This window comes from Pleuronectes platessa, chromosome 3 (assembly GCF_947347685.1).
Source record: "Pleuronectes platessa chromosome 3, fPlePla1.1, whole genome shotgun sequence".
NCBI lineage: Eukaryota > Metazoa > Chordata > Actinopteri > Pleuronectiformes > Pleuronectidae > Pleuronectes > Pleuronectes platessa.
Window position 1 is genome coordinate 23,397,819 of NC_070628.1, and position 288,358 is coordinate 23,686,176.

At 41.4% G+C, this 288,358-nt stretch overlaps 8 protein-coding genes and 3 non-coding genes across 18 annotated transcripts; 9 read left to right on the forward strand and 2 right to left on the reverse strand.

Annotated features, from left to right (window-relative positions):
* Window positions 1–3,401: 3,401 nt before the first annotated feature.
* Window positions 3,402–15,483, reverse strand: LOC128434180 (target of Myb1 membrane trafficking protein). 2 transcript variants are annotated; one of them, XM_053417845.1, is made up of 15 exons: window positions 15,239–15,483; window positions 12,384–12,468; window positions 11,741–11,819; window positions 11,379–11,528; window positions 10,411–10,545; window positions 10,170–10,319; window positions 9,204–9,320; window positions 6,672–6,805; window positions 6,515–6,557; window positions 6,229–6,361; window positions 5,748–5,814; window positions 4,402–4,477; window positions 4,207–4,266; window positions 4,054–4,093; window positions 3,402–3,898 (listed from the first exon to the last, which is right to left on the reverse strand). In XM_053417845.1, the coding sequence occupies exons 1-15, from the start codon at window positions 15,309–15,311 to the stop codon at window positions 3,753–3,755; spliced, it is 1,488 nt and encodes a 495-aa protein (XP_053273820.1). In that variant the 5' UTR covers window positions 15,312–15,483; the 3' UTR covers window positions 3,402–3,752. The 2 variants fall into 2 exon arrangements, with proteins under 2 accessions (XP_053273820.1, XP_053273819.1); XM_053417844.1 differs by having other exon boundaries at window positions 6,229–6,364; window positions 15,239–15,481.
* A 4,258-nt stretch (window positions 15,484–19,741) lies between these two features.
* Window positions 19,742–63,398, forward strand: grk4 (G protein-coupled receptor kinase 4). Of its 2 annotated transcripts, none has more exons than XM_053417847.1 (16): window positions 19,742–20,174; window positions 33,397–33,492; window positions 38,610–38,722; window positions 39,746–39,823; window positions 40,504–40,604; window positions 46,611–46,703; window positions 47,309–47,372; window positions 47,685–47,825; window positions 52,158–52,348; window positions 54,154–54,191; window positions 54,782–54,871; window positions 55,478–55,686; window positions 57,288–57,425; window positions 58,077–58,214; window positions 58,560–58,737; window positions 59,973–63,398. In XM_053417847.1, exons 1-15 carry the CDS (start codon window positions 20,123–20,125, stop codon window positions 58,734–58,736), a joined length of 1,719 nt encoding a protein of 572 aa, XP_053273822.1. In that variant the 5' UTR covers window positions 19,742–20,122; the 3' UTR covers window position 58,737; window positions 59,973–63,398. The 2 variants fall into 2 exon arrangements, with proteins under 2 accessions (XP_053273822.1, XP_053273821.1); XM_053417846.1 differs by having other exon boundaries at window positions 58,560–58,691.
* A 922-nt stretch (window positions 63,399–64,320) lies between these two features.
* htt (huntingtin) lies at window positions 64,321–98,744 on the forward strand. 4 transcript variants are annotated; one of them, XM_053417848.1, is made up of 66 exons: window positions 64,321–64,695; window positions 66,212–66,295; window positions 66,900–67,020; window positions 67,258–67,317; window positions 67,452–67,531; window positions 67,785–67,923; window positions 68,566–68,707; window positions 68,895–69,073; window positions 69,157–69,361; window positions 69,940–70,017; window positions 70,159–70,562; window positions 73,375–73,501; window positions 73,589–73,704; window positions 73,848–73,959; window positions 74,213–74,350; window positions 75,809–75,967; window positions 76,063–76,160; window positions 76,240–76,379; window positions 76,462–76,525; window positions 76,649–76,749; window positions 77,434–77,580; window positions 77,812–77,932; window positions 78,045–78,190; window positions 78,331–78,509; window positions 78,607–78,818; window positions 79,849–79,975; window positions 80,071–80,195; window positions 80,285–80,395; window positions 80,561–80,638; window positions 81,239–81,462; window positions 81,567–81,645; window positions 81,755–81,916; window positions 82,006–82,061; window positions 82,164–82,312; window positions 82,425–82,561; window positions 82,666–82,782; window positions 82,886–83,008; window positions 83,117–83,376; window positions 83,503–83,645; window positions 83,730–83,958; window positions 84,886–85,027; window positions 85,124–85,303; window positions 85,458–85,634; window positions 85,745–85,821; window positions 86,023–86,158; window positions 86,327–86,449; window positions 86,694–86,901; window positions 87,007–87,152; window positions 87,359–87,536; window positions 87,661–87,762; window positions 87,925–88,109; window positions 88,191–88,317; window positions 88,413–88,516; window positions 88,841–88,995; window positions 89,082–89,221; window positions 89,312–89,397; window positions 89,504–89,634; window positions 89,747–89,879; window positions 91,498–91,653; window positions 91,756–91,946; window positions 92,232–92,346; window positions 92,475–92,688; window positions 94,171–94,390; window positions 94,565–94,727; window positions 95,383–95,543; window positions 96,091–98,744. In XM_053417848.1, exons 1-66 carry the CDS (start codon window positions 64,598–64,600, stop codon window positions 96,302–96,304), a joined length of 9,534 nt encoding a protein of 3,177 aa, XP_053273823.1. In that variant the 5' UTR covers window positions 64,321–64,597; the 3' UTR covers window positions 96,305–98,744. The 4 variants fall into 4 exon arrangements, with proteins under 4 accessions (XP_053273823.1, XP_053273825.1, XP_053273824.1 ...); XM_053417850.1 differs by having other exon boundaries at window positions 94,282–94,390; XM_053417849.1 differs by having other exon boundaries at window positions 89,315–89,397.
* On the forward strand, window positions 78,942–79,069 carry LOC128437585 (small Cajal body-specific RNA 14). Its single transcript, XR_008338239.1, has one exon. It is a non-coding gene; the product is annotated as a small Cajal body-specific RNA 14 (non-coding RNA).
* Window positions 80,681–80,808, forward strand: LOC128437584 (small Cajal body-specific RNA 14). The gene has a single exon (XR_008338238.1). It is a non-coding gene; the product is annotated as a small Cajal body-specific RNA 14 (non-coding RNA).
* Window positions 84,113–84,240, forward strand: LOC128437583 (small Cajal body-specific RNA 14). The gene has a single exon (XR_008338237.1). It is a non-coding gene; the product is annotated as a small Cajal body-specific RNA 14 (non-coding RNA).
* Window positions 98,745–100,936: 2,192 nt separating the features above from the next.
* Window positions 100,937–111,183, forward strand: LOC128436481 (regulator of G-protein signaling 12). Its single transcript, XM_053418207.1, has 6 exons — window positions 100,937–101,073; window positions 102,640–103,916; window positions 104,255–104,494; window positions 104,802–105,794; window positions 110,632–110,751; window positions 111,178–111,183. Exons 2-6 carry the CDS (start codon window positions 102,831–102,833, stop codon window positions 111,181–111,183), a joined length of 2,445 nt encoding a protein of 814 aa, XP_053274182.1. The 5' UTR covers window positions 100,937–101,073; window positions 102,640–102,830.
* A 6,227-nt stretch (window positions 111,184–117,410) lies between these two features.
* Window positions 117,411–146,089, forward strand: rgs12b (regulator of G protein signaling 12b). 3 transcript variants are annotated; one of them, XM_053419033.1, is made up of 15 exons: window positions 117,411–117,953; window positions 129,904–129,925; window positions 136,774–136,943; window positions 137,456–137,548; window positions 137,669–137,812; window positions 139,786–139,968; window positions 140,109–140,259; window positions 140,604–140,698; window positions 140,857–141,069; window positions 141,922–141,995; window positions 142,110–142,236; window positions 142,357–142,453; window positions 142,578–142,648; window positions 143,573–143,744; window positions 144,105–146,089. In XM_053419033.1, exons 1-15 carry the CDS (start codon window positions 117,906–117,908, stop codon window positions 144,677–144,679), a joined length of 2,235 nt encoding a protein of 744 aa, XP_053275008.1. In that variant the 5' UTR covers window positions 117,411–117,905; the 3' UTR covers window positions 144,680–146,089. The 3 variants fall into 3 exon arrangements, with proteins under 3 accessions (XP_053275008.1, XP_053275006.1, XP_053275007.1); XM_053419031.1 differs by lacking the exon at window positions 117,411–117,953 and adding an exon at window positions 122,264–122,683; XM_053419032.1 differs by lacking the exon at window positions 117,411–117,953 and adding an exon at window positions 122,264–122,683 and having other exon boundaries at window positions 142,581–142,648.
* Window positions 146,090–152,687: 6,598 nt separating this feature from the next.
* On the forward strand, window positions 152,688–177,569 carry dok7b (docking protein 7b). Its single transcript, XM_053418208.1, has 13 exons — window positions 152,688–152,741; window positions 152,850–152,895; window positions 154,259–154,341; window positions 155,314–155,464; window positions 157,403–157,603; window positions 164,216–164,335; window positions 167,355–167,459; window positions 167,972–168,876; window positions 172,841–172,906; window positions 173,099–173,135; window positions 174,188–174,280; window positions 174,433–174,630; window positions 175,326–177,569. The coding sequence occupies exons 1-13, from the start codon at window positions 152,688–152,690 to the stop codon at window positions 175,472–175,474; spliced, it is 2,208 nt and encodes a 735-aa protein (XP_053274183.1). The 3' UTR covers window positions 175,475–177,569.
* lrpap1 (low density lipoprotein receptor-related protein associated protein 1) lies at window positions 176,613–189,182 on the reverse strand. Its single transcript, XM_053418658.1, has 8 exons — window positions 188,882–189,182; window positions 187,295–187,439; window positions 185,063–185,193; window positions 181,819–181,939; window positions 180,615–180,770; window positions 179,463–179,545; window positions 178,760–178,936; window positions 176,613–177,591 (listed from the first exon to the last, which is right to left on the reverse strand). Exons 1-8 carry the CDS (start codon window positions 189,041–189,043, stop codon window positions 177,523–177,525), a joined length of 1,044 nt encoding a protein of 347 aa, XP_053274633.1. The 5' UTR covers window positions 189,044–189,182; the 3' UTR covers window positions 176,613–177,522.
* An 8,942-nt stretch (window positions 189,183–198,124) lies between these two features.
* On the forward strand, window positions 198,125–198,938 carry LOC128437340 (uncharacterized). Its single transcript, XM_053419450.1, has 2 exons — window positions 198,125–198,587; window positions 198,720–198,938. Exons 1-2 carry the CDS (start codon window positions 198,138–198,140, stop codon window positions 198,894–198,896), a joined length of 627 nt encoding a protein of 208 aa, XP_053275425.1. The 5' UTR covers window positions 198,125–198,137; the 3' UTR covers window positions 198,897–198,938.
* Window positions 198,939–288,358: the final 89,420 nt, after the last annotated feature.

The following is a 288,358-nucleotide window of genomic DNA, read 5'->3' on the forward strand; positions in this document are numbered from 1 at the left end:
TGCCTTTACATATCAGTGGCAGCTTCTGCTGCCACCGGAGGTGCCTCTACGAGCTTCTGTCACACCGGTGCGCCCGTGGAGAGGGGAGGAACCCGGATGTAGTGATTCTGATGCATTCAACGACACTCGGAGTTATGGGTCTAAACACAGTGGGAGTGGTTTAAAAGCATGAATAAATATAAATAAATAATAATGATAAATACTGTCTCTTCTTAAAATACGAGGGATGTATCCTAATTGTTGTTCTGCGTCAGAGTTTATGATAAACTACCTCTAAACGTGTCACTATTAGGGGAGGGGGCAGAATGAACAGCACAGTGGGCATTTCAAGCAAGAACCAGGTGGCAGTAGTGAGTCTGTCCCCTTGATCTTATTAGGGCCCCAGCGCCAACAGTGTAAAGGCCCTACTGCTCATCATTTGATTATATTCAGGCAAATTAATCGCATTTTTGTTGGCTTGAACATACTTGAAAACTCACTAAACTTTGCGGGCATGTCAGGCCTTGTGAAAATATACGTATTCTGGAGTAATTTGAAATGGTCGTGGCAAAATGGCTCAACAGCATCACCTACAAACACAGCCCCTGAGGTTTCTTTCACCGATTCACTGTTATCCTCCTGCCTGGAGCCGTGCTAACCCTTTAAGCTTTTGTATATAGAACTATGAGGGCATCACATACAAAAAAACAACTTGCACCAACATTATCTCAGCTATAAACTTGTATTCTGCAAATGTCACATGAAACAAAAGCAGAAACTTTCTGCAAAATCGTAAACACCATTACACAGCCAGATGCTATTTTAGACATCACACGTCTTGGTGGAAAAATACATTTGAAATGGCACAATCGGTCAAACATTTCCCTTGGATTTTTCATTGGTGAGTTGACATTATAATGTTTTTTTGCTGTAAAACATTAATTAATTTGTCACTCTTTAAACCCAGAGGAGTGTTGAAAAGTCGACAGTGTGCTTAAAATGCTGCCATACACATTGAAACTACAGCCCACATGACTTGATGCAGCACAACCCTCAAGGGGCTGCCAGGGTCTTAACAATGTATGTTTAGCTTCACTGATAACAGACATTTACTTTACTTTTAGGGGGACACTCGTGACAGGAAGGCTGGATTATTCGAGAGAAGAGACACAGAGTGCTTGAGTAACATGTTTATATATATATATATATATATATATATTTATATAAGAGTAGAGTTTCTTTTTATTCAGGCATGAAACATTAACATAGTATACACATAGTCAACATTCTATGTAGAAAGAGAGTGAAAATACACAGGCAGAAGCATGATGCTTACATATGCCTGTCCTACATTACTGTCCATACAATTCATCATCCAGATATAAACAAAGCAAAACAAACTGATTATTCATACTTGTAACCCTCAACAATAGCTTCACAGACCTATACATATCGAGTTACACATTCTAAACTTTACATTTGCGTTGTTCCAGTCTAACCCCAACATAATAAATGCATCTCCTTTTGATCCCCTTTATTGCTTTTTGTACCACAAATTTGCAAACTTCTCTTTATTCATATTTACTCTCCTGAATTGAAAAATTTGATTTGATATAACTCTAGACAACAATTGACAACAATTGCATTATTTTATAATATATTAAATAATGTAATTTCCTCATATGGGATTTTATAAATAGTTCATTTGTGTGATCATAATAACCTGCCTTATAGATAATACGTAAAGCTCCTTTCTGGAGTAATACAATGGGGTTTAAAGTTGTTTTAAAAGTTGACCCCACAGTTCCACACAGTACGATGGATAATGAAGTATTAGTGAACAAATCAATGATATGGAAAGCATCATGATGTAATGCATCTCCAGATTTGTACAGGATTGCTAAGAATAATAAACTTAGGACATGGGTTAACTTCTCCCCTCATATGGTTGCCAAGTGATGTTATTGAGAAAAAATTCCCAGAGGGAAATTTATTAGATTCTGCCTAAAGCCATATACAGCACATGCAATGTCTCATTTAAAGGTGCCTCAAAATAGCAGAATAAAATACATATTGTGCATATTGAAACCAAGCTGCAGCCGGTGAAGAGAGAAACATTCACTTACATGAACATGTACATGCTGGAACCACAGGATAAGACACTTTTATCTATAAACAACTCTTCGTGGCTTCACTCGTCCCCACTTCTGCGCTGGCGTTATACCTTTTGGTCTTAATCTTTCTAGAACCACCGCCAACCTCCGTGTCTGATCTCCAGGCAGTGCCAAGCCAGTATCTGTATATTTGCTGTCTGAGCGCTCACACACTCCATTCTACTGGGAAAGGAGGAAGTTCGCACTTGGTCCGATCTTTCACAGTTTGTCTCCCTCAGCCAAGGAGGCCAGAAAGCTAGGCCCAGGTCCTTCCACTGGTAGGTTAGTTCACACGTGGCCGAGCGTAGCAGCCAGGATCAAACTGAACTGGCGACATCTGGAGGAAGAGGACCCAAGTCTAGACCTGCAGTTTCCTTCTCAAGCTTGTGGTGATGGTTTGCTGCAGCCCTCTTAGCTCTGGAGGAGGATTCAGGTTAGTGGGTGATTTGCCATGCGGTGTGTCTCCATGCAGCAAAAGCCGCCTATCCCCGTCACCCTCAGTGGCCCCAGGTGACTTCTCAATAGACGTCCAGAAGGGGTGGAAAGGGCATCCAAGAGTACGCAGTAGGCAAGAAGGCCGGCGGTGTCTGGGTTTGGGCATGTCCTGGTCAGCAGAGCATATGGACGCATTGGCTGCAAGAAGGACAGGAGACTGGCTCACAGCATAAGAAATGGTGAATCAAAGCTTGAATCCCCCTGGTCATGAGGGTTTGAAAGTCGAATGCTCCAGACATGATCCTGTGACTGTATGATTAAACAGAGGAATGTAAAAATTGTTCCTCTAATCTTCCTCTGGCTGCTCCAGGGACTCAGTGTACTCAACACCAGACCTCCTTGAGCTCTTAACCAACAACATACTGAAAATGATGGACTCATCACACAAACAGCAGGCGTATTATGGAGTATGGCCAGAGCCCAACCGAAGCTCCCACTTCTCCTTCAAGGCTCTAACTCACCAGAGTGAACCAAAAGATACAACACGGCTCTGCTTTGGTTTGGTTTCATGTGAAAGTGTTGATTCCCATAAGTAGACAGACAAAAAAACATTTGCATATTTCACACAAAGCAGGAAACAAGACAGGAAGAAGCATGACTTGACCTCAATTAAGAGGAGCTGTGTCACCAACCCCAGACACAAGATCTTCAGAAACAACAAATGAAGCGTTTTCTAACACAAAGACGACACTGAGATCGGTTAGAAAACAAGCTCCAGGGAAAATTGACTTCATGCCGGCTAAGAGAAAAAACTTGTGAAAAAGAGGACTGATGAAACATGTTTGCAGGACAATGCCCCGTTTATTCTCATTTACACATAATCAAATTTCTTCTTCGAAGGCCTGCGATGGTGTAATATCAAATATATGTTCAACTGTTAACTCTTATCCACATCGACATTAGAATAATACATTTTATAAATACATCCACATAAAGTTGTTCTTACAGAAAGGTACAAACAGCAAAATTAACTAAGAAATCCTGCATACGAGTTGATTAGGCACTAGTTCTGTAGTGTCAGGTTTTACTGTGTGTGTGGGTTTGTGTGTGTGTGTACGTGTACTTTCAGAGATAACCTGACTTTGCACAGCCTGTCTGTATGCTTAGCCTTCCACGTCTCCCCATTCAAAGTGAAAAAAGCTGGTCATGTGATCTGTCCTGTTGCTGGGTGGCCGGTGGCGGCGGTCTGGACGCTGCGGGCGGCATGCTGCGGGTCCCCTGGCTGCTGTGGTCTGCCGCCTTTGCCCGATCCTCGAGAAACATATCAAATTCTGCAAGAGATGTTTACAGTTAAAGGTGTGTGTGTGTGTGAGTTTGTGTGTGTGTGTGTGTGCTTGTGTTTGTTAACATATGAACACACATAACAGAGCAGGATCTACAAAAACATATTTAAAATTAAATGGCGGTGATGCGACCAGTTACACACCTTCACTGGACACTCCCTCACTTACTGAAGACTGCTGCCCCTGCATGTCCAAACACAAGAAAACACAAAGGCTAAAGTTCACATCATACTCTTATCAATCACTCTCCCTTCTGAAACACAGCGTTAGTTCCATAGAAAACTGTATAGCCTCACCATATCGCCGGATAACCACTTGTCAATATTGTTCTGTGGAGAGTTGCTCGTCTGTGGCATCTAAGGGGAAATGTAATCAAGAGACAGACATGATGACCCTGTGTAGTGGATATGTATACAAACAGAAATACACTTTGTACTTTCAAAGGAAATTCTCTTTTCACATCCTGGTGTGTGTTACTGAGGTTCACTCACTCCTCCTGTGACCTGCAACCTGGTGTCCAGAGCTCCGGCGAGGCCTTCCACTGCTCTTGGGTCCTCATATCTGACACTGGACACAGCCATCAGGGACATATTGTAATAACGTGATGCAATGTGGGTTATATTTAAGTGTATAGGAACTGACAGTTGTGTGGCAGCTGTCATTACTTCAGATTTACTGAAGTAAACTTTTTATTACTTCTTTTTACATTTATTAAATGGCCATATCATAGAACAACACAGGAGATATGAGACAGACGAGGATGACATGCAACACAAGTCCCCAGGTAGGAATCAAACCATGGACATTACATTTATGTGACATGCACTGTAACCATAAGTCCTGATTTGACAATATCAACACTGACCACCACACAATGATTGATACTTTTCTAAAATTGGTAAAAAATCTTTCTTCATAACACAGGAACATGAGATTCATTCACAATCTCCTGATCTCTCTCTATACCTCACTCATTCCTCCCAACCGCAATAAGACTGTACAACTCATTTAACTCTGTCAGAGCCACCATCACAGAACTGCACTAAATATACCTGTCTCCTTGCACTGTGTACCCTGTACAACACTCAGCTCCATATACTGGAACACTTACTTCACATCATATGTGATATGTGTTAATATAAACCATATTGATACTATATATCATTTTATACACTAATATTGTCTTTTGCACACTCTGTCTACATATTCTCACACTCATAGTATATTATAATATCTATTATATAGTCAAATACTTATATTTATACCTCTACTATATATCATATCATATTATATCATACTCTTTGTATATTATTTGTATATATATATAAGTCTATAGACACATATTTATACATGTGTACATGTTATTATTATTATATTTACTATTATTATTATATATACTGTTGCTGCCATTATTACTATATACTGCTATTATATTGGTATAATTACTAACATATATAAATATATATTATGTTATATTATATACTATATATACTGTACTATTTTTATATACTGTCTAACAATAACATTACCAGCATATCATCAGTACTATTACCATCATCTTTCCACTGCACCTTATCTACCTATTTATCTTGTGTTTCTGTTTTTATTCTTTCTACCTCAATATTTTTATTTTATTCTATTGTATTGTATTTTATTGTATTCAAATGTACCGGCTGCTATGACGAATTAATTTCCCTTCGGGATGAATAAAGTAATCTATCTATATATCTATCTATCTATCAGACACAAACAGTGTCAAGTCAAATTGGATCTCTCATGGCGGATGTTAATACCAGGTCTGACCAGGTCCTGTCTGTCCCCAGACAGCACCACTCACCTTTTCCTCTGATCAGCCAGGGAGCTGCCTCTGGTCTGAGCAAACATGTCAAACTCCTCCTCCTCTTCTGAAAAGTAGAGATTCACTCATAAATTCAAAACTCAATGTAACAACAGCCAAGATTTCCTTAATGCATCCTGTAGTCTTTGTAAAACATTACTCACAAGCAAACAAATGGTGAAATCATAACCTCTTTGGCGGAGGTAATAATAAAACCCTTCTGACTGATCCTTTCTCCACATACAGATCACATGTTACAACAATGCATTTCTTTAGGATTTACTCCATAGATCCACTGTTGCTTTTCCTACTATGTATATTTCCCGCTCATGTGATGTCCAGCCACAACATCCTGTTGTTACCATACATAAAACAAATAATAAACGCTAGACTTTAGTTACAAGAAATCATTCATGTAGATTTGTTGTTGCAAAATAAGGCCCATACAGTATGAGGTTGTGGTCATACAGCGTTGACTCACTGTGACTGGCCGGTTGCCTCTGATTGGTGGAGGTGCTTTCTGTTGGTTGGCTGGTTGTTGGGATGACAGCAGGTTGGCTGAGAGTGGGCGGCTGTGGGCTGACATCGATGAGGCTCGTACTGCTGGTAGTGCTCTGCTGAGAGGAGGACACGGCCCACTGAGTGTGAGTAATCTCTTATAGCTAACGTGTCAAAGACAAGAAGTTCACACCTCACAGCTTTTGGAGAAATGCAGTAGTGCGTTCATTATTTCAAACAAAAGAGGAAGACCACATCTGTCATTGTACCTGCGGAGGACTTGAGATCTGGGCCTTGTTAAGTCTGTCAAACCTAAAATACAAACACAATACAATGAACGTGAAATAAAAAAAGATACATACAGCTACTCTTAAAACGAGCCCTGTCTTACTCATTTTAAACAGCAAAGGCTCGGCTGCAGCTCACCTCTCGTAGCGGATGAAGGCGTTGTTGAGTTCATCGTTGACCACGAGCAGCTCTTCCATAAACCCTTCATCCAGCAGCTGGGGGATGAGCTCCACCACCCGAGTCTGCATGTTCTTACACACAGAGTACAGCTGCTGCTCACGGAGAGGGAGAGAAAAGTCAAGATCGTTAAAAATCCTTCATGTTGAATCCAGACCAAGACATGTGTTTTAGGATCAAATGGTATTGACTTTTTTGGTGTAGCCAGTTTTCCTGCAACATCCATATCTCACATAAATCACTAGCTCCTACAATTCCAAGCATTCTTTTGACTACAACACGAGAGGGAATCTGATTGGGCATTCACTTGCTGTTGGAATATTCTGAAAATGTAGTTCCCAACTGGGAAAAGTCACATGACCTCTAGTTTGAAAAACAACTCAGGAATGTCAACGAGTGGCTGACATGATCACTTTTAAACCAATTAACATCATTTTACATTCAGCTCCAAAAGGCAGCTACTTATGTTAGCTTGTCATATTTGTGTCACTTGCAAACTAGACTTTTTAGCGATTTCAGATTTTTTCCTGTTTAACATGCACATTTTAAGTTGTTTATACAGTGCCTTGCATAAGTATTCACCCCCCTTGGACTTTTTCCCATTATGTACTGTTACTAACTGGAATTCAAATAGACTTAAATAAACTTTTTCCCGTTTGATCAACAAAACATGCATAGTACTTTGGAGGTGCAAAATAAATTTTATTGTGACACAAACAATAATGAGAACAAAAAAGTTGACATCTGTTGGGTGCATAAGTATTCACCCCCCTGTGTCAATACTTGGTAGAACCCCCTTTCGCTGCAATTACAGCTGCAAGTCTTTTGGGGTATGTCTCTACCAGCTTTGCACATCTAGAGATGGAAAGGTTTGTCCATTCTTCTTGGCAAAAAAGATGAAGCTCAGTCAGATTGGATGGAGACCGTCTGTGAACCGCAATCTTCAAGTCTTGCCATAGATTCTCTATTGGATTGAGGTCTGGGCTTTGACTGGGCCATTTTAAGACATTAACATTCTTTAATCCAAACCATTCCTTTGTAGCTCTGGCTGTATGTTTAGGGTCATTGTCCTGCTGGAAGATGAACCTCCGCCCCAGTCTCAAGTCTTTTGCAGACTGCATCAGATTTTCTTCAAGGATTTCCCTGTATTTGGCTCCATCCATCTTTCCCTCTATTCTGACCAGTTTCCCTGTACCTGCTGAAGAGAAGCATCCCCCCAGCATGATGCTACCACCACCATGTTTCACTGTTGGGATGGTGTGCTTCGGGGTGATGGGCAGTGTTGGGTTTTCGCCACACATAGCGTTTTGCATTGAGGCCAAAAAGTTCAATTTTGGTCTCATCTGACCAGAGCACCTTCTTCCACATGTTTGCTGTGTCTCCCACATGGCTTCTGGCAAACTCCAAACGGGATTTTTTATGGATCCCTTTCAACAATGGCTTTCTTCTTGCCACTCTTCCATAAAGGCCAGATTTGTGGAGTAGACGACTACTAGTTGTCCTGTGGACAGATTCTCCCACCTCAGCTGTGGATCTCTGCAACTCCTCCAGAGTAACCATGGGCCTCCTGGTTGCTTCTCTGATTAATTTTCTCCTTGTCCGACTCTTCAGTTTGGGTGGATGGCCTCCTGGTAGGTTTGCGGTTGTGCCATATTCTTTCCATTTTATTATGATGGATTTTATGGTGCTCAGAGAGATGTTCAAAGCTCTGGATATTTTTTTATAACCTAACCCTGCTTCATATTTCTCCACAACTTTATCCCTGACCTGTTTGGTGAGCTCCTTGGTCTTCATGATGCTGTTTGTTCAGTAATGATCTCCAACAAACTCTGAGTCCGTCACAGAACAGGTGTATTTATACTGAGATTAAATTGCAGACAGGTGGACCCTATTTACTAATTATGTGACTTGCAAATGTGACTTGTGAATGCAATTGGTCGCACCAGATCTTTGTTAGGGGTTTCACAGTAAAGGGGGTGAATACATATGCACTCAACACTTTTCAGATTTTTATTTGTAAATAATTGTGAAATCCATGTAATATTTCCCCCCACTTCCAAATGATGCACTATTTTGTGTTGGTCCATTACATAAACTCACGATGAAATAAATTTTAATCTGTGGTTATACCATGACAAAATGTAGAAAAGTCCAAAGGGGGTGAATACTTATGCAAGGCACTGTATGTCTGTCAAACCTAATCCAATTTTCTTTGCCCTTCGTTATTATGCAAATATTGGAAGGAGGTGTCAACACGTTGCTTAAACGTTCAAAATACCTCTACAGCCTCCATGTTTTTTCCACATTCTGACTTCAAAGCACATGATCACAACAAAGTCAGAAGACTGACTTCACAACTCAGGATAAAGGACCTTTCCTCTGACTCCTTACTTTGAACATAAAAAGTGGAGCATAAATGGTGGGGGCATGTTATCTCCATCTGTGACACTATGATAAGACATGCTAGACCATTGAGACACATAAAGTACAGACTTGTAGCAGCTCCGTATCATCAGGCTTGCTCTGTCCAGGTACGAGCTCATTCAGCATTTCAGACATCACTGTGAGATTCCCCTTCACCAGCGCCAGCTCGCTACGCAGCTTCTGCTCCTGGATAAATGCAAAGAAAACTAAACACGGCCATTCTACAGTTTGTTTGTTTGTTTTTTGCTAACTGTTAAGGTTAACAGTGATACAAGCAACACAGTTACTATTTAAGTCTGATTTGACTTGTCATAGCAGGAAATAAACAGATGGAATTAATAGTGTTAACACTGGCTCTACTCAAGCATTCACTGCAATGCAATGTAACAACAGACAATGTTATACCAGTAGTCTAAAAGTTATGGAGCATCTATTCAACTTCAGTTTCAGCCAACACATTAGTTAAATAACAGATTAGTTAAATCAATTTGATTGACAGAATGATTTTTTTTTTTTATTATGAAAACAAATGCAAAATAAATCTCTACTTGTGAAATGAATTGTTTTGTGTTTTGCACTGTTGGTCAGAAAAAGTAAAGAAATTCAAGTGTCACATTTTTTTTCTTCTTTTTTTTCTTCTTTTTTTTTTAAACAAGCCCTAAATTGATTAGTCAAGGAAATCAGACATGAAAATACTCATTGGTTAATCATCTAAAGAGGAAATCCTCCTGATTAGAGAAAGCTTAGTTGAACTCCTAGACCTGATTAAAGATACAGTGTTATTTGTATAAATGGTGTTCCAGAGGCTATTTTAAGTGATACCTCACAATTTAATGTGTTTTTCGGGTTGTAGACTCTAAACAGTCATAAAATACGGATTGTTCTTTGATTAAATACATTAATGTCTGTTTTAATAACAGGATATTTAAATAAATCTACATTTAGGGGTTGAACATGGCTCATAATATCACCCAGCCATTGCAGGGCCAATGTTAGAGTCAACACTAGCTGACAGCTGTTATTTGGCAGTGGTACCTGCTCTGCAGACAGCGATGCCGGTCTCTCGTTGGGCTCAACTGGAAGTGAGGCGTTCATTTCCGTCGCCTCTACAGGAGCCTGTGGTTGTGACTGATGAGCTGGAGGAGCGACAGCGGTCGTGTCAAGAGTCTCGTTTTCTGGGATACTCTGCGAGATGAAGGCAGAGAGGTCCAGCATACTTAGATACACACCTTTCTGCTTTGATTTGATGTGGCACTTATAAAATCTGTAGTCTCACCCTGTTTGGAGTGTGGATGGGGGACAGAGCGTCCAGGTCCGTCATGGGGAACTCCAGACCTCGCCTCCTCAAGTCGTCATACACAGTCACCACCCCAGCCAAAGAAGGAGAGCTGCGAAATGCATCCGCCCAGGACTGGAGATGGGAGCGAGAGCATATGAGGCCACATAGTAAGAATGAATGAATCTTCCATCCCGAATCAATAACACAGTAAACAGTCCAAAACAAAGATCACATGTGAAGAAGAAGAAAAGCAACCTCATAAATGTTGAGTGTACTAATTGTAAGTCGCTTTGGACAAAAGCGTCAGCCAAATGACATGTAATGTAATGTAACATGGAGCGAGAAGATACATAAATGAACCTTTAGCATTAACAAGCCTGATTCTGTCAGTCTGATGTTATCCTTCCTACTCGCCTGTGATTACAAACAACTGGTTCTGACCATGAAGCACAGAAATGCATGAAGCTGTTCAAATGACAAAGAATACTGAAGATAACACTGTTGTAAATGTCTGCAGACATAATAGAGTTGAACTTGAGTAAATAATAAAAGCTGTGGGATGTCAACATACAGCAAGAAAAATACTCCCACTGTTAAAGTAAAGGGCAGAGTAGTGCTGACACAATAATGGTCAATCGATTGTTTCAGTTGGTTTTTTAAAGCAAAAATGACAAAACAGTTTTCGATTCCAGACCCAGGTTTAAAATATTAACAGTTTTTTATAACTTTCATTTTCTAAGCTTTTTGTCAAATGTGCCGGAACGAGGGTAACTTTCTCTTTGGCCATAGCTATAGTGTTACCAGTCATCAGGAATTGTTCATGGATATTGGACATAGAAAATGTGTCATGAATATTACTTGAATATGAAAAGAAACAACCAGCAGATTAATTCATAATAGAAATACTCATTGGTTGCATTTGACCGTTTCTATCACACTGTCCCCTGAAGGAAGCATCCCCTTACCTGTATGAGGCTCAGTATCCTGTCTTGCAGGGCAGTGGGTGGGTTAAATTTGGGCAGAATGGAACGAACCAAAACCCCTTCAACGAACTCCTGCGATGCCACTAGGACATGGAAGCGGTGGCCGCAGTTCTTCACACAAGCCTCAAGAACCTGTGAGACCCACGAGATAAGGAGACATATTTAAATCAAAATCAAAACGTAAAAATAAAGCTTTGGTCGTCATTTTCTCATTATGAATGTTGATCCACTATAAGCATGTGCACTGAAACCATTGCCTCTGGACCACCAGTCAATCAGGAGCTGATCTCATGAACAAATTCATAAAGCATTTATATACAGTGACCTACAGATGATTAACTCACAGTAAGGGCCAACATGATCTCTCTGAAGTTCTTGTTTCCTACGATCCTCTTCTTTAGGGCTTTGACCGCATCTTTGGGACTAACAGGGAAAATAAAATTTGCATCAGGTGATCATCACTTTTATTCACCGTTTTAATATTTAAAAAAAAAGAGAAATAAAGGCAATAATCGTAAACAAAAAAGGTAAATCGTTTTTCTGTTGCAGAAGCACTAATGAAAGTAGAGCTGTTCATGATTCAAATGTTCATTGAACGTTATTAGTAAATAAAAAGGTTTTACTGTAATACAACATACACACTTTAGACTTACAGGGACATTCTTCATGGCATCACAAACCCAATGGCAAAAGAACTATAGAACTGGTCTTAATGTAATAATAAAAGCCAGCACCAAAGAAAATAGTTGACCATGAAGGTAAAACTGTAATACAGTGTAATAACTCATCAGTAAGGTTGGGCAGTGTGCATCATATCATGAGACTGTGCTGGGTGGCCTGGATTTGCCTCTTTCATCAGTAATCATGATACTGACTTGTACTGAGAGGTCAAGAACAGGACAATCTCAGTCTCCGCTGGCTCGTCTGCTCCACTGAAGAGATAGAGACCAAAAATAACCAAGCAGAGGAAACGATTATTATCCTTACCCCTCGTCCGTCTCATTGATGATGTCACATATCTCTATGTTGAGCCCCCAGTCCTCTGACTGCAGAGCGCTGCCGGTTGCTCTTTCTGTCAACAGAGGGACAATCAAGAGAAGTTAGATTAATACTACTGACATGGGAACAGGCACGTCACAATAACCAGAAGAAATACTCCCACTATTGAGATAACTGAGTCATAACAGGAAGTCATTTGAGTTGGTCTTTTTAAAGACTATTTTAGAAATAATTTGAGGATAAATGGGTTAATTTAGACAGATATGTGTGTTATGATTCATATCATTTAATTAAATTATTTATTTGAAACAGTACCAATGCTGTGATTAATTATATTATATTAAGACAGGAAACAGGATAACCAAATGACTGTTTCAAGGTCTGCCTTCATGAGGTGCTTTTATTGCTATATCCCTCGATCCTGCACAAAAGTTCACATTTCCAGTTCTGATCACTTGAGGTTACATTAAAGAATTTAGTTTCAATCTTAAATACATTTACAAAAAAAAACTTAGTTAAAAAATACGCTTTAAGTTTGACCTGATTTAATCTTTTTGTGACTTGGCCAAAGTATAAATCAGCTGTGAGCACAATACTGAACGTCAACCTGTTGAACTTGATGTCAAACAGTGGCTTATTTATGTGTGGTTTATCCGGTATTTATGCATGGTGCGTTATGCAGGGTGCATTATGCATACTCCACCAACTCCTGATGGAAACATCTGGCTCTGTAGCTGATAAACACTTCACTATGTTCACCAAGTAGTCGCTAACTTTGTCGCAATATAGTTGCTGGCCAGAAAAACAAAACAACTACAGATAACTTTAAAGTCAGTTTCTCCATATTGATATAAAATGCTCACTAGCAAGGCTTAAACAAAAGTATCTTAAAATAGTGAAGGTCTGCTGCTCTTCAAAGAAGTTGGTTGACTTGCTACGGAGACATTTCATTCACTAGATCCAGATTGTTATTTGGATATGCAACAAATTGCACACAGTCATATATATCAGTCCACTTAACGTTTTTATTCATCAAGATCCATAAATTATTCAATGTGAAATCGGTGAAAATGGTTAAAATCTCACAATGTTACAGAAAGTGAAAAAATAAATCCTGGATATTACATTGCATTACATTTCATTTAGCTGACGCTTTTATCCAAAGCGAAAAACATAAGTCGTGTCATAAGTCGTGTCATAAGTGCATATCCATGATATGGATATGCACATAAGTGAATGGGTTCATCCTTGGCTCATGGCCCAACCTTCTCCAAAATTTCATGGAAATGGTTGAATGTTTTTTCAGACTAACAGACAAACTTAACTTTTCTTGGTATCTATCTATCTATCTATCTATCTATCTATCTATCTATCTATCCATCTATCCATCTATCTATCGATCTATCAAACAAATGAATATGAAAACACAACCTGGAGTTAATTAAGGCAGCATACTCAAAAGATATTCTAGAGTTTTTCTTGAATTCTACATTTCCCATAATACGGCCAAACAATCCATCAGTTTACAGCTTTAGTGCCAAAAAGAAAATGTCAACTTCGAACTCAGGCCGAAATAACCTTGAGGATAATTTAATCTGTAAAGTAAAGAAAAAAATCTACAGTGTGTTTTTATGGGAACTGCACTGCTGGTTGAGGAAATAAGTTTTCACCTCTGACATAAAAAGTTTAGCAATCAAAGCCAGCTTTCTTTGCACTCCACCCCTCACAGGCTCCTCATAATCTCCTTCATTCCTTTCCACCAACACAGCCCTTCAACCCCCCCTCAAAGAAAACCTTCTCCGCTGCTTTTCTCAATCCCATCGGGTTCCCTCCCCTCTCCACCCTGCTGCTGCTGCCTCCACTTCATGTGACTGTCAGCTGCTTGTGTTCTCCTTTGCCTCAGAGGGAGCTGAGGCCACTCGGAAATGTATGTGCTAGAAAGTGAGAGAGGTTGAGAGGAAAGAAGGAAGAGGAAGGTCGGCTTGAGATCTGATGGGTGTGTCATACTCTCTCACTACTCATCACTGTCCTCATGACACCAGTAGCTTCTGCTGGCCTCCAGTGGTTTCACACACAAAAAAAATCACCCTAAATTCAATTTTATTTGTATTGCATCCAATCACAACATATATTACCTCGAGGCACTTTACATTGTACGTTTGAGAGCTTTCAAAATTAAAGAGAAACCCAACAGTTCCCACAAGGAGCAACCCTTTAGTGACAGAGGAGAGAGAGAAACCTATAAAATGATTATTATGTGGGCAGCTGTGTGCATCGACCGGTTGGGGTGAGAGGGAAAGAAAGGATCTGGCAAAGAGGGGAGAGAGAAAGGGAGAGAGAGAGAGAGAGAGAGAGAGAGAGAGAGAGAGAGAGAGAGAGAGAGAGATCACTCTGCCGCCATCAATGAGGAAATATAAATCTGCTTTCAAACTGGCACGACCTCTCATTTCCTTCTTGAACCGGAGCAGCGATGTTTCTAACTGTTGTGAGGCTGTAGCTTCACTCAGCACATCTGTGACTGAGGAAGTGAGAGGAAGCAACAAGCGGCTCTCTGATTCGCCACGGCAGCTTCCCCTCTACCACAGCGACCAATCGCATTCAAGACTCCGAGAACCGAGTCCCGCCTCCTCTGCGTCATTTTCTCTTCAGACTTTTATTTTACGTTTCTGTCATTATTAAACATTTAGGCATTTGAAAGCTAGGAATAAAAGCGTGTTTCAGTCACTTTGAGCACCGTGGGTGTGGTTATAACACGTATATAAATTAATCTACTGACGTGTATTTATTCCAGCAGCACAACGACTCACATTGACACGTAAAGTTTGAAAAGCGAAGCGACTCACCGATTCTCTGGCCGACGGGCGTGGAGAAGGGGTTTCCTATGAGAAACTCCATCTTCTCCCCGAGTGAAAACATGCCGGCAGACTGGCTCCACAGCGTTCAAGTGAAGAGTTAAAGGCTGAGCCGCTGCAGCCTCTGTTGTTTCCTCTCGGATCACAGTGAACACCGCTGCCTCTGAGACGCGCTGGCCCTGTGAGCGGTCACGTGAAAACACGCAGAGCCAGGAAACGCATCAACACACACCGCTGCCCTGTGATCACATCACACACACTCACTCACTCACTCACACTCACTCACACACACACACAGAGGATTAAGACGCTTGATGTTTGATTAAGGCCCCTAGTAATATATATATATATATAAACATTCAGAATTTTCAGGATTAAAAATAAGTAAAACAGATTATATTCCCAAAAAAACGTTAGAGAAAGGTCAATTTGTTTAGGATTTTTTTTTAAAGCAAGGCCATTCGAGATGCTTTTAAAAGACTTAATGGTAAATTGTGAAAACAAGATATACTACACTACTAATAAGAGGTACAGAGAAATCCAATAGAGAATATTATTAACTTTGCAATTATAAACAACATACAAAAATGACAAGCACAACAGTAAAAGCAACCGTGCATAGTAAGAAATGGGTAAATATTTGATTTCAATAAAAGTTCATGGCAAACAGTAAAGGCTTCAGCGTTTTCTTTAAATAACTGAGAGTTGCAGTAGACCTGCAGTCAATTCTCTGGATGCCTGTTCATAATATGTGAAGTATTTAGTTTTGAGTACTTAAAATGAGAAATTCCACAGTTTAAAACTCATTCAAAGTAAAGGCCTTTTAACTCTTAAATGTAAGCACTGAAGCAAATTACCTTATTATTAAGTAAAGTACAAGTATTTCTAAATTGTACTTGAGTTCCACCATTGATTAATGGATTTAATGGATTAGATAGGGTTAGAGTATGGGCCAGTTGTAGGAACATATTTTTTTGTGTGTATAATATGTTTTTTCTGAATCTTTATCTTTGACTTTAGCTGTCAAATGAATTGACATAGACTTGATTATTTTGTTCTGAAACAAAGAATGAGAATATAAAGGTTACATAAAATAACCAAAAGTGTACTAAAATGTGTTAAGTTAGTTTGTACTATATTTCAAATCCAAGAAACGTTGGAGGAAATGTTTAATTCTGTACTGGTTGTTGTACACAGAGACACTGGAGTTTGCTGAGCTGTTAAAATTAAAAAATAAATAACGTTTGCCCAGGCAGATTTTCATTCTAATATTTCACAAGTTTATCTACTAATCTACAGTGTGTCGACTTCGGTAAGACTATTTATTGCCAAACCACTAAATTCTTCTCGGAATGTGCTTCCTCTCAACAAAAGTCTTATGACATTTTTGTCAGTGTTGCGTTGCTGTCTCTGTGTTGTGGATCCTTCAAAACAAAGTTACAAAGTGCTTCACAATAAAACAGATGATGCAACTTATAAAATCGAAAGCATAAGATGTAACTAGATAAAACAATATAAATTGTTCCAACCATTGCAGTAGTTCAGAATATGCCAGTCTTAAGAGATACTTAGTGTGTCTGCCTGAAATCTCCAGGCATCAATCATGAAACATTAAAAAGGTACATTGTCACTCTTAGAATCTAGTCTTATTTATACATGCCTACATTCTCAGTCTCACATATATTGTAGATATCTCATATCTATAAACAGTGCACACTGTGGTTAGTTAGTAGAAATTCCAAATGATGAAACCACAGATAATTCCCTGTCCTGTGATGCTGTGTCTTATGGTAATACCACATTTATGAGAGTAGCACCACCTTGTGTCGTTTTATGTATCCTGCATCACATCAGAAAATATACGTGAGTTATACCTCTTATGTAAAGAGTAGCAGTCACTTACTGAAAATATAAATAATATGCTAAAAGCTAGTGACCATATATGTAATTCTCTGTTCTCTGATGTTGTAGAGAGAGATGTGGTACAACATGTAACAATAACGCCCTTACCTGGACACGTATGAAAGGCAGCTGTACTAGCCACCTCTACTTGTTTCACACATAAACACAAATGACCATTTCCTCTGAATTATTATACTGCTGTTTTTTGCTTTTGTATCTCTTTATATTTTATACTTTAATTCGTCTGCAATCCTTTTTATTATAAAAGCTTGTAATATACACATACATATTTTATCTCGTAAATGCATAATCAAAATGAATCAAATTTATATCTTCCGATATATGTATAAATGGTCTGACCTGCACAACATAACCACATTTGAACACGTTTATCCAAATATCTCCTTATACTTATTTACAAACAGTTGTTTAAATGCTCGAGCAATCATCCTGTGTCAATTCACTTCACTCTCTATACATAACATGTCTATATCTTATCTTATCTTATCTTTGCCGTTTTTTGTGTATTTATGCAGTGTCAGCACTAGGTGGCAGTATTGAATCTAAATGTGATGTGAGGAAGTGATCACTCTGTGATCTGTGTAGTTGTGTGGTATTTTGCTCCTGACACACAACCCCACTCTATGGACAGGGTGTATTTCTGAAGGGGTGAAAGAATGACAGTCAAGTTGATGTACAGACTCTGTTACTTGAGGAAATCTCCTCTTATGTGATCCTGATTGAGGACTTGAGTTGTAGTAAGAGTTGCATCCATAACCTGTGTCTCAGAGAGGAAAGTATGTCCCGATAAATTGAAAGTCAGAGCAAAGCCTGTGCTGTTGTGGACAGTATAGCCCTGATACTTGTTCAGATTCAAACCTGTGATTGTTATGTTTGTGAGCATCCTGATTGTATCTGTCCCCAAACCACAATCCGGTTTCTCAAGTAAATAACCATCACGATAATGTCTGGAGAATGGTGTGTGAAACAGACTACCCCCATTTACCGATGTCATGTTTGAACATGCATACCTGTTCCCAAACAACTCCATGCTTAAATTCCATGTCTTTCTGCTGCTTAAAAAAACACATCTCCATCAGTCCAACATCAAAACACAGAAGAGGGGAGACAGCACATGATTGATCCCAATGCTCTGATTGAACAGCAACTAACATTTTCTGTCTGTGACGATGTAAACTTAGTGACCTTTAAGTTCCTCAGGGCTCTGGTCCACAGTTTCTTTAAGGCCTTTATTGTTTTTATGATCCTTGCGTGTGACTACTCTTTACTGTTCCTTCTCATACATTACCACCATGAATAGATTCTATACATACATCTACAGCTTGCACAGTGTATTTCGGCAGACTTGATGCATTGTGGGTTGAGTAGATAATAAAGAGTCTGATTAGACAGCCCAGAGGGGTGAGGATGAGAAAAACCAGTGTGTTGTCTCTTTGCTCCTGGCTGTAAACGGCCTGGCATGAACCAGCAACTCAAAACCCTCACGCCATTGTATGCACAATGAGAGGTCTGTATCAGGCTCTGTGGACAATGACATGCATGTTTCCTGAATATATATTAGCCTGCCGCAGAAGAAACAGCCACATAGCTGAAAATGACAATAAGGAAACATCTTATTTTTATGACGATGATGAGGATGATGATGATTATTTTTATTATTATATAATAAGCATGTTGTCTTCAATGCTTTGTATTTTTGTATTCCCTTCTCCTATCTGTGAAGCTAATAATTATAATTTACTTATATAGCACCTTTCAAAACAGCTGTTCAAAGGGCTTCACAATGACAACAAATCAAAACAAGAATATAAAACAAGACAACTAGCAAAACAACAATATATCAAAGGCAGCAAGTAAAATAATACTTCATTTGTCAGCATGGTGAAAAGGAAAAATATTAGGTTAATATAGGCAATAGCAAAAGAAGAATAAAGGCAATTGTGTAAAAGTACATTTTGAGAGACAGTTTAAAAACTAAAAGTGAGTTTCTTTACTAAAGTGTTAGAACCTTGACACCTTCGGTCGTCACTCTTGACCAAGGAACATCTAACAGGCCCTATTCAGAAGATCGAAAGGATATTATAAGATATTCTTATTTAATAGAAAAATACCCTAGAGATCTTACCGTAACTTATCCTATCTCAACTTAACTTATTTTAACTCATCATATCTTAACTTATCTAATCTTAACTTATCCTTTCCTATCTTAACTTATCTTAACGAAAGCTTATCTTAACTCAACTCATCATATCTTTTCTTAACTTATCCTAATTTAACTCATCTTTCCTTAACTTAATTTATCTCATCTTATTCGACCTTAACATATCTTACCTTAACTTAAAACTATGCGGGGGGGGGGGGGGGGGGGGGATGTGTAGAAAACGACACAAGAGAACGAGCTGTCACAAAATCACGCACGGCTATGGAAGCAACCAAGAAATTGTATTCATGTATGTAGCAAATGCACTTTGCCTGTGTATGTGTGAGTGTGCGTGCGTGTGTGTGTGGTTGCACTGGTTGTAAAGTGATCCCTCCTACTCCCGCTGGTTCGTTGTGCAGAGGAGGGGCGACGAGGAGGAGGAGGAAGCAGAAAGGCAGGCAGGGAGAGAGAGAGAGAGAGAGAGAGCGAAAGAGAGGGAGAGAGAGGGGTAGGGAGTCAGGCTGTGAATGCTAACGAGCCCCGTTCGTAACCACACGCAGCTCCGTGGGTCGGCTTCGATAAAAAACAACCCGTGTAGCAATGGAGCGGACCGAGGAGCAGCGTTAGAACCACCTACTATGCGCCAGTGCCGCGTCCGCCCCGCAGGCGTGCAGCAGCCTCACCGTCGTCGGCACGTTTGATACGAAGAAGAAGAAGAAGAGGAAGAAGAAGAAGAAGAAGAAAAAAACCACAACGTCTTTTTTTCCGCTGAGTGAAATGTGTCGCTGCTGCTCAGGACTCACATTCTGACAATGGAGATTGAAAATATCGTGGCCAACACGGTTCTCCTGAAGGCGAGAGAAGGTAAGAGCCGTTTAAATGTGTTTGTGTTGTGTTCACCCACCACCACCACCTCGGTCACGGTAGAGCCCGGAGCTGTCGGCGGCAGCAGCCGTCCTCCTCCTCCTCCTCTTCCTCCTCTTCCTCGCTGGGATTTACGCTTCCTCCGTCTCCTCATCCCCTTTGCGCAGCGCTTTGTCTCCGGGCAAAAATACGGAGCATACTGGGCAGTAAACCAGCAGCTTGTAGCTTCCACCACCACCACCCTCGGCAGCTCACATATGTGTTATCGTACCGGGCAGGTTAACACCGGGCCCGCGAAGCAGCGGGGATGAACAACGCAGGGAGTGTTTGCAGCATCGCGCGTTGCGTTAGAGGCTGTGTCGAGTGGATTTCCTCTCACAAGAACCATTGGTTGTTTTTTTGGTGGCTTTTTACAATATAGGACGATTTAGCGGGCACCTAAGTGTATTCTCGCCACACGGCGGTGGATGTGGAGGCTGCTGAATGTGCGCAGTGGGGCTGCGAGCCTCGTTCTCACCTGTCATTGTAGGTCTGCGTTCGGAGCCTCGTGATGGAGGTGGACGTGAACTTGTGGTTTGATTTGATGCGAGAATGATGTGCTGCTTTTCAGCTGAGATGGACTCTCCTAATCTTGTGATAATGGTGGGTTTAGGTCTAGATGGGGACCGGGGGGTACAGCCCACCACCACCAGCAACACCACCGTGTAGCCCCGGCGGCCACCGCTGCTCGGTGGGCCGGTGATGCCACAGCAGCTCACCTGGAGGTGGTGAAACGAGAAGGAGAGGGGGAGGAGGAGGAGGAGGAGGCGAATCTCCATCTGTTTTCCAGGAGGAGGCAGAGCAGAGAGGCTGCTCGGTGGCCTGTGAGTGGGCGCAAGGTGGGTGTTCAATACTGGATCAGCACCCAGAGGGGGGAGGGAGAGGAGGGGGTGGTATTACTGCTCAACGATTTCCACTCGTGTTTTTTTCCTCTTTCCAATCGGACTGGACAGCAGCAGCAGCAGCAGCAGATGTGGTGTATATGGTCCCAGAGTATATTGTGCAACTTGATCCATTTTGCTTTTACATACATCGCTCGAAGGGTCGTGGCTCAGCACCCCCCCCCCCCCCCCATACACACAGACATATATATATATACACACACACACACACACAGAGGCCCTCCCTGCCTGAAAGGCTCACATTTTATGCAGTGTGCGTCGTCAGCTCAAGACCAAACACTGCTGTGAAATGGATTGTTCACAGCACCACCCAATCCGTTTCATAGCAGCAAACAGCAGCTCCCTTCGAGGCAGCAGGCTTTCCTTTACCTGCCATCCAGTGGTGCCAGGCACAGTGTTGTTGTGCACCGATCAGCTCTACAGGCTCGATACCTGTCACAATCTGTGGTCACCAGCGGCTCCAGAATGCCCTCAGTGATAGATCTGACGTGTGAAGCAATCAGAGAGGGGCAGGAGCCTGGTGTCTCTCAACATGAGGCCCCAGAATCACTAAAACATCTGGTGTTAGATCAGTTGCTTTTTTTAATAGAAGATTGTGATAGTGATAAGTTTGGAATCATTTGAGTTGTCATCGATCTTTATTTTATGCGAGGGAATTCGATTATTAGATTAATCGGTAAAGGAAATTATCTGTAGTTGTCCTCTTTCCAAGTTTAAATTTAGTTGGTATAACATGGAGAATGCTGTGCAGCATAAAAAACTGTTTTTCGTAAATATTTCTTCCTGATAATTCACGGTCTTAATTATCACAGAGATTAAATCAGCTAATGGCTCCCTGTTTATCTGTGTACGGTGCATAGGAGACTAATTTGGTTTTAATTCACATTTCCAGTGGTGGATGTTTGTAACTGTCAAAGTGTTTCAATATGTCACAGAGACGATGCTGGTTGTGTTACAACCCCCACGTTTAATCGCATAAAACCCAAGAGAAAACAGCTCCCGTGCATCAGTGGTCAGTGGCCATTCATCGGAGGGTTTTGTCTTCGGCCTCCTTCGTGGACGCAGGTGGCATCGCAGCCTCTGCTTGCAGCAGGACGGTGCTTGCAGAGGCGGCTTTTCATCCGCAGGAGCTGAATCCAAGCCACTGAGTCAGCAAGAGTTTGCCCTGCTGATGTGTCCTTGAGCAAGACATTAAATCATTTGTTCTGTAACTCGCTGACCTCGCTGTAAGAGACAGGAGATGACAGAGGAATTCCCGGTTTGGTGCTCAGTCTAAAATCCACTGCACGCAGAATTGTAAGTTTTCCTAGTTGGTTCTCCATCTCAGAAATAACACTTGGCTAAGATGTCATCCTGCACATCCATCAGTCAGTCTTTTCACAAGATGATCAAAACTTTATTGTACCTGTTGATGTGAAACTGGGTGGCGAGAGTGAGAGGGGGTGTGGTGTGCCTGGTTTGAGTTGAAATGACACATCAGGGGAAGTGGTTTAGAAACGACAGTGTTCCCAGCTCTCGACCCTGGACGCTGTGAATTGCACACATACAATCTGGTACAAAATGTAGACAGGAAAACCACATTTGCATTATTTAGATTTTAACTTTGCCTCAGAGCTACTTAGACTGCCTAAGAGACGGGTGCATGAGGAGGAAGTCTCCTAAAGTTAAGGGAGTTATTCCCATAGCCCCCCTGAGAATATCTACAATTTAGAAAAATTGTGATAATCCCAGGAGGGATATATTTTGGCAGAGATGCAACCCACAGTTTATGAAGATTTAAAAGCCAAGTTTACTGGAATATTTTTCCACATAGCAGTACGTGTCCTCATTGTTCATCTTTAACACCATCAAATTTGTAATTGTTTCGTGAGTCTAAACCCTTTCAAATCTGTTACTACCATAGAATGTGACCAATATTTTTTGTACAGGTATTGGTGCACACATTGGCTTATATTCACTGAAAGCTGCAGTGCATAACGCAGTTAAAAGCCCTCTGTAATTTAGAAACAGAGGAGTCATAGTTTGTCCCGCAGAGTCCACTGTTTACAATACTTTGCAGAACCTGAGTGGGCAGAGCACCCTATCACAGCGCAGCAGATGGTGGTGCGAAGTTTGTTAAATAATAATGAAAAAACTCTTCAGCTGTCAAATATCCTGCCTCATTCCATTTATTTTTCAGAGTATTAAGTAACCAAATCGTAGGGTCTCGTTTTCTATTCGTTTCTCATAAAAACATGAGTTAAGAGAAGAAAATGGGAAACAACCGTTGACATAAACTGTTATGTGTCCGGTAGCCTTACATGTAGTTGTATCACAGATAGAAGTAAGCTGTGCTGATCAGCTACTGGAAAATGTTTCCGAGACATACTTTTTCCTTCTTGCAGAAAAAATCAACGGATACGAATCCTAATCTCCACTTGATGCTGTAAACAATCAAAACCTATTTAAAAAACATCTGCTCTGATATTATTAGATATAATTAGTCTGTACTCTACAGGAATTATTTTGTGAAACTCTTTGTGTTTCTGGTTCGGCAGATGACGACCACTTAGACTGATGCAAAATTTCAAAGAAAAGTTGAAAACACAGAGGTTAACTGTAAAACATTTTTTAGCGTTGATCTTACGGCTTATGCATTTAACGACCTACTGGAGGACTTTTTAAAGCATTAAAGTATTAGCTTTTGTACACAGCCCTGGTTTGAGTGATGTACTGCATCACAGAGGCAAGAGGAGGATCTGGGTGTTATAGTTTTTAGGTGACAGCTCTTTAGCATCTAGGGAACTAGATCAAGCTGCCAAAACTGACATAATAAGGTTAGTTGTTGTCAGTAAAAGTTCGTTGCCTCTGCCATTGTTACCTCTGCCAAGGAGGTTTTGTTTTTGTTTCTTTGTCTGACAGGATTACACAAAACATGCTACAGGGATCATGACAAACATGATCTTTAACATTATGAGAAGGGCCCTTCTTCATGATTTGCCTTGATTTTTTTTTTTTTTAGAGCATTATAACTCGATCTTGATAAACAAAACCAGGCATGTTAAGGGAACTAATATTTATGAGTGTGTCCAATTTAGTGCATACAAAAATCCTGATCTAGTGAATTTAGCTGTGGACTGTGTGCTCTTGGTGAAGGGAATTTAAATAAAAATATTCTTTTTTAGTTTAGAGTTTACCTGGACTAATACTTTCAACAGATGTGAGTTATATTTTTAGTTGCTGTTGAGTTGAGTTGACATGAGTTGTATATGATGAACTAAAAATAAAAAATGGTTGTTTTTTATGTAATAACGAGTAAAACTGACTTAACTGTCAGTTCCTAAGATTGAGGTTTTGAAGAGAAATGTTTCACAGCCAAGAAGCAATGAAACTGAGGACAGAGAGGAACCGGATTAACTGGTGCAGCTGAGTTTCAATACAAATACCGGCAAGATTAACATATTTTGACCACATTACATTTTCACACATATTTCATTTATACATGATGAACAGAGTGACTGGACACTCCTCTTACCTCTTTCCCTGAAGTCACATTTACTTGTTAATACTAGATGAGTTTCTGTCATTATTGCAACTGTTTACTTTTTTTTTTTTAAAGGAAGAAGGAATGCAGACAGTCCACTGCTCACATTCCTCTGACAAACAGAAAAAACTTTAATCCTGCTTATATATCTAATTTCCACCTTACAAGTTGGAAACTTTACTCTGATTATTTTTTTTTAGTTTTACAGTATAACATTACAAATGTCTGGAGTCGGTGTCACTAACCTCTATGTGCTCTCGGCTCCACCACAGCTCAAATTGTAGGCCAGCTGGTCCTCTTTGACGACTTGTGAGGGTTTTTCGTGACGTTAGCCAGCATGGCTTTATTAGTCTTGTGGCTATAGCTAAGGCTAACACTTGTTGTCATCACTCTGGGGTGTTTCCTCCAGCTGAGGCTAATAAAACACATTGCTTTGGGACTGTCCCTTGATGTGGGACTCACTTTACAGTTATGACACCCACAAATGGGCCGTGCGGAGAATGAGACTCTGTGTGTCGCGTTCACAACCTCTGCTGCATGGCAGTGGCATCGACGCTTTGCTTGGTGGCTACTGGGATGTTCATTAGCACAACTTCTTGGCAGGATGACGAACCATAAAGAGGCACTTTTTTAGGAACATCATAGGGACGTTGCTCCAGCTTCCTTCCGAGCTGAATCCAACAGTGCGTAGTTACAGGTTTTTCAGGTTCAAAGAAAGATTTGGTTTCTCTAAAAAGAGTTTTAGGTTGTTGGGCAGAGTTTAAGTCTAGGAGAATGCATGTTATATGTCAAGGTTCCTCATGTTTCTTCAGATTAAAGCTAGGCTTGATAATCTTGGATATTTTAAAGTACATTTGCAACTATCCCACCGCCTCCCCTCTGCTCTCTAGTCAAAGTTACTTTCCCAAACACATGAGCACACACTGCCTGACAACTGCTAGAAGCCGACTTTTCCCTGACTCACTCGCTAACTTCTTAGTGTAGTCTGTGCTTCAGCTGTCTATGTCTCTCAGTCTGAAGACTGCGGTTATGCGCAGTGACAACACTGGCAGGGTGTGCAGCGACAGGTACGCCGAGCAATCATTTCACTCTGTTTGAATGAAATGTTAATTTATTGATGGATATCGGAATGTGAAGAGGGTTTCAGAAACCAATAACCAACCCTACTTGTAAGGAAATAACTTTTGAGTCTACCCTTTGTTAAATACTGTCAGTCCTGCTTTGAGATATGGTTCAAAGGTTTTGTTTTATAAGAGATTATCTTTAAGGTGTAATATGTGCTATGAGTTCCACACTCAAGGGCTCAGTGCTGGAGAGGCTGCTTCTTAGTGTTCCTGTCCTTTCAGCGCGGCCATGAAATTAAGCAGTGGGCGCCTTCATCTGCGAGACAGCTGTAGATAACATATAGATGATTAACCTTACAGTTTGTGCTCTTACACACTCAAAACATCTTCTTTGCGCGTCTTGCTCAAGATTAGTCTCACGACGTTCCCACCCCCCCCCCCCCCCCCCTCCCTCAATACGCAAAAAAAAACGGGTCAGTTTTCAAGCACATCTCAGCTCGATTTAATCGAACATCTCAAACACAGAGAGAGATGGACTGGAGGAAGGAAATGTCTTGCAAAACACCACAGCACGCTGCTGGAACGAGCAGTAGCGTGTGTGCGTCTCGGGTGTTTAAGGTTAGTGTTAGGTAAGAAGTGGTGAGGGAAAATCAAAGCAAGTCTGTGTTGTCCTCAAAAGTGACCTGTTAATGCTTGTGTGCTCATGTGAAAACCTGCTCTACCTCGTGTGACAACCAGCCCCTCGTGCTTGATTGTTTTCGTGTCCCGAAATGTACTCTGATGTTGTAATGTGGTTTCACATTTTTGCACATGATTCAAGCCTTTTCTCTCTGTGCCATATGGATCGAGAGAGAAAGAGAGAGCGAGAGAGAGGGAGGGAGTCTGGCCATAAAGAATTAACGAAGACATAGCAAGAGAAGAAATGTGTTTATATGGGGGAGGGGAACAAGGAGCTGAAGTCAGGGAGGGGATGAAAAAGGGGAACGGGGTATGTGAGAGAGGTGAGGATTAGAGGAGAGCAGCGGTGCATGATATTCACATGTTTCTCTTTCCCTCTCTCTCTCAGCTGATGTGCGAGTATACACATGGATTATCTTGTGCAAACACTGGGCCTTTGCTTTGAATAGGCAACACAGATACTTGCACCTAATGTTTTCCTTATCAGAGGCTACTCAGGCCAATCACACACTGTATTGTAGAGTGACTGGGAACGCAACAGGCCCATTCATTTATTATGGCAGGACTCCATTGTGCCCATGTGTATGTGCATGCTCATATTACAATGGGCCCTAAAGTGACCCTCTCTCATTTCCTACCATTTAAGTAATAGTGGGAGAGTAGTGCAGCCGTCCAATCCGATCCTCCGCATATGAGGCAGGGCTGGCACTAAATACTCACTGGACGATTATCCTGGTGAAAAATATTCGCTTCAGACAACAATCCCACAGAGGTGTAACGATTCTGAAACTGAGACTGAAACTGTGACACAAACGTCCTGGCTTGGGACACAGGACCCATCATACCTAAACTTCAGCCCTTTTCCCATCTCTACTGTTGAACTCTCATTGCTACCATTACTTTTTTAACAACTCTCATTTTACCACCAAAACTTCAACACAGGTAATCACTAAATTATAGTTAAACCATGTGATCCCTTTGGTCCAATATGGACTGAAAAGTTAGGCTACCTTAAATTGGCCACTGAGAAACAAAACAAACCATTGTGAATTTGGAGAATTATTACCTCCCTAATACCTAATGTGATGGATTTATTTAATTTGTGACATGGATTTGTACTCAGTGCTGTGGTCTAACAATGTGATATTAACACGTTTTCTATATAACCTCAAACGTATCTTTGACACTTTTACAGCCATCTTTTATGGCTTATCAGTTGTTTAGAGCTGATATTTGCAGACATTATGTGTCCAGTCTAGTTTTACTTTTTTCCAGACAAAAAGTCAACAGAGAGATAGCAATTAAAATGCTGTTTATATATTTGAACATTTGAGTTATAATTGAATTTATTACACAGTCATGTCTTCTGTGAGCTCTGTCTTATTTTTTCACTTTAGCATTTTGAATGTGAACTAAGTGAAGAACTCTATTTGAACTGGCATTCAAAATATATCAATCTGACTTGGTGGAAGCTGTGTGAACTCTGGTATGGTGGGGTGGGTGGGGACTCGCTCTGAGATGATGCTGCCACATTCTACTGTGAGTGACCTCCTCCTGTCTGGCTCCTTCTCCCACTTGAGATGAAAGGGAGAGGAGCATTTTTTGGATGGTTTTGTCAGACTGTGTTTTGCTGCACACGCAGTACGAGGATGTGAAAGCTGCATCCGCTCACAGGGGGAAACGGAGCAAAGACAGAAAAGACCCATAAATGAGCATTGACTAATGCACTCATACAGCTCACTCCAGACAGACAGAAACATACAAACCAAAGAGCTTCTTTTAACTAAAATGATCCATCTACATGAGAGGTTTGGGTCCTTATCAGTTTTAATCCCAGTCCATACTGACATTTATGAAAACGCATATCACATTACCTCTCATGTACACTTTGCATACACATGCTGATGTAAAATAGAATTGCTCGAATACAAATCTCCTAGTAAGCAGTGGTATATTTGTAAAATACAGAATTGAACGGCACAACAGCTGTGAAGCAGCAAACACAACAGTAATCACTTGTAATTGATTAACCATGTTGTGTTCTGCACTGGTAGCTGAGGCTTATGCCGGTTGTTGTCCCCTGAATCAGCGAAGGCTACGTCGTGACCAACAATACTCAATCAGCAAGCAGCTGTGAGTGTTTCAAAACGTTCCCATTTCTGCCGACCCAGACTAAAAACGCAGCCCCAGAGTTTTCAAACTAAAACAGGGTCAGCAGCCTTTCCAAATTTTCAGGTGTAGTGTGGATGCCAGGTTTATCCGTAGCAGATTTACAACTGAAAATGCAGTAATATATATTCCGGCTTAGCTTCCTGCTTTAAATTGTGCAACAAATGAGATCAAAGTGAGTAGGCCTTTGCCTGCTGACACATTGTTACATTTTGCTTTGATGCCACTTGGCCCTCTATGTCCCCATTTTTAAACTACAGACTGTAGGACTCTTATCAATGGGTAAGACTTTGGTTCCATAAAGTTGTTTTAAATGAGCTGAGTATAATGAGAGCTTATCCATTCATCAGTGGCCAAAGCTGTCTGTCGCAGTTCTTTTAAGGCTTTTTATTTGTGGCGTTTTGGTTGTGTTGGTTAGTTGACAGTAGCAAGTGACAGGCAACATGAGGAAAAAGAGAAGGAGATAATGTATAAGCAAAGTTGTGTGACTCAAATCAGAGATGTGCGCCATGTTCAACACATCTGCCTACTGTGCCACCAGAATGCCCCCTATGTCAATAAAGCTGCTAAGCAAATGAATGTGCGTCGTCAAAGTCAAGCAGTTTGAGTCTCATTCGGACATCAGCCTTTGTCAGCGTCACTGCCGCACATGCGTAGACCCGTCCCAGGATCCTGCGCGATGATCTCAGCGCTGGCTTCAGCTCGGCAATGAATGAGCAAAACTGCACTGAAGTCAGTGTTTATGGAGGGCCCCGTTCTGTCGGAGAGGAGAACCAAAGTTCAATAAATACTTGCTCCATCCTGTCTGCATTAAGGGCCTGCACACATGGCTTTGACGTCAGAGTGACATTAAACAGGGTGGGGTGGCCCAGCCGGCTCTGACAGGCATGTGCACACACGCACACATTCACTTGCATACACACAGACGCTCTCTTCCGTACCTCGGCATTCAAATCCCTGTCTTTCTTTTCTAGTCAGTACCTTTTTTTCACTTTTGCCATTTCCCCCTGATCTTCTCTTAGTATTTCCTTCTTTTTTTTTTCTGACTCGACCTCAAGTTTAGGTCACATTTCAGCCACATTGTAGTCGTCTGTACAGGATACAAGTAGGGCTTTTTCAATTGTTGTCGATAAGTTTCAGTTTATGAAACATAAAACAAATTTAAAATAAAACTTTCCTGAGATAAAATTAAAGTCTTTAAATGTCTTGTTTAGTTTTGGGGGGAAACGACAAACCCTGACCCCCTGGAACAGTCAAGCAAATATCAAAATGGTTGGTTGACTACTTATTTTTATGTTGATCAGCTCATCCATTAATTGAGTTAATTTATTAATTGACTAGCATTGACACTGCCATCCTTTGTTGGTCTTAACACTTAAGGCCCTTTCAGATTAGCCCTTTTCTGACATGAACTCCGGTGAATGTCCACACATCTGGGTCCAGACATTCTTGGGAGTTTGCTTCCTCTCTCTCATATGGACAACGCAGCAGGAGATTCTCTACTCAGCCGTGTTCACAATAACACAGAAATCTCTGGAGTGAGGAGTGGCCAAACAGGCAGAGGTCGAATGTGACACATAAATTCTGCTGCAGAGATCACATGTTCTTATTTACAACATATGGACACCGGTATTTGCCCTCATCACTAAAAGTTCCCTTGACATCTTCTTCTGTGTCTTCTATGTGTATCGCAGTGATTCACGCTCGCACATCTAAAAGCGCTTTAGTAAGTGATTTGCACTGCGTATGGCCCGTGGTCTTCACTAAACTGTCTGCGTTGTTCAGAGCTTTTCTTCCACACATTTACGCTACCAAAAACAAACTGTGACTTAAAACATGCCTAACATTCCTACCTGATTTGAAAATATGTTTCCATGATATAGCTGTCCCCCCGAAATACACGTAAACTTGTGTCACATAATATGGTGAACTCGGGTAAACTCAATATTCTTTCCTCCATAGTGCATTCTGTGCCTGGCTGGATGCTTTGTTTCTAATGGACACACACGGGCTCGTCATGAGCTTTGCTTTGGCGCAGTGAAAAATCGATCTTGCCCGGCACAGCCCAGGAGGTTTGTGTAAGAGTGAGATAAGGCACACTCCATACAGTGCCTGTGTGTTTGTAGGGCGTTGTTTTGCATGTGTTTGACCACATTGACCCCTGTATGTTTTTGTATTGAAGTTGTCACGTGTCACTGCCGGGCCAGCTGGTGTGTAGTGAACTTAGAGGGCAGAGGATTTCCCTCCCTGTCATCCTAAGAATGTGAACATGGTTCACTCGATCTCGGGCAGATTCATCAAGTTGATGTTTTAACACAGAGCTGAAATGTTTGGGTAGACAATTTTTATTCAATATATATAGATATATAGATATATATCTATAGATATATATCTATATATCTATATATATGTTTATTTGCATCAAAATTGGAAAATCGGTTCTTATTTCAAGTCCTGGTTCTGCCTTGGTCTTTCTCTGTGGACTGTGATGTTCTCTCTGTGTCTGTGTGGGTTTTCTTCAGTTAGCCCAGATTAATCACAGTGTAAAGACATGCAGATTGGGGTTAGGTTAATTAAAGACTCTAAATTGACCGTAGATGTGAATTTGAATGGTTGTTTGTCTCTGTTGGCTCCGTGATACACTGGCAACCTGCCAAGGGTAAACCCCACCTTTCACCCAATTACAGCTGGGATTGGCTCCAGCTCCCCCGTGACCCTCTAAGGATAAGTGGTATAGATAATGAATGGATGGATGGATGCATTAAAATGAGGAAAGCCTTTTTGCCAAACTTAGGTAACATATTACCTAGAGTGCAATATTGAGACAGACAACAGAACAAATATGATGATTCTTTCTTCTTACCAATCACTAGACTGTATCTAAACCATGGCATTTTCAACTGTATTTAATTTACAACTGCTTATGTTTCAGAATGTGTAACTTGTGAAAGTGTATCTTGGTCTGTTAAAATCTGTAAGGGGCTTTGTAGAAAACATGTTTGAATGCTTTAAAGAGAGTTATTGAAAAAGGTCTTTCTTTTGTTTCAACATTTGGTATCGAAAGTCAAGCGTGTCATCAAATAAACTTCCCAGAATCCAAGTCGCCTTTTAAAAAGTTTGCCGAATGAGATAAAAGTCATGGAAAGCGATTGGCCTCTGGCATTTATATAGTTTCTTAGATGGTACTAAGAGCTGAAGGCTCCATCAGATGTTTTATATTAACAGCAGTTTGGCATTTTGTTTTTCCTTTAAGAAAAAGCAGCTGTTGGATTCTTATCAACAGTGAAGAAGAGGACTTTAGTTACATAAACTTCATTTAAACGAGTCGAGTGTTATGTCCTGTTATTGTTAAATCTCTAAAGGCTCTTTTATCTCAATATGTATTGTTCTCTTCAAACGAGACATGCCCCTACATTTGGCTTTAAATCAGAGTCCTGACAAAATATATTAAATAACATTTTTTACCGTAAAGAAAAGTTCTATACTTATAAATGATATTAACACTGCTCAAGAAAGTAAGGGAACACTTACATCCAAATCAGATCTTGATGAACGAATAATTCAAGTTAAAAAACTGCATTAATCACATGCAAGCCATTCCATTTTTGTGGGTTGTCTTGCTTTTCCTCTCCATTGCACCTATTGTCATTTCATTTGCCCCAGAGCAGTGCAATTGATTCAAAATCTGCCGTGCTTCCTAAATGGACAGATTGATATCCCTAAAGTTTAACTGACTTGGTGTTATATTGTGACGATTAAGTGTTCCCTTCATTTTTTTGAGCAGTGTATTTTGGATGTGTTCTGGTATTTTCAACTTTCTTGGATATTAGATAATTATATAGAGGCAGAGAGAGGAGTTTAACATGAAATAAATGCACCATAGTCATTCTCCTATCAAGTTGCCCCACTAATGATTATTTTTACAAACAGCACAGAGGTTATGTTTTTGCCTCTGTCCAAAGTATCCATATGTGGGTTTGTTCGTAAGCAGGATTCCGCAAAAAATACCAAAACAGATTTTCAGATTCTCTAGGGTGTTTTTTCTGATTTCCCAAGAAATGTCACATGGATCTTGATGAAAAAATCAGGCATTTTAATAAGACTGATATCTATGAGTGTGTAATTTAGAGCAGCTTGAATGCAATTAAGCTGTGTGTTAGGCCTTGGTGGAGTTATGTGCTCCACTGAGTTTTTCATTTTAATCATTATGTCAGAAAATTATGTAAAATGTCAATCTCACATTGCCAGAGCTAAAAGTGATGTTTTTACAATGATGACATTCTGTCTGCCTCCAAGAGTAAATACCTCAGATTGACTGTTTCTTTCACATGCACACAACCTTGGTGCTGTTGGAATGTGCATGTGATATATATTGGATGACCCCTGGCAATTTGAAGACTATGGTTCTACCTAGAGGTCAATCATCTCTCACACCAGGGTCTTCATAGCGGCCAAAAGAACTTCCCAGTACCACTCTGTGTGTGTGTGCGTGCGTGTGTGAGTGTGTGAGATAGCCCATGAACGTTATGTTTGGCTAATGTTTGACTGAGCTCCAGGGAAAGAGCTGTGTGTGTGTATCTGATGATCTTTGAAGCTGTCAACATTCTTCACCACATGCTCTGTCATGATGCATAGAGGTGACTGGTGAGATGAACCAGCTGTCCCTGCCTGTGGTTACTGCAAGGTCAACATGCTCGCACTTGCACACGCACAAACACACTTGGCAGGGTATCTTGTTCGTGCGTTGAAATTGCCATCAGATGAATGTGGTTGAAGACTCAAGTACAGTGTTTAACAGTGACCTGATTGATGTGCTGATTTACATATCTTCTCTCTGTGTCTCTCAGGTGGAGGTGGGAAGAGAAACGGCCGCAGTAAGAAATGGAAGGAGATGCTAAAGCTTCCTCATATCAGCCAGTGTGAGGAGCTCCGTCGCACCATTGGTAAGAAATGAGGGAATGTATGTGTTTGCGTGAGGCAGAAATATATCGTGCCATGCGGTGTCTTTGGGGTGTATCTGACTTCGGGAGGAAGTTAAGATTGGACTTCCTTCCTGTTTCTACCCGTCTCCACCCGTAGTTACAGGCAAGGGACAGGAAACACAATGTGTGTGGGTGTGGGTCTGTGTGTTTGTGCGTCTATCTGACACAGGGAATCCATTTGGAAGACGTTTCTTAGTCTCACCCTCATTCTTAATATTTTGTGTGTGTCAAATCTAAATATCAGTCAGTCCTGCTTCCTTCCTGTTCTCTGAGTCCAGGTTTGACTCAAGGGTAGGGGCAGGATTTTCTCTTTGTGGCCAGAAAAGTGCTCTACTCTTGGGCTTTATTATCTTCACATCCCTTCCACACACTGAGGTTCTCTGAATGCCAGAGCACTCCGTGTGTTTATGTGTGTGTGCTGGTGCCTGTATGTGTGTGCGTAATAGTGCGTCACAGCTATCTCTGCCAGAGATTGCAGTGCAACCCTCCCCCACATTCTCTCCCTCCCTCTTTTCTATCTCCGTGCCTCCCCCTCCAACTATCTCTATCTCTCCCTCCATCCCGCTTTCTACCACTTGAGAACAGGAGAGTCATGAAGAGAGAGTGAGTGAAAATCAGAAACAAAGACAGAGGTTTTTACAACGGGAGGACAGATATCTTAAGGACATGAGCGAGGGAGAGAAACAGGAGGGAGGCAGAGTGAAAGATGTGGCTGCACATCCTTCTCTCTCTTATGCAGTGTTGATTGTGTTCCTCATGGAGGTGTCTTCATGTCACAAACCGTCACCCACCGATCCAATTATCATAAACTTGAATGTATCTGTCGTCGGCAGTGATAAAAGATGATATCTACTCAAAAACAGCCCATAAATGTCACCTTAAGTGTGAAGAAGCATTGTGATTATCATATCTTGTATATATATATATTGCCATTTGGATTAAAACTTTGCAGAGGATTCAAAATAATGGACAGTATGTGCCTCTATTTCTGTGAGTGTGTGTGTGCAGGCAGCAGCTGTTCAGGGTTACATACGTCACTATTACATAGACACTATTGCGTAATTTCCCTATCACACTGAGCACAGATCAAAATAATCCCCTTTGAGTACCTAGACACACTGACGTGTAGGCATGTGCATGTGCATATACACACCTGCGACACGCACACGCACACGCATGCCCATGCACCACGTAGGCAAAGTGGATAGAAGGATACAGTAAAGCAACTGATAACTGTGTCTTTGTTGTGTCTTGATAATGTCAGGCATTTGACCTTAGCCTTGACAAGTGTGCAGTACTTCTAGGAAGCCCAGATTACATTATGTCGGCTGCAGCCACTTTGTCTGCCAGCGTCTGACCGCTTTACCGTTCTGTTCCTCTCCTTCTGTCTCCCACGGTCTTCTTTAGTCCGGTGTCCATGCAGCACATATGGTTCATGTGCACCTTTTGCTTTTGATCACTGACATGTAAGCTTTGTTCAACCTCTTCCTGAAATCAGTTTTACGGAGGCTAAAAGCGCTCAAATGCGCAGCAGCCGCAGCAGTACAGACTGTGAGTCAGTGCTCAGCTCTGTGTCTCAATAGTGTGCACACAATTCAATATTTCACACAATTGCATTTGTGCACATTTTCGAAGCCATTCACTGTCTCATTAACTCGCTCTGTGTTGGCCTAAATTGAAGTTTTAATTAAGATGTAATTGCAGCTCACTTCACTGTCTGACAGTTACTAGTCCAGACTAGTTCAAGCTTTTCAACTGCCCCCTCCCACTTTTCACCCCTCATTTTCCTGCTCCATTTTTCTCTGACACCTTGCTGTCTCTCAAGCTGTATTTCCCCCTGTTTCTTTCTCTCTCTCTCTCACACACACACACACACACACACACACACACACACACACACACACACACACAGGCACGTTTACAGACATGACTTGCGGATACAGTCCAGAGAATTAACACCACAATCTTTCTTAACATCTTTGGTGTATGACATCACTTTTTCAGATAATACGGAGACTCTTCCTTGGACATTTACGTTCACACAGGCACTTCCTCTGGAGAAAGTGCGGGGAATCAGGGGTATGAATACAAAGATACATTTTATCAATGGTTTCTCAAGAATTATCTCTTTTGTTCGATTTGAGAAAGTTCTCTTTTTTACCATGAAATTCTGAAATAAATAGATATTTAAAAATGTGTGTTTGGGTGTTGCCACATCATAGTTCTCTGTGTAATGACAGTAAATAACACGTTCATGCTGAGACTGCTGCACGCCTTCCGAGAAATTGGAGATGTTATGTGATAGAAGAGGCCTGTGACCACAAAAAACTAACTCTGACGAATTAAATTAGCATTCTTGGTTTGCCACTATTTGCCATAGAACGTCTCCACATGATTTTATGTATGACTGGGATACTGACGCGTTCCCCAGTCCATCCACATATTCAGTTCACAATTATTGTATCTTGAATAGCCGTTGACATGTAGGCAAAAATATATTAAATATATATCGATATATTGTATTATTGTGGCATAATTATTTTGAATCAGATGAGTTACCGAAAGGAAAATTTAATAAGAACATGGAAACCCCTTCAAGAACATTGTAAAACAGTTTCTGGGATTTTTGCTCCACCACTTTGAGTGTCACCTTAAACAGTGACCAGTTTAGCTGTGATGCAGCAGAGGGTGTGATCTAAGAGCCACTTTGGTATTTAGATGGAAACCATCAGAACCTGTTCTCAAACAAGATACCGGAACCAGATATGGAGGCTGATTGTCAACCCAAAATCTTTGAAATCTGTTGTTGTAATTACATGCAATAGGAGATCTTATATTCCCATTAGAAAAAAGTTGCACATTGGGTTGATAATAGAATATTCCATTCATATTCCTGTTTTACATGTTACAGACATGAAGTGAACTTGGAGATTCTTTGCAATTTCTCTGGAGAAGGTGTAGGTGTGAACGCAAATGTGTTGGTGAGAGAAGTCTGCAGAAAGATCATATAAACTAATGTTAGAAGCAGGACTTCCCCACTGGACTCTTCAGGCAGAAGACAACAGCGAAGATGTTAAGAGAGAATGTGGTGATAAGAGTCACACCTTTTTTCGATGTGATGTCCAAAAAAAATGCTGAACCATCCCTCACCTGAATTCTGCAGAGAATTTATGAAAGCATCTGAGTGGAGAACCCACATGCATTGTTCTTGTGTGAAAGGCAAACTGCATAGAAAGTCCGGACCCAAATCACCGGAGATCTTCCGCAGGACATGTCTGAAAACGGCTTCTGATTATGACTCATGTCGTCTTTATGTCTACTAAATAGTACATCAAACATTCCTGCCTGCAGTTTAAAACCTTATTACCCACCTGAACTCAAATATTTTTTGAGATATGCAATTAAGATGTAGTCATGTCCACATAATGCGACTGAGTACGAGATACTCCACATATTTGATAATTCCTTATTCAGGTCAATGTAATCTGAGAATGCTGTGAACATGACAATGTCCTATTCAGACTTATGTTTTAATCAGGTTAAAATTATATATATACATATATACATGTCTACTGTGTGTTATTTGATTGTAAGCAGCTCAAACGGTGCTGTCCACACCTGGTTCAATTATATTAAACAAAAATTGCTCTCATCAACCAGGAAATGCACGGGGAAATTCCGAGCTCCCTCCCACAGCTGAACACAGCTGATAGGGAAACACCAAAGCAAACCTCCAGAAACTTGGTGATCAAAGATGAAAAGGCGAAGTCTGAAGGCAGCGAGACTTTCTCAAAGAGCTTTTGTTCTTCGAATTGAAAATACAGCGGTCACACAGGGAAAAGGGAAGCAAAAAAATATCTCTGCACTCTTCTGTTTGCGAACAAGCTGATAACTTAGGTTTCGTGGTCGTACAAGTGGTGAGTCTGAATGTGGAGTGCTCAGCTGCAGAGCAGAGGGGAATGCTGTGCAATAAACAGTGCAGCTGCAGGGTTGTTGTGGAGATTTGATTTAGCCCGCTGTGGGAGGTTTTCCTGTAGCTGTCACTACTCAGAACAGTTCATCCCATGCATCCCTCCTCCTCCTCCTCCTCCTCCTCCTCCTCCTCCTCCTCCTCTTCAGGCCACAAGCGTGCATGTGTATGTGAACGTGTGTGGCCTATTTTTGTTTGTATGTTTATCTTGTCTTTATGTATGTGTGTCCTTACTGTCAGTCAGTGATGGAAAACGTCCTGGGTCTTCTTCCTCATTTGGAACCAGAGGAAATATGACTCAATTGGACGCCATTAGTCCTAATAAGCTGGGGCCAGCTGCACAGAAAACATCAACACATGCACGCACGCACGCACAAACACAAATAGGCTTACACACATACACAAAGCATGGATCCAGACATACTGTTGGTTTATTTGGTAGGGAAGCGCAATATAAGCAAATGTACAATATCTTTTCCTCTCTCACTTCCTGTTTAACGGTTTTCTCAGCCTCTGTTTACTGCATTTTTTGGAAAAGGGTGTTACAAATCCTCTGTCTTTATTTTAAGTTAAGAGTGTTTCTCTGTCCTGCCTGGAATTGAATGTGCCTCTTTTTTAGATTTAAATAGTTATGTTTAGTTTTTAGGAAGGAAATAAAAAAAACATTCTGATTTTAGAAACTGGTGAGCTAAGCTAAGCTTGCACCCTGGTGCATAGCAGTGGACAGAGACATGAAAAGGCATTTGTTTCTTACTCTGGTGGATAAGAGCTATAAAGGTACAATTTCCCCCCCAAAACAACCTGCCCCTTAATACATGCTAATTTTATAGGGCTATTTCGTAGATCCCAATGTATTTCAATGAAAGTCTGAGTCATTGTATTTTCTCAGTTTTAATCCAACTTTTAGATGCATAGATTGTGAGAACTGCACAGTACTTCCAAAAAAGTAAAGCACGACAGAAATATCTGACATTATTTTTACACTCTGGTTGTTGGAATCTGACGCCAGGTTCAGAAACACTGTTATATTGTATTTATTTGTGTAATAACATTTCTCCATCTGCCCCCAACCCCTTGTCTCTTTCTCCTTTTCCTGTCCTCCTCGTAGAGAGGGACTACACAAGTCTATGTGAGAAGCAGCCCATTGGGCGGCTGTTATTCCGTCAGTACTGTGACACCAGGCCGGAGCTGAAACGCTGCATTGAGTTTATGGATGCTGTGGTAAGTGTCTATAACCAACATAACTCCATTCTCTGACACATCCTCTTTTTCTTGTCTGTCCCTGCGTTCTCTCTTTCATGGGACTGGCGTGATTCGGCCCCCGCAGAGCAAGAAGTAGGAGAGGAAAGTCAGTCTTGGTCTTTTGCCTGCTCTTGTTGGCAAGCATGAGGTGTTGGTGGGGTGGGCATGCGGAGTGATTACCGCCTTAGACAGGCTGTCAGAAAGCAGCACCCTCCCCTTCCTCCATGCACTCCTCCATGAGGTCAAGCCCACGTCAGAGGAAGGTCCCCTGGGTGAGCAGGCAAACACAGGCCCGAGCTTGTGTCTAGGCCCCTGGAGGTATGCGAGAAAGGAAAACAGGGGGGAATCATGCTTATTTAATAAGAACCTACATTAGTCATATTCAAGGTAGGCAGACAGGCAAGAACATATGTGCGCTGCGAGTCACACGTACTTGCACTGGCTGACAAAACTCAAGAAACAAATATTTTAGCGTTCAACATGCTGTTAGTCCCACTGGTAACTTCATACCCTGGCTGTGATGTGTAGTGGCACGACTTGGTCCCGTTCCAGTCCGCCGAGCTTGTTTTCAAACAAAACATATGGTTCGAGGCAGTCAAACTCCAGTCCATCTCCCTGCCGACAGCCATATTTGACCAAAAACACAATCTGTGCTGGTGCGATGGGGTGAGATCTATGGCATCATCCTGGTAGGTGACAGATGTAACGGGCTATGTGTGAAGAAGAACACAGTTGCTAGTTTGCTGCTTTAAATAAGATGATATTTGGTCATCAGTAACATCTCTATTTGCCTATGGTCCCACGCTCAGTCTTATTTTAATTGCTTTCTCTGGATTCTTCTCATTAACCAACCCCCCACCCTTCCTTCTGGCTCTTCCTCCTTTTCTCAACCGTCTGCTCTCGCTTTCTGTGTCTCGTCTCTGTCTGACCTTATTTGGAAAGATGTAAAATATGGCTTCCTGCGCTGTTGTGGTGGCTCACGCTTCTTTTCTTCTCCGACAGGCCATGTATCAGCTCGCTCCTGATGAGAAGAGGAGGGACTGTGGAGTGAATCTTATAGACACATACTTCAACAATGGGGTGAGACAAACACGCACATGCTAACAGCCGGCTGATATGGACACAATACATTTTTTGATATTAGTCAAAGATGATTACATGGTTACATTTTGCAGTTCATCTTTTTAATTTAGTCAATTTTATTTTTGAAGTACATTAAAACTTTTTTAATGTACTTCATACTTAATTTTAAATAAAACAATTATTTTATGGTTTGATGTTAATTACAATTGAAATACTGACCACATTTGCCAGACATGTGTCACGTATGATTTACTGTGGACATTGTCATCGTTATCCAAAGGTGTGTGATGTCAGCCTTATGCCCCTATCTGCAAAGGGCTGTGTTTACACTGTGTTTTGTTTTTGGTATGGGTTAATGAACATAATTGGCAAAGACTCCTCTGTTCTTCAGTTGATGATAGAGGACACATCTTGTCCATTACTGCAAAGAGGAAATATGCTGGCCAAATTCGTTTGGTCTAGTTGTTTTTTAATGTATAAATGTGTTGCATACATATATCAGAAACTGTTATGTGTTCACTATAACCACAGTGAGATCTCTTACATCTCTACCAGACAGACAATATAGTCTCATAAATAGAGTAGGGTAGAGTGGACATATACCGCTTTGACCAGTTTTATTATTACGCCAACATATAACTTCTGTTTCTATCTGTCTCCTTCTCTTTACCCCCAAGTCGGCTGCCCATCTGCCAGACGTACCCCAGGATGTAGTTGCTGGGTGTCGGGAGAGGCTGGAGCAGACTCCGTGTAAGGAGCTCTTCAATGAGTGCACAAAGTAAGTCTGCATCTCCCACACGCATGTGGCATTGCTCTGTGACCATACTCTCCTACAAAATTAACTGACCTGCATCTCTAGGTTTGTGATCAGCGGTCGAGTACTCCCAACGCTCATACCGTTAATGTGAGCGATGCTTGTTATTTGGAAGTGAATCGTGTTTTTGTTTTTCTTAAAAATTAAGCCTGTCAAAGTGCAGGGGCACCAACAAAATCTCATTCCTGCTAAATTCATGCGTGTTTGTACATTCTGTGGACTAATGCACCCTGTCACTAGTGATGATGAGGCAGCTGGCACTGGGTGTGCAGCATTTTACGCACACACACACACACACACACACACACACACAGGGCTATGCAAAAACACACGCATGGTGGATGTGAATGAAAAAGGGCAGTGGGCAGGGAGAGCATCCGGATGGCTGGCATGAAAACAACAGCCACCTCAGTGTTCCCTGCACACACACACACGCACACACACGCTTGCAGGTGTTTCTGCTTCCTGTTCTCAGAGCCAGGAGAAGCAAACAGGCTGTGGATTATTATCCCCAAATGTACTTCTCATTGCACACACATAGACACACACAGACCCACACACACACACACAAAATAAATATCATGATAAGTTGTCACGTTTAGCTTGGTTATATATTATATATCTATTTTATATGTGTCAGTGCACAGTCAGTGCATTATGTTTTTCTACCACAGTCCCGTCCCTGTGTTGACTCTCGTCTGATGTGCTGTTATTGATGAATTACAGTAAGAGCAGTTAATGATCCAGAACGCTTGAGCTGCACTGTGTGCTGATTGGTTGGCTGGAGCTGTTGTCGGAAGTTATTGATTGTTTTATATATTCTCAGATTAATTAAAAAGGAATTCAGAAGGTTAATGTAGAATTATGACGTGAGGAAACTGTGGTTGGTAAGAGAAGTTCATGATGAAGAGTCAAGGGAGCAGCTTTCCTATCTTTTGTATGAGCATATTTATTTGTGAAGGACACCTGAGATAACTTCAGGAATAATATCATTTAAACATATGTCTGTGTTCTGATTTGATTGAAGTATCGTTTTGAGAGGGAGTACAGGTTTCGATGTGTATTGTGGCTGATGCCTCACGCACAGTTTGAGAACATCTTGTTCACAGCAAACTACTATACAACATATTACGGTACGGCATCCTCTTAGTTTCATTAGCTTTTTTGGGAAGTTAAAAAACAGTTGTACGTAATAAGACAAGAAATATCGATAACATCATAACAGAGGATATGCATCACAGTACAATCCAGCCCTCATCAGATCATTAGGGTAAAAAAAACAACATGTTTCCTTAGTCTTGGCAGAAGATGTATTTCTGCAAAGTCTCAACTTTAAGCCACACAGGCAGATGGATTTGGTCTGAAAATGCTGTGACGGGCCTCTGAGTCACTTGAGCTTCCCCTGGGAATACTGGAATCTTCTAGATGAAACTCAGGAGAAGTGGGAACCGATGGGAAAACACTCACTTATGTTCTCAGGCTGTACTCGTGTTTTGGCAAAACACACGCGAAGAGCTGTTCCCGAGCTGTTGGATTTATAAAATCAATAACCCACATGCTCCAGAAAACTTGCTTGGCCGTTTGTGGTGGCTGTGCAGGCAGAGTTGCTGTTGCCAAAACTTTTTGAAGCTGTGATCAATTTGTTTCCAATGAATGTTTAATTTGGTCTGGACTGGGTGATTTTTCTTTTTGGGGTGTTTAGTTTATTCACCTTTTACAATTAGGGAGATGATGCCAGAAAATCAGCATGACGGGCTGCACAGAGGGAAAAGAAAGGAGGGCAAAAATAGGGAAATTGAGAAAAGGGAGGAGAAATGGAAAGAGAGTGTTAAGGAGACCAGGGGAAAACAGCAGGGTGAACAAACATAGAACAACACAGGCACATGTTTGTTACTGGAGCCTCGCCGCAGCTCAGATGTTTTTAAATGAGATTCATGTTCAACTTCTGTCATCACTCCTTCCAGTATCATCATTATTTGTATTCCACTGTGGTATTTTGATTTTCTTCAATTTCTTGTTCTTTTCCTAAATTCCGATACGTAATTCGGGACCAGGGCTTACTCAGAGGGAAAGCCTGTAGGAAAGCATGGTGCTACATGTGGAAACGTGATTTCTGGCAGAGCCAAATATCCACTAGAGGAGATGTGTTAGCTCACTCATGGATTTTCTTCTACTGCAGTGGAACATATGGTTATGTCATAATAAGAGTAGAGCATGGCCGTTCAGTCCATGTGTTATCGTGACATTTTAACAAAGGTCCCACTGCTGATTTTCCACCCTTCTCTCTTCCTCTCCACACTCCCTTTGTGCAACAAAAGCCATATTGTGGCCTTTTTTATTTCTACTCCCAGTGGTGTCTGTCTGAGACCCGACTCCAAGCCAGGCACTGCTAGGCTCCTGCCTTTCTGGCGCCCTTTCTTTAAGTGTCCAGGACCAGTTTTGCCTCAAAAGACTCTGCAATGTTCATTGACCTAAGAGAATGTGGATGAGATTCTGGGCGTAAAAAGAAAAATAAATAGTTTAATGATGAGAGAGTTGACAAAGAACTTAATTCATAGAAAAACATATGCTGTGCTCAAGATTTTCATTAAAAATGATTTCTTTAAATGAGCGTTGATACAAGATATTAGTGTAGACTAAGTCTCAGAGCTGAGGAGCAGCAGAGGATAAAGTATTTAAAACCTTTAGACGTATGAGAAAACTCAAGATCTCTTCAGGAGAGATGATGATAGATGCTTGGCTAGTGTGCACAGCCACTCGCTCCTATACGATGACATACCAGTAATTCAGTTTTCTTTAACACTGCAGAGGGTGCTCCCCTTGTGGAAACTCAACTCTTGAGCCCTTTTGCCAAGAACAGCCACCCCAGCGCTGCTGGTAACCACAGGCAGCTTTCCTCATTCTCCTTAGTGATGAAGTAATATGGTCAAGGAAAATCTCCAGGCCAAATATGAGCATCTCTTCAGCGTCTGGGTGGTAGAGGAGGGAACCGAAGTTTGTAATTTTGGTTTTTCGTCATGTGTCGTAGGCTGGTTGAACCGTTTGTGATTGCACTGGTCAGCAGTATAGAAAGCTGCACAGCACAGTTTTTGTGTTTGTTTTAGTTTTCCAATGTATTAGCTTAATCACTTGCTTCTATTTGGAAATACTCTCATGTCAATTGAAGAACTGTAATACCACAGTCACGTTGTCCACAATAGAGCACCAATTACAATTTTTAAAACAAAAAACGTTATATAAATTTGCTGCAACTAATACAGATATGTATTTCTTTAGAGTACAATTGCAGATGTACAAAACAGTTAACTTCTCTGACATGCCTGTTTCTGGGTAATTAATTGTTACAAGTACTTGCCTCTGACCATAAGCTCCATCTTTACTGCCACATAAAGCAGGACTCATTTAATCCTGAATTTGGCTGTCAGCGGTGGAATGCAAATATATCTCATACTTTGGTTTAACTACAACTCAGCACTGAAAGTTTGAATTAGTGATTTGTTTTTTTGTCCAATTCAATATGTTTTGCTTCTTATATAGTAAGTTCTTGTCCTAATGGAATATTGGTTAGTAAACATGTCACTCCAATGGGCAGTTAATCACTCAAATGTGAAGATTTTCTTTGAAGATTGCACATAACCAATTGCATTTACCCCACTAAGACACGTTAAGTAAAAGCTTAAACATGCCCTGATCAGTTTTCTTGTTAATAAACACATTTTCTGTTCACATTCAGGCTACATCCACAATTTGTAAATGCCAGGCTCTGTTTAAAGGGCCCATATTGTGTAAAATATTTTTTGGGGGCTTTTACTATCCGTTATGAATTGAAGGGGTCAGTTAGGACCCTCAAAGTGTGAAAACAGTCACTCCACAGACTTTTTCACTCAGTCCATTCTAAGGAATATGTTTTGTTTCCTACTTCCTCCCCCATATGATGTCATTCGGGATTGCACTCGTCTCTCAGCCCAGTAACCCGGTACCATTCCAGCCGCCGAATCCACCACCCCCGCTCCTCACCACCACCCCTCCACACCAAACTCGACACCAAGCAGACTTGTTGCAGAGCTAGCAGCTTGTTAGCTACCACAGGCTAACCATAACAAACTGGTTACTCCGTACTGAAACTCCATTGTGAAACTTGGGACTGAAACTTGAGACGATACTCCTACAATGGCCGACTGTCCTGCTAAAACTCTAACAAACCTGACAATGGTGTAACTTACCGTTCAACAACATCCTGTTGTAACCGACTGTAAATATGTGGCTTGTTTTCTATAACTTCATACATACCTACGGGACTTTCAGGTGGGTTTACCAGAGAGATCGTTCAATGGGCCAGAATGAGACTGGTGATTGGCCAGGTCGCATGTCACTCAAAGTGCAGTAAGCCAATCAGAGGAGGGGCTCAAGAGACAGAAGAGAGCACATGGAAGTACACATTGCAGCAGTTTTTTCGACTATAAACCACCGATATATCATCTTAGGGGTACCAATACCTCAAATTAAATCCCAGAAAGGTGTAAAATATGGCTCTTTAAATTTGGAAACTTGGGGTTGCACTGTTGTAGGTCAAAGATCATCTAACTTTTCATCATGGTTTTTTTTCTCCTTCACAATATTTTCTGCAACCAAATATGTTTAATCAGGCAGGCACGTGCCCATGCGATTTACATGTTGTTAGTCAAGATGTGGATTCTTACTGATGCAGAGCTAAAATGCTTGTAATGACGGAGATGATACGTTATAAAAAACAAAACTTCTCATATTTTATCAATTTAGTATTCGTGTTTCTCACCAAAACACAGAACAAAGTCAAGAACAAGTGTAACAAATTTGCCTAATGCATTTATTTCCCTCTAAACATTTACAAATAATATGTAAATCAGGCATGTCTCAATCCATCTTTGCTTATTGCAAGGTGTTGCCTCTATGTCCATGTTTGTGTGTAACTGTAGATGTCTGGCCTCTCTCGTGGTTTTAATATTTTACTGTGTCAACATCATCAACTCTGACAGCAAGGACAGTAGAGAATTAAGTCGCCATAGACACCCCAACTATCTTTCTGACCTGAATTGTTTATTCTGACAATCCATTGAGCTGAAGAGGTAGTTGTACGTTACCTATTGATTCAGCTCGTGTCTGTTTGGTATGACTGTGTTAAGGAAACAGGGTGTTGTAGTCAAACAAAATCTGTGGTCAAGTCGACGTAGTTAAGATGGGCACTAATACGAGAGGCCAGAGGGGTCAAGTCAAGAGTCATGTTCTAACAACTCTCAGTGGAGTGATGGTTGACTTCTGGCCAGGAAACGGTGAAGCTGTGACATTTCATGACCTTTCCACTCCTCAAAGAAGTTAAGTGGTGTTTCGTGTCATTGTGTGTCTGGGCAGGAATTTCACAAAATCAAGGTTTTTTGGTTGCTAACGTCAATGTAGATGACATAATCAGACAAAGCCAGACATACTCCACCCACATTTACGTTTCCACTAAGGCGTTCCACAGAACCGCCTGCTCAGTATAAAACGGTTTCCCCAAAGTCCCCTGTTTCCTGTTGCAGTTGAGAGGAATGTTTCTGTTCAAAGGCATTTTTCATTTTTCACCGTGACGTATCCACACCGAGTTTTTTCTGTCTTTCCACTGAGAGCGGCTTTGAACCATAATACCACCAGCAATGCCTAAACACATGCACAAACATAAGGTACAGCTATTTATACAAATATGCACATGTGATTCAGGAAGCAGTCAGATGAAGATGACATGTTTTATAATCATTGCAAAGGTTCAAAGGTATTTTCTAGGAAATGCAAGTGAATTCTGTGTGGAAGATTGGGCATGAAATCTAACATGAACTTGTTTTGTTTTCTTCCCCTCTTTGCTTGTTGACATGTTCATTGCAACATCCTCATTAAAGTGTTCTTTAAATAATCACCACTCCCCTCTCTCTCTCTCTCTCTCTCTCTCCCTTCCTGCAGAATAGTTCGCGATTATCTGAGTGGAGTTCCATTTTCCTTATTCCATGAGTCCATGTACTTCTCTCGCTTCCTGCAGTGGAAGTGGTTGGAGAGGTGGGTAGTTGGTGCCAACATACAAAATAACACTTATGATCTTGTTCAAATTAGTATGTGTATTCTATGTTTGTGTTTACTAAGGGCAACACTTAATCTCATTTCACCCAATCAGACCTGGGGTACAGAGCAGAATTGCATTCTAAAACCCAAGCATTGTTAGAAAACACCCACTTCAACAATGTTTCCTTAAACATAGTGAAAAAGGGTTAAAAAGAATCAAGCTAGCAAACCCGCCGAGTTTAATTGGTTAGAATTAAATATATTTAAAAGTAATCTGTATATATGCTAGACTTACTGTATGTTAAATAAATTGCATATTAATAACATGATTTAAAAAAACAATAGGCATTATATCTATACAGTATATACTTATGCCCAACTCACAAAGGTGGTGACGCCAATCAGTGTTTCTGTGTGACTTGTAAATAATTGATGATGGTTTGCATAATGGCTGGGTGGAAAAATCAGTCATCAGGGCAGATAAATAATATATTAGAGCATTACTCTGTCTGCAACAGCACAAGGCCTGAAAGAATGAGATCACTTATCAGATTTCTTTGTGTCCCCCTATTTTCTCTCTCTCTATCTTTCTTTATCTACAGGCAACCAGTAACCAAAAATACCTTCAGACATTACAGAGTACTAGGAAAAGGTGGATTTGGTGAGGTGAGTGTCTCAAAGATCAGGAATACATGTTGTAATGCTGTTGCTGTTACAGTTTACCCTGGTGTTGTGCTTGTCAGAGTTTTTCTGATGGATACTGAACCAACATTATGTTCCTCTTACACTAAGTTTGAAAATGAGATGTCGATGTTAATGATTTCAATTTCTACGAGTAACCTTTAACACTTTTAAATGCAGCGCTGTTTATGTCTCCGCTGCAGTAATCGGTGGTGTGACATATTAACTTCCATTAGTTACACTTTTAGAGGGTGTTCTGCATGTGTGATAATGATTCCCTGTTGCTTGTTTTTCCAGGTTTGTGCCTGCCAAGTACGTGCCACCGGTAAGATGTACGCCTGTAAAAAGCTGGAAAAGAAACGTGTGAAGAAAAGAAAAGGTGAAGCAATGGCACTAAACGAAAAACGCATTTTAGAAAAAGTTAACAGTAGTTTTGTAGTAAGTACTACCTTTTTCTTATTCAACCTTCTCATCCGAAATGTACCTGTTTTCTGTGTCTTTGTGTGAGTGTTTGTGTGTGCACCCTGTCGCTGTCTGTGAGAGTGTTGTTTGTTATAACTCCAGGATCCTGCAAATGAAAATGAATGGCGTGTTTGCAAAGGCTGTTGATCTGCTTCAAAGATAGTTGCTGCGACCTCTCAACTGTTTGTTTAATGACGTCCACGGCAGGTGGGAAGCCCGTGAACGACGGTGACTTAAAGTTCCACGTGGGGAGAGACGTGACAAAACCCCAAAAGGAAGGACATAATTATGTTAATTACCAGTTGCAGGTGCAGCAAGGCTTTTTTCGCAATATCTGACTAGTTCTTCCAACCAGCATAGAACCCAAATGTTACGTTATATATCCGTAGCAAACCTGCCATTTTGCACACACGCCATGTTTGATTTTGTTTGGAGTTTTCTGTAAATCCTGATTCATATGTCGATTTGTTCTTAAATTGATTGAAACCTGTTTACGGCCTTACTTTTCCCCCGATGGTGATAAAAAGTGAAACTTAAGCTGCTTTCAGACATGCTCCAAACTCGGGATAATCTCCTCAAATTATCCAGAAGGGCTGTTAGTGAGAACGCAAATGTTTAAGTGAGCGGCTCTGGACTCTCTTGCCAGTCCCCTAGTAAAAACTCTGGAGAATGTCCGTATGATCCCATGTGAGAACACAACAGGAGATCCTCAGGAGAATGTACGATGAGTGAGTGGGTATGTTGATGATATTTCTAACACCTGGCACCATATACACGTCGAAGACATCCAACTGAGATTTTGATAGAGTTTTTGGTGATGTGGGCCGACACTGGTGTCCATGAGCTGTAAACAATGATATGTGATCTCTGCGGCGGAATTCATACATTATCTCCTGCCGTGCCTGCTGCATCACCCCCCACCTCAACGCTCGAGAATCTCCTGTTGGGTAAATCATGTGTGAAAGGCAAACTCTGGACAAATTGCAATCCCAATTGTGTGGATACTCCCTTTGGTTCATGTCTGAAAACAGCTTTACTGGTTGACAACACACACACACACACACACACACACACACACACACACACACACACACACACACACACACACACACTTAATTTGGTCACATATTTTCTATTTGTCTGATTTTAACTTTTTACTAGATCCTGAATTCACTAATGGCTGGATTCCTCAAAAAACTACTTACTGGTACAGAGTCACCTTAAAACTGAAAAACGCCCATAGTAAAGATTCTTTAAAATACGAAGATCAGATACCCGTTACTAATTGATTGTAGTTTATTTGAAGCCAGAAAAAAACAGGCCTGCAATCGGATGAAAACTGCATGTCACAGAAGTAACCTGGGCATGGTATATAAGGAGCTGTTTCCATGAACAAATTACAAAAGAATTTCATAATAGAATTGCTACTATCCTCATTTGGGAAACACTGTTAAAACTGGTTTCCCTGGTCATCCAACCACATTAAATAACTGGGACAAATGTCATTAGCATAGTTGACCACAGAATGCAGAGGAAGGTAAAATTGTTCAAAGCTTTTCCAAGCAGAGCAGCTAAATGTAGAAGAAGTAAGTACAGTGTGTACACATGATGTGCACCAATCCAAAGAAAGAAAACCATTACCCTGCCACTGTACCCCAATGCCTCGAGCTCTTAATGGTGGCATTGCTCTTGGCTGATTTTCCTATGGAAGATTTCTATAAATTGAGCCATAATCAGGAGTAAGCAGTGGTTTTTGGCCACTGCTGTAATGCCAAGCTTGAACGCTTTTTAGGGAGTCACCTAGCTTTTAATTTCTTCCATGCTGCACCAAAGCCCTCCACTGAAGGGCTGGAGTGTACAGCTAATAGTCCGTTAACCTGTAAAATGAAACTGTAGGAACAGATTATAGGAATAGTTCATGACCCTGAAGGTTTAATTTGTCAACTATAACATGTAAAGCATTGTTAATTTGTATTCTATCAAAGAAAAATTCTGCTACAAATGAGAAGCAAGAGCTGCTATTTGTGAGTGTTTCGTCTCCTGAGACAAAAACACAACAATTGATGAAGTTTTAGGGAATCAGAGTAGAAGTGTAACCTTTTACAGTTTTAATTTCCATGTCATGAATCATTGAAACTACTATTACCTCTTACTGTGTTTGACGGTATACATGTTCCTCTTGTATCTATATTCCTTCGTCCTCTTCTTGTCACTTGTTGTATATAAAATGCAAATGCTTGAAGTTAAATCTTCCTTTAAAGGAACATGTTAACACCAGGACTCAGACACATTTGGAAAAGTAGTGCTGTGTGCTTCTCTTTCCATTTTGTCCAACTATACGCACAAGAAACGTCTCAGGTGTTCAGGCAGGAAAAGAAAACTTAGCTTTGGCTCAACGTCCTGGTTTCCCCCAGAAAAATGATTGTTCCAAAGACAAGAAAATTGCAGCAAGTGCTCATTTAACATTTTTGGAACATGTCGAGGAGAAAGTACAGGGATCATTTTTGGTCTGTGGGTGTGAGTGTGTATACTTTTAATATTTGTACATGCTGTAGAACATGGTGCAACTACAGAACTGTGCTATTGATCTCTAGTACAGTAACCTAGACTGTAAACCTAGACCCCCCCCCCCCCCCCCCCGCCCCAGTCTCTCTGTCTCTCTCTGTGTTCTCTATGAGAACACACGGTTGTGTTGGGGTTCTACTACGTGTTGGATTAGTCTGTTTCAAATGCCGCATGAGCTATGCTGCATGTCCTTGTTTTGAGTGAGTCATGGCAGAGACATGTATGGGCATGCACACGCACACACACGGAACCATTTGCCAATCCCAGGTGACAAGATCTGCTAGTCTGAGGTTCTGTAACGTGTGTGTGTGTGTGTGTGTGTGTGTGTGTGTGTGTGTGTGTGTGTGTGTGTGTGTGTGTGTGTGTGTGTGTGTGTGTGTGTGTGTGTGTGTGTGTGTGTGTGTGTGTGTGTGTGTGTGTGTGTGTGTGTGTGTGTGTGTGTGTGTGTTCTCTGTGCTGCAGGCAGAACTGATGACTCTTCATGTGCCTCTCTACCTACGAGAGCAGCTCTGTTGCCTAGCAACACTGACCAAACAGCAGTAGCAAGGAGAAGAGTCAAGTGCTCTCTCAAACCCCTCATTTCTCTCTCACGCTATTCTTCTTTACCTATTTTTTTATCAGTGCATACGATTAGTCAATACATACTGTTTGGTTTAAGATCCAATAACCCATCCACATATTTTGCATGTGGGAGCGTGTATGTGTATTTTGCAGTTACCAGTTTGGTCAAATCTATTTAACAATTTATACGCTTCTTATATTGAAAAATACATCATTTTTCCATATAAAGATTATTAGGGTAACTGATCACATAGTAACACAAGAAAATCAAATTTTATCAGTGAACAATTGAACACGAGAAATGTCCATAACTGTCGTGTTCATTACTTGAGAAAACTCTGGGGGGGGCCACACATGTTGTGATGTTATGATTCACCTCCTTTGAGAATAAAGCCATTTCCAGTGAGCTAATGGGTGGTCTCTTATTGCAGGAGAGGCAGTAGACGACATTTTGATTGTACAGTTAAACAGCTTTTTTCATTATTGCAAGGCTTTTTGGAATTATAGATTTTATTGTGTGTGTGTGTGTGTGTGTGTGTGTGTGTGTGTGTGTGTGTGTGTGTGTGTGTGTGTGTGTGTGTGTGTGTGTGTGTGTGTGTGTGTGTGTGTGTGTGTGTGTGTGTGTGTGTGTGTGTGTGTGTGTGTGTGTGTGTGTGTGTGTGTGTGTGTGTGTGTGGTCCAAATCTGACGACATACTCTTTAGCAGATGGGATTCCTCCCAGTGGCAGCAACATCCTGCTTGTACATAGCGGCACATTCACAATACCCTGCATGTCATTGACCAACAGCAGGGAGGAGGGGAGGGAAGTGGACGCTGGTGGGAATGAAGGGAGAAAAGAGAGATAGATGGTTGGATTAGAGGGACAGGACATGAGCGATGGAGTAATGAATGGAGAGGAAGCTTCTGGTTTTCCATATCTGTGATGTATCGCTGTCCATTTTTCTTTGTATACATTCTTGAGACTGTGATGTGGGATAATGGACCAATAATTTGGGCTATTACCAAACCAGTTGAAAAATATCGTGCTCCTCTAGCCACTGTGTCTCTTACCACTGCTCTTCCCTCTTCCTCCTCCTTCTCCCCGCTCTCTCTCTTCTTGTCCTCTTCTACACCGACTTCTTCCCTGACTCAACCCTCACCTCCCTTGTTATCGCTTCCCCCAAATTTGCCTCCCTGTCCAGGTTAGTCTAGCATATGCCTATGAGACCAAGGATGCGCTGTGCCTGGTGCTGACCATAATGAATGGTGGTGACTTAAAGTTTCACATCTACAACATGGGCAACTCTGGCTTTGACGAGCAGAGGGCCATCTTCTACGCTGCTGAGATCTGCTGTGGCCTTGAGGACCTTCACCGTGAGAGGATAGTCTACAGGTAAAGGTCACACAGGGGTTAGAAACACTTTGTGCCAGGTGAATATGCGTTGTCAAGTCAAAAACATATATAATTTTATGATTGTTCCATGATCATATCTTTGTTTTGAACATTTAAAGGTCCTGTGGGCCATCTGTCTCTCTCACGTCAATATGGAGGCTTTAGGAAAAATGCTTGGGGTATTTTAAGGTTCTTTTTCTCTGGGGACATTGTGAGGTTTACAGGCCCAGAGGCACTTCATGAAGTTGCTGGCTAAATGTCCTGGAATTTAAAGGAGCTCTCTTCAACTTTTTCACATGAAGTTCAGGTTACTTACTCACAGCGGTACTGTTTACATGTGAATGTTTCCAAGCCCTATCTTTTTTCCATACTTAACTCCCTCTGTAGTTGGGTTGCATAGTGCATTCTGGTGTACTATTTAACCATAAATAGTCTGCATTTAACATGCTTTTTGTTTCATACTAACTTTTCAGACTTACTCAGAAGCGTGCATACTGTTCTAGTGTAGGAAATGGCTTGTTGGTAGCGAATTTCCAAAGGAATTTTCAGACACTGGATGAGGTTAAGGCTATTATAAATACCAAGATCATGTCAATCGAGATTAAAAAGGCCCACTTAAACTTAAAATTAATTATCCAAAGATTTATGAGAGAGTAAACATGGACAGATTAATTTCTAATTACCTCAAGATGACAATGAAGATATTATATTATATATTATATAATATATATAATTATATAATATTGCACTAAGCATGGTCTGCGTTGACTTTAAATAGTGTAACCGCGCCACATTCTGCTCGCCGCTACCCTGCCTCACTGTGACTTAAGCAACATGTAACGTTTTAAGCACAGACAGTAAGGATGAAATGAAAAGATTTAATCCCAATGCATCATGGAGGATGTGAGATCTGAGATATTGAAGCCATGAGATCACTACTGGATGAGCAGTAGGGAATAAGTGGGATATCCCTTATATCAAGAGACCAAAATTGGTTTAACAATGCAAGAGGTTTAAAAAACATGCAATAAATGTCTGTCGGCACTCTGACCCAGCCATGGTGTAAATAGGAGAGATATTTTAAAGAAGAAGAATAATATAAAGTCTTGGATGATGACCTGTGACTGGATTCATGTTTTTCTGATTTCACTGAGGTGTGTCAAACTCGATGGAACCTCAAAGTAATGTCAACATAAACCCTGATGTTCCTAGAACACACATGCTCCCTCATACACACGCCCCACATATTCACATAAACACAGACGGTGTTCTTTGATGTCCACGTGTGTTATAAGAAACCTCACTGTTAGTACTATGGTTAAGGTTGGCATTCGTGAAGTGACCCAGTTTTCATATATATTATAATAATACAATAAATGGCAAACGTCTGGTATCTTACTTTTGTTAAACATTACCTGCGATAATTAAAAAGGATCCAGATAAAACAAATCACAATTAAATGTTTATTAAATGACAAGAAAAACAAATTTGTGAGTTTGAGAGGGGTTTAATACAAAACAATGACCAACAAGCTTAAATCCTCAGGAATTTGTTGCCACACTATTGAAAGCAGAACTGTGGCTCAGTACCACACATTAAACATTTGGTCACAGATAAAGCAAATAAGGATAAATGTTATCTAATCTATTTAATAATCTAATCTAATGAGAGACTGTAAAAGAACAGAAAGCACACAGGCAGTAAATGACAACGAAAGGTCAACAAAAAGATAAGCTAATGTCGAGTACAACTATTTATCCAGGGTTTTGTGTATCTCTCACTAATGTGCCCTTCTTTTCTGGCAGGGATTTGAAACCTGAAAATATCCTTCTGGATGATCGCGGTAAGTTCCAATTCTTTTTTCCCCCTCTTGTTTAGTTAAGACCAGAGTGAGCCAATATGTGGGCAAACTTCTTGGCTTGGGAATATTATTTGTTTTCCACTGTTTATTTAATGAAACTCATAACACTTAGCTCACAATGTTCAACACAGTTTGTAAGGAGCCCAATTTGTAATGTGCTCGCACCACTGCTGAGTGTCTGCCCATCGTTCTCAGGCCGAATATTCCTCTCCTCAAGTTTCTCACATCACACTCTCTCCTCTGACTCATACTCTTACTGTATTATCTCTTCTCTGGGACATGGTCTTATCTTGAAATAGAGGAATCTCCTCTGTGTCGCTCTGAAACATTTACTCTTTTTATTCTCTGTCTTAACCACTTATATATATGTATATATACATTTTTGCATAACATGATTGTTGTCAGGGCACTTCTGCTTCGACCTTTGTTACTTATTAGTGGTTTCTCAGCACAGTGGAAGTCCCAGAAATCTAAATATATTTCTCTGTACATCACTTAACGAAGTGTAGGTGATTATTGAAATATGCACACCACCACCACCGCTGGGTAGTGAATCTGTGGCTCTTGTTTAGGACACATTCGGATTTCAGACCTTGGCCTTGCTGTTCAGATCCCTGAAGCAGAGACGATACGAGGGAGAGTGGGGACTGTTGGATACATGGGTAAGAATAAAATAACAAACTTTATAAAAGTTGAAAGCGAGCATTAGCACACATGGTCACTTTATTAAATCAGGTTTTGCTCAAATATCTCTCTGATACCCTCTTCTACCCAATTTCATCCTTTTTACCTCAATACAACTAATCCTTTGCCAACCGTGCTTTCACGTGCTCCTCTGAAGGTCCCGTTTCCCGAGTTGGGAAGTCATTGTTCTGAAGTCGGTGTGATCATGTGCTTTGAAGTTGGAATTTGGGAAAAAAACATGGACGCTCTGTGTTGTATTTATGTGTTTGGAAACACTATGCACATTAATAGTAAAAATGTTTGCCCTGGCTTAAAGAGTGAGAGATTGACATGCAGTTTGCAAGTGACAAAGGGGAAGCATTCAACAAGATCAATTGAGGAGCTGTTATTTAGAGTTTAGTGCAAAATTATGTTAATTGGTTTATAAGTGATGACGTCAGCAATTCTGCAACTCCAGTACTAAAAAGTTGATCCAGGGTTTTTGAAATTTGCCAGTTGAGAACTTCTTTTTCCAATTATTCTGACACCACATGAGCAATACAACTCTTAGATCTTTTATTTCTTCCCCCTCATTTCTCCCTCAGCTCCTGAGGTGATCCAGAACGAGAGCTACAACTTCAGCCCGGACTGGTGGGGGCTGGGCTGCCTGATCTTTGAGATGATCCAGGGCCAGTCGCCCTTCCGCAAGCGCAAGGAGCGCGTCAAGCGGGAGGAGGTGGACAGGCGAGTGCGTGAGGACCCGGAGGAGTACTCTGACAAGTTCTCAGAGGAGGCGAAGGACATCTGTAGACAGGTGAGCTTGAGAGGATGGAAGTGCTGGATGAATGTGGGATTAGGTGATGAATGGGAAAAGAGGACAATGGAAGGAAAGGACATTATAACTTTCAGAAAACAATACTGAAAAGCATTTTCTTTTGTGTCATATCTGAAGTTTTTTATTAGTTCAGATGTTTTCTAAATGTCTTCTTCATCACATATAGCCTTCAAGCCAATAGCCACCAGTCCATTTTTGCTACACCGACTTTTACTATTCCTTTGGCTTATTGTTTCAATTCTTATAGGAACAAGCCTACTCAGAAAGGTACTATTCCCAAATAAATGTAATTTAAACCATTTATACAGTGTTTTTGGCCACTTGAGGGCAGTGGAACAAACTATTAACTCAACAGACATATAGAGCTAAAACTCCCATTCAATTTCGGAATAGAGATTTTCATTATTAGCATAATTTTGTCCTTTTAAGGAAAACATGTTTGTGTTTTATTACATTGTGTTGTATTCACATGCTGCGTCCAACGGGGTAAAAATCTGATTATATACTGGAGTGTAGTTTTAGTGAGGGCCAACTTGTAGGTTTGCAATGGATTTTGGGATTCCTAATTCCTCCAAACTGAAAAAGATTATAAATATGATCTTTTAATAGATCACATTGCTGGGCTGCCCTTATACAAAACCACAAGAACATTACACACACACATAACATTTCAAATTTAAGTTAAAATATTGATTAGTACAAATTAAAGGAAAGCAAAGGTTTATTACAACTCCATCTCTCTTTCACCTTCTCTGTCCTATACAATGTCACTAACTCTGTGATCCAAGAGGGAGCCACTGAGTTTATTTGTGTGACGCGCTGGAACATTCTGACCCGAGGTTCAAGCAGATTCAAAGGTTCCCCTGGGTAGAAGAGCCGTGGTGGAGGGAGCGGGGAGAAGAGAGGTTTCTGCAAGAATGGGAGTTAGATAATAAAGAAAGCCAGAGAGCGGTGGCTCTTACCGCAGCCCAGAATAAAGTGATCTAAGTCGTCAGGATTGGAAAGTTAGAGTGAGAGTCTGCTTTGAACCCTGGTGTAAATTAAGCAGAGATTGCACAAGGACAACAGCAAACAAAGTGGAAAATAAGAGATGTGCTGAAGAAAGTGAGAGGGTATGTGTCAGTGAAAGCCCTCAGCTTTAAGATGCCGAAAGGGCCAGTGAGAGTCCACTGATCCACTTTATAAGCCTGCTGTCCTGTAGGTGGTATGCTGGTAATAATATCGAGAAGCTCTTATAGAGACAAACTCCAACTCCATCCATCATAGTGTTGCATTATATATGGGTTTGTATTGGTCTTCATTAGATTATGTAGGATCAGGCACATTATGGACATCATGTGTGTTTAGTATTTGATGTACTGGAGAAATTGGTCATAAAACTCTCATGAGTTGTCCAACATCACCTCCATGGGTGTGTGATTTGTCGTCGGAGAAAAGGGCTTTAATAGTTTTATGGTATTCTACATGAGAAATTAGTATCACGTTTAGCTATAATATATCTGCCAGAGACATTTGGGCACACGCGCATCTTTAGAGAATTAAATGTATTCACTCTTCCTCATCCTTCTCCTGTGAATCAGCTCCTGGTCAAGGACCCCAAGGAGCGCTTAGGTTGCCTGGGTCACGGGGCCATAGAGGTCAAGCAGAACCCGATCTTCAGAAACATCAACTTCAAACGCCTGGAGGCGGGCATTCTGGACCCTCCCTTCAGCCCAGATGTAAGAACTACTCTCACAAACTCACAAGCTCCCAGCATGCACTCCACTGTACATACTGGCTCAATTCACAGCTTGTAGCCTGAAACCTTGTTGAGCTGCGAATCAGCATACAGGAAATACCATTGTTACAAGTAAACAAGCACTTCCAGTATAAGACCAGTGATCAGGGAAGCCAGAGAGGCTGATGTGGTGTGGTCGTACGATTTCAGTGTTGTTGTATGAAATCCCAAAGTGGCGGATGGAACCAATTATTGCAGACATCACAAATGGATGTAGTTCAACAAAAATAACCGCTAGCTTTCGTGCTGCACTCACAGACTTGTGACTACATAACAAAGCTTTTCATAGAAAGAGTCATCACAGTTTCAGTGTCATAAATAGACTCTATGAGGGAGAGTAAATGACCCGACAGCTTAAATCGATAGCTGAAAGTAGATAGTGTTATCTGCAATTCTATTTTGGGTAATTCCGGTCAGTAGGACCACACTGAATTCATTAGAAACACAGAGTCCTCAGTTGTGTTAAGATTTACATGTTGGTCAAATATCCTTTTTTCCCCCTTTCGTTCAAAATACACGCGCATTTAACTATTTTCATGAATCTGTCTCTCTCCCTCTTTCTAATTCAATCACGTCTCATTCTCTCTTTCAGCCTCGGGCCGTGTACTGTAAAGACGTCCTGGACATTGAGCAGTTTTCCACTGTCAAAGGCGTGAACCTTGACCCCACAGATGACGACTTCTACCACAAGTTTGTCACAGGAAGTGTCTCCATCCCTTGGCAGAATGAGGTACTGCACACCCAGGCCTCTCCGATGATGTCATTGTTCAGTCTCACAGCAGACATAACACAGAACAACACGGGTGGTGTCATAGTGATACATATATCAATGTAGGAGGATAAATTGTGGTTGATGCTCATTTACAGTTAATTGTGATCGATTAAAGTCGGTGGAGTGCGGAGGTGTTGATTTACATCCTACATGTGTAAATCCGATGGATATACTGAAGGTTTTCTGCAAAGAAGGTTGCAGATAAACAAACCCACCTAATGCAAACTAACATGTCTGTTGAAGAATTAAAATCTGAGAGTGAAAAGTATCAGGCTTCATAACAGGACCTCTCATCTTTTGCAGATGATCGAGATGGAGTGCTTTAAAGAAATCAATATCTACGAGACGGATGGGACCCTGTGCTCAGACCTAGACATAAACCGGCCCAACCCTCCACCAAAGAGAGGCTTCTTCTACCGCCTGTTCAGAAGAGAGGCAAGTGCTAGTGCTCCGGGAACTGTTCGAGGGGGTGGGGGCTAAGGTACTTCCTCTCTTACTTCTTTCCTCCCTTTATTTCCGAGGCCTTGTACAAACTCCACATGTGAAAAGATTACTCCTCAATCCCAGAGTCCATTTGTGTTAGTTGGAATAAGGCCTCCCTTTTTTTTTCTCAATGGGAAATTTTCAGTTCTTTGCTTATCCCTCTGCAAGTCCCTTCCTGTATTTTCTACTTTGTTTTAGGGGTCAAACATAGAAAATGTTTTGTTGATTGTACCGGTTTACGGTTGTGGGAAGACTTGACATTAAGCTTTGCCAATTATAATAAATGTAACTTTATTTGTATAGCATTTTTCAATACAAGTAACACAGTGCTTTCTAAAACCCATATGAAATTCACAAACTGAGTAAATAAATAAAAAATAATGAGGATACAAATGATAAAAGTCACAGACATCATGTGAAAAAATCTTTTTCTATAAAGACGTGTCCTATGAAGGGAGATAAAACGCTAACTGATTCTGACAGTCTAATCTCTTGTGGCAGATTGTTCCAAACTATAGTGCAACATGACAGTTAGTGTTAAGTTGCCAGCTAAATACATATTTCCAAGATGAGCTTTGATATTTCAAGTTAAAACCAATCTCATAGCTAGGAAGTAGCTAAATGCTATCTAATCACAGCTTCTGAGCTGTCGATATGTCCTTCCAGACTGTAAAATATGTTTGTCAGACATACTATTCATATGACTCATAAACACGAATCACAGCAGTACAATGTTATTCTGTAACATTAGGATTTGAGCTTCCCACCCTGAGTGTGATTTCAGAGGAAAATGGCCACCATGTGTAAATGTTCTTCGAGCGTGTCACTGACTTATTTGAAGGCACTCCATCCTCCATCGAATATCAATCAAAGATCCACAGAGATCTTCTTAGTAAAGACAAAAATGAATACACCATCAGGTGTCAATCAAGGAAGGGTTAGTACAGAAAAACATTTAAACGGAAAATGTATTACATATTTGTATTGTTTTATTTAATATTTCTATTATAGAGGAAGGTGCAATAACAGAAGAATCTTTGTTTCGATTTCATGCCTTACGTTTTCTTCTAACATGCTCACAGTGTCTGAGTGCTGTACACCTGCTTCAGAATTACGTAACGTGGTCAAGTCACGGACGCCATTTCTAGAGATCATGGCATCATGTGTTTCACATGCGAAATGGTGAGAGTGGCTGATAGTAGTGATATATTCTGACCTTTTGGTTCTCCCCAGGTCTGTTTTAAGAGCAGTTACAGTGACGACGAGACCGGAGAGCCCTCACGACTTTAAACCACTCCCTTCAACCCGCCGGTTAGCCCCGCCCCGCCGCCCCCCCCCCCCCCCCTCGCCGCTGAACTTCACCACAAACTCCAACCGAGCGCAGATCTTAGGAACTCAGTGAATGTTGACCTGTATTTATGAGCTGTATTAAAAGTGTATTATAATTAAAGAAAAAAGTATGAGTTTAAAGATTTTGTACATTTGTACTTGAATTTATGTCTAGATGTATATTTTCACTAAAGGTTGTATTGTACAAAAAGCCATAAAAGTACCACTTGAATGCATACATTACATTTTTTTTTTTTCTCCTTTCTTTTTGGAATGAGTATGGATAATGTGTATTGGGGAGTTTTTTAAGAAGCACAGTACCAGTTGTTTGTTTTTTTCTCAATGTAGCATAAGGCCTTTTTTGTTTTTTATATGTGCCGTATGTTTGTCATTGATTTGACCAACGTGACATGTTTTGAGCACATCAGGTCCACACCCATCCCGAACTAACCTTTAGCCTTTCGACCCATCGAGGCTCAGGTAGATCTGTTTGGGCGTAGATCTAAATGAATCGAGTCTTACGTTGCTGTGTTAGGGTCATGCTGCTTAAACCTTCCCACATATTTCCCAGCTCTCCACATTTTTCTTTAGGAAACTAAGATCCTTCCCTCAGTCCAGTTAGGCAGTTTGTGGTGGAATGGACGGCCTGCGTAGTTGAGCATCAGCTAGTGGCCTGGACCTGCTCCATTCTAGCAGAGACGGTGGATTTCTTTCTGAAAAATATTTCGTCAGCGCGCGCAACATTAAGTATCCCTACAAATACAAAGGACATATTGTGGAGGTCAGTTTGCGTGACACACGGCCTGATTATCATTCCTGGACCTCTCCAAAAACCTTTCCAGAGAGGCAAACTCCTCAGATGCGTAGTGTTTCCTTTGGGAGCGCAGCTGCTGAGTAAACGTCTGTTACATTGCTCACTCAGGCAGAACATGTTTCGGTGACCTGTATCCCCCCCTCTTCATGCTGTTGTCGTACTACCTAGCTTTTCTGTGTCATTGCTCCGTGCAGAGCGGAAATGCTTTCACTTGAAACTTCTTAGTAATTTGCTTCCGATATTTTTTTTGTACACTAGAAAGCCTATGAGTGATTGAACGGAGAATGACTTGGAACATATGGGGGACAGCTGAGGATGAGGACAATGATGCCACTGTATTATATCTGACCTGCAGCATCATCGAGAAAACTAATTGCTGATGCATCAATCTGACTTCCAATGATCCAGCTGTCAGCAGCTATTAGCCTGTGCACACAGTCGAGACGCAGCCTGCTTTAGCCTCTGCCTGTTGATCGTAGATAGCACGATCCCTTTTGGCCTCTTATCCTGCTGGTAGAACGCTAGTAACATCCAGTGGCTTCAGCTGTGTTTGTTATAATGATAAAATCAGTTCATCGTACCCGTGGCCATCTTTGATTATTGCTTTGAAGTCCTGGATGTTGTTCTCTCAGAGGAACGACATCAGAAAGTTGCTTGTATGAGAGTCGACCAGGAGAAACACTTGACCACTTTCACTGCTACAATATTTATGCATTTAGTTTGGTTTCCTTTCAGTTTAACCAATCATGAACAAATACATGCTCTGTACATTGCCCGACCATGTTATACACAGGATTCATTTTTCTGCTCTCACTTGCATTTCTGATGCCATTTGCTTCATGAGAAAGATGCTGTATACTCCCCATCACCTGTTTTAATGCTGTGAATATCCTATCTGGACATGTTAGCTTTGTGTGTGTATATTACACTGTATGCTAATGCAGCTTTTGGTCAGTCTAATGCATTGAAGTAAATTAGCCGTGTGCTGTAAGAATTTAGTTACATTAAGGATTCATTCATAATCTGATTCTATTTTTTTTCTCCACAAAAAAAAGCGATGCCTGCCTTTTTTTTGTCAGCACAACATTTCAAAATCATTTCGGGGCTTGAATGCCAATTGAACACATTTCCAACATTTGAGATGACCTGCAGTTGAAATGGTACGCATAGAGTCCCCTGTCTGTTTGGAGAGTCTGCGGTTTGCTGATCATGTGATTTTTTTTATTTTTTTTTTCCCCCTTTTCCCCCTCTCCTCCCCTTGTTGCACACTCCATTATCAAAATCAGGAATCGAACGCGTGCATCTAGCTGTTGCTGGCTTTCGTTAGTTGAGTTTCCTTAGTGTTTCCTTATTGTTTTGTTGTTGTTGCTCTCAGGCACATTTTAAAGCTGATTTCTCTTGCCAGTGTAGATTTTAGCCTTTTAGCTCTTTAGCCTCAAAAACCTTGTAAATGATGTATTTCTAACATGTAACTAAGCTCTAACACACACACACTCACTCACAGGGAAACAAATGTGTTTGCCTGCCATGCCTCTGTCATTGTTTGGAGTAACTTTACTGTCATACCACCCATACAGCAGTAGAGTTCTTTTCCGTTTCATTGCACTATTGTGTGTTTTGACAATGATTATATAGGAAGTGTCTTTAACTTTTTTTGCCAATGATACCAAAAGCGACATTTTAGTAAAACGAACTTGTTTCGTTTGCTGAAGAATTTACTAAAGAAAGACTGACAGCCTTTATTCTATGTGCCAATTATTAGAGTTATTTTCTGACATCCCACCTTTTTTCAACCTCTTTATCCTTCCGTCCGCTCTAAGAGAAATTCCCTCACATAAAGGAATTTCAACAGTTTTGAATGTCCGCACTAAGTGCATTTTAATGCCTGTTTTAAAAAAAAAATACATATGTTTTATTACTCAAGCATGTATTGGTTTGTAATACTTCAGGTTCCTTATATATGTAAATTATGACCTTCTAGTGCCAACATATCTCACTGGTATCTGAGAACAACCTTATAAATGGCATGGTGACCAGCTGAATTAGCCCAGTTTGAATACACAACAAGCATTCCTGCTCTCCTGCCTTCCTCCAAGGCGCTGATGGCGAGTGCGTCTCCCTACAAACTGGGATGATGCTCGCTAGCACCGGTTAGAAGTGAGAGATCCTCAGTTCCTTGATGTCACCTGAGTCTAGTTTAGGGATAACCACCGATACAAGTCTGGAAATTCTCCAGGATTTTGTCCAGATGTGACAGTGAAGTGATTTATTTTATTTTTTCTTTTTTTTCAAGGAAGGAAGCAATGGGAAAATGCATTATGGGTGTTCAGACTGGGCCTGGGACTTCTTGATTTTTCTTTTCTTCTTTTTTTGTATCTGTACAGTCATGTCGTTCAACCACTGCAGTCATTGTTAATTCTTGTACAAGTTGTATCACTGGTTGTTGTACCATATCTGACATTTGTAATTATGAAATAATACACTGCCATTTGTATAAAAAAAACCTTTTGTCTTGACTTACTTGTGTCATATATAATATTGTGGTTTGCTGCGAATAAATTGGACGAGACACGGAAAATAGTTTCATGCTGCTATAACCTGTGTCGTGTCCAAGCCACAATATGCAACTGCACTGATTGCATTAGAACAGTGACTCCCAAAAAGTGTCAGGACCACCTGGGGTGTCGTGAGACACAGAGACAGGCTCACAGAACAACACATACTGTTTAAAAACGACACTAAAACATTTTAGCCATAATTTCTTACTAAAAATTAAATAAATTGTTTTTTAATTTAAAATCAAGCTATGTACATAACATGTCTTCCACCCCACTGACTACATGTGATCATGACAAATAAGTGACAGCATCAGTTGCATAAATGTCAATTTACAACATATACAACGAAAACTGTGAGATGTACTTGTAGATGATGTATTTCATATCAATATCCTTTGCGATTATTGGGGTATTGGGGACCTCTGCAGTAGAAGATAGCTGCTGCAGGTAGGACTTCATTTAAGCCCCAACTACTACTTACTATACACATTAAATAAGATTTGATGACCTGTTGAAGTTATAGATTTCTTTATAATTGACTGTAGTCTTCATTCATCCTCTGCCACCATCCAGTCTGAATGGTGGTAATAATAAACTCAGTGTGTCAGTGAAAGTTAGATCTCCATCCTCTTTGGTCTGATTCCCTTGTCGCGTCCTCCCACTCACCACGGATCTCCCTGCTACAATATAACTGTTTCACAAATCTCTTTTTGTACCGATCTGGAGTTCAGGGTCCCGTGACAGCAACAATAACAACAGGGCGAAACAGTGTCACAGGCAACCATTGGTGTTTCCCCAAGTCACTCAGGGTAAACACGCATCCTAATTGGCCGTTGAGGCTGAACCACGCCCCTTCTATGCAAGCTGTCACACACTCCACTTCCCGGTGAGATTTGACGGGGGAACGCTACGCTGCATCGGAGATGGCTCGTCACCGACAAACGATTCGCTCATTCGGGAATAACAGCGCGAAGGAATAAGAGATTTATTCGCGAAGAGGAAGCGGAGAGCCGGCGGTAGCTGTCGCGAGCAGTGTTAGCGCTCTGGCCGCTCCACGCCCCGCTGTGCTCGCTCCGTGCGGCTAACCTGCCCCCTCTGTGCCCGTTAGCTCCCAGAGTAAATATTAGCCAGTCTGCTTTTAGTTGTTGATTGCTAAAATGGCCACCATGGAGAAACTGATGAAGGCCTTCGAGTCTCTGAAGTCCTTTCAGCAGCAGCAGGGGCCCCCCACCGCCGAGGAGCTCGTCCAGAAGCAGTGAGTGGATTTTAGTCTAACGGGGGCTAGCAGCCGCTCGGCTGGACGGCGAAGCTTAGCTCGCTAGCTAATGTTAGCACCCCTCAGCTAACCTAGATTTAGGAGCTAGCATGAAGCTAGCTACGCTAAAAAGCTGGGAACCAGAGTCGCAGCTGCTATTTAGGTATCTCTTGGTACAATAGCTTCTTGCTAGACACTGTAAATACAGATGCTGAAGCTCCGACCCTCGGTACGTACCTCATGTGTTAACTACACAGGTTCGGAGGATCACAGCAGCTGAATGATAGCTTACATTGAGGCTACGCAAATCTATACCCACGCACCTGCAAAAGGAGTCAAGGACCGAATGATCAGTTCAGATCTGTGTGATGAGTTAACCTCGGCGGTTTGAAAAGACGCGTAACCAAAGTGATCGTCACATTTGGCATGTAACACTAGAGAAGGAGACAGGTAGTAGAAATGCTGCATTCGCTGCCCTTTTGATGCACTCACGTCATTTACTCCATCCTGATCAGTGGAGCAAGTGGTCCTGCAACAATCCGGCCTGTATGCCTTGTTATTGTAATGCTGCTGCTCAGGAAACGCAGCGTGTCAGTCACATGCCAGCCTCTTTCAGTAATGACAGCACCGTCTCTTCAAATGTATAGTTCACTTTTAACAGAAGGTAAGACACAGGATGATCCAAATCCTTTTAGTCCAACAAAGGGAAATGTCCAGGGGACAGTCAAAAAAGGCAAGGTAATATAAATATTATTCTAATATGAATAGAGAGACCTTGCATTGGCGTCATAGGGATCTGTCATGTTATGAATATGACTTTTCCGGTGCGCTACAATGGTTTTAGCCCAGAGGTCCCTAAAACAATTCCATCCCTTCTCAGCAATACTTACACTGTCAATTTCCCCCTTTCTGAGTGGTATAACTAATTGATAGAGGTATTATTAAGGTCAAACATTTATTCAAGTATGTTATCTACCTTGTTGTATGAAATGGGTATCGCCCTCTTATACTCTACATCTACATATTATATATTATGTTTGGTGCGTACATTTACTGTTAGATGATGCAATGATGTCATAACCATGGATTTTGGTGCTCAATCGACTCAGCAACCTTATGAAACCCTTTAGCCAACAATACATTCAACAGGCTCTTACATGAGTCATGCTGCTGCTATTTCACTTCAATATGAGCTTTTTTGATTAGATATGGAATAGCTTCAAAGCACTTGAAATGGATGTTTCTGTTATTTTATCAGAGGACACTGAGTGGCACTGACTTCTTGTATTTAGTATTCCAGTAATTTTTCTGTTTGGCTGATTAGCAAGAGATTAAATAAAGATCCCATTTAGAGATGGGAGATTTCTGGCTCTGGACTTGCATGAAGGCACTGACTTTCCCTGCGAACACAATTGTTTTCTCCAAACCTTGTCTCTTTCTTTTTCTGTCCCTCTCTTTCTTTGACTCTTGCTTTTGGTTGCTTGTATTCATGCTCTCCATCTTTCTTCTTTCACAGGAAAAAGGAACAGGCTACTACAAAGAAGGACAGGGTGACCCATTGTCTGACAATATGTGAAAACATTGTGGCTCAGTCTCTGAGGTAGGCCTTGTTAGTTTAATTAAAACATTTTTCCCCCTGACGTTTAAAGGTCCAGTGTGCATGATTTAGGCTTCATCAGTAGAACTTAAATATAATATTCCTAATTATGTGTTCATGAGTGCATAATCACCTGTAATTAAGAATCCTTGTGTTTTCATTATATGAGAATGAGCCCTTTATATCGAAATCTGTTTCTACAGTAGCCCAGAACAGACAAACCAGACACTGGCTCTAGAGAGGGACTTTCCCGTTGTTACGTTACCTGGGGTGGAGGTCACTGTAGTGTGGGTTCTTCTACATGCTTGGAAGGGGAGGGTCTGGCTAGATGTTACTATAGTCATCAATAAGTTTCCATAAAAAATCTTTCAATTATGTCAAGTTTTATTACTACTTTAGATTATCCAGTTATAATGGAAAATGTTATGCGTGTGTGTTTGTGTGAGTGAGAAATGTTTGACCAAAACACACCTGAGTGGAAGAATGTCGTTGGTGTGGGCATGTTCATTTGTGAACAGTTGAGAGTCGAGTTATGACATACACCAGCAATGTCTGTTATATATAATGACATTTGCCTGACCTTTGTTCTCTATGGTCCTGGGAGCAGAACTTCTCCAGAGTTTCAGAAACTGCTTGGCATCGCCATGGAGATGTTCCTGCTCTGCAGCGATGACAGCGAATCAGATGTCCGAATGGTGGCCGACGAGTGCCTGAACAAAATCATCAAAGTGAGCAGGAACCCATGAACTCTCTGGCCGGCTCCCTTCAACAGCCTTCATGTTTCCTTAAAATTAATAGAACTGTCAATATATACCAAGTTAATGTCTATATGGTACACACTATGGACATGGTAGACCTAGGAAATAATGACTCATTCCTTGATTTGTGTTGATGATCATTTTAGATATGTTTTCTTTGCTGAATTGTCCATGTTGTTCACAGCTCTTGTTTATATTTCTCTTAAGGCTCTGATGGACTCCAACCTGCCCAGACTGCAGCTGGAGCTGTACAAAGAAATTAAAAAGGTGACGAGATATGTCTGTTGTGTGAGTCAGCATAATGATCTATGTGAAGTGTTAAACCTAATTTATTGATATTGTTTTTTAAAGAATATTGCTAAGATTATTTGATGTTGATAATTGTTTGTGTGCCTCTGTAGAACGGTGCCTCTCGGAGTCTGAGAGCAGCTCTGTGGAGGTTTGCTGAGCTGGCCCACCTCATCAGACCACAGAAATGCAGGTAAATACCTGCAATTAGTTTTTTTTACTTTGTTCACATCACAACCATATCCTAAAAGAGAAGCAGCTTATTTTGGTGTACATCTGAACTCAATCAAATGTCTGTCCCAGGTTATTCATATCAAATGTTTTGTTATTATTTGACATGGCATGTCTCAGAATCACTTGCTTAAAGGAAGGGATGCAATGCCCTGTACTAATCTCACTGTGTCTCTTCTCCCCCCCCCCCCTTACATCTCCTACTTGTGGTGCAGACCCTACCTGGTCAACCTGTTGCCGTGCCTCACCAGAATCACCAAGCGACAGGAGGAGTCGGTGCAGGAGACTCTGGCGGCAGCAATGCCCAAGATTATGTCAGCCCTTGGACACTTTGCCAATGATGGCGAGATCAAGGTATCGACACAAAGTGGCAACAGTGTGGAGTGGTCATGACATTTATGTTCAGATAACTATTTCAATTTTGCGTTGAGGAAACTGGTGTTTCTTTTTATTTTTCCTGCTCTCTTCAGCCTATCACATGCTTGATATAGTTTAAACTACAGGTCAACGCTTTAGAACATTCCCACTTCTTTCTTTTTTTGTTGAACTGTTAAAAGTTCAAGTTCAGTGAATAACCTGGAATTATAAAAAGTTAGGATAGCAAATTGCCCATGGTAAAACAAAAAAATGTAGGCCACCAGAAAGTGACAAATATACACTTTAATATAAAACAGGCCTTTTTTTGAGTGATTAAGAAATTGAATAGCTTATAACTTCCCTACAGCAATGGAAGTAAATCCAGCCTTGAAAGTTAATCCAAACAATTCCCACTGGCAGAGCTCCATTGACAGACCAAATTCTCATATACTGGTCGAAGTAATTTAATATTCAGACATTGACATAGCGTTACATAGTCTTACCATTTAGGTACAAGCTCCTCATTTTCTTGCAGCAGGTCAGAGTCCTTATCTCGTTGGGAGTAATCACATACTATGTTACTCTCCTATGTTTGTTTATGTACATGTTTTCATTGTAGTCTAACCACATCTGTTCCAGTTGCTGCTAAAAGCATTTGTGGCCAGCCTGAAGTCCAGCTCACCGACCATCAGACGGACTGCAGCGAGTTCAGCTGTCAGCGTGTGCCAACACTCCAGACGCACCAGCTACTTTTACACCTGGCTCCTTAATGTGCTGCTGGGTAGGACACACACAGACCCACACACTTCTTGCCTTTTTATTCATTTTTCTCGACAGCTGAAACAAGCAGTCAATAAATTACATTTAGGAGCTAGTTTAGTATCAGACCGCTTTCAGTTACAGGATCAAGGCAACACATATTCACATTTGACAAAGAAATTCCCTCCCTACCTTCTGTCTTTTTCCAGGACTGTTGGTTCCAGTGGATGAGGAGCACCCCACCCACTTAGTCCTTGGGGTGCTGCTAACTCTTCGCTACCTGATGCCTCTGCTGCAGCAGCAAGTCAACACCACCAGCCTCAAAGGAAGCTTTGGAGTCATGAGGAAGGAGGCAGATGTACAGCCAACCCCTGAGCAGCTGCTACAGGTAAGGAAAATAGTGTGTGTGAGAGAGATGTAGAGATAAAGTCCTGATAAAGTTTTGACTCACTTTTCTGTGTGTGTCTCAAGGTGTACGAGCTGACGCTACACTACACGCAGCACTGGGATCACAACGTGGTCACAGCTGCTCTGGAGCTGCTGCAGCAGATGTTCAGGACGCCTCCGCCAGAGCTTCTGCACATGCTCATCACCGCTGGCAGCATTCAGCATGCCACGGTGTTTCGCCAGGACACAGAGAGTCGTGCACGCTCTGGCAGCATCCTGGAGCTCATTGGTAAGCACATCTGTTAATCCCTCTTGTGCAAGTTAACGTGGGCCCTGCAGTGTTTAATTAATTAACCAATGTTAACTTTGTCGGGATTCGATCGACCGAACCAACCTTTTCTAGTTTCTGCTTTGGTCTGTCTTTGTGGCTTTGGGTTTGCTTTGCTAACTCACTCCCTATCCTCTTAAACTAATGTTCCCTATGAGTCTCTCTGAGCTTTTGCTGCTTTTCTCTTCCTCACCTCCCGTTTCTACTTCCTGCTTTCCTGCCATCTGCAGCAGGGGGAGGGTCTTCCTGCAGTCCACTTCTTCTCAGGAAACCGAGAGGTGACTAGTCTATTTATCTCCTGCTCACCTCGCCCTTCATACTGAAGTTCAAATCAGGGTTTGACTTGACCTTTGACTCGGTCACTTACTGCAAATCATCAAAATAACTTTAATGTGTATGATTAATGATAAACTATGAGAAAGTTGTTGGTTTCTGTTATGAATGTGCTCGGTCTGAAGCAAATTGCCCACCCCCAGGTTTTCTTTATTTCCATCTGGTGTTTATTGACTGTTCGTTTTTGTGACACCTGCTGTTTTCAGGTAAGATGCTGTCAGGAGAAGAGGATGGTTTGGAGGACGACCCTGAGAGGACAGAAGTGACTGCTGGTGTCTTTACAGGTGAGATACATCCACCCGGAGGCAGAATGCATAGTGTGTGATAAATGTGACGCTCTGACCAGCTATAATTCACTGTTTAAACAAGATGGTAATGCCCCAATCTGCAGTAAAAAGTCTTATTGTCAATATCGTTACTCACAGCGTCAGTCGCTGGTGCAGACAGCTCCTCTGCAGCTCAGGTTGACATCATCACTGAGCAGCCCCGCTCCTCCCAGCATACCCTGCAGCCTGGCGACTCCGTGGACCTCAGTGCCTCCTCGGAGCAAGGCGGTGGCGGTGGCGGCACTTCTGCGTCAGACACGCCAGAGTCACCCAATGACAACGAGGAGGAAATGCTGAGTCGCAGCTCCAGTGGTGGGGCCAACATCACTCCAGAGACCGCTGACTACACCACGCCAGAAAACGCCACCCCCGAGGGAGGGCCATTGGGAGAGGGTGGGAATCTGCTCGGCACTAACGATCGCTCATTCCCACCCAGCGACTCATCCCAAACCACCACAGAGGGGCCGGACTCAGCTGTCACTCCCTCAGACGTAGCAGAACTGGTCAGTATGACTGTACGGGCATCTGAGCGACATCTAATGAGTTTAAGTACAACAGCTTGAACTTATAGCACCTTATTTTTGTTAAATTAAAATACAGAGGAAAGCCTTCTTCCCTGGAATAACCAAAACGAAAATACTGTCAACAGCTTGGATTCTTCAATGTCCAAACACCCAGTTAACGTCTTTGAAACATAATTCTATAAAGTGAAATGTAGCATAATTCATAAATTGTATTCCTATTTCTGTTTGTCAAAACAGCTGCAATTTCACCTTTCTTCAAATATTAATGCAATGTTACTAATTATAACCTGAACCTAAACATTGAGGAAAGATAGACAGCGATTGTGGCATGAACAAAAGTTTGGGTCATTTTGAGTCAATACTTATTAACCTTCCCTTTTTTTTGCACATTCATATTTGTAGCGTGCTGAGAGTCTTTCTGCTCTTGATTCAGAGATTTTCTCCGTCTCTGCTCGACCACTTGATGTTCTGAGATATTTTTTAAGATCTACAAACAGATTTCCAGTGACATTTAGGTCTGCAGGATTGTGGAGGCTTTTCTAACGGTGTCAGATTATTTTACTTTGTGGATTTTGGGGTCTGCTCTGGATCATCATTGTGTTGTAGAAACCAGCTTCTTTTCAGTTTCACTTTGTCGACTCCTGGTAATTTCCATCCAGAATCTGGCGATGGTTAGAAGAATCCCTCCTCCCCCCTCATCTTTGCAATGTTTAATGTGCCCCTGGCTGTCTCATAACCCCAAAGCAGAATATTTCCACCCCCATGCTTACCAGTTGGCAAATAGGGGCGTTAGCACTTGCCGCAATTAACATTTAAGGAACGAGTAATTTTTAATGTCTGTTTGCTGCAGGGGTTGTTTCCTTTTAAACCACCACAATATGAGTACACTTCTCTGTCAGCGCTCTCTGAAAGCAAAGAAGGATATATTTGTTATATCTCATTCCAGACAGCCAATGGCTTCACTTTGTGCAGTTCAGTATGAAAGGATTTGGTTCATGGTGGTGTTGAGGGCTGAGACGGTGAAAACAAACTTTAAACTAATCAAACCTCAGTGAACACTGTTTTGTTAACGCGGTTTCCAGGGGTTGATTATTGAACTGTTTTTTCTCTTATACATGAGCACCTTAATGAATAACTGGGTTCATCCATGTCACTCATTAAATACGTGTCGTTTTCACAGAATCTCAAAAAAACATATTAAAACATTTCCTCTTGTCCATTAAAAAAATCAATTATTTTCTCTATTAGCAAAGACTTTCTTTATTTCAGGCAAGACACAAGATCTTGCTTTATAAAAGGCTGTGGGATCCTGTTGTGTGTGTGTAATGTATGTTATAATTTAAACTATGGACATCTCCTCACTCTATTTGTGGCCTTGTCCGAGAGGATCGCTATAGCACTTAGCACACGGTAAAGTGATCGACAGCCGTGTTTGAAATTAGGTTTTTGGTATTTAATGGAGTGAAACATGAATTTCAAATGTCACACAAAGATTATGTTTGAAAATGTTATTCTCATCATAACTCATTGGAAAAATGTGGCCGCTCACCCCGCAGCTGGAATCCATTGAGTCTTTTGAGGCAGGTCATGTGAACCTGTTGCCCTCTGGAGACATCATGTTGTCAGATTGTCCTGTCTAACAATTCCACCCCTATGATCTTGCCCCCCCCCCCCCTCTCCTTTATCCTTCTCCTCACTCCGCCGCAGTCTCACACTCCATTGCCACGGGTGATCGAGCCGTCCCCACCCTCGCCAACTTCCACGGAGGGTCCCGACGGCACCGACAACGACTCCTCCGTCTACACTGCTTCCTCTTCGTCATCTTCGTTCTCTTTCTCCTCCTCGTCCTCTTTCTATGCCACTTCCTCCTCTAGCACTAGTGAAAAGGTCAGCCAATTGGACACCGCGAAAACGAGTGGGAGGGGCTTGCTTGTCTGGAAACCTTTGGCTTTCTTCATTCTTTCACCTTCCGTTCGTTTGTTCGTCCATGCACAGAATTAGCCCTGATTATTTCTTCTTCCCCCTCTTTACTACATTGCCAACATACTCCCCTTGTTCCCCTTGTGTCCAGTGATTTTCCTTCAAAAATAACAAGCCTCTGAAAGTTCTTTGTAAAAACAAGCAACCCTGATATCCTCTGTTACTGGCTTTCCACCAAGTTCAAAAATAGAAGCATGGAGACCATATGTTCCTTAAATGTGTTTCCCTTTCCCTTTCTAGAGGCTGTGACGGGCTTTTGTTCCAGCTGGAGTCATACATGGACAGAAATGGGAAAAAATATATATAAAGAGTACTTTATAGAGACAGCCTTTTATCTCCCAACTAGTTTTCTGTAAGAGTTCATGCAAATTACCTAAAAACCATGTGCGCTTTTCGTGGTTGATGTTAAAAGTAATACTTGACTAATCTAGGCGACAAAAGCATAGTTTTAGAGAGTTTGGATCAAAAGCTTGCTCTTCCTCTGGCAGATTGTGGCAATCACAATTGAAGTCGTCGAGCCTGTGCTTCTTCCTGTATGCAGTTGATTTACTGTAAATTGCGTTTGGACCCAAGCATGATTCAAATGACGAGTTTTATTTTAGGGAACACTAGTTTGAGATGCAATTCTAGTCATTTGTGGTGCTGTGTCTTTGTCTTTCACCCAGCCAATCTAACTCAGCGACTCAAACCTCTTCAGGTGTCCTTTGCATGTGATTGCATTTCAAACTAATGCAGATCGTCACATTCTGTGTGTTTGCAAAGTTGAATTGAGTTCAATTCTGGAGATATCTGTCTTCTGTCTGTGCACAAGGTGCTGGACGGCAGTGAGAGTCAGTACTCTGGGATGCAGATTGGAACACTACAGGATGAGGAAGAGGAAGGAACAGCACCGTCCTCCCAAGAAGAACCAGCAGAACCATTCCTGCAGTCAGCACTGGGTATGTGTGTACACGCACACAAACACACGGCTCTGGTGACTGATATCACGCCATGATTATGATGAATGTCTCTGTGTTTGTGTGCAGCTCTGAGCAAGCCTCATCTCTTCGACGGCCGAGGTCACAACCGGCAGGGTTCAGACAGCAGCGTGGACCGCTTCATACCAAAGGATGAACCTCCTGAACCCGAACCAGACATCAAGGTAGAGACTCACCCAACATAAAAAAATCTCCATGCCAGCATTTCACAGTGGACAATAAGGTCCTCGCCACAACGGTCCAATGGAAGCAAAACGACAAACATTTCCTGTGTTTTGATTATGAATCTCCTCTGCCTGCTTCTTAGCAATCACGGATAAAGGGTCCTATTGGACATTACACAGACCAGGGGGTGGAGCCGCTGGTGCACTGTGTACGGCTTCTCTCTGCTTCCTTCCTGCTGACAGGACGAAAGAATGGTGAGTGCTAATAAAAACCTCTTAATATGACTACATTTTTTAAAGGTTGAGGACAATGAAAATGAACTGAATCTGAACATTATGGTGATTTGGTAACCATTTGTCCACTCCGAAGAACAGATAATTAAGAGAACAATGTTAAAAACAATCATGTAGGTAAATTCTGTCAGTAATAACATCTTTAGAATAAGAAAAGAATAGTTCATAAGGATAACCACTTGGTCGTCTACTAATGTCTTTTCTCTTTTTCTAGGTCTGATCCCTGACAAGGAGGTGCGGGTGAGTGTGAAGGCCCTGGCGGTCAGCTGTGTGGGAGCAGCAGGAGCGCTACATCCTGAAGCCTTCTTCAATTCCCTCTACCTGGAGCCGCTGGACGGCATCCCAGCAGAAGGTAGGTCTCTGTGATGCTTGACACCTGAATAGGTCGCTATCAAGAAAAACACATAATCAAGTCAATGGTCCCGACTTCAGGGGTGCACCTAATGGACAATGCTATGTTGCAATAAACATCACAGCATTAAGTCACATCATTTCAGTTGAGCTTATCTCTCAGACTCAAGCAGTTTTAATACGTGTTTGATAAGGCTGTACCCAACCAAGAATTTTACATATAAAGATATTAAAAAATGTGCTCAGTAAATTAGTGAGACTATGAAGCAACACTCCATCCAGGTGCCAGATTTTTGGAACAGTAAAGTCATATATAATAAACAACCCTAGTCATCCCTCTGAGCTGAAACATTTAAGTGACGGACCGGAAACAAACTTGCTCTTCTCTACATTAGATATCCAACAACAAATCGTATTACGTTGCTGTGTGCTGTAAATTCACAGCTTCTAGGCAGAAAGTGAAACATAGCACATCCCCAGAGATTGACCAGTCAAGGCCTCTCTTCCTCTGGGCAGCTGCCTGTGTCTCATACTCCTCTTTGGTTTGGATCTGCGGAGGGGGCGATCTGATGTAGTGAAATTATTTTATTTCTGATTTTATTACCTCTGCCAAAGAGGTTATATTTCCATCTGCGTTAGTTAGATTGCAGCAGCAGCAACAAGTACTCTATTGGTTTCCCTGAAAATGCTGTGAAGGGGCGGGGCATTGCCCAAGGAACAACCCATTAAACCCATATGGACGCCCAGCACCCCTTCAGATGTTTTCACTTGTTACCTGATTATACCTTTGCACAGGGAAAGGGTGGGCGGGGCTCCACAGGGAGCATGGTGATGTCACTGCACTCCGTGAACCAGTAAACTAGCAGGAGAGAGGGAGGTGCAAATTAATCACAGCTTGTACACACTCATGTAATCAGGCCTTAAGTGAAAAGACCAAGTGTTGGTGGAGCATTGATATTTAAACCGCTCACACGTTTAGGCACCTCGAGAAGGACTAAATACGAACTTGCCATGAGGTAGTCATATGGATATAATGATAAATTAAGACTAAAGTTTAAGATTGAATGTAACTTGTAGTGCTGGATTGTTCTACACATCTACATTCATCTTCAGTTTTTCTGACTATCTGCTCTACAGATATAATGTGTATACAGCTGTATTAAGTTTTGAAGCAAACAGCAGGATTCTTGATGCACTTTTGAATTGATACAGGTAAAAGTAACTGTTTGATACAGAAGTGTTTGTTCTTTCTTCCACTAACAGACATTGTAAATGTGGATTTTCTTTAAATAAGGCTGTTTTAGTTTATCTTGCATAAGGAGTAGTTTCCAGTGTTTTTAAATGAGGTCTTGTGCTCTGTCTTTTTTTTTACCTCTTCTGCAATATAAGTACCTATCTGTTAAAATGCATGAATTGTATTTGTCTTTTGACTGTCATTCCTTCCTCTGCCCCCTTTCAGAGCAGCAGTATATCAGTGATGTGCTGTGTCTCATTGACCATGGGGACCCACAGATCCGAGGGGCCACAGCCATCCTCTGTGGAGCCATCATACAGGCCGCACTCATCAAAACACGTTTCAACATACACACCTGGCTGGCCAGTGTGCAGACTTCAACAGGTTAGTGTGTGTCTCTTTACACAGGCCTGTTGGTCTTGCTGCTGACAAATGGAAAGACTGGATTTTGTTTAATGGTGCACTTCTCACCTGTCCAGGTAACCCTCTGTCCCTGGTGGACTTGGTGCCTTTACTCCAGAGAACGCTCAAAGATGAGTCCTCCGTCACATGCAAGATGGCTTGTTCTGCAGTGAGGGTAAGACACATCCGTATGAGTGTGTTGATCACCTGTGTGTATGTGTTTTGAGTCTGACCTTTTTATTGTGTGTGTTCAGCACTGCATCATGACGGTGTGCAGCAGTACTCTGAGTGAGCTCGGCTTGCAGTTGTTGATAGACCTGCTGGCTCTGAGGGATTTATCCTATTGGCTCGTTCGGACTGAGCTATTGGAGACCCTGGCTGAGATGGACTTCAGGTATGATTTTGTTTGTTTCCCAGCTGAAACTCGTCAATGATGTTTTATCTGACTAAATATATTCACTCATTTGTGTTTTTAGGTTAATTAACTTCCTGGAGAGGAAAACTGAGAATTTGCACAAAGGAGATCATCACTACACTGGAGTATGTCATTCTACCTTTCGTGCATTTCCTGTTCATGTTTTGGATCCACAAACACATGAGCAGTGTATTTTTCATCTCGACTTGCCTGAACTGTGATCCCTAATTTGTCTATTCTTCATCCAGCGGCTGCGGTTGCAGGAAAGAATCCTGAATGATGTGGTCATCCGTCTTTTAGGAGATGATGATCCAAGAGTGCGGCACGTGGCTGCGTCTGCTGTCAGCAGGTACGACATCTTTTCCCCCACAAGCTGTTTGCAGACGTGTCCTGTGGAGCACTGCAGAATTGGGTCCGCACTGAGTTCTTGTTTCACACATGCACAACATAGTGGGAGATTTTCTGCTCAGACTGGTTCACAACAGCAACAAATAGTCTGTATGATTCAGGTGGGGGGGGGGGGGGGGGGGGGTGCAGAGGCATGAAGTAACTAATTAATTCCACTGCAGAGATCGCGTGGTTTTGTTTACAGCACATCAACATTGCTGTCGGCTCTTATCTCCATGAAATCTCTCAGCTTCTTCCTCAGTGTCCTACGTGTGTGACAGCGCTTTTTCACCTGGATATAAACAACTTTTTTTCCCAGTTGTTCATCTGTTGCATCAGAAGCATTATTAATTCCCCCCCCCGCTTGCTCGTGTTGAATCAAGTGTGGATCCCCTACTGTGTTAAGATCTTGCAGAAAGTCCGCAGGAACTGCTCTAACTCAAGTTTACACATAAACCTCCTCGGGAGAAAATGCAGGGGAACACCGGAGTTCAGTGCATATTCAAAAACGGCTATAGTGTATTGTCAGTGCTGCACATCTTGTGTAGACAAGCCCATTTATTTGTTTTTTCTTTTTAGATTTTTTACAATTTACTAAAACAGTATTTTTATTTCCCTCATGTCCCTGTTTCCATCTCTCCAACAGACTGGTCCCCCGGTTGTTTTACGACTGTGACCAGGGCCAGGTGGACCCAGTGGTGGCTATTGCCAGAGACCAGAGTTCAATCTACCTGCAGCTGCTTATGCATGAGACACAACCACCCTCCCAGTTCACCGTTAGCACCATCACAAGGTAAATGCATTAATTTGCTGTCACTTGTCACTTACTTCCAATGCCATCATTATAAATAATACTCATAGGTCATGTTTCATTTTATTGTACCTACCACATGTTGTATTGTACAAACTTTAGAGACTTTATTGTTGACCGTTTAAACACTTTTCTTTTCCATAAGTTCAAGTGGAAAGGTTATGACTGAATGAACGGACCGTCTTTGTTGAACCGGTCTCTTTTCTATGTCAGGACATACAGAGGCTACAACCTGTCAAACGCTGTGTCTGATGTTACACTGGAGAACAATTTGTCCAGAGTTGTTATGGCCGTCTCCCACGCTTTCACCTCCTCTACCTCCAGGGCTCTAACTGTAAGCCTCTAGACATTTGTATAAAAGGCTTTTTTCCTGCGGTGTCACGCACTCATGGTATTTTTGCATTTTCATAACTTGTCTGAAATTGTTTCCTTTTATTTCTCTGCAGTTTGGCTGCTGTGAGGCTTTGTGCCTCCTGGCTTCAAATTTCCCAGTGTGCACTTGGACCACTGGCTGGCACTGCGGATATGTTAGCTGCAGTAGCATGTTTAATTCCCGCTCCAGCCTGAACCGCAGCAGGGGCAGGGCTCTCAGGTTTGTCTCCCCAGCTTGAATTCCTTCTTTTCTGTACATTTAATGCCCTTCTTGTTTAATCTGCACCGTAACATCTTGCGTTTCAAATGTTCTACTATATTCATAACTGCTTATCCTGTCACTGTCCTGTCCCCCTCCAGTCTGTCCCAGCCCAGCAGTGCTCCAGGCTCTTCAACCACCTCAGCACAGGACACAGAGCGGAGGACTCTGACCGTGGGAATGGCCAACATGGTCCTCTCCTTACTCTCCTCCGCCTGGTTTCCACTTGATCTCTCTGCACATCAGGATGCACTTATGCTCTCTGGGAATCTCCTTGCTGGTTGGTAATATTATGAAAATGTCCACCCTGTTGTAGCTTCCCTCATCCTTCATGGAAAATTTGTAGCCTGTAATTGGTTAATCTTTGATATTTGCAGCTGTCGCTCCAAAATGCATGCGCAACCCCTGGACGGGAGAGGAAGAAGGTGGCAGCACAAGCGGAGGCCAAAATAAGATGGAGGAACCCTGGGCAGCACTGTCAGAGCGCTCCCTGGTGGCCATGCTGGAGCAACTTTTCTCCCATCTGCTCAAGGTGCTCAACATCTGTGCCCATGTGTTGGACGACACACCACCTGGACCAGCAGTGAAGGTAAGCCTCATTAGAGATTGTTCTTATTTTATAGGCTTTTATATGAAACTGATTTATTTGCAAATCACATTTATTAATTCCAAATAATTGTTGTTAGAATAATAATATAACAGATCTGTGTGTGTGGGGTCTGAATGGTGCCAGCACTGAGCAGTGTGCTACACCTGGTGCGACCCCACACAGAGTGATACTGGTTCCTGCCGACAGAGACTGTATAGGCATTGGTCTTCTGTGCGATGGTTCCATACATTCATATAGCAAAAGATTTACAGTAATATACTGGTTGAAAGTCATGTTGGAGAAGCTTGATATGATCACCTTCAAGACATAACGGATGATTTAAATACATGTATTACAGAAACCGTTCCCTAAACAGAAATTGGAGGATTGGCTTTAAAAAATGCAGTCAGATATTGTTCACCTACATTAAGCACAGATTGTGAATAATGAGAATATACAAATGGTGCATTTCTTTTTCCTGAGTAGAATTGAGACACTAACCCTTACAAAGGATTGTTTTATACAAGACCAATTACACAAATGGAAAGCATTCTATAAATGTTTAGACTCTAAGTAAAGGCACTGACTTTCTAGATAATAAAATGTTTAATATTAACACATTTTTCCCAACTTGATGGGTCGTATTGTAACCGGTCTGTGCTTGAAAGCATATCACAAGGAAAATGAAAATAAATGCTTACATCTGTGGCCTCCATGTTTATTCCAACTTCTTTCTTTACTTCCATACACAACGTGTTACGTCTGACCAGTTCAAATTGGCGTCTGATACTCAACCACATTTTAATAGATAATGTGACGAGCTACATACCAAAAATCCAATCTACAAAGTCTGAATTGAGGACTAAACTGAGTGAACATGGCTTCTGTCTCTTTTATGACTTTACAATGCCAAAGAGGAATCAAATAACTACATGATATTTAATAGAACATTTTCCACAAGCTTTTTTTTTTATGCAAAGGAAGATGAAGATTCTTGTCTGGTTTGATACTTATTCCCTGTACTTTTCAGGCCACCCTCCCCTCCCTGAGCAACACTCCCTCCCTCAGTCCTATTCGCAGGAAAGGTAAAGAGAAGGAGGCTGCAGAGCCCAGTGCTGCCCCTATGAGCCCAAAGAAAAGCAATGATGTCACCACAGGTACATGAACCCTTCACCATGCACTAACACGGGTACAGATGAGCTGATTGTCTGAATACTTAAAGATGTTGCTTTTTTTTTTTTTTTGTGAGCAGGGAGGCCAGCAGACATCACAGGGTTGGCAGGTCTGAACAAATCTTCCACGCTTGGCAGCTTCTACCACCTGCCACCCTACCTCAAGCTCTATGATGTCCTCAAAGCTACACATGCCAACTACAAAGTAAGAACACGCAGCTGTTTTTTTTAAACACTTCCTAACAAAAGCATTTCATGGATCCTTAACCGTGTCGCTGTTTTGTTTGTCTCCAGGTGACGTTAGACCTTCACACTACCCAGGAGAAGTTTGGAGGTTTCCTGCGTTCCACTTTAGATGTTCTGTCTCAGCTGTTGGAGCTGGCCACACTACACGACATCAGCAAGGTAAAGAAGATGACATCACCTCTTTGACGATCTCAATCTGTCAATAATAGTGGGAGCAAGAATGAGAGATTGGAAGCAAGAATTTATTTTGTTTCATTAATAAACCATTGAACAAACTCTAATGTTGATTGGAGTTGATACAATATGATGGGGGTTTTCTTTCAGAGTGTGGAGGAAATTTTGGGCTACCTCAAGTCCTGCTTCTCCCGAGAACCAACCATGGCTACAGTTTGTGTCCAACAGGTCAGTAATCTGTCGTGTTAATGTCCTAAATGTCCTGTGTGTGTGGGGTCTGAATGGTGCCAGCACTGAGCAGTGTGCTGCACCTGGTGTGACCCCACACAGAGTGATACTGGTTCCTGCCGACAGAGACTGTAAAGGCATTGGTCTTCTGTGCGATGGTGCCATACATTCATATAGCAAAAGATATACAGTAATGTACTGGTAGGAGTAGCTTGATATGATCACCTTCAAGGCATTAGGGATGATTTAAATAAAAGTATTACAAAAACGGTTCCCTAAAAGGATTGGAGGATCTTCTCATTAAACAAAATGCTGTCAAAGATGGCACTGATTGTGAATAATAAGAGAATGTATGGTGCATTTCTTTTTCCTCTGTAAACTAAAATTACAAAGGATTGACCAAATGCACAAACAAAAAGCATTCTTTAAATGTTTAAACTCCAAATAAAGACACTGGCTTACTAGATAATAAATGAATGTTTAATATTAAGACAATGTTCCAGAATTTGTGCAGTGAGAGCGAGTCTCCATAAAGAACTATTTAGAGTGAGTTAAATGTGGTGTCTTCTTTATGGTAACTGAAGATGTCACTTTCTTTAGCTGTTAAAAACCCTGTTTGGCACCAACCTGGCCTCCCAGTACGAGGGGGTCCTGAGTGGTCCCAGCCGTTCCCAGGGTAAGGCCCTGCGTCTCGGCTCGTCCAGCCTGCGACCAGGTCTCTACCACTACTGCTTCATGGCCCCGTACACTCACTTCACCCAGGCTCTTGCAGATGCTAGTCTCCGCAACATGGTGCAGGCTGAACAGGAGCAGGACACGTCTGGGTGAGTTGTAAAAACGCACCGAGTAAACGCAAGCAGACAATTCCATAAATTTGCTATGAAATATGTCAGACATTACAGAATGTCCCTCCTTTCTATGCTTTTAGGTGGTTTGATGTAATGCAAAAGGCGTCCAATCAGCTGAGGTCCAACATTGCAAATGCAACTCGCAACAGAGGAGACAAGGTACCCGCATCGTCCTGCAACTTTTTCAAGATATAGATCTGTCATGTCAAGACTTCAAATGTTTCTTCAGTAAGTTGCTGCTGTTCTAAAATTTCCCTTTTCCCTCCAGAACGCCATCCACAACCACATTCGTCTATTTGAGCCACTGGTGATCAAAGCATTGAAGCAGTACACCACCAGCACCTCTGTGGCCCTGCAGAGACAAGTGCTGGACCTGCTCGCCCAGCTAGTGCAGCTCAGAGTCAACTATTGCCTGCTGGACTCGGATCAGGTAAAATAAATACACGCTGATGGCTTTACATGGATTCATTCAAAACTTTGAAAAGATCGCTCATTCAGAAAATATTTACTGTGTTTCAGGTGTTCATCGGCTTTGTCCTTAAGCAGTTTGAATACATTGAAGTGGGACAATTCAGGTAAGTTTTCTCCATCACTGAATTTAGTTTAATTTCAATATATCACCAATGTCAAACCATTCACTTGGATCTAAATTAATTGCTGTTACACTTTTCCAACAGAGATTCAGAGGCAATCATTCCAAACATCTTTTTCTTCCTGGTGCTGTTGTCGTACGAGCGCTACCACTCCAAGCAGATAATCAGCATTCCAAAGATCATCCAGCTTTGTGACGGCATCATGGCAAGTGGCAGGAAAGCTGTGACACATGGTGAGAAGATCACAAGCATAGCACATGACAAAATAATTTGCTGTACTTGTACGCATGTTCTGTTTAGCCACTTGAGGACACTTTAATCATCTGATGTGCTTTTCCTCGACAGCCATCCCAGCGTTGCAGCCAATAGTTCATGACCTGTTTGTCTTGAGGGGCTCAAACAAAGCGGATGCAGGTAAAGAGCTGGACACACAGAAAGAAGTGGTGGTCTCCATGCTGCTCAGACTCGTACAGCACCATCAGGTAAGGTTACAAGCTGATTCAGGAAGACAACAGCAGATTCTCTACAATTATTCCAGCCACACGTTCCTCTGCCTGACATTTTCCTTTCATATGCATGTTTTTAGGTGTTGGAGATGTTTATCCTTGTGCTGCAGCAGTGTCACAAAGAGAATGAGGACAAGTGGAAGAGACTGTCCAGACAGATTGCTGATGTGCTTCTCCCCATGATCGCCAAGCAGCAAGTAGGAAAATCCATGCAGTGTTTCTGTAATTGGTCCTTGAGACTATAATGTATGTAAAAAGGTCTGAAAGCTTATAACATATTTCTATGTTGTGTCTTTACAGATGCATCTGGACTCTCCGGAGGCTTTGGGAGTGTTGAACACTCTTTTTGAGACGGTAGCTCCCTCTTCTCTCAGGCCTGTGGACATGCTGCTCAAGAGTATGTTTACCATCCCAGCCACCATGGTGAGACCTGTCTTTGCACTTGACTACCTGATGTACCGTAACACCTTGTCTGCTGATTGTTAAGTGATTGCAAAGTAGATGTTTGTAATCAAACCTTTTCTCCTCCAGGCATCAGTAGCTACTATACAGCTGTGGGTGTCTGGTATCCTCGCCGTGCTCAGGGTACTCGTCTCCCAGTCCACTGAAGACATTGTCCTGTCGCGAGTCCATGAGCTCTCCCTCTCCCCACATCTCCTCTCCTGCCACACAATCCGCCGCCTGCATCAGCAGAGCCCCTTCCCAAGCGACCCGCCCGCTGCTGACGTACTCGGTAACAAGGAGACTAATGGAGAGGCACAGAAAGTCCAACCTGAGGAAACTTTTGCCCGGTTAGTAAGAGTATTCAATGTCCCATGAGTTTAAATGTTTCTGAAATGTTTTTTTTTTTTCCTATTTTGTCCTACACATTTCTGAATTTGATCTTTTTTCACTTGTCATGTTCCACCTCCCTCCAGGTTCCTCCTGCAGCTGGTAGGAGTGTTGCTTGATGATATTTCTTCCAGAGAAGTGAAAGTGGACATTACAGAGCAACAACACACCTTCTACTGCCAACAGCTGGGTACACTGCTCATGTGTCTCATACATGTCTTCAAGAGTGGTGAGCATAGCATTTTATTATTCAATTTCTATATTTTAAATATCAGAACATGTTTTATTTTGAGATTTTTCTATTTCCTTCCAGGAATGTTTCGCAGGATCACAGCTGCAGCCAGTCGTCTCCTGAAGGGCGAGGTCGGCACTGGACAGACTGGCACGGAGGCCGGCCTCTTTTATCCCCTGGAGGGCCTGAACAGCATGGTGCAGTGCCTCATCACCACCAATCCCTCCTTGGTGCTCCTTTGGTGCCAGGTCCTCCTCATCATCGACTACACCAACTACTCCTGGTGGGCTGAGGTTCACCAGACACCAAGGTAAGAACAGTGTTTGGCCCATATTTATGTCAGGTTTGTATAGGAAATTTTGGGCTACCTCAAGTCCTGCTTCTCCCGAGAACCAACCATGGCTACAGTTTGTGTCCAACAGGTCAGTAATCTGTCGTGTTAATGTCCTACATGTCCTGTGTGTGTGGGGTCTGAATGGTGCCAGCACTGAGCAGTGTGCTGCACCTGGTGTGACCCCACACAGAGTGATACTGGTTCCTGCCGACAGAGACTGTAAAGGCATTGGTCTTCTGTGCGATGGTTCCATACATTCATATAGCAAAAGATATACAGTAATGTACTGGTTGGAGTAGCTTGATATGATCACCTTCAAGGCATTAGGGATGAATTAAATAAAAGTATTACAAAAACGGTTCCCTAAAAGGATTGGAGGATCTTTTCTCATTAAACAAAATGCTGTCAAAGATGGCAGTGATTGTGAATAATATGAAAATATATGGTGCATTTCTTTTTCCTCTGTACACTAACAATACAAAGGATTGTCTTATTCAAGAACAAATACACAAATAGAAAGCATTCTTTAAATGTTTAAACTCCAAGTAAAGACACTGGCTTACTAGATAATAAATTAATGTTTAATATTAAGACAGTGTTCCAGAATTTGTGCAGTGAGATACTTCATGAAAAGAGTGAGTCTCCATAAAGAACTATTTAGAGTCTGAGTCAAATGTGGTGTCTTCTTTATTTGTATAGACTCTAAATTAAGAATTCAAATGACCGCATTTGACAAAGTAAAGACACATGTAAAGAAGGAAAACATTTTCTTGAAATGAGATCTCCTATTGTAATAGATCCCAAGCAGCTTCTGGCTTTATAATGAATTGATTTTTTTACATGGAATGTTATTGAATATAATCCTGCCAATCAATCCTAGCTCTTCTCTTTTCCTTCTGACAGGAGACAGAGCCTCTCGTGCACAAAGTTGCTGAGCCCTCACTCCTCAGTGGAAGGTGAAGAAGACAAACTTGAGGCCCAGTTAACAATGGTCAACAGAGAGATCGTACGGAGGGGAGCTCTTATCCTCTTCTGTGACTATGTGGTGAGACTCGTAATGTTTAATTTTGCTGACATTACTCTTATTTCCTTTTCCCCCCATCATAGATTTTTAAGCGTGCGGTTTTCTCACCTTTTTTAGTGTCAGAATCTCCACGACTCGGAGCATCTGACCTGGCTGATTGTCAACCATGTGCGTGACCTGATTAACCTTTCCCATGAGCCTCCGGTGCAGGACTTCATCAGCGCTGTACACCGGAATTCATCTGCCAGTGGCCTCTTCATCCAGGCCATTCAGTCGCGCTGTGACAACCTCACTAAGGTACTGGTCATTTTGTATCTGCTTTATTCAGTTTTGTTTTTGTTCCAGTATCTGCTGACAACCTGGTTAACTTTTTCTTTTCTTTCCTCTCAACCTTTACCACCCTTTCTGCCTGGCCACCATCCCCGTTATTGTTACCTTAACTCTGATGCAGCCTACCATGTTGAAGAAGACTCTGCAGTGTTTGGAGGGCATCCACCTCAGTCAGTCTGGTTCGCTGCTCATGCTTTATGTAGACAAGATGCTCAATACGCCTTTCAGAGTTCTGGCCCGCATGGTGGACACGCTGGCGTGTCGCAGGGTGGAAATGCTGCTAGCTGAGACACTACAGGTACACGTAAGATGTTGTTGTTTCACAGGAGCTTGGCTGTAAGTTGCACATATGATCCTGGGTTATATATTAGTTATATACCTCACTACATTGTTCCTTACACCCTCCAGAACAGTACAGCTCAGTTGCCTGTGGAGGAACTGGACAGGATCCAGGAATACCTTCAGACCAGTGGACTCGCTCAGAGGTAACGTTACTGTGTATTGCAGCCATTTTAAGGAACATACTTGGATTTTTTTATTTTTCTAGTGAAGTAAGGAGCTTGATTTTCCACCTGCAAAAAACGATCATAAGTGTACACAACCAGGCATATGACTGTTTTTTTGGGGGGGGGCTTGATCGCTCACAAACTATTGAAAATCTTAATGTGTTGTATCCTCTGTCACAGGCATCAGAGGTTCTACTCCCTGCTGGACAGGTTCAGAGCCACTGTTGCTGACACAAGCAGCCCCAGCCCTCCCGTGACATCACACCCGTTGGATGGAGATCCACCACCTGCCCCTGAACTGGTGATTGCAGATAAGGTGAGGAATTATCCATTTGGCCTTTGCAAGGTGTGTTCAGTCAAAGCTGTGTTATATGTATACATCACACAATCCCCAAAACACTTTAAGGAGCAGCTCAGTCTCATAATGGAAAAAATTCAATTCATGCACATTAAGGAAATATCAAACCCTTTCTCTTGTTTCTAGGAGTGGTACGTGGCTCTGGTGAAGTCTCAGTGCTGTCTTCGTGGCGATGTGTCCCTTTTGGAGACGACTGAACTTCTCACCAAACTACCTCCTGCTGATCTCTTGACCATCATGAGCTGCAAGGTGAGACGTTACACATGCAGCCCTTCAGTCTGCACACAAACTTTACTTCTGAAGTAAAATATGTATTGACCCAAAAGAGCACCAAAATATTTTAATATAACTCGGAACTCATTTATTTATCTAGTTTGGTTAATATATTTTTGCTGCAGTGCCAAGGAATTGTACCACACTCTGTGGCAAACTGGCATATTCTATTTCAATTATCACTTAATCTGAATTTTGCCCTCTGTCGTCTTTTCACCAGGACTTCAACCTAAGCCTGCTGTGTCCATGCCTGAGTATAGGCGTGCAGCGGTTAGCACGAGGTCAGGGTCCGCTCTTGTTGGAGACGGCCTTGCAGGTGACCCTCGAGCAACTAGCAGCGGTCACCGGATCACTTCCTGCACCACACCAGTCCTTCCTGCCTCCTTCCCAACCTCAGCCCTACTGGGTACAACTGGCTGATGTGTACGGTAAGAAACATTGGATGAAAAAGTAAATGTCAGTCCAACTTGGTTAACGCTCAAGTTGTCATTCCTTCTATTTGTTTTCTCTGATAAAACGTTCCTCTGTTTCAGATGTGGCAGATTTCTACCCTCGTGTTTTGTCGCTCTGCAGAGCTCTGTCCCAGTACCTGCTGAGTGTGAGCCAGCTGCCTTCCTCACTTCATATTCCCTCTGACAAGGAGCATCTCATCACCACTTTCACTTGCACTGCCACTGAGGTAAACGACCACATAATGTTATTATCCTTTTGAGTGCTTTAGATCACATCTAAATCTTCCTTGTAGCTGCAATCAATCAGTATTATAGGTAATAAGTATTTTGATATAAGTATTAAATTTAGGCAATTAGTTGTGTGATTGCTTTACACCCACTGCCTTGTATTTTTTTTGCTGTCTTCTTACACCTGTGTATGTGACTCTGACAGGTGTTGGTGTGGCGTCTGCTCCACGATCAGTTGCCCCTGAGTGTGGACCTACAGTGGGCTCTATCCTGCCTCTGTCTGTCTCTGCAGCAGCCCTGTGTCTGGAACAAGCTCTCCACTGCAGAGTACACCACACACACCTGCTCCCTTATCTACTGCTTACGTCTGATCATCTCTGCAGGTAATGAAGCCAGCAGGATCATTAATTCCCTGTGAATTGGTTCTGTAACATGCCACGACTGCCTCAGGACATGGAATTTTGCATAATTTCATCATGGATCAAACTTTTTGCTATGTCCTCCTAGTGGCTGTGAGTCCTGGTGACCGCTTGCTGTATCCAGCAAAGAAAAAGACGAAGGCAGAAAGAGACGCTGAAGGAGACCAAGTGGACTCTGCACAAGCTGACCGTGAGCATTCACTTACACATTTAATTACATTATATTACATGTCATTTGGCAGACGCTTTTATCCAAAGCGCCTTACAATAAATAAAACAGTTGAATGTAACTCAGTACTATGTCGCAGCATTTAGCTTGGAATTTATGCATGTACTGTTTCCTCTGTTGTAGACCTTTTCAAGTGGCAAGCATGCGAGATCATGGCTGAACTGGTGGAAGGGCTGCAGAGCGTCCTTGCCCTTGGTCACAATAAAAACAGTGTATTCCCAGCTTTTCTCACACCAACTCTACGCAACATTGTCATCAGTCTGTCCCGACTGCCTCTGGTCAACAGCTACACCCGAGTTCCTCCACTGGTTAGTGTTTGGAATGAGATTCTTTGTGCAATTTAGAGACAAGGCATTGGTGTATTTGTGTAAATGGTGTTTGTTTTGCAGGTTTGGAAACTGGGCTGGTCCCCTCAACCAGGAGGAGAATTCAGCACGACACTCCCTGAGATCCCTGTGGACTTCCTGCAGGAGAAGGATGTCTTCAGAGAATTTCTCTATCGCATCAACATACTAGGTACAGAAAATATACATTAAATTATCTCCCTCCTTTCATACAGTATTGTCAAATTGTTCCTAATGTGACATTTTTATATTTTCACCACTGTACAGGCTGGAGTAACAGGACTCAGTTTGAGGAGACCTGGGCCACTTTGTTGGGGGTGCTGGTCACCCAACCCATCACTATGGACCAGGAGGAGGAGACGCAGCAGGAGGTACACACTGAGATTTATTTGCTTAGAAAAACAAGTGCAAGCGTTTGGTCTTGCCACCTGCATGAAGCCATTATTGCTGCAAACATGTGTGTAGGGAGTTTACTAACTGTATCTCCATCTGTGTGTAACTGATCTGATTTGTAAATGGTCAAAAGAATCTGAATGTGTGCAGAGATTTGTCTATTGCGCTTTTCATTGTGTAGACCAATCTGCAAATGCGTGCATAGATCTGTGGTTGTATAAAAACATCTTTAAACGCATACATGGATAATAGAGGCTGCAATTTATTTGTTTTTACTAATTCATGTTTATCATTGTCTTTAGGAGGATTTGGAGCGCACCCAGTTGAATGTGTTGGCAGTGCAGGCAATCACCAGCCTGGTGCTGAGTGCCATGACCCTGCCTGCTGCTGGCAACCCTGCAGTCAGCTGTCTGGAACAGCAACCCCGCAACAAGAGCATCAAAGCCCTAGAAACACGGTAGCTCTACAGCTATTGTCTCATGGGGAATTAGCCTAAAATAGGAATGTGGCAATATTTAGCTAACTTGTTTTATCTGTGGCCAGGTTTGGAAGGAAACTTGCGGTGATCAGGGGCGAGGTGGAAAGAGAGATTCAGGCTCTTGTGTCCAAAAGAGACAATGTCCATACACACCACCCGTACCACGCCTGGGACCCTGTGCCCTCACTGTCTGCAGCCTCTGCAGGTAACGGACAACCTGCATTCAAACTGTCTGCAACTACAGATCCACTTGATTTAGTTTAAACTGAAAACATTCTGTTATACGCTGTTTCAGCAGGTACGCTGATTAGCCATGAGAAGCTGCTGCTTCAGATCAATACAGAGAGGGAGATGGGCAACATGGACTACAAACTGGGGCAGGTGAGAGAAAAGCAGTGATGGGTTGGAGGAAGCTTGAATAATGTAGTGGATTTAATAGATAATATCTCAATTGAATATGCCTTTTTCTCTGCATCTCTTTTTCCAGGTCTCAATCCATTCAGTGTGGTTGGGTAACAACATCACCCCTCTGAGGGAGGAAGAATGGGGTGAGGATGAAGAAGATGACGCAGACACTCCAGCACCCACCTCTCCGCCGATATCTCCTATAAACTCGAGGTCTGACAATGAAACATTCATTCACATGCAGTAATGCCTTAATCTCCAATGCACAGGCGACTGAGCATTGAAATAAGCTTGTACACTGACTTACCATTGTCTCTGCTTTCAGGAAGCACCGTGCAGGTGTGGACATCCATTCATGTTCTCAATTCCTCCTGGAGCTCTACAGCCAGTGGCTGATCCCAGGCTCCCCGAGTAACAGAAGGACTCCAACCATCCTCATAAGTGAAGTGGTCCGATCGGTGAGTTAAAACACATGGTTCCTCCATACTATGTCTGGAAACACTAACTCTGATACGCCTGGCATCCAGTGCTCCTGAGTTTTAGAGCTGCTAAAAAGGAGAAGTTTGAAAAAGCTACAGGCCCTGTTAAAGTTTGAAAACTGCAGGGCTGCATTTTATTCCGGATGGGTAGAAACTGAGAACTTTGGAAACCATAACACTTGCAACGGCGTGCTGATTACATCTTGGATCATGATGTAGCTTTCACTGATTCGTCAGGCTCCTATCACTCCCTTCAACAAGAAAACAACCTGCACCGGGGTAGCAGCCAACATGGATAATCTATTACGAGCGTTACTGACCCTGTTGTCTTGCTAACTGCTTTGAAGTTAAATTCTGCATTTTACAACTGACATGCGTAGGAGACAAGCTATTACTTGATAAATTCCTGTATACAGTGGCATGTGCATGCCTTGTTTAAATTGGCACGTGCATGTCCAGTGCATACACTTGGTCACCTGATATGCATTTTCAGGTGTCAATGTGGACGGTGATTAAAACTTATATGGAGCCGAAACACTTTCCTGGCGAATATTGAAACTGAGAAGATTGTAGACCCAACTATCTTCCCTCGGTATGAAATTGAGACTCTTGTATACCTGCTATGTCAGTGTTAACATTTATTGAGATTTCAATGACGTGATTGAAACTAGTGGTGGGGGGAAAAATCGATTCTGTACAGTATCTCGATATATAAAATTAAATATTGCAAAAATTGTAAATAAAGGGTTAGGGGTTGTAAAAAATTATATATAACAGCCCCTGGTTGGCAAAGCATGACGAGGAGAGCTTCAGAGTTTAAAAGATACCTGAGCATTCCAGGCACTAGTGTGTCTGCTGAAAGGGTGTTCTCCACTGCAGGAGATATAGTAATGGCCCAGAGGAGCACTTTAACATCTGGGCATGTTGACCAACTCATTTTTCTGAACAAAAATGCCAATAGTCCCAAATTAATTTATGATTTTGGTTCTCGACCTTGCAGCCGACTGGACTCTAGCAGTACACATCTTTGTTTATTTTTCTCAATTTGATTGAAGCGCTAAGTTACTCTTATTTATGATTATTCTCAGGTTTGTTACTCTATTTCTGCTTTATGTTACTGTATTGTATTTAAATCATTTTAAGTTATGTGCTGGGAGCTCAGCGTTCATGTGAGAGGTCTCCTATTCAGAAAATAATTACAAAGGTCTTGTGTCCTGAATGTTCAAGGACAAGGTTTTTGCACTTCAGTTAATGTGTAGAAGACCATGTTCACAGAATTAAATGTGACATTTGAAGTGAGTTGAGCCGTCTTATTTTCCTCATTTTTTGTAATGCCTTTGAATAATATGGGGGACATGTATCGCAGAATCGAATTGCAATACTTGCTGTATCGCAATATGTTAAGAATCGCAATAATATTGAATCGTGGCCCAAATATCGCAATACTATGGAATTGTCACATTTTTGCCAATTCCCACCCCTAATTGAAAGCTTATCCCTATGCTTTTAAGGCACCTAAAGAATATTATTTCCATGTGCATTGAACCTAAGGTCACTTCTCTTCTGAACCTCTCCACCCTCTTGTCCTTCTCTGTAGCTGCTGGCAGTGTCAGACCTGTTCACAGAGAGGAACCAGTTTGACATGATGTTCTCCACCCTGATGGAATTGCAGAAGCTCCATCCGCCAGAGGATGAGATCCTCAATCAATACCTGGTGCCTGCCATCTGCAAAGCTGCAGCTGTGTTGGGCATGGTGAGCATGTTTTTGTGTTGGTGAAATGTTTGATTTATTTTGTGACACTAAATAAAGCTGATATTCGACAGAAATATAAAGCATCTGAATGTGTATTTCCAGGACAAAGTGATAGCTGAGCCTGTGTGTCGTCTGTTGGAGACGACCCTGCGTAGCACCCACCTGCCGAGCCGCATGGGGGCCCTGCATGGAGTGCTGTATGTGCTGGAGTGTGACCTGCTAGACGACACAGCCAAACAGCTCATCCCCACTGTCTCGGAGTACCTGCTGTCCAACCTCCGGGCCATCGCTCAGTGAGTATCGCTCTTATTCTCATTACAGAAACAAACGCAGACCCTGACCTAATTAAATGAGCTGCATTGGTAATGAAAGGGGCACGTTGAGCCAATGTGTTTAATGTCAGAGCTGAGTCTGACCCCCTCCCCTCCACACTAAGTGGACTATGTAATCTGTTTTATCCAGCTTAATGCACTGATTGAAGCAGTGCAACTGTTGGCCACTAGGTGCTGCTCTTAACGTTTTTTTACTATCTGAATCTTTTTCCCATTCACACTCTGTCTCATCTTGCTATTCTGCAGCTGTGTGAACCTGCATAACCAGCAGCATGTGTTGGTGATGTGTGCTGTGGCTTTCTACATGATGGAGAACTACCCTCTCGATGTTGGAACTGAGTTCATGGCTGGAATTATACAGGTGTGGTCAAATTAATATTGGAAAACCAACCCTAATGTATATCACACATTTCCCAGTAAACTAAAGCAGGAATATATGAATTATAAGCGTTTCTCTGTCCCGCTCTCACTTCCCCTCCTGTGCCTCAGTTGTGCGGTGTGATGGTGTCTGCCAGCGAGGACTCCACTCCCTCCGTCATATATCACTGCGTGTTGCGCGGCCTGGAGCGCCTCCTGCTGTCGGAGCAGTTGTCGCGTGTGGATGGAGAAGCGCTGGTGAAGCTCAGCGTGGACCGAGTCAACATGCCGTCACCGCACAGAGCCATGGCGGCACTCGGCCTCATGCTCACCTGCATGTACACTGGTAAGTAAGGTGATAACAAACCTGCATGCTGGTTAAACCACCAGAGTGCACAGTAATAGGACTGGTGCTTTCTTTACTGCTGTAGTAACTTTGTCGTTCTGCTGCAAACTCTCATCATGGCATCTGGCTAACTCTCCTGCATGGACCCTTGTTGTAGTAGTTAACTACTGAATCTTGACTAGTCTTCACTGAGGCTGATGTAGTACCAACACTAGGGAAGCATAGAGCCATTCAAGTTAAATGCTCCGCTCTCTCATACCAGACCCCTTGAGCAGGATAAGATCTGCTGTTAAACAATAAAAATGTTCCTTCCCTCCTATTCCACTCTTGCCTTAGTCTATTTCTCTACAATGCTCAGAATTCTGAAACAAACACGGGTTAAAAATCAAGTGTAGGAAACTCATTGGTTGGGAACTTGAGGTTGCTAGTAAGCCCCCTGCATTGCTAACTGGTTGGCGTACAATTTATTGTGTATGCATCTGAAAGAACATTCTCACATAAAATTGTATGTTAGAACAAATTGGGATTTGTGTGTAAGTTACTCGCGAGCAAAAATGAATGTGTTCATTTTAATGCTACCATCAGTACTCAAAGTACTGTATGAAAGTGTTTGTGTATATACTCAAAGTCCCAGTTTTCATTTCACCTATGACAGAATTTTACAAACCTGCTTGCTTCCCTGCATCTAATATGTGCGTTAAAGTGTTTCCCACACAACTAGACTGTGGTGGTAGCAGCTTACTGGGCTGGTTGTGCTGCATACATGCCAAGCACATGCATGTGGCATGCTCTCATGCACACCCTGACATATTTTTGACCATCCACCTGCATGACAGGATTTCTTCTGGTGCTTCTGATGAATAATGTGTACGAACTGTCAAAACTACATCAATGTACCGTAAACCTATATATTTAGTTCAGTATGGAAAGTGGTTGGCTGCCACAGTCTAGGTAACTTTTGGGGAAACACTGTATGTACAAATGGTACCTCTGACAGACCCTACCTCTAACCCCTACGTTGGTCCCTACTAACTCTAGCAACTCGTCCTTATGCTGACAGCCTAAATAACTTATTAAAAAAAATCCGCTGAAATACCCAACGAATTCCTTGAGTAAACCTCTGCTCTTGCAAACCTACTTATCACTTCCTGCATACCTCCCCTTTACGTGCTGTACAGCAGTGCAAGCTAAAGCACATTGGGGTCACAGGAGAGCTAATCTAGTATGTGCCGTACCACTGTACCCAGGAAACATGGCATTGAAAATCTCTAATACTTTAAGCACCAGTTCTATAGAAACCCTTCTGAATGTTACTTGACGTGCGTAGCTCCCTGAAATATATATATATATATATATACCAATTTTTGATTATGAGATCTACTCAATTTTGGTCTGAATCTTGTGATGGCAGTGTCCCTACTCCACCTCTAACCTCTCACTCACTGGTTCAACCGGTTCCAACCCCCCCTCTCGTCCTCTCAGCGGTGCTTGCGTCGGGTTCAGACGTGACAAGGGTTAGAGGTCAGGTTGACTCTGGCTCTGCCGTAGCGGAGGCGGTGGGCGTCACGGCGGGTCATGTTGGTTTCTCCTCAGGCAAGGAGAAAGCCAGCCCTGCCAGTCGCCCTGACCACGTTGACCCTCAAGCCCCAGACAGCGAGTCGATCATCGTTGCCATGGAGAGGGTCTCTGTGCTCTTCGACAGGTACACACAAGCACACCAACCCACCATTGTATGTAAACTTAATTTAAAATGTATATTGCAGCCTTCTTCCTTCCCTGTTTTAATTTTACATGCATGGGGTTTGTAGAATTCAACAAAAGGCTGCTGTACTTCATGATAAAAAGCAGTTCCACATGTTTGGTTTCCTGTTTGTAGAATCAGGAAGGGTTTACCAAGCGAGGCTCGTGTAGTGGCCAGGATTCTGCCCCAGTTCCTGGATGACTTCTTCCCGCCACAGGACGTCATGAACAAGGTCATCGGAGAGTTTCTCTCCAATCAGCAGCCCTACCCACAATTCATGGCCACTGTCGTGTATAAGGTCAGCAGCAGTACATGAATCCATGCAAAGAAAATCACGGCAAGATTAAAAGCTCTCAAACAGGTTTAGCTCTTTAGACTCAAAAGGCAGAATTTGATCTGATTATTCTTTGACCAAGGAAATGCTGCATTGCTCTGTTTCCCTTTTACCCCTCACTCGGTCTGCTTCTTGCAGGGAGCAGTAGCTCAGTCTCAGTAAAGCCATTACTTCGCTTTGACCATGTAAGCCAGCTCTTTTGTTGTCCAATCAGACAACAGGTTGTCAAGACAACACAAGCTTGAGCAAATACAAAGGGTTTAAAGTTTTTGTCCAGGAATGTAACATGGTGATAGAATTTAATAGTTAAATAAAATATGAAGCATGACTTGCGTTTGTATTAAAATTATTATTTTTCCACATGTTGGTATTTTCTTAGCTCGAATATTTGTTTAACAGAAATTTGCGTTTCTGCTTGGTTCAGAAATTATTCAGTAATTTACCCGAAACTTTGGCTGATAAAGAAAATAAAGACCTGGCATTTCAATGAGTCTGTTATAAAGAGGAGCATTTAACACAGTTGCTCTCCTTTCCTCAATGTATTTAGACGATATTCTCCATTTAAATGTGTTGGTCTAATCTTTCCACAACTCTCCCATTGCTGTGCACCTACCCTCAGGTTTTCCAGACACTCCATGCCACAGGCCAGTCGTCTATGGTGCGAGACTGGGTGCTGCTGTCCTTGTCCAACTTCACTCAGAGGACACCGGTTGCCATGGCCATGTGGAGCCTCTCCTGCTTCTTTGTCTCTGCCTCCACCTCTCAGTGGATCTCAGCCTTGTATCCTTTACTAGTGCCGTGCCTGTTCTAAACATGTCTGTTAGGGCTGGGCTGGTTGCAGCTTTCTTTCTTTTGTTTTTATGTTGCACCAATTTGATCCTGTTCAAAAAATGAAACTGAATTAGCTTTGACTGTTCACGTGTCTGTTTCATACCTAGAATGACTTGCTAAACCCTTTTTATTTTTTATACATTGCATGTTGGCTATTTTAGACGTCTCTTAAGCAATCCTCACTGATGTTCACAACTTTTCAAATGGTCTGTAATTCAGATGGCAGTTTGCTTGTTTAATCATATTTTATAAATCTTATCACAAATTTGACGCTACTCTTCCCTGGTCCACTAACGATACACATGCCGGGTTTGAAATGGATAAGATGAACGGTTCTTGAGATGTGTTCTACATTAAGGCAGCTCTTTGGAATTAGTAGATAATGAAAAGCCGCTCTTGTGAACAAGACTGATTGTGTTGAATTGATGGTCTTAGACAAGCAAATGAGAGAATTTGTAACTGGTCTGTTGTCCTTAACCCCCCCGCTCTTAAACAGACTGCCTCATGTGATTAGCCGAATGGGCTCCAGTGAAGTGGTGGACATCAACCTGTTCTGCCTGGTTGCAATGGATTTTTACCGGCACCAGATTGACGAGGAGCTGGACCGCCGGGCTTTCCAGTCCGTCTTTGAGACCGTGGCCTCGCCCGGCAGCCCTTATTTCCAGCTGCTGGGCTGCCTGCAGTCAATCCACCAGGACACATCACTGTGAGCAACAGGCTGAGACGGACATGGAGGCACAGAGTGAAAAATAGTGGCAGGGGGGGTTGGAGCATGGGTAGAAGAGTGGATTAAGGTGAGAAATGTGGCAGGCTGTGAAATGAAATCGAATGTATCCCTCCCCCTCGGAATGCTTCATTACAATGACAGAACTTCTGAAGTCACCATAATAAATTCAAAGGAATCAGTGTAAACATATTTCAAAAAAGAAACTAAGGGAGATCTAACTCCATGTCAGGTTAAGAGTGTAAACTGCACAAGAGCAGTCTCTGAATAGGAAGAGTGAGCTCCTGTACCTAATGTGAAGGACTACACCCCCACCACAGACATTCCTCAAGACTAATGACAGCACCTTGAACACTTCCTCCGACCCAGCACCTTGATTTAGAAAAACAATATAAAGATCACAAATTGGAACTGTTTATTTTCCTGTGAGGACTTGCTTGAGTATTGTGATGTCAGTAAAGTATAATAGAGAAGAGAAAAATAACCTGAGAAAAAATTTACTATATTTAAAGTTTCAATGCATCTATTTTTCAAGTGTGTTAAATAGGTGTGATGGGCCGACATACAAGTTGTTAATAACTAGTATCTTTTTATATTTGTTGTGGTCATTCCAACACATTGATAAGATTTCATGTGAGTCACTTATGGCGTTGTCTTGTTTGTTTTTCGTGAGCAGGGGATGGGTATTGTGATGTCACGTTACTCCTGCATCCGTTCAGTGACACATTCTGGATGTTAAGTGAGAGGACAAAGAACCAGACGGGTACAAACTGAGCAGTGTAAAGAGAACCTCACTTTGTGCTGATTCTAAATAAAATGGTTTTAAATGTTTAAGGGCCCATACACCTAAAGTCAAAAATACCAAAACTGCAGTGATATCTTATTTTAATAAGTTGCAGGAGGGAAATATTTTCCTCATATGATTTTATGATCTTGCTTCGGTTTATTCCTTTGTTTCCGGTACATACACCTCCCCCAGGGCACCTGACTGATTCCACCTGTCAACTTCCTGTCCCTTTCTTTTTAATTCTCAGGATGTAAGATGTGACTATTGTTGTAATAAGGCCAGATGTAATTTACAGTCTTTAAATGGAGTTACCTTTTTGTATATTGTAAAGTAATATGGAAATCATGGTGCATGATAAAATAGGAAGCTGTGTAAAGGTGAGATGTTAAATAGATGCATAATGAAGCCTTCTTCGTCTGTCTTAAAACACACGTACACGATAAGAGGAATCGGCAGAAAGCTTGTTTCATTGAAGACTTGACCTCGAGTTGCCTGGGAGTGTGCTGGACGTCGTCACTCTGTACATACACTTGCCTTAGATAAAAGACTGAATATATGTATGTCCTGTACACTGAAAGCTTGAAAGCATGCTTAGCATTACTGCTATTTTCTTGCGTAGTCCTTAATACTGTATTTCTGTGGGCCGACTGTTGTGAGGGAGAGATGCAACACAATCCAAAGGGAGCCTTGTAACCTTAGCAACCAACAGCCGCTTTGACAAATCATCAGAGGGGGGAGTGAAGCCATGTGACGGTGGTTTACTGTTTTTGTTGAGCTTTAAATATTGTTTGTCTCCGTTAAAGATGGGTAAATATTTCATGGTCTTTGTACAGAATATTAAATACACCTAGCACTTAAAAACTGGAAGTTGTCCTCTTGATGTCAGATGTGTTCCACAGAGCGTAAAAACATTTGACTGCTTTTCAACTTTTAAAGGCAATGGGGCAGGTTTCCTTTGGTCACGTTAAAATAATATATTCCCATAATGAATGGCTCTTATTGAAATCACAATGTGAGTCCTGAAACAGATTAAATTAGTCTCAGATCAGTTTGGATTCATTCTTTTTTTGTCCTATCTTACCTCTGTCAACTGGACAGAAGAAATGGTTTCACCTAGTCCTTTGGTATTTCCCCAGGCGTAAGAAAAGCAAATGCCTGACTGGGGATCCCTGCAGGGGGTAATAAGATTACCCAGAAATCCTTTGTGGTTTTGAGAGATGGGCGGGGAGGTTGTGGACAAAGGTCATGTTTGACTGATTTAACACGCTTCCCTTCAAGACTTTATTTTCCTTCTACTGGAGGAATGAAGGAGCTCAGAGGATAATGTAGTCACTGCTTTTGACCCAATAAGTCTTTTCTCTGCCAAGTTGTCCCATGATGTCCCCTGAGTTTACTATTAGCATGTTGACGCTTGGCATTAAGATAATTCATCTTCATTTGGTGCCCACTTGCCACAGTTGTGATTTATTCAATAAGTGTGTGGAAGAAGCAGAAAGTGAGGATTCACTTTGCCTCTCTGTTTTTATTTACATTTGCCTGTAAAAACATGATTAAAAGCGATTGTGTATTTCATTTCAATATTTTGATCACTGCATATGGTCCATTGTCGAAAATGAATAAATTATTTAAAGATGCTTAAGATATGTTTCGTTATTTAATGACACAATATCCGCCCTTGTGGATTCTATGCTGGGCTCGACAACCTGACCGGTTGCCTGGCAAACACAGGGTCCGCTGTGCGTCTGTAATATGATCAAACAATGAGGTTATAACCATTAAATGTTCTGCCACGCTCTGCCTCCTCTTCCCCTCTACCAGAAAGAACAAGCTGTGGCCGGCCACCTCAAAATAACCAAACGGGCAACAACTGGTTAGAGTTTGATGGAAACCACAAAGAGATGATGGAATTTGTTGCCCTTTAAAGATCTGTTGTATTTGACACTGATCTTTTCCATGGTGAAGTTGGTCACAGTCACATTTTGTACAGCTTCCTTCTCATCCAGGTTGTAACGTAGTTCTTGGATTTACAGCACCCATTAAGATGGGCTCTTCGTGATTAAAAGGGTGTTAACAGGATTACTGCAGCTGCCATATGGTTCATGAAGCACTGAAATCACAATGGCACAGGTACAATGCAACTGTATGTACAGGAAAAAACTTATGGCTGAACTTTAGACTTTATCATGTCATCTGTGTGACTTACACCAAATACTTTAAATATCAGGACAAACAGACAATGTTCAAATAATATAAAAACAAACGGATGGCACTTGAATAGAAAATAAAAGTATGTCCCAACAATGCTTTAGATCATTTTATAGACTTATAGAAATATACATTTCAAAATCAACTTTTGAAACAGAACAAATCTTCAGATGTGATGTGCTGTAACTTGTCTTCTCTAGTTTGAAATAGAACTTGGGATGTGGAAGTTGTGCCACAGCTTGTACATTAAAGATGTGTTGACGTGTAGAACTTACGGATAGAAAATTATCTAATGTCCCAACAATGCTTTAGATTGTTTTAGAGGCCTTATTGCAACTCTAAATTGCATAATTCAAATAACTGAAAAATCAAAGACAGTTTGACCCCTCAGAGGTACAGATTTCTTAAAGAAGTTAGTTAATGAAGTTTTGCTAACAATGCTGTTGAACCATGTCGTTTTATCTATTGTAAAGAAAATAACTAACAAAGTCTGAGTGTTAAAAAGTGACTGCTAGTGTGAGCAGCCTGGATAAACTTTCCTCACACACACACACAAGTATAAATGGATCATTTGAGCTCCCTGGATGAAACCTCTATCAAATGAACTTGTATTATTTCATCAGTTTGAAGTCTCCCCCTCTGCTGCCCACCCTGAACACCCCTCCCTCCCTCGCTCCCTCCCTCCCTCTTAAGGCTACTTCGCCAGATGGTGCAGCCTTTTCTTTTGTTTACCCATCGTCCCTCTGAGTTTACCGAACCGACCTTAGCTACTCAACTATGGAGCCTGGCCGAGCAGCATCACCGTCCGACGGAATCAAGTAAGTCATTTAGTTTTTTTTTGTTGTATTCTCCGGCTCTGGAGTGATCCGCTTCACCAAACTTATTTATCGTCACGTTAAGAACAAACCCTGCATCCACCTTTTCCCTGAGCGGTCCCTTCTTCAAACCCACAGCTTGTTTTAGCAGTTTCCCATCTTCAAGCTGGTTAGAAACTGATTTCTACACGCGCCCTGCTGCTGATAACACTTAGTATGACTCTGTAAATGAAGTTACGGGGGCATTGTTGTGACTGTACGTTTTGACACCTGTGGAACGAGCTACTCTCGCTACTTTTATCTGTGATTTCTCAGTCGAACTTTCGTCAATTTGTCCGCACAACTGTTGCCGCTGCTGAGTGACAGCTCCGCGCGCCAATGACGGGAGGCGAAAGTCTGTGTACAGTGCCGTCGCCTCGGTTACGCGCCGACATTCCGAAGATGTGGGAAGCGGGGGGGCGGGACTAAGATTTCAGCATGGATGGATGCACTTTTTTTTTTTTTCAACCTCAAGTCAAGGCAAGAAAAAACAAAGGGTTTTAAAAGTTTAACGACCCGACGCGAGGGGAGCATGACGTTGTTTGTATGGTGAGAAAGTCGTGGTGTGTTTTTTTATCCAACCAGGAGCCTTTACCCTACCAGCGCTAACTTTACTAGCATGCAGAGCTAACTGAGCTAACGTTAGCTCGGCAGCTAACCGTATGCAACAGGTTCCAGTAAAAGTCGGAGGCTCTTTATGGAGAAATAGTCGTTCAACACTTACGCGGGGCGCAGGTTGCGTTGAGAATGAGAGATACGTCTGTTCTAACGTAGAAAAGCTGAAGTTCCCTGCGAGTCTCAGGTGTTGTCTGCTGTGTGTAGGTGATTTACCTGTAAGGTGAGGACACGCCCCTGTTCAGAACACACATGTATGACTGGACAGAGCTGCTGTGACTCCGCCCTGCACAGGTGTGTCTGTCCCATCCCGTCCATGTGCTCTCTGAACCTATCAATAATCAATAACAGTCCAGAACCAGTTGTATTGATCTCCTCAACAGGCCGGACAGGCTGTTCGATCTACTTCAGGACTTCATGTATGCTAGAATAAACATTTCACATATTCTTTTGCATTTTGGATACTGGATAGTCTCAATTCATCCGTTCATCTCTGACATGCTTAACGTGATCGTCATTATGGGCAAATGTCACATCCACTGCAGGTCATCAATGGTTTATTAATCTACCTACTAATTCAGAAAAGGTCTGTCTGTCTGTATATGTGCAAAGTCCATAGAGCTCAACGCACTGCAAATTAAGAATACGCATGCAAAAAGAAAGGAACACATGAAAATTAAGATAAGAATCTATTTCTAAATACAGAAACGTGCTGCAAATATCACAAAACCACACAAAATGTTTCCAGGAGACCCCAAAAAGTGATGAACCTGTCTGAAATTCAGTGCTCTGTGAAGTTCCATCACCACTGACAAGTAGTAGACTTCAATAACTTCACAAAGCGTTGAACCACAGCCAGGGTCGTCACCTTTTTTGATCCCCTGGAAACATTTCAGTTGTCATTTTTAGCTATTTGTTGTGCGTTTCTATATTTGCACGTGTTGTCACGTTTTTCCAGTGCATGATAAGGTTATTTTATTTGTTTGCATGTGTTTACTTATTTTGCATTGCTCCCGGCCACCGTGTAAAAAAAAAATCTCTGCTTCTGATACTTGGTATGTGTGTTGTTTGTGGTCCAGGGAAGTGCAGTGTTGAAGTTGGTGTGGTTTGGACTCACAGTTCAACATTGATAGAACTTGAATGAGCTGACCCGCGCTCTGTAGCACTTTGGTGTTACGTTCTGTCCAGCAATCCACACAATCTTCACACCAAACAGTAATGAAGCAAATATCAGTTTTATTTTATGAAAAAACATTGACATCTTCACTTCAGATAAACCAAGTAGGATGACCACAAAGTTTTCCAACCTCACTCTGCACCATAGACTGTTTATGAAAAGCTCTGCAGACAACGTCCAGCACACAAACGATAAAACCTGACCTGTTTGAGGACGACTCACTAATAACTAATATAACTAATAACGAATAATTTTGAAGTAGCTTCAGAGCATTAATACAGACCAGTATTTGAAGGTTTAGAATGGGCACCACACTTTTTCATCACTTTTTTTCATCACCACAGAAGCCACTGTGGTAAAGCAGGGATATTTTATGAGGATATATGTAAGATCTTGTTTTGATTCAAGTCTCCCCTTTTTGGATGTCTGATGTGAGCCGGTTTGCAGGATTTGTTGGCAGGGCTGGAGTATGGTATTCATAGGTGTGTGTTTAGAAGCACCTGAATACACACTGAACCTGTAGTCTTTACTGCCTAGCCTATTTTGTGTGTGTGTTTTTGTGTTTGTGTTTTAAAATAAAATCGAATTTCTTATATTTATCGAGTCACTAACTGAGAGAGAATAGGAGCATGTTGTGGAAGTAAAAACTGCCCCTGACCTGGTTTTGTTCCTTTGTGCTGCAGGTAAACTTGCCCATGAATTGGAGCAGAAAGTGACACCAGGATGGGAGGGCTAGCGAGAACGTGCCAGAACTGAGGCCAAACTCTCACTCCCCTGCTGCATTCAGGACCGCTGCTCACTGGATATTTCCTTGTGTTTCTGCCTGTGCAGAGCCCGGGAGACGAATGATGACTAACTGAAACTTATTGAATCAATGGACTCGAGAAATCTCCCTGGCACAATGTTGAGGCCAGCAGACGCATCGTCCAAGAGGCGCCCGTGTGGCGGAAGTGGGCCAAACTTGCCTCCTCCTCCCCCTACCTCCTCCTCGCACCAGCAGGGCCGTATCCACGCCGTGGAGGTGGCACGAGGGAGGACAGGGTACGGCTTTACTCTTTCTGGTCAAGGCCCATGCATCCTCAGCTGCATCCTGAAAGGGAGCCCTGCAGACTATGTGGGCTTACGTTCTGGAGACCACATCCTCTCTGTTAATGACATCAATGTGTCCAAGGCCTCACATGAAGATGTGGTCAAGCTGATTGGACGCTGCTCTGGTGTTTTGAAACTAGTCATCGCTGAGGGAGAACGTCAAAGGCGCCACCATCACCACCAACGCGCCGCTGGAAATCGCCATCACAGCAGCACTACTTTGGGAGCATCTCACCTGGACTCATGCTCGAGCGATGATGAGTTGGATGGCTTCTATGACAACAGTGTTAACAATAACAATAACAGCAGGTCAGGCTGTGGCGCTCGTGGGGGGTTGTACAAACCCAAAATGGATTCTAAGCAGCTGGGCATCAACAGGGCAGAGAAGGTGGTGGCCGAGCTGCAGTCCGGAGGAATCTTTAACATGATCTTTGAGAACTCCAGCCAGTCGTCCAGTAGCTCGGACAAGGAGAGGCCGGGGGTTAGCTCATCATCAAAGCCTCGTCCTCTGTCTGATCCCGAGTTCCCACAGTATCGGAGCTCCTCCTGTACCCAGAGCAATCCCAACCTGCTCTCTGAGGAGGAGATGGCTCAAGTTCTGAATGACGATTCAGTCTTCCTGGAATCAGACTTCCGTCACATCCACATCGACCCGCATGAAGAGCAAGACGTAGATGTAGGAGATGAGGGCGACTTGGGCCTGGAGCCTGGCGAAGGCATCCTCAACGTGGGCATGATCGTTGGCTACCTGGGCTCCATTGAGCTGGCCTCCTCTGGGACGAGTTTAGAGAATGACAGCTTGCAGGCCATCAGGGCCAGCATGAGGCGTCTCAGAGCCGAGCAAAAGATTCATTCATTGGTCCTAATGAAGGTGAATCTAAATCTTTCTTTACCCATCTGAGGAAAAAAGCTTGTTAGCTGTATTTTGTATCTAGTTTAAAAAAACAATAGCTTAATTGAAAAAACTATTTCTTTGTAAGCCTTTAAATTATATATTGATAGGCCTTGAATGAGTCAAAATTTAGAAAAATGTCTTTGTCTGCAGATCTATGAGCCTTAAACATAGAGCTGTTAGAAAAGCAACTATTACATTTACTTTGAACTATTTCAGCAGATTAAACAGTGTCTATAATGATGTCAGGAATCTGTTATTGCCTCATTATTTCCCTTGGCAACAGGTACTAACATACATTTCTTATATCCGGCCAGGTCATGCATGACAGTGTGCGTCTATGCAGTGACAGGGGTCTGGTCCTGGCCACCTATCCTGCAGAGAAACTAGCCTTCAGTGCTTGCTGTCCCGACGATCGGCGATTCTTTGGACTGGTCACGATGCAGGCCACCGACGACCACGACTATCATCGCTTTAGCAACGGACAAGATGAAGATGGCGGTTTGAGGACTTCCTGTCACGTGTTCATCGTGGACCCAGACCTCTGTCACCACCAGGTAACGAGAGAGACTCAAGTCCAGGCTGCTCTTGAAGATGCAATAAAACAAAATCACAGACCAAAAAGATACACAAAAGATGAAGGGTGTGCCAACAGTGTGTGTGATAGAGAAAATGCTGCACATAAATGCAATGTATGAATGTGTGTGAATGGAAAAACTGTACATTGATTTGCTTTGAGTGGCCTATATTAAAAGAATACAAAACATCTACCGAATATATGCATTTCTGTCATGGAGAAAAAGTGAATATATGACAGCACACATCCACCCATACACACTCTTATGGTGACTGCTTTTTCCTCAGGTCCATTTAGGTGTAGCCAGGAGGTTTGGCTTTGAGTGTACCCCCGACCCGGACACAGGAGGCTGCCTGGAATTCCCGCCCAGCTCTCAGCCTCTCCTCCAGTTTGTCTCTGTCCTCTACCGAGACATGGGCGACAACATTGAGGGGGTTCGGGCCCGGGCCTTCCACGATCCAGACAACGACGCCCAACAGAACCACAGCACCAGCAGCAACAGTGATAGTGGGATTGGCAACTTTTTACCAGAGGAGAAGAGCAACCGAGTGCTTTTAGTGGACCTCGGAGGTCCTCCTAATCACAACCACATCTCTGGGCCACGCCACTGGGACAGCCCTACTTCCTCCCAGCAGGCCTGGAGCCCCACCCTAGGAGCCGCCGCCTCTCTCCCACCTCCTCCTCCTCCTCCTCCGCCAGCTCTGAGAAATGGCCACTACCGCCATGACCCACACCTGGCTGACCTCCCTCACCCTCTACCCTTGGCTCACCCTGATGTCTCCAGCAGGCATTCGCGAGGGGTCCACCCTCACCACTACCAACTGGCGAAGCGGGGAGGAGCTGTGGGAGGAGGAGAAAAGAGAGGGGCTGGAGGAGCAGTAGGGGTGGAGCCACAGCGGTGGCTCCCAGTCCATGTGCTTAGAGACTGGCGCCAGCAGCACCACAACAGCCACCTCCAGGGCCTGAGCAGCGACCAGGAGTCTTATGCTGAATCCACTGACGGGTGGTCATCGGCCAACTGCAGCACCTTGCCTCCACCCATGAATAAGATCCCTGCAGACCGCTACCGGGCTCCACTAGCTCCGGGAGACCACCTGCCACCACCTGGAGGGAGCCAGCCACCTCCTCCGGCACATCCCAGCTCCCACACCCAACGGCTGGCCGCTCAGAAAGATGAGTGGGCCAAGAAGCTGTTTGGCGCTGCAGACAGGGAGAGGCCTCGAGCAGAGAGAAGTGAAAGAGAGAAGAAACGGAGGAATGCAAAGGAGGGAGAGAAAAAGGTAAGAATAGCCCAAATTCATAAACATTTGTTTTTTAAGACTCTAGATTCAATGCTTACCACGTTCACTTTTTATACTTGCTATATAGCCAGGGTTTCCATAATAGGGCATTCATTGAAGTGTTTCCCTGTGCCAGTAGTGGATTGTGGGGCTTTTGGAAGAGTCGTGTTAAATCTGACCATGAGCTGAGAAGCCCGGGCGGCAGGTAGAATCCTCATCACACCCCTCTGCTGTGGAAATTTCCCCTGACTAGTGTATGTCCAAGGCTACAGTTTATTGAGGCTATAAATCCATCTGTATGTATCCCTCTGTTAGCCATCGCATTTTCACCCTCTCTCTCAAGGCACGAAAACTTGAGTTCTCTCACTTAGACGGGAAACTTTTCAGTGGTGTTTAAAGTTGTAATAAACAACATTCACCTCAGCAAACGTCCCTGTGCTGTATTGAATAATGTGAATGCCGCAGTTGGCTCTCTACCCAGACTTAGTACAAGTGAATTGATAAGTTATTTATTCCCACTGCTCCGGTATCATCAGGTCATGTATTATGCACCAACCGGCCATCTGCCTTCACCTGAAAACCACCTGTTTCCCACCGTAATTAGTCAGTGGTAGGAGCAGGGGATGCCTATGATAAAGTGCTGCACATACATGCACTGTGTGAATTTGTATGTGAAACACTGGCACAACTGTACTGTCAAGCTCTTTGAGTGGTCAACAAGACTAGAAAAGTGCTATATAAACCCAGACTGTTTTAAATACAGACCATTTTGTTTATTTCACACAATATATATAAAAATACATAAATGTTTAAGTATGTGTGGGTTGTGGTAGAAGCCAGTGACATCTTTTAAAAACCATAATCAAATATAACAAGAGAAATTCAGAACACACTGAATCTTCAATCCAGGTTATATATTAGTATAAAAGAGAAAGTTCGATGAATCTTAGTATAACAGAAAAACACATTTCAGAAGCATTAACTAGTCTCCATTATACGTTATATCCTATACATTAAATATCCTACAACCCATCAGCTGAATTGCTTGTAAAAATGGTCAGTCGTTACAAGTAGCCAGTAAAGATCTGCCTCGTCTCAGTCTGCATTTAATACAAATGAGTTTCCTGTTTGTCCCTGACACTTAAGGAGGTTGTTGCTTCCCCCAGTCAAACTTGTGGAGGACAGGGTCCGAGGGGAAACCGCAGGGGGAAATCAGAGCAATTGTTTACAAGGTCAGGGTTAGTAGACAGGAGGTTGGACGTCAACCTCTCTGAACAATGTTCTCAGACTGTGGACAGAGTGTTGAAAGCTGTCCCAGGAAGCCACGATTACTTGTAGCAGAGATGTTAGTTTTTCCTTCCATGTACTTTATACTTAAGAATTACAATGATATTATCTCTGACTTGCTTCCTCCAGTATATGTAGCAAATGTAAGTTGTTTTCCTATATTACCTGCTTTTGTCTGCCACATGGTGGCACTGTTTTATCATCTAAACCATAAACCTCCCTGCGAGCCTCATGCACCTCCATTGTCAACTGGGAATAAAAGATATACTATCTGTATACGGTGTATGGTACCAGACATGAATCTGTAAAAATGAAGTAGATGTGGCTATAGTTTACTCATGGGCTGGGAATTATAAGGAAATGTCATTTTGGAAAAAAACACTTAAATGTATAATTGATAGAGAAAGCAATTGAATTTTATGAATATGACACATTGTTCATTCTAAATTTTCACGTTCATTTAAAAGATATTTCTTCCGTTTTTTTCAGTTTTCAATGAGGCCTCGTTGTACTGCTGCAGTGTCTGTTTTTATAAGAAATAAGTGGAATATTTGTGTGTGTTTGTTTTTCGCTCTTATGTTGACAGCTGTTTCAGTTGTAAACAGGAAAGATGCCTTGTTTCTTTGACATCTACCCCGTATGTGTGTGTGATCAGAGTTTGAGTTTTCCACTAAAATGTTCTTTCTTTCAGATGTTTCTGTTAAAGCGCTGTGGTGCAGCCACACCCAAAACAAGCACAACATGAACATGTTATCATTTCCTTTTCATAGTTAGAATCTTTACTCTCTGAGAAACAATTTAGTTTGCCTTAAGCGTAAGTGCTATAATAATTAAGATGTTAAATCTGAGCAGGTTAAATGGAGATCAAGTGTGAATGTTTGTGTCTCCATATGTAATCTGTGCTGACTGATACACGCGCACTTAAACGAAGGGTTGACTTTGTTTCCAGGCAACACTACTGGTCATCTCCTGATGAAATGCCAACAAGACCTGTTCCTAATCAGCCAGTTGGAATCAACATGCGCCACAATTGGCCTCTGGATCCTGACTGTCAACATCGATTAATTACTCATTAGTTAACGGCTCCTTTGGCGTATGCTCTCTGCTTGAGTTTAAGGAGATTAGCCAAATGCCATTTGTGAGCGGATAGAAAGAAGAGGAGAGTTTTTTTACTTGTTCTCTAGCAGCAGAAGAACAACAGTTGTTAAAAAGCTAATTGTAAACTTGTGAAGGCTACACAAGCCTGTCCTCTATGGTTTAGTGCACTACTCACTGTGGTTACATCATTGTCAGATGGTCTCTGGACAATAAATCCTGATGAACCAATGACTAATTTTCTAGTGCCCATTTTACTCAACAGTTTTATGGCATCATGTAGCAGCTGGTCAGTTTAAACTTCATTCCAGTCTCACAGCATTAGTCTTTACGTGCACATTCTTTTTGTGTGTATTTTTTATATCAGTGTGAGTACCCTGAGCAAACACAATAATGACACTACCTGAGCGATAATTAAATCTTATGTTTCTTGCTCTGTAGGTGTTGTTGTTATCATGACCATCCCCTGGTTGTGTGTCAGTGTGGGTTTCTCTGCTATGCATGGTTGTGGGTTGACTGAAGTACAATATGTTGCTGCAGGCATAAAACACAGGACTATACATGCCTGTGTCCACCATGTGGAATTTAACATTTAAGTGAAAAGGAAAAATGCGTCTTAAACAGGCACGAATGTGTAGCAGCAGGGCTTCAGGCAAACTGGCACACATCCCCTCATATCAGCTCTGATATAGGATTCGTATGTGCTATGTGTGTCTTTTCGTGACCTTTTAACACTTAGACATTGCATTTTCAGCAACACCTTTTCCATCACACTCTCTCACACATACACACACACAGGGTGCAGGAAATAGTGTCATGCTGTTTATGAACGTGTTATTGATAAAAGCATGTTTCAACTGGAACACGGTTTGGATGCTACTAACAAACAGATTCTCAAGACAGGTTTTGATGGAAAGCCTGTTTAGCTCAGAGCATTAAAACCATCAGTGAACTACAGTGTTATTAACAGATTAAGTAAGACTTTAGCTGCTGGTTGCCATGGTTGTGACCCGGCACAGCAGCAGCACAAAGACTGTCAAGACTGCATGTGCTAATATTAAAAATCACATTGATCATTTGATTTTACAGCAGAAATAGTGACAGAAAAGCAGAAGAATAAGATAAATGTTCTTTGCCCCTGCCAAGGAGGATGCTTTGTTGTTCCTCCTGTATGTTTGTCTGTTTTTTGATTACACAATAACTACTTTCCATCAAACTTGGTGGCTGGATGGGACATGGACCAACCCATAAAATATTCTGTGATTTCAATGGCAATATTTCATGGATCTTGAAATGAAAGAATCAGACATATTTAAGAAACTGATATGTAATAGTGTGTGCAATTTGGTGGCGCTTGATGGAATTTAAGGAGGTATGCTCTACTGGGGTTCTTTGTAGTTGCAGTATTTATTATGGAGTATCTTTGTTGTGCATAGGGCTAGACGATATAGCTGAAACCTTTATCAAGATAAGTTTTCAAATCAGTCAATATCGATAGTTAACACGATAAATGTCTCATTATTATTTCTCTTACGTTTTTTGTGACTGAGTGAAAGTTGGGGTTTTAAAGTCTTCTGACAAAAACTGACAAACAGCAACACATTTCACAAATCTGAAGTAGATAAATGTTGTGCTTATATGCATATATATGACTTGTGTTATATAGTTATTGATCAAATGTATATTGCAATCATTATTGGTATTGTTTTATTGCCCAAAATGTATATTTGCATACATTTGTAAGTTTTCTGAATGAAAGGGTGATGCCAATACCACATTTGATATTTGGCCATGATATATCAGCCATATTATTTTTTAAAGAATTTTGACTAGGATATTCTACTGATACTAAAGTTAAACGTAAATTTCCCTGTGCTGTCTGGTGGGTACAATATGTAATGGAGACATTAAGTAATCAACTTAAAATCTGCTATGCGTTGGTCAGGCTCTAATTCATAAATATTTACGTGTATGTTTTATTATCATGGTGTGCACTGAATAGTGTCAGTAAAGAGTGACAGAAATACGTAAGAGCAGAGAGAGAGTGAGGGTTGACGTCACAAAATGCATCCAATTGTTGATCCAGAACTTCTCAGGCGACAGACGCCCCCCCCACACACACACATTCATCTGCTTTTCTGTCATTGTTTCTGCTGCTAGAAGTCTAATGATAATTGTTTGCTATTCATTCAGAGACATTCAATTATACATTATCATATAGGGGAAGTTCCAAGTCAACCTTTCATTTCCGCTGACTTTACGATGAGGTACCTTATTGGGAACTCAGCAGTAGCTGCTGACGAAGGCAAGACACTCACTTTCCCCTCGAGCGTTCTCACCTGCTGGAGTTTTTTTTTTTTTATCATCACCAGCTTGCTTGTCTGATGAGTGGCTACTGCCCTTGTTGTACTTCATTCTGAATGCTAATTGAACATGTGTGTCTTTGTCCCCTCAGGGCAGTCGGTTCCGTGGTCTCACAATGGGCTTCCCTCCTCTCCCGCAGCGCTCGTCAGCCCGACGCTCCTTCAGACGCTCCAAACGCCACAGCATGGCCCGCTCCCTGGACGACTTGGAGGTAAGAGTGTACACACACAAACACACTAACACACTAACACACACACTAACACACAAACACAGAGCACAGTGTATGTTAACGCAGTGCTCAAGCTCAGTCTGACCACCGCATTGTTGTCACATTTGAGCCACACGTGCACCATCCATCTCTCATAATAGCAGCTCATGAGCATCATACATCCTCACATGATACATCGCCATGGCAACTTGCACACATACTCATGGACAATGGTTTCTTATAGAAAGAGCCCTGAGACATGTCAGGCATATAGATTTGGGTTAAGATATCGTTTTCATTAGATAGCAGAGGATTACTGAGGTTACCGTTTGTTTCTTGCAGCCACACATTTAGTGGAAAAGCATTTCTGCGGACTGGGTGCTCTACGGCTATACCGTTACAGGAATTATACTTTTGTTCTCCCTTTAGCTGTAAGAAATGACCTGATATCCAGTCATTTGAGAGCCATGAGTTTCCCCTAACAATATGCCCATTTAGTTCTTCTTACAACATTTTATAATTAGAAAGGCTGCAGTAGCTGCTGTATTACTCCCGACAACAAATGATACAATAGACCGCTATCATGGTTATCACAGTAAATCTTTGCACAAGGTTATACGAATCATAATAACGATGGGATTCAAATTTATGGTGTTTCATTTCCAGAATCTATATACATTTTATCCATTGTATGTTTTATGTTGTATGTGTGTGTGTGTGTGAGAGAGACAAGAAACAGAGTCCTGCTGTCTGTGATCATGGCTCATAACAGGAGTTTTGGTCCAAAGATAGAGATCAGAAGAAAGCTAAACGTTTCCGCCATTTAGTGGCTATACTGAGGCAGCCTTGGAGCAGATAAGGAGATCCCACACTGTCCCTTCAGTAGTGAGACTTGTTTTGGTTAATATACTGTACATATTTGGAATTTTTTTCTTTATTGGATAGCTCAGTAGACAGTGACAGGGAGAGCCTGGGAGAGACAAGTCATTACATGCTAAGAACATTTTTAGATGGGTTTCAAACAAGTTGATTTTAAGTACAATTAAAGTGTGTAAAGTAAGGTTTAAAGTTATAAACCATATAAAGGGGAAATGCTCTTAGTAAATCATGTATTGCCAGAGACTCTGCCCACAAATTTCTAGTGTTGTTTAGCTTCACCTCAAACTATAATTATTTGTGATTTGACAGAGTGTTAATTTCAATGTTGTACTGAGCTTATGCCGACAGAATACATCACAAAACTAGAAAGGCTCTCAATAGAGTGTTGGACCCAGTCTCCTTAAAATCAAATTGCACCAATATGTACATAATCATTGAAATCAGTTCCCTGAATAGATTTTTTTCCTGAAAATACATGGTAAAGAAAGTGATATTTTCCTGTTTGGCCTGTATCTGTGCCAAAGTTTAAAGGTTTAGTTTTTTGGCCCAAGCCCCATCCTTCCACCTAATTTCAGGAAAATCGATTCAGTAGGTTTTGCGTTTTTCCTGCTAACAGTCAAACAGCAATGAAAACATAGCGATGTTTCGTTCAATCATTATTATTAATCACATTCATTTCTTTTTAGTCATTAGGTGGTAATGTCAGAAGCACCAGTGCTTTATACAGGGGTAGATGTATCTCCCTCCCACTGCCAGACCATCCCATGGTCTCTCTCGTCTTTTCTCCTCACAACCCCTCCACCCTCACTCCCCTCTATTCTACCTTTTTCTTCCGGTCGTTAGGCCTTTTTCTCTTGCTTCACATTGGCAATGTCGATTAACAGAGAGGGCTTTGTGTTGTGAGAGGGGGAAGGACGGAAAGATTGGTGTTTGTGTGTGCGCTTGTGTGTGTGCGTGCGTGCGCATGTATTAATGTGTGTGTGTCTGTGTGGTGGGGGGCAAAGTGTTAGCCTGCACTTCTAATGAGCTCTGATGAGCAATAAGCTGACATTTTCCTCGTTAGTGAGGACACAACACAAAAGCGTTACAGACACACACAGTGGACAGACACACACATAGACACACATACTGTATGAAGAGCTGGGCGTGCACATACACAATCAAGTTGCAACCCACTCCAAGTCGGTAACACAAAAACACACTGATGCATATAAACCATACATCTACATACATAGTCCTCCTTATGTTGTTGCTCTGTCATTTTCATAAAGCGATTGAAGTGTGTGTGTGTGTGTGTGTGTGTGTGTGTGTGTGTGTGTGTGTGTGTGTGTGTGTGTGTGTGTGTGTGTGTGTGTGTGTGTGTGTGTGTGTGTGTGTGTGTGTGTGTGTGTGTGTGTGTGTATACTGTATGTACATGTGTCTGCAAGAGCTTGAGGGTTCCATCTTATCTCGTGATGTTTCTCATTATAGGGCCTACATGGACACACAGCACATAACACATATGAGACACATAGCGACACTCACAAACAAACAAACAGACAAAGTCTTATGACAGCTAGAGGGAAGAAATCAGGCTGTCCACATCAGCTCTCCTGCAACTGTGTGTGTCTGGATTACAGTGGCCTCATGAACTTCTTTGCACTCATACAAACAGGCTAAGAGAAACTTTCAAAAGATTACATGTGTAACTTTGTTGAAGCCGAATCCGATACAATTGAAGTAACCGGCGAACAAGACTTCAGACGTAATAAAACAACCGACAAAACATAGCATGCCTCCATACTGCTCGTGTGGTGTCATCCTGGTGTCCGTAAGCCCCGGCATTCATATTCAACTTGAAACGGCATCATTTACTCCGTGATTTTTGCCTAAATGTCCACTGATATCTTCCTACGAGGTGCGTTCACTGACCCTCTAACACACTCGAGTGGCTACACCTACTAGCTTAGCCACTTCCAGTGGACTTTTAAATTATCTGAATTTACATAATATACATTCTATGGTGCAGTGAAAACAATTTTAGTTCATCCTACATGGTTTCTAGTCAATTTTGTCATTCAATGAAAGTGAATTGGCTTTACTACTGTTGACTTATCTAGCTCTTTCAACAAAATGACTGGTGTGCTTTTACTTTGAAGACAAATTACCGGGCAGCTCCCATGACTCCTGGGAATGCCTGTGTCTCAGTCCGTTATGCAGAATTATCTAAAGGATCTGACGCCAACTTTTGACTCGCGGTTTCACCCAGTTACAGTTTATCCGAGCACATAGAAGAAGACATGTTCAACTTGGTCCTCAGACTGACTGTTAAGGCACTCTGCTCCCCCCTTCCACTCACACACACACTTACAGCTACAGAGCACTGGTGTTATTTTTATTACCATTTTGTTAATATTGAGCATATACCATGTCCAAACCACTCCAAACTCGGCATTGCACTTCTCTTAACATATACCAACTGTAAAGTCCATAAGATGAAAAGTTTTCGAGATATACGTTCCACATGGTAGGTACATTAAAAACAGCAGAAGGACTAAACCTTTACATATCCTTTAACTTGAAGTATTACTTGGTTTACACATCAAAAAATTGAAAAAACTTCTCTTGTCTATAGCGTAATTCTTAGAATGTAGTGGGAATGTTTGTGTGCTTGTTTTTGTATGTGTGTGCATGACCTCTCCAAAGCTAATTGATTTACAGCCCCACAAACAAATGCCGTCTGTTTCTCCGTGGGGAAGAAGTGGGAAGTCTCAACTGATCTCACATGCAAACACGCACCATGACCTCGAAAGTCCAAAGCCGTCTTTTTAGTGGTGAAACAATTTCAGGGTTTTGAAGATGCACGCCTCATCAACCTCCCAGCAAACCCGGGAGGTTGATGAGGACTGCATCTTCCAATGTCTCAATTAGCCCAGGATATTTTTTGCCCAGTGCTAGCTATCTTATTATTATATAAGGTCAAAACATATTAATATTTTTACAATAAAATACAGTGGTTTGACCAAAAAAAAGTTTTAAAAAAGACGGCTTAAACTGTGATAAATGGTGTTTCATGTGCTGTGCGTTCACGCTCTGTATGTCCTTTGGCCAATCAGATGGAGACCTGCTGAGATCCCTATGATGTTTGTTTATATGTTGCTTCAGAAGTCACAGTTGTGTGTTGGTATCTTTGATAGTCATGGTCATTTTACTGCAAATTCCCTCCTTGTGTTTTCCAGGATTGTGTCTACTTGCTGAGCCACAGGGGAGTGAATTTGAGTCATAAAAAGATTCCAAGATTACTTGTTAATTTATAAGATTTAGTCTTTAGAAGAAAAACAAACTTTTAATCGTGGTTAATATAGATTACTGAATTTGAAAATGTGAGATTAATTAGTTAATTTCTTTTAATCTATTGACAGCCCTAATGAATATATACATGTGAATGTTTGAATGTGTGCGCAAATGGCATAACACAACTGTAATCGCTTTGAGTGGTCATCAAAGCTTTAAAAAAAAGCGCTATATAATTAGAGACCATTTACTTCACTTTACCTCTGGTCCCAGTGAATTTTTGTCACATTAATACATGTAACAAACGTTAGGTAGGCTGTGTTTATCCTTACTGCCCGCCGTGGCAAATCAAAAACTTTCTTGAGTGGTCATAAGGTTTATGAAAAGGATAATTGAGCGCGACATAATAGTCATGTGATTAAAAAAGTTTCATGTTCATATTTTAAGTAGTTTTGCTCTGTGGCAGTGGTGCATCCCACGAGGGCTCTCCAACACACAGCCAGAGACGGAATGATTGCTCTTGAACATATTTATTACACCACACAAGAGCAAAAACAAATAAATTAAAATCACACACAAAGTCACTCGCTTTTCAGCCGAGTCCGGCTTCTCTCAGGTCTCTAATGTCTGAGGCGCCTTGAGGCAGCGAAGACGCTGCCTTTTAAAGTGTGAGGACCAATCAGCTAACAGCTCTCACCTGTGCTGATTCATCCTCTGTGTTGCAGGTGAGGGTTCTCTCCCAGCCCCTTCACCTCATCATGCTCATAATTCTGATTTACATTTTATTTTCTATTCAAAATTGAATGTGTCTAGGCAGAATATTAAAATTGTCAGGATGTTTGAAATATTCCGATTGCACAGTGAAATAAGATTTCTAGGATTCGGTTCTATTAAACTGCACATTACTTAAAATCACCCTGATTTAAATGCATGAGTGGTAATCATATAATATATAGAATACAATCACAGGTTCCTGCATATGAGAAGTTATTCTTCTCACATTTTACACAAGTAAGAGTTTTGATGTGTTGCCTGTATCATTATTTTTCATGATCTGCATACTTGAGTCCTACCACTCCAGATGTTTGTCTATCGGCAAAACTTTTCAAAGTTGACATAACTTTGTGGCATTTCAGATTTAGTTCTGATATCTGAGAACGTCTGGGACTGAATCCGGCTTGAAAGCCAAAACTTCACAGTAAGTTCACAGGCCTCCTTTGGCTGAAAAGTCTAACCGAAGCCCCGGAAACTGTAAAACATGAAACGTTAAAAAAAGAAATCCCCGGGGGTTAAAGTGGGTCACAGGGAGACGCAATACAGTCGCAACTGTCAAGACCTATTGGTTTACTAGTGAATTACTTAATGGGGCAACAAGTACACATACTTTCAGCCTTACTTTATTGATCCCTGAGGGGAAAATTCTCTTTTGAGGCAGATTTATTTTAAATAGAACTTCTCCAAACATTGTTACAATGTACTGTCTAACTATGAAAAACGCAAGTTATAGGAGAGCTAATTCCATTTATAAGGTGCAGAACACCTGAAACCATTAAGTTCTGCCAACATCACTGCAAGCATATAGGATATCTAAGGTGATATAGTCACTGGATGGTATTCTAATGTATTATCTCTTGTTTTAAATGAGAGAAGTCTTTTTAAGTCCAATTCTAAGACAAGGATCAAAAACAGAATCCTACAATTCCCATAAATTCTCACAAGACCATCCCTGTCTTTTTAATACCTGCATAGTTTACTTCTCATATCTAAGATAACCCTGATAACCTAATCTTTTTTCTCCTGGAGCTTTAACCATGATGAGTATAATGATCTTTATATGTAAAACTGGTGGAGCAAATATCTTCTCTTTTATATCTCGGTGTCAGTCAGACTAGCTTTTCACACACAACTCACACCAATGTGGAAAACCATTGTAAATAAACTGCTGGGACAGGCCCTGAGTTATCTGTGGACTACATGAATGACCTTTATCTGTAGTGCTTCTCCTAGTAAAATGACTTTCAGAAAAGTTCTTCAAATCAGTTCCCAGATCCTTTAGAAGTCGTCTGATTTGCCTTATTGGGGCAAACCTTTTTCTTTGTAATATTATCTTTGTTATTTAACAGTTTAAAGTGTGAGTGAGGTGGAGGACTGACAGGAGGGGCATTTGTGTGTATATGTGTGTGTGTGTGTGTGTGTGTGTGTGTGTGTGTGTGTGTGTTGTGTGTGTGGGTGTATGTGTGGTGGGGAAGGGTTGGTGGAGGTGTTAGGAAGAGTCGAGGCATGTTGAAGAATGCAGCTAACTCCAATCATCGTTAGACGATCACTCCTTGCTGTCAGCTGTAAGCTTGACAGGTTCGTCGTCTGCATCGCTCTCTCTCCGTCCTCCTGTCGCCTCTCACTCTGCTGCTTTGCCTCTTTTTTGTGCCCCCACCCCTCTGTGCCCCACATCGTGAATGTCAGTTTACTCTCCGTGCCCGTGACATGCGCAGGGCATACTAAGCAGATGACAGAGGAGCGCTGAGGGTAACGCATTCAACTCCACACTGATTTTACTTGTGGGTGTGTGCGTTCCTTAATGGCAAGGGGTCTGCCTCCGCATTCGCCTTGAATGCGTGTGTGTGTGTTTGTGTGTGTGTGTGTGTGTGTATGTATGTTTGCGTGCGTCTCAACCCACAACAGTGTGGGTGGAATAGAAATTATACGAGGGTGGGTGGAAAAGCAGTGAAAGAGGATGGGTGGGGGGAGCAGAGAGGCAGGGCGAGGGAGTCGATAGAGAGAGAGGAGGAGGAGGAGGTGGGCGAGCAGGGGGATGAGAGCGAGAGGGAAGGGGAATCTAGCGACAGCGACACTCTATAGTGGTTTGGACATTTGAAAGCCATCAAGCTTTGCCGCTTTGCAGCTTCGTCTCTGAACACAGACACACACAGTCACATTCAACAGCTGATGAAATGTGTGCTGAGGGGAGCTCTCACATGCTGTGCTGAGGATTACAAGTCTCTTTCTTCATGGAGCAGCAAACTTTGAGCGTGGATTCTGAAACGACCGCTGATCCAGTGAGTAAACGAGCTGGTTGTGCATATGTTAGCACATTGTGTGTGCGTGTTTCCCTATATGTGATACAGCCAATATTTGATCCTACAGCTGACTCCCTTGCCATACGTGATATGAAGGCTTCGCTACTCATTCTGTTATGTTCGAGATCTGTGTTGCTGGAACAGGTCAAATATCGTTGAATTTGAATGCCTATCAAACTCTTACTTGTGATTTTGAAGCTTTACAAGCACCAACAGTCGAGCTGACGCGACTGCTAGTCACTGCTCTTTTTCTCTGTTGCTCTTTTGGGTCGGTACATTTTTAATAATGGGTTAGTATTCATTGATTTTGGTACAAATGAACTGAATGCACTGCAACTTTAGCTGCAAGGTCTATCTCTGGATTGACAGATCATGTGACACGCATGGGCCAATCACCAGGCTGCCTTAGGCTTCGCTGAGTCAAAGGGAAACCTGTTGATTCTTTGGTTTAGTATATTCAATCAATTCAAATGAGGAAACTTTTCCAATTTTGCGCCAGTGGTTCTGAAGAAAATGTGTGTGTGTGTGTGTATTGCTAGTGTAGTTGTATGTCTCACAAGTTAATGGTAATGGGTCAGTAGTGTTGTGTGTGTGTGTTTTGACAGTTTGGTGGAAAGCAGCACAGGACATTATTTCACAAAACACAGCAATAAGAAAAGAGCTGCCTGCAAGCCGTTTGACCTCGCACAGACACACACTCTCTCACATACACACACACACACACACACACACACACTCGCACACACAGGAATAATAACCTAATTTATAATGTAAAAAAGTGAATAATCACACAATCAGACGCACAAAGATAAGAACCTGAATGCACATTTCTTCTTCAGTGTGTGTGTCTTCTTGCTGTGTGTGTTTAGTGTCACTGCTTGTGTATGTGTGTGTTCCTCGTGATATCCCCTGGGTACAGTAAGTTGGGGAAGGAAAATCAGATGATGAGACAGAATCAGCGCTGCTCCTGTACATGAATCACCTCAGGAGGCCAGCAGTCACATCAGACGCGGCTCCGATTTTCAATAAACACAAGTGCCTCTTTTTATCTTCGTCATGTGCCAGATGGGCACAGTTTACCACATCAGCACTATCAAACTGTGTCATGGGATTATTAGTCAGTTGCGGGCCTGCATATTAAATCGACTCACAGATACAGAGCGTCGACAAAACTCACCAGTTTGAGGTTTAAAGTAGCAAGTATCCTCTCAAGTGTCCCAGTCAGTCGGTTGGTGGAGGTCTACTTGTGACTACTCTTCCTCTTCAGCTGTGCACTTTTTCTGTGTTTGTCATGAGTCATTGTGTTTTTCATGATTTCTCCCCTTTTCTTCTTAGATATTTTTAGACAGTCTCAAATCTAATTATAAAAGGCAGCAACACATGTGAGTCATATTAAGTTGAATGCTAATTGGCATTATGTGTCATCTTTAATAGACAGCCACTGAGTTTGTTTTGAAAGAAAACCCGTGACACAATATCAGATACACATGGCTGCATTATAAGTCTTTCTGTTATTTTGTTCAACACATGTACTTTGACTTATATCATTTGACTAGACGCTGATGCGCTCAGTCATTAGGGATCAGTGTTATTGAGTTTAAGGTCTCAGTTCAAAAACAACAGCAGAGGGCAGTGTTGAGTTTTATTGAATGTTTTTCTGCACAGGGGAAAAAAGAAAAACACCAGGTGATAAACTCGCTTCTGCAGAAAAACATAGTTCTTTTGACTTAGATTGGAAGTGAGCTGACACTTTTCTGAACTGGTCACTGAGCCGTTCAGAAAAAAACACCTTTTTAATCCTGTAATGTTGCTGTAAATTGAAATTCTTTTTAATATCATTGCAGACAGTGGTTCTCATTTCCTCTAATTGTATTTCAAGCATTAAACTTTTGAAAAGGTTCCTCAGTTTGATAATAAATTCGCACAAAAAATAATTGGTAAAAATAGCAAGGTAACAGCGGTAGGTTTGAACAATGTTCTGACAGATTAATCTATAGCAATTAATCCGATTTTTTTTTACGATTCTTTAGATAAGGGATGCTAACCCTCTGGTTGTATATGTTAGCGAGGGGCAACCCTGTGAATTTGTGAGAAGAACTGCTTTATGACAATATGTTGGATTCATAGGAAATTTGTATTAATGCAGTGAAAACCCCTTAATTTGTCAGCTGTTTAATTCAAGAAGCTGGCCAAAGACAATGTCTGGTGTATTTATCTAAGAATATTCTTATATCCAGAAATTGTACTACATCAAGTACATACATGATGTTGAATTGTATTGTGGGTGAAAAACTGCACACCTCCTACTTTTTTAGTACATCATAATGTTAAAACATAGATACAGTAAATTACATCTAAACAGACAAAGTTAGAAATACCTGACAGGATCTTGACAGCACAGAAGATGACATGTGATGCTATTAACAGTCTAATGTGACCTATTTCAGCTGAAACTTATTTGTGATTGGTTCTCAATTCGACTGTTCCATCCCCTGACTCTGGCTCCATATAGGCAAGATGGCCAAGTTACTATCAGGATACTTTGTTTATTTCTGGATAGTGGGATGAGGTGGGGATTCATTCTCCATCTTTATATACATATATGATACAAATAAAAGGGAAAACCTAAAAGCGAGTGGAGGAACAAGATGACAGTGTCCCCAACCATAAGTCAATGGTTTGATGAGGATGGAAATTATGTGAATAATATGCTATAGCCTTCACAGTCAACACCAAGATGTGATTTGGTGTCTAATCATGTTAGACAACACTCCACCACCACCATCAAAACACAAAATGAAGGAATACCTTTTGAATGGACAGTGTTTGTCCCTTCAGTAGAGTCCAGAGACTTGTAGAGTCAATGCCAAGACCCTCTGAAGCTGTTTGGGCTCCACTTGGTGGTCCAACTTCTAACAGGGACACTATTTTGTGCGCCTTATGAACTGTATTAGACATGTGCCTTTGTTCTTTTTTACCAGTTTAAACACAGCATGAACACTTAGTTGATGCAAGTGCAGTTGACAGGCCGTACAGGAGTACACAGCACCAAGAGTTTTTCTAATTACAGTACATAAAAGAAACTGCCTCCCCCCCTCCTCCCCCCAATAAAATTAAAATAAATGTTTATCTTCATATGTAGTCCTTTTGTCTCAGTGTAATCTGATATCTGTAGAGGAATTGGTTTCCTTTTTATTTTAAACTGTCCTAGAAAAGACCATGATCTACGGCACACACACACACACACACACGCACACGCACAAACATGCATGCACAAACAAAGGAAACAGGGCTGCTTGGTCAAACCACAGAAATTAAGGTAAAGAGATGCGTGAGACATGAGAAATATTTCATCTTTTGTTTTCTTTTTGTCTCTTTTTGTCTCCGGTCATCTCCTCCTTTTCTCATCAGGATGTGGACTTAGCCAACTTAAGCTTTGTCTTATCTGTTGTGGCGCTCTGCCACTTGTCTCTTCTCTGTCCCTGTGCTGACGGATATGTTTCAGACTAAGCTTGAGCACATATTACTCATACATCACTTACTGTATTTTTCTTTTCATGGAAAGTCTCTCACACAGACACATTAACAACTCTACAAAATGTGTTAGATTACCTATGGGAAAGAACATTGGAAATTGAACCCCCACAAATATATACACATATACACCTATGCTAAACCAGGTTACACACTCACAAACACACACACGTTTACTGTAAAGGTTTTTCTTGTGAGTCTTTATTTGAGTCATCACAGTCTAAGACAGTGAGATGGAACAGACAGAGTGTCGTGGAATGAGAGAAGGTGAAACAGAAACTCTTAAATCTTTTTTTAATTTTTTTGGCCATAACAGGAAATTAGGGGGAGCTATGTGTAGGCTCAAGGCCATATACACAACTTCAATTGCAGCCTTTGTTTGTATGTGAGAGAGAGTAAAAGAGAGCATGAATGACCTCCCTCTCTCCAGTGAAGTGACTTTGTTGCGTCAGTTTAATAAACCTGCAGATTTCCATGTGGATCCTAAGATGAAAAGTCTCTTTTTACTCCCCTGCCCTCTTTTCCACTTCCTCTGGTTATAAATGATAAACCACTAAAGACTCTTTGTTTCTTAAATCACCGTTGAGTGTGATCTTAGCTAAACCTGCCGAACTGGGATTTTAAACAGGCAGGAGTAGGAGGAGGGCGGAGAGGTGAGGGCTGTGCTGCAGCGTGATTGGCAGACTGACATTTGTGCCCTCCCCGTCTCTGTAACTGCTGCCTGATGGGGGCGTTTCACTATGGAAACGGATCTGTGTGTGTGTGTCTGTGTGTATGTTGGTGTGTGTGTGTGCGTCTGCTAGAGAATGGAACTTCCTAGTCAGTCTGTCCGCTCAGTGAGTTTGGTGTGAGAGCGAGAAGCAGAGGTGTATATGGTGTTGAGAGGGACCTGGTGTGTGAAGCTAATTCCAAGGTGTGTATGTGTGTGACATGGACATGCTGAGCAATGGCTCCATCCAAGTTAGCTGTCCGGATGAATATCCTCATCACCCTAGATAGCTTCTGAAGAAGCTCTGTCAGCGTGTGTGTGTTTGTTTGTGTGAGTGACTATGTGTGTGTGTGTGTGGTTCACATATGTAGATTGAGCAGTTAGTGGGTTTCCTCCTCTGTGAGAGGGGAGCAGGATGAGCCTGAGGAAGAGGCTCTCCTTCAAGCGGGTCTGGAACTTCAATGCAGTGAGTAGTACATACATACACAAACACACATATACTGACACACAAGTGGTCTTGTGCACAACTTGTAGGTGAGACTAAGTTGCGTAGTCATTTACTCATTAAATCATTTATGTATTATTTATGTCCACAGAAGCTGATTTAAACACTGCTTGATTCAAATATTCCTGCAGTCACTGATTTAGAAGTCCCATTAGTTTTTAATAACAAGCTAATGTCTGGCTCTCAGGCTGCCAAAAGTGTCAAGAGCGGAATGTCTTCACAGCAACAAAAACCCTGCACCACTTGTCCTGGTTGACAGGTGTCCTTTTCAATCCTGGCTTTGTAATTCAAAAGAAAAAACTTTCATTAAACACAAAACCATAATGCTTTCCAGTTTTGTTCTGGTCACCAGTGAGAAAGACAGGGACAGATGGAGGACTAAGGTGACTATTACCAAGCAAAATACGCAACGTCGAATAAGAGGAATCCATCACCTTTAGATCGTATGAGAGGGGAAAACAAACGGATGAGAGGACGCGTACAAGACAAATGGAGATGAATGAAGACGAGAGGTTGTGAACCTTGGGAAAAAAACTTGGCAGAAGATGAAATGAACAACACGTCCTGCCTGTCTGGTGTTTTTTCTTGAAAAGGGGGCACAGTGGTGGCAGACTGTGGAAGTGTGCGTGAGGGTAAAGTGAGACAACAGGAAAGAAAAGACCAACAAGAGCTGGAGACGGCCAGAGGCTGTTTCTCTTCCTCTCAAAGCCAGATGTTTCTGGGGCCAGAGCAGGCGGGAGAGAAAGAGAAAGAGAACAAGGGATTGAAACAAATGGAGTAGAGGACAGAAAGAGCTTTTCTGTCCTCGTCTCTGCGAGTCAAATGGTTTGTAGATTTCACCTCGAAGGCTCGTCTTGTGTGTGAGTGAATGTGGATGTTAAAGAAAGTGAGAAATGCATTGATAAAGGTGAGCTGAGTCACTAATTTTTTGTGCAATTCACTTAATTCAGCGTGTCGAGCAACGGCTGGGAGAGTGTGCGCTCGGGTTTAGGCAGAGGTTTCCAATCAGATTATGTTTAAATCTTGTTCCCTCATTTGCCTGCATGACGCTGGTGTGTTTAGGGCAGCGAGCCAGGTACAAGAGACATTTATCAGCTACTCAGCCTCTGAGTCACCTCTCTCTGTGTGGCTCTATTGTACGGAAACAAACATCATCCGCATTCCTTTCTTTCGAAGAGAGTGGATATAGATTTCCGAGTGCATCGCAGCAATGTAGGGCTTTGTCCCAGTATTCCAGAAATTGTCACAGAGGATTTCACTCTGGAATATAAAGTGTAGTTTTGAAATGTTTGTGGGGAGATGTTGAGACGGGTCCATTTTAAAATACTATTAAATCCCCCCCCTTTTTTTATTTTTGAATGTCCCATGTTTCACCACGTTTAGTGTAGGGGACAGAAAACCAAATACACATGTCATGGCTTCTGCTATTGAGATTTATGTTGACACTGCGGCTGAGGTCAATGATGATATCTGCTGTCACCCGCCTTCCCCTTCACGCGTCATGCTCACCAAATTTATAACCAATAATGTGAATATAAATAAACTTAAACCCTACATCCAGCATCTTCCGTCATGCTCACACCTGCAGAATCCTCATTTGGCTTTTGGATCATTAAAACCTAATCAGCTTATGCCCCTCATCCTTTCCTCTCAGAGTTAAGCTACTCTAAAGCTCAAGCACTTTCATGCCCGCCAATCCTGGCAGGGTGACTGGTCTTCTCAATGGCAGCCACTATTCACCTCATATTCAAAAGTAAACACACAGGCATGCACGCACTAAGGCAGCTTCCTCCTCAGTTGAAAGTGTATGTGTGTGTTTGCACGCGTGCAGTGGGGAAATCTGTGTTGTGAATTCCAAGTCACCTTTTTAGGACAGCATGTGTGTATGCGTGCGTCAGTTGTTTGGTTATAGGTGTGGTCACCTTTCGCCATGCCAGGCCATAAGCAGATATGTTTCGTGTCCCTGGATGCATCAGTCTCTTCAGATATCTTCTACGTACGCTCGTATAAGAGTGGATGCTTATTCTTACCAAAGGTGGCAGTTACAGCTCTAGCTGTGGACCCAGGAATTTGTTCCTGTGGTACAAACAGTGTTGTCTTTGTGTGTGTTTCTCGCAGACAGTTTCTCCCATAGATAGACATTTTGTATTCACTGTGTCAAATGTTAATGGCTGCGCTGCTGTGTGTCATCCTATGTACCAGAATGCCATTTTCCAGGCATCATCGTCTACACACACACACTGACCAGGAAGCTTCTGGAAACTTAAGATTGTTTAAGAGGACTTTATGCTTAAAGTGTTGATATTATAATAACATTGAGAAAGAACGGCTATAAATTGTGCCCTGTGTTTAACCAGAGTTTGAACCTGACCAGGCTTCATAACAGATGATGTAAGCCAACCCTCTCCCTCTAGTCACAGCTAATAAAGCACTTGGGACCTGCGCGCACAGTGACCAACCACTCCCTGCACAAACCGAGCATAAACAGGCCTCGGCGTGTGACCTCAAGGTGCCAATTAATGGAGTCGGATGTAACTGATCAAATTGGGACCTGCAGACAGAAGTTTGCTCATAATCCAGCTGGTGATCAACAAAGTCATAAAGCAAAACAACGCCCCGTCCACACTTCTTTAGGGTCTGAAGCTGATTTGTCCTGCATTCCAGCCAGGGACTCTTGTACAGACATGTGATTCAGCCATCTTATCTTTGTTAAAGTGGGTGTTGGAGTAATGTGTGCTCATTGTATAAATGTCCACAACACTTCCACTGTATTGCCGTCATGCTCACAGCACTTCTCAGAACACCAAAATAAACCTGTTAATTTTTGTGAATTCCTAGACTTTCATCTCGATATGACGGCATCATCACACAGACTATTATTTAAAATTACGTACGTAGCTTGGTTGCAGAAAAGTGACTCTGCAGTCAAATCTTTGCCTGAACCGCTTCATCCACAAAAACATCCGTGTCAGGCCTTTTGTTTTTGATGCACTTGTTAGTGCAATAGAGAGCCAAACTGAGTTGGTTAATCTGTTGGAGTGGTTATTTGTCAGTATAATTGTTTCTATGCAGCTGTAGCTTGTAGTAGAACTTTCCTTCTATGTTATTGTTGAAAGGATGTTTGAAAATGTAGATTCTTTGGTCGTCTTTATGTTTTGTTTCTTCAAAATCCTCTCTAGTTCAGCATGCCTGTGGACTGAAATGTCATAAAACCATAGCTAGTAATGGCTGTCACGCAGAATCAGAACTGAAACCATCTGAGGCTGATTAAAAGCAGAACTACGTATAGTGATGACATGTTAATTGATGAGAAGAAACCATTAGCTACAGCTCTGTGTGGCCTCATGACATTCATTAGCACACACAGACACATTCTGAGGTTTTGCTCTGAAATATATTTTCCCTCTTTGATCAAAATTGACACCATAATCCTGACCCTCAGTCATCTTATCAATGCATTGACTGTATGATGGGAACATAAAAGCCCCAGTTATATATGCGACTAATCAGCATCAGAACAGATAACATTGGGGCTCACATGGCAGGACATTTAGTGGAGTAGAACTTATATAGTTGGAAAGCATGAAAGCTACAAGTAGCACATGCATGGCCTATGGAGAAGCTGGACTTTGTTACATGCTCTGGGAGATGTATTTGATATTATGGCTTTATATTATCACGACTGTTACATTTTCCAGCTGCATGTGTCTCCGTGGTTATGAGGTCGGGTAGAGGAAAGGAGGGAAAGTTTGGAAAACCCCAGTCATTCCCTGTGGTCTGTAAGGAATGACCAGGATCTGCCAGGAGAGGAGGAGGAGGAGGAGAAAATCAGGTTGAAGGTTGAAGGAAGGAGGGAGTGAAGAAGAGAATGACTTGAGCGGAGAGTGGAAGGAGAGAAATGGGGGTAAAAAGGGGGATGAGTGAGGAGGAGGGAAAGAACAAACAAAAGAAGTCTGAGGATAAGTTCGGGGGAAGTTGAAGGAGAAAAAGAGAGGAGAGGGGACTGGGGGCCTCAACCACCAGCGAGTATGCCTGGAAGTGGTCACACACTCACACACACACACAAATGGATGCCAAAGAATGTACCCTGCAAATAAAAGACACATCTCTACCAGATGTTGACCATATGCATACATACTGTAAGCTACACCCATTCATACACACAGATATTGTAACACGCACATCAGACACAGAATATGCACTGTTGAAAAGTGCGAGATGTGAAATGTGTGGGATTCTAACCAGCGCGAGGATCGGGTAACCAGTTTCCACTGGTGAGGTTTCTGCCTCTGTCATTTTCTCAGGTCCTGTGTGGAGCTTCAACCACAATCAGCTGCTAAAAAGTCACATCAAATCTCTCCTCACACACTGGTGCCAACCTCCACTCTTCTGGAATAGTTAATCCCAGTGATTATGGTGGCTGTGCCATATGGTCCACGCAGACCAGCTCAACTGTGAAAATGGCCCAGGTATGTCTGTTGAATCAGACCAGCACATATGCTGTACTAAGGGGTCAATGTCATCAGACTTAAATACTGTGCATTGAACCTGAGTCGAGAGAAGGATCTGTAAATGCTCAATTTTTTTTTACAAAAGCTGACTGTTAACATGTACCACAGAAACAAGATCGCTGGAAAGAAATCTGGTTATGGTTGGAAAACTTAGGCGTAACTGCAAATTGTGCATATTCTTTGATGAAGGTTGGATATTTTTTTATTGTATGAAGCTGGTTTCAGACGTGCACTGAACTCTGGGTAATCGTCTGGCATACTCCGGAGGGGCTGTATATATGAGAGTGCAAACGTCGGAGTGAGAGGCTCTGGAATTTCTCCAGAGTTTCTCTGGCCATTAGTAAAAACTATGGAGAATGTCCGATTGAGCTGATTTTCTGCAGGACGCACACGGCAGAGTGTGTTGATGACATCTCTCCTAAGCGTCAGACGCAGAAATGGAACAAAAAAATTGTGAAATTGACAGAGATGGCAGGAGAGTTTTTGGTGACGAGGGCCACTGCTGATGTTGATGTGTTGTAAACAAAAACAACCATCACATGAATTCTGCGAATGCTCTGTTGCTGTTGTGCATGAGCAGAGCATATGTGAAAGGCCAACAGCTGACCCAACTCCTCCGCAGGTCATGTCTGAAATCAGCCCAAGTATCTAGACAAAACAGTAACGACAACAGCAAAACTGAAATTTATTATTAGGGTGCCGAGCACCGAACGGTGGGAGGCCCTATTGAAATTGAAATGGTGAAAATGAATGTATTCTGGAGTATTAGGAAATGGGCGTGGCATAATGGCTCAATAGCGCCACCTGGAACATAGCCCATAGGTTTCCACATGACCAATCTTCACGAAAATCGGAATACAGGTGTATTTTTTCTTGCGTTCTATTTCTTTTTCAACTCTCCTCGAACTACTGCTCTTCTGTGCCATCCTGGGAGCAGGAAGAACATTTCATAGACTGGTCTTGGCTTTAAGGCTCCATTGGGAACCCAGTTATGCATATATATTGCATTAACTACCTCATTCAGCAGAAACACAGCTTTCTCAAATGCTTCACTTACCATTACACTGACATATAATAAATAAGGTTACTAGAGATAGCTAACGTGTAAATGCAACCATTTGCTGGTTCCCTATGAATGGGTGTCGCACTTCCCTCTTGATTAGAAAGCTTTCACTGTGAGGATAAGGATGTGTTGTGGACACCCTGCTGCTCAGTGTTTAATTTGAATATAATATCATGTTAGATCTCTGCGGAGAGGTTGCACCGACAAAGCCTTAAAATATGCAAAATCTACAGGTTACTGTATTAAGTTTCAATCAATGAGCTAAAAGGGGAAAGAAAGTTCTTTAACTCTCAGAAAATATATTCAGAACCAGTTCTTCTGCCCATGTAGCTGCTCCGTGACGAACCTTCTACCTAACAAAACAGGTCATTAACAAGATTAGTGGTCAGATTAACGACATCAAAAGTCTTTTGACACATCAACACTGGGGCTCAGTGTTGAGTTCTATCCGGAGACTGATCTAATATCAGCTGATAGAACACCATCTCTGTGGATACAAATATCACTTGTATTGTCTGCTTTTTACGCTTTACTTAATTCTTTCTTCCACAATGTCTTTTGTCTGTTGCCCCACACCTTCTCTCTCATCCCTCTCCTGTCTGTCCTCACCTCACCCTTTCTCTTATTTTGACTTTGCCTCTGAGTCACGGAGTGGTTGAAGTTTGTTCCAGAGTTAGTTACATTACATTACATTTCATTTAGCTGACTTACATCTTTTGTACACTCAGCATTTATGAGGGGCCATTTAGGGGTTCAGTATCTTGCTAAGGACACTTCGGCATACAGATGGGGAAGAGTGGGAATTGAACCGGCAATCTTCTTGTTGGAGAACGCCCACTTTACCCCCTAGGCCACAACGCCCCCCCTGACATTACTGATGTGTCTGTTGAATGATCTCATCCCAGCTCGGATGTCTGGGATAAAGATCACTGTATTGTATGCTGTGTGTGTGAGTGTATGTGTATGTGTGAGTGTATGTGTGTGTGTGTGTGTGTGTGTGTGTGTGTGTGTGTGTGTGTGTGTGTGTGTGTGTGTGTGTGTGTGTGTGTGTGTGTGTGTGTGTGTGTGTGTGTGTGTGTGTGTGTGTGTGTGTGTGTGTGTGTGTGTGTGTGTGTCTGTGTGTGATGGTTAAAGAGATGGAATTGATAAATAAACTGTTATTGTTGATTGTTAGATATGCAAGCAAACATCACACATAACTGTGATATCGGGGGCAGGGAGACCCAGAGTTCCCCTTCTCACCTCCACAAACACACACACACACACACACACACACACACACACACACAGTATTCTCCACCCCCCTTTGGAGGTTTTCCTGCAGAGCCAGTTCACAGATGATTCCACCCACTCACTCACTCACTCACACACACAAAAGACATTGAGTATGCCGACTCTCTGTGTCATGAAGTGCAAGTTTGTGTGTGTGTGTGTGATAATGGGCCTGATCCTGTGAGAACCACAGTCAGTCTGTCTCCATTTGGCCCAAAGAGCATGCCTGGACAGCTGCCTCCCTGCCCTCATGTCCTGTTGGAACTTGCATGAGTGTTTGTCATCTGGATGATGAGCGAGGATCCTAATCCATGTCTCTCTGTGTTTTTTTACAGTCCGCTGCAGTCTCCGATGGAGGTGAGTAGATGTACCTTTTCAACATCTGACGTCCTCAGTATCTGTTCACATCATTTATTATCCTTTGAGTTATCTATAATATTTACTGTTGCTCCACCATTTCCTCTTTGTTAATTATAGTCATAAGGACATTGACCACGATATATTCATGCACCACAGTTCTTTAGTTGTTCCGATCAACCCTAGGTATATATACATATAGTCATCCTGTTCCACTCTGTATGGCCAAGCTTAAAGGGGCTTCTCAATGATATGCGGCGGCTTTCAATCAAGTCCCATGAAAAGTCGACTGTCTGGTTTGACCTGTTCAACTTCTGCCTCACCTCTGCCTGCTCTGTTGCTGTTGACAGCTGCAGCCTAAAGATAGTCCCCGAATCTGTGAACGTACTTGTAGCAGCAAGTCACGGATAGGAGAGGCTGACATTTTGATTTTGCCCTACTGACTGTCATCAGTGTGTTTGTGACATGAAGTATCATCTGAACTTGTGCAGAAGCGTTGGTGTGTTTGTTTTTGTGAGTCTTGTGCAGTTCCCAAAGACAACTGTGTTGATGTGCACATGAAAAGTGACTGAAGAGATTGTGTCAAAAAGACAGAGAGAAGCTGAAATCCTGTCTGCTTTCTCACCGCCACACAGCTGGCATACATCTCGGTGTGAAGTGCTTGTCATCCCAGAAAATCACAGAAATTGTTGGACACACTCTTCAGTACATTGGTGTAGATGCACCATTATCAACCCATTCGGACACTGTGTTTTTACATGGATGGATTCCGTCATAGCGTGCTGGTGTATCTGACCTCATCTGAAGCACACTGTTGTTTTTGTTGTGCAATTAGCACGTGTCAGTGATAACAAAAGCTCTCAGACTCCTAATGGTGCTTTAACGCCTCACAAATGCACATGAAAGACACAATTCGCTGCGGATGGGAGATAAAAGGAGGTGAGAAACCAGATAAAAGAGGAGAAGACACCCTGGCTTCAGTCTGAGCTCATGTCCAAGTGTTTACGGCCTCTGTTCACACCACGTGTGTCTCCGGAGGGAAGAATGTGTGGTCAGTGAGTGAAATGAAAAGCTTGATCTCCTTCCACATGAGCTGTATGTACATGTGATGTAGGGAACATGGGAATAGAGATGAGTGGAATTCTTTCCTTCCAGTTGTACTGTAACTGTTAAGTGCTAGTTACAGCATGTAGCTGCAGCAAGCGACTCATTTATGCTGTTTTGAGACATGAACTCTTGTCGACTGCGTCTGGACTTTTTCCTGAGTTTATCTTTCACATCCACACAGCAAGAAATAGTTTGAGTCCGACACTTTCACAACTGGAACATGGCCACAACATCCAGGCGAGGGGTGGCGCCTGTAGAGCTTGCAGGAGGGAGGGCGCATAAATTCTGCTGCATTTTACTTACAGCACATTGACACAGGCGTTGGCCTGTATCGCCAAAATCTCTCGAATCTCGTTGTCCTTCCAAGATGAAACCTCATTTTTCTTCTAGTTTCGCATCCGTTGCATGTTAGAAACATCACCAACACGCCCACTTGCTCACTGTGGATTTTCTGGACATTTTCATTCTGTATTCTATTCTCACATGGGCTCATTCAAACATTTTCCAGACATTTTACTCAATAGGTGGCAGGAGAAGTTCCAAAGAATATCCAAAACAGCTGACTAGGAGTGCATGTCTGAAAGCTGGTTTAAAGTGTCAGCTTTTCTTTACTGATGAGCGGGGCAACATCCCAGCTTTGATTTATTTAATTTTTTTGCACAAATATTTTCAATATTATCTATTTTTCAGCTCTTTTATTGTTGCATAATTTCGGAGGAAACAGGGAGAAAAACTGGGAGAGTGGTTGTTCATTAATGCAGCACATCGGGAGTTTAGACACTCATTAACTCAGTCCAAGATAAATGGTGAAGGTTATCTTTGTAAATAAAATTATTCTGCAGAGATAACCGAGCAGCTCTATGAGAAAGTGGCTTAAAAATCTATAAAAAATAAGAGATGCACAATTCAAGCGCTGTTCCGGGTTTAATTACCTAAGTGTAATCTTTATGAAGTTATGGGACAGTTGTGATTCATACAAAATAACTGGAAGTATTATGTGTCTGTGCAAATTTCTAATTAGAACCCCTGTTTCCACATAATTTGTCGCCAACCTTAAAGTACAAATTCAACACTTCTCAAACTTTTGAGTCCTGTAGTCATTCAAATAACACTAGTAGAGATGTTGATTAATTTGTGACAAGCAGACCTCTGTGCTGAAACTGTCTGTATCTCCTGAACCACATGAGATTCCACTTCCCTTTCCCTTACATTGTTGCAGCTATAATGAAGTCCTTTCTTCCCTGTCTGATACTGATCAATTTACAAAGAAGCTGACAAAATTAACATATCGAGCTAAAAATAACCTTTTATTGAGCTCTGACTTATCCCTGTGTTTTTTTGGGGGGGAAATCACAACTTCTGTCTACAAGACCAGTCTTTTACTGGATTCTCAACGCTGTTATAAATTTCTGCTTATTTGAACATCTCAGACAAACATTTAAACCTGAGTTTTTGACTTGGGTTTAGCTTTTTCATAAACTCTAGACCAGCAATGACAACACCATACCCCTTATTAAAACTTCAAATTTACTTTATTGTATAAAAACGACAACCACAACACAAGGAAGGTATTTTATATATCAGAAACTAGAAGTACATAAATTGCACACACTCATCTGTATGGTCCACTGGTGGAGAACCACAGAGGTTAAATACCTAAAACCTGCCATTAGAACCCTCTTGCGTGAGACATGAAATGTTTTGAAGATACACAAGCAAGTTTAGCTTCTTATGTACAATTGTACAACTTTTTAATGTGCTCCAAGTGTGCCTGATTATTTGCAATTGAATTATCAAAAAAATTTAAAAAAGTGCCAAATCTCATAATGTTAGACAAAGTTAAACCTTAAAATGTGGGTTCAGTATCCCACCCTTCCACCAAGTTTCCATAAAATCGGTTCAGTAGTTTTTGCCTAATCCTGCTAATGAAAATAAAACTTCTTTTCTAGGGGAAACATGTTGTAACATTATATCTGTTACATTATAAATTTATAAAATTGAATTTCCCTTATTCTGATTTGAATTTACATTTTCTGAACTTCCTCTGTAATTTCCCAGGTCTAATAGCTGGGCTTTGGCCAACTTTAGTGTGTACTAAGTGTTAAAATACATTTATCATAGATTTATTTTGATCTGTTGTAGAAGTTGAGACAACAGTTGTCTCACAAATATTATTCCATGCTCTTTTAATCAGTCTCTGTATCTGTCTGTGTATGTATTTGTGTTTTTAGCTGTATGAGGGCTGTGGACCTCATTAGTCACAGTTGTGGCCTTTCTTTAACAAGATTCTCATCAATACTGCAGTGTGGGTGTGCGTTTGTGTGTGAGTGCGTGTGCGAGTGCTTGTGTGTGTTCTGGCGTTTTTAGTTCCCCCCTCCCTCCACTCTGAATTATTCATCATTTCAAGGTCTGTGTGTGCTTGTATCACTTACCTGCCTGTGTGTTTGTGAACGTACGAGTGTATTCTCTGTAGTCTCTCAGGTGGTCAGCCAGGTTGGTCCTCACCAAGCTCGCCTCTGACCACATTCTTTTTCCCCAATTCTCTCTCTTCCTCCCTAAGTTTCTGTCAGTCATGAGTGTGTGTGTGCATGCTCAGTCTTGGACCATGTGTTCAGCCTGGTGTGTTTGAGGTTGTGTGGGGCCCTGATAGGCTGAGTATGGATGGGGGGGCTTGGATCCCCCTCAGGATTCGCTACCTGCCTCGCTGGCACCACACAGGCTCCTACCAGCTCTACCCAGGTGAGGTGAAAGCTGGAGCGTAAGATAGCCTACTTGTTTCTTCAGTAAAGGAAGTTATTTTTAAGGCACAAAGGAGCAGTTAACTTAACATATTGATCCTGAATATTGGGTTAGCTTTAGTTTAGCCGCTGAAATTCTTTCAAGAATTGGCAAGTTCCCCAATCACAAGACACAGATAGTTATTGGTTTTCTATCTACCAACAGCAGGTTGGGGATTAATGAGCCTAACCTTTCTGAATGAGTGTGGTAGTCCAGCTGATGTTTAACAATGCTGTTGCTAGTTTAAATGGTGTGATGATAAAATAATGTGGTTTATTACATTGTACTGTACCATCCTCATTACAAGTTAAAAGTGATTAAAGAGTTGCCTTTAAAAAGAAAGAGTTAGGAGCCAGTGCTCTGACCAAATTCTAACATTTCTTAAATAGGGAAATACTTTTTTAGAATGGCATTTCATTATAGCAGTGTAACGTTGCTCACTTGGTCCCTGCTAAGTTCTGTTAAGCATTTGCACTGCAAAATATCTCATGAAATGGCTGATGTCTTTTGCATGGGTGGAAAAATGAACCTTTTTTCAAGATTTTTTCTGTTGACAGTGTTAGCATTGAATGGGGAGGAAGAGAGGGGAAGACATGAAGCAAAGGGATGGGTCAACACCAGAAGGACTCAAGCCCCCCTATATATCTCACCTGGTAGATTGGGCACCCCATATACAGAGGCTTGAGTCCTTAGGACGTTTAACCTTTTGTGAAGATTTCAAAATGCACAAAATTAATAAAAAAAGGTTAGTTTAAACATTCTTATCCATAATTTGGAAAATTGCCTTTGTCTTCAAAGAAAAAAACAAACATAGATTATAAATAAAAAAGAACAGATAAAAGAGTTGAAAAGTTTTCTTGGAGCCATGTTGGTTTTTATAGCACTTTCCTGAGAGAAGGAGTTTAAATTGTGTTTTCAAGGTAATCAGTGTATACCTGACATTTAGTTTTTTCCCAATGATGTTGCTCGCAAGCAATAACCACTCTTGGCAGTTTCGCTCTATACTTAACAGCCAACTCACCAGCACAAGTGACCACGTTAAAAGACAAGATGCTTTCCACCAAAAACACAATCTCTGTTATCTATGAAACTCAGGTGTCATCAACACAAATAAGTTGTCATACTTAAAACCTCCAAAAACTTGGGTTTAGTGGCATCTAGTGGTGACATCGCACATGGCAACCACCCTAACCTTACAAGCATGTAGGAAGGTGGAGAACCTACTCTGGCCTTCTGCTGATGTGAAAATACAAAAGGCCTTCTCTTGAGCCAGGGCTTGGTTTGTCTATTCTGGGCCATTGTGGACTGTGGAAGTGAAACTTGATGGGCCTTATCGCTCACAATCAATGTAGTTAAAATCCTAAGGAAACAAAAATGAAATGACACCTACCTTCAGGCGACTATACGCTTATTAAGATAAACCCATTAATAGTAAGTTCTATTTCTGCTAAAAGATTCCTCTAATTCCTACAAACTAAAACTTGAATTCTCTCTGACATTATATATTCTTTAAGCAATAACGCAGAAAGTTTTGGAATTGGACAATTTAGATGATAAAAAGCCTCTGTTATTATTGATTAGGAGTTTGTAGTTTATTTTCAGATATACACCCCTTCTCTATACACATGTGTTGTACTTAAAACATAAAACAGGTCTAAAATAATGCAAATACCTGTAGCTTTGTTCTTGTTATTAGCCTGGTATGATAATGAGTCCTATTGTTGCCCTTCTCTGTGATAGACAGCTGCTTTATGCAAGGTGTGCATTACTTCCTGTGACACTGAACAGGATACATGGTTCAGAGGAGTCATGGATAAATGTTTGCTTCTCAGTCGCAGAAGCAGTTAACCTTAATGTCTGAAGTTGTTGAGTTGTTTACTGTTAAATACTGATTGAGAGTGAATGAGCCAAGCACTTAAAAAATAGTGATGAAGAAGATATTCATTGTGAGAATTCGTTGAAACATTAGGCTGAAGAAAAAAATTTGCAAAAGCGGAAATCACACTGGAAAATATCCATGAATAGCCAAGTTTCCTAGTTTTAAATCACACAGGCCTTTGGCTGTGGGCAGGATACTGCTCTTACAGTTCAGTTAGAGGATTTGCGTAGTTTCAGGCACCTGACCGGTGATGCCTTCCCTCTGGCTGTTCTTGTATTTATTTTATCTCAATTTAGAAGCCCAAATTTAGTTCATCCGGCCTGAAGCGCCTTCACTCTGGTTACTCTCAGCTTCTCTGTGTGCCTCTGTCTTTGTGCCCCTCTGTCTACACATGAGGAACATAGACGTAGTGAGTGCAGTCCAGTGGTGGGCACAGTTATCATTGTTAGATGAGTTGGTATTATACGCGGGGCAACCGAGCGTCACACACAAAACTTGTTAAACGGATTGTTACAATTCCCTTTTACTGTATTTAATAAAAAGAAAAAATGTTGTCAGAGTTTAACGTTCCCAGGCTAATGTTTCTACATAAAAATGTCACCTGCACCCATACCCTATGGACCCCCCCCCCCCCCCGCCTACTTAGGATACTTCTGTATCTAATAAGTGATAGCAGAAGTACACACAGCTACACAATGCACCAACAGAGACAGACCTCAAGGTAGAGATCTCTATGATAGATAAGAAAATTGGTTTATCATGAAACTGTGGCAGGACAAATTAGAATACAGAGGGCGACCACAGAAGGTAATTAATGGGAAACTGTGGTATTAAAGGGATCGCATGAGTGAACGTGTGCAACATGGATTTTGCTGCTCGGGCCTAATGAGCTCCTGAAAGTGCTGCTTTCAAGTAGAGCCTCTGTAAACAGAGGAACAGTTAACAGCAAGAAAGCAGAGAGAACCTCTGAGATATTGTGAAATACAACATTTTCTCAATATGATAATTGAAGAATCCGAGCCTTGTCCAGGTCAACCTACTACTGTACAGCTGTTTAATAGTGTGTGTGTTTGTGTGCAAGCAGAGCTGAACAGCGTGGAGCTGCAGGGCTGCAGCAGCGACAACAGTCTGAACAGTAATGCCAGCCTTCCCAGCGTCCAGAGCCACCGGCGCCACACAGAGAGGAGAGTGGCCAGCTGGGCGGTCTGCTTCGAGAGGCTGCTGCAAGATCCTGTGGGAGTCCGCTACTTCTCGGTACGATGAAAGCACATGACTGGTGTTGGCCAGCACATGCTCTCTGCATAATTTACCTTTACTTCATCTCATAGAGTTGAAACCAGTAAAGGGTTGCTTGTGTGAGGTGCAGAATTGGTTTGTTTTTTGCACCAGCTAGTTTTGGCCATGCATCACACTGTCAATTTGAAGAAATAAACCTCTGAGCATTTTTAATGAAATGTGATAAGAAGCCTCATACATTAGAAGGTAATCTCTTATCTAATATATCCTGTAGAAGTGAATTACAAGCTACAGCTGAATCTATGATAATAAAAGAAAACTGAAGGCGATTATTTTTTCAAAATGCTAAACTAACTAAAATGTCAAAATTGCTTGGCTGGTCAGGATGTATCACCAGACATAACCACTGACTGCAGCAGAATAGATTTATAATATTTAGAAATGAGATTTGTAAAATGTCACCTTATTGCATTTCTGTATTATTTATGTTGTCGTTTTTGAGCATTTCTTATTTAATTCTTGTACTACAGGAGTTCCTGAAGAAGGAGTTCAGTGAGGAGAACATCCTGTTTTGGCAGGCCTGTGAGTTCTTCAGCCACGTCCCTGAGAATGACAAGAAGCAGGTAACAGACATGGTTTGATCACATCAAGAATATCTATGCACACTCCTCTTGAAATAATCTGATTTCAGACATTCGCTGTACTTTGGAGAAACTACTAACAATTTCTCCCACCCTCTCTAGCTCTCCCAGCGTGCCAGGGAGATCTACAACAGCTTCCTGTCCAGTAAAGCCACAACGCCGGTCAACATCGACAGTCAAGCTCAGCTCGCTGATGACATCCTCAATGCTCCCCGACCTGACATGTTCAAGGAGCAGCAGCTGCAAGTAAGCAATCACAACATATGCACATACCAACACCAACACCACACTCAAGGTACCCACTGTTCACCTATGTATGAGCGGAAGCTTCTTCTGCTTTAAGATCACACTGACCGCTAACCTTCCCTGTTAGGCGGAAGGGAGAAGAGGCTTTCCCTGATGGGCCGCTTTATTTTTACCAATAAATCTGAATCAAAACAGGCACCTATTGAAAATGCACTTGTATTACAGCACTGGGTGCTCATAAAATATAAGTTCAACTATTCTTCCTGGCCGGCTGTCTGGCATCATGGATCTGAATGGCTTCTTAGATGTGCATGTTGTGGGTGGATGGGGAGGGGGATAACTGGCTGAAAAGCTCCATTGATTTCAACAGCTGAGCTATGATGTTCCAACTCTGATAAGAGTCACAAGGCTAGAGAGATATCTGCACCGTCACCCTTTATATTTTTACACGTCAAACACACACACACACACTGGATTGGAGATCAAGGGTCAGACAGGAACTTCATCAGGATTTAAGCATTCACAAATAAAAACGCATACATAAAATCACACATATATTCACAGTTTATTCAATACATGTACTCCTCTTATATGCATATGTTTTTAACACAATGATTATCTAGTCTCTCAGTCAAAGTTAAGTTACAACTCTGGACTAATACAACATGGAGATGTTAGTTAGACATTGACTATTGATTAAATATGAAATTCAATGTGTTTATTAGCTTACTGGCCAATGGGGATCTCTCATTAAATAATAACCATCGAGTGTTTAGCCAAGCCGTAATCTACATAGTGTTTTATATTTGATAATGTATAAGAGAGAATCAAGGGGAGCCTGTTTAAAATTGGTTATGGGTTCTTTGCTTGTTGCTGTGCTGTCATTAGAAGAGTTGATCATCCGCCTGTTTTAATAATCAGGTAGCAGATCAGAAGCTCAGTGTTATTATTTGTTATTCTCTATATTTTGGTTTCTACAATTTCATTTTCATTTTCACTCATCTTAAGACGAATTAGAAAATATTTTGTTCAGTAAGTTTTGTTTGTACCATGTTCTGTTCCGTACAGTTTTTATTCTTAGATCCACAGATGGAGCAGACAGTTTTACAGGAGGGAAGATTTTAGTGTGAGCGCGGGGGTGTCAGGTGTGACTGTGTGGTGTTATGGCAAATGGTGCACATGGCTCATGAGTCAGGTAGGAGCGGCCCTTTCTTCAGAATATGGCTTTAGATTTCAGGGAGCTCAGGACCGACTCTGGAGTGAACTGAGGCACGTGCCATGAATCCTGACATGTGTATGTGAGGAGGGAGACCCCTATAGCTCCCTAATGCATATCATTACATTTAAGTGTATCTTACTGCGCTGCCATACAAAGTGAAATAAAGTCCCCTTTAACTCAGAGCATTTTCGCACAGTGCTGGTACATTGCTGATTTGATTTAGTTGGTGTAATATTTTTTTTCATAAGCCATTTATATTTGAACAGTCTTAGTCGAGAATTCATTGATTTAGTGTGGGCCTCACTACATGTTGTTTACCAGTCCTCTTAAACTAAAAAGTAAAACTTATACATGTACATTAAACACACAATTTATTTTATCAAATCCATCTCAAGTTGTTTGCAAACATACCTGGGGCCACGACCTTATGTTTGCATGCCTCATATAAGTACACCCGATGTCACTGCAAGAAATCGAAAAACAGGCTGATTGCAATCATTTGATGTTGCAAATTTGAAGGCACCAAAGATCAGTAGGTTGGTAGTATTTCTAGAAGACTTCATCATTTTAAATGATTTAGACTTGTACTTCCTCCCATTTGTTTTCAACATCTGTAAGCATCGGTTTTTCCTCTTCTCTTCTCTTCCTTCATTTATTTTTCACCTCTTTTTTTATTTGTTCTTTGTCCTTCCCTCTTTAAACCTTTTGAGTTTACTTCATTCCACTGATTAATTATTTCCTTCCTTTTCTGTAGATCTTCAACCTGATGAAGTTTGACAGCTACACACGGTTCCTCAAGTCTCTGCTCTACCAGGAGTGTATGCTGGCGGAGGTGGAGGGCAGGCCTCTGCCGGACCCTTACCACGTCCCCAGCAGCCCCACCTCCAAACACAGCACCACAGGCTCCGACCGCTCCAACCTCTCCACACCCAAGAAGGTAACACAACAAACTTGGTCGACTGTGTTTCCTAACAATTCCTATTTCAGGGTTGACAGTGACTCATGGTCTTACATCCATCATGTGTCCCTGCCTTTACCTCTACCCCAACCTTCTTTCATTTTGTTTTTGTGCTACAGGAGGACAAAAAGAGTAAATCTGGTCGATCGTTAAATGACGACAGCAGAGATGACTCAGGCGACAGGAAGAAAGGCATTTTCTTCTCATGGTCCCGCAACAGGAGCTTCGGCAAAGGCCCCAAGAAGCGAGAGCTGACAGACTTCAACTACAGTCAGTAGTCTTCTGTTTTCATGCTGAGTTTCCTCGGTTGAAGTATTTAATTGTAAACAAAAAAGTTCCTATGAGAGAACAATGGCAGAATTGTTTGCTTGTGCAATAGCACAGATCACACGATTCATCTCATACTGTAGCTGCAGTTTTACTAGAACCTTATAAGTTTCACGTAATTGATTTTAAAAAAATGTATTGGAAGAGATGCTGAAATACGATGTGTACTAAAACATGATAAAATTTGGAGGGCTGTCTTTTATGTTCCATACAGGGGTTTTGAATTATTCCTCTGTTTGTCTCTCCTCTGGATAACACTAAGGAGTGTGTTGTGTCTTGTGTTTTAGATTTCTCCGGCAGTAATGGTCGGCGTGAATCGCAGGGTTCACTGTCGTCAGGAGCCAGTCTGGAGCTGGGGACTTCAGGGTCTGGGAAGAATGAGGTCAGTCTGGAAAGTGATAATCAGTTTAGATGCTTAAGCATTCATGGAAACTTTATCTTCACCCTCTTTAACTGATTTACTTTAAAGTAACCATGAATAATAAGACTGACAGTTTTATTGTTTCCCTCCTCGTCCCTGTCTCTATTCTCTTTTTCCAGGGAGATGCTTCCCGTGGTGCAGTATCGCTGTCAACAGAGCGCGGAGGGGGCAGCGCCCCCTTGAGGCAATGTAACATAAGCTTGCCGGATGGCTCGTGTTGCTCTGTGCCACTGAGGGCCGGAGTGTCCATCAGGGACCTGCTGCTGGGCCTCTGTGAGAAGCTCTGCATCAACTTGGCAGCTATAGACCTCTTCCTGGTTGGAGGGGAGAAGGTATCCCAAACCACAATAAACTGCATTTACAAATCCGAAACCAGATTGAAAACATTAAATTAACAATGCTTAATAGTAATTATTATTTAGCTTGATTAAAAGAAGTCTATTTATTATAATGATAAAGCATCACTTATCATTAATGTTATCAGAGTAATAGGAGATATGTAAACGCGATTTGAATTATCATCCGACTCTGCAGTTCTTCTTTAGTTCCATGTAGTGCTTTCCTGCTTTTCAGGCCATTCTTTTGGTTTTACAGCCCTCACCTTTACTGTTTCAGTTCTCCCGCACCGCTCAAACAGGCAATAATCAAATAACATATATACATATTTTACGCAACATTAATAAAAATTGAATGGATGAAATATAAAATATATGTGTGGGGTGTGGTAGAAACCATTAATGGCTTGTATGTAATCCACACCAAATATCCCAAAAAGATAAAACATACAGAATTCTAAATACAGGTTATGGTGAAGATGTTTATATGATTGAACATGCAATACGAATTACAGAATCTAAACTACTATTTCATTGCAAATCCAATGTAACAGCAGAGCATTTCTAATTCTCTTATTGCACATGGACAATGACACAATGAAATCCAACAAATGTTCCACAAGATAACTACACACTAGTTTATAGAAAACTAACCCGCAAATATCAACTTTATACTTGATGTAGGACTTACAAATGATAACGGCTCCCATGAAAGATGCATTTCATATCCTATCAGGGGATCAGAGAGATTCCGTTCCTTGTAACTCAAAGGGATCATGGAACTTTGAGGTCGTGCATGAAGGTGGACACACTTCAAGAAGACATTGTCCTGTTTCTCTTTTCTCGCAGCCACTTGTTTTGGACCAGGACTGTATGACGTTGTGCTCACGGGACCTCCGACTTGAAAAACGCACTCTTTTCAGGTACAGTGACATCCAGTCTTAGACAGTTCTGTATGCTGTCTGTTTCACAGGCCTTCAATGTTCCAACCAGAGAAGACTACAGAAAAGCACTAAATCCATTCTCTTCTTCTCCAGACTCGACTTGGTCCCTATCAACCGGTCTGTGGGCCTCAAAGCTAAACCCACCAAGCCAGTGACTGAGGTCCTCAGGCCTGTGGTCGCCAAGTACGGCCTGCACCTCTCTGAATTAGTAGCTCGCATTGTAAGTCCCTCCTCACCATGGCTGCCTGAGCACAAAGAAAAAGAAATACACAGACAGTGAATGTGATGACCTCAAAATCTTATCTGAATGTGTGTGTGTGTGTGCGTGTGTGTGATGCAGAGTGGGGAGTCAGAACCTTTAGATCTAGGGCTTCCTATTTCCAACCTGGACGGGCTGCGAGTGGTGTTAGATGTAGCGGACTCCACTCCTGGAAAAGGTAACAAATGTTGGCTGGTGTCTCATTGACCATAGCTTCTGTATTTGTGTTACTTTGTATCATTGTTGTTATTGTATATACTCTGTATCAGGTTCTCGAAATGTGCTCTCTGTCCTTCACTCAGCAGACAAACAGAAAGTAGCTCCCTCTAAGAGTCACATCCCGGCGTCTACGAGCAGGAACCAATCTTCAACTGTAAGATCTTTACCAACTTTTTGTTTCTTATCTTCTTCTCGCTCTGGAATGTCCCATAACCCACCCAATGTCTCCACTTCCTGGTTGACGATGTCACGCTACTAAGTGTCCCTCTCTTGTCTGTTTGCAACGTGTTAAAAGCGTGCGCAGGTGTACGATGTGTGTCTCTGGCAGCGTGTGTGACTGTATTTATGTGCACTGTCAGTGTGGAACCAAGAGCCGCATTACGCTCTCCAGGTTATTATGGTCTGCCTGTGGCCGAATGCATCATCAACTTTGCTCTCTGGTTTGCTGGTTCTCTTTCTTCCATAACACACACACTGGCCAGGCGAGACCAGCCCGGCCTCGCAGAGCAGATGCTGGTCTCACAACTCTCGAAACTCTTTCAGGGATGCAGGTGGTGGTGGCAGCTCTCTGGGTTTTACCTGTTACCTGAAATGATCATTTATTGATTCCATGGTTGTTTCTGGATATTGTTTCTTAAAACAGGCTCTACCCTCCTCAGGGGCAGTAGTGTTGCTTTAAGCTGTAGATAGTTGGTCCTCTGCTGCTGTGGTGTATGATCTTTGTCTACATGTTGGTGCTGCTGAGTAAACACTGCCTGACATTGTGGTTGTATGAGACATCCCACTTGTCTTCTAGCTGGAACTGATCAATATATATATGTTTAACTAGAATCATTTCTAATTAATGAGTGTCATTGATTATTAATCACAATCATTTCACTGTCATATTTGATCTCATGTAATTGTCCCACTCAAAAAGAGCCACTGTCTTTGAAATGAATGCCCCATACTCCAATCAAATTATTTCCACCATCAGTAGCATTAGTCCCCATGTGTTGTCATCACTTGTGCCCGTACTTGCACCACCATGACTCATCAGGGCTTCAATGCCTCGCTCCGCTCTCCTTGTGGCCCCCAGGGGGAGGATAGGCCAACAGGGAAAGCCGGTTCAGCCCACCCCCGTGGGGAAAACGGCAAGGCTGGGCACAGCCCTGACCCAAGAGGCCTGGCCTTACCCAACAACTCTGGGTCTCTCCATAAGGCTCCGGAGAAACGAAAGCAGAAAAAGATTAATATAGACGAAGCTGAAGGTAAAGACTGATCAACCTCCCTCTCTCTCTTTCTCTCTCTCTCTCTGTAGCTTCGTTGCTGTGATCACACTAACACGTTTGCCTGTCTGCAGTATTGCAGCAGCAGCACAAAATGCTTTCAATGCTAGCTAGCTACATGTAGCACAGTCTGCTCAAACTGAATGTAGCTTTGACCTGTCTGATTAATACACACCCTCTGCTGCATGTTTTCTGAATGACAATGAATGTTTTTAAACTGTTATTCTGGGTGAATATTCATTTGCGAGTGTGTTTGTGTGTATGCACATGCATTTTCTTTTTTTATGAATATATGTGTGTGTTTGTGTGTGTGTGTGCGTGTGTGTGTGTGTGCGCCTACAGAGTTCTTCGACCTCATATCCAAAGCTCAGAGCAACCGAGCAGACGACCAGCGAGGCCTGCTAAACAAAAGCAACCTGCAGCTTCCAGACTTTCTGCGCCTGTCGCCAGGGGCAACCAACCCATCGGCACCTCCCCTCTTCGACCCTGAGCCCAGTTGCTCCACCCCTAATTCCCGTAACCCCAACAACGGCAGCTTCCCTAGCAGCGGTCGCCGGGGCAATAAGACAAACATTAATGACAGGGGCGGAGGCGGCGGTGGCCCTCACCCGCTCAGCGCGAGCCATCAGTCCCAGAGCCTGGACTCTGCACTGGGCACTGAGAACGGAGGGGGGAGGAAATCCAGAGCACTGCCACCGTTTCCCGGCACCGTCTCCCCCGTCCACCCCTCGTCCAGCAGGGGGGAATCCGTCCAGATGCTGGAGGAGGACACCCTGTCCGATCTGACTCTCGTGGGAGAGGGGGACATTAACAGCCCCAGCCTCAACTACATCACTCCCTCAGCCCTCCCCTGCAAACCCCAACCCCATCAGCAAGCACGGGACGGTAGGCCTAGCTCAGGTACCTTCCCTGTGTGACCCTTTTGAACTTTCCCCTCTATCTTCACCTGACTGCGAGCGGAACTGGAAAACCCACTGCCGTCAGGCTGAAGCCGCTTGCTGGTCTGTGGCTGAACGGCCCAGAATGCATCCAGATCTCCTCCCTCCCGTTATTTAGCTAGAACATCTTTCAATTCAACACATCGCTTACTACACTCTAACGCTAATCTCAGATTGAAGTGTAAATAAACAGTAAATAATGTAAAAAATACAATGCTTATAAGAGAAGTGAGTGTTCATATAGCGAAACAATGGATAGTGAGTGAACATAGTGATGTATGCACTACTTTCAGGCCAGCATGTACTGTATATCAGCTGCAGCCCTAAAATAGACGAGGCTCATTCAGAGAGGAAAGATGGATGCATTAGGTCCGGACCTGTCATTTCCCTGTGTGGTGTGTATCTGTGTGAACTCTTGAGCGGACTTGCTGTGGAATCCTTTTTTCGGAGACGTAAGCTCAAGGACGAGCTCAGGACAAATTGGCGATGACCAGTGCCAGACTCCTTCTTCCGGCACCCCCCCTTCATTGTACAGAATCTAGCAATGCACTTTAGCCAATTTACAATAAGGAGACTTAACACGTCTTTACATGTCTTTCAAAAAGGGTCTGTTTCACGCTCCAGTCACTAGCTCTCCCACCTCCAAAGTGGGACTGAAGCTTCAGCTGTGCTCTTACAAGTGGACTGTGTGTTATTTCGAGTTTATTAAAAGCCTCTCAGCACACTGCCACGACAGGCCCGACCCCTAAAACACAAACATATGCTGCAGCACCGTGAACACAGTCATCTGCATCAGCTGTTGTTTATCATCTATGACACAGGACGTTCCACCGCTGTCCTCTCACATCAAGCGTTTCTCGTGTCGCCCATGGAAACCCAGACTGTGGCGAGCGGGCAGACATTCAGCGCTCGCCCCCTGTGATCAAATGGTCCAGAGTCCTCTGCAGCGACTGTACATGAGCGGCCCTCTTGTCTGTTTCTAATTTCCATTCTTCTTCTTTGTGCTTTTATCACACAGCAGCACGTTTTTATTCTCGGTCCCTCCAAAGTTAAGCAGGGTTCATAGCTGTTGGCTCACTTCAGGGTTTCAGCTGGAAATAATTGGACTAATAAAGACAAACCTTTTCACTTTTTACCAATTCTTCATCTTCAAGAAAACATATATTTATCCCACCTCCTTTTTCATTTTAGTCTCAGTTAAAAGTATTAACTTGTATATAGTCAAGTTTGTGAAACCAGCGTATTGTTGTAGTCATGGTTAAAAGGCAATGCAGCCATGCTGTTGCTTCAGTTGTGTGACAGTAGAAATCAATTCTCCTCTGTTCAGTTGACTGTACTGTCTGTAAATAGATCAAATAAATGTTTAAGAGGTTGAACTCGCTCTGCAGAGCCTCTTGTTAGCTCATCTGATTTATTCTGTTCTCTGCACCTTTTCTTCATTCGTTTCCCACTCTGCATGAAGCGTCTGACACATTAACACTGAGCCTAGTCAGTGTTAGTGTGTTAAAGGTTGAAGGATGCAGAACTCCTATGCATCATCTTATGATGGTTAATGTGGAAAAACCAAATGGTTTAATGTAAACAAACACATTTACTGGAGCACTGTTCCAGCCTGTCATGTGTCACTGTTACATTTGAGTCACAGATTCGACAAAATATAATTTGCCAGTGAACCAAGATGGTAGATTGAAAGACTATTTCTCCTTGTCCATTTCAACATAAAGATTCAGAATCACTATTACTGCTATACATATTGTATCGTTCATATTTTACATTTTCACACATATTAATATTCTGCAAGGACATGTTATCTCTTGATACAAGGTTTATAAAATGTGATTACAACTTAGTTTTCTTCCAGAGTTGAGGCTTTTGCATCAGAACATAAAACATGAATATAATAATTAAAGTCCTCTATAGTGACTTTTTTAGCTTTGTTTTCTCATATCGATTAATCAAATGATTTGACTAGCTCCTCCATCACTTGGAATAACTATTATTAGCTAATGTTATTAGACCCAGTTTTCATATACTTAAATCAACCAACGCCTACCAAGTTGAAATGCTTTTCAGTTTCAGTCAGGAGAGTGTGAGGACATCTTCAGTTTACTTCTTCTGTTTGTGACCTTTGCCCACTTCACTCAATCTCCTATTTATCTCACTTGATATTCCTCTCTTCTCTCTGTTGCCTCTTCTGTGTGTGTGTGTGTGTGTGTGTGCGTGTTTGTGTGAGTGAGTGAGTGTGGGTTTGTGTGTCTGTGTGTTTAGGACAGGGCTTTTGTTTCAGGGTACAAAGGCTTTTTGGGGTAGAGGGCTATTAGTTATGCATGGGTTCCTCTCTGCTCAACGCCTTATTAGGCAGGCTTTGTCATGGTGGGTTCTTTGGTAGCCCAAAAACAAAACCAGGTTCTGTCTCTTCTTCACACACACACACACACACACACACTCATTTCCACTTAACACATACATACCCGTTTGTGTGTTTTTTGTGTCACATGATGATCTTATTCTGTCACGGTTTTCATTAGAATAATTCTCCAGTGTTTATTGTGTTTGTTTCCCCCGGGACTGACATGTGACAACAGCAGCAGGCGATTATACTTAACCAGCCCATTTTATGAGGCAAAAACACACACACACAGACACACATAGAAGAGAGAGATAAAATATCATTTTTTGCTCCACTTTATCTCCTCTCAGTTTCACACACAAACACAAAACCCCTTTAGTTTCTCTTTGAGCATTTAGTTTTACATTTGTCATAAGACTGTCAGGGACAATGTCAGTAAACTAAATAGGACAAGGATCTCTATCTTTGAGGACAATGGACACTAAAATTGTCTCCTTTATTTGTGTTATAAATATATTGTGAATGTATCAGATGACCATCAGTGAAGAGCTCTATTCATTTGGTCCAAGATCATTTGGTAAAATTTGTAATATTAAGAAAGAGATGAGTTGTCCTCAAAGTGAATCTATAAGTGATTCTGTTCCCATGCACCACGATGCAGTGAGTTGCCTAATGGCTGCTGTAATTTCATGGGAACACCTCCCTCACAGAAGCTCTTATACACACATACAGCATCGGCTCTGAGTTTCAGTTCACCAGCTCCTGTTGGTTTCCAGCAGCCAACAAGCACAAAGTCTCTCATCTCACATGGCTCCATCTGCTGGTGCGGAGAGCAAGAAAAGGAATGGCTGAAAGAGGTATAGAGGAGGAGAGGCAAAAGGGAGGGCAGGGGGTATTTGATCTCTTTTAGCAGAGCTACAACAAACTGGACAGTTTCATATCCAGAAATGAAAACTTACCAAAAGTATTCTTACTGATTGGACTAATAATTTATTCATTCAATTTCCTTCAGTGCATTTAAGGGAATCTCCACCACTGTCCCACGTGTTTACAGGTCTTGTGGCTCGAGAAGGAGTTTAGTCTGTACTCGGATAATCCTGCCTCAAGTGATGTCACATGAAAACTGACCACATGATGAAAAAGAGAGTTTATCAGAACTCTGTCTGACTATCTCAGAGGTGTAAGTGGTTGCATTGCATTGTGGGTAATGCAGGCGGCAGGGTCTGTCAAAGATATTGAGGAAAAATTAATTTTTTTATTAAACATCAATTGCGGTCCCTCCAAAAAATTTGATCATGATTATTTTGGACTTTTTTCTTTTCCTTCCTTAATTTTGATCACTTTCATTTGTAGTAGCAGCACAACCAACTGTCTGATGCTCGTGGTATGGTTCATGGTAAATGCTCTGTTTTTATGTAGCACTTTAGTCTTGATGACGGTGCACATCACTCACTATCTGCTGGCTCGACCATCAGGGACAATTTAGGGGTCAGCGTCTTGCCCAAGGACACTTTGGCACATGGGATGGGGGACTTGGATCGAACTTCCGAGCTTCTGGTTAGTGGACGACCTGCTCTTCCTCCTGAGCCACAGCCGCCCCTTTTTAAACAGTTTCCTTTCTGAATATTCTAGATGAATGCTGGTTTTTAATGACTTATAAATCTGTATTCCTGATCCACAGTTTAGTGGCAGTTTAACAGCAGGATGTGGAGTATAAGGGAAGAAGTCAGTGTAACCATCAAGATTTTTTGTCCAATAGTTGCCGGATATTGCTTAAGTGAAGCTGATATGACTGGCATTAGCTTTGAGAAAGCTTGACCTGATGGTGAGAATCAATTATTTCATGATACAAGGAGTTTAAATGAGAAATCAACAGACGTAGTAACAGGTTTGTTACACAGTAATTTAAATATTTGTTACAATCCAGCAATCACAGACTAAGCTATGTCTCTCCTCTTTACCAGTAGATGGCAGCATTCTGTATCAAGTCTCTTTTCACCACACACGCACGCACACACACTCACACACTGAATACCACTGAAACCCCCTTTTCCCATGATGTCATATCCCAGTGCCATGGGAATATCTGTCACATCCACTTAGTGTCCCGCTGCCTCCTCATTTCTCTCTCTCTCTCTCTCTCTCTCTCTCTTTCTCTCTCTCTCTCTCTCTCTCTCTCTCTATCTCTCTCTCTCTCTCTCTCTCTCTGTATATATGGGTGTGTGTGTTTGTGTGAGCTATTACTGGGTATTGCCCATGTTGTAGAGACCTACATCTATTTACACAGCCACAATATGATGGACGAAAAGCAGGTCTTGTCATGTTAATCATCACATTTTAAAATTGAAGATTAAGGTTTGGGTAACGTTAGGTTAAGTTTAGGTTTAGGCCCCAATAAGCCTCCAGTAAATTAATGTCAATATAATGTCCTCTGAAGTCATGGAGACGCGATTGTGTGCCTGTGGGTGTTTGTGTGTCTTTGTGTGTCTGTGAGTGTGTGCGTGGTGTTGGAGCAGTTGGCTTTAGGCAGCTCTTGGCTGTCAGAGTCTGAATTGGACGATGTGAATTTTCTTCTCTGTTTGTCACACACACCAAAACATTGCAGGAGATGAAGATATGTTCTAGTTTTAGTTTCACACTCTGTTTCTCACTGCAGCACAGAAGTGCCAAAGATTTTGCTTTTGTTGTTGTGTTTTCTGTGAGTGCTTCTTGCATGAGAATTGTTTGCAGTGCTGGTGGGTGAGTGTCTCCTCCGCTCGTCTCTGTTTAAAGCAGCCTCTTCTTCCTCAGGTAAAGACAGAGGCAGATGGAGAGGGAGGGGAAAAGGAGGAGGAGATTTCAAAATGCAGGGCAGACGAACAACATCTTCCAATCCCATCCCCCCCTCTCTTTCTCCTCCTGCGCCTCCTCCTCCACAACGGCCTCCTCTTCGCTCACGTCGCAAATCTAAGTCACCTTCATCCCGCACCAGCCACGCCACTCCAAAACGAGCTTTGGATTTGGATAAAATTGGGGCCAACCCAAATTTGGAAGACACCAGGCAAAACCTCAGAGGGTCCCGAGACCAGCGGGGCTCCCAGGGCTCCCAGGGCTCAGAGCTGGACAGGAAGTGGGAGGGCGTGGCCCTGGAGCTGCGTCACCATGGCGGCAGAATGAGGGCGGCGGTGTACCAGACGTCAGACTTGCCCTCCATGGTCAAAGCCAAGAGACAGCTGGAGCAGAGTGAGGGCAGAGGGCAGATGGACCGCAGTAAATCGAAGGCGACGTTTGTTTGAGGAGGAGGAAACGTGTGCGGCGTGCTGATGTGCGCTCAGTGGCCACGCTGGCAGGCTCTGCAGCAGCTGAAACTCTGTCTGGTTCAAAGTTGAGGCAAAGTGTCAACAACGGTGCAGCTGCTCCCACACCACACTGAGGGCTGCTGCTGGCAGGCCCTCATCCATCAAATGCTTTGTGTCAGATCAACAGCCTAACCCTCATTCTGACAAGTTCTGTGCAGTAGAAGTAGCTTGACACAAGTACTATCTTACTTCACTGCTCTGTACCACTACTACGTACCACTATACACTACACAACATGTATCTGACAGATGGTCCATTTCAATAATTCATTATTTTTAGATGAATTTGCACAGCAGAGTTAAAAATGTCTTTGACCAACTGCAACATTTCAATTATTTTTACATTTGAATACATCAATAAAAATTGCAATGCAATACTATTTATTAATATAACAGTATTGAAACTATTGAGGGATATTTTGCAGATGACACTGTTCACTTAAGTAAATTTCTTTTTTGATGGACTTCATTTTAGCGTAATTTTCAAATTGTGTCAATGTTACTTTTAATGATCATAACAAACTTTATTTATGTAGCGTCTTTCAAAACACATATACAAGGATCAGTTGAAGATAAAAAAAAGAAAACCAACGCAAACAATAGGAAAGAGTGAAAACAGCTATCTGAAGATCACACAGCAATAGAGCACATATACAAAATCAGAAAATGTTACAGAGCTGAAAAGAGTAAAAACCAGACAAAATAAAACACTGTGAAATTATTAAAATATTATGTGCAGTATCTAAGTACTAAGTTTAGATGACATCATCCAAATTTGTCCACACACAGTATTAACTAAGACGAGTTAACTGGTCTTTGTGTGTGAGCGCTGTAGTAAAATTAATTTTTTAACAGATGCTGTTTCATATGTCTACCATCTGAATTATAGTTAGATGTTAATGTCTTTTTACAGTTCTAAATAACTATTTTTTAGAAAAGGTGTTTGTTGTTTGTTCTCCTGGCACTGAATCGTCTACCTAATGAAAAACTCACCTTTATTCTGAGAAACCGAGTGTTTGGCCCTGAACATCTGAAAGCGCTGGAGGTGCCACCTCGTTGTCCAAAACATTGTGTGTGAGTTAAGAGAAACAGCAGGAGGATTTCCTGCATATTACACTGGACCTTGTTGCTGAGAGACCTCAGTGATTCACTGCCCAGTAAAAACTGCAGCACAAATCCATGTTCATGCAATAAAGTATTTTCTTGAATAATTGTGTTTTGTAATCATTATTGTTGTCCTCAATTTTCAGAATTAAAGAAAATTATATTTAGTTGGTAAAGCACCAAATAACAACATGATAACAAGATACTTTCGAGACCTTACAACATGAAACCACTTCTCCAGTGGTCAAAAAAACACTAACATCTGGCTCTTGTCTGCAATGGGAATGGATACAGTCAGCATTCAGTCCAGGATCAAATGACTCTGGAGTAGACACAGGGTTTTATTGGCCGATTGGCAGAGATATAAATTGACGCTGGGGTGAACGCTGTAATTTGGCAAGACAGCAGGTAAGAAAGTATCAGTTTTTGGTGCATTTGGGACATCATGACGCAGCGGGGGGTCAATCACCATGGGTGCTCACGTTTGAAAATCCTGCATATAACCACTCACTTTCAGGTAAAAGAGATAGAAACGGTTTCCACAATGCGAACTTGGTGACTGGAGAGAAAAACTCTTAACTGGTAAATATCTCTGACAGAAGCAGAGGAGAGAGAGGAGAGAGACCAGGAACAGTTGTGTCATAAAACCTCTCAGACTGGTTGTTATAATAAAAATTATAGGAGTTCCATCAGATAGAATGATGTTATCAATGATGGCAGCATCAGTTATAGTACTACTAATATCAATATCATAACAACAATAATAATATCATTAGTGATAATAATTGGTTGTTAATGCAGCCTTCATTTGCACACTGTGTTTCCGCAGACAGTGCCGAGGCTCCAGTGATTAGTATTAAGTCTTTGTGAATCCCAGTCTAACACCCGGCTCACAGCTCAGGTGCGCCAGTTGTGCGCGTTTAATCGAATTAGCTCGGCTGTAAACAACACGAGGTCCTGACGCAGGGCCCCGCGGGGGGAGGCCGCTCTCTGCCCGCCCCGGTGCTCTCACTGTCGGGGAGAGAGAGAGCGGTGTGCCGGTGCCGGAGGGGCTGGAGCTGTGGGGGGCTATTTTGAAATGTGCACCCCCCCACCCTCACTCTCTCTCTCTCTCTCTCCATTACACACACACACAAACACACACACACACACACACACACACACACACACACACCTGCTCGGAACCATGACAGAAGATGACGGATACAGTTGTCGCGGAGGGACAAGTCAAGTTTAGAGATGGGAAAAAGGTGAATTCCAGCACGTTGTGTGTTGTTCTAAACTTGAAAACATGTTCCACTTCACAGTCTGTCCGGGGGAACCATGTGATTTATTGTTTCCCCTGAACTTGTCCACAGTGGAAGACTCGCTGGGTCGTGCTTCGGAAGCCCTCTCCGGTCGCAGGTATACGTGCCGAACCTCTCCTTTCTCTTTATGATCCGTTCTTATCGTGCATGTTGTGTATATTCCTCTCTTCAGCGGTGCAAACATGGATTCATTCATTTGTGTCGGTCAACGTTAATGTCTAATTACAAAGTGTCAATTGAGTTCTTGGCTGTGCTCCACGCGAGCGCGTAATAGCGCCAACACACTTTCCGCAATACCACAGCTGAACGGATCGATTGAATGAATGAAAACAAAGTTGAGTTCAGAATCACCTTTAAAGGCTGCGGACAAAACGTGTCTGTTGTTCCCTTTCAAATTAAGAGTCTGGGTGTTAAATCATCAGGGGTTGTCAGTGCCACCCTGGTTGAAGGTTAATTATTTGAAAGCCCTCCAACTAAGATCATAAACTGTGACACTGTCGGAGTTTGATAAAGTTCCCTTCAATAAACAAGCTTTGCAGAGTAAGAGAACTGCCGGTCTCTAAATCTGAATTGAGTTTCACTTGAGATGCTGTGATGTGAGGAATGAGTCTCAGAATACATGGACATATGGCTCATGCTGTTGGCGACTGCTGCTGTGTGTGTCCTTGGAGAAACTGCCAAGTGTGATGGGAATAATGTAAAGTATTCTAGTGTGTTTGTGTGTGTGCCCAGGTATTACTCATCTTCTGGAGACCCAAATCTATTTAGATCAAGTCCGCATAATGTAAATCATTTAATTTGAAGACATATTTTCAGGTTAAATTTACGTTTAGGTTTCGATTTAGGTTTAAGTTAGGGTAAGGGTTAGGTTAGGGTAAGGGTTAGGTTAGGCGCTAGGTTTAGATTAAGGTTGAGGCTAGGTTTAACTTAAGGTTAGTGTTAGGTTTAGGTTTAGGTTTAGGTTTAGTTGTAGGTTAGGTTTAGGGTAAGTGTTTAGTTAAGGTTTTATTTTGAGGCTAGGGGTTAGGGATAGGGTTAGGGTTAGGGTTGAAGTAGTATGGTTAAGATATGAAAGTTTCCAGGGTTAGGGTTTAGGGATATTAAGTCAACTTAATATCCTCTGAAGTCATGGAGCCATGGAGTGGGGTTAAAGGTGTGTGTGTGTGTGTGTGTGTGTGTGTGTGTGTGTGTGTGTGTGTGTGTGTGTGTGTGTGTGTGTGTGTGTGTGTGTGTGTGTGTGTGTGTATTTGCGGCTTGACTTTCATCATCAGCTGTGCCAGTGGATCATTGTTATAGGGTTTGTTATTATGACAGCTGTGCCATAAACGCTGGCAACCACACAGGAAGGATTACCAACAAAAAGTGACACTTGTTATTCCACATTCTCCTATTAATCACAAAATGGACCTCTAAGCCTGTCAGTTTTGACAGCTCAGTGCTTGTGTGTTTGTCTGTCTCAGACTGTCTGTCGCTGCTCGTGTATAAGGAGAAGAAGAAGCGGAAGGGCAGTGGCCACAAGGAGAGGCTCAATGTAACGCTGGAGGTATGTTCAGCTGCAGCACACCAAAGGCTCACTCTTGCTCAGGTTTTTTTCCCCAGCTCTGTCATGGTGCTGTGTCTCATGCTACACCTCAGGCGTCCTACTAATGTCCCTGCCACATGGAGAGGGACATAAGGTGGGTGGTATCAGGCTAATTGCCAAGCAGCAACATTTGTCAGCTGCAGTGTGAAGTAGCTCTTCTAACCAGACTTTGATATGTGAGACTGTGAACAGTTCTAAACGAACAAAGAAGAAAAGGGCTCATGGTCATAAGAGTGGTAGATCTAAGATTTTTCCAAATCAGGGCCCACAATTTAAACAAAGGGGCCAATCATATGTCCAACACCCACACACTATTCCTGAGTCAGTAAGGTGCACATTAAAGTCATTCCTTGTGCACTGTGAGCTCTAAATCTCTGATTCAAAAACACTTATCATTGAATATATTCAGAAAATTGTTCCTTGTTCAAACACATTGTGTTTTTAAAAAATGCTCAGAAAACCAGAATTCTAAACAAATTGTCATATTTATTGTTTGCATTGTAAGTAAGTGACGTGAACAGGGGGACTTCAGGGGCCAGTCCGATTTCCCCCTGGCCCCACCCCTTGATCTTCCCCTGAGTCACAAGTTCAAAATGTCTAACGGGGAGGGAATAAAGAAACATATTTAATGGCTGCTCAAACATAAGAGTGTTTATGATCCTACAGCCCTGAACTGCGTCAGACCAAAGAGCCCAAAGCAACCAGAGAGAAACAAGAGCTGCTGAAACCTTCACGAGTCCGACCTCCTTCCCACAGAGCTCACTCTCTGATATCTGAGAAAACCATGTGTTGTTGTCTTTCACTTTCTGTTTGTCGCTTCCGGCGGCTGGAAAAGTATCCAGACGCTTCAATTTAGTGTGGGTCAAATCTGCCCAACCTCAATTTAGAATGATAAGATGTTTTTGGTAAAAAAATCTAAATCTGCTCCTTCAGGGGATCTGCGCTGTAGAGCCGGGACCCGGCTATGACGGCGTGACCTACACTCTCACCATCCTCTGCCTGGCGAAGGCGCTGGTCCTGGGCTTCAACAGCAAAGAGGCCCTGCTGGCCTGGGACGCCCATGTCCGCTACAGCCTGGGAGAAGGTCAGTGCTGTGATACTGTGTGGATGCTGCAAAGCTGAGTAGCTGTTCCAAGGATGTGATGTGCAAAGGATTTGAGAGCTGGTTCACTAGAATGGTACTTATTGAAGTGCATACCTACACCAAGGCCCATTTAAATTCATCTGGATTTTTATTTGGATCTGCACCAAGATAAATATCAGTCCCCTTAACATGTCTGATTCATGTCATTAAGATCCACGAATTCTTTTTTGAGAAATCTACGAAAATTTTGAAAACAGCGCCATGTGTTCTTCCCTGATCTATGATGTGTCCTTCCACCTTCTGTCATGTAGTTTTGTGTAACCCTGCTAAATATCAGACTTACGAACAAATGTAACCTCTTTGAAGGAGGAACAATTTAATTTGAATTTAATTTCAGATTAGTGTGTGTGTGTCTGCAGAATGTGTCATCAGGGATCCCAGATAACAACATACCAGCAGCAGCAGGACCTGCAACCTGAGGGTCCTTTCATTGATGGAATGATTGAATCAAATTTAATATTTTAAATATTAATCTAATCAAGGGCAAATCTAATACAATCAAATATGTCTTGTGTTTTAGACCCTACCATGACATCGGTCCCCCTCCTCAGGGTGGTCTGTAATATGAGATCTGTAATTTCTGACAGCGCCCATTAGCTTTGTTTAAAGTGGTTGTGAATGAGAAGAGGGTGTTGATTGGATTATACTTTAGAACACTTCTAAATCTAAATCCAAGTGCAGAGCAGAGCCTGAGTCTGAAGAATCGACAATTCTCAGCTCGCGCTGCAGATTTAATGGACTCATGTGTTATTAATCAACAGATAAGCATCTCTTCCCCTGTGATCAGCGGATATGATGCTCTTGTTACAGTAGATTATTACTTTCCCAGCTATAAACTGTGACTAGAACGTGATAATGTCAGTTCTTTGTTGATTAAACATCCTTTACAACAGCAACGCCTTTAAGTGATCAGGTAAATTATCACAAATGCTTTGTTCTGTGATTGGCTTGTTGATCGTCCTCTGACGCGTGTGAAGCTGATGGAGGAGCCAGTGAAGGTCACTGCTGGTGATCAGAGAAAAGACACAGATTCAATCTGTCTCTGCTCCTTGTCTCTCTATCTGCTCAATCTGCTGTCTCCACGTCACAACCTTTATGTCAGTGGCAAGAGGTGATCCGAGGGAAACAGGAGAACATATGAGGTCATACGAAACAACAACACACACTGACTCACATTCATATATTTGAACTAAGATGGAGTTGCCCTGATACAGATTGTGAGGTTTAACTGAAGTTTTCCAAGACTCTGATGCAAGATTTTAAAGAATTAATGAAAATATTGTACCATAATAATAAGGACCTTGTTTATTGTGGTATTTGTTTTCCGACATTAATGTCAGTACTTATATTTCTAAACAACGTTCTGAACACCTGATTCTTCTCCCTCCTCCAAAAATCATCTTTATATTCAAGGCTCCATCCTTTCTCTTAATTGTATAACGTTCTGTTTCTGCATCTCTGTGAATATCACACAAGGTTTAATGGCAGAGAGAGCATTTAGTCAGTTTAATAACAATAACAGTTCTTTCTGGTGCCTGTTTAAATTTAATCCACAATACATTGGATATATTACATTGCAATTTGAAACCCACAGGATCATACTTCCAAGTTTACGCTGAACTATTCAAAACATTGACGTCACATCCCTCCCTCCATCCCATCATCCATCCATCCAAAATAAAAATGATGATAATTATTGTTAACCTGACCACACCTGATGTGTTGTTACATACAACATGACATTTGTTGTGTGATTGATGTGCTTCATGATCAAAGATATTTGAGTTTTCTTCAAGACACACACGCACACACACACACACACACACACACACACACACACACATAAACTTATTCCCATCTCTCTCTCTCTCTATGCAGTCCACAGATTCAGTGTCAACGTCGAACCGGGTACCAAACTGGAAAGTGGCCCCGCCGCCCTTCACCTGTGCAACAACCTATTGGTCCTCACTAGGGGTCTCCCTCCTGCCGTCATTGGCCACTGGAAGTTGTCGGCGTTGCGTCGCTATGGTGCTGTGTCTAATGGCTTCGTGTTTGAGGGGGGGACTCGCTGTGGATACTGTGAGTAACCGATGGATTCATTTTTATTTTCTTACTGTGTGACGTTAAATAAACAGTCTGAAGACATAAAGGTAACAATTTAACAAAAGCAGCTGAATGATGACAATATGTGCAGTACCTGGCAGTCCTGACTGTTTTGTTGTTGTTGTTCTATTTGGGTTGTTTTGTGGTTTATTGTCTGAAGTCTCGTAGTTTGACGTAAATTGTTCAAATTCAAGGAGCTTCTTTGAACTGGCTCTCAATATTTACCCAGGGCATCAGAGTTAGCATTGTTGGTCAAATCTCTTAACAAACACAATTTGTCTCTATACGTTCATTCATTCATTCAGTCATTATACTGTTGTACTCATCTTGAAAAGGGAAGCACACAGATCAGTGAATTTTGAAAGAGGAACACAAAAATGTTGGTCTCAGTATTTTTAAACCATTTTCTTACTCAATGAAGAATCAGATGCTTGTTTCCCGTATGAATGGAAGGTTACAGATATCATCATACATCCTCTCTAGGTTATAGGAAACTAGGTAACTCAAGTAGCAGCTGCAGGTTGAAGGACACAACAAAAGGGACAAGTAATCCATGAGAATACAACCAACCATCAGAGACTGAGGTTCATTGTAAAACTAACTGAGGATGAAGTACTCAGAACTCACTGGTCCAGAAACTTGACCCATACGATACACAGGCACTGCAGCAAAGTCGTCTGAAGGCCACTTTTCAACACTGGTGGAAGAAGCATTCAGATTCTTTACTTAAGTAAGAGCTATAGAGAAACACAATATATATATAGTCAAACACAAGAGCATTAGAAAAATAAAAGGTCAAAATGAGTCAAGAATAAGTTCACTGCAGTGAGATAACTAATAACAGAACTAATTTAAAGCTGACACTGAAAAGAAGTATGTGTTATAGGAGATATTGACAATACAGATATGAACTATAAGGTGATTGAAAGACACAAGTAACAGAGGCAGAGTATTGAAGCCAAATATAAATTAAACATATTAAATTAAATAAAAACAGATTTAAAGATAAATAACTGAAGCTGTTCAACGTTGTGCAGTAGAGTTTTAAGATATAGTACAGCAGATGTAAGTGTATTTAAAAAGTGAAAACAGTGCAAGAGTAAAGCTTCAAATGTAAGACTAGAGATATACAAAATATAAAATTAAATAGAGATAAACAGGCAGTAATGGTGACAGTCTGGCAGCACGGTTAAGAGGAGTTGTACAGTCGATTGGGGGATGAAAGACCTCCTCAGTCTGTCTGTTGAGCTGGAACGAGACAGCAGTCTGCCATTGAATCTAGTCCTGGTCGGTGAGTTTGCTGTGCAGGGGGTGGTCTGCATCGTCCATAATGTCCAGAGGCTTGTTTAGGGTCAGCAAAATGTATTTAAAGTAATGAAGTAAAAGTACCGGTTTGGTCCTTGTGACTGGTTTATTATTATTATATACGATGTGTACTGTTGTAGCTGCGGGAGGTTTAATCTCAGGGGACATGAGAAGATTAATGGCAGATCATTAGTGATTTATTGCAGGTGTTTGTACAGTAACTTTATCCATGTTAGAGACAACTTTCTATGTATGAACCCTGTACGTCTGCCCACCAAATAATACTGTGTGTGTTTGTGCGTGTGCGTGTGTGTGTGTGTGTGCGTGCGTGTGTGTGTGTGTGTGTGCCGGTGTATGTGTGTGTGTGCGTGCGTGTGTGTGTGTGTGTGTGCCGGTGTGTGTGTGTGTGTGCCAGGGTTTAGGTATCTTCTGAATGTCCAGCTGATGCGGACATGAATGTAAAGAATGAGCCGCAGTTTATGATTTGGTGTGTGTGGGTGTGTGCGTGGATGTTTGTGTGTACAACAAGGACAACCAAAATAGTGTTGAATGGGACATTGTTTGTATTTTAGGGGGAATTTAATAACTAACCTGCCCACAGCAGCTGTAGCTGTGGTTTAAAGGGACATGGGGAATATGCTGTGTCAGTTCTCCTAGTACATAATATATGTCATACTATACTACATCCTCACAATTTTCTTTTTTAAAGAGATGTAGCAGTGTTCAGAGAAAGTTTATGAGTTCCTGTGTGTGTGTGTATGTGTGTGCAAACAGACACATGGCTCCGACAGGAATAGCCATGAAGTCCAGAGGCTCTGGTTTCACTGTTCCGGTGAGCCGCATCTATAAATACCAGCCTCCCCCCTGTAGTGGCCCCCCAGCCAATCATAAAGTAGCTGTCGGCTACGCGGCCAATTGCAGTCTACTCACTCACCTTGTCTGCAAATTAGCCAGCGGCCACAGGGGCGGTGCAGCGAGGCCCTCTTGGCATGGCTGCGTGAAACGGAGAGTGACAGAAAGAGAGATGCCAGAGTCACATCGGAACGTTACATTCCTTGCATGAGTGCAAGGTAGAGCAGAGTGTGAGTTTACATTTCTACATGTTTATTTGTATTTGTTGAACACGTATGAGACATGACACCAACAAGCTGTCATTTTACGGAGAGCTCCACCCGCTGCATACTTTCTGTTGAGCAACAACAAACAAAGTTGTCCGTTCAGGGTTCAGTTAGATTTTTCTATCAGCCATTACTTGAACACACACCTACTCATTTGCCTGTTGGCACTGATTTGGTTTTACCACAGGGCCAACCCCTGTCATCTCAATCATCAGCCCCGAGTGCTGCTGTCGGCTGCTCCAGAAGCCAACAACAACACTAGTGAAACTCATTCAAGCGTAGGAACTTTTAGTTTGGCAGTTTTTTTTACAATGGGCAGCTAACATTTTTATATTTGCAAGAAGGAAAAGTACTAGTCAATAATAGCTTTAGTAATGGCTACTTTCCATTTAGGTATTTTATTATGCATACTGGCTCATCGTCAGGTCAACAGAGCCATTATAAGTGTGAACAGATACACAAGTGCTTCTCCTCATATGAGTTAAAACATCAATTTTGAAAAGAGATGCTGCTGAATTAATGCGATGATTAAAGGTCGTTATGGCTTTTTCTGGTCAGCCAAATACTAATGGACATTAATCCTGCAACTCTTATATAATCCTGATAATTATTTGGGGCTGCAGTGATGTTATCGTTTTTTAATTTTTAAAAGTCTGAATATATAATATCACATATGTTGCAGAAATATTTAGTTCCAGATGAAAAGTCATGACATTGTTGCAGATTCATTTTCATTTTCTATTGATTGATTTATCGGTCAGCTCAAATCATTTTTTCTTTTGATGAGTCATGTTACTCAGATGAATGTGACAGTAAAACTGTGACTGTCTTCATGCAGCTGCTTGCTGGTTTCTTGAAGGTGACCAGGGTCCCATAACTCATTAGAATACATAGGAACCCACACACTGATGTGTTTATAGTGAACAAACCCCAGCAAAGGAAATGTGTCTGCTACCCAGAGCACAAGGAGCTCTCTAATAGCACTCATGTGTTAACAAGCTTGAGAAGTACAAACCGGCAGAGCCTGTGTGTAGCAGAGTGTCGGACCATGCACAGAGCAAGATGTGCAAATGCTCGGTGCAGGATAATTATAATAGTAGAGCTTTGAACTTTGTAAAACACCCGCTCAGCTCCCTAATTTCCCTCAAGGACCTTTTGTTTGACTAAATTGGAGAGAGAAGACCTATGGGTCATGTAACGCTGCCATGGAAAAACCTCTCACCCTTCACTGATGCACTGCTCTCTGCTGCAGCTGCACTGTGAGAGTCAGCTGCACGACAGAGTGTCTGGCTGCAGGTTGTGATGAGAACATGTACGACATCCTATAGTCAGTGATATCAGGGCTCCAGCTGTCATTCGACGTGATAATGATGCCACCAGCTTCTGCTATCGATGCTTGGAGCTGAGCCTGTGTCTAAGCTGGTCGGATATCTTCTGGTTTCATCAGGTCCACACGTGTTGGACACACACACACACACACACACACACACACACACACACACACACACACACACACACTGCAGACACAGTAATAAATGATCCTCTACAGAGTTTAGAAGGCTGTCAGTGCCTTGTGATCGAGATAAGAGCAATTTTAAGCTGACACGCCATGTCAGCAAACTTTCAATGACCCACTAGGAGCATGAATGCACACACACACAGCTCATATCGTGGTACACAGCTCTGTTTGACAGTTTCTTGTGGATGCTTTTTTACTATGCTGATACGTGTGTCATGTTGTGCAACATTTCATTTTATCCAGATTCTCTGTCGGTACAAAGTAAAATGCAAACTCAGCAACTTTCAAATGGCGTTGAGGTGTGAATATTTCACAGGAGGTTAAAATGTCTCTGACCTTAAAGACAGAATAGATATCCACCCAACTTTGATTCATTACCTCCATACATGTCATCGATTATATGTGCAGAATGTTGTTAAGAATTTTATTCCGTTGTTACCTGTTCACTCTTATTAAGGACTGGTGGACACCATAGGATTGGATTTTACACCCAATTCACCTCTTCCAACATCGCAGGGGCATTCCCGATTGAAGCCAGTCAGGGGCCGATAATCTGCCCAAGTGGGAGGGGAGCACAAGATAATCTGAATGCTACCAGTGTGTCGGAGCTTCTGTTCCATTCCAAGTCTCTGGAATCACTACTTTGAAATCTTTTCAGACAAACAGCAAGTGTGTAGTCTTATGTTCTTGCAAAAATCGTCAAGTGTGTGCGTTCTGATATTTATAATATGAAAAATCACTTCAATCATCCACTTTGTCGGTGGTCTCCAATGTTTTTAAATTCGGTTAACAGTTGAAAATCCTCCACTGTGCGCCAGGCCTAAGCAATTTAAATTAGAACGTAAGGTGTAATCTGACATAAAAAAGCAGTTTTTTCTATCGTCAATACAATGCCCCACAGCTTCAATGGTTAAGAAAATAAGATCTGTCTGCACCATATTTGTGAGAAATAAATGAGGCCAATCAAGTCCCCCATGGTGTTCATAACAAATGAAAAAGCAGTATGACAGAGGCTTCTGGGAGATTTTTATAATGCCAGAACATACCTCATTTTTTTTATAAGGTCAGTCTGACAGTGCCCCATAAAGGCTAAGAAAAACCTTCACAAGACCTCTGATGACGTTAGTTAACACTAGATAAAAAGTAAAGAGCAAGACCAACAGTCCTGATCTCACTTCTGTTTCTGAGAAAAGTGCAGATCTTACGCGTTATACGTAAAAAAACCGCTTTGATCATTCATGCTCAAAAACATTTCTGGTAGACTTTAACGCTGATTCAAACACAGATTAAATGACTATGTGATGTGAAACGGTGATAGTGGTGGTGGTGATGAACCCACAGTAAATTATCACGCAACTCTGCAGTTCTCCTTAGTTCTACTTTTTAGCATCTTTCCGCTGGTTTCTTAGTTTTCAGGCCCATGACTTAACTTTGTTTTAGTTCTCTATCACTGCTCCCATTGCATCATCAGCTCTGTTTGAAGATAACAGTGGAAAGCCTTTTGCCTCAGGAGTTGGTGGAGACCAAAAACACAACTATAAGGACCTGAACTGATAAGCAAATTTCCATTACATTGAAGCTCAGTGATGATTCAAGCCAGACCTCTGTACGATTATTCAGCTTAAACAACTAATAATGCTCGAAAGCAAAAAGCCCTGAATACGCACTTAGTTCGAGGAGGAAATAAAAAATGTTAAATGGAATCGATGTAATATCCACTGATGGGGCGGTGCAGACGGCAGAGGCAGAACGTAGGGTCTTCATTCTTCTGCAGAGATAACATGTGTCTGTCTGCAACACATCGACACTTATCACTACAAACTCTCTTGATATCTTTGTTGATGTGTTGAACGTGTGTGGCTCAGTTTTTTCCCCTGGAGATCGTTTGTTCTCTTTTTCTTTTCATTTTTTGTGTCCGTCGTGTTAGAAGCATCATCATCTCCTAGTGAGTCCATCCACTCCTCTGGATTTACACCAGGAGGCCAGGTGGAGATGTTTTCGTCCTCACATACACCTCCTCTGGGAAACTGTGGAGGAGCTCTGGGGTTCAGTGCTTCAATAAAACTTTAAACTTGTTACTTACATTTCCCAGCGAACGGCTTTTCTGCTCCTCAGCTGTTTTGCTCTGTTATTATCAGCTAACCCAGTTCCAGAAAACCAAAGTTGATTTCACCAAAGCCCTGAGTAAGGCCTTACATCGTGGCTCTCTTTTCAATGTCTCCATTATGTGACATTTTGATGTTTCATTCATTTTGTTTTTGCTGGTCTTGTGTTTTCACAGCACCTACCTCTGTGTGGGCTTAATAGGCGAGAGGGTGGTGAATTGATAGATGTCTTATGTAACCTTTAGAAGAAAAGGTTGCTGCTGACTCAAAGAACATCCTCCCCTCTCCAGCAGACTTCAGAGCCTTCAGCGCCTCGATGAATATTGTTTGACCTTACGCCAACATTTTCCTTTACTCCATATTTCATCATCTACTACAGATTTGCCTTACCTCTGCCACCAGACACACTGTTTACTTTATGTTACGATTAGATGTTTTTTAGCTGATTTTAACTGAGCTTAACTGATATATTTTCACACTACTTTATTTATCTCTGTGTTCATCTTAACAGTGTTTTTCTCTCTCCATGTCCACCTTTCAGGGGCGGGGGTTTTCTTCTTGTCCTGTTCAGAAGGAGAGCAGATCAGTTTCCTGTTTGACTGCATCGTCAGGGGTGTCACCCCCAGCAGGGCCCCGCACGGCCTCCGACCTTCTCTGCCAGGTGAACACACACACACACACACACACACACACTCCTGCAGGCATACACACAAATTGTTAACAGAATCGGTTGACTTTGCCAATAATACATATACACAGGAGTAAGCTACGACCATAGCAGTTGTTGTGAACTGAAATGATCAGTCCCATTGGTGTGTGAGTTGGGGACTTCCATGATAAAGGTTTACTACCTGTTTAGTGTGCATGTTCAGCATTCGTGTCAGGCGCCATGCTAGCGGAAACAGCACATGCTTAAAGCCCCGAGAGTCACCGTGTGGGTCAAGGGGTCGAGCCTTTGTGTGTGACCCTTGCGCTATTGTAACATACTGCTAATTTCACAGGCATTCCTGAGACCACAAATATGGAGACAGATGGTTTGGTGACAGTTGGAAAGAGAAAAGTTACCCAGGGCGCATACCAAGGATCTGACAACTCTATGATGCCTTCGAATAGACACAGACACAAGCACACTGGGAATGTGCGTTAACTGTATACATTCATATTCCTCAGGATCTGTTTTTAGTTTATGTGGTTAAGAATGGTAAGATATGAACATTACAGGTCATCTTATAGACAAACCTATCACTTCAGAGTCAGTTATCTTATTAAGCTTTTATTTTATCTCACTATTTTTGTTCTGGACCCAGTTTCCACTTCATTTCCATCCCACTGATTGGTCTGGACTTTCCTGTCAGGTGTTATTTTTGTCCTGCTATAGTCAGGGAGATGTCCGCTGCTCTTCTGTAATGCAGAGGGTCAAAATCATCTCAAACCCTTCTTCTCCAACTTACTCTCTTTCCCTAAACACTGAGTGGGTGCAGTCGTGGAACAAGACTAGATTTCCTTAAGATTGAGTGTAACTTAAAGGTGCCCCTTGGGGCTTTTTTGGAAACTAGGAAAAGAGTTGTTTACATTCCCTTTTACTCTCTAAAACACATTGTGTATGTATCATGGAGATCTAACTGCAAATGTAGTTTATCACTCTGTAGCACTGACAACCTGGTCAAAGGAAATACGTTTCTGTAAGCATGATGCCTTGTACCTCCATTCCTCTGTCCGTCCAGGCCATCCGCGTGAACTCAATGTTATGAGAGGCAGGAAGGAATTTCAGATTTAACACAAATGCTCACTTGGACTCAAAGATGAAATATTTAGAGTTTGGTGATCGCAGGTCAAAGGTCACTGTGACTTGACAAAACACGTTTGGCCATAACTCATATGGCTAAATTCCCTCTTCATTACATATGAGTTAGGATGTACACTTGATGGGTTGGTGGAGGTGAACAACTGTGAGACGGTGGAATGTGTGTTACATCACCTTTGTGTGTCCATGTGCATCTGAGAACAAAAAGGATATTCATTTATTGCTCATTATGATAACATCCATCAAGTAACACATTGACACAATGTAATTATGTTGGTTGTGAATCTCATACGCTCCCTGTCTGGGAATCAGTGATGTAATTAGTGTCAGGTAAGGGGTCCTTAAGTTCAAAAGTTTGAGAACCACTGGACTTACCAACAACGCATCCAGGCTGAAAATGAAAACTTCGGCTCCTCTGCCTCATTTCTTCTACCGTCAGCCGACCTGCGTCACTCTGCTCTGGGGCCCACTGCCCCTGCCTATACCCCGCCCTGTGAAGCAGCTATAATTAGTGTGGACTAGCAACGTTAGCAAATGTTAGCTGACACCTCGAATAGCATAGTGAAGAAACTTGGCATCTGCATAATAGCATTAGCTGCTGCGATGCAGAGGCAGAAATCCAAGAGGGTAGATTGTTGACACCTATACACACAAACACCCTGACCTACTGCGATGTGCTCACATAGCAAATACACACCATGGAAGCCATGCCTCCCCCCTAACACTCAGCCGCCTCTAAACTATATAGCACAGCTTCAAGTGTGTAATTGGCTGGATTTTACACTAAATTGATTTTCCAACCGACAGTTGAGAGCCTGTAATCTCCTGTGGGAGATGTTCAATTTACAAGCTGGTGAAACAGTTGATGACACATTCACACACGAGGCAGACGACTTAAAGACGCTCCTATAACTTCTGATGTTTACATTTGTACTTACACACTAAACTGTTTCCAGGCCTGGTGACGTGACATGTTTTTTTATGTAAAGACATCCTACCACACATTCATTCTTGTCTTTTTTTAGGGGGGGGGGGGGGTCTTGAGATTTCAAGAATAAATTTATAATATTACAATAATAATATTTTCAAGAATAAAGTTATAATTTAAGGGTATGTGTCATATTAATCTGTGTTATATTAAAAGATATTTCATCGTTTTTTTTTGTTTCATGTGATTGGTTCATGATTGGGACCCAGAAGGAGTGAAACTGGGTTGTCCTTGCTGCTGATTCCTTATCAGTTTATTTTATTTGAGGATTTTTTCGTTAAATTCAAACGTCTGTTGTTAAAAATATGACTTTTTCTCATTAAATTACAACTTTGTTCTCGTAATATTACAATTTCTCCAAATCTCTTAATCTTAAGGATTTTCTCCCTTCAATTTGGCTCTAATAATCAGTTTTCTTTGATTATATTCATCAGTTTATAGTATACAGATTTGACTATTTCATACACACAGCTCATCAGAAGCATCAGATAACCTCTAGATAAACAATGGCTTATAACTAATAGGGCTTTTAGTATTTGCCATTGTAACTGTTATTATAGTAAAGGTCTTTGTGTTCAATAGGGTTAGGTATTAAGCCCATGCCCAGGGTAAAATGTGAAATGAAAGTCAGTCACATAACACTGGAGCTTTAGTATTAAGCGTACTTCATGTAAAATGGTACAAGGTAAATGTTTTTTTAATGTAGCACCTCAAAAAGTAGAGAATAGAGTTTAATAATGACAAAGATACCGTTTCCGAAGGATTTAGGTAAAACATTTTTGCGCAGAACTTGTGTTGTAATGCCTCTGAGACTTTGACGCTCTTATAACAGCGTTGTGCTCTTTGTGTGTCTGTGCGTGTGCTGTGTGTCGCGTGTGTGCTCAGCAGATCTGAGTGCAGATCCAGGTTCAGCAGAGGAACGTATCAGCCAGCAGACGTCAGACCTGGAGAAAAGACTCAGCATGTTGTCTCAGTGCAGCCTGGCCAGCAGCAGCAGCAGCACAGGTACACTATTCTCTGAGCTTCACCTCACAGTTTATGTGACTGACCAGCATGATACACTGTATGAACTCTCTCATTAACCTGGGCCACGTCTCTGGGCCCTCATATGTTGACACACTTTTCTATTAATCATTATTTAATATTCTGTTCACACAAAGCCTTAATCACTGGTTTGTGTGCTAATAATATGAGTATATAAGAAAGACGTGTGGAGTCAGAGGTCAGTGACTACGTCTGGAGCCCAGAGAGTTTGGAAAATATATAACTTTATGTCTTCACTGCATCTAAACACCTGAATAGGACCTGAACTGTAGAAAAGGAAAACAATTAATTAAAAAGTAATTTGACAGGGTAAATACATCTTTACATCCAGAGCCAAATTAATAACATGATTTATATAACACTAATAGAATGTTATTGAATTTTTACAGCTGTTTAGCATTCTGGTCAGTTTATTCAATGTGTGTGTGTCTCATAAAATAAAAGTTTCTCGCACTCTTCAGCCTCAACATACAGCTGCAGCACATCTGTTGCCGGGGACGACCACAGCAGCATCTCCAGCTCCTCCTCCAGCCAATCAGACACCAGCTACGGGAGCAGACTTTCATTCTGGGTGGAGCCGTTAGCGAGACTGCACCTGTCCACCGAGACCGTGTCAAGCTCCTCCACCGTGAAAGCGCTGGCCAGTGCAGATGATCGGCTTTACGCTGCTGTGATGGGAGGCACTGGGACTCGCCCCTCCTCCGCCCAGCTCCATCCTCGTGGTCTCCATGACAGCGGGCGGCAGAGCTCATTGGACAGTGGCATTGGGACAGGGACGGGCAGTCAGTCGTCTTACTCAGGGAGCTGCTCCTCGTGCACGGGGAGTCTGGACGCGGCCAGTCAAGGAGGAGGGGAGGAGATTGACTCTGTGGCTAGCCAACCTGCTACATCTTCACCTCCTTCTGCTCCTCCCCCCTCTCCTCAACCTCCTTCTTCACCTTTTCAGTCCACACTCATCCCCGACCACAGTGCTGCTAACTGCCCCTGCTCCTCCTGCTCTTTCCCCTCCAGGTCTAGCTCACGTGCATCTAGTAGGCACAGTGAGGACTACCAGATCCCCGGCCTGCTCCGACAGCGGTACGACACCCCCAGGAGTCTCCTCCACAACCTGCACCTGAGGGAAACCCCAGCCCAGGGAGCCCCACCTGAGCTGGGCAGGGACAGCAGGAGCGGTGGAGATAGAGGGGGAAGTCAGGGGATGAGTGGCAACAACATCTCAGGACCGAGCTCAAGGCCTCAGAGTCAGGCCGCGCTGCAGCACCCACACTCCTGGGGCAGTGAGAGGGCGCCCTCTGTGGACAGTGCGGGCAGGTCCACACACAGACCCCTGTTCACAGTCGGAGGCCTGCTTTGTGAGGAAACACAGGTAATGCCATGTCACATTATTTCAGTTCATCAATAAATCACGCAAACAGTCGACCGACCACAATAATAACATATAATAATAATAAGTTGTATTTATACAGCAAATACGGTAGGAACTATTGATTGACTATAATCAATAGTCCTCTCCATATGGAGCCCATCACAAGTTCAGACTACAAGCTCAGTAAAACCTCATTTAGAAAATATGGTTTTAAGGGGGGTTGTTTGTCTCTGTATGCTGGCCCCAGTGATTAGCTAGCGACCAGAGTTTATCTCGCCTGTAGCCTGATGTCAGCTGACATTGGCTCCAGCTTCCCCCCGACCCCTCAAAGGATAAGCATTATGGATAATGGATAATTATCATTTCAAGAGCTATAATTGTTTCATAGTGTGGGCGCCCAAAGAGAGCCCTCTTGGTCCTCATTTTAGATTGACTACCAAATCTGAGGATGAGGACCATAGGTTGCAGCCGCGCATGTGTGGTGTCAGAGGATCAACGATGAGCTTGGGTGTGAGTCCAGATCAGGCCTTAAAGGTTATCTGGAGTATCTTAAAATCAGTTCTTAAGTTTACAGTGGGCCAGTGAAGTGATTCTAAAATCTGGGTGATCTGCTCGCTCTTTGTTGTGAAGCAGCAGCTAAGTAGAGCAGCACATCAGAGAGAGCACCGCCACATGTATATAGTGTCTTCTGAGTCCTCTATTAATCTGATACGCCCCGAGGAGATTTGGTTAATTACATTGTGATTAAGTAAAAAACACATTTTCCATTGTATTTATGATTTATGAAATAGATCATGTAATTGAAGCTCAGCGCTGAAGAGAAATCCTCTGACTTCACATTTCCATGGCAATATTTGCATCAATAAAACAAAGGGCGATCAAATCATCACACTAATCACTTCTTGCAACTCTTAGGTGGTTTCCACTGGTGCTAATCTCTCTTTAATGTGTCTGCTTGCATTTATTAAGCCCACAGTGGGATATTATTTATTATTGTGCTTAGAAAGAGATACTTATGTAAATGTTCATGTGCTGATTATCCAGGATGAACTCCTCAGTAGATTTGGGGTTTGGATCATGTTGAAGAAGAAACAGGAAGCGTTAGAACAAGTGATATCGCTGAACAGAGTTATCTCCTGCTGTCAAAGACATTTTACTTCTTTAGAGTCAATGGGCCTCAGTGAGACTGTGTATTCTATAATCTGTGAGTAAGACCTCTGTCTTTCTTGGGTACAGAGGTCCCCACGAGCTTCTACACTTTTACATTAAATTATTTTTTAGTTTTTTTTGTCAGTTATTTAGCAGGATTATGCAAAAACGACTTAACGGAGAAGTTCTGTAGCTAGGCGGGGCATGACATAATAATCTTATCTTAATCCTCTTTGTCCCTTTAGGGAAAAAACAGACCATCTCCCTCCATTGGCCTCTCTAAATGTCAGACTCATCTCTTTCAGCATGGCCCTCACAGATTGCCGCCATGTTGTTTTGGGCCTACCATGTGTTTTTCAGGTTGCTCACACCTTTAATGTGTCGAACATGTTGCAGACTTTACACGTTCCAAGTCAGATCTTAGCTTTGGGCATTAGCAGACTTCCTGCTGGTGGCTTTTATCCGAGGTGTTCATGCTGTCAGTTGGTTTATACCTCACAGGGATCAATTCTAGTTTGTTAAATGTTCTTAAAGAGACCTTCATCAGGGAACATGACAAAAGGAGATCCTAAAGTCTATAGCGACATCATATAGAAGAGTCTCTAATGCATCACATGGGAAAAACAGCTCAACATTTTAGCCCCTATATTCCACATACAAAGGAAGCTTCACGGAAAATAACGATGTATAATAAAACAGAGGATTAATCAAAACTGAAAGCAGTTGACAATTTAAAGAAATTATAAAAACATTGATGTGTTTCAACATACTGTACACAATTTGGACAATATATAAGATATACCTTCTAACACAACAGCAAGTATAATTTTAGAGTTTGTAACATGTTTTATTTTTTTTTGATAACTAGCTCTACTTTAATTGTAGTTTCTGAGGCCGTAGCTTTTTTCTTTGTGAATTGCATTAAATTGTATAGTAGAGTCTTTCAGTCAGTCCCTGTGAGGATCTACTTTTTGATAGACTTTTCTTCTATTCGGTCTATGAAGTGGCTTTAACTTTTGGCCTTGCTGAGTTATATACTTTTGCTGTGTTTGCTTTTGATGCACCAGCAGCTCAAAAAGCACTTATCTGGCCTCTTCACATACACACTGCTTCTTGCTATTGAATCTAAAGACTCACTTGGGTGCTGCCTTTGTAATTGTGATTTACAGCAGTCGTTGCCTTAAAGACTCGTGCTGCACTTAAAAAAAGTGTAAAATGCTGAGCAGGCTTTTCCACAGAAGCGGAAAAACAAGCAAATACAAGGACTTCTCTGTACAAATCAATGTTCTGTGAATAAACTGAGGTTCATCAGTAACACAAATCATGACAAATGAGCCCTGCTACTTAAAGGGATAGTTCACCTAGAAATGTAAAATGTCACCCATTATCTATTTACCACCATGCTGATGGAGGAGTGGGTGAGTCCACGAAACACCTCTGGAGTCACAGCTGTACTTTGCAGCAGCTGAATCTGATACAATTGAAGTAATTGATGACTGAGACTCCAGACATAATAAAACAACACAAGGCAACATTCTTTGGACAGTGTTTCTCCAAAACATTTTCAGGGTCTTAAATTTGCCACTGTTTGCCCCAGTGCATCAGTTTGTATTCCAGGTTTGAAAACTGGTGCATGTATGTTGAAGTAAAAAGTAAGAAATGCACCTGCTCTACTCTTATTTTCCATATTTGCACAATTATATGCAAGCTTGCATATCGCATGACTTTTGGCTTGTACCCTGAAAAGAAGAAGAAAAGAGAATAATAGTCCAAAGTCTACTTCAAAGCCCAGACAAGTCTGATTTCTGTACACGTCCGTCTTTGGAGGGTTAGGGTTAATAACCTGGTATACAACATGTGATTAGACTGTCCTCTAGAAGAGAGCAAGTAATAGGCCAGGAACAAATGTCCCGGTCTCAAGGATCCCAACTTAAGTTCCCTCTCACATTGAGGGAGAGCCACTTTGCCCCAGAACCACTAATAGAGGAGAACAATAGTTATGATAAACAAAAAGAGGTTTGGTTTTCAATTTAAAAGCTTGTCTGGAGTCGTTGTTTTCCCTTAGATACTTTGGTCTGAAACCTCAGAAGCTCTCAGAGGAGATTTCACCACATTGTGTTTAATTAATTTTATGATGGGTTGTGCAACGTGTCGTCCCCCCCCCCCCCCCCCCCCCGTGTAGCAAGCAATAAATCATCAGAGCAGGAGAGGAGGCAGTGTGTCTTGTGATTTCTGACAGCTTGTGTGGGAGTGTGTGTCTACGTGTGTGCGTGTCTGTGTGTTTTTGTGTAAGTTGGCGAGACAGAAAGAGCAAAAGGGGAGCGAGAAAGTTAATGAATAGTGATGAAACCCTCAGAAAGCAGAGTCCTGTTGTACGAAACACAAATGAGCTTCTTTATTCATCAGCATAATGAGACAATGCCTGGTTCCTTGAGTCGCACTGAAACAGAGTGTATGACAGATAATAATCCTGAAGCGGCAGCCGGCCGCGTTAATAACCGCTGTGTGCTGGAGACAGTGGTAAATAGGGACAACCTGTCGGGGAGATTTTTCACGTTTGAGGCCGCCAGCCCTCTGTCTCCAGTCTACCACCTCTTAAGATGTCATCCCGGCCTCTCGGCTGTACATCAGCCTCTCCTCTTCACCTCACGCCCTTGCCATCCCTTCCTTCCTGCCCCTCATCAATCCCTCTATAAGCAGCCTCTCTACGCACAGCGGCTCAGACCTCCTCCCCCTCGCCCTTTAACATTTCTCACCAGTATGGAAAGCCATTAGTCCTTCCTTGACGTTAACCTCTCTTGTCTCCCACGTACAGTGCAGTGCAGACAACTACATTACACCGGAGCAGTGGCGCTCAGCGAGGAATAGATGCTTGACCCAGGTGAGATTTTAATCTGCCTGTCTTGGCTCGAGCCATAAAAGAAAGACCATTAGTGCTGTCATCCTCTTACAAATGAAAAGTTGACCTCATAAGAAACACATAAAAAAAGAAAGTAATAAGCTGTACAAGTTTCAAACTAATTCTATAGAGGAGAAGAGATAAAATCTTACTTTGTTGTCATCCATTTTCAAGGCTGCCAACCCAGCACCATCAGTCGTCTCACCTGCAGGTGGGTTTGTATATTTTCACTTTCTACTCCACTATGTTTCACTAAGAAGTCGATACCTTCTACTCCTCTATATCTGACAGTTTTGTTACTTTAACATGAATGTTTTATATCCGGTATAAAATACGACCACTTGTTATAAATTAAGTGGTCCGACAGTATAATATAGTTCAAATATTCTGTGCTGTCTTCATGGCTAGAAGATCCACTGATTTATAACACATGTAAAACAAGGTTTTGAAAAAAAGAGACTGAATGTTCTCAATCCTGATTCTGATGATGGTTCAAGATGAAAGTTTGAGACTTGAACAGATCCTCTCATTTACGAACATATTTGCTGAGAATATTTACTTACCCGTTAACTTAAATGGGAATAAATGAATGAATGGTTCTCATCCCAGTAGATCATCTCCTTCAGCAGCTCTGATTTGGTGGCAGATATTCAAATCTTATGGGGCAACTTTGACAGTCCAAGAAACGACCTCGTAAAGGGATGTTTGGATGTATTGTTATGCTGGGCCATGACTAAGAGTCTGGCTACATTTCTTGCTCAACGACAAGTCTCATTCTCAACTCCCGTGAGACTTGGGTTGTTGTCGGAAGATTAAAGTGTAAACATGAGTGAGAAAGAGAGTGAGAGAATGAGAGAGAGGAATTTGGATTTTACAGAGAGACACTATTAAGGTGGAAAGGTTTTTCTGATGTGGACAATATTGATAAATGATTGGACTGTGATGGCCATCCCTACAAATTTGTGAAACGAGCCCTTTAAGTGGACATGTCGTGTGCTGTTGCAGTTGCCACATAGGATTACATTGTAGCCACTGCTGCTGTGTTCAAACATGATCTACAGGACACTTACACACCCACATTTACAAAACCCAGCTTGAAAAATACAGAAATTCCCCTTTAAATGTGACTTTTACTGAAGAACTTCCTTGTAATGCAGTGTTGACAGTTATTTCACTACACTTGAGTTATTCTGTCACTCTCTGTGTGACTGTCACAAAGTGAAGGTGTCAAATGCTAATGTGCTAAATAAAACCTGTTGTCAGATGCTCATCTCTACGTGAGAGAGGAACGTGACGACAGGGCGGACCTGGCTCTGAAGAACCCCTCTGCCCCCCCACCTCTAGCCTCAGCCTGTGGTAAGAGAATTACATTACTGATGAGTTCATTGGCATAATGGTTTTATGTAAAAGAGGGGCAGTGTCATAATCCAGTTTGAGACTTCACAGTGCTGGCTCAGGATCATCCAGGCTGCCACATCAACAGCTCTTTTGGGGATTTTTTACTTCAGGTATGTTCCGGTCTCCCTGTGGAGCTTCTCCGTCTGGGACCCTGGATGCTGGGCTCAACATTGACAGGACGATTAACTATGTCAACATCCCCATTAGTCTCCTGCTGGCTAAAACCACCAGAGAGCTGCTGCACAGTGAGCTGGACTTGCAGGAGTCCAGCTCAGCTCCGGTCTCCAGTCTGCACCGTGGTGTCAAAGGTAACTCTCCGCACCTCTACTGGTCCAGAGCCTGAAGTGAGGTTTTTAGATTTGGTGCTTCTTTATTCTCTGTCCGTCCCCCCCCCACCACCACAAGACAAAGACACGACTTCACGAAAGAGGAAAAAACATTTATATATTCACAGTTGGTTTTCTTGATAGGATGCAGTGACAGGTGCTTATTCCCCCGCTGACATCCATCTCTTTTATGAGCTTTATAAAAAACAAGTGTGGAAATGAAAATGTTTTTTTGCAGCAGCTAGATAGAACCAATACAGACACTTAATGAACAAGGAGAGGAAATTTATTCATAGGAAACAGACGTGAATTTATTTTTTATCGCTACTTACTACTGATTGATGTGGCATAATGAAGACATTTTCTGGTGGTGAAAATGAAGCAATTTAATATAGTGACACAGAATTTATAGCCGTTTAAACATATTACCACTTCTCAGGTAAGGATTTTTAAATTAGAGTTAACACCCTAGCTTAAAGCAATTTACAGATTCTTTAAATCAAAGATGAATGCTTGAAAGATAAATGGACCACACCATCAGGTTGGAAAATGTCTCTTATTAAATGGTATCAGTAAGTGAACAATATATTAGATAGCATGTGTTTCCTGTTAGGTTAAAGAGCATGTGTCAAACGGCAGAAACATATGAAATAAGTTTCTTCTTCTCTGCCGTCCAGAAGAGGGCTCCCTCAGGTACGCCCACCTCGACATCGCTGCCATGGGAACGGCTCAGCGAGTGGGGGCGGAGCCCGACCAGGACAACAAGGACACACTGACTCAGCAGGAGAACCGGCGGCGAGGCCACCGCGCTGAGTGCAATGACTGAGTTGATGACACTTTAAAAAAAACTTTTCATTACTGACTCTCTCTATCTCTCTGAATAAGCTTCATGCTCAAATGCAGCTGATCATCACACTTAAAAACACACACACACACACACACACACACACACACACACACACACACACACACACACACACACACACACACACACACACACACACACACACACACACACACACACACACACACACACACACACACACACACACACACACACACACACACACAGAGTTGTACCAGTGTACAGTTATATTCCCGCAAACAATCCATTCCAGTATAAAGAAAAAAGAGGACATGTCTGGATAGTTTTGTATGCAGTTGCCACATGGATGTGTTTTGTTTATATTCTGTAATTTCTCCTCACTTATAGATTTGAATTTGTTTCCTTTTTAACCTAGAACTTTTTCGTTGGCTGCATGGCACTTAAGCACACTGTGGCAACTGTTGAGGAACTTTTTTGCACCTCTTTTAAGATTCTCTCAGGATGACTGCCGATCAATATACAATGAACATGACACCGCAAATGACTGTTTACGACCGATATTACAGAAGTGAGACGCTGGTGACATCTGTTGGAAATTCTTATTCTGGATAGTTCTCGTTGATTGGGGGCTGGCTGTATTTGTTGTGTCCTCTCTCATGGAGGGTTAGCTACTGCCATTGCTTGATTTCATACTATTTATCACCGGTTTAGATCCCGCAATGAGATCAAGCCCTTCTTCCCATCACACTGACACCTGCAAATCAGCTGCTCAGAGTCCCAGCAAGCTCGGCAATCATTCATCATAAAAGCTTAGAAGCATTCGATTGAAATAAGCAGCTTTGAGTTATATCTCGGGTGCAAATTGCATTAATCCAGGCCCATGTGGCCCAAGCAGGACATGACTGAGTAATCAGCCAGCAAGTAACATTATTCATCCCTGTAATCAATGTAACTGCTTCTGGTCCATAAGAGGGCAAGAATTGATGAATGGAAAAACGCAGTGTGTGTGCTCCAATTTCTCACCTCCCTCTTGATATCATCAGGACAGATAGTCCAATATTTGAGGGTAATTCATATTTATGGTGGCAGTTCCTCACCAGCGTCTCTGAGGAGGAGGTGAGGAGAAAGAACACGTGGGAAGAGGCATTTTTTGTTTTATTTCAAACCACAGTCTGTCAATGTCATTACAAGAAGAACTTTTGTAAATAGTAGCTGCTTTTATTTAGTCAAAGACTATATGAATGATACTGAACTATATTTTGTAATTATTATTATTTGTATGTTGTTGGCACATGTATCTTACTGAACATTAAAGATTGCTGTTACATTTTCAGGTTTCAGTGTTTCTTACCCGAATTCGCAAAGCATCCTCCATTTGATATCGATCGGACAATAACAGCATTGTCACAGTATTTCAGCAGAATGAAGCACGAGTCACTACAGTAGGAACAGCTTATGTGATGGAGCAGTTATTACTTGCAGAGCTGAGGACAGGGGGGTGTAAATAAATTGTCTGGGCATCGATGTGCCAATATGTCTTCTGATGCAGGTGGATGGCCGCCCCCCAAGACCTGAACCATCTTCGATACATCATCTGGATAAGTCTGATCAACCGCTGCTGTCTGGCCCTTAACAACAACCACCCACACTACATTTGGTTCTGTTGGAGTGAAGCTAAATCTTCAGTTTTTGTACTACAAGCTCACATTTCTTCCAAACCATCCTGTCATTCGCTGCAGAGTAATTTTTAATTCATGTAGACCCCGTCTGAAAACCTGACCTGGTAGTTCTCACAATAAGTCCAGCTGATTAACAAGAAATCTCCCATAAGCACAGTATGTACAAACAAATTCATTAATGCAGACATTTGTGAAATCAACACCTAAGAACACTAGAAAAGTAGAAAACCTTCAATGTTAAAACAGATTCTTTGTACAGTGGATGAAAGGGAATGTGGGGAATGTGGCATACGTTGTGTGTGTGGTTACAGAGGAGATTATTTCAGTTCAGTCGACCTTCACCGACATAATGACCTTGATCTGAGCCGCTCAGAGCTCATTGTGCTCGAGTCCCTGACGAGAGATCTTGTTGGACAAATCCTGCATGTGTTTCTTCATCTGAAAGCAAGACAAAGAATGTACAGTCAGTGGCGAAGTGGCTTATGTCAATACAAGTAACCACTACCACACACAAATTTAAATACAAACACGTTCCTGTTAATCTGATACTCAGGATCCTATATGCTATTTGTGCAAAATATACTTTCTAAAAATCCCTCGGAAGGGACACTAACAAACACAGTGTCCATTCTAAACCTAATGGGCTGTTTGTTTGGACTGTGTTATTGCTGGTTGTTGCTTTCTTTCTGAAATTGTAAAAGTGACCTGCAGTAATTCAGCCAAGGCAATTCAAAACTGCAGCTGCACAGAGAGCAGTTCACCTGTGTCTTCAAAGTTCAGTGAAGCTCGAGGGGCTCAGGAAGCTCACTTCTCAGTTGCCATTGGCGTGAACGCAATGTTGTCATGTTTGGCAAGATCCCTTACACTGATGAGTCCCAGCCACCGCTACAGAGCGCTGGTCGTCTGTTTATTCAAAGTTTTTTTAATATTTAAGGTACCTTCTGTCTAAATAGTAGCAAATTTGACACTCCTGGTCCTGGAGATATTTGAGCCACACACAGACAGACAGATATCTGGAGTTAATAGAGATATTCTGAGCTGGAGATTCATCTTGTTAGTTAAACCACTAGTTTTACTGTAATATTTTCCTTTTTAATGCTAGTCCACATGATTGTAGTATTACTACTGTAAATATAGTAAATCAATACAAACACCTCTTTGAAGGTCTTGACATAAAGATGACCGACGGAACTAATATTTATTTAGCATTTACCTCTGGTCACATGAAAAAGCATCCGTATTTATCAATCACAACTTTCCCACAGAATACGTCATTGTACTATAGTAAATATTTCTGGTTCCACCACTGCTTTAAACATTAATGGACAGTATTTATAAAAGGATTTTTCTTTGTGTGAGATTCGAGCGAAGCGTTTCTTTTAGGAGCTTTTCAACATTATCCAACGACCTACTGTTTATTAACACATTGTTTATGAGTCCTACCGTTCTACAACCATAACAATAAGAAGTCTTGTAAACCTTCGTCCTCCACTAAAGTGCAGTTTTCTCCTCTTCCCATTTTGCAACATATGACTTTATACCGTCTTCAGTAGCTGTGTGGTGATTGGAGGAAGTAAGGGTGTGGAATAAAAGCTGACACTTTTACCTTGTAGCCCATCTCCCTGGTCTTCTCAGCGAGTGTGTTGTACTTGTCCTGGTTCCTCTTGATGTGCTCCTTGTCTCCTAAAGCCTCCACGTGTCGCAGCTTCTGGTGGGACAGCTCCAGCTGCTCCTGGTAATGGCTGTGCTTCTCCACCTTGGTCTCGAAGTGACGCAGCTCCTCCTAAATGACCAGGAAAAGGAGGGCAGCGAACACACAGGGGTGCAAGTTCAGTTCACCTTCAATTACATGCACAGCAGCACAGGGGATCTGATATGCATCTTAAGTAGTAACTAGATCGAAAATGTCATACAGAAAATAGGATCTGCATGCTTCCCTGAGATTCGCCTGAACTTGGGAGCTAGATGTCTTTAAAAAATTGAAATTGAAATTGAGATGCTCAGCGCATTCATCTGCCCATGGGACAAAGGGTGAAAGGAGCACGCTTAGAGACAGGAGAGTGGAATACTTTCAGTGCATTTCAAATGTGTAATGCATAAATTGTGACTATAATAAGGTGCTCTCTCGGCTTCATGGCTCACCATACATAAGTAGTACTTCACTACCACATATACTGGAAAAGTTAATACTGCCGTTTCCAGGAAAGCTCTTGATTTAAAGTTTCTAAGAGTTGGACTGCAGCAATTCTGATAAAAACTAAAAGTAATATCTGAGGACAGGAATGTCCCAAAGAAATTTGAAGCGCCACCTTGAGAGAGTCCAGCTCGTCTTTGCTGAGGTTGGTTCTCTTGGCCGACTCCCACAGCTCAATCACACGAGGCTCCCGGAACTCTATGGAGGACGAACAGACAGACAGAGATATGAAGAGATAAACAATCCAAGGAGACAGCTTGGAGCCTCTCAAATACTGGTTCAGATACTGGTGGGGAGCTTTGAAGAGGAGCAGTCACAGCAGATGTTTTCTAAGATACAATCACAGTAACAAGCTGTGCTGGTTGCTCAATCATCGGTGTATACATTCAATATGAAACAGGAGAAACAGAAAGTAAGTGCCTGCATTCATATCTCAGCTCAAGTTTCTGCCACAACAAAACTGCACTAATAATAAAAAGCAAATGAAGAAAACAGTGAGAGGGAGATGAACATTGTTTATGCTCAGGTGACAAGCCAGCCTGGAGGGGAGTGAGCAGAGAGGAAGTAAAGTAGTCAGTATAAATCAGCAGAAGGAACATTGCCTTCGTCTAAACTCCACAACAGACTCCCACTGAAACCTGCACAGCAGCGGCCTTGATTCAAAGCAGCTGAATTACAGAAACAACAAAACAATCTAATCAGATTAATAAATGTTTACTCCAAGAGACACATCACAAGGACAGTGGATGGATGCTTCACTCCGAGCTGCTCTAAATAACACACTCTCTCTAATCGCTGTTTTCCGAGTCTGAGTCAGTTCTCTGACAGGTGCAATGGACTCTCACCTGAGTTTTTCCTGCCAAACCCCAAAGTAAAAACTCTTGAGAATGTCCGAATCAGCCATTATCTAGAGGACTCACAGTGAGGGAACAGGTATGTTGATGACGTTTCCAACACACGACGGATGCAAAAATAAAAATAGTAAAAAGAATATAAATATCTCAGGATGAAACAGATGTGCCATGCATATAGAAGACACGGACGAGGAAGTCGACTAGGAAAGACAAGGAGATCTGCACGCTTCTGACGTTCTGCATCCTACATGTAGCTTAACCCCTCGCCACAAACAGTCGTGATACTTAGTACAGCACAGTGTGTTACTTTGATTACAAATCCCAAGTCATTGAGTTGATGAGATAAATGCAGTGAGACTGAGATGCAGAGGTGAGCTGTGTGTGTGTGTCTGTGCGTGCTATGTCTCCCTCACCGCTGTCTTCGGTGAAGCCCTCGTGGCTGAGCTTGCTGAGGCGCTCGAAGCCCTGGTTGAGGTCTCTCATTTTCTGCTTCAGGTCCGTGTGCTTCTGGTGCAGAACATTCTCTTTGACGTCACCCTCCAGGGGAGAGATCGCGTTCTTGTGTATTTCTGTTGAGACAGAGCGACAAGGGGGGGAGGTGAGGGGATAGCACGGTGGTTTCAAGGAGAGGATGAAGAGGAGGGAAATTCAAGCAATGAAAAAGAGGTGAAGAAAAGCAGCATTTAATTAGGAGTTTAATTTTAGTCATAAAATAACATGTAAAATGTTAATGCATTTTATGAGGCTGGATTTTTATTTTGGCTTGTATCACATATTTTTTCCATAAGAAGCCTGAGTAGCCTGTGAGTCTATTCTTATTGGTTGAGTCGTCAGTGAGGAGATGAGGTTCCTTACTGTTTCATCCCTGAAAAAGGTGTGGAGGTAAAAAGCGGACAAAGGCCAACTGGACAACGCAACACTGACTTGATGATAACGGTTGACATTTAGACCAAAATGTCCGGCGGTATGCGGAGGGGGAGACTCCCCCTCCAGGCAACATGTGATTGGCTCAATATTTAAATGCTTCAGACAAGCCGAAAAATACCCCTGGCTTGTTCGGCAGAAACACGGCACTTTGGAGATCTAATGAAAAAGTCCTGGCACAAAACGTCTGCAAACTGTCAATCAACGTCCGGAAGAGATGCGCCTGTCTCCAGTGTCCATTTGAAACACAGTGGGTCCTGTCAGATCGACTTAAAACTCACATTCTGATATGATGTGACAACTACTGATAGAGCACAGAGCGGGGGGGATACCTGCCATCTACGTAAATAAGATTTAACAAACAGAAAGGGAGCCTTCTTCACTTGGGCCTGGGTATTTACTGGATATTTGTATGTTAGAAACTGTCCTGATACATAGAAAATATAGATCTTGCAATATTTCTCAGAAATTTTCCAACATTTTATATAAGGAGCATAAGTTTAGCATAATTATGTCTATTATTAAAACATATGTGATTAAATTAGCTACTTAGAGCAGAGAAGACAAACATATAATATATGTTGCTGTGACACAGCAGCCCAGAGGAGAACAGGGATTAACTGCCCATAAACTTGGCTTCAGAAAAAATCAATAAAAGGCATTAGTGCACAGGGAGTTATTCACGCTGCTCACCCTCAGTCCTGCTGACTGTGTCCATGAAGATATTGTACTCATGGACTTTGTCTTTGTGGTGCTGGAACTCCCTCTTAAGGCTCAGTAACTCCTCAGTCGAGAACTTCCCCGAGTTCTTGGCCTGGTGCAGGTCGAGTCATCGGAGACAGAAGGAGTTAGAAATAGCAGGTCAACAGGTATATTGTGGCTGGAGAAGGATGGAGGCATGAAATACAGTAATGACTGTAATCTACACATCTAAATATTCATAAAATCAACAGATTGTATAACGCAAGAAGTCTACAGGGCCATTTTACATGACATATAGAAGTTACATGTCGTTTAGTGAATATTGGAGCTCCGCCCTTGATTGTCCCTGAACCTTCCTGCTGAAGCAACTCGAGACTTAAATTGTGTAATTTGAGTAATTATGATTCTTGATTTTCATTCCTTAACAAGCTGCATAGATGCCAACGCACAAACGTTGAAATGATGGGACATTTTATTTTGTTCTTTAAAAAAATAAATGTGTTACTTTGTTCCATGAAAAGTTCAATTAAAGGTCTATTGGTGCTGCGTGAAAACTGTGACCTCAAAGACCTGTCACCGGGTAAATCATTTAGTATACGTCACGTGTTTTAAGTGGTGTCGACTGATCTCAGATTATTGTATACGTTTGTTTTATGTCACCATTGTGGTTTAATTTTTCTCCTGTAGCAACAGAGTAGGGATAAACATCTCAAAATGAAACTGTGAAAAAACAGGGTATATAAAGTGTATATATTAGGGCTGTGAAATGATTAAAATTTTTAATCAAATTAATCACAGGTTTCTATGGATTAATCATGATTAATCACATTACCGATTTTCTCGGAATATTTTTGTGAAAACAAGATTTATGACATTTAACTTTTCTTTTGTGCTGCAACTCAGCAGTTCTTCAGCAGTTATCATTGCTTTTCCATATGGAACATTAATATAATCTTCATCCTAAACAATATTCGGGCTCCTTAGCCATTGTGTGGTTGAATAAAACTTTTTTTTTTTAAATCAAACAGAAATTATTTGAGCTTCTTAGCCATAGGATGGTTGACGTTTTTTATATTTTTTGTCACACAACCATTAACCACACCATGATACAATCTAATGCCTCTAAAGGCCCTCTTAGCTACTCGGTCTTTAGCCAGTTGGTGAGGCAAACTAACTTGTTCAAATTCTCTGACAGTAAAGCTGACCGCTTCTTTTGCACAATGTGTCCTGCGAGTGAGTCTGGTTTGGCGCATTCCACTTGAACGCCCCTCGCCGACCAACACATGCTTCGCGTTGCGAACACGATCTTCCCGTCCAGAAGGTCCTCAGGTTCATCAGAATTATCCATGTTGTTTGTTTGTTTGAATGGCAGCTGCCGTCTGACTGCATTAGAGCGGCGACTTACGCCGGGTTCACACCGGACGCGGAAGCGACGCCGAAGCGTGGCGCATTACTAATAATATCACATACTTCTGCTGTTATCAGCCTGCAGTAAAAACGGCATTTAATCATTTTTTTCAAGCATATACTTACTTGTTGCTCCAACATTAACTGCAACAGCGTCCCAACATGTGTCTTTTTTGGTGTTGTCTTTATACAACATATGCTGAGAATCAACAACTCAAGTTACTTCTCCACTTCAATGATTAATTTAATGTCATCCATGTTGAAGAACTTCTCCGCTGTTAGCTCCGGTAAATGTCGGGTGTCGAGGGTAAATTACGTATTCTCCACTCAAGCCTATGTGGAGAATACGTAGCCCCCCCCCCCCCCCCTCTCTTTTTTATCTTTATGACTGCTTGTGTGGCTGTAGTGGATGGGCAGAGGGGGACATTAAATAATGTGGTTGGTAAAAGTGGTAAAATTAAAACTCCAAGACAACAGAACGTGAATACAAAGTATGGGATGCATATTTGATCATTTATATCATATAAAATATGTCATCTATATCGTTTAAAATAATTTTTCAGTGTGTTTCCTGTCGCGATACGCTGGCGTCAAGAGGAAAAAATAGACTCGACGCCGAAACGATCGCTTCACGGCGCTAGGCAGCCGCGGCACAACGCTACGCTTCAGCCTCCGGTGTGTTCAGCGCTGCGGTTTAACATGGGAGTGGATGGGAGCCAGAGGCTTGGCGCTGCGCTTACGCCTCGCTTCGGCGTCGCTTCCGCGTCCGGTGTGAACCCGGCGTAATGCAGAGGCGGCGGAATTGGAAGGTCCTTCTGCGCATGCGTTAAATGCGTTAAAAAAAAAAAAAACGAATTAATCCTGTAATTTAATCATAACGCGTTAACGCGTTATTTTTCACAGCTCTAGTATATATATATATATATGTTGGAATAGCACGTTAATAAAAACATTTACGTTGATTAATCATGCGAAATGGGACCTAAAAGGGCTCCAAGCCTCGATAAAGCGTAGCCCAGCTTCAGCACGGAGGAGTGCCCACTGCAGTGGTGCTCGACTCAGACAAGGACCCATCAGCAGCTGTCTGTCCTGGCTCACAGATATCTGGCCAACCCTGCCACTTCTGTCTCTGAGAGACTCTTCTCACTCCTAGGTCCCATGGTTCAGAAGAAGAGGGCAGCCTTGAACTCTAAGAATGCAACAAGCTAGTTTGTCTCTGTCACTTGCTGAAGGAGAGCTAAGAGGTGAGGCAGATGAGTCCATTGCTGTTAAGTGACACTACATGTTGATAAGTCAATCTGTTATGGCCTATGATGCCACAGAGATTTTTGTTTAGTTTGGTTTATTTTGTCATGCAAGATAGTATTAGGTAATAAGATGAATAAGATTGTAATAAGAGAAATTTAGGTCAATGTGAAGATATATTTTAATGGTCTACCCTGTATTAGAAAATGCACTAGAGAGTTAAACTGTTGCGCTCGGTTTCCTAGGTTTATTTTGGCACAAATGATATTGGAGTATTGATGTCAAACGGACTGTTACTCTGTCAGGTTGACATTATTATTATGGCCCAAAATGCCATTATTGCATATGAACAGTGAAACAAATATTATGAAATAAAATAGATGTTGAACTTTAAAGTTTATTGGTATATTATTCATTGATTTATCTATCTACCTAAATTAATTGGACCAACCACCCCATGTTCCATGTGTGGGGTGAGGAAACTATTATATATATATATATATAAATGGTTTAAGCATATATAATATAATATTATATATAATTATTTTTCTTCCTCTCTTTGCACACACATACAAACATGTACCTTGTTCCAGAGTTTGTTGAGCCTGGGATCATCAAATATGTCTCCCTCCTTGGTGTCGTGGTCCTTCAGGGAGTTGCTCTCCAGCGGCCGTGTGTCTCTTTTCCCATCCATCCCAAACTTGGCCAAGATCACTGAACAACAATAGCACATTAATTTTGTATTAACATTAATATAAATGATGCCGACGTAAGCCTGTGAGCAGTTACAACTGAGCCTGTCATGAAGAGAAGCTCAGGAGAATATAGCGAGTAAGACATATACATTCATTATTGAAAATGAGAGAGTCTAACACATTTCACAGTACAAATTACCCAGAGTCCCACAACCCTTGACAGGAACTCATTTATTCCACAGTCACCACACCAGTTGAAAAGAACAGAAAAGGGAGCAGCATCCCTAATGAATCAGGAGCGGAAAATAAGCTACGAACACAGAATGGTTGGTTCGGGAAGCAGTCATTTTCCCTGACAAATGTAGCACACATGAAAAACCTAATATCTAAAGATGAGCATGAAAGAGGAGGGAAATTCTCATTTATCCTCCCGCCTGGATGGCAGCACGCTTCCACAACAAGGTAACCAAAAGGGACAAGATTCAAATGCATCCAAACCTTCCAGGACACTAATTTCCCATGACAGAAAACTGATGATGTTGTCGCCTACTTAGCATTTCTGTAACTAATTTGTTTAAAATGTACCAGTTATGTGCAAAAAATACTGTAAAGCACAATTTATCTTCGATCTCGTAGTCTGACAACATTTTGGACTGATACACACAGCACAAAACAGAGTTGGACTTTGCTCTGAAGAAGCTCTACCCTCATTGCTCTGCTCCAGTAAACTCTTATTGCATCAGCTGACTCAGCATCATCCCAACACTGTTAGTTACCCATCAGTGTCACTTATTAACAGTGTCCACACATCTGGTTTATAATTCATAATTCTCATAAACATGTTGAAAGATCCTAATGATATTTTACATTTTATTGTATTGCAACTGATCTGCAACGAGTGCTGAGAGTTAAACAAGTTTATGGTCCAAGATCAACCAATTTACAAGAGGAAAAGTGTCTGCGTCTGTCTCTTGGCATCTCAAACTGAGAGGAACGGAAAGAAGTGCTGCAAAAAGTCGAAAATAATTGATAGTGACAGGAAATAGAATGACTCAAGTAGATTGGTGTGATTCAGTGAAGGAGAGATGAGGTCCTCCTAAAAAATATTTATTTATCCTTCAAAGAGGAGCACAATGTGGCCATGCTGCTCTGCCTGGAGCTGGAAGGTCACTCCTCCACTGAAGAGTTCGGTTGGAGAGTTAATGTTGGGGAGTTAGAGAGTCCAGGATGGGGGGACTTGCACAGGGAAGAAAGTCCACTGGCTGATTGCAGCAGAATGTTAAACACACTGGTGTTCAGTATGGCTGGTGAGGAACCCTTCACACACTAATACACCAGCTCTGGGTGTAATCATGACTGTGATTTTTTAAGTATGCCTGTCCTGTTCCCTCATCACATGAAGGAACAGTAGCTGTGTCTGAAGCTACATTCATACTAATATGTGCACTTCAGCATAGAATCTGTAGTAATCCCTGTCCATAGTAATTCATACCATGTGACCATTCCCAGGGGTTGAGAGAACAGGAAGCTGTTTTTCTACTCTGCAGTTAGTTGGAAAAAGAGGGAACAGCAGCGTTTCAAAACTTGTTTGCATTTGGCAGGCGGTAACGTGGCAACAGTGATGAGTTTTTAATTGAGGATGTATTTGTGTGGATGAACTCTGACTGGTTAAAACCTGTGAGAAATCCTAATAGGTGCAGCTGCTGTAAGCAATAAAATATCTTAAATCCGAGGTTAACAGATTTCACGTTTAATCTCTCATCCTGCGAAACGATATCTGCAGGTAATTCCTTAAAGCTACCCTTGTAATTTCTGTAAAAACAAAAACTAACATTGGCAGAGATGAGAAATTAAATATCCTCTGGGACGTGTTTCGCTGATAGAAAAGGAATTATTTAACAGCCAAATGGCAGTTTATTACATTTAGGCTTCTATGTCAACAATAATGTGTTCCTTGGTGTTAGTGGTGTTAATTACTTGTCAAAATCATTAAAATTTCAGCACAGAGGGCGACTGCCAAGATTTGTGGTTAACATTCGGGGCAGAGTGACTCAACAATGAATTCAGGTTGAAGTGAGGATACAATTCCTGATTGTGCTAGTGAGCAGAGACTGTCTCACCATTGAAGTTACGTCTGAGCTGGGCCTCCTTCTCCCCATTATCATCAAGGCCCTCCGCCTTCATCTTCTTCCATTGCATCTCGTCTTTTTCCTGAATCTTCAGATCACTGTGCAGCTCAGACTGCTGCACTGGGGACAACTGCGTCTATCAGGACCAAAACAAGGGACATCGTAAAACTACTGCAACAGAGGGAGGGAGAAAGATTGAGCAGAGAGAAGGGGGGAGAGGGACTGGAAATAGAAACAAGGACAAAGAAAAAAATAACAGTGTGACAGCTGCAAATTACGCTGGGAGGTAAATTAGATAAACTGTAGGTGAAAATGGAAAATTTCAATCCCTAGAGAAGATTAAATTGAAGTAGCGATGGAAACATTCTTCACAATTTGAAACTCAATCCTATCTTTCTTTATATTTCCACCAGAGAAATTATCACTATTACAGTTTTCTGCAGAGGACCAGTGAAGTTAACTGGGGCAACAGGGTACGTAATTGAGTTCCTCAAAGACCATCAGCGGAGATAACTTAAAACAGTATTTTCCAATAACCTTGTAGAACCAAGTTCATCCAGCTTATTGGCTGAAAACAAATAAACTAAATCTTATTAACCAAGTCACGCCAGCCACACTTTGAAAAGTGATTCGCATCTAGTTGTGGTCTTACGGTACGGGTCCGATGGAACGGCAGGAAGACCCAAGACAAACTTTGGAAGTTTATTGTCAATTATTATAGACGTTTTATTTGAAGTATAATGAAATATAATGTTATATGTTTGTTTTATTAAATTAAAGGGAAATGAGGCTACGTTACATTTAAAGCACTTATCACCTGCTCATATTAATTTTTTTTTTTTTTAAATCCATAAAAAGGTGACAGATATTTCTCCTCACTCTTGTTCATGGTAATGACAGCTGTCTGTATTTCAAGTTTCAGATGATTTTACTGCAGAAAATTTTAGAAAATTAAAGGGAAGTTCTGCTACTTTTTACATTATATTATTTTTAATTTGTAGCGGGGCCCCTGTCTCTCAGTCTTCCCCTCTTTTTTCACATGCAAGTAAATACATTTAACTAAAAAACATTTACCTTTAATTAGGTCAATTATCAATGTACGACACACGGCCTGTTACAGACATGTTGTTGTATTTAGTTAGCTTCACTAACCACCAGCTACTGTTCCTTACTGTGTTAGTGTGGTCGAATCAGAGTGTACAGGAACTACAGCTGCTAACAGTAGAGCTCAGCATCCCTTTTAAACTACTGACCATCGATTACACATAACAGACCATAGATTTAACACTACAGACATAGATGTAAACACTACAGACATAGATTTAACACTACAGACCATAGATTAAACGCTACAGACATAGATTTAAAACTACAGACCATAGATTAAACACTACAGACATAGATTTAAACACAACAAACATAGATTTAACACTGCATACCATATATTTAACACTACAGACATATATTTAATACTACAGACCATATATTGTAACACTACAGACATGGATTTAGACACTACAGACCACAGCTTTGAACAGTACAGAACAAACAGCGCAGACCAAAGACTGGAACACTTACCCTCATGGCTTTCTCCCACACCTGGTTGAGCTTCGCTATCCTGAACTCCACCGTGTGTCCATCACTGCCGCTCGGCTCCGGCTCGTTCACTTCCCGGGAGTATTTTCCAGCCGTGACACCACAACACAGACACAGAGCAACAACTAAACCCTGCAGCTGCATTTTAACAACAACTACACACAACCAGAGACAGGAAAGGAGCTGGAAGACACAAGCTAGGTCAGTTAAATTAGCCGGAAGATACTGCAACTGTGTCTGTTATTGTGGCTTGGGTCACGAGTCATGTGCTCAAAAAGGGAGGGCGCTTCCGCAACAGTTGCATCATGGGCTATGTAGTTTTCTCTCGCAGCCCTGTGGCTGTCACTGGAGCGGAAACGATCTTCTTTAAAACTACACTTCATGGAAAGCAGCGCTGCGTCGTTACCAGGCAACGGCGGCAGCAGAGACTGTGAGCAAATAGAAATCCTCCACGTGCTCACGCCCCTGGATGCTGCATCCTCACGAGCGGTCCGTCCGCAGCGCAGGCTCCTGGACCCGCTGCTGCTCCTGGGAGTCTGAGAGTCCGGCTTATCACAAGCGAACAGGTCATGTCCTCTCAAAACTGACCTGGAGCCTCAGTGAAATTACAATTAGATTGTCTTTCCCCTGTAGCTTGAAAGCTTGGATAATTTATTATTGTTCTATTCACAACTATACGTTTACTTTCAGATCCGTCAGTGTATATTCCTCGAAGGAGTTTAGCTGAAAAGAATGAGAACTTTCTTGTTTTTGCGCCATATCATATCAACTATTATATCAAGAAAAGCTGGGGGTTTTTCTTCATTAACATTCGCTTAATTTAAATGCAACGTTATATTGCAATTGAATCTTTAAATTTTAAATGTGAGATACATTAATAACAGTTAAAAGAGTTTGGTACAATGGTAGTTGGTAAACTGCCCCAAGGTAAACAAATTTAGATCAAAGAATATTGATATGTATTATACATACTCTGCACTCACTGTGCATTAACTGTTGTTGAGGATTAACAAACCATAGCCGAGGTTATGTTCAAGGTATCTTCAACTCACACCTCCGGCGGAGTTTTTCTGGTATTCCTGTGGAGGTTGGGGCCATTGAGCCGGAGTGGGCGGTGTTCAAAGCCTCCATTGCTGAAGCTGCGGCGGCTAGCTGTGGCCTCAGGGTCTTAGGCTCCTCAAGGGGCGGTAACCCTCGGACACCGTGGTGGACACCGGTGGTCAGGGAAGCCGTCCAATTGATGAAGGAGGCCTTCCGGGATATGATATCCTGGAGGACTCCTGACTCGGTCGCAGGGTACCGACAGGCCCGAAGGGCTGCAGCTGCTGCCGTGTCGGAGGCTAAGCAGCGGGTGTGGGAGAAGTTCGGAGAGGCCATGGAGAAGGACTTTCGGTCGGCACCAAAGTGTTTCTGGAAGACTATCCGGCACCTCAGGAGGGGGAAACGGGGAACCATCCAAGCTGTGTACAGTGTTGGGCAAGAGTCCCTGCTGAACTGGCCATGTGGTGGGATCCACACAATGAGTCGTAAAAGCAAGGCCTGTGAGCCAAGATGAAACCAGCTCTAAAGTTTCCAGCTAAGATCAAGCATGGAGATAGCATCTCCTCTGGGGGTAACTTCCTCCCTGGGGTTTTCCCAGAAACCCCTGCTCTGCTCCTGGCCGTTCCCACTCTGATCTGACCTCTGACACTCAATTGGCTTAAAGCCAGCATCATCCTATGACCAACTCCTCAAGGAGGAGGACCTCTCAGGTAATTTAAAAGGGGCTGCTCATCAATAATCGCTGCCCATTCCCGATTCCCTGAAGATAGAGCTGACCTTTCCAGTTAGTTGATCCGGAGGTAATTTTAGGGAGCAATTACAGACGTTTGTTTTAATTCCATTTTCTTTTATTTCTTTATTCAGTCGACGTTTTATTTTGATAGGACTTTTTGTTATTTTAACTTGAAGGAGATCGCCAAAGGAAGTCCACTCGCCAGCCGAGATCACAGACTTTCTTTTTCACGATCCCCACAACAGCGCCACCGCTGTTAATCCCTGCAGGACAAAGTATCATTCTGTTGCAGAAGAGACGAGGCCGAATTCCGTTCCAAGAGCAAGAGAAGTTCGCTCTATTCGGCCCAGCGCTGACCGCCGTTGCAACCACGAGACCCAGCGGAGCCCCGCTTAAGAGGCCAGGACTTCACTCATTTGTTTTCCAGGAATTCACCGTTCGAGCACGCATCCTGAGGTTAACAACGAGATTCACTGGACTTCTGGAAAATCCGCGCTACGCGCAAGCAACACCGCGAAGGTCACAGTAAGAGGCTTTATTGTCTGGGCAGAGACTAGTTTAAATACTTAGCGTGTCACGTTTATTTGAGTGTGTTTGTTTGTAGATCGCTGATCTGTTTTTAGCCGTGTAACGCGTGGCGAACTGGAGACGTCACATCCGGTTCCTTTGTCTACTATGTTCTGAGAAGCGCGCGTAATAAGCCGGCACTTCCCTTTTTAAAGTGTTACCGTCAGAGATATTGTGCGGAGATTTACATCTGTTAAAAGATACATCTCAAGTAACTGGACTGCCCGCTTCGCCGGAAGTTTGTCTCTAACGATGTTTTGAGAGCTTTCCTGATCTCTCTATCTCTCCCTCACTCTCTCTTTTCTCCTAAACCTGTTTTTACACACGTCCCGACCTACACTTACATATTTCATGTGGCATAGAAAATTCTAGATTTAAGGAGCCTTGATACATCTCGACGCCATTCGGCGCCAGAACCAGGAGATAAGAAATCCCTTTGTCTAAAGATCCCCTTTGTTAAGTTCAGTGACCGGCAGCCATTTTGCTTTTCGCAACGTGGCTTCATTCATAAACCTCCATCTTGAAAGTACGTAGGGTGACCATCCGTCACGCGTACCGCGTGCGTGCACAGCGTTTTGAAGCCCAACCATGCGTCCCGCAAATCGAGACCGTGTCACGCGAAATCAATGCTTTCTCAAAAAAAGGTTGGTCGCTCTCTATATCCTGGAACCCCAGGCAGCCAAACGAACATTACTTGCCAGTTCAGCTCGCTACTGTTGCCACACCCCCCTCTCAGTTGAACTGCTGACTAGGTTGTTGTCAACTTTTTCGTTGTTGTCATGACAGCGCACGCACGTGCATACCAGATGCACACTGGGAAGGAACTTTTAGATGCGCGCTTTCCAATTCCAAAAATGGCGGAGTCTGAGGCATCGCGATCTCCAATTAAAAAGAAGGTGAGAAGGTGTGGGTACAAGAAAGACTGGGAAAATGAATATTTGTGGCTGAAAGGTATTCAGGGGGATACCGAGAGGGCTTTTTGTGACCTTTGCAAAACGTCCTTCTCAATCGGACATGGAGGGGAATACGATATTAAACGACACAGACTCACGGACACTCACAAGAAACGTGTCCAACAGAAAGAGACATCCAAATCTATGGATGCTTTCCTCCGACCTAAAAACGACTGTCTAGCTGACAAAGTGAGTGCTGCAGAGGTGACCAGTGTGTATCACACTGTCCAACACGCTACATCATATCGAGCAGGAGATTGTGGCACAAAGCTAGCCCCAACGATGTATCCAGACTCTGACATTGCCAAGAGGACGGCCTGTGGTCGGACGAAGGCAGAAGCCATTGTCACGGATGTACTTGGCCCTGCCTCTGTCGAAGATTTCTTGAAAGTCCTCAGAAGACCACTGAATGAGCAACGAGAGGCAACCAAAGGTAAAGTTATGTTCATGGATGTTACATTGTTGTGTGTTAGCTATTTGTGTAGCGTTAGCTAGCTAATGTTAGCTAATCATCTTCTGCTGTATGTTAAAAGTCAACTTTTCCTTCAGTTCACTGAAATTGCATTCTTCAATCAATCAATCAATCAATCAAATTTTATTTGTATAGCCCATATTCACAAATTACAATTCATCTCATAGGGCTTTAACAGGGTGTGGCATCCTCTGTCCTTAACCCTCAGCAAGAGTAAGGAAAAACTACTAAAAACCCTTTTAACAGGGTAAAAATATGTAGAAACCTCAGAGAGAGCCACATGTGAGGGATCCCTCTCCCAGGACGGACAGAAGTGCAATAGATGCCACGTGCAGGAAAACATCATCAATAATCAAAGTCTCTAGCAGCATTTGATGAGGGTAGACATCCCGAAGGACAACCCCAACATGACATGCCAAGCAGTCCCGCTGCAAGCACAGTCCATGGTCAGCAACCATCCAGACCAGACGCCACTCCAGTCCTCAGTCACCGTCCACCGCCGCCCACCAGGACCCATCACAAGCCACCACCGCGGTCCTGGTCCACCGCCCGTGCCCAATGCCAACGCGACACAGGGTCCGCCACCAGCACCACGATCAGCCCAGAATCTGCCACAATGGATCCACCACCGCGACCCCCGGTGTACGATCCACAAACCGCAATCCATGGTGCGGCCACAGAGGCCCTGGATCTGCGGGTGATAAAGCAAAGGGATTCCGGGGAAGGGGGATAGGGATGGAGAAGAGGAAGGAGAAGCTGGAAAGAGAAGCTTCGTGTGTCATGTGTCATAAAATAGAACAAGTAACGTTCTGGCGCACTAATTAGCTCTAACTATAAGCTTTATCAAAAAGGAAGGTTTTGAGTCTACTCTTAAATGAAAAGATGGTATCTGCCTCCCGAACTGAAAGTGGTAGATTATTCCACAGCCGAGGGGCTTGATGGCTAAAAGCTCTGGCTCCTACTCTTTTTTTAGAGAATTTAGGGACGACAAGTAGGCTTGAATTCTGGGAGCGGAGTGCTCTAGCGGGTTTATAAGGTACTAACAGCTCTTTAAGGTAAAAAGGCGCCATATTATTAAGGGCCTTGAAGGTGAGGAGGAGAATTTTAAATTCTATTCTAGATTTAACTGGAAGCCAGTGTAGCGACGCTAATACTGGAGAAATGTGCTCTCTTCTCTTTGTTCTCGTCAGGACACGTGCTGCGGCATTTTGGACAAGCTGTAGAGTCTTTAACGACTTACTGCTGGAGCCAGATAATAATGAATTACAGTAGTCCAGTCTCGAAGTAACAAAGGCGTGGACTAGTTTTTCTGCATCTTTTTGGGAAAGGACATGTCTAATTTTGGAAATATTACGTAAGTGGAAAAAAGCGGTCCTAGAAATTTGTTTTAAGTGAGAATTAAAGGATAAATCAGGATCAAAGATCACTCCCAAGTTCCTGACGGTTTCATTGGAAGCAAGGGCAATGTCGTCTAGCGCAGCTATATCATTAGATAATGCATCTCTAAGGTGTTTGGGGCCAAGTATTATAACCTCTGTTTTGTCTGAGTTTAATAAGAGAAAATTGCGGGTCATCCAGGTTTTTATGTCCTTGAGACATGTTCGAAGTTTAGTTAATTGATTACTTTGTTCAGGTTTTATTGACAAATATAACTGGGTGTCATCCGCATAGCAGTGGAAATTTACCGAGTGTGTCCTGATAATGTTTCCTAGTGGAAGCATATATAATGAGAATAAAATTGGGCCGAGCACAGAGCCCTGTGGAACACCATGGTTAACTTTGGTGCGCACAGATGACTCATCATTAATTTGCACAAATTGGGAGCGATCAGAAAAATACGATTTAAACCAGTTAAGGGCGGTTCCATTAATGTTAATTAACTGTTTGAGTCTTTGTAATAAAATTTGATGGTCAATTGTGTCGAATGCTGCACTGAGATCTAACAGAACGAGGACAGACACAAGTCCCTGATCTGAGGCTATTAAAAGGTCATTAGTGACTTTTGCCAAGGCTGTCTCTGTACTGTGATTGGCTCTAAACCCCGATTGAAAGTCTTCATATATATTATTTTCCCGGAGAAACTCACACAGCTGATTGGCAACAACTTTTTCTAAGATTTTAGAGACGAAGGGGAGATTAGATATTGGTCTGTAATTGGCTAAAACCTCTGGGTCTAGGGTGGGTTTTTTGAGTAGGGGTTTGATGACAGCTATTTTAAAAGACTGTGGTACATAACCCGATGATAATGACAGATTGATGATGTTAAGTAACGAACTATCAATTAGGGGCAGAATTTCTTTAAGTAATTTGGTAGGAATGGGATCTAAGATACAGGTTGTTGGTTTAGAACCTGAGATTAATTTGGTAAACTGATCACGGGTGATCAGAGAGAAGCTGTCTAAGTAATGGGTAGGATTCTCAGCCGTTTCTGAGATCTCTGTTGTTGGGAGGGTATTAGTGCCAATTGAGGGCAGGAGATGGTTGATTTTATTTCTAATAGTTTGAATTTTATCATTAAAAAAGGTCATAAAGATATTGCTATTTAGGGATCGAGGAATACTGGGTTCGGTGGAGGTGTGACTCTCTGTCAGCCTGGCTACAGTGCTGAAGAGAAACCTGGGGTTGTTTTTATTCTCTTCTATTAGTTTTGAATAGTAGGCGGCTCTTGCTTTGTGGAGAGCCTTTTTATATTCTTTAACACTATTCTTCCAGTCTATTAGATTTTCAACATGGTTGCTGGAGCGCCACTTCCTTTCTAGTTTTCTTGATAATTGTTTTAACTCATTTGTCTGGGAATTATACCATGGAGCTAATTTACTATGTTTGACATTTTTCTTTTTTAGAGGCGCTATTGAGTCTAATGTTAATCGTAATGAGTCTGCAGAGCTATCGACGAGGTGGTCGATCTCAATGGAGCTCAGGGTTTTAAAGAATTTGTTGTTTATATCTACTGCTAATACGGGTTTGAATGTAATTGGGATTATTTCCTTAAATTTAGCTACAGCACTATCAGGTAGACATCTAGAAAATGAATTTTTTATTAGTGGCATATATTCAGTTATTGAAAAATCAAAGGTTATTAAATTATGGTCTGATAGAACTGGATTGCGCGGAAGTACTGTTAAATTTTCAATTCCGACACCGTACGATAATACAAGGTCAAGTGTGTGGTTACCACAATGAGTAGGTTTGTGCACACACTGACTGAAACCAATAGAGTCTAGTATTGAAATAAATGCTACGCTAAGGCAATCTTTATTATTATCAACATGAATATTAAAGTCACCAACAATAATAATTTTATCGGTCTTTAGGACTAAGTTTGATAAAAACTCAGGGAATTCCTTTAAAAATTCAGTATAAGCCCTGGGAGCACGGTAAACTACGGCAAATATGATTGGCTGTTGGTGGTTCCTGGATTGGCGTGGAAGACTAAGAACCAGACATTCAAATGATTTGTAGCTGAGTTTAGGTTTAGGATTAATTGATAGACTGGAGTTAAAAATAGCAGCAACTCCACCTCCTCGCCCAATTTCTCTAGGAACCTGTGAATTGATATGACTGGGGGGAGTAGATTCATTTAGACTGACATATTCATCAGGATGTAGCCACGTCTCAGTGAGGGACAGTAAATCTATGTTGTAATCGGAGACTATTTCATTAACTAAAAGAGCTTTTTTTTCCAGTGATCTAATGTTTAAAAGACCACATTTAAAAGTCTGGGTTTCCTGTATTGTTTCAGAGGTTGTTTTTATTTGTATTAAACTTTTGTGTGGAGTTCTCGCTCTGTTATTGTTTAATTTCAATAATTTAATCGGACGGTGAACAGACACAATCTCTATGGGGTTTTGTGATTGATCCAGAGGGAGCGCAGAGAAGTGTTTAGCACTGCAGCTCTGCTTCCTGGTCCCAACTATGGGTTGTCATGTAATAGACTGAGTAATATTCCTAGATAAGAGAGCTGCTCCATCCCAAGTGGGATGAACGCCGTCTCTCCTAACAAGACCAGGTTTTGTCGAAAAAGTTAGCCAATTATCTATAAAGCCCACGCCGTTTACAGGACACCACTTCGACAGCCAGCGGTTAAAAGACAACATGCGGCTAAACATGTCATCACCTGTTGTATTAGGGAGCGGGCCAGAGAAAACTACTTTGTCCGACATCGTTTTAGCAAAAGCACACACGGACTCAACATTAACTTTAGTGATCTCCGACATGCGAAGCCGGGAGTCGTTGCTGCCGACGTGAATTACGATTTTATTGTATTTACCTTTTTTAGTTTTAGCCATTAACTTATGTTTAGATTCGATGTCGCCGGCTCTGGCCCCTGGGATACAATTAACTATAGTCGCTTGTGTCGCTAACCTGACGTTTCTCAGAACCGAGTCGCCAATAATCAGAGTCTGTTTATCAGCGGGTGCCTCGCTGAGTGGAGCGAATCTATTTGAGACGTGAGCTGGTGGCTCTTTAATCGTGGGCTTTTTAAGTCTAGCACTATGCCCCCTCCGGGTTGTCACCCAGCTGCCCTGCGCTCCCGGCTGCACGGGACTAGTCTGGGGACTGCTAGTTAAGGCTAAGCCACGTGATAAGCTAGGTGGCTCCGCGGCTAGCGGGAGCCGGCTAACTACAGCTAACGGAGTTTCTAAGCTGCTGAGCCGAGCTTCTAAGTCGCTAAGCCGAGCCTCCATCGCTATCAACACACTACATTTATTACATGTACCACTACTGTTAAGGGAGGCAGAGGAGTAAGTAAACATAAGACACTCGGAGCAAGAGAGAGCAGTGGAGCAACAGGGAGAGAGAGAAGACATCGCTGCTATAGAGCTGCGAGGGTGAGCTCAAACAGAACACAGAATCACTAAGCACGATAGAGTAAGGGTTGGTATGTGCGAGTGTTTAACTACAGACCGGTGATTTTAGCTGTAGTGCTACAGAGAAACAGTTGTGTTTTAGCAGCGGAGCTAATTCGCAGAGCGACCACCACCAGTGGCAAGAAAACAGGAAATGACGCAGCACGCTTACCGTAATGAATTCTTAGCTAACATAATGCTGCTCAGCCGTGCCTTCGTGAAACCAGGCTCTGTGTATCCTTACATGATTGTGAGCAACATTTCACTATTCGTTATCTCCCAAACTAAACAAACAAAACAACTATAATTTTTGAAAGGTATAAATATTTCTATAGATAATATATCTTGAATTTTTTATAATAATCTGTTTTTAGAGAATCTCTTTTAAATTCACCCCATCTGTGTGTGTGTCTCCACAGCCCACACGCCATTCTTCTCAGTGGCTTCAGACGCCTCCAATCATGGGACCACCAAGCTCTTCCCACTGTCAGTGCGTTACTGGACGCCAGACTTGGAAGTACAGACGAAGGTCCTAGATTTCTATGATGACAGTGATGAAACATCTGCCGCAATCCACAACCAGATAGTCACCAAGCTGGAGGAAAACGGACTGCGACTAGACATGATATCTGCGTATTCTGCTGACAATGCTAGTGTGAATTACGGGAGATACAACTCTGTCTTCCAGAAACTGAAAGAGAACAACAATTGCCTTTTGAAGGCAAACTGTGTGGCCCACATTGTTCACAACAGTGCAAAACACGCAGGAGATCGGCTAAATATCGACATTGAAAATGTCGTCAACAAGACCTTTAGCCACTTCTCCTCATCTGCCAAACGCACTGAGGAACTTAAGTCAATTCACACCTTTGTGGAGATAGAGTACCAGCCCCTGCTTAGAAATGTGCCCACAAGATGGCTGAGCTTGTGGCCTGCAGTGAAGAGGCTTCACGACAGCTGGGCTCCTATCAAGACCTACTTTCTCTCATTGGGAGAGGACGGGTGCCCAAAGTCACTATGGCGGCTGTTCAAGGATGACCAGGATGGTGAGGGCAACCCCCTTGATCTACAGGTAATTCATTTTAATTGCACTCAACTTTTTTTTTTCATCTAAGTATTATTACATGAAACAGGGATTAGAGAAATGATGATAATGCAAACAGTGCCAGCACACAGGATCATTGACTCTCTTTACGTATTTTAGGTTTACCTGTCCTTCCTCAGCAATGCGCTGAAGATTTTCCACGACACTGTGCTGGCGCTGGAGCAAGAGGATGGGACTGTCTGTGAGCTCTACAATACGATGTTCACCCTAAAAACCAATCTACAGCTACGACAGAGTGATGGTTTCTTTGGGGCCCAGACGGATGTACTCCTCTAGCAGTTTCGAGACAGACAGGCCGCTGTGCTCAGAGAGGACATGTGCAACTTCTACCAGTCCTCTCTCACCTACCTGGAGCAGCGCTATGACTTCTCAGACTCCAACTACCAGAAGAAATTGGCTAGCCTGGCACTAAAGAACAGCCCATTCAACTTCTCCCATCTCTGTGAAGCTGTAGAGGTCCTGCAGCTAAGCAAGAAGTTGGACATGGATGCGCTATATGATGAGTATTGTGTCGTTCTGCCACACCAACAGGCCATCGTGCAGTCTGGAGCTCCAGTCGGGGAGAAGTGGGCCACCTTACTCAAGCACACACACACACCAAACATGACAGCATTAGCTTCTTTCCTCTTGAGTGTACCAATCACCAATGCTTCAGTGGAGAGGGTCTTTTCACTGATGACAGGATGCTGGACGGACACAAGGAACAGATGTTCGGTAAACCTCATCAAGTCAGAAATCCAGGTGAAGAGCAACTTCACATTCAGTTGCAAGGACTTCTACACTTATGTAGTAAAAGAGAAGGTTCTCCTCAATGCTGCACGCTCCAACAAGAAATACAAGTTCAAGAAGAAACCTGAAGGTAAGAAACCTAGTTATGTAAGACCCCATTTGTCTAAGATGAAGTTTGATGTGCAAATGTGTCAAAATATGTCATTGTTTTGCATAGGATTGTATCTTGGCACCTTTTTGTGTTGTTGTCAGCTTGTGATGGTGATGGGTTTGCACTCCTCTGTCTATACTGGAAAACCATTTGGAAGCTTATCATAAAAAATAATGTTGCTTTAATTCTGTCTCTTATCTTTCTTCCTTATTTGATTCAGATGCTGGTGAAGAGGTTTGAGTCCTAAAGGTGTCCCCAACGTCCTAAAGATGTCCCTAGAACACTGAACAGTTTTTTTTCCTGCGCCTGCCTTAACTAACATGCAAGTTCACCATCCTTCCTCCCCCTTCTCGTTCCATGAACCTCTGGAGTCGTGAGTTCAAGACCTTTTTTTTTTTAAACTGTTCCTGTGGTGTTGAGCAACTACAATTCCTGTTAATCCTATAATTTTACATTATAATTTATTTAAAGTGAATAAATTGTAATGAAAAATAAATAAAATTAAATAGCTAAAGTAAATCGTGAGTGGAAGTGCATCTGTGTGTCAATTCATTGAATGTTCAAAGTATTATGAATCTTTATTTAGAAGAAAATACACATCGGTTGGCCTATTCAAGAGCATTAATCAGTAATTGCACATGTTTAGGGGAATACAGCATTATTAATATACCATGTAAGGTGGTATGTGCTAGAAATGTGAGTCAGTGAGTCTGCCTGTGAGGTGGGGGACCCGCCGCGCCAGGCAGTGTCCCCCATTGTCCCCCCAAAACATACCCCTTGTCCCCCCTTGGGCTTATTAGCAGGTGGTCACCCTAAAAGTACGTGAACGTAACATCCTGATCCTGGCCAGACTTCGTCACCACGTGATCTCGTCATTACGCCATAGCCACTCCCCTTTCTCTTTAGACACACACACCCACACACATAGAGACACAGACAGGCAGACACACACGACCACACACACACACACACACCAGTAGATACCCAGTATTACCTGTGTGACCATTGTGATAAGTGCTGCTGCTGCTGTTGCCATCTTTGAAATATTGGTTTTGTTAAATGAAGAATCATTGAAATAACATTAACTTTATTTCCCCTTTTTAATAAATACTTTTGTAATTAAAGTATTTGTATTTCTGTGATTATTTGTACATGTGTATGTGAATACAGCTGGATTACTATAGCCTGTGCTCGAACTTAAAACCCTTCATTGTTTATCATATAATCATTAATATTAAATATTGAGATTATTAATATAACATTTATCACTTGAGACTGATAACTATAGTTTGACTAGTTGGTCCCTGTAACCAGGGTGGTGCCCCGCTACGATAAGCATTAATTACAGATTGTTTCATTCTTAATTGATAATTTTATTGTTTTCATTAATTATTTAACCATTATTAATTGATAACCGTATCATTTCTAATTAATTATTTTACTATTCTTAATTACTAGCTTTATAATTTTTAATTATTTTTAACAAATAATTTCTACTTTAATAATCATTTCTCATGATTATTAATAATTAGCCAACGTCAAATCTACTACTACTATTGCACAACAACAGTAAGGATGGGACTCTGTTGACCTCAACTGAGGAGGTCGTCGGACGTTGGAAGGAACACTTTGAGGAACTCCTGAATCCGAATAACACGCCCTCTATGTTGGAGGCAGAGCTCGAGGTTGATGGTGTTTCGTCGTCAATTTCCCTGGTGGAGGTCACTGAGGTAGTCAAACATCTCCGCAGTGGCAAAGCCCCAGGGATTGATGAGATCCAGCCAGAAATGCTAAAGGCTCTGGGTGTTGAGGGGCTGTCATGGTTGACACGCCTATTTAACATCGGGACCAGAGAGTGTGTGCCAATTACCGGGGTATCACACTTCTCAGCCTCCCTGGTAAAGTCTACTCCAAGGTGCTGGAAAGGAGGGTTCGGCCGATCGTCGAACCTCAGATTGAAGAGGAACAATGCGGTTTTCGCCCCGGACGTGGAACTACGGACCAGCTCTTCACTCTCGCAAGGATCCTGGAGGGGGCCTGGGAGTATGCCCATCCGGTCTACATGTGTTTTGTGGATCTGGAGAAGGCGTATGACCGGGTCCCCCGGGAGAAACTGTGGGAGGTGCTGCGGGAGTATGGGGTAAGGGGGTCTATCCTCAGGGCCATCCAATCCCTGTACTCCCAAAGCGAGAGCTGTGTTCGCGTCCTCGGCAGCCAGTCAGTTTCGTTCTCAGTGGGAGCTGGTCTCCGCCAGGGCTGCGCCTTGTCACCAATCCTGTTTGTGATATACATGGACAGGATATCGAGCCGTAGTCGTGGTGGGGAGGGGTTGCAGTTCGGTGGTCTGAGGATCTCGTCACTGCTTTTTGCAGATGACCTGGTCCTCATTGGATCATCGGCTTGTGACCTTCAGTACTCACTGGATTGGCTGGCGGCCGAGTGTGAATCGGCTGGGATGAGGATCAGCACCGCTAAATCTGAGGCCATGACTCTTAGCAGGAAACCGATGGATTGCTTACTCCGGGTAGGAAATGAGTCCTTAGCCCAAGTGAAGGAGTTCAAGTACCTCAGGGTCTTGTTCGCGAGTGAGGGTACTATGGAGCGTGAGATTGGCCGGAGAATCGGAGCAGCGGGGGCGGTATTGCGTTCGCTTTACCGCACCGTTGTAACGAAAAGAGAGCTGAGCCGCAAGGCAAAGCTCTCGATCTACCGGTCGATCTTCGTTCCTATCCTCACCTATGGTCATGAGGGCTGGGTGATGACCGAAAGGACGAGATCGCGGGTACAAGCGGCCGAGATGAGTTTTCTCAGAAGGGTGGCTGGCGTCTCCCTTAGGGATAGGGTGAGAAGCTCAGTCATCCGTGAGGGACTCGGATTAGAGCCGCTGCTCCTTTACTTAGAAAGGAGTCAGCTGAGGTGGTTCGGGCATCTGGTAAGGATGCCCACTGGGCGCCTTCCTTGGGAGGTGTTTCAGGCACGTCCAGTGGGGAGGAGACCTCGGGATCCCCCCGTCAGAGTTGGTCAATGTGGCCCGGGAAAGGGAAGTCTGGGGCCCCCTGCTTGAGCTGCTCCCCCCGCGACCCGACCCCGGATAAGCGGACGAAAACGAAAATGAGATGAGCCGAGGTTAAAACCAGCTGTTCTGCTACTAATGTACATGTTACTACGTGCATCATTAGATCATCATTACTGCACTCAAAAACAAACTGGTTGCTCAGGGGTTCAAAATAATGATCTAAAACATTAGTAGAAAAGAAGAAGACGGAAAATTCACCAGATGAAGAGCAACACAGTCTCCACAGTTAAACTTCATGGAGCTGATTTATAAGGAACTGGACACAAGGTGAAAATAAAGTAAACTAGAATGGGACTCAGAAGAGCACATATACCAACACAGAGGCCAAATAGTCCCCTTCAATTCAATCCAGCGGCACCAAATTGCACACACTCATACACTCATCAGACTACTGAAGAAATAGGATTTTTCTCCAAGGTAAAGGAGGAAAATTTGTGAAAGTATCGATAAACAAAATAAAACAAACAAAACACAACACAACGCAACACATTTGCGGGAAATTCTGAACAATGTTTCTTTTCCATTGTAGAAAGAACATCCGGAATGTGTTCAGCTGCTGGATGAGTCCAATTTCTTTTCTCAATTAAAACAACTGTAAAAACAATACAAACAACTGTATTTATTCATTTATTTGACATTGAAAAGAAAGGTCATATCCGAATAGGTTTTGATATTTAATGATTCCATGTCACTTAGTATTTATTGCTTGCTCCATTTACCTACTGTTATTGTTATATGGACATTTGGGATGTGTGTCTCATGAACTTGCACTCTGGTTCTTGACCATAGAGATACAAAGGATACAGTGAAGAAACCAATAAATCCTGTATTTAGAAACCAGACCTTACCTCAGGCAATATAGGAGTTCATGTGACTGGGAACTGTGGTGACAGACTTTTGGACTCCACTGCAGATAATCGAATACACACACACACACGCACATATGCACACGCACGTACAACCCATATTGGTGCCAGGAAAGCTTATTCGATTTCATATAAGATGAGATGAGGGAATTTTTTTTATTATTGATCGTCTGAGTTTGTCGCTTTCGAAAAGAAAACCTTAATACAGCATCCATGCAAATAGTTCACAGTAACTGAACTGAATCCACTTACAAAATATTAAGCTGGGAGAAAGACAGGGGGAAAGGAAGAGGGACGGACAGACAGACCAAAATAACTTTCACTCCATCGCCTTGATAATATTGTTTCAGAACGTTAACGTCAATAAATCAGATTCAACTGAAAGTGAATTGTATTGAATTGAAGTGAGAGAGAGAGAGACAAAGAGAGAGTGAATGAATAATGGAATCGTGGGAAGGTGCCCTGCAGCAGTTCAGGGCCGCACAACAAAAGAGAAACAAATTACATAATAGTACAAATGTAACACTTTGTATCCATTTGTTACAGAAATCTTTTATTACTTCCCTGACAAAAGAATGTAAAGGTAACTTTTAGGGTTTTTAAAAACATTAGTTGAAATCAAAAAATTTCACCAAGGCAGTTTAGTCATCTGGGGACACATTTATTTTCATCGGAACGTCTTTTGAGGAAACAGCAGACCAGGTGATGTTCACATTAATGCATCTATAATCATGAAACAATACACTTTTAACATGCAGCATAATGAGTACTTTTGCTTTTGGTTCTTGATGTCATTTTATATGCACTTACAGTTAGAAACAATCTTTCCAAGCTCCTCGCTCCCCTATGCGTCTCAAGCTGCTTTCAGACACAATAATCTCCTGACTTCCTGTATGTGAGATCAAGTGTCCGAGTGAGAGCCTCTGCAGTTAAAATGTCCAAATGAGCTGAAGTGAGCACTCAGCCCGAGACCCTTCACCACGAGCGAGTGGGTGTGTTAATGATGTTTTAAAGACAGATCCAAAAATAAAAATGAAACAATTATACAAATATTTTAGGATGAAAAAGTGGTGTGGTACACATCAAGACAGCTTCTGTTGATGAGAGCAGACGCCGGTGTCGGTGTGCTGTAAACAACAAGTGATCTCTGCAGCGTAATGATCAAAAATGTTCACAATAAATCTGCTACTGATGGAGCCACACTCAATGAAACAGTTGTTTTTCTGGGTTGTGTAAAAACAATCTTGGAGATGTTTCATAGCACAGAGAGACAGCAGTGCATAGGTCACGTGTCCCCAGCCTCCTGGCTCTATAAATACAAATTCTACTAGAGTCATTTCAGGTAGTTTTTCCTACGAAAACAGAATAAGAACAGCCTGTTCTCTCTGCACATTTAATATATATATATATATATAAAAGCATTTAATTACACAGTATATAATCCCTGTCATTAGACGAAAAATAAATATTATAATTAGCCTGCAAAATAGCGTAACTTTGAATATTACACTGAATTTTGAAGCCTTCATGTCGTGTTTTAGAAAGAGCAGCTTTAACTTCAGATTGGAATGGTTGGTTTGTGTTGTCTTGGACACAAACATGTTATCTCTGTAGTCTAATTAAAGATGCCCTTGTACTCCCCTAGGTTCCTTGACGTATTTGAAGATAAAAATCTGTGGGGTTAATGGATCACAAAGGGACTGAACGGGGAAGTGAGTGTTGTTATTGTCACTGGTTGTGTGAGCCTGCGCAATTGTGTGTCTGCTGCCGAGTCTCGGAGTGGGAAGTCAAGAAACACAAAGAGAAAGAGAGAGAGAGAGAGAGATAAGGCCAGAGGGAGGCCACTGCACAGCACACAGCCCACGGTATCACCGCTGTTACATAAAGCATGTTTGATGACAGCATCATTTTGCCTCCCTTTGGCTTCCATTAGGTAGACAGAGAGGAATTGGCTGCCAGTGGAGTGTGAGAGCAGTGAGACGCAGGAGAGAGACGGAGTGGAACAAAGCAAGAACCAGAAAACAAGGGGGGGAAAGGAGAAGTAAAGACAGCGACAGAGAGTGAGATAGTGTGTGTTTTTCTTAAGCAGGTTTTGTTGTCCTGTGGGTGCTAGGGAGGCATAATGAAATAAAGCCTACATTCAATCACTGGCTGAACAAACACAGTCATTATGCCTAAGTGACCGCAATAAACAGGCATTGATCATCTTATTACATGTGCTAATTTAACTGCATGGAACAACAGGAGCAGACCTCACATTAACTCAGAGTCGGCTTGAATTAGCTCTTCACTAATGGAACGTTCACTGTTTCAAAATCCTCCAAACAGCTTTTCAGACTCATTTCAACAGAAGCGTTTCTAAACTTTATAAATATAGCTGTTTGCAGAAGCTCAGTGGTAGGGTAGAACAAGTTTTAAAAAGTTGACTTAAAATAAAAAAACTGCTTGCTGATAGAGGGAAATAAAACAATTTATTTTAGATCTTTGACCTCTTAAATATCAGCTCATCTTCAAGTCCAAGGAACAACTGCTCAAAATTTCAAGAAATGTCCTAAAGGCAGACGTTATGGACTGTGACCTTCGACCTTTGAACCATGTTCAGCAGGCAAAAAAAGACTCTGTGAGGTATCTTGAACTTTGACCCATTATAATCAGGACATCCGTTGATCTAAGTGCATGTTTGTGTCATATGTAATGACATACGCTGTGGGTGTTCACAAAAATGTGTGTATTGTGACCTTGACCTTCGACCACAAAAACAAAATCAGTTGATCTTTGAGTGCACGTGAATGGACTGACAGTTGTAACAACATATGGACGGACAACCCAACTACATAATGCTTTGTCGGTGCTGAGGCATAAAAAAGAAATATACTATATATTTTGGTTGTATTTGAGACCAGAGTGCAGAATAATAATGTTGCAGAGAAGCAGAGTCCGATATATTAATGCTATAAAATATAAGTCTGAGTAGAATCAGATTTGTTGTTTAATTAAGTCAGCTTCTTCCTCTGCCTCTTTCATTTCTGTTACAGATTATCTCTGTAATACCTCAACCTGGAGCTTTGAAAAAGATGAGGAGGCTGTTTCAGAAATCTCAAGAGAGAAAGGCTTTGAATTTTGCTGCTGATAGTCCCTTACTAAATGTGCCAGATATCCATGTCCTGAACTGAGTTCATCCTCAGCTCTGCAGGACTCATGTACCACAGGGTTTTGGAAAGACCGCCCCTGCTTTATCAGCAAGGCTCAGCAAGGACCAGCCTCCTCATGGGAGGCGGCTGCTGGTGATTTGATGGAGTGTCGGGGGCCATAATATATTCAGATGCTGGGATCGTGGGATTTCTCTCAAATCTTTCACATTTGTTTTTCAAATATTTGTGACTGGTTCATTCATCACCCTTTGCTTCTCTGACTGACTTTGTACATAACTCAAAGTTTAAAGTTAGCCATGCATACAGTGTCCATGTATTTGTCTTAGCAACTTATTGCCAACCATGTTGACCACCTTTGTTGATGCTTATATGGTAAATGGCCTACCTTTATACAGGACTTCTAATCTGAACTCTACACTCCATATTCAACCTCTCACACACACATTCATGCAGAGCTTCTACAGTATATCTAGTTCAGAGCATGTGTTTTTGCATACCCACAGTTTTTCATGGTGTCCTTGGTTTACAGGTATACTTGTCCTTACTTTGGATCTTCAAAATATTATCAGTTTCTCACACTTTCCAGTTTGTCACCAGTGGGGACCTTCAACTTTTTACTTCTTTGAAGCAATATACAGCCGAAAATGTGAAATGTGAAATGAGTTATCGTGTCACTTTGAAGATCTTAAAGTATTCTATAAGGGAATTATACATTTTACAATACCTTACTATTTCATAGTAGGTTAATATCATATATATGTTATTATTAATAGGATTCATTCATTATATCAGTTCATTATAAATGAAAAATCCTGAGGGGTTTCTATTGTACCGGACTATTAGAGACTAGAACAAAACACCGTAAATGATTCTGCTCCTTTATGTCGGTGACCCTGGCTCCCATTCAGCTATAGGATTTCTATTTTAAAGCTTACTGGCATGGAAAGGCAATACATTTTTAATAGGAAATTGATATGGTTGATGTGGCCCTAATAGTGTGTGTAATATCATGCACGGTGCTGCCAGCGTCCCTGTGTCTTATAGTCAGCTTCAATGAAAATGTAGGCAATCATTCAGAACACATTTACTGGTGCTACACTGCAGTTGAAAAAACTACAAGTTTGGTTACACATTCTTCTCCCTTAGCTGCTATATGACTCTTACGTCCATGTTTAAACAAACACGACTATTCCAGTGATTGTAACAGTAAATCTGTGTGTAATCTTCATCCCTTAACTTCCAGTTGCTGACTAGGCTTGGTTCTTTTTTTAGCTCAAAATCAACTTGTGTTGATGATGAAGAGAGAAAGAGAATGAGTGAATTAGAATTAAATTACTATGAATAAGAGAAATAGACTAGGTCACTTCTAAGTAAGGTAGATCACTGGAAGCAATGGATTAGTTGTGTATGATAACCTCTGACCACACTGGTGGTGGCTATGAAGAATGGAGCACGATGTTGGGATGTCTGGGAAAGAGAAGTGTGGCTAGCCTGGGCTAAAATCAAGTCTACCTGACTGAACTTTTGATAAGCTTCATTTCTCAAGTCCCAGTTTAAAAGATTGTTGGATTGTAAGGTAAGTGTCTGACTTTTAACCTGAACCTTTTGAATTCTTCAAAATATAACAAAAGCTCAAATATGTCTGAGAAGAAGCTAGTGGGTGACATGCAAAACCGCTAATACAGTCCTTTAAAACCCAGATCGATTATCCTACCAAACTTTGCACAAGAGATGAACCTACAGTCTTACAAATGAAAACCAGTTGACATGTGAACAGAGATGTGATAATTACGTTTCTCACAAATGGATCACATGACTATAACAAATCACTTGTTTGTTGTGAAGACCTTTCTTCACGGTTAATCACAGTATGAGGAGATTAAAGGAAGATAAACTTTAGGACACAGTGGATCAAATTATTTAGTAAAGGTCTGGGTGAAGTTTGACTCAAAGTCAATAAGGAAACCGTTAGAAGTGAAGTGAAATTGATTTGAATGGCGAACAACCACAAGGTCAGTTTGGCCCTATGTTTCCCTGTGCTATTTAAATGTCAAAGTACAGCCTGATTCTGGTTGTGTCTCCTCCTCTTAAAGCTGATTTTTAGTTTTTAGATTTAATGGAAATTTCACCGTGTTTTATGAGAACATGTTGGATCAGGGTACCTTCTTTATTGAATCCCAGAAACAGTGGGTATTCAGTAGACACAGTATTGACAACATATGGAGTAAACTAGAAGCCCTGACTGTAAGGAGATGCATATGCCATCAAGGTACAATTAGAAAACTGAACTTTGTGTTGTTTAATTTTAATGATCAAGAGCAAGAGACGGTGATGCTGCTGTCCCATAGAGTCCAAACAGAGTATCTCATTCAATTGAGCTATTTCAGCAATGTTTGTAAGAAGAATACAAACTAAAAACAAGTCTAAACACAACTAGTTTAATTTAAAGTAATAATTGATCTATTTTATTCATTTGGAGTCACTGGAGACGTAGAAGAAATACTTGATCAGTAGTTTTTTTACCTTTTAAGCTGATCAGGTGAATGTGTGAGCAAACAATTGGTTATCTACACATCCACTTAGCAAAATTAGCATTCATCTGGAGTAATGTCTTTGTCCGCTTGATAAATAGGGGTCCAATATTCACTCTCTTTGTTTTGGTCTGCGCCAAATCCTGAGGGAAATATCTGTTTCATTTCAGCTGCTAAACGCTCCACCGTTTTTATCAGTTAATGGCTGTTCGGTGTTGAGCAGGTAGGGAAAGTGTTTTGTCTTTTGTCTTGAAGCTTTTTCAATGAGAACAGATTCCAACGGGAAACAAATTGTTGAAAGCAGCAAGAGTCAAACAAATAATACTAATTAATATGTAAAATTGTGATAATATTTATAGTCTCTTCAAAATATAACCCTCAAACATTTTCATTAATGTGCTAATACAGGCTAGAAGAGAAAAGGTAAAGCGTAAGCGCTATGTATTGACCCCCTTAGCAAATTGGTTTTGGCCCTCCCATTGGATGGAATGATGAAGCAATAGCAATACCGTATATCAACCAAAGTGGCCAGAGGTGGCCTGAATTTGATTTGGGATATTTGGGCCACATATGCTATATCACAAGTGGACTCAGATCCAATTGGACTGACTGGAATCATTTGAGATTTGTGTTCGACTTAAACAGATCACAATCTTGTAGAGAAAAGAAAAAAAACAGCAACTATATTTTCTAGGTTCTCAAAAGAAATCAATGAACACAAACTCGATTTCGTTGTCTGTTCCATTGTAATAGCAAATGCAGAGCTGTAAATAATCTGTTTCCCAGCCTTTCATAACACAACGTGTTACCGAACCAACAAATTCAATCTCACTAGAACAATTTTGCAAGTACATTCTTTTATTGTTATCGTTATTGCTTTTATATTTATAGATTTTCACAGATATATGAATGGGACATTTTCTCTGATTTAAACATCTCTCTTGCAGGTGTGTGTATAGTATGCATATGTGTTTGTGTGTGTGAGTGTGTGTGTGAGTGTGTGTGTGTGTGTGTGTGTGTGTGTGTGTGTGTGTGTGTGTGTGTGTGTGTGTGTGTGTGTGTGTGTGTGTGTGTGTGTGTGTGAGTGAAACAGAAAGGTGGTGGTGGTGCGTGGATTCAATATTCATTAAATGTTCTCACTCTGCTGACCTTTTCCATCCTCCCTCCCTGAGTCCATGCTTCATTTGATTCAATAAGAGACTTTAATTCTCAAAGCAAACCTTCGCTTACAGATTTATTCCCTGAAGGTATTGCTTTGTTTATACACAGAGAGGAGAACGAAGAGGGATGATGCAGATCAGCTGGGAGGAGGCAGGTAGCAATCGAATGGGGAGAGAAAGACAAAAGGGCTTGTTCAATAACCTGTTCTCCGCAGCAGTACTCTTAAACCTGTAATTTTCAAAGTGGTAGAGGGAAAAATACCAATAATTTGCAGTCTGATTAGACTCTGGACTCTGAGCAGCTGTACAGATTTATTTTTCTCAACTCCACTGAACCAGATATTTGATGAAAATATCTTCTTTTGAATGGGGCGAGCGAATAAGTAGAGGAGATCTACAAATAACTAGCATATGGAGGTCGCTATATTATTTGAGCGACACAATAGAAATTGAATGACAGATAATGAATGCATAGTTGACAGACAATTCTCTCTGGTTTCCCTGAGAACAGGGGTGCTGTATCTGTGGAGGATATTAGAACATTATGCAATTTTAATTCAATATACAATTACTAACCCCTATTACGGACAGAATATTTAATCCACTAATAAAGCAAACGTTTCTTTGTCTTTTCTTGGTAAAATCTCAACACCCACAGAGTCTCTGCACCCAAGCCAGAAGACACACGGATGCAGGGACCGTTGCTAATCTGGCTTCCAAGATGAAAAGTTTGAAAAGAGGGACAGGAGGGAGAAACAGAAAAGGCGACAGTAAGTCTGCCATATTGTTGTGGGTGTAGTGAGTGAGTGGTGGAAATGACCTACTTTTACTCCACCAACATCATATCTAGACAGAGAGTTCTGAGTGTTTGCCTCTTGCTGTTCTTTTAACAAACATCTTTTTACTAATTCCACAAATGACTATGTCTATATGAATGTAGAGCAAACCATTGAACTTATATCAACATCAAATGCAATGCTGAGTTTGATGCAATTTGATCAAGTAATCAATGCACACAAATTTAGAGCAAAATCCCTTGTCTGTAGTTTAGAAGTCTGGTGCCAGACCTACCATTCTTGTTAAATAACTCAGAATGCAGACTCAGAGACAGGATCAGGCTCTAAATGATGGTCTTCAATATCAATTAACTCCACAAAAATCGATACAAAAGATAGAGGAGCAGGAAACAATGAAGTGACCAGAATCCGTGAGATCCAAACATTATCATAACATGTAGCATACAGCCCTTAGAACATTTCTTATAGAAGGTGCCAGTCTTGCATGAAAAAGTGAATTCCACTGTGAGGAACGTTGCCTGCATATCTGCGCTGTGTGATTTTTTCAGGGTTAGCGTGGCCTGTAGAGGTGGGATGGTGGGGCCCAATGAGATATCTTTCTATGGGGTCCAAACTTCCTGGCACCACCTGAAATTGTAAAATAAAACAGTAACGCCGGTTGTCAGACTGGAGTTTACTGGCAGAATGATTTGTATACTTTTTTTGACAGATTTATGTAAAACAAGGTTTTTCCAGGGGCTATCTTTCTATTATTATAAGATATAAGAATGTGTAATATATAAAATGGAAATTGCAAGGTTCTGATATATTTGAGAATTAAAAAAATGAACAAAAGAACTATTTTCAGAGTGTTTAGCAGATGTGAAATCTCTAAATACAGATGAGCTCTTGTGTTGTTTGTCTATGTACATTGCTCAAAATGAAATGGAGAGATATGCATTGGCCAGAGTCAAATACTGTATGTTGAGCAGTGTAGGTAAGGGGTTGTATTCGGAGCTGACACAACATGGGAAGCAGGAGCAGATAAACACAGAGTGACTGTTCCTCCAAAAGAGCATCTTTGTCCATAGAAATCTATTTCTCAAAGGCCAGCTGAGGCCCGGGGCTGGCTCCACAGACTCCACAGTGAATATCTGGTTGCTCTTGTTTCCCTCGCAGACCCTGCTGCTTGAGTTGAAGTCGAACCAGACAGGATTTGCCTCTGTTGTTTGGTGTGTTTGTGTTGAACACACACCGTGAAGTCGTGGGGAATATAGACTTAAAAGTACTTTATATATATATATATATATATATAATAGTTAACTCAGATTGTTATCATGAACATGACGTAACCAAATGAAATACAATAAAATGAAATGAATTTAGTGTCAAAACTCTTTTTATTCAAACACACATTGGGAGGTTGTGCTACTTGTTGCACCTGCGAAGAAACTAATACCGCATGTCTAATCAGTAGCATACCTCAAAAAAAGAAATAACTTAGCTTATTCAAAGGTAAAAAATAAAGCATTAGATTTCTTGCACTATTAATCCCTTTATAACTTTTCTACTTGAAATGCCAGTTTAACAATTTGTCTGTTTGCATCTCTTCCTGTATCCAATCCTTCAGCTTGAAAAAAATATGGAAACTGATCAAGGAACTCCTGAACGTAGAGATGTTCAAACGTTATGTTTCCAAGAGGATAAAGACCGGTTTGACCTTCTGAGGAAAATTGGCCCGAGTATCAATGAGACAGTTTTGGCTATGATACCACCTCTGGCATAACGGCTGTGTAAATATTAATCGGAGGTAATCAACAGTCAGATGCTGTGTGCTCGCTGCATTTGAAAAGAGTTATTCTTCATTTCCTGACCCCATCAGAAAACAGGGCAGCCACAGTGTCCGGTTGGATTATGCTGTATTGTATATGTTTGAATTAATTATCAGTGTCTATGAGAATGCTCTGATTTGCGTTAGACATTTTATATTGCCTTTACTTAGAATAATTGAATACACAGGTTATTTCAAAATGTACTTTCATGTAATTTCAGAAGAATGGCTGTCTGTAAAAAATGTAAATACCATAAAAAATAGGTTTAGTTTTGATGAAAAGCAGTATAACTCTGAAGTGCTCTTATTCATTATTTAGTGAGAACTGTGTTAACTGCATCTTGCTGATAAAGATCACATGATAAAATCACCAAAAAGGCACAAAATGGACCTTGAGAGAATTTTCTAGTGATTTGTTTAAACAATCCATATTTCAAAGTATTTTTGTACTGTTTTGTTATTTTAGAAGTTGACTGTTGTCTATTAATGAGACTGAGCCAGATGTATTCATACTTTTCTAGTCTTTCCTCTCTGCTCCAGCCCCAGACTTCATCTCATTCGTCCAATCACTGCAGGTGTTTGGACGTTCATATTCATCGACTAAGCCATTTCAGCTGTCTTACTCATTGCAGGAACCCACCTCACCTCAACACCACCTTTCACCAGACAGCTTAAGACTACTCTGTCACACAGTCCCACTCCCTCCCTTCCTTCTTTGGGTGTTTGATTATAGATTTTAGATTTCCTTAAGTTCATGAAAGGATGCTTCATATATAAAATCACATTTTTTACAAAAAAATTCTATCCATTTGCAGAGCCAAGACTGAATGTGATGATAATAATGAAGCTCTTCTTATGCCTGCATCCAAGCTTGAGGAACAAGCGCTTGGAGAACACATTCAGTGAACAGAAGCCTTGTAGAATATCCAGATATTGATTAAACCCTCACTACATCATAAGGGGCAGGTGTATTGTAATCAGAGGTGTTTGTCTATGATAGCACGCCATCATAGATTAGCTTGATGCTGATGCATTGGAAATACACGCAGCACATACACCTACCTATGACATTGAAATGGTCTTTAATTCAGTTACAGACAGTAATAATAAATGTTTATAAATGTTTAGTTGTATGATTTTTCAATAAAAACATAGAACAATACAGCATTGAAAATAACAGTTTACACATAAGCCAACAAAGCAATTAGGCCCATAATGTTTTACAGTAGCTTTGTCATTGTGTTATTCATTTGGCCTATAAATGAATTACACAGTGAAAGTGCATCCCTCTTATTATTGTCAAGTTATATAATTGCTCGATATTGTCAACAGTAAAATTCACCTGTGTACCAATTTTCTGCAGATAAAAATGTAACAACTTAGCAAAGATTGAATATTTGAGACTGCATGCAGTGCAGGTGTAGCTTCCTTCTGAGTTCATTCCTTTTTCTCTGTAAAATGTAGATTTAGAAATCTGAATAACCCTCAGGAGTCTGAAAGGGCTGCTTTGTCAGATAAACGACTTGTCATCTAAAAAGTAAATACATGCAACAGACCTGTTTAAACCCCTGTTGTGATCTGATCCCAGCATGGTGCCAACTGCACACACATACATTTTATCTGACAGGGAAAGCCTCAGATATAGACGCATTAGAATGGGGTTAACCAGGAAATGCATATGAATGAAGGCAGGTCTACCATACACCCGCCCTTGTAATTCAGAGGGAGGAGAATAAATAATAAATAATGAAAGCCCCCGGAGCTGGAGCCAGGTGCTTGTGATACAAAGAAGTGAGTTGCTGTAGCTTTGAGGTGTTTCCCTGGAGAGTCTGTCGCTGACAGCCAAAGAACATGGTTCACAGAAGCACTCAATGCATATGTCAGGGAGCGACTGGACATCACACTTGAAGGTATTAAATAAGATCAGTATTTATTTTGAAGCCAGTTTCTAGAAAGATGATTAAGGGGTGGACCATTCCTTTTTCTATAATCATTACTTGGTGTTGAGTTGTAATCTCAGTGTGAACTAGATAAACGTCCCTGGAAAACATGTGGAGGCAGGGAGAGGAAAGGCAAACGTTTCAAGAGAGATCAAGAAAAAGAAAATAAAGGAGGTCAAAGCCATAGTAATGGAGCAGACTAGATTTAGTCTGAACACAGACCTTATTGAAAAATAGCATTGAGTGTCTGATTCATGTTCTTTTATTCACTCTTCCATTTGGAAAGAAAAAGATCTCTTTCAAAAGCTCACACTTTCCATTTCCTAAAGTACTTCTAGTAGATCCTTCAATGAAAATCAGACGTAATTTTCATTGAAGGTGAAATTTCTTCACCACGTGAACCATCTAAAGGAAATGATCCTTTAGATGCTACATATCAAACATGTGTAAGAGAGCTTGTATAAAAGATGTGGAAGAGGGAGCAGACCGCAGCTGGAGTGAGTGAGTATATTTAATTCATAAGGCGCGAGACCATCACTGAACACAATGTTTCAAAGAGACGGCAAGTGAGAGAGAAAAATGACAAGAGTGAAGGGAAATAAAGGAAAGGAGAAACTGAAGCCCAGTTGTGGGTGACCTTTCTCAAGGAGAGGACGAGTAGATCTCTCATGAGTGGACAAGTGGTTTCCTCTTGGGCAATGTCCAATGTTGCACATGGAGGTAGATGGTTGTAGAGATGTAATGGATTTTGAACCAACAAGCAGACACAGCTGAATAAGCCTGATATTTCATTGTGAGATGATAACATTTCATTTTTTAATGTTTAAATTGGTTAAATGTCATGCATGTTTTTAAATGTTGATATGGATACTTACAGTTGGCAGAGCCCTCCAAAACAAGCAGCTACTTTTAAGGGATAATATGTTTTATTTTTTACTTTTATGCATAATATTGTCAATACCTCTCATCTTTAACCAAATTTTAAAGAAAGTACTTTTGTATACGGGCCTAACCCTAGAGCTCCAATTTAGAGGGGGTCTAATAAAAGACGTAGCCAAACATAGCCACAGTGCTGCACTTGTAGTCTATATGTTTGCCCACAAAGTAATAGTTGTTTAAAGTGATGTAATAAGAACCCAGACATCCTCCCACAGCCTGTGTCTGTAGTAATGAGCATCCCTTCTCTGTAAATCTCTGCAAACTACATGCTGAACACGGCATCTGGACAGAACAGGCTCTGCAAACGACATAAAAACACAGTGGGTTCTGCCTTGTTCCATAAGCAAATTAATATGTTCTACAAAAAAAGCAGGTCAGTAAATCCCTAAGGTAAAAAAATCCTGTTTGTTCGCCTATATGTCTCAATATGGTAGCCCATAGATATTTCTCTTTGTTTTAGGAGGTGACTGAATTCAAAGTTTATTCCCCTAACTCCTAAACCCTTGGAAAAAACACATATAGATATAACATGGTATATTAAATGATCTTTGACAGACATATGCATGTAAACTGCAACTTGACTGGTTGGAGGAGGCACACAACCATGTGGCTGTAATTCTTGTTCAAAATGAAATTACCAGCTAATCATAAATCCGTTGGCTGTAGGTTTAAGTAAAGTGGATTTCAAAAGAGAACTGAATTGGGTCACCAGTCATTGGCGATGGCTTCTGAAATCCCCTTAAATCTCTTCTTTAAAGTTATGAAGATAATACTTGATTAAGAAGATTAATCTGAATTATTTAAAGTTGCCCTGATTTGCTGGTTATTCTAAAAGTATATACCCACCGTAAGAGAGTGGTTGGCATATCTTACCTTGAGCTCGTCATAGCTGATTTAAGCTCAAACATCCCTGTAACTACAAGGCATGCTGGGAAGCTGTCGTTATGTCACAACAGTGAAGCACACAATGCGGATTTAATAATAACAAGTTTTCCTCTGGTTGTCTGACTGTGCAGAGACTGTATGATCACATGGTCACATGCTTCGGGGAGGAAGGTGATGAACGGAGGCAGCACAGGTCTGACAGTCAGCCCCTCCCTGGGAAGCTGCCACTCACACAAACACACACACACAAACACTCTCTCGCGCATACACACATGCACGTCTCTCTATAGTTGCGAGGACACTCCTTCCCTAGTCCTTAATCATCGCAACTAAACCTAAAACCAAGTCTTAACCCTCAAACAGCCCTTTGAATCTGTGAGAACCATCCAAAATGTCCTCACAATTATGGCATTGAACCAAAATTGGCCGTCATAACTAAAGATAGATACGCACGCACACATTTGTACTTCTTTCTTAGTGAGGACACTCATTGACATAAGACATTGCGAAGCCTTATACCCTAACCTTAACCATCCAAACTAAACTAAACCAAATTTTAACCCTAAAGTCAATCAGTCAATCAAATTTTATTTGTAGAGCCCATATTGACAAATTACAATTCGTCTCATAAGGCTTTAACATGGTGTGACATCCTCTGTCCTTAACCCTCAGCAAGAGTAAGGAAAAACTACTTAAAAAAACCTTTTACAGGGTAAAAATACATAGAAACCTCAGAGAGAGCCACATGTGAGGGATCCCTCTCCCAGGATGGACAGAAGTGCAATAGATGCCACGTGTAGGAAAACATCATCAAGATTAAAGTTTTTAGCAGCATTTGATGAGGGTAAACATCCCGAAGGACAACCCCAACATGACATGCCAACCGCCCACCAGGACCCACAACAAGCCACCGCCGCGGCCCTGGTCCACCGCCCGTACCCAATGCCAATGCGACATAGGGTCCGCCACCATCACCATGATCAGCCCACACGACACAGTATCTGCCACACTGGATCCACCACCGCGGCCCCCGATGCGCGATCCACAAACCGCAATCCATGGTGCGGCCACAGAGGTCCTGGATCTGTGGGTGATAAAGCAAAGGGATTCCGGGGGAAGGGGGATAGGGATGGAGAAGAGGAAGGAGAAGCTGGAAAGAGAAGCTCTGTGTGTCATGTGTCATAAATTCCCTTTGCGTCTTAGCGTCATCAGGGTTTTTTGCCTTGTAATCAATGATACAGGCCGAACTTGGGGCTACACTGAGGCTCGAGGTAAATCTGACTGGTTACTGGTTTGTATGATAGTACGATGAAAACCATGTGGCCCACTCAGTAGATCAGCCATCAATACCTCTATGCCTTTTTAGACTAAACGCTTCCTATTTCAGAAAATAGAACAAGTTACGTTCTGCTGCACTAATTAGCTCTAACTATAAGCTTTATCAAAAAGGAAGGTTTTGAGCCTACTCTTAAACGAACAGATGGTGTCTGCCTCCCGAACTGAAAGTGGTAGATTATTCCACAGCCGAGGGGCTTGATGGCTAAAAGCTCTGGCTCCTACTCTACTTTTAGAGACTTTAGGGACCACAAGTAGGCCTGAATTCTGGGACCGGAGTGCTCTAGTGGGTTGATAAGGTACTAACAGCTCTTTAAGATAAAATGGCGCTATATAATTAAGGGGCTTGAAGGTGAGGAGGAGAATTTTAAATTCTATTCTAGATTTAACTGGAAGCCAGTGTAGCGGTGCTAATACTGGAGAAATGTGCTCTCTTTTCTTGGTTCTCGTCAGGACACGTGCTGCGGCATTTTGGACAAGCTGTAGAGTCTTTAACGACTTACTGCTGGAGCCTGATAGTAATGAATTACAATAGTCCAGTCTTGATGTAACAAAGGCGTGGACTAGTTTTTCTGCATCTTTTTGCGAAAGGACATGTCTGCTTTTTTAGATATTACGCAAGTGGAAAAAGGCGGTCCTAGAAATTTGTTGTTTTTATTCTCTTCTATTAGTTTTGAATAGTAGGCAGCTCTTGCTTTGTGGAGAGCCTTTTTATATTCTTTAACACTATTCTTCCAGTCTATGAGGTTTTCAACATGGTTGCTGGCGCGCCACTTCCTTTCTAGTTTTCTTGATAATTGTTTTAACTCATTTGTCTGGGAATTATACCACGGAGCTAATTTACTATGTTTGACATTTTTCTTTTTTAGAGGCGCTATTGAGTCTAACGTTAATCGTAATGAGTCTGCAGAGCTATTGACGAGGTAGTCGATCTCAGCGGAGCTCGGGTTTTTAAAGAATTTGATGTTTATATCTACGGCTAATACGGGTTTAAATGTAATTGGAATTATTTCCTTAAATTTAGCTACAGCACTATCAGGTAGACATCTAGAAAATGAGTTTTTTATTAGTGGCATATATTCAGTTATTGAAAAATCAAAGGTTATTAAATTATGGTCTGATAGAACTGGATTGCGCGGAAGTACTGTTAAATGTTCAATTCCGACACCGTACGATAATACCAGGTCAAGTGTGTGGTTACAACGAGTAGGTTGGTGCACACACTGACTGAAACCGATTGAGTCTAGTATCGAAATAAATGCTACGCTAAGGCAATCTTTATTATTGTCAACATGAATATTGAAGTCACCAACAATAATAATTTTATTGTTTTTTAGGACTAGGTTTGATAAAAACTCAGGGAATTCCGTTAAAAATTCGGTATAAGCCCCCAGAGCACGGCAAACTACAGCAAATATGATTGGCTGTTGGTGTTTCCTGGATTGGCGTGGAAGACTAAGAACCAGACATTCAAATGAGTTATAGCTGAGTTTAGGTTTAGGATTAATTGATAGACTGGAGTTAAAAATAGCAGCAACTCCACCTCCTGCCCAATTTCTCTGGGAACCTGTGAATTTATGACTGGGGGGAGTAGATTCATTTAGACTGACATATTCATCAGGATGCAGCCACGTCTCAGTGAGGGATAATAAATCTATGTTGTAATCTGAGACTAGTTCATTAACTAAAATAGCCTTAGTTGACAGTGATCTAATGTTTAAAAGACCACATTTATAAGTCTTAGTTTCCTGTGTTGTTTCAGAGGTTGTTTTAATTTGTATTAGATTTTTGTGTGGAGTTCTCGCTCTGTTATTGTTTAATTTCAATAATTTAATTGGACGGTGGACAGACACAATCTCTATGGGGTTGTGTGACTGATCCAGAGGGAGCGCAGAGAAGTGTTTAGCACTGCAGCTCTGCTTCCTGGTCCCAACTATGGGTTGTCATGTTATAGACTGAGTAATATTCCTAGATAAGAGAGCTGCTCCATCCCAAGTGGGATGAACGCCATCTCTCCTAACAAGACCAGGTTTTCTCAAAAAAGTTTGCCGATTATCAACAAAGCCCACACCGTACAGGACACCACCTCGACAGCCAGCCGTTAAAAGATAACATGCGGCTAAACATGTCATCACCTGTTGTTGTAGGGAGAGGGCCAGAGAAAACTATTGTGTCCGACATCGTTTTTGCGAAAGCACACACCAACTCAACATTCACTTTAGTGACCTCCGACATGCGAAGCCGGGAGTCGTTGCTGCCGACGTGAATTACGATTTTATTGTATTTACGTTTAGTTCTAGCCAGCAACTTCAGTTTAGATGCGATGTTGCCGGCTCTGGCCCCTGGGATACAGTTGGTGTCCTAGGATAAGCAATCCTAATCAGAATAAGCAATATCTCTCTGGAGTATCTCTCCAGAGATCTAGGGTTCTCGCCGTTGACATCATTTTAGTGTCCAATGTCAATGTTGACCTTATCTTTAATTATTTACATATTAGTTTGTGTTGTATGAGCTACAAAACTTTATTTTTAAGATGCTTAGAGTCTGTGAATATGAATCTAAATCTCTTATTGGTTTAGTCGTGAGCCCGTTCATGTTGATATCATTTATAATTTCATGGATTTGTGTGATAGACAGGCCTATAATTGAATCCCATAGGACAGCGACACTGTAGAAACTTTACAGGGGTCAGTTTCTCTCCAGTTTGACATTTCAGTAAACTTATGCTCACCAAATATGAGAACATACAAATTTCCTAAAACATTTTTTTAAGAAAAGTTTATTCTTGTTCGAGATACACGGTTCCAAACGGAACATAAGCAGTTCCATGATTGTAGAAAATAAGCTTAAATGTGGAAGCCGGTTCGCTGGAGTTGGGGCAACATGAGCTGCACCTCATCAACATAATTGAGCCCTCCACAAGTCCTCAGCTCTGTCACCCCACCCTGCCAGATCGTGGCCTCAGTTTCTCCCTGTTCATTCCTTTGTTATTCGGCTGTTACCTACATCCTGACATGTGTCTCCTCTCTACTGCAATTCATCTGCCTCCTCTCCAGCCCTTTGCCCCTCATCGTTTCTTCCTGACTTCCCTTATCAGCCAAACATTTCATTCTCCCTGCTCTGCGGCTCAAGCCTCTCCCAAGTCTGCTACTCTCTACCCTAATCAACAGCAGCATTAATTATCCACCATCTTCAATAAATTACAGCTTGACCTGTGTCTGCACTTTCACCAGTGCAAAAGTCTCCTATCTGGCCCCTGCATGAGCCCAGCAGACCCAGACGCAGTGCTCGGCCACCACTTGCTTCCTGAACCAGGACGAGGAAATCTCCTCTGCACTCACTGAAGTGTTAACTCAGAGCAAAAGTCTCCTGCCGGCCGCTGCTCCAGTTTCACGCCTGTCTCCTCATGTAGCATTGCTGCTACAGAGCTCGCTGCTCTTTCAAATCCAATTTTCTGTACACCAAAAAGTTCTAAAATACATCCCTATATTATAGCTTGAAGTGATTAAAAGAGCTGTCTAGGCCATGTAGAAGAAATAGAGAGACAATTTTGATTTGTAGCTGAGTTTTAGGAAAAATAGGAAAAAAGTGTTTGATCACCCTTTGTGATGCTGCAAAAAGATTCCCATCTCTCCACTGGGGAAACAGCTGTGTTGAGGAATAGTGAGGCCCATATGCCCTCCAAGATGATATCAAGGACGAGTCGGCTTCGAACAGGATGATCCACATCTCATTGTTTAGCCACTCTTTTTGACAACAGGGCTCGTGAACCCTGCTGGATGAAATATAACCACTCTTGCATCCTCGGTTCCAACCGTCCATTAAAACGTCCATAAATAACATTTGCTGAAGAGGACCGGCTGCGGCTCACCACCAGAAAGTCAGAGCTGTCTGAGAAAACCGTCAAACACTTGTGATGGTGGAGAGACCCGTGCTGCTGCTCGCATCAGGACAAACGTGAGTGAAAAGCACTCGACACCAAGCATAAACAAACCTATGAACAAGCAGGTTCAAAACCAACACAGATGGCATTAAAACAGCTTCAGGTACAGAATCAATGGTTACAACCTCAAAGAAGATGGTTATGTTTTCATCTGCGTATTATGTTCGTAATTTATAGCAGGATTACATAATACTTGACAGATAACTGACTGTTGGGCCTTGGTGGAGGTATCTGATCTTTGAGTACCAGTCCAGTTGTTCAAAAACCTGAAAATGGAAAACGGACACATCTCAGGGTCTGCAAAAAAGTACAACTTGATCAAAATCGGAAAATTTAGATGATTTCAAAATGAAGCCATGTTGTAACACTTGTCAATAAGATTAGAGTGAAAAAACAACAAAACTCATTCAAATAACTTTCTATGCCTCCTCAGTTGAAATGAATATCAGGGCAAAAATTATAATCAAGTTTCATAAAACAAAAGTGTTTTGTGTATCGTGAAGAGGAAAATGCGCTGCTCTCAGATCATCAGTAAATCTTTTGGGTTTAAAGCCTCTAATATTCTCAGCAGTGTGTGTATGTGTATAGACGTTATCACAATGCAGTAATAAGGGCAACAACTCGTGCTCTAGAAGTTAAATGATTGAGTCGGATAAACAGCTAATTGTTCATGTGTAAGTGTGTTTGTGTGTGTGTGTGTGTGTGTGTGTAGTGCAGGCAATAGAAGCTGAACTGTTGGGATTTAGGGAGGAGGTACAGTATATCTGCTATCAGTTCCCATTTCCTCTGCATCTGAGAATCCCCCCCGACCCCCCATCTCCCTCTACCTGTGTGTGCGTTTGTGTGTGTGTGTGTGTGTGTGTTGGATCGTAGGCTCCACATTGGATCTCTCATCGAATAGTGTTTGGAAACCATCTGTTCCTTTACTGTTTCTCTCAGTGTAAACACTCACTAGATGCTTCATTAAAATGCTCCATGCATCATATTAATATAATGTTTTAACTCATGTTAATTACAATTTGTTTTAGTTAAAAATACAGTGCAGTCAGACTGTAGTTCAATAGTTTCCCTGTATATTGGACTCGGATCATATCCTTCAGGTAAACTTTCAGTGTATAGTCACAGAGAAGCTGTCAATCATTTTCTATTTGGCTTCAAATCGGAAGTAGCAATATCTAAATCATCAGAAACATCTGAATCCTATATTATAATATGTATAGTAGTGTGTTTGGCATATGAAATCATCCTGATACTAATGCACATATATATATATATATATATATATATATATATGGTTGTGTGTTTGTGTATTAATACAGATATGTTTTGTTGACAGATAAACCTGGAGGACAGCAATTTCTATGTCCGTATTATTTACGACCACGGAATATAGTGCAACTATATTTGCCATTTTTATTGTAAAAATAATGTTCTTTATATCACAATATTGATGCATCGTTTTCTTTGCGCCCATTGCTGAATATTGGCATAGTCACTCACATCTAAGGCAACAAGAAATAAATCTGCACGTCTTTCAAATTAAAAAACTGTCTGTTACTGACCAAGCAATGGGTTTCATGCTGCACCTTCACAGGCAAGGTGAGAGAGTAATAAACAGAAAGAGAAAGGCAGAGAGGAAAGGTGATGGACAGGATGAAATTACTGGGTTATATTCACTCGCTTGCACTTAAGTGTGACAGCATATGTGAGGTATGAGGTTATTTTGTACTTTAAGCAATCCGATTTTTCAAAGAGGCTCAGCTGCCTTCAAATCAGAAATTTGGTGTTAGGCTCATGACTATCAGACAAACTGCAGAAGAAGCGAGACAGGTTACAGGTTTAAGGTCAGAATGAAAAGCTGATGATGGAATTATACCATACCATTTTTTCCCTTTCTTTTAAGACTTGAACTGTGAATAAGCGTGCCTGACACGGATCCCTGTATAATTGCTGCAGGTAATAATGACTATACCTGGGACCTGAGGTGAATCGGTTCCCTCAGAGTGATCAGACAGCAGCAGATTAAAGCTGCCTGGTGGTGATGTCAGACCAAATGAGACCTCATTAACATCTTCTCGAGTCTAAATAACACAACAGAGTCAAATGTCAGCTTATCTTACAAAATAATTAGATCAAATTAGTACACCCACCAATGACACCCGCAAGAATTCATCCAGTGCTGGGACGCGCTTTGAATCAATGGTTTATGTTCACAGGAGGGAATAATTGGAACTAATTAATAATTATGGTAATGACGGTTGGGAGTCTTCCCAAAACATGGTTCAGCTCTGTCTTCTACATGAACTGACAGAGTTTAAAGCCTCAGACAAGCTAGAGAAGATTTAGTTTTGGAGGATAATGGGATATAACAAGAGTTATCTATAATTTTAAAATATAACCGCAACTTCCTGCATTCATGAACTCATATTATCTCTCTAGCAAATAAAGCACTTAGTTGTTAAAATTATTTATAGATTAATACGTAGAGACCTGAGAATACATGATACTGTGGTATTTTCATATTCATTGTATCAGAATTGTTCTTCTCGTAGGCCATTGTGCTATAGGGTTGATAAGAGATGCTCATGTGGCTGTTTGTATTTATTTGTTTTCATCTTTGTTTGGAACCTGAAAAGTGTTGAATTAATCAATCTGTATGCTTGTGTGCAGGTTTGAGGGATTTGGAAGGCGTGCACATTGACTTCTCTGTGAACCTCTGCAGAGACGTGTATTATCCAGCGTATGTGCAACAAGCTCAACCAATCAGAGGGCTAGGACAGCATGCATTTGTCCACAGAGGGAAAAATTCCATACGAGCACTTATACCTACTATAGAGGCTGCTATTTATAAAAGTTGTTGCCATTATTGACCAATCAGCTTGAACCTGTAAAGGTGGGTTGGGGATATTTAAAAGAGTTCACCTGTATAGCATTACTGATTTAGTTTAACATTGTCCCTCTCATTTTAGATAGTTTAGAATGTATTTGAAGCAGACACAGGAATACACTCTCTTTCCATGCATTCTTCTTATTACTCAACAATATAGGTTTATTCAGGTTAAACCAGTTGTGAATTACCTGTCATCTTTCTTTGCAAGGTTTCTCTGTTGATAGTGGTAATACTTTTTGTAATCCATAGTTTTCCTTACTCTTGATGAAGGGTATAAGGTTAGGATAAGGATGTAACAGCTTTATAAGCCTTTATGAGACAATCTGCAATTTGTGAATGTGGGCTCTACAAATATTTTTTAACATAAGTTGATGCAATGTATTGAATTTTCCACAGCTCAAGACCTGGAAGCAGACTTTAATGTGTAAAATAGGTGGAATTACTCTTTACGTACATTCGTTGTCCAGTGAATTTATGAATTGATTGTTTATAAAGCCCACAAGAGGATGGGGTCCATGCTCGGCATTAACAGAGTCTTGTAAGTCTTACATTAATCCACAGTGGGAAGCTGGATGCTCTCTCCATATACAGTGCCTTGCATAAGTATTCACCCCCCTTGGACTTTTTCCCATTATGTACTGTTACTAACTGGAATTCAAATAGACTTAAATAAACTTTTTCCCGTTTGATCAACAAAACATGCATAGTACTTTGGAGGTGCAAAATAAATTTTATTGTGACAAACAATAATGAGAACAAAAAAGTTGACATCTATTGGGTGCATAAGTATTCACCCCCCTGTGTCAATACTTGGTAGAACCCCCTTTCGCTGCAATTACAGCTGCAAGTCTTTTGGGGTATGTCTCTACCAGCTTTGCACATCTAGAGATGGAAAGGTTTGTCCATTCTTCTTGGCAAAAAATATGAAGCTCAGTCAGATTGGATGGAGACCGTCTGTGAACCGCAATCTTCAAGTCTTGCCATAGATTCTCTATTGGATTGAGGTCTGGGCTTTGACTGGGCCATTTTAAGACATTAACATTCTTTAATCCAAACCATTCCTTTGTAGCTCTGGCTGTATGTTTAGGGTCATTGTCCTGCTGAAAGATGAACCTCCGCCCCAGTCTCAAGTCTTTTGCAGACTGCATCAGATTTTCTTCAAGGATTTCCCTGTATTTGGCTCCATCCATCTTTCCCTCTATTCTGACCAGTTTCCCTGTACCTGCTGAAGAGAAGCATCCCCACAGCATGATGCTACCACCACCATGTTTCACTGTTGGGATGGTGTGCTCAGGGTGATGGGCAGTGTTGGGTTTTCGCCAAACATAGCGTTTTGCATTGAGGCCAAAAAGTTCAATGTTGGTCTCATCTGACCAGAGCACCTTCTTCCACATGTTTGCTGTGTCTCCCACATGGCTTCTGGCAAACTCCAAACGGGATTTTTTATGGATCCCTTTCAACAATGGCTTTCTTCTTGCCACTCTTCCATAAAGGCCAGATTTGTGGAGTAGACGACTGATAGTTGTCCTGTGGACAGATTCTCCCACCTCAGCTGTGGATCTCTGCAACTCCTCCAGAGTAACCATGGGCCTCCTGGTTGCTTCTCTGATTAATTTTCTCCTTGTCCGACTCTTCAGTTCGGGTGGACGGCCTCCTCTTGGTAGGTTTGCGGTTGTGCCATATTCTTTCCATTTTCTTATGATGGATTTGATGGTGCTCAGAGAGATGTTCAAAGCTCTGGATATTTTTTTATAACCTAACCCTGCTTCATATTTCTCCACAACTTTATCCCTGACCTGTTTGGTGAGCTCCTTGGTCTTCATGATGCTGTTTGTTCAGTAATGATCTCCAACAAACTCTGAGTCCGTCACAGAACAGGTGTATTTATACTGAGATTAAATTGCAGACAGGTGGACCCTATTTACTAATTATGTGACTTGCAAATGTGACTTGTGAATGCAATTGGTCGCACCAGATCTTTGTTAGGGGTTTCACAGTAAAGGGGGTGAATACATATGCACTCAACACTTTTCAGATTTTTATTTGTAAATAATTGTGAAATCCATGTAATATTTCCCCCCACTTCCAAATGATGCACTATTTTGTGTTGGTCCATTACATAAACTCACGATGAAATAAATTTGAATCTGTGGTTATACCATGACAAAATGTAGAAAAGTCCAAAGGGGGTGAATACTTATGCAAGGCACTGTATATGATGCTTGGACTTGAAATAAAGAAGATGACCGTGGATGGATGAAGCCCATGTGAGAACATTTTAATTTCCTTTTAACATTCATGTTATGTTACCATCACAGTTATTATGTTGTACTTGTTGTGATTCAACACGTCATGTCTTAATGGGGTTCTTTGCAATTCATTTATGTGCATATTTCCCTCTTTTACACAGGAAATACATTTTGCTCTGCATATTGTAAGAGTAAGAAACTATGAGGGGACAAGCACACACACTGGCTTCTGTCACAACCTGTGATTTATATGAAAAAGATGGACAGCCCATGATTTACATATTTATGACTTCCTGCTCCATATATTCCTGTGCATAATGTAAATATACAGCAGGGATTTGAGGATTCAAATTGAAAAATGAATCCGGTGGTAAATTGTTTGGTTTGTGTCGGCACATGCTTGCTTGTGTGTGCATCAGCCGTGTGAAGCCATGCACTCCTACTGACCATCTGTACCTGCTGTTCACTTTCTCACGTCCGTACAGGTAGTTCATGGCAACCAGATCCACGCTTGCCAACTCGACGGGTTACCTGGCTGAGCCCTGCACAGAAACACACATGCTCACAGAAACATGTTACCAAACTGATTAACACGAACTTGGTGGTAGGATGTGAGGCAGGTTAGGGAAGAAGCAGTTACAATTTGTGCAGAATCAAAGGTCAGATCCAGAAATGTGTTATCACTTTCTGTAACATTGGCAGATGGGAACATTTTTCACTGATTTCTTAGGGAATAATTCATGTATTTGGCGAAATAAATCAGACATATTAAGAGAACTGATGTAAACAAGTGTTTTGTGCAGCTCAACTGAATCTAAGGATTGTTGGGCGTCTGTGGAGGCATATGCACTATACTGTGATTGATTTCATTTAGGACAAATGCTGTTTTCTGGATGAACTTACATTACCGGGACTATTTTTCAGTCTCCTCACAAAGCCTGCTCGAATTTCCCACTTTGCTTTGCCGTGATCTGGAACTGTTTGGTTGTTTTTTGCTTGAGGCAGATGTCATGACAGGTCAGTTACAGCTGATCTCTTTCTTAAGACGAACACAATGGGATAAATGCCCCACTCACTGGGCCGTCACTGGTCGTATGGGCAGATTTGTGATCATGGTGGGGAAGTAGGAAGTGTGGATTTTTAGCAATCAAAAACAGCCCCTGTACAAATCTGAGGTGGAAGACAGGTCAGGCAGTCAGAGAATCAGTTTTCTTTTGCAGCTTTGTTACCTGAATCTAATTATATTTTATCACCACAGACATCTCACCATTTAACAACCCTAAGAAGTCGCTGATCAAACCATCACAGCGTAAACACAGAGCCCCATGGAGCTGATTTAAACTTGAAACTCTGTGCTAGTTTTTGTTTGTGTTGATAGGGCGACTAAAGACTGTGATAAGACAGTAAAAGTTTTGAAGTGTTGTATTGCTATTCGTCAAAAAGTCTTTTGACTATTCCTACTTTTTATTTCAAATAGGTACATGTTGCCAGATGTTGTATCGGTTTGTATGTACAGTATGTCTTCAGATTTACAACCTACCTTTACAACTTCAACCTTATGTTTTGTTGGGATTGGGATTTAAAATTTTAGGTTGTCTGTTTTGAGACTGTGAATTCGTGGCATACAATATACTGTACTTTAACTTGTTCTCATACTTAACTTTTTATATTAAAGCATATCTCCCTTAGCTTCATGCAACATCACACAGAGTTCAAGCAGCTGCCCCAGGTTCTGGGGGACAGACAGAGTGACGTGGTTTTGGTTTAGAGGTTTCGAATGTTTACACAAACAGAGCATACAGCCGATAGAGCAGGAACACAATATTCGTTACTCCAATGAACAACAACATCGACTCTCAAGGCGTTAGCTGTGTCAAGGCTGGTCAAGAAGTGAACATTTTGCCCAGCAACTATCAGAGGAGGAGTGAGATTGGGAGTGGCTCCTGTTCACTTCCTGATTTCAATGCCAAAAGGGTGGACTACGCCTGCGCACCATCGAGGTAGGACCAAGGAAGACTTCCCCTCGTTATTGATCAATCCTGTTCTATCTACTGTTATAAAATATTACAACCGGCTTCTGTTCGAGCTGACTTGTGACTGCGCGTTGCGGCTAGAGGGCCGGGTAGTTTGTTTGGTGCCCATTGCTTTGCTAAACTTTTCATACCTTTTAATTGCCTCTTAAATAAATACTTGATTGAACCAAACCGAGACCCGCTCTTCTCATATTTAGGATAAACGAACATGAAACGACAGATTCGTTAGGGTTAATTGATTTCTAATGGAAGTAGTCATGTGATCATATTGATATAAACAAATTATTATAGACATTTAAAATCTTATTATGAAACATGATTTAGACCTGAGTTTTCTTCAGATTGCACTGACAAATATAATAACCATGACTTGACTGACAATGAAGCTTTATTATATTATATTTTTGACGTTATCAACGTGTCTGCGCATTTTAATATTATTCAGAGTGCGTCTCTCAGTGCCCATCTGCAATTTCTCAGACCTGACTTCTCCTCTTCCTCCATTCTCCACGGTCTCTGCTGAACTTCACTTGTGCTGAGTACGCAGAAAGTATCTGCTGATCCACTACAGTTGTGCTTTGTGTGTGTGCATCTGAGAGCGGTGGACAAATGGATCAGTGGCACTGAGACCAAGCAGCGTGAAAACAGAAGTCACTGCAAAATTGGGTACATTTTTGAGACGGATGGAGCGATGGAGGCAATGGAGGAGTGGATGCTGTGTGAAAAAAGTGAATATTAAGCAAGAGAAACCCAACGAGCACGGGTGGCAGTGGGAGGCATTTGCGATTGCTGCTGCGCTCCTCTTTTAACCGCATATCTCTCCTGTTAGTGACCTTCTCATTCAATTCCCTCCGGCTGCTGATGATGCAAAATCTATTCAACGCTTTTCATTCTCAGCTCATTTACAGCAATCAGCCCGGCCTTGTTCTTTGAGCTCAACAGTAGTTCATGTCAATGCACGTGTGTGTGTGTGTGTGTGTGTTTCTCATGAAACACCTTGCATGAATGCTACACTCCTTAGCTGCCTTTTGTCCTTTGTCATTTAATGTAACGCCTGCAGTATCCTTTGTGGGTATAGGCTCATGGGAATCTGGTAATTAATTTTAATTTGCAGCATATCAAATAGCCCCACTACGTTGTACAGTGCAAGCTCCCATACTCACTATTCCCTGACCAAATGATGTAATCACATGCATCAAAGACGTGCAATGAAAGCATCTTAACAGAGTAAAATCACACGGCCCAGTACTCGACCTCTAATAAAGACATTACTGGGAAAAGAATAAATCAAACCCAATTAGACAACTGGCTACATTACTGTCGAAGGAAATATTTTAGGTAAATTGGTAAGTAAACTTTTTTCCCTACTTTAACATGATACCTTAATCATTTCCATCAGAGCAAATACTTGGCGAGAGAAAAGCATGAGCAGTCCCTCATGTGTTCCTCGTTGCAAGTCTCCATTTCCCCTACGACACAATTTTATCGGTGCTACTGAAAGAGCTTTATAAAATGAGATGAAACTAAAAAGAGAAATGGTTTAAAGCAAGTTTTTTTTCTGTGTTGTAAAATGGTGTTCTTTCAACACTGAAGCGATTCTGGCAGTTTCTAGAGTTTCTCTTGGTTTGAATGCGTCGGCAAACAGAAGAAGAAGAGGAGGAGGAGGAAGCTGAGAGGGAAGTAGAGGAAAAGGTTGAGTGAAAAGGTTAATGCGTAGGACTCAGCTCAGAGAGTCTGTGGTGGGGTAAAGGGAAACTGCCATACATCAAGACTGGCAGAGATACTCTGAGGAAGTTACTATGAAATATATTTGTGGCCATTTTCCGTAGATTAGGAAGTAGAAGTTTTACTTAAAACACCGTAGAGACAGAGTGTGTTTTCTGTATTATTACTGTGGACTGGGGGGTTCAGGTCAATCTGAGCGGAGCTGCTCTTTGAGGTTCACCACACAGTGTGAAATGTGCGCTACAGCAGCAGAATGTGATTATTTGAGACTAAAAGCAACAGTAAGTGCTGGCTGTCATTTTCAAAAAAGGTCACAAGTTACACTAAATAATAATAATTTGTTCCATTCATTTGATTTACCTGCACCATCTCCACTTATCAACAAGTTATTCCTCTTTCCCTTTATCTACAAATTGTCAGTCTATATGGATTTGGATGTATGAATCCATACATCCAAATTTTGGATTTCAAATAAACTCTGTTATTTTAACAGCAACGAGGCAAGTGAGGGGGGAGGGATCTTAACAGAATACAAATCACATGTAATGATAAACAGTTGTTTAGGGTGCAGTTAAATAATTGTGTAGCTTCACCTCTAAGTTTTGGTTGAAGTGCCGCTCCCTGAAAAAAAAAGGCCCTTAGAACGCAGGGCTGGGAGGCGGGGCTAAGACACACCTATATAACCTCCCCGCCACACAGACACATACATTGGAAACACACAGGCACACTATATTCCAATGAGTAAGCTAAAATAATCTTGGTTGTCTATGAGTGAATGACAGTTGCAACAAATTTCTACAGAAATGTTTCATGAAGTAGATGGGTTCTTGACTCTGGAGTTTCCTATAGGCCAAGTCTTTCTCTAGTGTATAGTTAATATGAAGCTACAGTCAGAAGCCAGGAGGACTCATTGAGTTCCTGCAAAAAGTTCCCACCATTGTGCTTGTTCGCTCAGGATATGTTTAGGGAGGGAACAGACATTGAACTGGTCGGGGTTGTACGGAGACTGTGTAGCCAGAGAGATTTGTTCCACAGTAGTGAGGCCATGTGCTAGTTATCTACAACAGGCTGTGGCCCTTGTGTGTAAAGTGTCATGAGTGCAGGATGAAATTATCTTGAAAGACTTTTAAAAGCAGGAATTAACTTCACATAAAAGGACGCTGTGTACTGAGGGCTGTGTTAAAGTGTTCTTCCTGTTTAAAAGAAGGTGTGGGAAAGCAAATTATACACAGTGCACAAGCTATCTACAGGATGTTACAGAGATCTGAGGCCCAGAAATTTAGCAAAGCAGTAAATTATGTTTTTTCGCTGCAGGGGAGAGACTTGTTGGCAGTCCTATAGGTGTGATTAAAGCTAACCATGAAAATTACATTTGCAGGCGATTGCATCATCTATCAGCAGTGATTCAGCTGAGAAAAAGAGCATCCTGGAGGTTTGATTCTAAAATAAATGAAAGACCGGAGGAGAAGATCAGAAAGTGATAGTCCAAATAAGTTTCGTGTCAAGATGACACACAAGAAATTGGTTTGCATCAGTAACAATAATGAGATTTGTATATCTTCAAGTTGAGTGTACTATGCGTTTATTATAAATGAATCCAAAACATCTATCGACTTATTCAGAAAATCATATGAACCATTCGCTCACCATCATCGTATCAGCTTCACATAGACATGTGTGTATTTAGAGGGCAATGAAAATCCAGTGATCTTGGTGTGATTTGGACATGTGATACATCCAATATTACTCAACTTTGATTAACAGGGGGATCAGAGCTCTGTCGCTCAAATAACAGCATGTCCATGACATCTGCAATGACAACTGATTCTCCAGTTCAGGGTTCTGCAGACTGAGTCCCACAGCAGCCTTCTACCAGCCGAGGATCAATTACTGCAGTTTCAGAAAGAAAGCTGGCCAAGACCAATCCATTCCATGTGTGTAAGAAAGGTTCTGCACAAGCTCTCTGAATTAGAAATTGGAAACATTGGAGTTGACACCTCGAACTTTCGAACTCAAACTTCACAGCAACAACAATTATTTCCACTGGGACTGCGGTCTGTTGTATTTTTCTTTCCTTACATAAAGAGTTAGCCTGTTATGAGCTGGAGAAAGGGGCCAACTAAGTTATTATCACTTCTAATGTCTTATTTTAAAAAGTGTATCGTCTATATTAAAAAAAAGTATTATTAAAATCTTGTCCATCGGTTGAAGGCTCTCTGGAGGATGGAGTCGATAGCCAAGGCCTACAAGGCTTCTAATGGCCAAGGTCTCCTGGTGTGATAAAAATCGATCAATATTACTGCAGTGGCAATTGTTCACCGAAAAGTAAGAACTCAACAACAGTAGGAACAGTGTGTCGTATGATACACATTTTCATTACCTCTGATAGTCTGAAATATACCTTGGTGACATCAACGTTTTCAAAGTCCTACTTGTTGCTAAGGAACCAAAATCCATTTGAAATAACTCAAACAGAAAATGCAAGTGAGGTTTATAATTTCTCAGGAAAGTTAGCCGCTCCTAAAATGTTTTTTGGTTGTGCTGGTTAAGCCCCTTTTAAATGCACAACATGTCAATGTAGAAGGATGAGGATTATTGTAAAGAGCTTGGTGGAGATCAGCTGGTAAAACATTTGCACATGTTTAAGGGGACTTGAATCACTTTGTCATTTATAAAACTAAAAATTTAATATTTGAAAATACTGAGATAATCACATCAAATAAAAAGGATATAAAAATATGATACAACACATGTATTCTCAATTGCTGATGAGTGTGACTCTAAGAGAAGCACAACATCTGCTTTGCATCTGCTCCCTAACTATTAGAAGAGACATTTTAAATGTATAATATTTCATGATGGTGTAGTCATAGCAGCCACTGGCAGGTCAGTGTCATTCTTCTGAATAATTTATCTCCTCTGAACGTCGAAACAATTAAAAGGCACATTCCTTAACAGGTGAGTGCACACACACACAAACACACACACACATTCATGCTCACACAAAATATTCAATACATTTTTGCTACATCGTCAGGACACATCACTCGTCTTCTTCAACACACATACAAGTTTAATCATGAAAAAAAAATATTGTGTGTGTGAGCGTGTGTGAGTGTGTGTGTGTGTTGTGTGTGTGTGTGTGTGTGTGTGTGTGTGTGTGTGTGTGTGTGTGTGTGTGTGTGTGTGTTATGTTTCAATTGAAACTCAAGTGAAACAAGTGTTTTCCTTGGTAAAATATTATTCCTGTCTAAACTCTGGCATCGGGACATATAGTACAGTGTTGTGTTTATGCGTTGCTGATGGGGGGTGGACGGCCAGATACATGTGTAACATCTGTTCAGTCTGTTTGTTTGCATCCAATTCCTGTTTTATTTTGTTGTCCGGGTTCTTGTGTCCTGTGTCTAGCTTTACTTCCTGTTTGTTTCCCCACGCACCTGTACCTTGTTTCTCATTAAGCACTCCCTATTTGTACCCTGTGTTTCCCCTCACCCTCTGCCAGATTGTTCATTGTCGCCGCCGTGTGTGTGCATGCTCTCCAGCTATTCCTTTGTGTTTTGGACTACCTGCTTTTTGACTCTGCCTGGATCTATGACTTTGGATTTTGCCTTATCCCTGAATGGACTTTTGAAGTAAAGTTTTATTTTTATACTTTATTTTGCTTCCCGTGCTTCTTTTCTGCTACTGAGTCCCAGATCTGTAAAGGAGTGTCACAACATGTAATGGTTGAATTCTGAAGGAATCCTCATTTACACCGAGTTTCTATAACACATGTCCAATTAACATTCAGGCAGGTATCAACTGCTGACATCGTCATCTTAGAGTGTGAGATTGCAGAAATACAAAATAAAGTGGAAACTTACTCTTTTATTCTAAAATCCAGATCAGTTCTTGAAAGAGACGAGAAACAGAATGAAAAGAGATTTCTGAACATCGTTCATTGCCTGGAAAACAAACGCCATTAAGCAGCTAATCATTAATGATTCCACAACTGATCCCGGACTCTCTTTTTTTCTTCCCCATTTCCATCCATATCTACTCTAGCCCATTTCTCTCCTCAAACACAATGGAAATAAACAGCATATTATGAATAATTCAAAGAAGTTCACCCAACTGTTCACATTGAGGTTCACTGGCTCAGGTGCTTAAACTGAACAAAGCATCTTCAGGATGTTTTTCAGGTTGTTCACCAGACAATATGAAGTACTGCGGCAACTGCTGGCTCCAAGATCATAGATTTTTCTTAAGTATTCATTTTGCAAAAGTCCCCTTTGTTTGTTGCAGTTGTGCATGTTTGTACATATATTTTCTCTGACAGGAGTTGTTTCGCCTGAGCTTGATCCTAGATTCAAGTTGGCCACATCATAGTCTATTAAAGATTAACTGACAAAATTACTAAAGACAAATAGGTTAAATAAATCGACAAATAGACTTTATATCAGACTAGAAGGTTGTCGTTCTCCGCTGCTCCCTCAAAATGTGACATTGTTGACAAAACGTGTTCTGATTGGTCTAATGTGATAATGTCGGAAGCAAAACGTTGAAAAAAATCTACATTAGTATGAAAAACTTTAAGCCGTTCACAACATCACATTGACTGAATAAAGGTTTGCAAAATATGAATAATGTGTGAACTAATCACAGAAAAAGGTGTGAAGGGTCTAGTGTCCAATGGCATTCACTATGTAAAATGCCTGTAGATAGTGTTTTCATTTGATGCCATAAGAATTAAGCTGAATCAAATTTTTTATATAAAACGTTAAAAACCTCAGGAACTACTCATGTAGCAGGCAAACCCGAGAAAACTCAAGACTATCTTTTAATAATAATTTTTCTTTATCATTTCCCCCTTTGACCATTAAACTGTTTAATCAAAGCATAGATCTGTAAATTCCCCTTGAGGCACTCAGGGTTGAGATCTGGCGAGTTCACTTGACATGGTTGTTTTGCAGTAGAAGCAGCCATTTGATGAGAGGAGGCTCTTCAGTATGGAACAGGCAGAATAAGTGGAGAGAGAAAAGGCAGGAGGAGTAAAGACAGTGCAGGAGATGAATAGTGGAGGAGAGGATTCAAAGAAAAGGAGCGACATGAGAGTGAGAGGGGCTGGAGGTCGCTGCCCTTGAAGACAACACTCTCTCCCTGGAGCTCTGAGTTGGTGTGGGTTGGAATCTAGACTTCCAGTCTAGTGACTGGAAAGGACATGGGTTCAATTCCCCCGAGGAATTAAATCTTAATGCCTTATAAATAAATGCTTGAGGGTGGTTGAGAGCACGGAAGCAGCTGTGCAAGACAAGAGCCCTGCTTTGTGTTTTCCTGTCAGTAAATGCAGTTCCTACTATCACTATAAATCTTTATAACCAGATAAACTAACATTATTGTTTATTTTATGAGATGTTGCATTTCAGTAGAAAAATAATCTCACTCTTTAACACCAAAATAAAATAAAGATGATTGACAGTACAGAAGAGAATTTTCCTTGTGTTTTTTTGTCAAGGTGACTCATATTCAACGTCACCGACAAAAACTGAGACGGTCTCTCATCTCACTGTCTTGACAAAGTAGCGCGTTCTCTCAGGGGTCACATCCCCATCACTGTGGATCATAGCCAGAGACGATTAAAACCTGTCTACTGCAGAGTCAATTGAGTGAATGCAAAATGTATCCGTTCCAAGCGCCAGCTGCGTGAGTGTCAGTAGGTTTTTCAGGTGTATATCCGCAGAGATTGCTGTAGCCTAAACAAAATAGAGGCAAATCAGCCCCTGTAATTTGGCAATTGCCTTTTCCCATTAAGATGTGTCACGGCAGAAGAATAGCAGGTACAGTACAATTAATAACGTTAATGATAGCTCCAGGGCTGCAGTTCATTTTGATGTTAAAACTTGCTTCAGCTCTGTGTTGTTGCACATGCTGGTTCACTGATGTGAATTACTAGGGCCCTTCGGTGGAGAAGATTCTCTGTTCATTCATAACACAGGACTGCTGAAGGCTGCTGAAATCTTAGAGCTGACAATTGAGCATGTGAGGAGGTTGTAACATGTGAAAATGTGACATCAGCTCTGTATGTCAGGCCCAGTCACACAGCATATTACTGCACAACCTGTAGATATATATGTAGTGGTAAATCTCATATTTATATAGTATGTTAACCTGTGACAAGAAACATGGATCTAAAACAGTGGTGTGTAGTTCCAAGGGATTTAGTTTTTAATATTTGAGTTTTTTACTTTAGACTTATGTTTTTAAATTGAACAGTTGCAAGTACAAATTTCCCCCAGGTTAAAGGTACCCGTATAGTTTACGATCACTAATTGTGCTAGTTTTTTTTTTCACTCGAGAGTCTCTGCTCTGTTTGTTCTCATGGGTGTGTGCCTATGAACATGGGTGGTGGCGTGTTACAACGCGCATTGATGCCAATTGATTCATAACAGTCCACCCGTAACATGCCAAGAAACGCAGAATTGTGTGAGAAAGAGAAAAAACAGCCTGCAAGTAAACATTGAAATAATCAAAAAAGAATTTTTAACATTTTCTAAATTCAGCTTCGCAAATGTTTTTATGAGAAGTTACATATATTCATCGTGTTTGGGAGACCTATTGTGAGTATGAAAAAGTGTCAAGCTGAAATCCTCTCCTCCTCCTCAGTTTGTCTCTTTATGACAAGGACAAGGCAATAACATTAGATACCTCACAAAGAGCCCATAAGCCTTGTAAAATAACTACTTGTTTCAGGGTTGTTGCATTAAACTTGCACTAGAATAGATGATCAACATTCTTCAAGATTATTGAGGATATTAAGGAAAACTGCACTATAATTTATTACAGTACAGAACTTTGACTCAGACTTTTTCCACGTGTATGAACAATTGAATCTCCTTGGGAACCGGGGTCATTTACTGTATGATTTTACAGTACTGTTTTATCTGGTTACAAAACATTGCTCTGCAGCTTTTAACGATTGCCTCTGATATCTTCAGAGCCCTTCATCTGTCTGGTATAGTGATTGTATAATAACACTTATCCTGAATCAACCTGTGAGCGAGGGAGTGGGTGAGAAAAAGAAAGACAGAGGGAGAGAGAGTGGGAGGCAGAAAAAAAACCCTGACAGATTGTACTGGCTGAGGGAGGTCAGAGAGAATAAGAGTAGTTGACAACAGAAACAAACAAAAAATAAAGAGACATAGAAGATTTCCAAAGATGATATCATAAACCTGATTGACAGCTCCACTTGTATAGCTCCTGCTCATTCTCATTGTATAACATGTACCTGCCTTATCTTCAGCCCCTCTGCTCACAATCACAAATACACATCTGAAAAATAACCTGCTCCGTATTGAGCTGCTTTGAAGGTCACAGAAATTTTCATTTACAGCCTGCAAAGCAAAAATATCTGAAAATAATTAGCACAAATAAATAAGCACAATAATGAGCTGGTGGTCAAAGGCTCTAACGCTCTTTAAGCATCAGGTTCGCAGATACTGCCAACCAGACACCCCCCCCCCCCCCCCCACTTTCTCTACCACCTTTAATACCTGTATTCATCCCTCATGTCAGTCTTTCACTGCATATATCAAATAATGGCAAAAAAAAAATAAATGTAATCCTTGTATCCTATATTGCAAACATCGCTTAGGCGCGTAGGTAAATCTAGTCTGTGTTTAATCAAATGTAATTGTTCATCACATGTAATGACACATGGGCATACAAACAAGTTCTCAATCCGGAAAATCCTTATAGTGTCTGATACAACTTAAACCCTCTGACATAGAGTGCCCCAATGATGAGTGTCATATTGGACCTTTTTCAACATGGTTACAATGATAAACACACAGGTAGTCGTATGGAACAGCCATGGTTTAGTGTGGTTCAGGCAAGGTCCTTAAGATGCAGGAGGATTGTTGTCATGGTTACAGTAATAGGTAGAATGGCAGTCAGTAGAGTGCACTCCTCCATCAAGTCCCACCAGATCCTTTGAATTCTGTCAAACTGCACCTAATTTCACACACTCATAGATAACAGCTCCCTAAATATACCAATCTTTTCAGATCCGTGAATTATTCCCTGGGAAAATCGTGAAAATTTTGAAAAACTTTGAAAACCCAAATCTCGAAGCACAATTGAATGGGTTGGTCCCTAACCCCCCATCACATCATTCATCCAGGTTTCGTAGTAAACATCCAGTGCTTTTTGAATAATATTGCATGGAAATAAAACAAACATACAAACCAACCAACAAACAGATGGTGGTGAAAATATAACCCCCTGGAGCTAAAAGTGTACTAGGTCGTGACACATAACAAATCAAGAAACTATTGGTTGTCTCTGGCTATCTTTCACAAGACGACAACCATGCATACACGATCAAAAACACACAACATACAGGAGACATGTGACATAACCCCCCCCAGTCATTTCGCCCCAGTGGTTGTATTGTTTTGTTTGTTTTTTCCTGCCAGCTCTATTGTTTATTTAGTCATTAAGGTTCCCTGCTGAGTGAATTCCACTCGTCTGTGATGCGGTTTTGTTACTGTTTACGCTGATGCTGTTTTTGTCAAATAGATGAGGGGTGCGCTGCCACATCTGCCTCCCTGTTGTTGACTCTATTGCTCTGCTGTGTGCTCATGCTGTAAAGCTGCTGTTGGGCCGGAGTGGAGAGCGCTCTCACATGTAATGACTCGGTGAACCGAGACCCGAGCAAAACTTATGGTTTGTTTTTCTGGTTTGGACTTTTAAGTACTGACGATTTCTCGAACATACACAAACATCAGTCACGATAATAACACCGTTTCTCAGATACGTTCCCTGCGTTAACACAGATTGTCATTAAAAAGCCATTAGGACTGCAATATACTGGAGAACCGATGTTTCTTCGTATAGTACAATGAGAAGATGTAGCTCCTTCAGACTCTGGAGAACTTAGCTAAATCAACTTCTTAAGTTCATTTCATGTTTAACCCAGTTTAACCTCTGCTGGCAGCAACAAGCGAAACAGTTCAGTTCATATAAACTATGTCCCTGTTGAAAGGAAAAGTTCGACCTTCCAGGAACTGGCTTTACTCGTCATTCTCAAGCCTCTTATCAATAAAGAATTTCCCCATCTTCAGTAACTAGCTCATAGGCTAGCTAAAAAGTTTAATGTGTAATTTAACCAGAGACAGACTATCAACGCAGAACATAGAAATTAGTACATAAAGCTTTAAGTATTCAAAAGGCACTTCTGGCGGAAATAAGTGTTATATTATGAAAAATATGTTTAAGTGTGTATTTACAGACGTCAGTATTCATGATTGTTTCTGGCAGAGTTGAGAAAATTTTGCTGCGACCTTTTGCTATGACGTGCCTAAAAAAGTTACGCTTTTGAATGTGATTCTTTTTAAGGCATTTTACTTGCAAAGTTTAACCTAAGACACCTTAAGAGGTTGTGACGACCACAATGACCCTGATAACGTATATATGGACTTTTAATGCCTTTAAAAGGCTTAAACTTGGCTGGTCAGATGCAAATTGAACAATGGTCCACTTTCGTGCATGCACAGGCAGTGCCTCGTGTGGGTTCTGCAGCCTAAAATAGCTGCAGGTTTTCTCCAGAGCGTCCCAAGACCATGAGTCACACATACGTACAGATGCCTTGAATATCTAAATCTGCAAAACTGTTAGTCAACTCGGCCAAATGTGAAGTGACAGACTTTGTAGGCCCTGTACAAGTATGTATGAGAAGCTGAGTGCTGTGGCATGAAATGTTGAGGTTGCAGCATCTTAGCTCTCCTTGAGTTTTTATTATTAATTATTTGTGGAAAATATTGTCGTTAAAAAAAATCACACGCATTCTGATTTTTTATTTTCTACAAGAAAAAGAAGGTAAATAAAAGCTAAAAATAAAAACATACACTATAGTTCATAGCTTGATAGGTTTATCGAGTCTGTATGATTGGCACAGTGTCCCCTCTGATTGGTTGCATAACAGGATTTTGTCCAGTGATTTGAAACATTTCCAAACATCTCTCATATAATCAGGAAAATTATGTTCTTCATCTTGCGCATCAGAATCAGCAACTTTGTTTGTGCATCAGAGCTGAGCAGTTTGAAGAGTCAACATTTTGCAGAATATGCTGACAGTTACAGGAATCTGAGTAAACTCTTCAGGAAGAAAAAAAGGTTATCAGGTTGCCCTCTGGAGTGCGACCAAATATTCTACTGGCTACAGAACCTATGACATTAAAGGAAAGGCTTCCTCCTCCAACACCCACCTTCTCACCTCCACCTCCTCCATGCACAGTTAACTTCAGCTCTTGCGCAGTGATGCCAGCTCGGACTGGGAGGTGTTGGGAATACCAGCCAACTCCTGCAGCTCAACCCCACTCTTATAGGAGCTGACTCATTACACAACTTTCACTCAGCTTTTTAAACAGGAGCTCTTTCAAGCCTTTTTTCTTTGTATTAGACGGCATCAGTCAGATCAATTAAGAGAAGATCATCCCTTCTAGTTTGTCTACTGTCAGATCAGAAGTGAATCCATCTACTCCGAACTGGGAAGCCGAGACGAAAAGGGGAAAAAACATTGAACAATACACTAAAGACAAAATGGATGATCGCTCACAGCAAGTTATGTCCAGGAGACACCGCTGACTCCTAACTCCATTCTAACAGCTGCAGGTAACAGTTAATTAAATGTCAGTGCTGGACAATTCCAGGAAAAATAAGAAAAACAATTAACAAATTGCAAATATCTGGACCAGACTCCAAAAGCATAAACAAGAGTGAAAACGCAAAACAAAGGGATTAAAAGGTGCTACTCACCAGTCTGCTCCTGGGTATTTAAATCTTTCATATATATATTGTATATTTACACACAACAACATTCCAATTTAGTTGAATCGCTTATCCTGTCAATCTTAACTTCTCAAACCTTCCGAACAGGGTGGATGAGCTGTTACTCTACTTACAGAAGTTCATGACATAACATGAGCTTTGACTCAATTCAGTGGCCGCATCCTTCAGGTTCTCAGAGGTAATGACGCCAACAAGCCATAAGACATCCGATAGCTGAGTATAACACTTCAACTCAGCCAAAGCGCTAAGAGCTAAAACCAAGGGTCGTTACAACTTTATCGTCCTGTCCAACTTCAGCCCCGTTGCTAGGAAACAGCAATAAAGGTGGGACAAGCTTGTGGGGGATATCACGGAAAGTCTCTGTAGGACAGAACGTTTCAGTTCAGTTCGTGCTTCAAGGTCTATGCAGCTAACAAAGGAGGGGACGTCCTTTATGGGACAGGTAGACCATGTTTCTTTGTTGGAGGTGAGGACAGTTGAAGAGAGATGAGGCAGATTTGTGTAGCTGATTTTAAAGTGGACTGTTGTCATCGACTGTTCAAATCCAGAGGCAGCACTCTTCAATTAGACCAATCATAGTGCACCACCTATCACAATTCACACATCCAGCACACACAGAATGAATCTGCAGGTTCAAAGCACTTGTACACTTAATAAACTTTAAGGGAAATATCGCAAAATGAAGACATTCAAAGAGTTTCCCAAATATCTTACAACAAACAAAGAAAAAAACTCAAACTGAATTCAGAGCCATATGGGTTTAGAAATGAATCACTGAAGTTATAAGCACCATCTGCAAAACACTGCAATTGTGCTTGGCTGAGTTGTGGTGGAAATGTGAACTGGAGCGACTAAATGTGGTGTCTCAGGGTCTCTGATGGCTCCAGATGGTTTGAAGGCAGGAGGAGGAAAGCATGACAAAAACAATATCAGGAGTATTTGCAACCATAACGAACAGCTGCAACGTGCCACATTCACAGGAAACAAAGTGGTTCCACTTGTTTAGAAAGAGCAGGTACAGAGATGTGTGTATGACATCATCATGGCCCTGGTGTTGAACTTGTGCCTCACAGCAGTGATGCTGCATATGCTTTTGGAAGCAGCTGTGAACAGGGGGCGTGTGGAGAACACCACATTGCAAGTAATAACTGTTAATCACTTGCGTGTTCAAAGCTATTGTAGTTATTCAGTATGGTGTGCAAAGTAAAGAGATTCAGTTACATAATTTATAGACAGGAGACTATAATGTACTTTTACACTATGAGAGCCACATAGTCTGTGGACATTTATAGCTGCTGAGTTTGCATTTTACAGTCTTGAAGATAATTACTAGGATGCGTCTCTCTGTCTCTCCAAGAGTCATTTTGTAGAGTTTGGACAGGGAACTGAGAGTGTTTATCATGGTGGTTTATTGGCGCTTTATTTTCTGCACATCTCCAAATCAGGAAGAAAGCAACACTTTTGACCGTAATCACCTTCCTGATCATAGTCAATCAATCACTGTGTCGGACTAAATGAAACGGAATGCACAATTTGTCCAGTAATGGTCATACTGGGACAAATGTGGGGCGCCACAACAACAAGATAAAAAATCCCAGAGAACTTTACAGACACTTCCTGCATATACCTGCAGGCTTTGGCCCTGGTTAATGAGTGCTAACATGTTAGAGTAATGCAGATGTATCACGCAGGAGCAAACTGGTAAATAAGTAAGAATTGGTAAGAATGGAAGATTTGTGAGCTTTCTTTGTTATGACAGACAAGACGAAGTGACAATTATAAATATGATGATCATTTGTGTATATTTTGTGTAGGTTGGTTGTTTAGGGTTGAAAGTAAATAAATAACCTTCCACCAGTGGCAGATTCCAGGGGGGCACTGGCCCGAGCTAAAATCTGATTGGTCGCCCTTTTATTATATATTATATAAACTAGTCACATAAGCTGTTTTCAGACATGAACTCCATAATTGGGTCTGGAGTTTCTCCAGAGTTTGCCTTTAACACATTGAGAACAGAGCAAGAGATTTGTTTGCCTCTATCGTATATTAGAATCAACACCCACTTGCTTGTGGTGAATCCTGCGATGGATCTCCTGCTGTGTTCTCACCTCGACTCATTTGGACATCATCCAGAGTTTTTCTCGGGGGCTGGCAGGAGAAAGTCTGGGGAAAGTCTGGAAGCTGTCAGTCCTTAGTCGGTCATGTGCAAGCCCCTACGCAGATTATCAGGGGTTCAATGCATCTCTGGAATCAGCTTTACAGCAATACTAATAATATTTACAAAACTAAGAACAACAACAACAATAATAATACTAATACAATGGACATACAGTATATAAGCCCCTCTGGGAAAATGTTGGCAATTTTTTGATTAAAAAAGCCTATGCCTGCAACTGCCTTACTCCACTTTCAGCAAGTGCTTGTACACAAATAATTGGCATCAAATGGAAGCATTAATATTAGGGCTGTGAAATGATTAAAATTTGTAATCAAATTAATCACAGCTTTCTGTGGATTAATCATGATTAATCACATATTACCGATTTTCTCGGTACATTTTTATGAGAACAAAACGATTTATGACAAAAGCCGGATATACACATTTAACATGTTTTCTTTTTTTATTCATATGGTTGAATAAAACATTTTTCTTTTCTTTTTAAATCAGTCCTCCATACCAATGCTAGGCTCTGCTCATTTTCTTCTTGGGTGGCCCATCTTCAGCAGCTTGTGGAGCCCTCCTGGCCCTGGGTGACTGTTCCTGCAGCAATCTTTCAAATGTGGACACACCTCTGGTCTGTCACTCTTGGGCAGGCTCTTCAGGTCTTTAAAACGTGGATCCAGCGCTGTTGCAATCTTGAGCCATTCATTGTTGGTATTTTCTTGACGGGAGGCTAGGTCTGTCTTGAATGCCGTCCTAAAATTCAGCACATTTGCAGGGTCATCTTCGGTGACTTCCATTTCATGACGCAGGTGGCAGAGTGCAGGCAGTACCACAGAGCAGGAGACATAGGCCTCCCCACCCAGAATTTCAGTTACATAATTTCAGTGGAGAAATACACACATACACATACACACACACACACACACACACACATACACACAGGAAGGTAGTTATCGTTACTCACAGAGGTCCAGTGATCCCCTGTCAGCGCCATATAATTCGTAGCAGCCAAGTCATTTTCCTTTTTTTTCTTTTCAGCTTTATACAGCTTGTGGATTTTTGTCATTATTGTGCGTCTTTGCGGTGCTTTGACGCTCGAGTCCCCCGTTGCCACTCGCAAAACTTCGGTGAACCCCTCGTCCTCAACAATATTAATCGGTCTACAGCTTTTTTTAATCCATTTGGCAACTGTGCTGGTCAACTTGTCAAAGGCAGAGTTATTGATGGGCCTACTTTGTTCAATGAGGGTGGTTTGGCGCATTCCACTTGAACGCCCCTCGCCGACCAACGCATGCTTCGCGTTGAGGTGGTACTTTAGGCTGGTATTGCTACAGTGAAACGATAACATCTTCCCGCAGAGTGTGCATATCACCTTGGTTTTATTGAATGTTCCATCTTTGTTTTTTTGGAACACGAACTTCCCATCCAGAAGGTCCACAGGTTTATCAGAATTATCCATCTTGTTTGTTTGTTTGGATAGCAGCTGCCGTCTGACTGCATTAGAGCGGCGACTAGTACAGATTGGTCGGAATTGTGGGTATATTGGAAGCTCAATATGCGCATGCGTTAAATGCGTTAAAAAGAAAACAACAAATTAATCCTGTAATTTAATCATAACTTGTTAACGCGTTATTTTTCACAGCTCTAATTAATATAAACCCATTGGGTTTAATATAAGCAGGTTTCATCCGGGATGATAGAGTGTAAGCTCTTTGCCTTTATCTGAAAATCCCCTTCGGCTGTCAACCTTTCCAGAAGATGGCATCAATCTCCCTCAGACAGAGACGCCACTTTAACTTCCTCTCCTAAACGGATTCTTATGATAAATTTCTTAACTGGATATTCACAAAGTTACAAAGTCGGGCTGTGTCAGCTCAGGTGAGATATTACTTTACTTTTCTGTGCGCCAAGATAAAAGAAAGTAGTTTGAAAGTGAAATTAAAGGTGAGTGTGACTCAGAGAAAGAATCACAAGGAGCTTTCATTCTCAGAATCTATCTCTACATTAAAGTCTTATGCTGAAACAACCTCCTCTTCAGCTTCACTATTTGTCTCACTGTCTCCCAACAATAGCTCCACGGCCCCCGTTTTTTGAAACAACATATAAAGATTAAGGGTCAGGAACAAACAACAGACACCCAGACCACTGGTCTCCTGATCAATTTATCCAGCTCTACCTCCTCCTGACAGACAGACACTTATCAATAATTAAAAAGAGCAGTTCACAGTTTGAGAACTTCTATGGCTTTGATCTGCATTAAACTCTTATGGTGGACTCATCAGTACTAAAGATTAAAAGCTGCAGTTGAAAGTATCTGTTCCTTTGATAACAAATGCTGGGTAGAAGCCTATGAGTGTAGAAACTAGAGGGGGGATTAACTGTAACTTTAGGTAAGAAGCATCCAACAACTCTGCTAAAAGCAGGTACAAGCTAAACATCAACTGATAATATAGTTTAATAACGCAGCTGAAATCAATTCCCCTTTACATTCAGTGCAAGTTTTGGAAAGCCATTTTGTAGTATTTACTACAGTGGCCAGGGTTTGTGGGTATATTAGCATTTTGAGCAACAATTATGATATCACACGTTCTAATGGCTGAAATAATTAAATTTGGTTTGGAAAATATAAATCTACACAATCTTCCATCACAACACTGACTATGTTTACATGGATACCAATAATCCCACTATTGACCTCATTCTGAACAAGACTTTGAGCAAATCTGAACCAAAATGAGAGCGAGGTCTGGAGAGATTTGCTTGATCGGTATCAGATCTTGGATCTGAAGTTGGGTGTGATAAGAAAGTTTTAATACACATGGTTTTCTAACGTGTAGTGTTAGCTGCTTGATTGATTTAAAGGGGACATATTATGAAAATTCCACTTTTGTAGTGCTTCTACATATTAATTTGGGTATCTGTCATGTCTACCGTCCCAAAAACTCTGGAAAAAAACAACTCCGGCGATTTGTTGTGGTTCATCTATTTCAGAAACGATATGTTAGAGTGCCTCCAATGGGATTACGACCGAAATAGACGTCATAGTCGCACGTAGTACACTCCCCCATAAATCTATGCACTCCCTCACCACCACTCGACCCACCCATAGATGGACCCACCCACTTTTTAGACAGTCTATCGGTGTCCAGCCGCCATTTCATTCTTGCAAGCCTTGGGAACACTTGGATAAGCTAACTAGCAGCATGAATCGAATTCGACAACCGAGATGCTCAGTGGTCAGCTGCACAAATCAGCACAAATGTCTTCATGTGACTCCAGCTTCAGAAGACACAAGATTGAGATGGATTGAGTTCATATATGATGGCAACGTTCCTGCAACAGTTGGCAAATATCTGTATCGGACTGTTTTATCAACCTGGGCCAATATAACGGCGGATTCTCAAAAAAGGTTGTTATTGAAAGAGGGGTCAGTGCCATCTTTCCATCGCAATACTGAAGACGAGGGACATGTAAGTATTTTTTTTTAATAATTCTGGTATTTGCTTCTTTTAGACATTTTGTGTGGAGGCTAGTGACGTTAGCATGTTGTGGCGTGTTTGAGGGGCTGGGGGGCTAGTATATAGTGGTTGGGGATAGGTAGAGACTTTTCAGGAGTTTTCATGTTCGACTATTAATAACGTTATTGAACAATTTATTGAGGACGGCTGGCGAGTCTTAGCGAGAAGACGGCCTCGGAGTCCACGGTGAACGGTGTTCGCACGGCAGGTTCGTGAGTGTTGTGCTCTCCACGCTCTTTCCCCCCCTCCGCTCGCGTGTCCTCCCGTGAGTACTGTGCCGCTGATTTTTTTTCCACGGCAGCAATGGGCTGGAAGTTAGCTACGGGCGCCGGTAGTAGCTGCTGTAGCTGGAAGTTACAGCAGCTACTACGAGCGTCGGTAGTAGCTGCTAGGGGCGCCGGTAGTAGCGGCTACCATATCAACTGTGGTGAAATTGGCATGTCCCCTTTAAAGCCTGATACTCAAACATCAGATATCTGGTCCCTAGCTGTCACCATTACCTCTTTGAAACATGGTTTCTCATCTAAATGCAATCTATCCTAGATTAAGACTGGAAATATCCACCAGTGGGCTACTTTGGTTCTAGGGGGGTGGAGGGACAAATTAGTTGGCCACATTTGAGGGAGCCTTCAAAATGTGACAGGTCTAGTTGCATCGCTGTGACTGGTCTTCAAACGCAGTTTCTGAAGGATGCAGCCCTGAATTGAGACACAGCCATTGTCTGCCCCCTCCTGATATGTTCACGTGTGTTTAGTTATACCTGCCTCCCTCGTGTACTTAGTCCTTTGCTCTTAGTCCTTCTTGTTAGATTGTCTCTTTGATCCTGTTCTGTTCACCTTCCCTGTTTAGTTTCTACTTGTTTCCTAGTATTTCTCTTTACATCTGCTTCTGTTCCTGAGTTTTGCATGTTGGTTGCCTGAGTTTTGGGATTTTCTGTTTTGTTTACTTCTTGCCAGTTTTTTAAAAGACAATATGAGCCTATTTTTCGATCAAACATGCTTTTACACTGTCTTGCCCTGTCTGACGTTTGTGTTTTTCGAATTTGAGAACTACAAATGTCAACAAAAGGATATAGAAAAAAAATGGCTTTGGTAAATGGCTTTGTATTTATATAGCAGTTTTCTAGGGAATATAGTTGCCCCCAAAACCCCTGTGGAACCAGTGGCCCCCTCTTAATTTGCAACTCCACATGATGTTAAAAGGTGTCAAAATCATCTACACCTCGGGGGATTTGTAGATGTGCTAAGCAGATTTTTGAGTGATTATAAACAAACAATCAACACCAGGCTTTCACTGTGCAGGAACTGTATAATCCTGAGGATACCCGTTGGCAGCTCAGCTTTCAATTTCAATAAAAAAGTGTGCACACGGAGAAAAAATGTCTTGGTAATCTATTTAAGTCTTTCACTGATTTGTGTGATCAGGAACACAAAATGTGAAATCTTTCACCAGCTGTAGGCCTCAAAAGCGAGCTTCTCCGCTTTTTAAAAAATGTTCTGGGCAGATGGTTAACACCTCATTCCAAGCTGTTCTCTGGTACCTTCTCCCTGAAACATGATTCCTCCGTGAGAGATACCAGTGTAACTTATGTAGGGGGAGGTGCTGCAGTGATGGAGGTCTGCGAGGTGAGTACTGCAGTCCAGATGGTCTGTGATTGTTTGGTGAATCAGACACTTAAACAGACAAGTGTTTGAGTGCATTCGCAGACTTTGTGTTGGAGGTGAAATCAGTGAGCGTCCTGAAATACAGAAGGTTGTTCTTTTGGAACAAACAAAGTGCTAAAGTTTGTTAGACAACTTTGTAAGGTGCAAAATTTCCATAATAGAATTGAGTTCAACGTGTCTCTAATCACTGGGAGACACATCAGATGTCCTCTTCAGCACTGATGTGATGCTTCTGCTTTTGAGGCAGGTGGAGAAACCAGCTAAGTCCAGAAGCATGGCAAGATATCTGACAGTCTGTGGCTGCATGTCAATTCAAAGATATAAAGAAATGTTCTTGGTGTGGTGGACTCAGATGTCAACTTTCCAGGCTTGTTGCAACAATAAGGAAACGTAAGAATAGATATACTTGAGCTATTTTTCTAGACGAATGCATAGGGTTGTCCCTTTTTATAAGAATTTTGGTCTTTCGGAGAACATTTCAAAACTCTGTAACATTTCTTTTACAGTCGTAATCCATATTTTCTGTTTATCGACGCTTGATTATTCAACTAATCCTTTGTGCCCTGAATGATGGTGCTCACACTGTGCTTGATACTTAAACTGCCCTATTCTCTCTGTATTGCTGCTTTGTGCCCCTCTGTGCCTTCATCTGTCTTCTCTGACCATCGTGAACTCAGCGAGCTGTGCTTACTGTGTGAAAATACTGCAGCGTTGGCGATGAACACGCAGTTTCAAAGAAATTCTCCTGCTGAAACACGCTCCAAGCTCATTTGCAGCGAGCCGTCGTCGATGTACACACACACACGAACACACAAACAAACACACAGCAAGACGCCTTGATGATGGGTGATCCCTCACAGTGGAGGAGAGGGGGGGGGGGGGGGGTACCTTGAATGGACAGATCCATCACTGACTGGAAAGTGAAGGAACTGTCAGAGGGAGCGTTGGCTGAGAATAGAGAATGAGAATGTTTGGGAAGTTGGCGTCGAGGTAATCAGGGGATGTGAGGCACGTCAGTAAGGTTGTTAGAGTTCAGAGCTCACACTAAACAGTACATTTTTCAGGTGATTCAGTTTAAATACTTTGCGTGGGTTTAGTTCGGCTTCCACGTCAGCCCAATCTTAAACCACCTCTAACTCTATTTTGTAAAGTCAATTTCCAATTGCTGATCTCGGCCCACAAAGGCTCTGCTTGAACTACACTTCAATCAGCAGAGGGAACTCATTAGGATAGGAAATCGAAGAATTTTTCTGTAAATAATTTGTTGATGAATAATGACTTTACAGTTTAAAAGACTTGTTTGCAAAAATGCATATTATTTGTCCATTTGCGTCAAGCAGTGACACAATTTCCAGTTTTAGCGACTTTATGTTTAGGGCTTCCTGGTTCTGCAGTGAAAAACAGACATTCATGTGGACCATGCTCTGAATCTTGTTTTTACTTGCATCCAATCTGAAACATCATAGAGGCAATGCTGTAGGTTTATTTATTTGTTGTAAGACATGTTAAAGATAATATAAAGGTAAAGATTTCGTTAAAATGATGTTTGATAAGTAACCCAAAAACTGTTTAGGTAAAAAGCTAACAGCCACGCTAGCAACTTTGGTACCTGCCACCTGCATGTACAATGTAATATGTTACAGATGCTGTATATTCTGTATTGTTTATTTACATCTTTCACCAGCATGTTAATGAGGAAGTCTAAAAGTAAATGGTCAACCTTACTACGACTTCATTAGCTATGGTTTACCTTGGTCTTTAGTCAGAGTTACGACACACTGCACGAGAACACTACACTTAATGTGTGTGAGTCTGTGTGTGGTCAGTGAGTCATGGCTTGTTGCTGCTATAGTGACATGATTTGGTTCTTTTCATTTGGTAGGGAAACCTTTTCTCTGACGATGAACGTTTCAAGACGAGTGTGATCGATACTGCTGCTGTCAATAACACTGGCAGCCTCCCATTCACATTGTTTAAGATCCACTCACATGGAAGGCGTCTTTATCTGAATATCCCAAGAATCAATGAGCTCTGCTATGTGGGTACGCTATGCAGCCAATAACACACAAACACACACACACACACACACACAGTCTACAGTATAGTGTGAAGAAGAGGTCAGCAAACATCTGCCCCGCTGATTCCCCGTCCTCCAGGATCATTATACACATTATTTTAAAATGAGTACCAGTCACAACGAGCAATTGTTGAATGCTCTGAACCAACAGATGAAAAAACGATTAACATCATCGTACTCAACAGGTAAAACGTCAATGACGGCTGGCAGAACAGGCGAAATTGGAGCAATTAGAGCAGAGGGCACTGGGTCCTTCACAAGAAAGAAAAGACAATAATAAAACAATTTTCCGCAATTTACATATATAAGGATTATTTCAATATTTCACCAAATCACTTTGTGTAGCTCATCTCCACTTTTAAATCCAGATAAATAGTAGATTGTCATCTCAATTATTTGTACGGTTATGGGTATTAAAAAGTCTACACGGCTGACTTTTCTTGAAAAGTAAAAAGGCTAAATGTCGTCTGCTTCACAAAAAGCATAAATCCATGTAAAACTGATTTCCACAGCGCAAGCTAATTTAGAGAACCTATATAAAATGTCACAGATCATAAGAATCTGCCAACATGGTGACAGCTCTATTTTCAGGAAGAAACACGAGTACAGATGAGACTGCGGTGAAAACACACACCAGTGTCTGCTCCAGCTCCTCTTAAAGCTCAGACCTAGCGAACCTCTTTCAGAGATCCATCATCACATATCATTGGGGGACCACACACACAACAGTGACAATAATAATATTTCAATCTGCATATATGACCATGAAGGAAGGTATCTAAGGTGACAGCCCCTGTTGTTATTTGTGTCGTGTTTCAGTGCATATTGTCCAGTTTCCTTTGCATCTGGACCTGCAGGTATCAAATAAAATATGTGTATTGATAACATTAATCTATGACAGTGGTGGTATAAATTAAACGCCTTAAATATACCTTTCAAAGTAAACTATGCCTCAATTTGCCAATTGTAATTAAGAGTGTAGTAAATGTGTTTCATTTGAAAAAGGGGTTTGATGCAACTCAACATTTCCTCCAGCAGATAATGTGCAGCAGAGAGCTGTGGGAAAGCAAAGGGAGAGGAGGTAAGGGATAATTTGTATTCAAGGATATAATTAAAGGAAAAGGGTTCAATCATTACATACATTTACATTCACCAAATACAGATTTTATTCAGATCTGCACCTAAATTACGCCCATAAATATCATTCAAGATTTTACATCAAGATCCATTAATCATTCTCTGAGAAATGAAAAAAATCATTAATGCTAAAGAAAATCCTTGGTAGCAGCACATCTCTCTCTCTCTCTCTCTCTCTCTCTCTCTCTCTCTCTTTCTCTCTCTCTCATTCTCTCTCTCTCTCTCCCACTCAGTGATGGGAATTAATAACTCTTTCTCTCTCTCTCTCACACACACACACACACGATTGTGTGATGTAAGTGCATCTAAATCATACCACCCTCCTTCCCCCATTCTCCTCTACAGTCTCATCTGATTCAGTATAAAAAGGGGCTTGATTAATGAACCTCGGTTATCTTCTTACAAAGGAAGTGAATGGGTGGAAGTTAACATTGTAGGTGGGCGCGGGGGGGGCAGACCACTTCTCACAATTGTTAATGTACCTGCACAGTCAGAACATATACAGCAAACAAAACACTATTCAACCTAGCCCATGTCACAGTGTGGTCAGATCAGGGGTAAGTTGTAGCTGTGACTGTTCCAAAATCAAATTTCAACACTTGAAATGTGGCTCTACAAATGTAACTTTAGCTGAGGTCAGCTCTGATTTATGGTGCTTACAACAGATTTCAGTGTGGGCACATGGCTCAGTTTATTTTTCATTTGTCAGACCGCATATTACTGAGCCTCTTGCCCTCCCCCGTGGCTGCAAACCTTCCTCAGCCTACTACAGTTGTCAAAATGACTTGCCTTGAACCTGTGATTTAAACAGTTAGGCCCACTACTGTATAAACAAAGGGTATTAACACAGATTCCTGACAGCCATTTTACACTAGAATTAGTGAAAACTACTTTTTACAATGTGGGTAATTGGCTCCTTTCTTATTAGCAGTAGAGGAGTAAGCCTTTCCACAGTGAGTCATGTGCTGGACACTGGGAAGCTCTCTCACATCGCTATCTTGCCAGTTATACTTTTACATGGTTTTGTTGCAGGTTTTCCCAAGAAAACATTAAAAACATAGAAAAGTACACAAACATTATTGTTGAGCTTGATGCATGTCAAAACATTGCACATATATTCACCCTTTGTGGGCTCCAACGTTATTTCTATGTGCCTCAAACTCACATCAGCAAACCACTCGCACAAGCTGGAGCCATTTGAACCTCATATTGGTCTAAAAGGCTGCTAAAAACAGAAATATTAAAGAACAATGATGTTACATAATTTTGTCCTGCCTCGGTCTAGACACGTGGAGAGAAATGCAAGGCATGCCGCTGAGCTGCTTTCAGTCGTTTCGCTGTTTCAAAATGTCAAGTGTTTTTTTTAAGCTTTTCTTTATTCTGGAGCAGAACCTGATTGTTTCAGTTCTTGTTCAGCTACAGTATGAAAATAATCAGCTGATAGAAGAAGGCCTTCAAACAGAAAGTCTTCAGTAAAAGACAGACACTGGTCAGAAGTCTATATGCTACACTAAGTATTTTATTTTCAGTATTCATCGGGGCTCTCAAAGTGTCTGCTTTGAATTATTTATGGACGACACAAAGGACAGAGTCTCTAATTGTTTGTTTGTGTGGAATTTATGCAGAAGTTTCTCTCCACTCCTTAAGGGCTAGAAAATGTCAAAGCCCATCAGGATTTATTATGATAAAAGAGATCACACCAAACACACAGCAGATGTAATAACAAGACAACATTTTCACCTGACAAGTGCCACTTCAGAGACTGAAGGAGAAAGAGAGAAATATTACTGAAAAGTCCAGCTATTGCACATATGATTAGACGTTTACCATCAATACTTATCTAGTTACCAAGCTCTTCAAGACAGTGTCCTTATAATGACATCAAATCAATAATGACTGGCTTATCAGAGTTACCTCCTTGACCTCGGATATTGATTTAATTAAAGATATTACAGTTTGTAGGTTCACCACATTACACACATTTTCAGAAGAAACTACTCTCCAAATTGAGCTGATTTATGAAATTGTAATTGGATTTACTTGAGTGAAAAAGCTGTTTGTGAGCGATAGTCACAGTCTGGATGTCTGAGAGGCTAATGTTTACATCAATAATACAGCAAACAATTAGATGAAAACAAAATACGCTCTTCTAAACCGTGAGAGTCTGAAAATGCACACAGCCCTTTGAGGATTTCTCACATTGTTTCCTCAGGTACTCTTATTTTCTTGGTGGAGGAAGAATGGAATTCATGTCTTAATGCTGTGGGAGCTGGTGACACCTTCCTGCCCCGGCACAGACACGTACAGTTTTTTTCTAACAGAGAAGACACTATGTTTTAGAAAGGTTAGTGGTCAGAGCTGAGGAAGATGAGGAGACTGAGGTGGATTTAGCAAAAGCTGCCTCGTTGAATGAAAAGCTGCCACCGTGACTTGGCAGAATGGAAAGTCAAACAAAAAGAAACCCCACACAATTTCAGTAAAAGGTTCATGGAACGTTGGACGGTTTACAAACGCAGAACCAAATAGAGACATGGGGGCATTGATCAAGGTAAAATAAGAATAAACCTCTTATTTTTGTATCTTTGTGTATTTATTTTTCTTGCCAGACATATTTTGTCATTAATGTTTCTCATAACACTTCTTCTCTTACAGCAGGTTTAAAAGACCAACCTGCTCAGTGGCTACAGAGGGAGCTGATGTACATGTTGTAGGAGAAAAGTGAGATTCAAGGCATTGTATGGGAATGTGTGTGTGAATGTTATGTATGTATAGTTCTAGCCATCAATCAAGTCAATATTATGATCATAATTTAATTTTTAGTTCCTGAATGGTACAGAAAACATAAATATCCAATAGTTTAATTATTTGAATACAATATTAGCAATGCTCAGCTTTAGAAGGGATGTAGGCAGGTATGATTTTGTAGCACTGATGTAGAGCAACCAACTTGTGGTTGTTGCAAGATGCAAGCTTCATGAAATAATTATGAGGGTGTCTACAAATGACAAAATGTGGCTAGTTGCTGTTACACACAATATTATCCACGTGAATGTAGCATGATAGCAAGGATACCATGTGGGTGACTACCCAGTCAGATGCCAACATCTAACATTATCTGTTACATTTAATTTGTTCAACTGTATTTACTGACAAGTTATTAAATTGAATAGTTTAAAATGTTTGTAGGCACAGCTGTGGGAAGTTCAAGCAAGGGAAAGTTTCTCATTATTTCAAAATACGAAGCAATTATTTTAGGGATTAAGTTAGGGAGAAAGTTTGTCATTACTTACACATTCTTAGTTATTATTTCAAGAACATATATCTTTATAATGACTTGTAGGATTTTATCATTTAAATTTGCTTCCATAAAGTCTTAAATTATTGATTTGTTTGACCCATTTAACGAAAGCTGTGAGTGAACTAAAACTGTAAAATTGGATGCTGGTAAACCCAAATACAAAAAACTGCAGGACTAAATCTGTACCCCTATGTTTCAAACTAACTAAACTAAAAGCTAATGCATTACTTAATGATCATAACTCCCAGACTGCAATATGATCAGAAGCACAGTTTTTTCCCCTGTGCTTTTTGAGGGCAGCAGAGTTATCAGGAGTTGATTGGGATTGATGTTGGGAGTATGACGCACACCACAGACTGGATATGTATCTTATACTGGTAGAATAAATACTTATGAGAAAAACAAAACCCTGAACATTTAGCTATGCTCAGTGTCAATATATTTTGTGACTTGGCAAATAAATTAATAAGCACCATATCCTCACATACATAAAACACAATGTTATCCATTCAAAATAATGATTTCTACTGAACATATTTAATGTTGCGCTTCAGAGACATACATTTTAGGAGACTGATTTGAAAGGGAGCTGCAAAGTTGGGTGATATTTTTCTGTCGGTTTGTTATTATAAGTGACACAAGTCATGTGATCCTCAGATTTAAACATTTCGAATTTTTAGATCAAACTTAAAGAGGAGCAAGATACAGATAATCCAGGGATCAAGTCAAGACCATGACAATTGGTTTAACCTCAATTGGAGAGTTACATTATTGATCGATTAATTAATTAATAAACAGATGAGGAAGTCTCAACAAGGGTCAGAGAATGAGTGAGGGATTACATATAGAGGCTAAAAATAAATTCTGTAATTTGTCTGTAATCAGAGATTATTCATCACCCTGAAAAGGTTATTTTCCGTGAAAGAAAAGAGGAGGAGGACAGATTTTTATGATAAAAGATGGAGAAGAAGTCGCAGGGAAGCAGCCGAAGGAGTGAATGCACGAAGTGATGACAAGTAACAGGTAATCATGATGGAGAAGAGGAGACGTGGAGAGCAGAGGAGGTGTTAGGGGAGGCAGAAAGAGAAAGATGGGTGATAGGGTAGTGGGTTGCAGCTAAATGCTTCACAAGCCTCATTGTCTTCTTGCCAAGTAAAAACTTAGAGAGTTTTCCACATCAATGATCCAGTGTCTGTCTGAATTTGGACCTTTAGATGTAAAACACAGCCGAAGTTAAAGCTTTTGCTGCAGCACATTATAAAGCGCTGACATTTTGACTCATGGCTTTTTAAAAGCTGGTACTGACACTGACAGAGCTGGCAGATAATTCAATATCATCCTTTACCGCTGCTCAATATAATCAATTCAAGACTGACACACCATATGGAGCTGTTGGCTATGATTCATCATGCATGAATTAATCTAAGTATGAAGTTAGTAAAGTTAATTTTAGAAAAACTAGTCACACAGCTTAAATCTTCAATGTAACCAGAAAATGTCTGAACAATTGGGTCCAGACTTTGTTTTCCCCATACGAACAATGTAGCAAAAGATCTCTGGTAAGAGGCTTTCACAACCACAAAAACACAACCATAAAAACATTTTATTTGGAAGGGCTCGAGAACCGACAGTGCGAGGGCTAGGGCTGCTCGATTATGAAAAAAATCATCATCACGATTATTTTGGACATTATCGAAATCACGATTATTATGTGCTCTTGTTCTGAAGTCAATGCTTTATTCTTTAAATGACTGTAACCCGAAAGTGTCACTCACTTCCGGTTCAGGTAAACACCGATGATGGCTGCGTGTCTTATTCCTCCGTGAAACCAGGATATCGGTGCCTGGTTATTCGAATCCTTAATGATGGCAACCCTAACACTCTCCAAAAAAACATATCGCTCATTATTAAATGTCCCCATCTGCTCCACCCACTTTAATCCTGATGACATCACACAGGGGTCTAAAATGCCAAAGACTATAAATATTCACATTCTCTGTGCATTCTAAAAATAAACTTTGTTAAATTGAAAATCAAGTCTCTCCTGATTGAACTGCGGGTCTGGTGAGAACAGCCAGGGGGGAGCGCGCTTGACAATGGTAGAATCCTCGAATCCGAAGTGTTCCCATACAAGAGGATTTTTTTCTACCTTTCTTGTCGATTAGACGGGGCTGCCCCCCCCTCACCACACACACAACTCGCCTCCTTCACTTTACTGCTGCTTGAGAGTGAGTGCCAGTGAGCTGGGCCGCGTTAAATGCTTTGGGGGAAGGACTGAATTGCGCATGCATCTTTCGTAAAAAAAAGCCAAATAATCTCTTCCACTCGATTATAGTAGTTTGGGGATCGTTTGACCCCATAATCGAAAGTGATTTTACCAAGGGGCTGGTAGTGACTAAACATAACCAACTCAGAATATTTTCAGAATTCGCCTCCTCTTTGACGTTGACCAATATAGTTGAAGGGATGAAGCCACACACAAATGAAAAGCAAAACAGGAATGAGACTGTTAATGAGACATGATGAAAAAGGGGTTTGAGATTTTTAGCCTTTTCCAAGTACAATATACCAACTGTTATACAGATTGCTTCAGATGACAGGTTGGTTTACATTCTTGTCCCTGGAGGTCTGTCACATACGCCATAAAAGACGACAAACAGTGATTGGTCGGAGAGCAACGCGTAGTCTGTCAAGTCTTTCAGACCCGACACAGCAAGAATTTATGACGCCATCATATTGTAGCGACCCAGCAGGACTATGGGGGGGATTGATGGGGAGTTTGTGGGGGGAAGGAGTTGCCCTAGTTCAGCCTGATAGGCCAGTTGGGATAGGGGGCGGGAACAGCCAGGTTTCGTGTTCGCTATGTTGTTTTTTGGGCACTCCTCCAACCCCGTGAGTGAGTTGTACGGGAAGGTGAATAAAGCCTGGTTCTCCGGTTAAACACCAGCCACTCTGTGTCCTCCTCATTCCGCTAGTTAGCCCCGCAGTGTCGGACCGCAAACGCCACAATATAATCTGACACGGTGAACATTTTAAAAGACAAAATATCATATAGTGTGACCCCTGGCACTGCGACCTCCCTGCCAGTGTGAGGGACAAGGCCTTGTCAAATTTATTGATGGTCATAATGAGGGATAGACCGGCGGGTATATAAAAATGTAATCAATAAGATAATCATCTATTCAACAGACATAACTGGAGCTATAATGGTTTTAATATGGGTATGGTCAGTCGTTTGGGGACAATTTAATACTGGAGATGGGGACATTAATTGAATAATTACCGGTTAGGCATTTCAGTTTACATGAATGAACAAGTATCAATTGAGAAAGATGAAATAGAGATGAATGTTTCTGTAGGTAAAATCAAAAAGGTAGATGGAGAAAAGGAAAAGGTTAGAAAAATGTCCGGCAGTATAAACAGAATTGCTATATTTTATTTTACATTGTCAGTCATCAAAGTGTTATTCAATAGCCTACCTCTACCAAATGCTCAATAAAAGGCACGGTGGTAGCTATACCATGATTAAATGTGTATCAAGGATGACTCATTGTATTCCCCCTCCCTGTCTCTTTCCCTGATTTTCCTGGCTCTCTCTTTCCCATTTCGATGATTGAGAGAGAGTCCTATACACTGATGGTCCGACCAATATTCCCAGAATGTCCTGAATGATCCCTGAAAGTTAAACAAATAACTACGATGCAAGATGACAACCTTTATACCAACCACATAGATTTTCTAAAAATGTCATCCTGCGGCCAGTGAATCCTCATTCTGTTCAATTTAATACTAAGAAGAACATTATTCATTCAGCTGCAAGGCAAGACATGTAAGTGTGGAATTGTCTTTGCATCCAAAACATAATTAAAGTAAATAATTTTAAATTGGTTACTTGAGTCTTCCTTATATTAAGTTTATACCCAGATAATGCCCCATCTTTCCGGAGATTACGGAGGATGGCTCCAGATATCATTTGCAAACTAAAGTTTCTGTTCTTCTTCAGTGACTACCTCATCTTTAATGGCGTTGTGTTGTGTTTTTGTGAGACTTAAAGTGTCAATAAGCAGTGCAACGTGATGTGACGTGATTTGGCAGGCATGCATTATTGCACTCTCTAGTTAATAAATTAGGATGACAGATTCTCATTCATTATAATTCTTGTGTGTGTTTTTTTTTTTAAATAACAGGGGATTTTCTAAAAAAGTGTCATGACAACCAGATATTCGTAGCAGCTTTAAAGAAAGGACCATCCAACTCCATCTAATCATCAATCAATCAATATAATTGTATTTGTATAGACCATATTCACGAATCACAATTAGTCTCAGGGCTTCAACATGGTGTGACATCCTCTGTCCTTAACCCTCAACAAGAGTAAGGAAAAACTACTAAAAACCTTTTTAACAGGGTAAAAATACGTAGAAACCCCAGAGAGAGCCACATGTGAGGGATCCCTCTCCCAGGACGGACAGAAGTGCAATAGATGACAAGTTTAAAGGAGAACATCATCAAGATAAAGGTTTATGCAGCAAAGATAAGGTTAAACTTTTTGAAGCATAATTGAAGGTCAATGAATTGATGGATTATTGTCAGTAATGGTCAAGTATCTGAGGAAAAATACTATGTATCAAGCAGTCCTGCTGCAATCATAATCTATGTTCAGCAGCCAGCAAGATCATGATCCACCATCAAGATCGGATGCTACAGTCATTGTCCACTGCCGCCTTTAGGATCAATCATCAGCTGCCACCTCGATGATGGTCCACCTTCTTATCCACACGGCTTTGCTTCCATTTACACGAATGAGATTCATTACAGTATAGTCCTCATTATATTGGCCTGTGTTAGTCTTTGTTGAATAATTAGAAATACAATTTATTTTGATTCCAACAAATGGGTGATCAATTCAAAGAAAACCTGAAGAAAATAGAGGAGAAAGAAGAATATATGCAGATTATCCATATGGGTGCACTGCATGGTACAATAAAGCAGTTAATAGGCAGTCATGCTCTGTGGCATATATAAAAATGCTGAGCAGGCACAGTTAATTCTAATTTTGTGTTAAGAAGGCAAGAGGACAAATATGAAACCAAATGACGTTGAGAGAGGGTTCATTGATGGGGCACGTGCAGCAGGAGATTCAGTCACCAAGACTGGGTCCAGCGTTTGAATGGGAACAGTAATTAAAGTGAGTTCTACATTCATATCTGTGGGAAAGATGTCAGTAAATAGTGTCGGACAGAGCATTTTAGATGACACTTGTGCATTATAGCAGCATGTAAGGAAAATCTGAGGGTTTCAGGAGACCGAGGATGTCAGTGCAAGAGCAGATCTGAGCACAGACTAACATGAGCAGATTAGTTAGTGGATTTTACATGGACATAACAATAGCATTGGATCTTTAGCATACAATACTGCACAGGCACCAGATGCACTGCATTTAGTGTTTGTAGTTAATCGCTTATTTGCAACACCTAACCACAAGAGGCAATTTAGGGGCCGCCTCAAAACTGAACCGAAATGAGACGCTATGGTGATCTTCAATCTTAACAGCCCCCTACCCCCCCCCCCCTTAAGATATCACTAGTCTGCTAGTACAATAGCTAAATGCTTCACAGAGGTTTAACACATTGACATACAGTTATAATATAATTATACATTTTTTTTGTTTTAGCTGTGGTCAGAAGAACCTCTAGTGTGTCAGTGTGTTACAGGTTTGACAACTTGTCTGTTCCCGATGATTGATCCTGAGTGTGAAACAAGTCAGCAAACAGTAATACCTCTCCACAGTTACAATGCCTCTGGATTGTAATGATACAATTTGAATTATTTGATAAGTTCTGGTTTTGAACGCTAACATTTAAAACAACAACACATTATTCAACGACTCACATAAATTAATTTATTTTTGGACAGATTATAGAGACGATCTCAAAGTGAAAGGTTTAGTTTAGCAGCTGATGGGGTAAGTGATGTATCAGGACCATTTCCAACACAGAGGGTTTAGCAAAATTAAACAGACTGTAGCATTACATGAGGAATTGGCAACACCAACCAAAGCTGAATGCAAATAGATGTTGGCCCTTACAGCATTGGATAAAAGGGATAGAAGAGAAGTGATCGGTGGATGAACCAAATCTTTTACCCATGTAGAACTCTTCATTATCTCACATATACACCACACACACTCAAAAGGAACCTGTGTGTGGTAGTAATAGTCTGTAACCGATTGGGGAATCGATTGTTGCGATTCGGCGGGGAGGTCAGTGGAAAGCACTAATGAGAGAGAGAACTTCATTGATCCAGTGCTTGAGCCTCATTTATGTGGCCTTGTATAAATACCTCTGCATCATTATGACTTTATGTAACGTATATTGTTACCTACAACAACTGTATCATTAGCCCATATAACATTAAAGGTTAGTCGGATGTATAAACAACAACTCTTGGTTCTTCTCTGTTTGCATGCCCTGGTTCGACTACTTGTTAGCAAGTGGAACCACAGTCTGCTGACATGTGCTGGTTTGTCAGTAAGGTTGTCAATACAACACAAAATAACACACTAGGGGAATCGTATAATGTCATTGTGGCAACAGCTTTGTTGTGCTGCACCAATAAATAAAGAACTCCTGGAGATCGATCCTGGAGGGACCACTGTCCTATTTCCATGGTTACCAAAAAAGGGGAGCAACCCATTATTAGGGCGATTGAGCATGACTGATTGTGCCTTTGGAACAGCGGTACTGTGGTCTATGACTTATACAAATATTCTTATGTAGTCCAATAAAATACACAACTCTTTCTTCCACAGGTCCAATACAATATAATAAATCATGTCCTGTAAAAATAATCATAATTGACCCTCTGCTCTGTTCACAAGTTGTAAAAGTTGTACTATAACATGATATGACAGTCTGTTTATATTATCACAAACTTATATATCAAGTATATAATTCAGAAATATATGAAAATAAGAAATATCTATAATGAAATGTCCATGGTTAATGACGAAAAATTAAAAGAAAAATCATTGCTGTGTGTGACTCAAAACTGAAGATTTAACATAGTCCATCTTTTCTTTATAAACAACCTACTTTCTTACAGTATCTTTTGCTCAATGAGTCCTTATCTTTGAATTTCGTCATTCCTTCAATACATTCAGGGCCTCCAGTTGCAGAGGCAGCTCCACAGCATGATAGAACCTCCACCATAGTTTTATTGTAGGTGGTAAACCAGCTGCTGCACTACATTCACAATGAGCTGTGATTTGCCTTGTTTTGACTACTGAGCGTCATCCAAGATAAACTGTGGCTTATCTTTGAACGTTTGTCAAACATTTGTCTTTAACAATTTTATTTTCACAAAATTTGGTGGAAGGTTGCAGTTTTTGACATTTTCACTAATTACCCAGAGAATGATTCATGGATCTTGATGTAAAAATTTGGCCCATTTAGGAAACAGATTTCTTTCACTCAATGTGTGAAATTTGGTGCTGTGTGATTGATTAAAATCTGTTGGGTATAAGAGTAAAAGAGATCGCAGTTCTTAAAATTCACACCCTCAGGGAACCATGAATGTGTCTACCAAATTTCACAGTATTCCATCCGATATTTGTTACAATATTCTAAAGTACTTTCTCAGGCTGCAGGAAAACTCAGGGGATCACTGAAGTCAGTAGGGTTCGTCCCCTGGGCAACATAACTGTTTGCAAGAAAATTCCATAACAATCCAAAGGCTCTTGGGGAATTTCAGTGTGGACAAAATTGGTGGATTCACTAACAGACTCAGATCCCAAGAGCCACAACAACTACATGGCTAAAGAAAACTGCAGCTGCAACACATTTGCAATATCTATTACTTCCCTTGCCTCTGGGAGACATTATCAATATGTCCACCCTGCTGCTGCTATCAACGTCCTTTTCCAATAGGTGGTGCAGGAATGCATGTGTAAAACCTGCACAGAATCTATTGGCTGCTAAATATGAAGAAGTGGATTGTTGAGATACAAATCGGTTCCAAGTGATATTTCACACAAAGAAAAGGGAAAACAAATATCATGTTGACCTAGCTTCTAAAATAAGTGCACAAAACGACCTCCTGCTGTGTGATCATATTGTGCACCCCTGCAGTGCATGCATGTGCAGCTTATACCCGGCTGCTGTATATGTACACAGTATTTCCCACACAAGGGTTCATTCAGTGTGTGATTAAAGTGCTGAAACATAATACCCCCAAGCACTACATGTAGCAAAAGTGCTGAACATGCATGCACAAGCAAATCATTGAACTAATAAAAAAATATTACATACACATGGGCACCATAAGCTTATTGCAGCAAGGTTGCCCTGGCAGCCACTGCCAGTCAGTCTCGCTGTGGTCTTTATTGGGTTACAGCTATCACAGAGGACCAGGTGGCTAACAGGCTGCAGCCAGTCCACTTCTGGGAAGGACACTCTCACACAAACAAACACACACTCACACAAACAAACACACACACACACACACACACACACACGCACACACACACACAATAACAGATACATCAGCATTACAAAGTAAGTTCACCAGTTATTTTCCAGGTACTACTGAGGCTTGTTGACCATGAAGTTATTTATCACTACTGTGATGTAATACATGTGTGTTATATACCATGCTGGGGTTAGAGCCAGGGTAGTACACCTGCAAACACATAAGAACACTTGTTAATTTAGTAACAAAGCACCAACAACTTACATCCATGACCACATACAAGTGATTTGAATCATCTCACCAGCCCTGGTTGTCCAGGAGCAATGTACGGAGGAGAAGGTCCGATAGGACCAGGAGGAGGATGGAATGTATCTGGGGTCATCTGGAGAAAAGGAGACACGGATAATGACGCAACTGATTGTGTCAATTCTAAGACTAATAATGACAATAATTAATTGTCTTTTGATTATCCACTAAAATAACTCTTGTATTTAAAGTGTTTTTTATCTCTGACCTTGTCAATCCAAACAAGTCAACACAGCAGAAAGTCATGATAATAAAATGATTTATTTTATTATTATTAAATTCAGCCAGATGGCAGCTTATATGAGCATTCTAATTTCAGGTCAAACTATTATCCCTACAAAATCCTGTTCTGTCACAATTAAATTTTCCCAGGGATGACTTTATACATGACTGAAAGTGTATAAAACCTGCAAAATGTAGCTCCAGACGGAGACCTACTTGTCTGAGACGACAATTAGTACCTGCAGAGTCCCAGCAGTCGTGCCTTTCGTCTTGAAAATCTTCTTACGAAAGCAGCACACACACACACAGACAGACTATCACAGATTTGCAATTACAGATGCATGCACAGAAACTTCACAATGGGATACAAACCGGTCGCACACATTCATGCACACAAACAGTCAGTGACTCCAGTCAGATTTAGCAGATGTTGCCTTCTGTGCACGTCAGAATTTATCGTAGACAGGGGGGGAGGGGGTTGTAAAAACGAGTCGGCACCTGCATCAATAAAGCTGAATGACGACGACCATGTCAAATGATCGTCCCGTGTCTCCCATGCAGCTTAGGTTGATTAAACTAATATGTCACCATGGCGATATTTTGCTCTCTCCTTGTCATCAGAGACAGTCTCTGTGTGTTTCTCACCTTCTTGTTCTACTTTCGGCCATTGGTCTCCATCTGTCTCCTTGTCATCTTCCAGTCTCTCTCCTCACCTCTCTCTCTTGATTGTGGTCCCCTGTAAGATTCTGTCTCTTAATGCATTTACCAACCAGCAATCCCAAAGTTAGTTTTTTATTTTTTAAATTACTTTTCAACATCATCTGCTACTGATTGGGATTCACCATCCTTGATAGGTTGAGGTGTAGCTATGAGGCACAAAAGCATATTGCGTGCGTCGTTACAGTAAAACCGTGTTGACTCATGAATGAAAGCATTCAAGGTCTCTTACTACCACTCTTTGATGCAGAAAAATACATTAAAGAACATTAAATTTCCCTTTTGAGTCCTTTCTAATGAATTTGGAGGGATGCGTACCAGAAACCTCCTGATGGGAGAACTATAAATAATTTAAAAACAAGGTAGACATGACCGAAACATCTGAATGTTTCATGAGTGCTGAACGCGCCTCCTGGGAAATGTGTTGTACAGTCAAACAGGGGATCTGGTTTCCTGTTTAAGGTCGCTCTTCTCGTCTCGCTGATTCCCATCTTGCTTTGATTCTATTGCTGACTTTTATTTCTCTCGGTTCTGCTTTTGTCTTTGCTCTCTCTCTCTCTCTCTCTCTCTCTCTCTCTCTCTCTCTCTCTTCCTCTCCCTCTCTCTCTATCTCTCTTCTCCTCGTCAGTGATGGGAATTAATAGCTAAATTGAGAAGCTAATCACTGCATAGTGACTGAACAGGGAGAGAATATTTGCTGCTCAACATTTTGCCTCAGTGGGAGAAAATCAAGATTAGAGGAGAAGGGTGAAAATGACAAGTGGAAGTGGAAATACAGGCAGGGAGGATAACATATTAGGAGAAAGCTGTAGGAAGCAATAGAAGGAATAGGATATATATACATATTCCCGTCTGGAAACATCATCAGTTTCTGGAATCATCATGTTTGCCAACTCAATCCTCCACGGTGCTTCTCTCTTGAGCCCCCCCTCAAAGCTGTCCACCACTTCACTGATGCTGATAATGGCTCTTCTCCTCCGCTCTCCCTTAATTCCCACCAAGATGAAGGCTTGTCAGACACACATCAGGCAGCAAATCCCCTGAATCTAACCTCGACTGGAAAGCTCCACACTATCCAAATTCAATAACCACCCCCCTTGGAGAGTTTCCTGTCTAAGGCCTCATTCAGGGGGACCTCCCGAGGGACCCTCAGCACCTGCTGGACAGATCTTTGTAGTGGATAGAGACAAGAAAATGATTCCTGCTTTTAACATGCTGAGGGAATTTCAGTTGTTTCTTCAGAACTACCATCAGGTTATATGTTCCCAGGCTCTTACAAAGGTCACAGTGTGTTTCAAGGGCATGTTTCCAGCATAACATCAGCAAATAGCTTTTAACACTGACCTTCAAACTGTAATACTGTTTGCCTCTGTAATGGTTGTCTCCAGTGGGATTCAGTAGCTGCTCAAGATGTGCTCCAATATTGACTCTCAGGCTGCAAATTTGAAGGTTTAACAAGCAAGAGCATGTATGGATTTCTTTCTGTAGTCTGTTGGTGCTGCCCTAACACACATGGCATATATTTATCACCGTTATATGTTAGGTTACTCTTTATCTGGATAATCATATCTGATCTCAGGCTTTGGCATTTACACCTAGTGTTAATATGCATTTCATTATCTTACAATATCTGATTTGACATCTGGAATGTGATTGGAGTTAATGAGCCTGTCAACAAACATGGCTTGGCTTTGGTTAAGAGAGGACATGCTGTTCTATGGCCTCTGCGTCTACTGCTTGTAAAACATTTTGTTTCCTGCCTGTTCCATCCTCATAGGTGATAGGTATCATCCTCATCTTAGCATTTTATGTTTTAGTTATATAATGATAGTCAAGAGCATATGATGGGATAATGGAGAAAGAGGATCAAGGTATAAGGCTGATGATTGAACAGGGGATGTAATCGTCCATTAGCATCTTATATTTAAACTGTAATAAAATGTTTCTAAATTAATGTTATCCATCCTTCCATAGTGCCAATCATTTGATGGTTTTCTAGAGAAAAAATGTCCATTCTGACTTTTCACTGAAATTGTATTTGCATCTGAGCTAGCTGGATAGGTTAGGTGCTATCTGGGTTTGATTGATGGGATAGCTAGCTTTAAAAAAAAGTGTAAAAAGGATGCTGAGACACTCTCTAACCAAATGCTGATAAGGTGTAAATGCACCTGCCTCTCTGAGAGGCACATGTAACTTTAACTCCTCCGAAGTGTGACTATGTCAGTACCCACTCTGTGGAAATAGACTCTACACGCTCTGTCACCTCTTTAAATGGAGCTGAAATTACACAGAAATTAGCTGTCACGCTCTCTGTCTCATTAAAGCAACTCATTGACAGAAAAAAATGTCTCCAGATATTTCACATACTGTAACCTCAAAGTGAAGCCCTGTCGGCAAACAAGACAGAGACTGAAGAACTTAACAGTTATTAAACTTGGTTGTGTTGTTACTGACTGTACAAAACATTGCCTCCTTAAACATAATACATATATATATAATATAATAAATATAAAGACATGTTTCATTCTTGAAGATGCATAGACTATTTACAATAACTCATTGATGTGTTTGGGAGAAGAAGCAGTATGAGTCTGAGCCTGTAGACTAAACAATTTAGTTGTAGGTTCACACAGGATTACACAAAAAGTACTGGATGGATTACCATGAAACCTGGAGTAAGAATGTGGTATGGATCAGGGACGGACTATTACATTAAGTTTGGATTAGTACCGGGATGTGGATTCTTAAACATTGTGGGATGGGACTTAGTTTTCAAAATGTTCACAAATTTACCAGCAAATAATGATTGAATGTTGATTAAAGGGAAGGAGCTGATATCTCTGATCGTACTGGATTGAATCTGAGGGGACTGTTGGGCCTTGGAGGAGGTATGAGTTCTACTGTGCATTTCATTCATTTGATTAATTCATTAATTCACTAAAAGAAACAAATAAATGATTAACTATATTTAAGTTTAGTTCCATCATCGCTTTCATATCATTACCATTTAACTTTACTGACTCTGACCCTGTAAAGCTGCTGGGTCTGCTACAGTACAAGGTTTCTAAGTACAGAAATCTGAGAGGCTCTTGAACCAGGGGGTATTTAATCAGAAAGATGATAGGTATAGACACGCAGGGTGGACAGAAGTGGCTGCTTGCCAACTGACTGGCAGTCTCCCTTTGTCTGTGCCCTTGCCATACTCTCCTCATTTCTCCATCCTCCTCTGTGCTCCTCTTCCTCCTCTCCCTCCAGAAGAGCATGCGAGTCATGGGACCAGTTGACCATATAGTGAGTCAGAGAATAGCAAAACACCCACAGGTCAAAGAGCAGTGGAAAGAGTGCACAGCTCTCCTGTCTTGCTTATTCTTATTTAAAGGACTGGTCAGAGCTTGCAGTACAAAATGGCCAATCTATGTGCATTAGAACAGACTGTGGTGGTCAGTGCTGTAGGCAGGTAACATGGGGTTAGGAGATGAGCCTGTTTACCTGTCAGTATACATCACTGAGGAAAAATCACAGTGCTGTGCGGAACTGTGTATGTCAAGGACCAGTGTGTAGTGATTATTGAATCATCTGATAAAGGACAGAGACAGGGAGCTTGGAGCAGGAGCTGCTGGGGACAAATGTCCTTGAAAGACTTTCAGCAGATTATTCCAATATTTGACATTGCTCTCTGTGCAGGGCTGGACAAAATACAGGAGGTGCAGAGGTTTATAGTTTTGCAAAAAATTGTGATGGATTCTGATTGGGACGCTGTCTGTTTGTAGCAATAGCTCCAAAGGGTAAAGCAGAAAAAAGCGAAGAAAGAAAGGAAGAATGAAAGAAGAGGGAGAGATGTGATAAAAATCAGGAGTAAAGAGAAGAGTTCAGCCACAGGGATGTGAAGAGGGAAGTTGTGGGTAGAGGGATGAAGAGGGATTTGTCGATAAGAGCTGGACAATAAAGGATTTTACAGAACGGGGGCCACGGAAAACCCAATGAGAGTTTCGGCTTCTTCGTCTATTTCATGCCATAAAAACCGAAGATCTCCTCACTGGAGATGGCTGGTTTTCAATCACACCACCCAAGAGGCATAGCATTCACAAATCCTCAATTATTATTTTTTTCATATCAGCTTTACAACCTAACTCTGCAGGATACGAATTTTGCTTGGTATAGTCATCACACAATCTTCTCTTTACTCACACAGTGGTCTGGCAAAGCCATTCATGAATACTGGTGAGTTAGATTGATTGCTATAGGTTGGCAGGCAGTTCAATTCATTTCCTTAAGACATCCCTCACAAGGGATTTAGATGTTGTAAAATTAATACTACGATTTGAATTGTCAGGCTTGGAAAATCACTTTGACTTGTTTGACCATTTTATCACAGAGACCAAAATCCTATCATTAATAATAGATTTTTAAAAGGTTTTTATTATACATAAATTTGCATTTTTACTAAACCATCCATCCATTATCTATGCAGCTAATCTGTTGAGAGTCATGAGGGGGAGCAGCAGCCAATCCCAGCAGACATTGGGCTTAGGTGGAGTCTTCTTCGTCTGTATATTGATCTCAATCTAATCTATATATAATAATAATCAAAAATAATATTAAATTAATTATTAAATCAACAATATTAATGGCCCATGAAAAAGCTGTAATAAAAAGTTACTTAGACGCACAATATGTTAAATAATAATAATCTTTGATTAAACAGGTGAATCGCTGCAGTGACTGGTACTCAGCAACACAAGTGACTTTGTCGATCACAACAACAGAGCATTCACGACAACAACAACGACAACTGCTTCTTCAGTTCAGAGTTCTACATACTGAGTCGCGCTTCACCGAACTTTGGAAAAACAGGTGAGAAATAAAAACTACAACCAGCATCAAAAGCATCATCAGCACAAAAGCTTTGGATTTTTCAACACGAATAGATGGATTCATGAACTTGACTGTGAATGGTCGTCTCAGTATGTTGGTTCTGTGAAACACTGGTGAACTGTCCAGCGTGTACCCCACCTCTCGTCCTACATCAGCAGGGATTGGCTCCTGTCCTCCTGGTGATCCTTATAGCATAAGTGGTATATAAAATAAACAGAAGATAAATCAAGCGACTAGATTTTACGCAAAGTGTTACATAAGCACACATTTGCATTAGGTGAAACGGAGTGGAAAACTTTTCTCACGCTACCACAGATCTGCTGTGTGTGTGGCTTTACCGGGTGATCCCGCAAAAAAATTGTAGCCCCAAGAGGGAGGCTATAGTGAGTTAGACTGCAGTCGCAACTTCCAGCTCAGTAGAAAGGGACTGTGTGTGATGAATGCAGATGTACTTTTTATTTCAAAGACCCGTATTAGTGAAACTGTCCCAATCCCTTGAGTGGGTTGTATAAACGTGTTTACATAAGTGTGTGATTCTATAAAGATCAAACACAGCTGAGAAATACATGCAGAGGTTGCAACTACAATTAGAAATAACACAGTTTCTAAATGTCGACACAGCGTCTAATTCCCTCATGCAATTTTATATCTTTATGATAAAATACATCAAAATGACTACAGAATGCTCCACAAAAGAAGCAGTCTCTCCACTGTCTCCGAGTCTCATGAATCTGATACCTGCTGCATTTAAACTCAAGGCCGCTCAACAGAAAGCAGGTTCTGTAAACAGACAACGTGTGGCTTCTTGGCCAGAGGAAACACTTAGAATTCTTTAACTTCACTATACATGCAGCCTTTATGTCCCTTAAGAGCGTGCATCATATAGAAGATGCCACTATTTACGTGCAAACTCCAGCTGATCCCCTCTGTAGCAGAGCACTAACCTTGAGTCAGTCCCTTTCTACTGACTGTACGACACTGTACTGCCAAAACAGTTTTCATGTGGACTTAGACCATTCAGCGGTTTGTGTGCACGCTGTGAGATTTCTTCCATCTGCTCTATATGGAAGGATGATAATCCATAGAAAGGATGACTTATTTTAATGATATTACACCGTGAAAGGATGAAGTCTGTGTGGACGTATTGAACTTTCAACAATGCAGCTCCCAACAGGGTGTTCCTATGGCTTTCATGATACTTAGTTACTGTGTCACACCTGTCACACAGATATGGTCACGGGATACAAGGAAGGGGGAATTAATTGAGGCCTATGCTTGAGTTGATAATTTAATCACATTATATATATATATATATATATATATGTATTATATATTTCACCCTCACATACTCCAATTTCACGTTCACTTAGCATCACATGGCATAAATAAAATAAAAACTGACCTGCACAATGATAGCTATATTATTTATGAGAAAAGTAAAGCAAAAAAAAAAAAAAGTAGTATCAGTGAGTGCATTCCTCCTTCGACAGTCCCCAGATTAAACCACCATTTAATTCACTAGATCTGGATTTTTATTTGGATAAGACAAAAGCAGATAATCAAACTAAGAAATGCAGATTTAAAGATAACCTCCTTAGTGGTAATTACAGAAATTGTGTACAAACAAATGAACAACAACAACTTTCTTCATGTATGTATTTAAAACATGAGTGTAGATTCACACTTTTGCTTCGTCTTAGTTTAATTACCAATGTTAAGAATATGTTGGTGAGATTGTTTCGAAAGTGGAGTAGTACAACGTGAAAGACTTCCTCACAGTGACACCCTCACAGAGAATTATCAGTTCTGCAGACATCTTCAGCTTTTCAGGAAAAATTTAATTGTTTGCCTGCTGATGTGTAATTAAGAGACTGTCTGTGGACATGTTCACCGCAGGACCTTCAGCATATCATTGTTATATTTACCTGGGCTGTGGCCCAAAATATCAAAAACTGAAATGAGATTTGTTGTAACAAATGAAGGAGCAATCCCAATGGAAAATGTATGAACACACTGAGCAACACACTGATATGCAGTGAGAGAAGCTTTATATGTGAATACTTTCTTTATTTAACCTTTCTCTATTGGATTTATTAAACCAAGCAAAAGTAATTTGCGAACCTTGATTTATTGTTCCAACATTCAGTTAAAAAACTTTTTTGCGTTATATCTTTAAAAAGGAGGCTTTGTTGTTTGTCTGGCACATGAAACTATATAAGCTTTTTGTTCTTTAAAGTAAATAAAGTTTCATGTCTAACGAAGTGCTTGTGAAAGCCATTGTCCGCATGTTATCTCTAATTTCAAACATGCACTGGAATCAGTCACAGAATTAAGCTGTTTGTCTTTATTTAATTTCACACACCCTTTTAACTTTTAGTTTTTCCCCCTCATAACCTAGATGATTATGAAAAAGAAACACATGTAACAAAAATAATGTTACACTCCTGCAACGGGGTTTAAGGTTGTTATTATCATTTATTTCTATTTGTGTTGTAGAAGTATGGGCAGTTCGTCTCCTCTAGATTCTTTGCAGCTTCAGTTATGAAAGGAAAGTGGGAATTGGAATTGTGAGTCAATCAAGAAAAGTAAGGAGAACAGGATCATGTTAGATTGCACATAATGCAGCTATATGCACATTTGTCCATCATCACATCTATTCATTGTGCCAGAGTAAACTGAATGGTCTACAATCATTTGAACCCCTCTTATAATTAAGTATAGGGATACGTGGGCCATGACCATATTTCAATGCTGAAAGAACACTGACAGTTTTTTCCTCTCAGATTTTCTCAGATTTATACACAGTTTATCCTTTTTCTGTATTCACTCACCACTAAAAATATACTCATTAGGATAAATCCCTTGAGTTGTGCCGTCTAATTTTTCGAGGGGGTCCCAACATATATCACAATCATTACATAGCAAAAAAGAAATACAATTTAAAAACAATACAGTCAAAAAACAAATCACAAATACACAAAAACTGACAATAACAGACTACATACTTTACATCACACACACATTTATAAACCATGCAGGTACAAGTCGGCCAAAGTATCACCAGTGGCTCACCAGATACAACAAGGTATAGTCATCTGGCATAAGCACAAGATATAGCCTATAAATGTAGAGATAAATATATACAGACAGTAACAGTTATCTACTTTGTATGTATAGTGTAGTAGTTTCTGGTTGTTCAACAGTGAAAAATACAGTGAAGTTGGAGTGGGTACATGTGTCATTATGTGTTTTCAAAATAAAAAATATATATGATACTAATATATACAGTTATGTTACGATCAGTGTATCCCTCACTGCGAGCTAAACCCTCATCAAAATCACGACTGTTTGCTGTCCTGGCTCCTAAATGGTGGAAACAGCTCCCCATCGACATCCGGACATCAGAAAGTTTACACATCTTCCGCCGCAACCTTAAAACATACCTCTTCCATAAATACCTTACCTTGAATAAAAAAATAAAATACAAAATAAATAAAAAAGATGAAGCACTTTATATATTTTTTTTTTTTAAGAAATTGTACTTTCTTGGGTCTTGTTATCCTGGGTCTGTACCCTCGGGGTTGAATGCACTTATTGTAAGTCGCTTTGGATAAAAGCGTCAGCTAAATGTAATGTAATGTAATGTATCTCGTGTCATAATCCTAATCATCATCTTGAGTCTTAGTTCTGGCTATCCTAGAAAATAATGTTTTCTCCCTATAAGGCACATTAAAGCGAGTAAAGACGTTTGTGTGTCTCTAACACAGTAACAAGTTACCATTTAATGATAAATAGTGTGTTAAACTTATAAGCTACATCTGTGCAAATCATAAAAGAGCCTCTGCATGTCAACAATCCTCCCCCAGAGAGAAGCTGTGAGATAAAGCTGTAAGTGTGATGTCACACTGGCACACCCTGTTAATTAAAAATATTTGCAAACACATTTGGACTTGTCATTGTTCTATTTGTACATTCATGAAGATAAATCGTTTGACACACCATTACTGACACTTCCTCTGTGTTGTCCCCCGTGTGTTTTCCTTGTGTAAATAATAATTATTTTAGAAAATATTGGGTGTAGGGAAATTAAATTGAAACTATGACTCAACAGTCAAACAATGTCTGCGGAACACACACAGGGCCAAGTCTTTATTACCATAATAAAACGTATGAAAAAACTACATCAGGAGGCATCTGCGGGCGTCCATCTGGGTTTCATTACACGCTCATGCTGATACCGAGCCTCTGTCTCCTCCTCCGCCCTGTCTTCTTGACTTACTTCCATATACTGCTTGGAAACTGCTGTCCATGCTAATCTTCATTTACATATTCATTGGAACCAGATTCTCATTGTTAAATCTCACTTGCTACTCTAAGACAGAATTACGGAGCTGGCCGTACACCGAAAATATGTTGAACAAAGCAGTGATTTTGATTCACATATGGATTTTAAAACAAAAAAAACACATATGTGGTTGACTATGACATAGAATATTCTGCACTCTAACATAAAACAGGTCTGTAAAAGTCCATATAGTTAACAAACTTTAAATTGCAATTATTAAACACATGTTTCTATTTCTAATGCGTATTTCTGATTCACTCCCTTTGTCTATGACACCACATTACTGTGCAGCCTGCAGTGAAGGCTTACAGCACCCAAACATGCCGAGAGCACATTCAGTACCAATCATTCTTTCATCGAAACAACTTTTGACTCTTCCACCCACATGGAGCACTATTAATAATGACAGAATGAGCTGTCGGCTTCATAAGGAACAACCTATTTTTATCCACGTGGGCAGATAAATAAGCATGATTAAATTCTATTATTATTAGGTAACTGTGTCCGGGAGAATATATTAGTAACTTTGTGTTTTTTGTGGCAGGCAGCCTGCAACATCAACCTTAGAACCTATGTATTATAATGCATCGGATACACCCTTAGACTTGGCTTTCTGCGAATTATAGTGGGATCCTGGAATTATCGAATACCATCCATCTGTCGATCCATCCATTAGGCCTAAAGCCCTGTCATCCATCCATCCATCCATCCATCCAAAATTCCATCTCTTTATTGGATGACAAATTGAAGGTCCTGAAAATATTTTTTACTTGAACGATTCTGTATTTTTAACTGAGCTCTTCTCTCTGGTTCACGTTATTAGACAAAAATAATGTCACATAAATTTAGTTAAAGTTTTCAATGAAACAAGGCCCCTGTCAATAACGTCCATTCAATCAATACCATCCAGCTTTGGAGAATTAAACTCTTTGCTAAAAAAAAATCCTAAATAGTGGTTTGTTCCCTCTTTAAACTTAGGAACTTGCTCGTATATCAGTTTTTTTATTTTACCATTATTAACACCAAAGAACATGCACCTTAAAAAGCATTCTTCAAATTTCTTTAACTTTCATTTTCTCCATAATATTCTTTCATTTGGTGATCTTTTGACACACATTGGTCCAAACATTTTTTATACACCAGAAAAGGATGATTTGAAGTTGGACCCTTTTGTGATGAGTAAGTCTTTAGAAATATAGTTTACGGCAAATCAATTATATTTGGGCAACAGCTTATTAAAAGTCAAATATTTTTTACAGCACCGTGATGAGATACAAACTCTGACATGAACATTTGATGTTCACTGTTTTCTACTTTTTATTTCACTACATGAGGACACAGTACTTCTTCTCATCTTGCAGTGTGGATTTGGACCAGGAATTTATCTCTTATGTCTTTGACGGTTCACTCCTTTCGCATTCACCATATGCTGCCTGTGATTCAGCACCAGGGACAGCGCCTTGATCCACAATAACAAGCAACACCATGGAAGCTGCCTAGAGAATCAGGCTCTAATACGGTTAACACACAGACACACACAGAAACACACAGCTGGAGACACTTAACACTGTCACTTTCCATATATCTTTTCCCTTCACTCCATTACTTTGGATCCATCTCGGAGGATAAGTGTTTCGATACGTTCCTCTTCCCCCCTATGTAGTCCATTTTGTGTAAAATGGCTGTTTATGTCTCGACATTAGTTGACTTGCCAGTCAATTTCCACCCACAGTACTCTATCTACCACTCTATTGGTTGATATGGGAAGAGGTATAATCCCTCTCTCTCTGTACAGTTTCAGCCTCTCTCTCCATTCCAGCATCTGAGATTATTCACATGGTGCAGTCTCTCTTTCTATATGTAGGAATCACCTTTCACCTATATATTTTGATCTCCCTTTCAGTCAATCCTTCCACCTCGTATGCAATTTCCATCCTTTGGCCTTCCTCTATCATATGCTCTGGTGGTCTATGCCCATTGATAATACCTGATGGAGAAGGATGGAATAAATATGTACCAACCCCCGTTCCTCCCTGCTCTGCCCCTTTCTGTGCATTTGCATTCCAATCCTCTCTCATCCCAGCTTATCACTTGCTCCAGTGGTCCATGCTGTACGACCAGAAGGACAGGTGTGCTAATGCTGAACGTCACTGTGGTGTATATCTGTGCTTGCGTATGTGTGAGCTGCTGAGGTGAGTTCAGGCCATAAATTAACAAATCAGGATGCAGACAGAGCGAGGAAGCAGCTCCTCCTGATCCAATGTTTCTGCTAAAGCATGGTTAACCCTATGATTTGTGTGTGTGTACATGTGTTTGTGTTTGTGTGTGTGTGTGTGTGTGTGTGTGATGGGGCTGGACAGGGGGAGCAATGCCTGTGTGTATGCTGCAAAAGCCTGTTTGGCCACTCAGTCTTTTCCTGCATTAATTGCAGCAGTGGTTGATGGATTGTGATTGACAGGGACAGCGAGGTTAGAGTGGGAGCTGGGTTTTACAACCAGCTATCTCTCAACTCTCACAATCTCTAATCCACTTCATCACTCAGAAAATGAGCGATGAAGCAAGCTTTTTTCTCATCTCACTGTCACTACCCTCAGCTTTCTCTGCTGTGCAGCCAAAACTTTGGGGGAATGAAACACTGATATAAATTGGACAAATGAATACAGCATTTGTTCATATGAGAAGAACAAAAAACATACCACTGAAAGTTTTCCTACCCAATATGGAAAAGCAAAAATACATCTTGGACATATGGAGGGTGAAAGCCAGGGGAAAAAAGACAGTGGGATATTATAATAGAGAGACGTCTGTCAGGCTGTAGAGTGTTTCTACTTTAATCGTGTAAAGAGGAGAAAGAAGCCTTGGAGACAAAAATGAACCAGGACAGAATGAGATGGAGAGATAGTGAGATGTGGGTGGATGTTGGAGAAAAGACAATAGTAACTGCATTAGCCCCAGAGCCCGAGGCACTGGCAAAATTGCATTTCCTGATGAGAAAAACAACATGGAAACAGCCCCACAAAGCAGGGGGGAATTTGCAGCTCTGCCGATACTAAGCCACTCTCTTCCGTTAAAACATCAACCGCAACATGCAGTCATGCACACGCCCACGAGGATGCAACAACATGCCTGCACATACAGCAACTGAGACTAAACAACAAGCTGAGACTAGATTTGCAAATTCATTTTTTCATAAAGTATTCCAATAGATGTTGAGAACAAAAAAACCTAGAGTCTACAGCCAAGACTTAAACGCTACTCAGGAGAGTAAATACTTCCACCAAGGTCCAACATTTCAAGATTTTTATGTGGATCTGCAGCTAATTGCGTTCGCTTTTTATAAATACCACTCCATGAATTCCTTGAGAAATCAAAGAAAATGGCCCATGTTAGAGAGAGTGGATGAAAACAACCTGGATCAACTCCCTGATGATCTGTGTCTGCACCAACGTTTAATAGGTTCATTCCTGAACCAGACCACATCTTTCCACAAAGTTTCAGTGTAATTTCGTTAATCCTTTTAAATAACAGACAAAAACAGACAATACAAAACCTTGTATGCAGAGGCTATAAAGAACTGATCCTGATTGAAAGCAGATATGAGACGATTGTATCTAAACTCTCGAAACGGTAGGTTTATGTGGTGATGGCGAATGGTGAAAATACTTTTAGATGATTCTTGAATTGTAATTTAAATGAAAGGGTATCCAGCTGAGGACAAGCTGAGTCAGACAGAAGTGGAGGTCATCTTTTCATTTAAATTAACCTGGTTATTTAAAATAGTGATTTTTATCTAGTTTAATTACTAACCTATTTATTTTTCATTAAATCTGACGTGTTTTAAATCTGAAAGTGTTTTGCTCTTGCATCTTTAACTTCGCTATTATAATATTTTATTAAAAATAGAATTTCTTGCAGTGCACTGAGAGCTTTCAATTCTTCTTCTGTATCTCAGTCTGTCTGCACTCCCTGTATATGCTGTGGATCTTACAGTAACCCAAGGAGATACAGATGTTGAACTGGTTTTGATAAACCTTCTACAGGAGCAGTACTATCTAAAGCTGTTGAGCACACATTGTTGAAGCACTTTACTGAGTCACGAGAGAGCAAGATTTAGGATTCACCAGACTCCAGGAATGATGAGGGAAATCTTAACGCACTAGTGTCATGAAAGATACAAGAGCATATTTCTCTCTTGAGAGGATTTCTGTTTACAAAATAAAAAACTGAGTTATAAACAAGAGACAGAGATTTGAAAAGTCCCTTGGAAGCTAAGCTGATAAAAGTAAAAGTCAAATTAAAGTCAAATATATTAGCTTATTCAAATTCATTTTTCGGGTAAAATGACAGTGTTTTACCCAGAGGAAGCCAGTTTCAGTGGTAGTTCATCCAGCAGATGTGGAGATATTTCATTCAGAAATAAAAAATGTCCAACTGCAGATAGAGGTAGATATAAAGTTAGGGGATCCTGATCTTCATTAAAACACATCGTTAAGGAACCATTAATGTCTCAACCCAATTCTGGTCTTACTCATGTAGTGGATGTCAAGCATTTCAGTGGCCTTTGGGGGAAATGCTGAACAAAGTGAAGAAGACACTGAACAATAGACTGAAATTAAAGAGGTAATCTGATACCATGGTTCAAGCAGGTCAAACACTGCACATCAGTCTTATGGGGTTTCAATAAAGAAAACTGCGAAGGCAGTGAGCTAGAGACTATATATAGCTCACTAAACATAGATTTTTATGAATGGGTTGGTGTGCTGCGGAAAGCTGTGTATACAATTAACATGACCTTTAACTACTGATTGTACCCATCTGTTTGCATGAGCTGCTTTTGGCCACAGGGGAATAAGCCTTTGATCCGTCACAGGAAGTGGGTAAGTGGGGATGATAAGGAGCAGGAGCAGAAATGTAAATGTGTGTGGGGCACATCTACTTTCTTTCTACTTTCTCTTCTCATCCTTCTCACGAAGTGATGAAACAAGTAAACATGACCTTCGTGTTGTTAAGGGTGACTTGGCACATCAAGCTGTCCACACGGTTTCATTATCCCAAGTCCCCCTTTATAGAATCAAATCCATGGATATAACGATATTTCTTTGACCTAGGAGACGTGTGTGTAACTAGATGTATGATCAAACAACAGACAGGTATACAGACAAGTAAAACAAGCTATATATAAAATTTAACAAAAGATGTTTATTTAGTAAGATTTGAAAGATTTAATTATAGAAAGCAGCAGACTAGAAAGTGTAGAACGTGTTTTTATATGTATTGTCTTCCAGAAATGCAAATTTACATATAATACACATATACAAGGTTAAACAGATGATAATCCACAATGATCATTGTACTATAGGAGATCTTGAATAAAATTAAAAGCACACCCACTAACCAAGGGCTACTTAACGATAGCATTAATTAACATTTTACCATCTGACAGAACAAGCTACTGTTATATATATGTGTGTGTGTGTGTGTGTGCGTGTGTCTGTTTGTTAATATTAATTGGACAGTACAAGTGGCTCAATAATGTCTACCTTTCTTCAACATGGGTTCTGGTTTGGCACAAACCTCCCACTCACATATACACAATGCATTTCCAAAAAAGAACAAAGCAGAGTTATTATTTATTTCCATTCCACTGCCCACCACAGTATAGAAATCAGATTTAAACAGCCAGAGAATTGGAACATCTGCTCCTTCAGAGAAACAAATCAACACAAATGGTTGTGACTCCTCTGGATTGCAGTGGTATATGTTCTTTCGGTTCAGTGCTAGCCTACTTTGCAAGCAAATGACACACAATTGGCTTTTCCAAGAATCTATTCTAGCAAGTTCAGACAGAATGGCAGAGTTCTCGCTGACATGAGGAGCTCATCTCTGGTGTCTACACTTCGCGATGCAAAACAGTTTGTGGTAGAGCTGTCTTTAATTAATTAACATGTGGCCACACTTTGCTGCAAGGTGATCAATTCAGACGGTATCACTATTACAGTTCAGCATTGTTAAAGGGGACATATTATGGTAATTTTACCACAGTTGATATGGTTCCTTGGGGTCTTAATGAAATGTCTGTAACATTTTTTGGTCAAAATACCACAAGGATCATTTAAAACAGCACCCTTTTTACCCTGTCTAAAACAGCCGTCCTCAGATTGACCTGTTTTGAATTCCAGAAAGTGCTGCAACTTTAAACACAAAGTAGCAGCAAGCTAGCATTAGCTCGCTGCTGATACACGCAAAGCATCTAAGTGGCCACAGCGGCAGAGACACGGTCCCCAACACCGGCACGTCCCGGAGCTATCACCGGGATGTCCCTGGAGCTAACACCGGGAGGTCCCCGGAGCTAACACCGGCACGTCCACAGAGCTAACACCGGCACGTCCACAGAGCTAACACCGGCTGTGGCTCGTAATTTACCCTGGTCTCCTCCTCCGCCAGATCTCTGCCTCCGGGGGGGGGGGGGGGCTATGCCATGTAGACCGACTGTGACATCAATTCTGGTCGTATTCCCATTCGACGCACTCTAGCGTATAGTTTCTGACATAGAGGAACCACAACAAATCGCGGGAGTTTTTTTGTCAAATGAAGAGTTTCTTTCAGAGAATGATACGGAAGAGATACGTTGGCTAGTTACCAGTGGCACATTATCACTGGCCCTAAAACTAGCTGGCTTTGCAAGGATAATACCTTGACTGACTTCTCAGTGGTCTTAACTTTGCACCATAGCACAGCTCAGGCTAAAGATGTTCTAGATGCTTATTTTGGCTTTTTGTCACCTGGGCTAAGGCTGAACTTGAATGAATGAGTCTGTTGAGGTATGGAGTAAATAGGCTCTGGTCAGCAACTGTGACATGGACCTCTAAAATGCAAAGTGTATCCACACACAGGTCAACAGTAACGATTTCTGCATAGCTCGTATAGGCTAGGCTGCATTTAGGCCAACATACATGGCGCTCATGGAAATGTTTGCTGTGTCTTTGTTTTGAACCAACCTACTGACAGGAGTTGGATAAACTTGTTACCTCACAGATCATACTGGCGACATGATGGATCTTTGAGTTTTTCCATATTGAATTATAACAAAAGAAACGGCTGAAAAGCAATGCATAAATTATTCAGAGCATCACAAACACCCCCATCATCAACATTGGAGCCATTATGTGCAAAGCCATTTGAAAAGTGGGGAACTGTATAAGTAAATTAGTTTAATGCCGTTCATGTGGGAGGGAAGCCAGCAGGAAGTCGAGTGGCTCAGCCAGAGGAAGACTCAAATGCAAATGTTCTATTTACCTCAGAACGACGGAATCCAAGAGAGCCCAAGTGCAAAGTCCAGGACTTCAGGAGCCCTGCATCATCTTGTAACATCTAATTAATTGGTTCAACAATTACTTATTTCTAGACAAAACATACATTAATACAGAAAAATGACAATTACATACAATATAATCATTAGTTACATCATTTACAAGACATACCGGATGAATGCCTGGATTTTACTCATCCACATTGAAGACTTTGACTTAGTTGTGTCAGTTCTATGCCAGCTAAGCTCGCTGTACGATTTCGGACTCGATTTGCTGTTTGTCAGCTGGATGAATTCCTGATATGTCAAAAATTGTGGTCGGCCATCTTCAGGCTCTCACACAGTTGATGCATCGTCACGAGTCGATTTCCCAGACTCTGCACCTTTTTTTCTCGCTGTGTGAGAGTAAAATGGCAAACACGATGAAAGTGAACCCTGGTGACACGATGCATTATATGGACAGAAAACATGGAGGTCAGCCCGGTAGAGCTGAGGTAACATCGTACCTGCCTGTCTAGTGTCTGCTCCTCCTCCTTTCACAGCTGACAAACCCAAGAGTGACTTTGGTTCCTATTTCTTTTGACGTTTCTGCAAACAGGATAGCACATATAGTCAAGGCAGCGTGTTTCTACTCTGCTAACATTGTGAAAGCTAACCAACTTTGTCTTCTTTGATGATAACCAGAGCTCTGGAGCTGCAAACAGGTAATGTATAGTGTGAACAGTCAGGTTTTGGCTGCACAAACAGGACATACAGAGTGAGCACGTAAATCCCTCCCATCGCTTATAAAGTCTGAATTGCAGTTGCACAACAACAATTCTAAAATGTCACATGGCAGGCCCGGCTTTAGCAGTGGCAAAAAGGTGAAAGAGTTGTAATTCAATTGTTGAAAAGGCCGTTTGACAAATACCATGATTCCCTTGTGTCGCTTTAAAGATACTCCAGATGGGAGGTTTATTGGCAGGTTCCAGGAAGATGCACGGTGGAGGATAACTGCAGTCCCTCCTTCTCGGAGAGGAAACAATAAAAGAGCAGAGGACTGAACTGACCCAGGAGAGCCCATTCAGCTAATCAATACCTCCCAAGTGTCGCTTCATAATCTTTTCCGCTCCATACAATGATTTACCTTGAGTGTCTCACAAACATTAAGGAGTAAAAAGAGACACACACACACACACACACACACACACACACACACACACACACACACACACACACACACACACACACACACACACACACACACACACACCACGCACATGAGTGAACATACACCAATGAGGATCTTTTTTTTTTTATGCAAATGGTTTCCGAGAGGAGTAGCACATTTACTGTTATTTTACCCGGTGCGTTCCTCACCCACATGTTGGATAACATCTACTGTTCATGGGGCGCAGGAGAGAAAAACGGCACCGATGCAGTTCTCTCCCGATGAGAAGCCATCCATCTGGTCTCACACTGCTGAAGGATGTGTGGGAACAACACTGCAACAGAGGTGTTAATGTTCCATGTCACTCGCAGAGCTTCTCCGTGACGGCCACGCACAGACTGATAGTACTTCATGTACAACAACAAAGTTATCAGTGCAGCCAGCCGAAACAGATTAGATTCCAGATAGCCTCTCATTAGAGTCTGCTCTCTATACTCTCTATAGTCTTTGGGAATTATTCATTTGGATTCAAGGGAAATAACTCACACTAATACACTGTATCAAGACAGCTTTTAATGACATGACACAATTATGAGTCCAAAATGCAGTCGCCCCCCCTCCGAACATGAAAGAGAACCTATGGTAAATTTCAGTCATCATAAAAACTCAAAAGGTGTTTAGTTTGTTCAGTTTGGACGACTCTAAAAAACATGGCGGCCTCCGTAGAGAGGACCTGTTCCAGAAGTACATATACAGTTTTAAAATATCAAAGGCTCATTCTAGGGTAAATTAACAACAATTTGTACAATTTAGATGAAATACACTAGTGAAAACATCACGGTAACCTTGGCCAATATACTTTGATATTTAGCTGCCACTCAGGGAGAATAAGATGCCAGTTTCTCCACTGACAATTCACTAAACCTCAGTATAGAGTACTGCTCCAAGACATGTTGTCTTGTGAGGGACAGGCTTCTGCACATCTTGCTTTCTCTCCACTGGATCCTCTCCTTTTGCTCTTACTATATTTATTATTATTGCTTCCTGAACCTGCATGTACAAACCCAGCTGGATACAAGTCGACACTAACCCCCCCAGGGTTTGCTGAAAGTCATGAAGGACAGAGAGAAGGTCAGGGGAGACAGCTCAAGATTCATTTCAAGACTTTCTCACTAAACAACCCCTGCAATGCAACACACATAGATATCACAAAACAAACACATGCTGGGGCTGTGTAAAAGTATTTGTGGTTTAAATGTCCTCCTTCATCCTTCCCATTCCCATTTTTGTACTCAAACCTCAGTTTCTTGTTGTCCCTGTGCCTATAGCTGTATGTCAATCTCTCTGTAAGTCCACTGAGATTTATGTAAAACTTGAGTCAAATTACTTCTATGTTTACACACACAAAAGCCAATAAAACAGATTCTTAAGATATATTTCCTATGAATTAAAATTCATAGGAAATAGCTGGGATATATTTATAACTTTCCAATCCATACGCAATGAAACATGTGTGTTTGTTAATATATATTGATATATATATATATATATATAATATCATGGTAAATCTCCTTCATCACTACAACGTTTTAACTGTAAAAGATAATAACTGGATGTGTTTGAGTGTATGTGCAGTATGGTGGGTGGGGCCTTGGTGGCTGTATGGAAGTTGGCATGTGTCCAGGTGTTCAGGTTTTCACTGTGTCTATGTCCTCCCTTCTGAATGTCTACTGCCTATTCGATTTTTTTATGTATAGCCTACAGCAGCCTAGTTAAATGATTCATACATGGACAGTAAATATATTAAACACATTAAATTACACGGTGCCAACAATTTTTCTCCCCCAGCTTCTGGCTGTTTATCTGTTGCCATTAGCAACTGCAGCAAGAGACCAATAAGAAGCGCAATAATGCATTCAGAACTAGAAACAATGTTTATCAATCCAACCTGCTGTGGAAATAATTCTGCCACAGCCACTGTGCTCACAGGACAAAGGGAAGATTAGCTGACGCACCCTGGACCTCACGCCGCAAAAACAGTTTCTAACCGACTGGTGCTGCCTGTGACTGGTACACTTTGACACAAAATACCAATAACTGTACATTTTGCGCAATGCCTCCTTTTATTTCTATATTAAATGTTTGTTTCCTATTCTCCCTTTTTCTATATTTACCTTTGCAGAAACACACCACAGCAAACTCCTTGTATGTGTAAACCTGCTTGGCAATAAAACCTGATTCTGATTCATATGCACACACAGAAGCACAAAATCACAGAACAGGGTGTTGTAAATGCTCAGGATGCACAGAATTGCAGTTGTATGGATGTAGTATATTTTACTAATATTAAGTTGAATTTTGGTTATTACATAAAAACTTTCACATCCTCTGATGTCAGAAAATGCATACATTTTCTCATACTGTCCATTGCTGCAGCTCCTCTTTTCAGCCTCTGTCTGAAACATTTGGTTTTAGCTCCTCTCTCTTTAAGACCACCCCCCTGAAAGTCCAATCTGCATGTAACTCTACAGGAAAGAGAAGAAGAACGGAAAAAGCAAAATAATCGTCCTTTAAAATGATGAAAAAATAAAAGGCACTGCAAGAATAAAAACAACAAAGGAGCAGACGTCTGTTTGTGCTTTTATCGATCATCTTTGTCTCAGCAGCTTGTTGAATCTGTAGATGCAAAATAAACCTATATTCTTCCTGTGACCATGACTGTGTGAAAGAATTGAAACAGTATGACATTTTCAGATCAATAATCTACTACTATGAACATTATCACTATTATCAGTATTGGCACAGGATTGGTGCTCGGTCAATGTGAACACGTTCCGTCTCAGGGGGCACCGTTGAGCCATTTTGCGACGCCCATTGAAAATTCCTCCAGAATACGAACACTTTCTAATTTTCTGCAAATTTTGGTAAGAATTTGAGCATGTTAAATCCCTGATAAAGCAAATTCACATGCCTGAATAATCAAAATAATAACAAGACCCAATCGTACAATACAACGTCAGAAAAGAGGAATCACATGAAATCATTGTCTCAGTGAAAAACAAATGTCTCCACTTTTAACTTAGTTTGAATCTACCTTATTTAGAATAAAAAAATTGGCCAATAATAATTGAAATTACAAATACTACCATTTTTAGGAATGCAAAGCAGCACTGGGCGGGCCGAGCACATGCATTTTGAAGCGTTTTGACTGGGAAAAAAAATGACTGAGGAAATATTGACACATAGACCTGTTCAGGATTGGACTCTGATCATGAGACAGAAGTTTGGTGGTGATAGGACAATGCACAGTGGAGTTATGACAACATCGTCTCCTTTGGCGAAGGACGAACCTTCGCCGTCAATGTTTACACGGTTTGAGGAAATGTCCCAACTCTGAGAGAGAGAGAGAGAGAGGAGAGAGAGAGAGAGAGAGAGAGAGAGGAGAGAGAGAGAGAGAGAGAGAGAGAGAGAGAGAGAGAGAGAGAGAGAGAGAGAGAGAGAGAGAGAGAGAGAGAGAGAGAGAGAGAGAGAGAGAGAGGTCACCTTTGCAAGACATAAAGATTCCTTTGATCTTTGAACACGGACACTGCAGGAGTGGAGTTATTTGTTTACGGCTCAGCATCAAAAGGATTCATGGTCCAGAACATTGTGTTTTAACTACGTGTAATCAAACTTTGACGCCATGGTCACACTGTGTGACGAAAAATATATCTTTTAATAAGTTTGTATCTCCATCTAGTTGTTATGGCATTCATCTCAATTTGAAAGTTGATCTGGTGAAAGCCCTAGTACAAGTACCTCAAAGTAAAAAAAAAAAAGTTGCGTTTACTGGTCATGATACACCTGTATATCGATTTTTGTGAAGAACGGTCAATGTGAACACGATCCGGGGGTCTCGGGGGGCACTGTTGAGCCATTTTGTGATGCTCATTGAAAATTCCTCCAGAATATATAAATGTTCACCACTATCTAACTTTCTGCAAATTTTTCTACGAATTTGAGCATTTTAAAGCTCTCAAAAATATATATAAATATAATATATAAAAATATAATAATCCTTACAATTTCAATAGGGCCTCACCCTGTCAGTGCTCGGAAAATCCATAACTTAATTTAGGTAACGGGACGTTTAGAATTGGTCGCCTTTTAAGTGGATAATATCCTCTTTACTAGTGGCTTTGTCCATCTCTGCAGGAAACCTCCGAGGCAAATGATGTATGACTAAGCAAAAACATCCCAAAACATTTGAGTGACTTTCCTTCCTGATAAAAGATTTACAAAGTCCAAATACATCCATGCTCTTCTCGCACCCTAACACTTGCTGTAGGATACCTTTTTAAAAATAAAAGCACTCCAGCGTTTCTGTTGTCTGAATCCATTCATTTGCTTTCAAAAGAGTTTTATTTGGAAATATTTGCATGAGCAAAGACTTCATGCTGTTCATCAGCAGGTGTGAGCGACTGACAACCGAGACACGCAGCCGTATGCAGATTGGCTGTGCCCCGGGCGTCATTCATAAAGTATTGATACAAATAAAACAGGGTGTCGTATCGTTTTTAATGGCTCGGTATCGTGATACCTTTCTAGTATCGGTATCCTGGCAACACCACTTTGCACAGCTTACATATACATAATTAAGTCAACAGTGAGTCTTGTAGTCTATGGTGTTTTTCTTACTGAACTATCACAACCAATTTAACAGCCGTAGGACCAGATATGATGGTTTGGTTGGTGATGATATGTTATGTAGTTGGTTTGCAGCAGCACAAACAAAGGTACCAAATTATATCTAGACTCTGCACTCAGTTCTCTTGGACGGATGAAAAATGTCCAGAACGCTGTCACACGCCTTCCACTATTTGTTTACTGATACAAAAGAGTTTTTCAAAACGCTGTAATCGAAACATCGTTTTAAAGATATTAAAAATTTCAGTAACCATAACTGTCTGGGTTTCATGGTTTATCTGTGAAAGTGGTAAGCCAACATTTAAATGTGATACCTGAGCTATGTAATAACCATCCACACACACTCACAGGTGTGTGTGTGGCTTTTGGTAATACGGTGTCTGTGTGAGCAGGGGATGATCAGTCTGGGACTCTACATTACAATTACTGGGAACAAATGGACCAGAGGCACACATACACCCTGACATGAGCAGCATAACAATGACCTCTGTATCCAACCAGATGTGTGTGTGTGTGTGTGTGTGTGCGTCTGTGTGAGAGAGGGGGGGGGGAATCAGTGTGTAATAAAAAGAGAGAAGGATGTAATAAATTAAAAAGAGGAGAGGGAGTAATAGAGGTAACAATGAAAACACGGGAAATGAGGAACCTCAGCGGGTTTATGTGGCTGCAGATGGACCAGCTCTACACCTTTAAGGATTGAACAAAAAGTAATAGCCAAGCAAACAATTCCCACACCTAAAATATAGGCCAGTGTTTTTTTGTC

What these genes read in the sequence shown, in the direction of transcription:
- LOC128434180 (XM_053417844.1), bottom strand. Translation starts at nt 15,311, where the DNA reads ATGTTTTCACTCGGGGAGAAGATGGAGTTTCTCATAGGAAACCCCTTC. An exon ending in GCCCGTCGGCCAGAGAATCG is followed by an intron (nt 12,469 to 15,238) that starts GTGAGTCGCTTC and finishes CTCTGTTGACAG; the next exon opens with AAAGAGCAACCGGCAGCGCT. An exon ending in CTGGCTGATCAGAGGAAAAG is followed by an intron (nt 4,478 to 5,747) that starts GTGAGTGGTGCT and finishes GGCTGTGTCCAG; the next exon opens with TGTCAGATATGAGGACCCAA.
- grk4 (XM_053417846.1), top strand. Translation starts at nt 20,123, where the DNA reads ATGGAGATTGAAAATATCGTGGCCAACACGGTTCTCCTGAAGGCGAGA. An exon ending in GGAGCTCCGTCGCACCATTG is followed by an intron (nt 33,493 to 38,609) that starts GTAAGAAATGAG and finishes TCCTCCTCGTAG; the next exon opens with AGAGGGACTACACAAGTCTA. An exon ending in CAGTGGAAGTGGTTGGAGAG is followed by an intron (nt 46,704 to 47,308) that starts GTGGGTAGTTGG and finishes CTTTATCTACAG; the next exon opens with GCAACCAGTAACCAAAAATA.
- htt (XM_053417848.1), top strand. Translation starts at nt 64,598, where the DNA reads ATGGCCACCATGGAGAAACTGATGAAGGCCTTCGAGTCTCTGAAGTCC. An exon ending in ATTCCTGCAGTCAGCACTGG is followed by an intron (nt 73,502 to 73,588) that starts GTATGTGTGTAC and finishes GTTTGTGTGCAG; the next exon opens with CTCTGAGCAAGCCTCATCTC. An exon ending in TCACTTGCACTGCCACTGAG is followed by an intron (nt 87,153 to 87,358) that starts GTAAACGACCAC and finishes TGACTCTGACAG; the next exon opens with GTGTTGGTGTGGCGTCTGCT.
- LOC128436481 (XM_053418207.1), top strand. Translation starts at nt 102,831, where the DNA reads ATGGACTCGAGAAATCTCCCTGGCACAATGTTGAGGCCAGCAGACGCA. An exon ending in CAGACCTCTGTCACCACCAG is followed by an intron (nt 104,495 to 104,801) that starts GTAACGAGAGAG and finishes CTTTTTCCTCAG; the next exon opens with GTCCATTTAGGTGTAGCCAG. An exon ending in CAAAGGAGGGAGAGAAAAAG is followed by an intron (nt 105,795 to 110,631) that starts GTAAGAATAGCC and finishes TTGTCCCCTCAG; the next exon opens with GGCAGTCGGTTCCGTGGTCT.
- rgs12b (XM_053419031.1), top strand. Translation starts at nt 122,633, where the DNA reads ATGAGCCTGAGGAAGAGGCTCTCCTTCAAGCGGGTCTGGAACTTCAAT. An exon ending in TGGGAGTCCGCTACTTCTCG is followed by an intron (nt 136,944 to 137,455) that starts GTACGATGAAAG and finishes CTTGTACTACAG; the next exon opens with GAGTTCCTGAAGAAGGAGTT. An exon ending in GCAGGAACCAATCTTCAACT is followed by an intron (nt 142,649 to 143,572) that starts GTAAGATCTTTA and finishes TGTGGCCCCCAG; the next exon opens with GGGGAGGATAGGCCAACAGG.
- dok7b (XM_053418208.1), top strand. Translation starts at nt 152,688, where the DNA reads ATGACGGATACAGTTGTCGCGGAGGGACAAGTCAAGTTTAGAGATGGG. An exon ending in GGCTCAATGTAACGCTGGAG is followed by an intron (nt 154,342 to 155,313) that starts GTATGTTCAGCT and finishes CTGCTCCTTCAG; the next exon opens with GGGATCTGCGCTGTAGAGCC. An exon ending in GGGGACTCGCTGTGGATACT is followed by an intron (nt 157,604 to 164,215) that starts GTGAGTAACCGA and finishes TCCACCTTTCAG; the next exon opens with GGGCGGGGGTTTTCTTCTTG.
- lrpap1 (XM_053418658.1), bottom strand. Translation starts at nt 189,043, where the DNA reads ATGCAGCTGCAGGGTTTAGTTGTTGCTCTGTGTCTGTGTTGTGGTGTC. An exon ending in TCAACAAACTCTGGAACAAG is followed by an intron (nt 181,940 to 185,062) that starts GTACATGTTTGT and finishes GACCTGCACCAG; the next exon opens with GCCAAGAACTCGGGGAAGTT. An exon ending in GGGCTTCACCGAAGACAGCG is followed by an intron (nt 179,546 to 180,614) that starts GTGAGGGAGACA and finishes CGTCCTCCATAG; the next exon opens with AGTTCCGGGAGCCTCGTGTG.
- LOC128437340 (XM_053419450.1), top strand. Translation starts at nt 198,138, where the DNA reads ATGATATCTGCGTATTCTGCTGACAATGCTAGTGTGAATTACGGGAGA. An exon ending in GCAACCCCCTTGATCTACAG is followed by an intron (nt 198,588 to 198,719) that starts GTAATTCATTTT and finishes TACGTATTTTAG; the next exon opens with GTTTACCTGTCCTTCCTCAG.